We start from the raw sequence: 269173 nt of genomic DNA, 5'->3' as shown, positions 1-269173 counted from the left end.
TCTGGTATATACATTATTAAATTACAATTTTTATATACACAATCTGAAACACATGTAACAATGTGAACGCTTAAAAGCTGAAACAGCAAACAACATGCTTACAATATAACATACTTGGGTTTAGGCTGAATTTCATCCAAACTAGCTCACCTCCATTGTTTTTACCTGCTCATAACCTAGCAGTGAAGGGGCTATTACTTCAACCTGGGTTGCCATATCCCTTCTTAGCTCATTGTACCATTATATAAATGGTGCCAAACCAGATTCTTCTCAGGTTACATGATGTGCATTCATTTGTATACATGGTAGCGTGTGAAAGTAGACTGAAAGGTCAGAGAAGTCAGGAACTGTTCAAGCTAAACATATAAAGAAGTTAAAGGTGTACTAATATTACACTGGAAACAGGGATACATTTAATTATGTGCAAAACAATTGTAAGAATAAAGGAAATCTGACTCTTGCACAGAAGGTTGTATTGTTCAACTTGCTAGTTCTGATCAGAAAGCATATTCTTTAAGTGAATTGCAACACTCCTCTTAAAGGTGAAATATCATCCAGATATATATTTCTTATACATTCCAACTCACAATATAATAGACAAGATGAAAGGTAAAGGTATGAATGATGAAATGTTATCCGCTTATACTAGATTCACACTAGCGTTCAGGTTTCCATTCTTGGGGTCCGCTTGGGGACTAGAAAAATGGAAACCCAGTCCTCTTAAAAAGCGGTTACCCAGGAAAACCCACAGACCCATAGACTATAATGGGGTCCATTGGGTTTCTGCTCAAAAAATGAAGAAAGAGAAGTCCTGCTTGCGGAAGTCTTCACTTCACATTTTTCAAGCGGAATTTGGGAACACAATGCCCGAACGTAGAGCGAGTGTTAGTGTGAACCCATCCTTAGAATAAATACAGTCCTATGAAAAAGTTTGGGCACCCCTATTAATCTTAATCATTTTTAGTTCTAAATATTTTGGTGTTTGCAGCAGCCATTTCAGTTTTATATATCTAATAACTGATGGACACAGTAATATTTCAGGATTGAAATGAGGTTTATTGTACTAACAGAAAATGTGCAATATGCATTAAACCAAAATTTGACCAGTGCAAAAGTATGGGCACCTCAACAGAAAAGTGACATTAATATTTAGTAGATCCTCCTTTTGCAAAGATAACAGCCTCTAGTCGCTTCCTGTAGCTTTTAATCAGTTCCTGGATCCTGGATGAAGGGATTTTGGACCATTCCTCTTTACAAAACAATTCAAGTTCAGTTAAGTTTGATGGTCGCCGAGCATGGACAGCCTGCTTCAAATCATCCCACAGATGTTCAATGATATTCAGGTCTGGGGACTGGGATGGCCATTCCAGAACATTGTACTTGTTCCTCTGCATGAATGCCTGAGTCGATTTGGAGCGGTGTTTTGGATCATTGTCTTGCTGAAATATCCATCCCCGGCGTAACTTCAACTTCGTCACTGATTCTTGAACATTATTCTCAAGAATCTGCTGATACTGAGTGGAATCCATGCGGCCCTCAACTTTAACAAGATTCCCGGTGCCGGCATTGGCCACACAGCCCCAAAGCATGATGGAACTTCCACCAAATTTTACAGTGGGTAGCAAGTGTTTTTCTTGGAATGCTGTTTTTTTTTGGACGCCATGCATAACGCCTTTTTGTATGACCAAACAACTCAGTCTTTGTTTCAACAGTCCACAGGCTTGTCCAAATGTGCTTATGCATACCTCAGGCCACTCTGTTTGTGGCGTACGTGCAGAAACGGCTTCTTTCTCATCAATCTCCCATACAGCTTCTCCTTGTGCAAAGTGCGCTGTATTGTTGACCAATGCACAGTGACACCATCTGCAGCAAGATGATGCTGCAGCTCTTTGGAGGTGGTCTGTGGATTGTCCTTGACTGTTCTCACCATTCTTCTTCTCTGCCTTTCTGATATTTTTCTTGGCCTGCCACTTCTGGGCTTAACAAGAACTGTCCCTGTGGTCTTCCATTTCCTTACTATGTTCCTCACAGTGGAAACTGACAGGTTTAAATCTCTGAGACTTTTTGTATTCTGCCCATGAACAACTATGTTGAACAATCTTTGTTTTCAGATCATTTGAGAGCAGGCTGCCCATGCTCGGTGACCATCAAACTTAACTGAACTTGAATTGTTTTGTAAAGAGGAATGGTCCAAAATACCTTCATCCAGGATCCAGGAACTGATTAAAAGCTACAGGAAGTGACTAGAGGCTGTTATCTCTGCAAAAGGAGGATCTACTAAATATTAATGTCACTTTTCTGTTGAGGTGCCCATACTTTTGCACTGGTCAAATTTTGGTTTAATGCATATTGCACATTTTCTGTTAGTACAATAAATCTCATTTCAATCCTGAAATATTACTGTGTCCATCAGTTATTAGATATATCAAACTGAAATGGCTGCTGCAAACACCAAAATATTTAGAACTAAAAATGATTAAAATTAATAGGGGTGCCCAAACTTTTTCATAGGACTCACTACAATATGACTGTAATTTCATAGGTTACCTCACCTGAGGGAGTTGTGATAGGTCACGACACCCCACTAATGTAGAATAGAAACAGGTATCCTCCTAGGGAAGGCTGGATCAGCATCACACCAGGTGAGAACATCAGAGAATCCAGAAGGACCAAAAGAAAAAGATCTGCGCTTGCCAACAACGTCTTCAATCAAGGCTACTTTATTTATAAAATCATACACATAATGCGTTTTTGGGAAATACAGACTCCCCTTTCTCAAATGTATAAATGTGTATAAAGTCTTTGTTATTTTATCTGTTATATTGTGTATTGTTTTGAAAAATTTTCTTCAATAAACTTTGATTAAATATAAAAAGGGGTCACGTACTGTGGAGAGCCAAAAAGGGGTTCATATAAGGATCATATATTGTGTTGGGGACAAAAAAAGGGGGAAAGTGTACCGCGTGGAGACCAAATAAGGGGATTGTAGTATAAAAAAAAGTTATAGGTTTTTACAATATTGCAATACAAAGAAATATTTGCTTTTTTCAACGTTTTTTCCACAGCTTCTCAGTGCATTATATGGTTGCCAATATTTTCCTTTGGAAAATCAATGTGTACTCTAAAGGTGAAAGGGAATTTGTCACTATTAATATGATGTCCAATATCCTGGCATGAAGTTATACAGCAGAAGAAGCTGAGCAGATTGATATTAACTTTGTGTAAAAGATTCAGTAGAGATTGCAAATTTATGATCAAAATCACTGATCATTCTGGGCAGGTCCTGTCCGAAACCTCTTGACACATGTAGCTCAGGTTACATTCATACACAGTCTTTCCATTCAAGTAATTTATTCCTATGATGAAATTGATATGAAAATGTCTTACAAACACCAGATCAGGAGAAAGCGCTGTCAAACACTAAACAGGCAAAAAATGTCATGTAAAGTTCAAAAAAACAAAGCCATGAAAAAACTGCAGTAGGGGCAGATTTACTAATAATGTAGTTTTATGTCTTAAAATGCACCAGATTTATCAAAATGTTTAATGATGTTTGAACCCTTCGTTCACCTCTGTGTTTGGTAATCCGTTTGGGAGTCCGCATGGGGACCCCCCCGAACGGACTACCGAAGGCATTTGCAAGCGGTGTGCAGTGAAAGTACATGGACCCCATAGACTATAATGGCGTCCGTGTGCTTGCTGCGCTGCCCACACGAATCATGCGGACATGAAAATAGATTGAGAAGTACTTTCCTGTCTGCATGTTCCCTGCGGAGACCTTGCGGCAAGCACACGGATCCCATTATAGTCTATGGGAATCCATGTGCTTTTACTGCATACCGCTTGCAAATGCGTTCGGTAGTCTGTCCAGGGGATTCCCCATGCAGACTCCCCCAAATGGATTACCGATGCAGATGTGAACGAGGCCTTAGACTGTCAAGAGGTCCTCAACCTGCAATATGTGTATCTTCTGGGGGGTACACCCTGTTGTTGCTAAAGGTGCTGCTGCTAGCAACAACTGGTCTATATTACATGTTGCACTACTTTCAGGTTTCTCGGTCCCAGGATGAATGTTCACACATTGTCACGGGCACCATGCTTACTTTAGAAGTGCCGTGATAGCTTTCATCTGTTCCCATAGAGGCAGTCATTGCAGTTATTGGTATCCTCATAACAAGTGGTGAGTTGCACTAATCACTCACTACTCTGTTCCCCGCTTTCACTCTGTTCCAAGTGCTGCCTGCGGACTGGGCAGCATGTTCACCATGACAGGTTTTCTTTGAAGAGAGTGAGGCCTTATTCACTTGACAATGTGATTTTTGTGATGTTCCATTTTCAGATCAATGGGATCCTGTTGAGCTATGCACATAAATTCATTTTTTTAACAGATTGGGGCACATTTAACAATTTGTTTCGCGTTTGCTGCGCTTTTCTTGCACCTTCTTTGCTGGTACGTTGGATTTACACAGCTTTTGCGCCTTTTTTCTACGTGAGCACTTCCTAGCTGCCGCTTTGATTTCGGCGAGAAAAGTAAAGGTGGCCGCTTGGGCAACATGTGTTTTCTGGATTTATTATTTACGCCTTTTTTAAAGAAATGCTAAATCACTCTACTCTGGGAGTCACGCAAAAAAACAGTGTAGACTACAGACCACAATTGCACAAGCATAAGCCAAACACAAATCTATGCAAAGTTAGCAGGCTTAACATTTACATCAATTTTAGAAACCATATTCAATTACTTGTGTCAAATCCTAAAATGCATTGCCAACTCAAGTGGATACCTGAAAGGCTGTAAGCCGCATCAAGAAGGCAGAGCAAAGGCATAGATAGTGGTGGTGGTGGTGTGTGGGGGGGGGGACATGCAGTGGATCTGGCCACATTCTTCTTTTAAGATTTTCTTTTTCTTTTTTGATTTTGAGGGCAAAGTTTGCTCAGAAACATAAAAATCAGATGAGTTCTCTTCATTTGATAAGGAATGGATTTGAAGTCATCTTGGCAGACACAGAGAAGTCACTTGTTTCTGCTTCTTTAAATACCATTCTGTTCTTTGCCTGCACCATATTTATTATGTATTGTGCCTTTTTGATCAATTTGGCGCATTGCGAACCCCTGTAAATAAAGGCGCAACACACATGGCGATAACATCTGCATGGAACTTATTAAGCTTGCACCCGATTAGTAAATCACATCAGAAATTGAAAGGGCACACAAAAGGCGCAACTGCACAACATTTAGCCGAAAAGAGATACATTTGATAAATAACCTTCATTGTGTGAAAAAAAATAGGACATATCTTATTTGTGTCCATTTTTCACGGATCACTCATAGATTCAAATCCATGCGGGACCTACGAAAAATAAGTGTCCTACATACCGTTTCATCTGCCTTTCATGGCCATTTTTTACAATAGTTGTGTGAATATAGCCAAAGAAACAGGATGAAAATGTATTATTAGGTTCATTCTACACATGTTTGTATCTGTTGACATAACAATAACATCCTGTTCTGTAAGACAAGAGGAGAAATTAGAGAGACCAAAGAGGAAGTTCCTTGATGCACTCGGTTAACCAGAAATTAGTAAATGGAATTGCAGATCAATGTACATTGAGCGGATAATACACAGTACATACTATTATTAGATCATACTCTACTAGCTCCAATGCTCCATATAATCACAAAGTAACACATCTAATAAACAACACTGTTCTCTGGCACAGCCACTCGTGGTGTTGTAAGGGTGTGTAATAAAAGTAGGGATGGATCCAGTTTCAGAGTCTTTGGAAGAATAAAAGAGGGAGATTTACAATTGTTTTAGCTACAATGGAGTTACTGAAAGATTTAGCCAAAGAGGGAAATTATTGAACAGAAAGGAATGATAATTGTAGCTTTGCAGATTGATAGATAAAATTTACATCATGTGAAAATAGTTTCTAGGTTTAAAAAATTGGAAAGCAAATATTTAATACAGTGGGAATAAGTGGCATGTGTGTAGCTGAAGGGTAATGAATGAGTTAATACGTGTGTGTGTGTGTGTGTGTGTGTGTGTGTGTGTGTGTACGAACAAGTGGCAACAAAAATGGCCCGGCTCCTTTTCTCAATCAACAAGAGTCACAGACCATGCTGAGAAATAGGAAAACTATAAAGATTTGTATCTCTTTTGTGTTCTGATGCAAAATACTGACTAAACTACTGCGGTGTGAAAGTTGTGTAAGGCCAGTTTGACAGACAATGGGAGAGATTTATTAAGGAAAATGTGCCAAAATTCTAGCAATTTTGCACATAAACTGCAGTACGTGCTTAGAAAACATGGTTTCATTGTAAATGGGCGGGGCTTACACTATGTTTACGTTTGTAGCAGGTGTCCATTTTGCTAGTTGTTCAGAGGACCAGAAGAACGGACACCAACGAAGCCTGGGGAATCCCATTAACTCTAATGGAGTCAATCAGATGTCCATTCTTAATTAACTAAAATTGCTAGACAAAAAAGTAGGACTTGCAGGACTTTTTCATGTGATAATTTCCAATGGACAGTGCAATGGATTTTCCAAGCAGAAATGCTGACGTAGATATGAATTCACCTCTAGCTGCAGAGATGCAACAATATAGAATTTTAGCACAAATGATGGCACAAAGTAAGCTAACTAATAGGTATTATAAAGTTATCCTCTATTCACATGATACATGTAATGTCATGTGAATATAGGATGACAGTTATTATTCCTTGCTTTAGGTTCCTGTGACATTGTCTGAACACTGTCCTATTCCCTCACCTCTGTAATTGATTTTTCACCACACCCATCTCCTTCACCTTGGTTTCCCTCTGATCCTCTAAGGGCCCCTTCACACAGAGTATACGCTGGCTGATTCTGAACATGTAAATGTGCCGAATCAGCGGAGTTTAAAACAGATCCCATTGCTTTCTATGGGAGCCGGCATACATGCGCTCCCCATAGAAATGAATGGGAAAAAAGTAGCCCATTCATTTCTATGGAGAGCGCACATATGCCGGCTCCCATAGAAAGCAATGGGATTTGTTTTAAACGCCGCTGATTCGGAACGTTTACACATTCAGAATCAGCCAGTGTATACTCTGTGTGAAGGGGCCCTTATAGTTAATCTTAGCCTTACCTGTATGACTGGCCTATCTACCAATCAAGTCCGGGGTTAGTTCTGGACTTCCTATAAAAAGGTTATCAGCCCACACAGGTTGGCAGGCTATTGAGACTCTGTCCTTGCCAAGTGTTTCTCTTGTTACTGTATTGTATTTACTGACTTCTGCCCTTTGTCTTTCCTTGTTACTACTCTTTTGGATTTCGATTTGGTATGGCTTATTTCTCTGGTTTGACCTCGGCTTGCTGACTCTGTTTCTGTGTTTTGTCTTGCGTGTAACACTTATTCTGAGAAGGTACTGTCACCCAGTTGCCCTGCTACCACTTAGGGTAGCTGAGGCAAGTAGGCAGGGACAGGGGATGGGTCAAGTTTAGAACTCTCTTTCTCTATCTGTAAGACACTGACCTGGAGCTCCCAGAAATCCATGGCCAAGGAGAGTCTCTGACGTCCCTGCAACCTCTGACCTGGATTGGTTACGGTTGGGTGCAAATCCAGGAACGTGGGCAGAACCAGATTGGGAACTATCCCTAACAGATTCCCTGACTGAACCTGCCTAACCTCAGAGTAACATCCTTACAAGGACGCCCCTCACAGGAACCTACAATAGATTCCCTATAGTCAGGGGTGAACCTGCCCCTCTCGCCGCCCGAAGCGAACGAGAGAAAGCCGCCCCCCCCCCGCCGGGGAGGGGCGGGGCTTAGCAGAGGGGGCGGGGCTTAGCGGAGGGGCGGGGCTTAGCGCCGTTCACAGGCATGAGAGCAGGCCTGCTCTCTGCCTGAGTGTGAGGGGGCGGGGCTTAGCACCGTTCGCAGGCAGAGAGCAGGCCTGCTCTCTGCCTGAGTGTGAGGGGAGGCTGCTGGAGCAGCACTGCTTCAGCGGCCTCCCCAATCCACCGCTCCGTACTAAGCCAGTCCAGGACAGCTTGTCCTGGACTGGCTTAGGTAAGAAAAAATGCCGCCCTCCCTGAGGCCCTGGCATAGTGCCGCCTGAAGCGCTCGCTTCAGGTCGCCTCATGGGAGGTGCGGCACTGCCTATAGTTACCCTAACAGTGGGCTGAGAAGTAAAAAGAAATAAACCAAGTATACTAGTGGTGGCAGGTAACAGAGAACAATAGCTGTTAAAAGTAGTCAGGCTAGACCAGTAGTGAATATAGGTAAGAAATAGAATACAAACCTAAACAAGGAAACTATACAGGCAAGGAACAGGAAGGGGAAGCAAAAGCAAAGCTAAAGGGCTGTAGCAAGTGTACAGATAAGGTTATAGAGAACCTGGAAGTTTGCAAACAGATACTGAATGCTATAACAGGCCATGAACATGGGGGGGAGGGGACTAAAATAGGAACTGAGATACAACCCCACCCATCACAGATAGGAATGACTGGCCAGACAACCTGCCAGTCAAACTGACACCAAGGAGACAACTTAACCCCTTGATGTACTAAATACTGCCAGAAGAGTCTCTGAAGCGCCTCTGGGGCATGCGCCGCATAGCAGGAAGGCCATGGCATCCCCGAATCCTGACACTGTCATTCTCTTCCTTATTGGTTTCAGCAGCATTTGCTCAACAGTCAATTCCATAACAATACACAAAAAAAAAGTTGAAATCCTTTTCCCTATATCACATATAAAAATAAACAAAACTAAACAAACACTTTAGGTATCCTCATGCTCAAAAATGCATGAAATATTAAAATATTTATCCCATATGGTGAACGGCATAGCGGGGGAATAAAATCATAGTAGCCAAACTGCGATTTTTTTTTCAACACTTTACTTCCTAAAAAAAAATAATAAAAATCGATCAGACCTTCCCCCCCAATGGTATCAATAAAAATGTCATGTTGTCCCATATAAAAAGTCGCCATACCCAGCTCCATACTTGTAAATATGAAAAAGTTACAGGTGCTAGAACACAATTTTTTTTCTATTTTGCAAAGTTTTTTTTAAATTTTTTTTTAAAGGTATTAAAATATTACAAGTACTGTATACATTTGGTATCGCTGTAATTGTTCTCACTAACAGAATGCAGGTAACATGTCATTTTTACCAATCAGTGAATGCTGTAAAAATTAACCCAAATGAAATTGACACAAATGCATTTTTTTCCAATTGCACCTCATTCTGATTTTTTTTTTCAGCTTCCCAGTACATTGTACACAATATTAAATGGTCACCTTACAAAGTACAATTTGTCCTGCAAACAGTAAGCCATCATGTGACTCTGTGAACCCAAAAAAAAAGGTGGAAGATGGGAGTAAAAAAACAGATACTCAAAAATGAAAACTAGCTCTATCCTAAAGGGGTTAAGAGTAAGTTTACATGGAGGAATTTGCTGAGGTTTTGGTTCTGGATTTCCCTTGAATGCTAGAGATTTCAGCTCCCTCTTGCAACAGTTGTCTGATTCAGATGCGGATTCTGCTTTTCAAGACTCCCTGCTGATGAGGCCAATTCATCAAGGCCTAAACAGAACCAGCAAGCCATGACTAAATGCTAATACCATGCATCAGCATCCCGTCACTGGTAGCCCACATCAGAAAATGAAGAGGAGTTCTTCTTTATTTACCACTGTATGAACTTACCCTTAGGCTGCTTACACACAGTGATTTGCATCAGTGATTGTGAGCCAAAACTAGGAGTGTGTTAAAAACACACAGATATTTCTATTATACCTGATCTCTATGTAGTCTCCACTCCTAATTTTGGGGCACAATTACTGAACAAAATCACTGACCAAACACTGCTGTGTGAAAGCAACCTATGTGTCCATTACCATACAGGTGAAATGCATGGTAACATGTGCTACTTATTACTGCAAAGAAAACTTCTTATAGTACTTCAGCAAGAAAGTGTCATGTAAACCCTACCTAAGATGACACATCCTGGTTGCATCTGGCATGTATTAGTTACTGGGACATACCTGTACTTTCCCAATTGAAGCAATGGCAGGTAAAGATGCAGCCCGACAATTGTGTGGCTCCATATGTGTGTGTCATTGCTTCAAATGTATTAAAAGTAAAAAAGACTGCCTGGCGCCCATGTATGAGACCTCAAAGAGACTCGATGTTTACAGTTGCAGCTCTTAATCTGGCAGGGTGGTGAACAAATAACATGCAAAGTAAAGAAAAGTAAAGCGCTACTGTGGCAAATGAAACCAAATGTAAATGCAAAAATAAGCTATAAAAAGCCATGTTTATTGGGTTCTAAAGACAGTATCTTATTTTTTATCTTACTGTCACTGGTAGCCAATAAACATGGCTTTTTATAGCTTATTTTTGCATTTGCATTTGGTTTCTTTTGCCACAGTAGCACTCTACTTTTCTCCTGGTTTTTCTTTACATTGCTTCAAATGGGAACCTACAGGTACATTCTGGCAGTTAATATAAGCCGGGTGGGGGCATCAGCTGGGTTGGTTTATACCTTCAGGTTTACAGATGCAATTTTTGAAGGTAAGTTAACACGCAGTTTTTTGGTCAGGATTTTGAGGCCATAATCACCTCAAAACCCTGACCAAAAAGATGGCTCCCATTGAAATCAATGGGAGCCGCTCAAGAGCTTTTTCCGGGAGCCGTTTTTTCCAGCTCCCGGAAAAAAGAAGCGAGGTGCTCATAATTCAGGATGAGTTGCCTTGCAATTCGGCCTGAAGAAACTCCCTCCTCCGGACTAGGCCCATTCATTGGGTGTAATCTGGAGTGGAGTGCACAGCTGGATGCCGGTGCAGTGCATTGGTTTTCAGTCACGGCGACCCGGCTTTTGGATTGGAACCTGAAGCGGGTTCCGATCCAAAAAACTACGTGTGAACTTACCCGGAAACTAAAACCACGAATGGATTGAAAAAAAGAAGTATCAACTGTTCTCCATACTTTTGGTCCTTCTTTGATCCGCATCTGATTCATAAAGTGTCTGTGAAAACCTGAATATATAAACACACACCTATGTATTTACTTATATATTTACCTATATACTTATAAGCAACTAATTAATTGAAGAAATTACTGCAGCTAAAAAGCAGTTCCACATCTCTGAATGGAGTTGTTTTGGAAACAAGAATTTGTTTCTGCAAGTTTGTCCAGAATCATGAGACTGATCCAGAATCTGCTGAATGTATATTCGCCCTTTATCGGTGTGCTACTCAAATATATGACAAGCCTTGAATCTTCCTCTCGTCCTGCAACTATCCATCATTCTCCTCCACACTAGCCACTAAACAGTTAAGTCCTGCTTATTTTCTCCCTGACACTTCATTGGGAACATATTGCTCCTTGTGCCACTTTCCTCTAGGAGTTGCAGAATTAAATGGAAGGGGCAGAGCGTAACCTGCCTTGTCATTATTTCATTTGCATTCATTTTCCTTTTTGTAATGTTTTTTTTTATTCCCCTGTTGGATTATTCTGAGCATATCACTGAGCCACTATAAAACGGCATTTATAAAGTAGATTCAGAATTGCAAATACCTGTATTTCTGTGCTAACAACCTGTGTTGCAGGAGTATCTATATGTCTGATACATATGACCCAGTGAAACCAAATTCTACCTGGGCCTCACACTTGGCAGCTGTTCAACTGAGAGAGAAAATGCAACTGCGGTAGCAGACAATGGCTCTTTTCAGGCTTAAAAGTGAGGGAAAGGCATAAGGAAAAGCCTGCTGACCTGTGGCATGCCGAGGGTGAAGAAGCAAAACCACTCAAGCAAGTTTTTGCCTTTGCAGGGCACCTTAGACACACATTTGATTCACATAAATGCTTTGTGCTACCACAGTGACAGTTTTTATTTTATATTACTTAATAGTTATTGTGGCAGTATAGTTTGGACAACCATATTTTCATGAATTTTCTGCACTTGGTGTTCTGTTTGGGTATCTTCACACTATAGTTCTCACTGGCATTTTTCCCTTAAAATAAAAAGCCATGAAAAAAATGACATATACAGTGCATATTTGGCATGTATGGTGGCACAAGTTTTACTGCCACGCATCTTTATTATGTCCAGAGATTTGTAATGTTGAAACATTGTATACGAGCAAGTTATGCAATAACATGAGAAAAGGTCATTTATGTGCACTGGTGGTTTATATACATACAATATTAGAGTTTGTTTATACTTACCTACATCTGTTTTTTGTTTTTTTTTATACCGAAATACATTTAAGGCTGCGTTCACGTGGAGTAACGTGCTGCTCATCCTGACACGTAAACACGTGTCAGAGTGAGCACAGTAAAACAGAATCCCATTGACTTCAATGGGCTCGGTCTTACGCGCGCTACCCATTGAACTCAATTGGAGGCTTTTTTACTAGAGATGAGCAAGTACTGTTCGGATCAGCTGATCCGAACAGCACGCTCGCATAGAAATGAATGGACGTAGCCGGCACGCGGGGGGTTAAGCGGCCGGCCGCCGTCAAAGCGGAAGTACCAGGTGCATCCATTCATTTCTATGGAGCGTGCTGTTCAGATCGGCTGATCCGAACAGTACTCGCTCATCTCTATTTTTTACCTATTGCTTTCAATGTGATACACGCGATTAAAAGCCTCCCATTGAGTTCAATGGGTAGCGTGCATAAGACCGTACCCATATTTACGTGTCAGAATGAGTGGCGCGTTACTCCATGTGAGAACCAGGAGATCGGGTATCAACCCATTCACAGTGCATTGTAGGGCACATTAAGCTAAGCACCACCAGATAGATAGTCTAGATACACCATTTCCTTGAAAAAGCTGTTTTTAGAAATATACTCATGGGCATAACTTGAGGGGATGCAAAGGATGCGCTCGGGTCTTGGAGCCTATATTATGTGTCTTTCCTATATGAGGTGACAAATACTATAAAGGATACATAGAGAGCCTGGTACAGATTTCTCGTGGGGGCCCAGTTACTTCTTGTTGCACCTCAGAATATGAGGCTGAAGTGCAATGGGATGTGTGCCAGAACCTTCAAGGGCTTCATCTTCAAATTTGATTTGCTGTCCCCATACACTTGATTGATAGCCTCTTCCTATCCTACAGCCATGATACTGCTTTTTTACTTTGTTCATATGTACCTGGAATTCCCTAGTTGGATTTTACTTTGTTCAAATATACCTGGAATTCCCTAGTTGGAGCCCTTGGAGGTTCTGGCATACCCAGTGCACTTGAGTCTCATTTGCATATTTATAAAAACTACTATTTCAAGAAAATGGTGCATTTGTTAGACTATGCATATATATTATGGTGCTCAGCCTAATGTCCATATAATGCACTGTTGACTGGTTTGATATTTTTTTATTTTGATTTTGATATTTTTTTTTATTTTTTTTGGTGTGACAGATTTTCTTTAAATATATCTTTCTATGGGTGTAGGATGGCACTTGGCTGGCAACTTACAGATGGGTGCATGGTTGGTTGACCTTTATCTTTTTTATAATGTAGATGATGATGATAACAACCCCGCTGTCCAAGAACACCAACCATTGCAGACTCCTAGTCCGTGCATACACTAGCAAGCATGGAAGGCTGCATGTTTTGCTGCTTAAACAGCAACAAGTGTATTATTAGCATCAAGCAAAGGCATGAGTACTGGATGGCAAGCTCTTAGATTCTCACTTTAAGACAAAATGGGGGAATTCTTCCCTACTTCCAAAAGGGAAGAATATCTAGAAATATTATCAGAATAGTCCACCTCCTCTGCCAGTGCCACTAGTGTCAGGAAGAATAAAAGCAGAAGTCATGCTTAGTACAGTATGTGGAAGATGACTTAACCATAAATTTTTCAGCTCACAGCACCAACCAGAGCAACAACAAGTAACTGATAACCTCTGGCTGCACCAGCAGGTACAGTCATACCTAGAGTACACCTAGAGTCCAGCAGATAACTCTGACCCCATGGAATTGTGGGCCAATAGGTTAGAGCAGTGGAAGGAGCTGGCTCAATTTGCCATGGGAGTTTTATCTTGTCTAGCCTCAAGTGTTATGGCTGAGAGGGTGTTCGGTAATGCCAGTGGAGTTGTAACACCTAAAAGGACAAAACGGTCCACAGATAGCATGGGAAGAATAACTTTTATCAAAATGAATCAGACATGGAGAATTTTCACACAGCTCCAGCTGATGCCCCAAATAGTGGTGCCACTATCTCCCTTCTTCATCATCTTCCATTTAATTTACTGCTGCTCCCATACTGCTGCTACTACTGCTCCTATTTACTTTACTGGCTGCTGCTACTCTTAAATAGCTACCACCACTCAGAAAGATACGTCCTGTGGCCTGTTCCATCACATACTGCCCTGCCACACTGCCACACATGATGCCACAGCTGCTTAGTGCCACCACTGCCACCATCACATTCTACTATAGCACACTGTTGGTATCACTACCAAAGTGTTGGTATAAAAAAAAAATACTATTTTGTTGTCACATCTGCTCCCATCACAGGATCAACTTTGGAGGCTTTTTTTTTTTTTTTGAACCCTTACACGAAATTAATCTTGAGAAGTCTAATGAAAGAAATTTTCTGAGAGAAGTCCTCAGTAGTTGATACCTTTTTTAATGGCTAAGTTAGCCATTAAAAAAGGTATCAACTACTGAGGACTTCTCTCAGAAAATTTCTTTCATTTCATATCCACTGGCTAACACGGTACAAGGATATATATTTTTTCTCTTGAGAAGTCTGTAATTGTCACCTGATTTTTGATTCATCATATATCATTCCATTGATCTAAAGATGTAAAAAAGGTTTTCAAGAAAATGTGATATAATCCCATTTATTTCAGTGCAGATTAACAGATTTGTTTCTATCAGGCTGCAGGAAATATTTCACATACTGGGGAGGATAACAAAATACACCGTGGATGTGGAGGGGTTCTCCCATACATCACTCCCAGCTATCTAATTTGTTAAATCAATCAGAAAAAATGGTTGCTAAAATATAACTTTTTATTATTAAAATTAATATTTGAGTTATTTAAATCAAAAAAGGCCTACTATATATACACCACAGTCTGTCTGTAATAATAATAATAATAATATTTGTTTTGCCAGGGACAGTATAACACTGTACAACCAACTATAGAACAATACTAAAGCAATACAAGTTCAAGATTCCTCTCTAGGAGACTCGAAAACAACATGAAGTACTGATAAAATGTAATATTATAATGTTTATTCGTGGAAACTAGGACAGGCTGTGGCAACAGATATACGTGTCCTGCCTATCGTCTTGTCCACAATATGAAGTATTGGTAGCAGGTGATGTTATAGAGTTTATTTGTGTGGCCTGTTGTAGCAGATGTATATGTCTATTATGAAATCCTACCTATTCTCTTGTCCAAACTATAGCTACTGCAAATAGAGACGGAAAAGTGAGACGGGCTAGCTGAGTGGTGTTATGGTGGTCACTAATATAACTCTTAGTGCTTTCCGTGGCCTGTCCTCACAAGGCTCTCTGATACCCAGTTCCCAAATGAAGGTGCAGATTTACTGCCCCAGCCTAGCCCTGAAAAGGGTCAGTCAGGTATCCTTATCTCTACATGTTTCCTCCAATACTACTTCTTGAGGTGATGTTAGAATAAAAGAGAGGCCCAGCATGTGGCCTGGCAGCATGACCAAAGATGGCTGCATATCAGAGGCGTTGCTATGGTTTCAGCACAGGGGGGCAAACATGTCCAAGTCAGCCCCAGATCAGGTATACCAATACTATCACTATATTGTGACTGTATCACAGTAGATACTGGATCTACACAGGTTTATCAAGATCATTTAGGTAATACAGTGCAGGAATAATGTTGTGGCTTACAGGTGGCATCTCTGACTGTAATCATTCATATTTCCCTCTCTTCCATCCATGACTTGTCTCTGTAAAGTTTGCTGCACAAACATCTTTGGCTCCTCACTTTTCCAGGTATGTGACCCACATTGTCCTCATCAACACAAAGTCTCCAATCCGCTAATATAAATCCCACCAGAATAAATAATACCGTCAAGTGCATCTTTAAATGAATAATGTTCCCGTGTGCCCCCTTAAATAGTGCCCCTTATTAATAATGCTCCTTTTGTTTCCAAGCCATAGATAACACAGCAGCCGGATGCATTTTAACTAGATTGCTGTCCTGCTTCCTATGTCTCTGCTGCATATATAATATTACCTGTTATCAATACTTCATGTTGTTGTTAAGTCTCCCCCCAAAGTAAGCCTCTGGCCTCATTGTATTAGTGGTTGGGTATTCTGCACTAAGATAGGAACTTAAAGGGGTGGGCACATTCAGACCAACATTAAGAGACAAATGTTATTGTATTTATAATAAAAAGATATACAATTTTCCAACATGCTTTCTGTATCGATTCCTAACAGTTTTCTAGATCTCTGTTTGCTATCATTCAGTCTGTTACTTCTAGTTGACAAAATTCTGACTATGGTCATGTGATATACAGTCCATGGTCATGTGATATATAGAGTCCATGGTCATGTGATATAGAGTCCAACTGTCATGTAATGAATACACCAGTGCACAGCTTATTACCAGGTAGATGTCTGATTTCTGTGCTGTAAATGGTAAGCTGGTTGTTCCCCAAACTTGGACTCCACATCCTTTCATACCGCCACCCTGGCATGCTCTGTCGTCAACACCACCTTTCTGTGCTAGAATTGACAACTAGGCATTACAATTTTCTAAAACAGACATGTCAAGAGAGTACAGTAATACAATGCTTTCCTTACTGGAGTCTTACTCTTTTCTTTCCCTCTCCATCCATCCCAGACTGTCATGATGACACAAAACAACTGCAGTTTGCTGCTGAGACATCTTCAGACCCCAGAGTATAATATGCTGAGGTCAAAACAATGTTACTCACCTCTCCTGGGCTCCCACATCTCTCTGTTGTCTTCGGCTCTTCTTACTCAGCAGGTCATGTGGTGTTGTGACACATAGACGCAGAATGTGACCCAGTTGTAGGGACAGTATTTCAGCATTTGGAGCCCCACTTTTAACTTTGCTGGGGGGCACCACTTTGTCCAAAACCATCCCTGACTAAATGTACATGCACTCCAATCTAATATTTTTTGAATTGCAGAAACAACTGCAATATATACATAGTACTCCTCTGTAATAGGCGGAGTGTGTGATATGTGATAGGCAGTGCTGAATTTACAGGTCAGCAGCCTGTTGACACACTCTGCCTATCACATATGGCAGCCTCTGCCTATCAAATATGGCACACTCTGCCTATCACATATCACACACTCTATCACTTATGGCACACTCTGCCTATCACATATGGCACACTGTCTATCAGATATGGCACACTCTGCTATCACATACGGCATGCTCTGCCTATCACATACGGCACACTTTCTCTATCACATATGGCACACTTTCCCTATCACACATGGCACACTCTGCCTATCACATATGGCACACTCTGCTTATCACATATGACACACTCTGCCTATCACATATGGCACACTTTGCCTATCACAAATGGCACACTGCTTATCACATATGACACACTCTGCCTATAACATATGGCACAGTCTGCCTATCACATATCACACACTCGGCCTATCACATATGGCACACTCTGCTATCACATACGGCATGCTCTGCCTATCACATATGGCACACTGCCTATCACATATGGCACACTTTCCCTATCACATATGGCACACTTTCCCTATCACACATAGCACACTCTGCCTATCACATATGGCACACTCTGCTTATCACATATGGCACACTCTGCCTATCACATATGGCACACTTTGCCTATCACAAATGGTACACTGCTTATCACATATGGCACACTCTGCCTATCACATATGTCACACTTTACATTTTCGGATGGCTTTAAAATGTCTGACCTTACAAAATCTAATCACCATCTACCAGCATCTGCAACATTCCCTTTGTGTCCTCCTTCCATCCACATAACACTGTAAGTTCTTCATTCTAAGATATAAACACCCAAACCTTACATATTAAAGAATACTATTCGGTATCTTTCCCCAGTCACAGGCACAGTCAGGCCTTGTGTATAACACAAAGATGTTTGGATGATCAAATAAATCACACGGCATAATATAATAAAACATTACGTATAGTCATTACTTTTCCATATTCGATTTTATTTAATTTGATTAAATTAAGCTTACAAAATGATAGATCACTATTGTAGAGGTCAATATATCCTGGCACATATAGTAACACCGTTATTCCAACATGACATAAAACCCAGAGATTTTCCAGTCAATTGATTGAGTCCTAAAATATATATATTCCTATGTATATGCTATTATAGAGAATGGCATTCAACCAGTGTTTATAGTTGGTATTCTGGGCAACAAGTATAGTATAACACTGTACCGATCATATTCAACAACTAAACGTTGTATCACAGCACAGTCAACTACAGTTGAATGACACATGGAAGTACAAATTTCCTCTACATAAAACCTCAGATTTCCATAATGCTCAAATAACGAAGATACTTCTAATAGCTAACAGCTATCCATGCAGTTAGGTTACTTTTAGGACTACTGGTGCATATTGCAAAAATGTGTGAAAAAAATAATTCAAGAAACACTCTAAGCAAAACTAATACACCAAGGCCAGAGGAGGCATGTCCCAGGGATTCAAACACCATGGGGAGAATGCCTGTGTCATGCACCGCCCCCTCCGGCCCAACATTACGCATCAGTTTTGCCTGAAGTATTCCTTTAAAATTTGAATGCTGTAGTTGCTGTCAGGAAAGCTCTTGTATAGATATTTGGGAAACCTACCAAATACTATATTATGTAAGTATTATCAATCCCTCTACGCTACTTTTCTAGCAGGGCCCTTTCTTGCGACAAACTTGCTCTAACCCCCATTTTGGGCCTCGCTGGACACATTGTGCTATAGAAGACAGATTAGAATGAGGAATGGGGCACGGATGGGACACCTGGGCCTGACATAGTTATTATATCTCATTCAAGAGCACAAACATGCAAATGATTTATGAAGTAGCCAGAGCCGTTCCATAAATCAGTCATCCCCTGTGCTGGTTGGGGCCATTAATAAGACTGGCATACCTAATGTCTTAATAAATCTGCCCCATTATATGTTATCTAGTATTTCCAAGAACACCCGGGGCAGATTTACTACTACTATCTAAAAGTTGGACAGTGCAGACTTAGGCTAGACTTAGGTTGGACAGATTTACCAAAGTGTACAATGCTATTTGTTAAATCTGTCACATTATTAGACTCTCTGGTCTAACTTTACACCTTTTATTAGTTGGCTTGGTTTACACAAAAAATGCACCATAATTCGACATATTTTTGATGCATGGTATTGCAATTGAGGCCACACCCCTTTTGTACAAGTTGTAAAAGTATCTAAAAAGTGTCTAAAACATATGCTAAATGTGGCCAGGGCATATGAGACAGTTTTTGGTGCAAGTTACTATTTTGCTTAGTAAATTCTCATCAATGTTATTGATGCTTAGTTCTCTGCAAGAAAATTTGGTACATATTAATAAGCAATGTTCTTCTACAGTACACATACAATGAATGACAGATGGACCCTGCTTAAATGGAAAAATTGAGAATTTATAATTTCAAGCATTTTTAAAAGTACTAAGGAGCAAAGATATCTCTGTTGTAACTCAGGGCAACTCATTGTACAAAGGACTTTATGTATCTATCCTGCAGTAAGTTATTGAAATGTGAGAGAAAGGCAATTTACATTGTATCTATTGCAAAGAAAATAATCAATTGAATACAAGCAAAAACTGAGGGTACACTCAGAAAGATGGCTCAGTCAAATCATTGCATTGAAATAAGAGATTTTTCTTTACTTACTGTGATACAGATGTTACTAGTTACTATTTCTTTTTCTATCACATTGTATATATCGCACCCTCATTTCAGTAAACAATAATACATACGTGATCTTAGGCCTGCTGTGAAATTAGATGTATAATCTATATATAGTGCAGAAAGATACCAATGGTGCCCTTATTTCGTAGTACCCCAATAAGAAATACCACATGTAAAAAGAAGTGATTCAAATCAGAACTGACAAGACAAACTTGTGGAAAGACTAGCTGGCAATGATTTGTTACGACGCCAGACTGATGGGATGTTGAGTCCAAAGGACAATGAGGTTATTGTCCATCATACTAATACAATGAATTGCTTTCATGTCAGGGAGCTTTCTTTCCATCTCATCTTGTATGCTGCTTAATATAGGTTCCGAGCATAGAGCGGTTATTGACACGTATGCAGGTGTATTATTTCACTGTAAGAAATAACTAAAGCAGCATTAACCATATTTATTAATTCAGCCATATGACTAGCAATGTAGTGGTATATACTATACTACAATATGAATATATAGATGCTACTTTTTTCTAAAACATGAACAAGGCAAGTCCTTCCAGTTTCTGAGATGATCTTTTTTTCTTTTTTTTTTTATCCCAATGTTAGATGTATTTCAAGCATGTCTTCCAGCCACTATGTACCGCTTGTCACAGTTCTTTTTAGAATATTAGTTCACTAATTTTATTTGGGAAGCTGTTGAAGACTCTTTTCGGAGTAGACACTAAAGGTTTTCAATTCCATGTGTCACCAAGATGTTCTTTCGGGGGAAGCCTGAGTAAGTGAAGACGAGTCTCTGAGTTAGATAGGTTGTACACTGATCTTGGTTAGGATTACATATGCCATTCCATGATGTGCTTGATATTGAGAACACAAGAGAGTAGGGGTGAGAGAGTGATATAGTTGCATTTATGCCACAGTCTATTAACAGCAAACATTTAAAACCAAGATGGAGGCAACGCTGAGAAAGACAACAGAGGATGAGGACAAGGAATCTGCACGCCCATGGGTGACTGTATTGTTCGTGGAGGTTGTAACAGGTGATGCTCCGCTTGCATTTGAAGGAGCTGATGCATTTTGCCCTGTCAGAGTTATACCCGTAACATTGGATTTCGGAGTTGACTGACTGTGGACCTAAAATAATCATGTATAAGTTATAAAACCAAAGCCATGAAATAATGTTCTCATTATTACTATGTATCATGTAAAATCTCTCCAATGCACATAAGGTAAGCCAAAAGACAGAAAAACATGTTATTCAAAATAACACAGTGTTAGTATACATTCCATAAGTACATCCATTGCGCTAATATAAATTTCTAGACCAGCATACCCAAGTTTTGGGCATTAGGCTCCCTAGTTTGTAGCAGTTGCTCCAGTATCAGGAACAATATCATCGGCTTTCCTAGCCATATGTTAACACTATAACACTGGAGGTTGCTGATAGGGATTTTTCACATTTACATTTTTAGTTTGTTGTCTTCATTTATTATTACTAGTTAGTAGTAATTAGTATTTAGTGGTAAGTTGTTAATGAAGTTCATTTAAGGCTAATACCATATGTAGTTGACCCACCCGTGGCAATAAGTAGCTGAAATCTGCTTGTTTTCATCACAGGTTTTAGCCCTACAGTTGGGCTTTGCATTGCAATGGTTGAAAATATTGTTTAACCTGCAGCAAGAACATTGACCTGCTGTGGGTTTAAAACCTACTGGACATCACACTTTGAGTTACAGGTTTTTCAGCATTGTGACTTCACTGGAACATCTATATCTTTCATGGGCTTTTCTTTACTACTTAATATGATCTAACATTTGAATGTGACTGTTTGGTCTAATATGGAATTGTAATGATGAGTAAAATGTTTTATATATACAGATGGAGACTAAAAACAATATTATTTCCTATATATCGTTACTTCATTTTTAATATTTTCTCAGTTTTGGCAAAAAATGCACCAAACTGCATAAAGAATTGAATGTGTGATTCCAGCCTTATGGCATCAGCTTCATCAGATCACTTTTGCCATTGTATAGCTGCAGTCCCAGTTTCCTCCCAAGACTGTTCTATGTGTATTAAGGAACACGTCATTGCCTACAAAACCAAATTCTTTATGAATTTATTTTCAATTTTTATAATTGCAACTAATAGATACTTGGCAATAGAAAAGAGCATATTAATCGTAATTAGGGTGGCAAATAAGAATGGAGGCTTGAGGTGGGTGGATAGGAATTGTACACGTAAGCTAGAAATGACAGTGTGGGATAGGAGACATGACGCGTTTAATAAAAAGAAATTCCTAACCTGAAATATGTGTATTAAACGTTTTTCTTTTTAGCAATCGGAAAAAAGCAACCACACCAATATAAAAGTGTTTAGTCATAAAAAGACTACATCTAAGTTGGTAATATCAAAACATTAAATGCATGAAGTATTGGTCTATCTAGGTATATATCACTGTAAATTGGATACATAAGGCAAAAATATAGTAAGAAGAGTGTAAATGTGTATTATGTAGCAATCTTGTATACAAAGATCACACATATGATGGAGACTGGTAAAGCTGGTGATGATAGTGGATGATTTTGTAGCAATGGTACTCTAAGAAACTACAATTTATACACAGAGTGTTTTCTGATTAGATCTGTGTTATAAACTATCAGAGTTACATGTCTACATCACCATTCCCATGTCTCAGTTGTTAAGTGGGGGAATGAATCTAAAGTCTTCTCCATATGGTACTTAAGTCTAGAGTCAAATTTCAAGGAAAGTGGCTCTGTGAGAGTATTTTCAGGTGTTAACTGTTGACATATAGTACATAGGAAGATAGTTGTTTGTATTGTAATAAAACAGTTTACATGCATTTACCCATAATGATATATCACTATGTTGCTAACCACTTAGGATCGAAAATAAAACTAATAACAATTATACAAATATAAACTAATGGTCAGGATTTCCTACAATATTCTCTTTCACATAACTTTCTGTTCTTGTTACACTAAAATGCATTATGTGGATCAATATAGTTCAGAGCAGTATAAAGACGTTAAAAGTCTCACCTGGCTTGGTATGAGAAAAGCCAATAGGACCATTCCTAGACAGAGAACAATGATCTGATTCATCTTCACAGTTCTTGCTATGCCCCTGATTTCAATGTATTACAATACTACTCTTAGTCTAGCTCCTGTTGCAGATGGCAGCTGTTGTGTTCCCTTTAGATGAGAAGGGTGACTGCCTCTGGTGGGGTTTTTATGTGTTCAGCAGGAGATAGCAATACCCATGACGTGCAGGTTTCCTCCCTCCCCATCACATGGTTGCTACACCTTCTCCACCCTCCTTTCCTCTTTTCAACCAGAGACCCTCTTCTGTTTACCTATCTTTTTGTGCTTTTTGTTTGTGGTGTTTCTGGTCTTTGTTCCTAAACTTTATTGTTTTTCTTACTATAGTGGTTTAGGCAACATGAGGGTGTTTTTATAAATGTTTTATTGCAGCCATATGTAGATTATAAATTTATAAAGCTTGCAATATTGTAACAATGGTAAAGTATTGTTATTAGAAGTGGACCTTAATTGTAATATAACATGAAAGAATAAATGTTTTACATGACTCTTATGCAGACTATGGTTTTACATGTCTACTAGACTCCATCTGTTAGCCTTTGCAAGTTTTAGGAGTGATTCATTAGGTAAAGTACACAATGCTGTTAGTAATGACAACAGTGACACCTAAAGGTTGTCACTATCATCTGTAAACCAGGAAAACACAAAATGTGACACGTTTCTCCTGCTTCATGTTTTGATTTGAACATCACTATTATTAAGACCAATTTCATGTACAGGCACATTTCTATGCAAATCCTGGGCTGAAAGTGGTATCCGATCTTTCAACCTAAACCGTTAAAGGGAGTCTATCATTAGAAAAACACATTTTAACTAATGGCACGTTGGAATATCCTTTAAAAAGGCTATTCTACTCCTACCTTCCTACACTCATGTAGCGGACCACCGGAAAATGGCCGCCCAAACGTGCAGTTGGCTCTGGCCAAACCCGAAATGGCAGAGCCAATTGCGTACAGCGCTACGTCCAATGCCTGCAAATGGCAGAAGTTCCGTCGAAGAGGAGGCGGGGAGCAAACATAAGCAGATAAGGGGCGGTGAGGAGTTATGACGCCAGGGTGTGCCCCTGGTGTTCCATGATCATAATTTGCATAACAGATTAAATTGATTTTTATCAGAAACGGCGGGGAGAAGCTTAGAATGGAAGGTAGGAGTAAAATAGCCTGTGATTGTCTAATGATAGACTCTCTTTAAAGCAGTGGCATAACTAAAGTCTTGTGGGCCCCGATGCAAACTTTTGTCCGGGGCCCCCTACCCCCTTCCTAGAGCAAATTCTTGATAGTGGCGGTTATGGGTGCTGCAGAGATATCTCAGATACTTTAAATTATTTAATATTATGTGCTCCTCAGTGGACCTCACATAGTATTACGTGCTCTGCAATGGCCCCCAGACAGTATTACATGCTTCACTGTGGCCCCCACACAGTATTATATGTTCACAGCATCCCCCACACAATATTATATGCTTACAGTGGCCAACACACAGTATTATATGTTCACAGCTTCCCCCACACAATATTACATGCTTACAGTGGCCCACACACAGTATTATGTGCTCCCAAGAGCCCCCACCCTTCCAGAGCTGCTGCTATTATTATACTCTGGCGTCTCCTCAGACCCCAGAGAGACAGTTACATATTAACACATTAGCCTCTACCTAGTATGTGCAGTGTAGGGCAAATAGTCTCCACCCACCAGTTCAGAGAAGACTGCAAATTCCAGACCTATCTGTTAGGGAATTGCTAGGACAGCAATTCCCCAGTAGCTGTTGAACCCTGGGACGGGACACAAGAGAAAGTGAGCCCTAAGCTGAAGCCCCCAACTGACCCTTCCTATTGCCAGGCCCTATCCTACGTAATAGGCGGCAACCACGAAGACAGTCCCTTCCTGGATATGTAAGACACAAAACGCAGACAAGACGGACAACAACAAAGGGAGGTCAGCTAGTCAAGGGTCAGTAACAGTCGAGCGATGCAGTGTCAAATCGGAATCCAAAGAATAGTCAGTAGGGAAAGCCAGAGGTCAAGGATTAGAAAGCAAGCAAAAATATTGACAGTAAGGAGCGAGTACGCACAAGGCAATAGCAAGCACTGGTGTGACTGAGAGTCAAGACTAAATAGGGAGGAAGAACCCGCCCCTGGAGTTGACAGGAAGTCCGGCTGTCAATCACATGAATTAACACTTCACGAACAGAGGCAAACAAGGGCAGAAGAAGGGTGTGTTGCAAATACAATCAAAGAACTAGAGCTGTGTTCACACAGTGCGATCAAAAACATTAAGCCAAGAACCAAACTGCACCCGCCTCCTGCACCACCGCATGTGAGCAGAGGGTGGCGCAGAGACCCGAACAGGCAGAGATGTTACACTATCGTGCAGAGGGGAAAACTTCTAAAGCTACAGACTACAAGTCAAATAATGACCAGATATTGTGCTACTCATAATGTACACAAATATGGGAGCTCACCCTGAACATTTAAATGAAACTACAGGTATTCTTTAAAGGGGCTCTATCAGCAAAATCATGCTAATAGAGCCCCACATATGCGTGAATAGCCTTCAAAAAGGCTATTCAGGCACCGTAAATCTTATATTAACCCCCGGTCCCGTTTTAAAATAAAAGGATAAAAACATATATGCAAAACTTACCTGAATGTGCACCCTGGGCGGGGATAAACGATGCAACGTCAGCTTCGGGCACGCCTGCCTCTTCTGTCTTATTGGAGTAACGCCCTCTTCTCCGTGTCTTCTTCCGGCTTCTTCTCGTGAAATCCCGCGCCTGCGTAGTAGCGCTTTCCTCCGAATCGCTACTGCACAGGCTCAGTCCCCGTAGACGTACGCGACAGTACTGCGCATGCGCAGTACAATCGCAAGCTGCCATTAAGTGAAATGGCAAGTGAGCCTGCGCAGTAGTGAGTCGGAGGGAAGCGCTACTACGCAGGCGCGGGATTTCACGAGAAGAAGCCGGAAGAAGACACAGAGAAGAGGGCGTTAATCCAAGAAGACAAAAGAGGCGTGCCCGAAGATGACGTCGCACCGTGCACCCCCGCCCAGGGTGCACGTTCAAGTAAGTTTTGCATATATGTTTTTATCCTTTTATTTAAAAACGGGACCGGGGGTTAATATAACATTTACGGTGCCTGAATAGCCTTTTTAAAGGCTATTCACGCATATGTGGGGCTCTATTAGCATACTTTTGCTGATAGAGCCCCTTTAACAATCTATTCTTGTTTTTATCTGCTATACACTTCCTTTAAGAAAGGAGCCCAGAATGAGTTTCTAGTCGGATTACGCTAGGAGGCACAGGAGCACTTGGGAAAGATGAGTATGATTTTTGTTTTTTTTTAATTATTTTCAAAAAACAATTTATTGGTGCATTTTTGCCTGGACAACCCCTTTAAGGAAACCCAAAATTATATCTTGGTAGCAACTTTATACCGGACCTCTGAATTTAAAACATCCATGAGTACTCATTTGTAGTGCACCTGGTAAAGTGCAGAGACAATAAACTCTTATGAATATGTAGCTCTATTTGTATAGTGTTGGTAATGAGTCATATATCCAAATCCTAGTAGAAAGGGATGGAAAGATACTGTAATTTTTTAACAATAGCAGTAAAGTGAGTCATTTACTGTGTAAGAAAGACATTTACCATAAACGCAGGGAACCTGTTGATCAGATTATTAGGTTATTGCAGTCTACACAAAGAATACAATTAAAGGAAAACATATACCCCTAAAAGAGGTTGTCTGAGAAAAAAATATTTTTAAAATGGGGGAGGTAAAAAAAAAGATAAATCAAAACTGTCCAAAGTGCTCCGGTGTCCTCCCAACGCGGTCTGGTCTTTTGCTCCTCCTCCAACTGTAATGTCCGTGATCCCTTCCACTGAAGCCGTTGATTGGCCTCAGTGGTCACGTCACCATTGAGGCCAGTCAGAGGCCTCAGGAAGCGACTCTGGGACGTCACAAGTAGTGACATCATGTGATGCCAGCAGCTTCAGCAGTCACGTGTGGCGGGGACTTCTGCTGGAAGACAATGGAGTGGCAGGACTGGACCACACTAGGAAGCACAGCAGGGAAAGGGGAGTATGATTTTTTTTTTCCACTGCCCTTGGCTGGTTTCAAAAATAATTTTTTTGCCTGGACAACACCTTTTAAGAATCAGGCCTATTTTGTCATTAAAGGGGTATTCCCTATCTCCAGGGTCACATTTACACTTGTTCACACACGCACACGACCCCTGATAGGACGTCTGATAGTGTCCAGCATCAACAATCTGACTCAAAATATAAGTTTATACGTTGATCAGATGCTGCTTCCTTTCATGTTGGAACTGCCATCCTACATCAAAGACACTACATACAATCCTACTCAAGTTTGAGGGGGTTGAGTGTGAACCAGGCACACTACTGGCGAACCTCGATGTGAATGCTCTCTACAGCTCCATCCCCCATGATCATGGGTGAGGGTCTGTAGAGGGCTTTCTTATGACACGGTGAATTTAATTTGCCCGTCATAACACATTCATCATAAGATTGCTCCACTTTGTCCTCGAGCATAAGTTTTTTTCTTTTTAGTCAGCAGTTCTTCCACCAGCTTAGGGGAATGACCATGGGCAACCCTTGTAGGCCCACATATGCCAACCTCTACCTGGACTGATGGGAGAAAAACAAGGTTTTCACCAATGAGTTGGAGTCAGAGGTTGGGGCAGCAGCCATTCATCGACAAAATCTTCATACTGTGGCAAAACAGTAGAGAAATTTCTGGAGTTGGTGGGCATTCTCAACATTAACGATGTAGATCTCTTCTTTACATATGATTTCTGTTGGATACCTCTATGTTTCCATCCAAGATACATGACCTTGGTAGGATACCTATAGATGTCATACTTGTCACTTTTGATGTGGTCAGTCTCTATACGTAAACTAGCTACCAGAACTTTCCTGGAGGGATCCAACATGGACCCAAAAGTAGTGAATAACTGCCTTGATCTATTGGCCATCATTCTGGAACAAAACAATGTTTTATTCCAGGTTACATACTATGTGCAAAGACAAGACACTGCAATGGGGTCAAATATGGCCCCCTTTACATTAAAGGCTACATGGCCTACTTTAAGGACAACTACATTCACTCTGATACTAAGTTCACAACACGCACTAATATGGAAACGATACATTGATGATGTGTTCTGCATCTGGCGAGGGCTACGTTACATCACTGGAGGTGTTCATGGCACATATTAAGAGCATCTGGCCAGAACTCAAATTTACTCTACACCAAGATCTCACATCTATTAATTTTCCTTGATACTATCCCGATCCCGATACTATCAAATCCCTCTCCAAGTCCCAATTTACTAGGATCTCATGAAAAGTAGACCAAGCCGAAACAAGGGAGGTGAGGTATATGATAATTCAAGGAAAGTGGATATCCTCATGAAATTCTGAACAGATCCCTGGACCAAGTATGAAGGAACGTAACAAAAGGCAAACTAGTAGGAAGTAAGAAAATCCCTTTTGTCTATACGTTTTATCGATTTTCCTTTAAGATTAATCTAATAATACAAAGACACTGTGGGTCTACCCTGACATAGCAGAATTTAACACTGGTTTTCTTCCATGCTACAGGCGAACAAAAAACCTTCGGGGTAAATTGGTGAAGGTGAATGTGTTCTCAGAAAATAGAGTACTCCACCAACAGTTCTTGAGTAAACTCAAATCCAGGACATTTTCATGTTAATCCTGTCACCATTGTTCAAATGTACAAAAATTGTGCCATCCTCTTGCAGGCTGTGGCACAGGAGGTGTATTCAGTTTTGATTCCTTACTTTGGGTTTTTCTTGTGTTGTCTGAACACTGTCCTATTTCCTCACCTTGGTAATTGATTTACCACCACGGCCATCTCCTTCACCTTGGTTATCCTCTGCCCCTCTAATAGTTAATGTTAGCCTTGCCTGTGGGATTAACAAACTCACAGCATGATTAGACGATAGACTGACCTACATGTTGTAATAGCGGTTGCCTACATGTTTCAGAGCGTGAGCTCCTTAATCATGGCATTGGTCATTGGCATTGGTTCACTTCCTGCATTGGTATTGCTGTATTTTATGGACATTTTTTCAATTAAAGGTTAAGTTTTATATATTTGGAGACCTCTGTGCTGGATTTTTACTATTTTGGATTTAGCTTGTGTCTGCCTTGACCGGAGGGTGTTGTATTCGTGCACTATACAGTGTCTCCTATTGATTTGATCCACATGAACTTATGAGACTTGGGCTGTGAAATATTTTTGTTTTTTTGGTACCTGTGTGATTGACAGCTTATTTTCCTATCAGGTCTGGGGCGGGTTCTTCCTTCCTATTTGTTGTTTGCTCGCATTCACATTGGTGCTTTCTATTTCCTTGTGTGTGCTGGCTATTACTCTAGATGGTTTGTTACCTGTACTCATATTACTGACCTCTGGCTTTACCTTTGACTATTCTCTTGGCTATCGTTTCTGTATTGCGTTGCTCAACTGTTACCAAACCTTTGGCTAGCTGACCTCCCTTGTGTCGTCGTTTGTCTTGTCTGTGTTCTGTGTTATTACCTATATCTAGGTAGGGTTTAGCCGCCCAGTTGTCGCCTGGGCAGCAAAACCTACAGGCAAGTTGTAAGACACTGACCTGGATTGGTGACGGCTGGGTGCAAGTCCTGGAACGTGGGCGGAAACAGGTTGGGAAACTTTCCCTGTAAGAACCCCTGACTGAACCTGCCTAACGTCAGAGTAACGTCCTTACAAGGGCGCCCCTCACAGGAACCTAAATAGATTCCCTATAATTACCCTACCAGTGGGCTGAGATGTAAAACGAAACAGGGAATTACTAGTAGCGGCAGGTAACAGAGAACAATAGCTGTACAGAGTTCAAGCTAGACCAGTGGTAGATATAGGTAAGCAGTAGAATACTGAAATAAACAAGGAGACTAAACAGGCAAGGAACAGGAAGGGAAAACAAAGATTAAGTGCTATAGCAAGTGTACAAGTATACAGAACCTGGAAGTAACAAACTATATAGAACCTATAGCAGGCAAATGAAGATGGGTGAGTGGAGTTATATAGGAACAGAGATACAACCCCACCCATCACAGATGGGAATGACTGGCCAGACAGCCTGCCAGTCAAACCGACACCAAGGAGGCAACTTAACCCCTTAGTGTACTAAACATGGCCAGAGGAGTCACTGACACGCCTCCGGGGCATGCGCTACATAGCAGGAAAGCCATGGCATCCCCAAATCCTGACACAAGTAGACAGGGATGGGGGGGTTGGGTTCAACTTAGGGCTCACTGTCTTATCGTGCCCCTTTCCCTAGGGTTCACTAACAGCTACTGAAGAATTGCTCCACTAGCAATTCATTGAAACCAGCCGGTGAGGCTGTGTCAAGCACAATGATCCAGCGTGTCTCCTTACGCAATAAAGCACGTCTAATCTCCCCACCCCTGCTACCTAGATATAACCCATCAACACCCCCTGATCTGTAAGCCCCGAGGGTCACTCTGATGGTAATCTCTAAAGTGTCGAGGCACCGGTTGCAATTTCTCAAAATCTCTTGCTTAGCAGTTGCCACAATTTTGTTGGCGTGTTCTAACGCCCATACCTTAAAAGCTCGAGTGGTCATCCCTATATAAATCATTCCGCAGGGACACGTTGTGTAATATATGTCATGGCCTTTGTGCTGCATGAAATATGTTGTACAATCTTGTACTCCTTATCACACCTAGAATTAACAAAGGTGGAGCTACGTATCAAACACTTACATGCAGCACAGTTGCCACAATTGAATGAGCCCCAAGGAGGACCACGTCCACCAAAAATATATCTAGAGTTGTCAGGTACATAGTGACTAGATGTTAGTATATCTCATAGGTTTCTTGATTTACGCCAAGTGATGCGAGGATGTCACGGAAAACTCTGTGCCAGGTCACGGTCAGTGAATAAAACATTCCAGTGTTACTGTAATATATCACGTATAGCCTTCTACTGCTGATTAAATGAGGTAATAAAACAAACATCACCTGTGTTCTTAATAGTTTTATCTCTAGGTTTACTCACCAACAAATTGTCCTTAGGAGTTGATTTAGTTCGCAAATATCCTTGAGATACAAATTTCTTTTTATAACGACAGTTAAAAAAATCTGGATTTAAAAAAACAAATCATCATTGGAGCAGATATGTCTCATCCGCAAAAATTGTCCCACCAGGATGGTTTCTTTAACTTTTGGATAATGAGAGGAGGTGGCATGAAGGAAAGCATTAGTTGAGGTAGTCTTCCTGTAGAAATTGATGATAATGTTTCTATCCCCATTGCACTTAACAAGGATTTCCAAGAACTCCACTTGATCATGACTTATGATGAAAGTAAGATAAATATTTCTATCATTCCAATTTAGGGAGGACAGAAATAAATTCAACTGCGAGGTGGAGCCCTGCCAGATGAAATAAATAATATCAATATATCTTGACCACATCAGGACCCCCTCGCATCTCTGAATATGCTGGACCACCTCTCTCTCCCATAGCCCCATGAGTAAGTTGACATAAGAGGGGTCACAAGTGGCTGTACCTTGCCCTATGGCTGTACCTTGCATCTGTAGAAAGAGGTGTTAGCACTAGGAACTCCACCATCATCACCACCAGGAAGCCTGATGAAGTGCGTCTAGCACGTAATGGTCGTTGCTTCATTGTCTCTGCATTCCATTTAATCCATCTCCGATTGTGTATGCTGTCTAAGTGCCATTTTTTAATGATGACGAATTAAAGCTTGAAAATTTTACTTTTGGTTGGTGAGTGCCCTGTTTCCCTTTACAATTTTTTGCCCAAGACTTTTTTTTATATATCCTTTGAACAGTGAGCACCACCTATATACCACATCACTTTGCCTGCTATTCATACCTTGTTGCCGTATATACATTGAGGTGTTGTATTTTAACACAGAACGGTGCCACTACCTTCATATATCTTTTTAGTTTATTAAGGGAGTCATATACTTATTAACTTGCATCAGCAGTACTCAATATATTGGAAAAATGATTCGGGAACTACAAAGACGCATTTTAGAACATGTAGTGGATCAATACTTTATCAAAACAATAATGTGATCTATACACTGACCCAGTATATCAGCAGGTGGGAAAAAATTGTTATCCCAGATCGCCCTCCTTCCTTTATATGGACATGTTTCGGCACAAGGTGTAGGACCAAGGTCTGACAGGGCTATATTTACCCATATAGACATGTCGATGTGAGTTCCATAGTGCCATTCCTTATCTAAGATGGAATAGGTAACCAGAGGGTTATGCACTGTAATATAATCCAGCAGGAAATAAAATATTTCAATTCAGCTTTAAAGGGGTATTCCCATGTCCCTTGCTCACCAGTCCGCTGTAAAGACTTCTTTCTTCCTGGTTTTCGGCGTCAATTGGTGGGTGGGGTTTCATACGCAAGGCCAGCGGCGAGATGACATCGCTTTTATGCCACCGGCCTTGCGTGCGCGCTCCCGATGCAGCTAGGCATCGGACATACAGTTCTTTAATAAGATGGTGAGACAAGTCCCCCAGCATTCATATATCTCCCAAGTATAAATTTCAGCTCCGCTCATTCTGAACGTAAAACTTGTTCAGAATGAGCGCATAAAAAGCAGCTCCCATTCATTTCTATGGGTGCCGGCATTCGCGTGCTACCCATTGAAATGAATGGGAGGCTTTTTTACCTATTGCTTTCAATGTGATACGCGGGTATCACATTGAAAGCAATAGGTAAAAAGCTTCCCATTCATTTCAATGGGTAGCGCACGAATGCCGGCACCCATAGAAATGAATGGGAGCTGCTTTTTATGTGGTCATTCTAAACGAGTTTTACGTTCAGAATGAGCGGAGCTGAACTCCATGTGAAGCCTCCCTAAGACAAAGAGTTCAGAAATCCAAGCAGCTCGGAGCACTCACTTCCCCCCTCCTCTATCTGAGAGCAGGAAGCTAGGTCACATGTGTGGTGCAGACACAGGAACTGCTAACAAATACAGGCTCGCTCCCGTGCACTCAAGCCCCCCCTCCCTCCCCCCTGAGAGCAGGCAGCTATGTCACTTGGGAAATGAGCAGATAAGCCCAGTGGCCAAAGAAACGCAGTGCCAACAATGAAGTGAATTAATTAAGATAGTGGACAAATAAAGCCGTTTTGCTGAAGCAGTGTATTTAGGAAAAGTCTTAAATCCACATAAACAATCAGCATACCTCCCAACCGTCCCGATTTCCGCGGGCCAGTCACGATTTGGGTGACATGTCCCGCGGTCCCGGTTGGAGGGAGGTATGTCCCGATTTCAACTCAGATCTGCGTCCAGAGGACGCAGATCTGAGTTGAACACATATGCGGCTGAAGCAAGGAGCTGACACAGGTCAGCTCCTCGCTTCGCCGCTGCCCGCCTCTCTCCCTGACACATGCGGCTGAAGTTGCTCGCGTGCTTGCTTCGCCACTGCGTCTCTCTCTCGCTGACACATGCGGCTGAAGCGAGGAGCTGACCTGTGTCAGCTCCTCGCTTCGCTGCTGCCGCCGGCTCCTGGCTTGTAGACGCGATGTACAAGCCAGGAGCCGGCTGCAGCGGCGAAGCGAGGAGCTGACACAGGTCAGCTCCTCGCTTCAGCCGCATGTGTCAGCGAGAGATAGACGCAACGGCGAAGCGAGCACGCGAGCAGCTTCAGCCGCATGTGTCAGGGAGAGACGCGGGCAGCGGCGAAGCGAGGAGCTGACCTGTGTCAGCTTCTTCCTTCAGCCGCATGTGTCAGCGAGAGAGGCGGGCAGAGAGCGGCGAGGGAGCGGAGGAGAAGGTAAGTTTAATGTGGAGGTGGAACGTGAATCTGGGGGCAGATGAAGGAGAGGACGGCATGACACTGGGGGAAGAGATGGAGAGGACGGCATGACACTGGGGGCAGAGATGGAGAGGACATGAATCTGGGGGCAGAGATGGGGGACATGAATCTGGGGGCAGAGATGGAGGGACAGGAATCTGGGGGCAGAGATGTGGGACATGAATCTGGGGGCAGAGATGTGGGGACATGAATCTGGGGGCAGATATGGAGGGACATGAATCTGGGGGCAGAGATGGAGTGGACATGAAACTGGGGGCAGAGATGTGGGGACATGAATCTGGGGGCAGAGATGGAGGGACATGAATCTGGGGGCAGAGATGGAGTGGACATGAAACTGGAGGCAGAGATGGGGGACATGAATCTGGGGGCAGAGATGGAGAGGACATGAATTTGGGGGCAGAGATGGAGGGACATGAATCGGGGGGCAGAGATGTGGGACATGAATCTGGGGGCAGAGATGTGGGGACATGAATCTGGGGGCAGAGATGGAGAGGACATGAATCTGGGGGCAGAGATGGAGGGACATGAATCCGAGGGCAGAGATTGGGGGACATGAATCTGGGGGCAGAGATGGAGGGACAGGAATCTGGGGGCAGAGATGTGGGACATGAATCTGGGGGCAGAGATGTGGGGACATGAATCTGAGGGCAGATATGTGGGGACATGAATCTGGGGGCAGATATGGAGGGATATGAATCTGGGGGCAGAGATGGAGTGGACATGAAACTGGGGGCAGAGATGTGGGGACATGAATCTGGGGGCAGAGATGGAGGGACATGAATCTGGGGGCAGAGATGGAGTGGACATGAAACTGGGGGCAGAGATGGAGGGACATGAATCTGGGGGCAGAGATGGGGGACATGAATCTGGGGACAGAGATGTGGGGACATGAATCTGGGGGCAGAGATGGAGAGGACATGAATCTGAGGGCAGAGATGGGGGACATGAATCTGGGGGCAGAGATGGGGGACATGAATCTGGGGGCAGAGATGTGGGACATGAATCTGGGGGCAGAGATGTGGGGACATGAATCTGGGGGCAGAGATGGAGAGGACATGAATCTGGGGGAAGAGATGGAGGGACATGAATCTGGGGGCAGAGATGGAAGAGGGACATGAAACTGGGGGCAGATGAAGGGTGTATATGAAACTGGGGGAGAGATAGAGGGGGGGACATATAATTTACGGGTGACTGTAGGAGGATTATACTGTGTGCGGGCACATGAAAAATTAACGAGTGGGTGGAGTCAACACAAAAGTGGGCGGGGCTAAATTTGCCGCGGCGCGCTATGCGCGCCGCACATTTTGTCCCTCTTTCAGTTCTTCAAAAGTTGGGAGGTATGAATCAGTATAGATAGGATCCTTGTTATGATAACCCCTTTAAATGAAGATCAGAATAGGTTACCTCTTTTAACACCAATATAGGTCATCTCGGTGCCTAATGTTTATACATCACTGTTATAAGTTCCCTGAATGAACCCCCCAGTGCTACATGTGGAACTCAAGTGCCTTGCAAACAAAGAAGAACAAGCACTTTTAATACAATAAGTTCCCTGGGGAATTATACAGGACCCCTGTATATATCAAAATTACTTGTACCTGGTTGGATGAAATGCATGAAGAGGGTTTTACACCTGCAATGTTTGCTGGTATCCTAGTGGCATAGGTACATCTCACCCCCTCTCCAAAATGTGGGTAATACCTTATTTGGATATGCATATTAAAGTACTACCAGGTAGGGGTCTGTAGATATAATTAAAGTGAGGATACAGCTCACCTATCATGAATGTCAGCCCGATGCATTTATTTTGATCCATCATAAAACAGAGTTAACCCAGGGATGTACTAGATCTCTCATCTGTTTATGACTCCCCCAGATGATATAGGTAAGCCTCCCCGAATTTCTAAGTATGTGATACTCCCTCAAACTCCCTCCAACAGGACGAAATTTTGTTCTGGATAATTATATAGACTGTTTCAGACACATGGTCAAATAAACTATACTAGATACAAATAAAACACTGCCGTCTAACATCAGCGCCCAGGAAAGAAGGGCCATACAATCCCTGAGAAATAACAACGACATCATCATTAAACCAGCGGACAAGGGTGGTGCTATAGTCATGATGAACACATCAGACTACATACAGGAAGCACACAGACAGCTGAATGACACACACTACTACTCCAAGTTGGATTCAGACCCCACAGTGGAGTACTCTAAAAAACTGAAAAAAGTTATCTCAGGCCTATCCAATGGTGCCAAAGGCCTAAGCAGCCTCATACCAGCAAGTCCAAGAACGGGAACCTTTTATATGCTTCTTAAACTGCACAAACCTGGGAACCCAGGGAGACCGATCATTTCATGTGTGGGGACTCTCACTGAACAGGTCTCTGGATGGGTGGAGGGTACTCTTAAACCCTTAGTGAAGGATACAGCCAGCTACCTTCAGGATCCTACAGACCTATTAAATAAACTATCCACTATAGGTCCCCTTCCAGATGGAACCATCTTGGCCACCATGGATGTAGAATCTTTATACTCCAACATCCCACACCAGGACGGTGTAAACGCCTGCCAGTTTTTCATGGAACCACGAGGTATGAACGCTGAATCAGTGGTGAAAGTCACAAAATTCATCCTCACCCACAATTACTTTTCTTTTGGTGATTGCATCTATCTACAGCAGACTGGCACCGCAATGGGGAGCAAAATGGCGCCACAGTACGCTAATCTCTTCATGGCCAAGCTGGAGAGTGACTTCCTATCCACCTGCACCACCAGGCCTCTGGCCTACTACCGTTTCATTGACGATATCCTAATCATTTGGACTGAGTCTGAACAACAGCTGATAACCTTCCATGAACAGTTCAACCAGTTCCATCCCACCATCAACCTGACGCTCAATCACTCCTTCTTGGAAATAAACTTCCTGGACGCAGTCATCAAGATACAGGATAACAAAATTGAGACATCACTGTATCGGAAGCCGATTGACCGACCAACCTACCTAGGATGGGATAGCTTTCATCCGAAACGCATAAAGAACTCTATTGTATACAGCCAGGCCATCAGATACCATCGCATATGTTCTAACCCTACAGATAGAGACGAACACCTTGAAGGCCTCAGAAACACATTCTTGAGGCAGGGTTACCATCCAAGAACAATTGACAACCAAATCACCAGAGCCACCAGATTACCAAGATCAGAGTTATTAAGATACAATACCAAAAAGGAAAACACTCGGGTGCCCCTGGTTGTCACATATAACCCACACCTGGAGATGCTTAGAGGAATTACACGCAAAATACATCCACTACTACAAAAAGACAACCGTCTAACATCCATATTTCCAGACCCCCCTCTCCTGTGCTACAGACAGCCACCAAACCTCAGGAATATGGTTGTCAGTAGCTCACTATCACCCCCAACTAACACAGGAACATTCCCATGTGGTCAGCAACGTTGCAAAAGCTGCCCGCACATACTAACGACTGACAGGATAAAGATACCAAACTCGAACAAGCAATATAGAATCCCAGGTACGTTCACACGTGGCACACCCAATGTAGTGTATTTAATAATATGCAACAAATGTTCCACTAATAACCTGTATGTTGGAGAGACTGGACAGCAACTTAGAATGCGGATGAATTCACATCGCCATACAATTAAAGAAAAAAGAATGGACCTTCCCGTATCAAAACATTTCTGCAATGAAGATCATAATATCACTGATCACATGAAAATTTTAGTTTTGAGAGGGAATTTCAGATCAAAGAGAGAACGACGCATACATGAGTATAAATTCATGACCCTGCTTCAGACACTGGAGTGTGGATTGAATGTGTCACAGGGTTTTATGTCTCTTTACAGATACCTGTGAACTGATAAGGACCTGGAAGTGTTTACATTGTCTCTACCAATTACTAACAACCCCCCCCCCCTTCCTCCTGGAATTCTAACACCCTTTGTGCCTTCTCTGTATATATATATATATATATATATATATATATATATATACATCCTTCAGAAATGTTTTAAATTTACTTCCGAAATGTCAGTAATTTGCAGTAATTTGTCATCATTATGAGTTAGCCATTAAAAAGGTATCAACTACGGAAGACTATCAAGTTTTTTTGTTTTTTATATTCCCTCAAATATGATCATGTTGTTACCTGTCTCCATCAGTAATTTTTCTTGTAACCGCTTATGGATTTCCTAGGATACCAGCGACACTGTGTCCCACACAGATTTGGATCCTTCCTGCCCCCCCGATGGTGAGCACCATGGGATTAATGGTGCTATATAAATAAACAATAATAATAACAACAGTGATAGGTGTCAAGCAATGGAGAGGCGTGTGGTACACACCTGATACTCCTATTGGTCGGCCATTATGCCAATCGGTGGATAGGGTGGAGAATGTAGCGCTTTTCTTTTCAGATTTTTAAAGGGTTCGGGGATAGAAATCCCCAATGGAGTTTAAGCACTGTTGTGAACCCAGACTGATCTGCCGTAGGTTAAACTGTATCTTAGGTCAGTCTACGTGTCAGGGGCCTATTAATAATAGCAGCTGCTAGTTCATCAGGGGTCCCACCCCTGTTCCCTTTTGAATTGTTGTGTTGGTGACCACTACATATTTCTGCTGCTGGAGGGTTCCCCCCACAGCATTTGTCTTACTTCAGGCCCTGCGTGGACTTCTTGGTGGAACCTTGGCCACACCGCCTGTTTTTCTTTTTCTTTCTTTGTTTTGCATTTGTTATTGTGTTTTATTTTTTTTATCACTATGTTGTACTTACCTTTATTGGAAAATGTAATAAAATCTGATTACACCTAATAATAGCAGCTAGGGAAAGTTGTCTTTAGCTGCGTAGCTGACGTTGGTGAAAGGGGTCTGACATATTTGTTGCTGTGCCGACACACAATAAGCTAGACCACCTAATCAAACACTATAAGGAGGGAAGGCAAAGGGAAAATAAGTGGACGACCTGAATATATATTAATCTTTTCTAGTCGATCAGGCATACGTTGAGCCAATGTGCATGAATAGACTGTTTGAATGATATTCATGATTCTCCCACCCGCATTATTCCTATTCATCCTTTTAGTCCATACATTAGTTGCTTCATTTTTTTACTTTCAGCATGTTTATTTGCTGGCAAATATACCAGCAATTTTAAAGTATACCCATTAAATGTCAAGTTTTGGTCATTTTCTTTGTTTTTCTCTTCCATTTGCTAGATTTGTTCAGAAATGTCCTACCAATCATATGTTTGTAAATTATTCTATTCACATTTACACTTGTAGCTTAACATAAGTAAACTTTTTTATTTTTTCATAAATCAATGGAACAAGCTTTGTAATATACTTCGCTGAAGAAAATTGTCAGTGTGTTCAAGCATTTCTCCTGTCTATACTTCTAATCTGATTCATTTTGTCCCTACTCTGTACTCAGTTTCAGTTTACAATGGGCTCTGTGGAGGGGTGAGGTGGAAATAGGAGAAGGAGAAAAACAGAGATATGAGCACTCATGATGAGAAATACCACAGCACTTGGATAGTAGAAAATGTTCTTGAAGGCAGTATTTTATTGAACCATGACTGTATTAGTTACAAGCAGGCGTGACTGTATTATTATGATGTTTTGGCCAGGACATGCTTCATCAAAGTCTCAATGTACTAGGAAATTAGGACTGCTGGCAATGGTGCCTGCTGCACCAGGTTTGGAGCTGCAATGTCATAATAATAGAGTCGTTCCTATTCACAGTAACTTTTACAGTTAATTGATAATTGAATAAAATACTGCCTTTATAAGGATTTTCTGAGTGCTGTGGTATTTCTCAACATTTACACTGGCTACAGCCAGACCACGGGCACCCTACAACCTGAGTGCAGTACCACATACTTCACTACAGCATTGAATAATTTCTTTCTAAAGACAGATTCTTGACAACCCATGCTCAAAGAACTCTCTCTATATTACGGATGTCTCTCTGTTTGATGAGCTCTCCTTTTCCTCCCCCTCCCCATAGTTCTATTACATAGAATTAATCAGTGATGGAAAGAGGCAAACAAGTGAAGAAACAGGTACTCTTCTTATATAAAGTACTAGCAGTACCCGCGACTTCGTCTGCGGAACTCTGACCCCCTGCGCGACCCACCTGTAGCGCCGCGCAGGCTTCTTCCTTTGCCTTGTGTCCACAGCGGCTCCCTTTTCCTCATCTTCCCACTGGCGCCCGCCAACCCCCTTTTTTCCTACCCAGTCCCTCAAGTACTCACTTCTTTCTCCTACCCCGTGCCCCTTTTCCTCCCCCCTAGCCCCGTGTCCCCTTCCCCCCCAACCCCATGCCGCCTTCCCCCGTATTACCTACCCCATGCCCCCTTTTTCCCACCACCCCAAGCCCTCTTCCCTGTCTTACCTACCCAGTGACCCCTTCCCCCCCCCAGACCCTGTGTCAGCTTTCCCCCCACCAACCTGTGCCCATGGCCTCACCAAACCCCGGGTTCCCCGTGCAGCGATGTTACAGGGGTGCCTATGAGGCCCCCCCTGCCACGGCAAGGCATGTGCCCCCATTCCATCTGTGGGCGCTGTGGCGGCCCTGTCCCCATCCCCCTTCCAGGGGCCCCCGGTTTTATCCGCCCAGGACCCCCCATTTCCCGCGTCCCCCACTGGACCGGCAACCTCCTCACTCCCAACACCCCACCCCTCTCCCTTCTCAAAGTCCCCTAACTCGCCTGTCGTCACAACCCTTCTCCCGTGGCCGAATGACACTGTAGATAGCCCTGAGCAGACATTGGCAACATCCCCGACGGACATGCAGAGTCCAGAGGCCACAGCCGCCACGGGACAGAAGGCCGAATTGGCATTCCAGACCGCGGCACAGGCGACCCCCTGTCCGGCCGCAGCAGTGCACTGTGGTCCTGTGGTAAGCCCACACAGGCGGGGCAGCGTACGCACTTCTTGCTGCCCCAGAGTACGGGCGCTGGTTCAGGATGCTCTGGACCTCTGAGAGCTGCCATGTTCTTGTGGACGCCGGCCAATAGCTCCGCCCACATAGAGAAGCGGCACCCATCCAGGTGAGCTGCTGATGGGGCTGGGATGATGTCATCCCAGGTCCTACAGTGTCCCAGGTCCTGCAGCGAATTCAAAAGTGAAAAGCACCGGTCACGGGAGTGAATTGCAGTGGTGTACGGGAATTCCATGTAGCCTATCATTCAATCCGGGACCCAAGGTATGTATGTGCGCAATTTCAGCCAAATTCGTTTGCCCGTCTAGGTGTCATTGCATCCCCTTTCCAACCCCCCTCCCCCCCCTCGTGACCCCTTTGCACCCACCCCCCGCAACCCCGGCCTCGGCCTTCTCCCCTGCCTGGGGTTAGGAGCTAGGTCCGAGAGGGCAATAGGGAGTTTGTGGCTTGCTATGCAAAAAAGTGTGTGGGATTACAGAGCTGGTGGTATGAGTTGTGGTTTTGTGGGGGTCCTGGCAAAAACGTATGTCTGCGATTGTGAGGAAAAGTAGCCTATCGTTCAATCCTGCCTAGGAACTATGTTTGTTGAAAATTTGAGCCAAATCGGTTCAGCAGTTTTTGCGTGATTGAGGAACAAACATCCAAACACACAAACATCCAAACACACATACTTTCACATTTATAAGAAAGTTTATGTTCACGGCTCCTGGCCATCTATATTCTCTTGTTTCAATCTCTCTGCAAATTGCATTCACTTGCTGAGCACTGTTATGGGCTAGACAAGGCCCCACATAGCTTTGTTACCGTATTTTACAGACTATAAGGCACACTGGACTATAAGGCGCATTGCCCATGAGCGCCTTATAGTCCGTCTCGGTTCATATATAAGGCGCACCGGACTATAAGCCGCAGTCTGGTGCGCCTTATATGTTATTGAAAGCGGCGGCAGGCAGACTTTGCCAGCGGCCGCTTAACCCCCCACGTGCCAGCCGCTTCTATTGGAAGCGCTCGGCAGGCGAGGAGGGGCTCTATCAGCAAAATCATGCTGATAGAGCCCAACCGTAAAAGTTAGATTAAACTACCCCCCCGTTTTAAAATAAAAGCCTGAAACAGAATGTGAAACTTACCGAGCGGTGCAGGGTGGGCAGGCATTCAGGCCTCCTCTTCCTCTGATGTTCCGTCCTCCTCCTCCGGCGCTCGCTAACTGATAATGGCCTGGGCGCATGCGCAGTAGCCGTAGTAGAAGCATTATGATAATGCGCATGCGCCCAGGCCATTATCAATTCGCGAGCACCGGAGGAAGTGGTCAGGACATCGGAGGAAGAGGAGGCCTGAATGCCCGCCCTGCACCGCTCGGTAAGTTTCACGTTCTGTTTCAGGCCGGCGTGACAGCAGGGCTGCCGGACACTTCCTATTCATTTCTATGGGAGCCGGCATGCGAGCGCTCCCCATAGAAATTAATGGAAGACACTTCCCATTCATTTCTATGGGGAGCGCTCGCATGCCGGCTCCCATAGAAATGAATGGGAAGTGTCTGTCCATTCATTTCTATGGGGAGCGCTCACATGCCGGCTCCCATAGAAATGAATAGGAAGTGTCCGGCAGCCCTGCTGTAACGCCGGCGTGTACGGCTGTGATACACGCCGGCGTTCCGTAGTGTGAATGCACCCTTACGGTGCCTTTTATGTATGTATGGAAGCGGCACGCAGACTTTGCCGCCGCTTCCATCCATATATAAGGCGCACCGGACTATAAGCCGCACTTACGATTTCTGAGGAAATCGTAGGTTTTTATGTGCGCCTTATAGTCCGGAAAATACGGTATCTGTTTTCAAATCCAGATATAATTGCAATTAAGAAAGAAGCATGGAGCACACTACAGGTCTGAGCTGAAAACCTGGAAGTGGAGGGGAGTAAGGAGGGCAGCTGAAATCCTGAGATGGGAAAACCATAACCATGTTTTACATATGATAGGATTCCCTTTATGTGTTAAAAATGCTTTATTCTTTTACTTATCTAAGTGACTCTGAGATTGTTTTTCATGGCATATTGTATTTTTTGTTAGTTATAAACTAACAAAAGTCTATACAATTTATATTTTATTAAAATACAAAATTAATAGAAAATTTGGAAAAATTAGCAATTTTTTTTATTTTATTTTTCACGCTGTAGAAAGGCAGTTTTTCTGTTGTTGCAGATGTTCCTGTGTTTTTTGTTTTTTTTTAGACAAACCCAGGAGTGGCTACAAAAGGAATGGGAAATATATAGGAAGCTTCTTAGATGTCTTCCTTTTGTTCAATCCACTCCTGGCTTTGGCTCAGAAAATTGCAGCAAACTCTGCAACAAAAAAAAGATGCTTTTCAGCAATGTGGGGCCTCAGCTTTAGTCTGAAGCTCCACACTGCAGAAACACAGCGTTTTTGGCTACTGCAGAAAAAAAATTGTTTTACAGTACCAGCAAAATGAATGAAATTTAATCAAATTTACCTCATCCACACATTGCAGGGAGAAAAAGATGTGGGAGATGCTGCAAATTCATAAATGCATGCGCTTCAAAAAGCATAGCAAATTAATGTTAGCTGCGCAATTGCCAGCATTTCCACATAATATTTCATAGGTGGAGAAAGTCAAGGGAAAATGTATCAAAAGCTCAATTAAAAACATTGTGGAAAAAAATACATTGGGATTCAATGCTATTTTTTTCCACAGTGTTTTTTTAGCTGCGTCTTACTGTTGGGCCTAATCCTTATCATCTCGATATACTGTGCATCATAGGCTAAGGCCCCACATAGCGGGCTGTAGCAAAAAAGCTCTGCATATACTCACACATATACATTTATATACATTCATAAACCATATATGTCTCATATATACTTATATGAATGTATGAATATTACATATACATACACTCACACATATACATTATTATAGCATACTGTATATACTCACAAATACCTGTATACAAACATACAGTACTCACAGTATACAAGACACATACAGTAAACAAATGTACACATATATACATATTAAATATACATATTTTACCCCAAACATACATTTGTCAGAAGTGAAGCTGTTATATCGCAGCAGATTTCTCCCTATCTCCACACATTATGATTTGAGGAATGAGTCACTGCTGTGAGGAGGAGGGAGGAAGTTAAAGTAGCACAGACAGGTCTTCATAAGATAGCAGCGATAGCTGCTGCTGCAAAGTGCCCGGAAGGGTTACAAACAGCCCTTAGTAGATGCTGCAGCTGTCCACCCGATATAGACTTTCCCAATATTAATAGGCAAAGTATGCCACTGGCAGGGACCCCTGTGAGTGTTGGGGACCTGGGCAATTGCCCACTTTGCCCATTCCCCCCCACAAGGCCAGCCCTGGTTGCAGTACTATCTAAATTATTTCCAGAGATATCATTGGTTGAAAACACAGTTGGGATTTGGATTTTTATATCATATATATTATACAGCTGCATAAAAATCTCCTCTTTCATGTGACACAAAAAGCAAGTTTGTATATTTTATAATATCAAAGATATAACAGTTTGAAGTGACCTCCCCGACTGTCATTTTCTCTACATTTTACAGAGTCAGTACTCCTTTAGTGAAAGGCAGAAACAACTGGTAATACAAGGGAAAGAGTGAAAAAATGCTGGATTTCACACAAAGGATGCAAAATTTATTAATAAAATATCTTACAAAATGTATTAATGACACAAATACCTTCAGAAAATCAAAAGTTGTCAGAAAGTTTAGTTACACTTTAAAGCACAAGGGAGATGACATTTTAAAAATCTTTTTGCAGATTTTATAGATAATCCATTTCTCCTGTAACACTCCACAGGATAAACATAAAACTAAACTAGTACCCTGGTTCTGCAGCTTGTTTGAGTCAAGTGGTGCACTTGGGACACATATGGAATATTTCTAAAAAAAAAAAAAAAAAAAAATCCTCAAAATTGAAGTTGAAATTTATGGATTTTATGACCTTGATTCTACTAGAATATTTTGGCACCATGTCAGGTTTGTAAAGGTAAAATTTATCAGGTTTTTGTCAGGTTTTGTAATGTAAAATCCCTGTAATGAAGGCATGGAGCAGATAGTAGACTTGCTAACAAACCAGTATGGCTTACAGCCACCTTTAACCTCTGAACGATCAAGGACGAAATAGCTGAGCTCTCTCCACAGTGGGCCCCCCACATAGTATTATATTCTCCACAGTAGCCCCCACAAAGTATAATATGCTCCACAATGGGCCTGCCACACTGTATTACATGCTCCACAGTGGGCACCCACACAGTATTATATGATTCAGAATGGCCCTCACACAGTATTATATGCCCCACAGTGGCCCGCACACAGTATTATACACTGCACTGTGAGTACCACAAAGTAATATATGCTCCACAGTGGGCCACCACACAGTAATATATGCTGCACAGTGGGCACCCACACAGTATTATATGCTCCACAGTGGGCCCGCACACTATATTATAAGCTCCTCTTTGGGCCCCCAAACAATAAAGGCTCACCTTTTGTGGTTATGAAAATAGCTCACAACCATTATGTTATATCTGAAGAAGGAGCTCAGAGGAAGCTTCAAAACGTCATATTCTGTCATCATTATGAGTTAGCCATTAAAAAAGGTATCACCTACTGAAGACTTGCAAAGTTTTTTTGTTTTTTATATTTTATAACCACTGGCTAACACGGTACCAAAACAAACATTTTCCTTTAACCACTATGTAGACATGTAGTTGGGGACCTTTAACCTATAGTAGAGAAAAGTCCTGGAAACCCAGCAGACCCCATTATAGTTTATGGGGTTCACAGGTTTCTGTGAGTAACTGCTTTTTAACCCAACAGGATTTCTGTTTTTCAGGTCGCCTATGAACTCGAGGAATGTAAACCCAAATGCTAGGGTCAACCTCACATAAGACAGTATGAGACAATATGTCAGAGGGAAGCAGGGGCTCCTAGCTTCATAGTTCATTATTATACTAAGAGCCCTCTCCTGGCGTACTGTTCAGACCAGTATATGTAGCCAACACAGGTTGTCTGAATGTGGGGTTACTAAATTAGAGTTATACTGCCATCTGCTGACAACTAAAGGGCATAACCTTCAGACTGTTTTTGTTTTGTTTTTTTACACTAGGTTCACACTTGTGTTCGGGTTTTCGTTCTTCGGGCCCATAAAGCAGTTACCCGCGGACTCCATAGTCTACTTGCAGGATTTTTCTCTCCGCATTTTTCAAGCAAATTTGGGGACGGAAACCCCAGTGTAAATCTAGCCTTACTGTGTCAATATTTGTTAATATGATTTTTTTTTCTTTGATTTATGCGTACCGAGGACATACTCACTAAAAAATTCATCAGAAATTTCTACTAACTAGATATCATTCTTACGCATGTACACACCTCACAAATCATCAAGTTACACTTTTTGTTTGCCGAAACTCTATACAAACATGTAAGAATATTGCATTGGGACCAGTGTAACATTCTAGAAGTGCGGTAATACCAGCCTTCTTATGCTGTACTGATGAGTGACTCCAGCAGGTGGCGCAGAGGAGCATGACCGTCAAGTAGAGAATTTATAGGACAAAGTTGGAGGGTGGGACAGGAAGGAACTCGAGAACGAGGCTTGGAATGCAAAGTGCTGGGGAGGTCAACGCTCAGGCAGGTGTGTGCGTGTTTGTGGCTCTTCCCCGACCAGTGAGGTGAGTGCGAGTCCTGGTGCAGGAGAGCGCAGTGTAGTGCACAAGGCCTGTGATGTGTCCGCCAGGAGATTGCACGCTCGGCCTGGCAGCTCACACTTGTTTCCTCCTATGGCAGCCAGGACGGTGTGTATTACACACTGCTATTTTTGCCGCATCACATTAGGAACAGACTGTCTCAACCAGGCTGAAAATCTTATATACCCTGTGTCTTATACTGCCTGTAAGCTGTTACCCTATATACCCTTCTCCATAAGGTCCTCCCCGTTCAGTCCAGTATTCCATGGGCTATAGGGACAACTAATATCATAAATCACCCCAATGCTAGGAGTCCATACTGTTCAGGCTGGTAAATACAGCACATGTGAGCTTCACAGCCAAGGCTCAGTGGTGTGAATAAGGCCTTATCCACACTGACCCCTTTCATTTCTATGGCCCCATTGACACAATTGTGTATTTTCACAGTCTCGTGTATGGGGCTGGGGGAATAACTCAGGACTGGTATTATTGCTGTCCATTTTGTGGCCCATGCTCAGTGACCCTAAGGAATGGGAGGCACGGATGATGCATGGGGTCTGCATTGTTCAGTTATAGCTAGGCGACACACATGGCCATGATGCCCAAGGCGAATAGGGGGGATGGGAGCAACTGAGTCTGTCACCTGAATAGCTTCTTATTTAGGCAAATCTCACTCCAGCACAGGGGAGATCATAGCTTGGTGTAAAGTCGTCGTTTCCCCCCCATGTTTTGCCATATTGGGATGTCAAATGCATCACTTTCTTGGAGATTGTTCACAGAGAACAGCTGACAGAGGTGAACCGGATAAACTTCCAGGTTAAAATTATAACTTTTATTAAAAAAAAAAAAAACCTGTCAGCTTTCAGGGTAATGGTGTGTTCACATGGTCGTTGGATGTCCATTCTGATAGTGTCCATTAAAAAAAACAAAAAAAAAAACACCTATCATAACAAACTTTAACGGACACGAACTGATGTTAATGTGTCCGTTCTTATACTGTCTGTTTTCATTTATTTATATTTGCTTTCTGAACATGGGCAAAAAAAAATGGACAGTATAACAGATGCCCATCCGTTACCCATAGACTTTTTAATATTAAAAAATATAATGTCTGTCATGGAACAGTTATGTTTTTTTTTTCACAGACACAAATAGTCACTTATGGACACCAGATAAAATCCCATTGAAATCAATGGAATTTTTAAAGGATTTGTGATGGTTCTGCTAGTGTCCATTTTTAAAATCTTGTAATCCGTAACGTGCAAAAGGGACGGAAAATCAGATTTTACTTGAATAGTTTTCATGTGCCATGTCTCATTTGCAGAGCCCCTAGAGTACCAATATAATGGAAACTCACAAAAGTGACCCCATTTTGGAAACTACAACCCTCACGGAATTTATCAAGGGGTATAGTGAGCATTTTGACCCTACAGCTGTTTCACAGATTTTATTAACATTGGAATGTGTAAATGAAACATTACTAAAACATCACTTTATCGCTAAAGTTCTGATTTTCTCAAGAGATTAAAGGAGAAAAAGCATTCAAAACTATGGGGAGCAACACTTGGGATCTAAAAAATGCTCATTGAACCAATGGATAAATTCCTTCAGCAGGGCTGTAGTTTCCAAAATGAGGTCACATGTCAGGGGATTCCATTTTACTTGCATTTCAGGGGCTCTGCAAAAGTGTTAGGCTCTGTTCCCATGGAGTAAAACGCCGCGCATTCAGATACGTATACACGTGTCAGAGTGTGAGCGCTCAAAACAGATCCCATTCACTTCAATGTGTTCCGGCTTACGGGCGCACATTGAATTCAATGGGAGGCTTTTTAACCCATTGATTTCAATGTGTAGCGCCCGTAAGCTGGCACACATTGAAGTGAATGGGATCTGTTTTGAGCGCTCACACTCTGACACGTGTATACGTGTCTGAATTTGCGGTGCGTTACTCCGTGGGAATGGAGCCTTATGGTGTGCAAAAACCAAATAAAGCGCTCCTTCCCTTCTGTGTCTGGCTGCGCCAAAACAGCCATTTATACCCACATATGACATTAAAGGGGTTATCCGGGATAAAAACTGATCCTTACACTTTATCTAAACACCTTCCTCCCGCCTACTTTGTAAATAACATAATTAATCAAAAATTGTATATTTACCCATATCCTTGGGGCGGTTGTGACCGCCTAAGGGCTCGTTCACATCTGCACCTGTACTCCGTTCTGCAGGTTTCCGTTTCCTGTACAAAACAGGGGCAGGAGACGGAAACCTGCCGGCATGTTTAAATCCCGTTCATTTGAATGGGCTTGAAAAGTCTCCGGCCGTGTGCGTCGGTGAGTGTTTTATGCGCTCCATGGCAAAACCGTTTTTTTTAAACCAGACACAGAGTCGGACATGCAGTACTCTGTGTCCAGTTTTTAAAAAAACGGTTTCACCACGGAGCGCATAAAACGCTCACCGGTGCTCACAGCCAGACTCGGCATGACAGGCTTGCAGAAGACGGAAACCTGAAAACGGAGTTCAGGCGCTGGTGTGAACCCAGCGTCAGGGACTTTGTTGGTTATCCAGTGATGATCCATTTCCTCATTTCCACTCCATCATACTTGCCTATCTTCCTTTCAGGCTTCTTCCTGCGGGACAGCTTTTCATTGTTTTCTGACTGCTGGTGCGCCACATAGAACCAGCGCTGCTCTGCAGACGATAATCCACATGCCTGTGCTGCAGAGAACAGAGCAGCGCTGGAACAATAATGCGCGTCCACAGTATCAGGAAAGGAGGGGTTGACCCACCGGAGGAAGACTGGAAGGAAGAGTGGCAAGTATATTATATAATGGGTTCCGTGTTATACACTACCATACAGAAGTATTTGAGTGGACAACGGCTGTCAGTACAATGGTGTAAGAATCTGTAAGTTGATGCCACAGTTTGCTGTAGGCTTTTAATGCCCCATGGCGAATGAATGAATCTGTATGGGGGGGTGGGGGGCGGACCATTTGACTACCTTCTTTTGAGTTGTATCATACATGAGGCAATGGATAATTTCGAAAGCAGCCAAGTGGTAATGCAGATAAAATAGAAGGTGCAGAAATAGTTCTTGCTTGGGAGACATAACCATCTTCTGATCTGTTTTATTATATTAGACAGGTTATGAAATGACTGGAATCAGACTGTCCATCAGAGCCTTCAGAAACTTGCACTTTTATTCAGGCTTTTGTCAGAGATCAAGATCACTCCCGTACAGCTCTGCTCAGTGCTTCACATGTTGGACACATTGTGGACATCTATCAAACTGTTTACATGACAGGCAGCCAAACTCCACTTTACTTCACACAAATGCCAATGGATTTTTAACAACATCGCAAGTGAAACCATTTCTATATATTGTGAGACATAAAGGTAAGAAGAGTCAAAAACAGAACAAACGTTCATCTCAAGAGGATGATGACGACGAAGAAGAGGAGGCCAATCCAGATGACAGTGATTATGAAGATGAGCCAGTAGAAGACCCCAGCGTACCAAAGGACTATAAAGACCTAGAGAAAGCAGTGCAGTCATTTCGTTTTGATGTTGTGCTCACTGCTGGATTAGATATGTCTCGGAAGTAGGTTTTGCGTTGCCTTCCTACATGCGCTTGAAAGTCCACATTTCCTTTTATGGTAGCATTAATGGCATGGCTCCTAACTATCACAGTCCCAACAGAATGGCAACATGTCCTAACTGTATTTGTGTGACCTTAGGGTAGGTCATCAGTGTTAGGGTATGTTCACACATCAGTGTGCCATCCTTCCGTTTGAATTCAGTTTGACACTTGAAATGGACTGCTGCACATACTGATTGTATACTGACACCTTTTTATGCTGATAGCAAACGTTCTCCGTCCCCTAGAGGACAGATAAGGGGATTAAAGTAGCAATTGTAAACAGAGTAGAGATAAGGAGGACATAAGGACATTTATTATATCTCCTTATCTTTACTTTGTTTACAATTTTCTACATTTAATCCCCTTATCTGTCCTCTAGGGGACAGAGAACGTTTGCTATCAGCATAAAAAGGTGTCAGTATACAATCAGTATGTGCATCAGTCCGTTTTGTAGTGTCAAACTGAATTCAAACGGACAGATGGCATACTGATGTGTGAACACAGCATCAGATTTGCTGGGGTCCGACACCCTGGACTCCCACAAATCAAAACAGCTGCCATACTGAAGTGAGTCCCACTTCACAGGCCCTGTGATGAAACTTTCATTAGTCACATAGCCTGTTTGGTATTGCAGATCACTTGAATGGAACTGAGCAGCAATAAGGGTAAGTTCACACAGGGTTTTTTGGTCCGGAAACTGAGACGGAGGCTGCCTCAGGTTCCGGACCAAAATACGGGTAGCTGCGACTGGATGCCGGTGCAGTGCACCAGCATCCAGTCGCACACTAGATTAGGCCCAAATGAATGGGCCTAGTCGGGAGTATCTTCAGGCGGATGTTGCGAGGCGAATCCGCCTGAAAGAATGAACATCAGGCATGTCAAACATGCGTCCCGAGGGCCGCATGCGGCCCTTTACAGGCATATCTGCGGCCCTCACAAAAGTCTCAAACTTTGTCTCTAAACTTTAGAGACAAAGTTTGAGACTTTTGTGCGGGCCGCAGATGTACAAAACTCACGATCAGCACTTCCGGCTCTTCATTCATTGGCCCATATCCCTGCATATGACCTGCTTACGTGATCAGCGGCTGCTGTTCACATAAGCAGGTCATATGCAGCGCCGCACCTCTCATGAAGCGACTGCTTCAGGCGGCGCTATGCCGGGGCCCCGGGGGGGACGGCATTTTTTGACCTAAACCAGTCCAGGACAAACTGTCCTGGACTGGCTTAGTGTCACCGTCTCGACAGGGAAAGTGAGCGGTGGATTGGGGCGATCCTGCTGGACGCAGCACTGCTCCAGCGGTCGCCCCTCACCCTTCGCAGAGAGCAGGTCTCCCTGCCTGCTCCGCTCCGCCCCCTCCTCCCCACACGCCGGGTGACATGGCCACGTAATCAGGCCCGCACCCGACGTGTGCCTGCGTCCTACGCGGTCTCACAAGACCGCTGCGCAGGCTGAAGAGCAGAAGCAGGTAAGCTTCTGCAGAAGAAATTGTGATTTTTCAAGTATTTAAGGGGATAAATACTAGATTTATGATGATGAGGGGGGGGGGGGGGGGTTGGAGTGCTGGGGAAGGGTTGGGGTGCTGGGGGAGGGGGGCTTTTTGATGTCTGTCTGGCCCTTCCTTGGGCTTGAGAACTGTTTTTTTTTTTTTTCCCACCCACCTTGTAATTCTTTCACTTGCAGGTTAATTGGAGCATTACAGTCTGTAGTGCTCCTATTAACCCCCAAGTGCAAGAATTGCAAGTGGGTGGGAAAAAACAGTCCTCAGACCCAAGGAAGGGCCAGACATCCAGAAGAACCCCCCCCCCCCAGCACTCCAACCCTTCCCCAGCACTGCAACACAATAATGGTGTCTGCCAGCTTTAACTGAGGTGCCATTTTACCGGCAATCGCAGGCACCCGGAGCAAGATTCAGGGCCTGCGTGCATTTTTATGGCAGCCGGGAGCCTTCTGAGGCTCCAGCCTGTCATTCTATACTTTCTATTGTACGCTACTCTATGTAGCCTGCAATAGAAATGCCGGATTTTTGCGATGCATGGTATTGGTGATCAGTCCCCTAGGCCCTAGCCATTAGCTGCTGTGTGCGGCCCTCGCAACAACCTCTTGTTACTCATGTGGCCCTCGGGATACCCTGAGTTTGACATGCCTGATGAACATCTCACTTTTTTTTGATTTCAGTGGGAGCCGTCTTTTTGGTCAGGATTTTGAGGTGGATACGGCCTCAAAATCCTGACCAAAAACCCTGTGTGAACTTACACTAACAGCCCCTAAACAACATACTGTGCTGTGCTTGGTAAGTAGTAAATGGGCTGCTTTGCTTATCTGAATGCTACAGTCTCGAAACACCTGGTGGGTGGCGAGGCGAGTGCTGAGTTTTAAACCCCCACCAATGTGATATTGCTGACCGATTATATGGATAGGCCATCAGTTGTTTATTTTTTGTTTTTCTCCCAGAAAACCCTACTAAAAGGTATTTTTTCAAATCAAAATTTTGATTGTAACCAGCAGAGTTTAGAATATAAAAGTGCAGATACTTTCCTACATTCTTTCCTGTGTTCCTGTGCTAGGCTGCCAGTCTTTTTGTATACGGAGCAGCTGTAGCAGTGACTTCATGTCGATTGGATTGCTGCAGTCATTCACATCTCTCAGCAGTATACAGCTGAGTGGTGTTTGGCTTCTTCAGTCTCATTGCTATGACATCACTGCTGCAGTCACTGTATATACACAGAGCAGTGGTGGTGAAGGGTGACCCAGCACAGGAAGAGAGGGGAGGATGCATGTAGGTATCAGCGAATCTTTTATTTCTACACCTCCCATACTGGTTACATTCAGATTTCTGATCTTGAATATTTTTGTTGTGATTTTATTTTTTTTTTATTTTTTTTTTGTTCTTTTCAAAAGTAAGTTAAAAACCCCCATAAACCTTTTATACAATATATTTTCTCATCTTTTCTCATTATTTTTTTTTTTTTTTTTTTTTTTCTCTGCTTTTGAAGCAAAATTGAGGAAGCATTTTATGATGGCAAGCTACGCCTTAATGGAGAGAAGCTATGGAAGAAAAGCAGAGCGGTAGGTACTGGTTGTATACTACTGTGATTGTGGACTATAGGTGCCAAACTTTGTCAAAATCAGAGCAGACTCACCTACAGGATAAAAACGATCAAGCAAATGTAATTTCTAACATTTATTAGAGCTCTAATGGATTATAGGGGTCTCAAACACATGGACCCTGAGGCTCCACTTGGCGGCTTGTAGCCTTCTTCCTGGTTCTGCCGATCCAGCTGGATTGGTAGACCTGGAGAGACAAGAACTCCCAATTTTATAAGCCACAGGCCTGAAAGCTCAGGGAAACTTGAGTGTAGATACTTGCCCCTCTGATGCCTGGCATCTCACACTCTCTTCTTCTGCTCTTGGCATACTGCTGTAACGTAGGTGTGCCTGAAGCAGGGGAAGAGAACATCAACAGGAGCAGTAAGGGGCCAATGTTAAAGGGATCCTATCATTCAATTACTTTTTTTTTCTCCGTAACATGTCGGAATAGCCTTAAGAAAGGCTATTCATCTCCTACCTTTCGTTGTCTTCTCCACGCTGCCGTTCACCCAGTTTTTCTCAGTATGTAAATGAGTTCTTTCGCAGCACTGGGGGCGGGCCCCAGCACTCAGACAGAGAACTCTCCAGCGCCACCTCCATCTTCTTCTGGAACGATGTCTTCATCGTGTCATCTTCCAGTGGCGGCTTCTAACTTCTAGGGCAAGCCGACAGTGCGTGCCCGCCGGCCATGAGAAAATGGCCGCTTACAATACTATGTAAGCAGCCATTTTTCAGAGTTATCAGAATTCTGGTATATTTTGCTTGATGGATTTCTCCCATTATGTAGAATAATCAAGAAAAACACATACATGAATAAAATGACATAATTTATGACATAATAACATAATGTATTGATATCCAAACTAAAAATATATATACAAGAATGACAAACAATACTAAAGACAAAACACTGACATAATCAATAGGGGACTAAATAAAGTCAAGCTACCAAGAATACGAAGGCAGTGGAGCAGGAAAACATAATGAGGAATAATAGCAAAATGCAAAGAAAGGAACTGGCAGCATAACACATAAATGTGGTATGTATAGGAACATTAACGAAGCCCACTCTGTTGGGTGAAACGCGCGTTGGGCGGTTCCTTGGCTGCATGGGTAGGTTCCTTGATTCTTAGGCTGAGTTCACACAGTTTTGTTTGTTTTTTTTTTGTTTGTTGTTCTTGTTGTTTTTTGGACTAGATTTTGACGTGGAATCTGCCTCCAAAAAACGTCTCTTTCAATGGGAGCCTTTCACTTCTGGTTCTTTGTTTATTGTTTGTCATCAAACTTATATATATTTTTTACTTTGGATATCAATAAATTGTCATTTTATTCATGTATGTGGTTCTCTTGGTTCTTGTGTTAGAGGTTTCCCACACACTATTTTGTGCATTTCTTGCCTCTTTTTTTTGTATTCCATTATGTACAATGCTGAACTTGTAGTACAGAAAAAAAAAAAGGTTCTTCAGAGCGTGTCTACCCTAAGCATAATCATGGCTCTTCCTCAAACATTACTTTGTGGGGAAGACATAGACTATAGTAAAAATTCTGCCCAATGTGCATTTATCTGCCCTGTCCTCTTTCGGTGCAGATGATTGTACATGAGAAAAATTGACACACTTTGGCTAGCACGATGCAGCAAAATAATGGCACGGAAATGCATTGGGGGGTTTTTTCATTGCATTTTCAGAGTTTTCCTCTGACTTTCTTCCTTTATTATACATATTCAATAAAAACGCCAACATTTCTGCAGGTATAAATAACATGCTGCGATTTTCAAAAAGACTGCTTTCACTGCAGATTTTCTTTTTTTTTTTGCAATGTGTTGATTAGATTAGCCAGAATCCCAACCGCTGTATAGGTATTGTAAAACGCAGCGTTTCTGCCGCAGCTAAAACAATACGTTTTCGCAACTTGGTGCCTCACCCTTTGGTTGATGATCAACTAATGCTGGAGTAGCTCAGACAGTTGTCTTCCCCTCTGTAGGGATAATTCTATAGTCAAGGTAAAAAGCTTTTTTTGGCTGGGTCTAGCAGTTTGGGGGACACCTGCTGCAATTCATGTAATACAGACTGCTTGAACCTGAGCTATTGACTTTGTTATATAATTTGGAAAAAGAGGAGCCAGTTATATTCCTAGATGTATTACATTGGGGAAATGTGCTGATCATCTATCTTTATTATTTCCAGGTGAAAGTTGGAGACATTTTAGACTTGATTGTAGAGGAAAACCGGGATTCCGGGACGGTAACTGTGATGAGAACTATTCTGAAAGATGTACTAAAGGATAAAACTTCAACAGATAAATTTAAAGTTCTGCTGAGGCGATGGAAAAAGCTCACTGTCCCAAAAACTGGCACACACACGGCTGATCCAGACAAGTAACCCTTCTGGTGAAGAGAAAAAAATTCTATCTAATGACAATAAAAAAGAAAAAAAATGTTTTACTATTCTATATCTACGCATGGTGTTTGGGATGCATATCCTGCTTCGATGTTTTGGGTGGATCTCGAATTTTGAAGTGCCCTTCTAACTTTCATATCAAGATATTTTTGGATGTTACTGCATTGAATTACACCAGACCTTTATTTTCTACTTATCACAAGACACCAAAGTTATAGCATGCCCCAAATAATTGGTACTGGTATGACCACAAGTGCTCATGCTCAAATTGTCCAATGCTGGATTCATGCATGCATTTTTTTTTTTATTGGGGAGATGGGGTTGTAGTTAAAGCCAAAATGTATAAGACATGGTTTTATATATTGCCTGTCTTTCTGGATTCATTTCTCTTGGGTTCAGGATAAAATGGCAGCAGTGCTGTGTAATAGAAGAAAACGCGCCTTGTGCTCCAACATCTTCATTTGAATAAAAATGCTTTTTCTACACGTCCCTGGGGCTCTGAAACATAGGAAAGGTAACCTTTTTATTCTGCTAACTACACCTACAGTGCTATGGAAGCGCTTTAAAGTAGCTGGGGCCAGTGATAGATTCCCTTTAAAGAAAAGACAAATAAATTTGTCAAGACATCCCTGAACAATCAAATAAGGGCTTACACTCACCGGCCACTTTATTAGGTGCACCATGCTAGTAACGGGTTGGACCCCCTTTTGCCTTCAGAACTGCCTCAATTCTTCATGGCATAGATTCAACAAGGTGCTGGAAGCATTCCTCAGAGATTTTGGTCCATATTGACATGATGGCATCACACAGTTGCCGCAGATTTGTCGGCTGCACATCCATGATGCGAATCTCCCGTTCCACCACATCCCAAAGATGCTCTATTGGATTGAGATCTGGTGACTGTGGAGGCCATTGGAGTACAGTGAACTCATTGTCATGTTCAAGAAACCAGTCTGAGATGATTCCAGCTTTATGACATGGCGCATTATCCTGCTGAAAGTAGCCATCAGATGTTGGGTACATTGTGGTCATAAAGGGATGGACATGGTCAGCAACAATACTCAGGTAGGCTTTGGCGTTGCAACGATGCTCAATTGGTACCAAGGGGCCCAAAGAGTGCCAAGAAAATATTCCCCACACCATGACACCACCACCACCAGCCTGAACCGTTGATACAAGGCAGGATGGATCCATGCTTTCATGTTGTTGACGCCAAATTCTGACCCTATCATCTGAATGTCGCAGCAGAAATCGAGACTCATCAGACCAGGCAACGTTTTCCAATCTTCAATTGTCCAATTTCGATGAGCTTGTGCAAATTGTAGCCTCAGTTTCCTGTTCTTAGGTGAAAGGAGTGGCACCCGGTGTGGTCTTCTGCTGCTGTAGCCCATCTGCCTCAAAGTTCGACGTACTGTGCGTTCAGAGATGCTCTTCTGGCTACCTTGGTTGTAACGGGTGGCTATTTGAGTCACTGTTGCCTTTCTATCAGCTCGAACCAGTCTGGCCATTCTCCTCTGACCTCTACAACGCATTTCTGCCCACAGAACTGCCGCTCACTGGATGTTTTTTCTTTTTCGGACCATTCTCTGTAAACCCTAGAGATGGTTGTGCGTGAAAATCCCAGTAGATCAGCAGTTTCTGAAATACTAAGACCAGCCCTTCTGGCACCAACAACCATGCCACGTTCAAAGGCACTCAAATCACCTTTCTTCCCCATACTGATGCTCGGTTTGAACTGCAGGAGATTGTCTTGACCATGTCTACATGCCTAAATGCACTGAGTTGCCGCCATGTGATTGGCTGATTAGAAATTAAGTGTTAACGAGCAGTTGGACAGGTGTACCTAATAAAGTGGCCGGTGAGTGTATTATTTGGGACAAAAATTTATTGGCGTGTTATTTTAACTATCCCAGCTAAGGTCCCATACACATGTCTGTAGTTTTTATTGATTAGTGACTGGATATGGAGCAGATCCCTGATTGATTACTGATGTAATGTAGACTTTTTTTTTTTTTGTGGAATATGGTTCCTTTTTTTTGCAGACCATAGAAATACTACATTTGTGTGCATGTAGTCTAAGGGTGCATTCACATGGAGTAAAGTGGCGCTGATTCTGCCACAATAACTCACGGCAAAAGCGCTGATAAAGACTCCCATTGACTTCAATGGGTTCTGTCTTCCACGAGGAATACATTGAAATCAATGTTTTAAAAAGACTCCCATTGATTTCAGTTTGTTCCACATGGAAGACGGAACTCATTGAACTCAATGGGAGTCTTATCAGCGTTGATTCTGCTGCAAGTTAGGGTCGGTTCACACTAGCGCTGGTCTTCCGTCCGGAAGGAGTCTGCACCCCCCAGACAGAATACAATCGCAATTGGAAGCGATGTGCTGTCAAAGCACACGGACCCCGTAGACTATAATGAGCTCCGGGTGCTTGCTGCGCACAAATCATTCTTATCGGCTTTGTTTTTATGGTGTTTACTGTATAGCCAAAATAACTGTATTATGCAGGTTGGTACGATTATGACAATACCAAATTTATAAATGTTTTACAACACCTTTTTAAATAATCCAAACCTTTGAAAAAAAAAACAAACAAAACTTGAGTTGCCATATTTTGACACCTGTAATTTTTTCATTTTCAAGTCCAAGGCCCGCCAAGTCCAAGGAGGTTTCCTCTGCAGACTTTTGGCTTCCATTATACCTGTAGGGAAGACTTAGGTCTAGTTCACATGTTTCCGCTAATGGAAAAAAGAAGCGAGCTGCCCTTTCTTCAGGCGGATTCCACGGGTCGTAGAGCCACAGCGTCCGCTTCATGGCAGCAACCTCCGAAGTCAGCCCATTCAATTGAGCCTACTCTGGAGGGGGAAGCCGCAACAGTAGTGGCAGGCGGATTGCGGCCCAAGAATGACACTGTTTCCTGCGTCACTCTCTGTGCCAAAATCCGCCCTTCCGCTCTCTGTGTGAACTTACCCTTATTACTGACAGTACCTGTGACCCCAGAACTGACTGCAGTTATAACTACATCCAGGTACATAGTGTGTCACCCCCTCAGTAATGAGAAATAGCCTGACAACCCCTGAAAGGGGTTGTTCAAGAATCTGTCAACATTGTCTGCTGCTGAAGTCCACTTGGGCACACATTGTGAAGTTACCAATGTTGTCTTGTGTCACATGTGACCGCTGAGGCTGAACAGTGGCCTCAGTCTCTTCATAAATCTCTTGTTTCCTGTGCCAGTCGAGGCCTTTAAGACTGGCTGCGCTATATCTTTACCATTACATAGACATAAAGGCATCAGCAAAACAAAAACACAACACACACAACAGAACTGCACAGTGTGGACCCAGCCTTCTTGTGCTGACACGCATTTGCTGGCTGATTGATATTCTGCATCAACATAATATCACCGTCTGTAAACAGAGGTGTGCTGCGGATAATAATTGCAGTAATAATGATTACTGAGTAATATGCTAATGCAAACAAGCACTGTTTGGCAAGTTTATCATTGATTGGCGTTTGTCCTGCCGGCACTGTAATAGACCCCCCCCCCCCAACACACACCTCCGAGTTATAGAAAATGAAAAATACCTTTAGATCTTATTTTTTTTTTAGTATACAATGAGCACAAGTCTTTTGGTAAATAAAAAAAATCATGTTTACTTAACCCTAGTATAGGTGAAGAACAGTGGTGCATTACACTTAGCACTAACAGAATACACAAAACATTAAATGTTAGAAAACAAATTGATATGAAAGATGACAAACAGGTGAAACTATAAATATAAAAAAAATCTGCATAACATATCTAACCTGAGATGCAGCACAGAATTCTGTGCAAATATTAGAACTGCTACTATAGTTGCCTTACCACATTATCGAAAGCAAAATATGTTCTTATCGAGATGTATATTTATGTATATGACATCTCATAACTTTTTACACATTAGTACTTCAGTAGAAATTACACTCATTAAACAGAACAGGAATGTCAGTCCACAGCCAAGCAGAGAGCGCCAGGTCATTCAGCTAGAAAATTGTGCAACTAAAATCTAATACAGACCAAATAAGATTGTACCAGAAATACTTTCTATCATGTATTAAATGTAACACTGCATTGGTTATATGTTAGGAAAATAAAGCACTAGAATTTAGTGATTTAAAAAAAATAAATAAATCTGGGAATCTCGTTCCACAATCTGTGGGGAAACCAAGGAAATATTTTAGGCACCCTGAACACAAATTTGGGCATTTAGATGGGCTGTTCAATGAAAATTTCTTTCCATGTGACCTATTAGGGAATATGGATAGTACAGATGGCCGGTCCTCTGTATAAGACACCTCCTTTACAGCATTTCATTCTGGTAGTCTCAGCCCCTCAACGTGTTGCGTGGTTGGCAGTTCATTTGAATGACCAGCATTTTAAAGCAGATTTTCTTATGCATTCTATATAAGAATAATATACAGATAAAGTTTTATTATGCAGAGCAATAAGTATGAGAAAGTTCAAAGACACAAGTGACATTAATTCCAATTAATGTTATAATTCTGTATTAATAAATGGGTTGTCAGACATTTTTTTTTAATGTTTAACAGAGCTAGTGAAGGGCGCAAACACAAACAACTTTACTCACCTCTACCTGGTCTTCAGTTTTCAGCAGTGGAAGATACAGTCTTCCATTTATAGGTCTCATGGCTGTGGCCTCAGTTGTCACTCTTCACAAATTACATATCATAGCAGTCATTTGTGAAGAGGTCACCAATGTGGACATGTAGCACAAACTGGACATCACTGCTGATGACAGCAAGAGGACCTGTAAATTAAAGCATGGACGTGCTACTGCTGGAAATGGGAGTACTAGGAGGTAAAGTTTCTATGTTACACTGCAGCTGAACAACCCATTTAAGTGCAATATGTTTCTCTACCTTATTCAGTGTCACTTATAAATGAACTTTTCTACTTGGTAGTGTACTAAAATAATAATAAAATGAAGCAACAATGCAAGTAGCATTAAAATATACTATTATTTTGTGTACATATCTAGGGGTTTTCCCTCAAAAGACATTTATGGCATTTCCATGGGATATATGTCTGATGAAAGCCCTAATCTCTAAGATGAGCTCCCGAGCCTCCATGCCCTGCTACTTTCCTAGCTGTAGCCTTGCTGAGTAACGTTTAGCTTTGGTCAAGCCTTATAGAAACTGCAGAGCTACATGGTTTCTGTAACTGGTAACAGTTTCTGTAGGTCAGCACGTATCATAGCACACAAGCTTTAGAGCGGAGGCGGCTCATTTTAGAGATCGATGCAGGTCTCACCTCTGACTTGCACCCATGCCATATCTTGTGGCTATGCCATAAATGTCTTTTGTGGTAAAACCCCATTTAACAGACAGAAAAAAAACCTGTGTATGAGATCTAGACTGAGCAATCTACTTACACATACAGACAGCTCATGCAAAGCAGAATACATCAGTTACCAGGGTGTCAGGGTGCAGCGATTTTAGCATTTCACTGTGTGGTACAACAATGCTTACATTATAGTGTAGAATTCATGTATCAATGTATAAAATGTAACAGGATGTACCCTTTTCAGAATATGCATTTTACCTCTTAATTGTACAGGAAGTTAAGTTACGTAACTGGCACTTTTTAGGACGAGAGAAATTGGAATATTTAAATTATCTTGGCATTAATGTATAAGCAGTATCAAACGGTATGACACTAGTAAACTCAAGGTTTGCTGTGGTATCTATTGTAGAGCCATTTTACAAAATTAAGAAATTCCTAGGATAAATATTGGTATTCTTATACTCGGGCACAGTTCTTGGCCTCCACCTACAGTGACTATAACCGTCTGAGATAAGGAGTCGTGGCCATGAATTACAATGCAGAGAATGGATCTTTCATCCAATTTCATTTTCTCTGAACAGTTAGCCGAAACATAAAGAGAATCTGCTACCGTGAACCCCACACACTGGACTACTATAATGCAATGATCGCTGAAGAGACAGTCATTCCAATAATAAACTCAACTTTTACTTCCCACATTATTCAGACAAAAAGTCAAATGAAAGCTTTATAAGCTAATAAAGCATCTAAGGCCTGGTTTACATCTGCGTTTGGTATTCCATTTGGGGAGTCTGCTTGGGGACCCCCTGAACAGAATACCGAACGCATTAAAAAGCAGCTAAGAAACCACACGGACCCCATAAACTATAATGGGGTCCGTGTGTTTTACACATGAATCATGCGGAGAGAAAAGTACTGCAATCATCACTTTTCTCTCCGCATGATTCATACGACACCGTACGGAAAACAAGGACCCCATTATAGTCTATGGGGTCTGTGAGGTTTCTTAACTTTACCCCTTTTGAATGTGTTCATAATGAACTTTTCTACTTGGTAGTGTACTAAAATAATAATAAAATGAAGCGTCAATGCAAGGAGCATTAAAATATACTATTTTATGTACATAGCTAGGGGTTTTCCCACAAAAGACATTTATGGCATCTCCATGGGATATATGTCTGATAAAAGCCTTCATCTCTAAAATGAGCTCCCCGAATGGAATACCGAACGCAGATGTGAACCAAGCCTAAGTGTCTACTCAGAGAATGGACCACTAGGCAGGCCCCTGTAGTGAAAACAACTATTTGGAAGAAGAAAAGGTCTCAGTATTCATTTATAAGGTTTCATTTGAAATGTACTACAAGCATTGTCCCCATCTTCCTCTGGCGATCAAGTGATATCACTTCCAGACTTAGTGACCATAGAGTGTAATCTACTACACTTGACAAGTGTGGTCACATACAAGTCACACGAGGACCCGCAGATGAACAGGACCGGGAGACCTTCAACTGTACAGAGCCAAAAGCAGTTATGACTTCAATGGGTGCTGCTCACTTTTTTTTTTTCTCTTACGTGCAGAATTTACCATGCGATAAAAAAATAAAATAAAGCGAGCGGCACCCATTGTAGTCAATGGGACGCGCTTTTTTTCCGCGCAGAAAATTTGGTGCCATAAACAGTGCCATTTTGCCCCATGTGACAGGACCCCAAACCTGTTTTTTTTTTTTTTTTTGGTTAATTGTGAAGGCAGCACAAACGTGTCTAAACAAGCAATTAGTGTAATCCACTAGTATCCACCAAATCAAACTAGTTTTATAATCATTAGGCTTATAGACATAAAAACTCTTAGGGGGCGTTCACACTACCGTCGGTGTCCGACATGTAGTGTCCGCTCCTAGTGTCCGCTCAAAATCTGTCACAGACACTAGGAGCGGACACTAGATGTGTCCGTGACACCTGTCATTCACTTGAATGGGCATCGGGTGCGTGCAGGGTTCTTCTGTCCGCTTGAGAAGTCGGACATCTTCTCTTGCGGACAGGAAAGGATGGGCACGGAGTGCAAAAGAACGCACCCGATGCCCATTCAAGTGAATGACAGGTGTCACGGACACATCTAGTGTCCACTCCTAGTGTCCGTGACAGATTTTGAGCGGACACTAGGAGCGGACACTACATGTCGGACACCGACGGTAGTGTGAACGCTCCCTTAACTGTAAGGCTCTGAGAAGACGTTTCATTTTGTTACGTAGTAAAATATATCTTTCTTTTCCTCAGTTCACTTTTTAAGCTTAACCATATGTTTATTTTTTAAATAAAAAATATAGTATTTGTAGTAGAATTGGTCTGAAAAATAGTGAATGTGGGGTTGAACACTGTTCTCTATAAAACCAATTCTCAAAGGAACTTATGCAATAGAAGACCATAAACAAAGATCAAATGTTTTCATGTGTGTAATAAATCTTAGCTCATCAATGAAATACTAGTCAGCCAATCAAATACCCTAAAAGCTTACATAACCTCTCTACAGAAATATTACACCTTCGAAAATAAAACATTACAAAAACAAATCCCATGAACTTAATAGGGTAACAATACAAAAACATAGAAGTTAAAAAAAAAAAAAAAATCTAAAATGGAGTGCAAATATGCAGTCAGTCTCACATTCTGGAAAGGTACTAAAAACACTGTCCTACACCTGTAATATTCATAAGAAGACAAACATTTTAAAGCAGCACTAACAAAAAAAAAAAATCTACAAAAACAATTATAATATTTTACTAACGGTTTTCTTCAGCAGGTGTTGATTTGATTTTTTGTCGCTTTTTTAAGTATATCACATTTTTTTCTGTTTGGACGTCTGCATCTTTCATCAATACTAGGAATACATTCGTAATGCCATACTTCCTCCATTTTATCCACGGGGTACACTGCCTCCACATAATGTCGAATTAGCCTCAATCTTACAGGATCGAGCTGCTTTTTATTGCATGCACCTGAGTGGTTGTACTGAAGTCTTAAGTTTTCTGAAGTGAATAACTCTGGAAAAAGTCTTACTAATAGTCTGGCAGCAAAATTACCAACAGAAAGACTCTGCTGAACAATGTCCCTAATTTCTTTATCACTTAAAAGATACGCTGAAGGCACTGGAAAGTCTGGTGGCGGAACTACAATCTTATCTAATGGTATTTTGCAGAAGTCCTTTGTGCTGCGTTCGGGAGGAAGAGGTGGTCCTTCATTTAGATCTCTGTATCTTTCGGTGCTCAATTCGAAAGACCCAAAATCTTGCCGCTCAGGCACTGGAATGTAGACCTTCCTCTGCTGCTGGTAAGATCTCCTTTGTTCAGTATCCCTTCGGCGACACCTCTCATCTAGCTTTCCTACAAATTCCAGGGTCCAAACTCTGTCATTCCTTGCCCTGGGATAAAGGATTTGAACGTAATGCCGGATAAGTTTTATACGAACAGGATCAAGTTGTTTCTTTCCTAGTGATCCACTGCAATTATATTGTTTTCTCAAGTTTTCGTGGGTAAAAAGCTCAGGAAACAAATGAACCAGGAGCCGTGAAGCAAAATTACCAATTGACAAGCTAGTCTCATATATATTTTTAATCTGTTCTTTGCTAAGCAGGAATTGTGGGAAAGGAACATCAAAGTCAGGTGGGGGAATGTCAACTTTATCAAAGTCAAATGGGACAAGCCAAATTTTTTTAGATCTCCTTCCTGGCTTTTCTGTATCGGCACCATCTTCTATCTTTACAATAGATAAATCATCAGGCAAATTTGACTCAAAACAGTCATCCCTAGAGTCATCACATTCACTACCATCCATAAACATGCCCTCCAGTTCATCATGTATTCTATGTATACACTGCTGCAACCAAACATCTTCTTCTTGTACTTCAGGAAAATAGATCTCTGTATACTGACGAATCAGTTGCAACCGTTGTGGTTCTAGAGTAAAACCTTCAGAATCTCCAAAATACCTGTCTCCAAATTTTCTTTGGTTAAAAATTTCAGGAAATAATCGATGAAACAAAAACACAGCGAATTCACCTGGAGAAGAGGCCTCCTCTAAATATTCATTTAGGTCTTGTGAATTAAGGGCATACTCAGAGACAAGAGGATTGACCCTCTCCAAATTCTCATTTTCCTCCTGCTCCTTAGTTTCAAGAAAGTGAACATTTTGACTTGGTGAACTTTCAAAAAAACTGGTGGTTTGCATGCCATGGTGGGTGTTCTCCATTTCTCTTTCAGCCCAAAAACGATTAAAGAAGTCATTTATCTGAGGCAAGACATCAACCTGCCATACAGTATTGTTCTTGACAGATGGATAGCATGCTTCCACATAGTTTCTTATAAGCTGGAGATGAAGGGACTCGAGTTTATTCTTAATAAAGAATCCACAAGCGCTACAATTTCTTGGTAATGCATTACTTCCAAAAAGCTCTGGGAACAGTTGAACCAATAACCGACATGCTAGATCACCTGCTGAAGAACTTTGGTCCATTACCTGCTTCAACTCAGTGCTAGTTAGCTGATACTCAGGCGGTGGATGAAATTCTGCCACCATTTCATGGGGGCTAACTTTTTTCTTTATTCTATTTACCTCAAGAGATAGAAGGTCAACTTTACTGTGGAGCTGCGTCATATTGGAATTAAGAGTGTTGAGCGTGAAAAACATTTTTTGTATTAAAGAGTATATATTTGAGTCCTCACTCATTTGAGAACTCATACCATTACTGCTGGAATCCCGTTTACGCAAGTCAGTAAATATGCGAATATTTGAAGTGTTCAGCTGATTTCCTCTTTCATAAAGGTCATTCGATGACATGAGGTCCAAGGCAATAGGATTTCTTTTTTCTGTGATTTTATGGGAAATTCCATATAAAGGTTTCTTATGGGATGAGGCTAATTCATTAAATATTTCATCTCCTTCATCTGGAGAAACATTATTGCTCTCAGAATTATTTCGTAATTCCAGGTTTGAAGGCTCAGACTCCCTGTTTCTCATGCATGAAAGCAGACCCTAAAATGCAAAAGATGTGTAAATACCACACTCAAGAAAGCAATACAAGCACTCAAGTTTGAAGGTAAAAATACGAATGCTAACACTTAATATGTTTTATTTTACTATAAATAAAATCGATTGGGTACCTCCTGGTATATCTGAACAGGGACATTAAATAAACGAGAAATATTTTATTTAAATTAAATACCCTACATCTTGCTGGTCTCAATATTGTGTCAGAGGATGTGAACAGATGATCTGATATGTACTTTTTTTTTTTTTTTTTTAAATTCTAGTTATTACCTTGCAAAAATGTGGTTATTTTATTTATTGATTCCCAACTATAGTTTTAATATCTTATTATATTTATGGGTATGGTTCCTTGAGGAGAACATAGTTCCCTTGAGATTTTTTTTGTGGTTGCTGCTCATGTTAATTATTTTTACACAATGGGTTTCATTTTAACAGTGCACATATAGAAATCCTATAAGGATTATGTTGTATTATGTCATTTTTAATGCCCTTTCAGCCACTGATTCTATCTTCCTACTTTGTTTACTGATGGCATATGACAATTGTATCTGCACACTTATACGATTACCCTAACCTCTAGTGTGCTAGCAGTTTCGCTTTCATTTCCTTATAGTGCATGCAGCGCTCCACACAGCGGCCGGAAGTCCCCGGAAGCGGATCTTCCTGCTGAGGGGATGTAACTCATTTATAATGAGCTCCTGCACATTGTGCTCCATGCAGTGCACCGGCATCCAGTCATGGCATTCCGCTCCAGATTAGGCCCAAACAAATGGGTCTAGTTGGGAGGGAGTCTCGCGCCGCTGGTGCCATGGTGGATTCAGCCGTGGAATCTGCGTCAAGATAGGGCAGCTCACTTCTTTTTTCCGTGAGCAGGAAAAAAATGCTAGCAAAAAAAAAAAAAGGTGAACGGCTCCCATTGAAGTCAATGGGAGGCGTTTTTTGGAGCCGGATTCTGAAGCAGATTCCGCATCAAAATCCGGTCCAAAAAACTGTGTGAATTCAGCCTTAGGTTTGCAGCAATACAATGTTCTTCTATTCAAAATCTAATGCCAGCGCCAGTACACTTAACACAATGTTCTCTAGAAAACTAACAATGTGCTTTCATCACCTCTTGGACGAATCGCCTTTTCTTCAAAACTGTAAGGATTTCAACATCGTTGCTTGAAGTTTCAGATAAGTTATGGACTTGTTTCCGTTTACTACTCTGACAGTTAAGGGAAGGTTCTGGAATTAATTTCCGTACAGAAATGGAACGGGAACAAATTAGTCGCTCCTCTTCACCTGATGATTCCACTTTCACAATCTTGACTGTAAGGTTAAGAGAGATATCAAATACTAACTGTTTACCTTGGTATACAATGCATGTAATAGTAGTTTATTCAATAGATGCTGGCTAATTTTTTTCCCCATATCGATAAACAAAAAAAAAAAAAAAAAACACTAACAGTTTTTGTTTCTCTTGGACAGACTATTACAATAACAAACAGACTGACAGTATGCATGATAAATAAATTACCATGATAATGCAAACCCAGTTTGCTAGTATGTAAAGAGGACCTGTTGGTATTATATACTACTGGAGAGCTGCTGCTATGCGCCTGGGTGCCAGAGATATTGATGCCGTTGGTTTCGGCACACAATTTCCTCCACTGGTGTCATTAGTTTCATCACGTATATCCCTCCACTGTCAGAAGGGTGGTCCACCTTTCTGACAGTAGAGGGAGATTGGTGACGAAACTAACAATACAATATCTGCAGTACCTGGGCACATACCGGCAAGTCAGACAAATTCAGTGCACTGTCAGCTTTCTAGTGGTATATAATCCCGCCAATGTCAGAGGAGATGAAAGGGACTCTTTAAATCATGCTCCATAAATCATTAAATACCTCTGACGCTAGGTTCACACCTGCGTTCTTCTTTCCGTTCTGTGCTTTCTGTCTTCTGCATGCCAGAAGACGGAAAGCACAGACCGGGTCCGGCCGTGAGCGGCGGTGAGCGTTTTATGCTCTCCGCCACGAAACCGGATTTTTTTATCCGGACACAGAGTACTGCATGTCCGACTGTGTCCGGATTATAAAACCCGGTTTCGCGGCGGAGAGCGCAAAACGCTCACCGCCGCACATCTCTCTCACCCATTCAAATGAATGGGTGAGAGAGACTCCTGCAGGTTTCCGTCTCCTGCCTCTGTTTTAGGCAGGAAACGGAAACCTGCATAACGGAGTTCACAACGCTGATGTGAACGAGCCCTTATACAGTGCTATTCCTGCCCATAAGATGGTTGCTGTACACTACCTAAGATATTAATGTCACATTATACAGTGAATCAATATTTTTTCTTCCATCATGGACTTCGTCCACTTCAATCATCTGTTGCAACCTCTTTGTATCAATTGGTGAAAATTTAAGACCTTTAGCAACCAGTTAACAGCTTTTATTTTCTAAAAGAAATTTAAAAATGAAAGATTAGTTGCTATGAGCAACACGGATACATTTTCTTGGTACGGTTTTATTCCCGAAATCTGATGTGTTGGAGAGGTCTACTGATGAAAATATATGAAAGTACCAAACATCTTTCTGTAGTGCTAAACCATTGTTATTTCCTAACATGTTGTTAAGAGGTCAAATTACTGATTTGATAGGATTTTGTATTTAAAGTTTTTCCAAAATCAACACATTACCTATCCTCAAAGTAGACTTTTGATTTCTGTTAATTCCACCACTGGGACTCCTACTGATCATAAGAACACAAATCCCACATACCCCATTTAAATGCAGGGGAAGTGTGCAGCAGCATTTCAGCTTCCCTTGAAGTCTATGGCACTGTACATTCCATCACATCAGTCCCCAACAGACTTTGAATGGATCAGCAACACACATGCATGACTGCCACTCCATTCACAAGGGTGACCTGGAACTTCTGCTCATGTGATGATTGCGAGTCCTACCTGTGGATAAGTAGTAAATCTCCTTGGATATTCCCTATCAAATGCCCCCAAAACAATGTTTTAATTATCTTTCTGAAGCAAGTATACTATAAGGACAATAGAGAACATGAGTCTTAGGTGTTTCTCCTTGGTAACCAAAGTTTCACAATTTTTTCCCAAATCTGTACACTCTTACTCAAGTTATTCCCATTCCTCCTAATTCCAATCAAAGTGTACTGTCTGAGACAGCAGAGTACACCTCTTAGCTATTTCGTCAAACCCATCGACACTGGAGTAGCAGAGTACATACTTGGCTGACACTAGTAGCAATAATGGATTGGGAGGTGAACTTCTTAATGCAACTCTCTTCAATTAGCTCTATGTTAGCTATCTGATCCCTGGTTCACATTAGCGTTTGGATTCCGTCCGGGGGAGTCCGCACGAATTTGTGCAGGCAGTGCTCAGCAAGCACATGGCCCCCATTACAGTCTATGGAGTCCGTGTGCTTTTACAGCACAGCGCTTGCAATTGCGGTGGTATTCTGTTTGGGGGGGGGGTCTCCATGCAGACTCTAACCGGATGGAATACATATGCAGATGTGAACCAACCCTTAGTTGAATTATAAGCTTGCTAAAATCCTGATCTGATACAAAAAGGTGTCAAGTCAAATTCCAAACCAGTGACCATCAAACTTCTGGAAAGTTCTATACATTAAAAATGGGGTCTGGATGGAACACTAGAAAACATTGGGTTATGCTATGCCAGCCAATTCATTCATTCCAGACATCTGCTTAATTTGTGATTTGCTTGTATACCTTGGGGTGTCAGCTAGCTGACATTGGGTTCACCCTAAACTTATGAATTTAATTTCGTTTATTATTTTTTACTTGCTTGATAGTACTTGCTTGTCTATTTTCTATCCTTTTATTAAATCACTTATATTAGTGATGTATGGAATCCTTGATTCCCACTATCCTGAGAACCCACTGAAATAAAGGGGGACAGGTTGGTCTTTATTGTACACACCCCTTATACAGCCAGCACAGCTTGCCCAGCAAGATCCTTCAGATGTATTAACTTTTCATTAAAGCGGAGCCCTTTATATCCACAAAAAGGATAAGCAATGTTCTCATATGTAATGCATGTAAACGCACCCTGGGGAATATTTATAAAAAAACCATCTCAAAGAAATACTGTCTGTTGTCTATAGCAAGCAATCATAGGTCAGCTTTATTTTCTGTACTGTTCTTGCAAAAAGTAAACAAGTATTATAATGAAATACCTTCACTATCATCATCTTCGTCTCGGAATTCAACCGAATTCATTTTACTTTTTACTTTTCCTGTAAAAAATAAATAAAAACGCAAAAATAAAAACACCATTAATATCAGAGTACATTTAAACTGAACCTATCATTTTTATTTTAAAAAAAAAAAAAAAACCCCTTAAATATAATTTCCTCCCTGAACAAAATTGGTTACAATGAGGGATTTTAATTATTTAAAATAAATAGGAATATTTGTATTCAGTTGAAACATTAATTGAAACTGAAAATAATTGGACAGCTACCACTTTGTTAATAACACTGAATATGTGCATCAACCTAATTAAAAAGTGTCCAGAAAAAATTCCAGTTATCACTTTTGCAAAAAAAATAACAGCTGTATCCAAATGGAAAAATGGCAATATTTTTCCCAAAGAATAAAACATTCCATATTTGTTTGTATTTCCAACGGTTGATGTTAGATTTGTTCTTTCTTTAAAGTAGAACTCCCACAAGGTTTTTATTCTCTGGTCCATGAGAAATGCGCATGGTGTAAACTGTAGTGCAGGTTAGCTTCTTTATAGAGGCTGTAGTTGTGATTTATCTACTCCTTTCTGGGCCACAGCTGTGTTATGTGACCAACAATGACACTCTTAGGGTATGTTCACACAGCGGAATTTGCATTCCGCGAGTGAACATTACACGCGGCATTCCGCTCCGGATTAGGCCCAATTGAATGGGCCTAATCAGAAGGGAGCCTCACACCGCATACGCCGCGGCTGTTTTGGAAAGTGCAGCAACAAGGGTCATCTTGCTTCTTTTTTCCGCTACAAGATAAAGAGTTAATAAAATTGAATCCATAAGTTACACCCCACAATGTTGTCATTAAAAATTACATCTCATCCTGCAAAAAATAAGCCCTCATATAGCTACATAAAATAAATATATATACATACATACATACACACACACACATATATATTTTATACTGCTCAAAAAAAATTAAGGGAACACTCAAATAACACATCCTAGATCTGAATGAATGAAATAGTCTCATTGAATACTTTGTTCTGTACAAAGTTGAATGTGATGACATCAAAATCACACCAAAATCATCAATGGAAATCAAATTCACACTACAGGCTGATCCAACTTTGATGTAATGTCCTTAAAACTTGTCAAAATGAGGCTCAGTAGTGTGTGTGGCCTCCACGTGCCTGTATGACCTCCCTACAATGCCTGGGCATGCTCCTGATGAGGTTGTGGATGGTTTCCTGAGGGATCTCCTCCCAGACCTGGACTAAAGCATTTGTCAACTCCTGGCCAGTCTGTGGTGCAACGTGACGTTGGTGGATGGAGCGAGACATGATGTCCCAGATGTGCTCAATCAGATTCAGGTCTGGGGAATGGGGTGGGGGTCAGTCCATAGCCTTCAACTTGCAGGAACTGCTGACACACTCCAGCCACATGAGGTCTGGCATCGTCTTGCATTAGGAGGAACCCAGGACCAACTGCACCAGCATATGGTATCACAAGGAGTCTGAGGATCTCACCTCGGTACCTAATAGCACCTCTGGCTCTACCTCTGGCGAGCAATGGAGGGCTGTGCGGCCTTCGAAAGAAATGCCACCCCACACCATTACTGCCCCACTGCCAAACCGGTCATGCTGAAGGATGTTGCAGGCAGCAGATCGCTCTCCACAGCGTCTCCAGACTCTATCACATCTGTCACATTTGCTCAGTGTGAACCTGCTTTCATCTGTGAAGAGCACAGGATGCCAGTGGCGAAGTTGCCAATCCTGGTGTTCTGTGGCAAATGCCAAGCGTCCTGCACGGTGTTGGACTGTGAGCACAACTCCCATCTGTGGACATTGACCCCTCATACCATCCTCATTGAGTCAGTTTCTAACCGTTTGTGCAGACACATGCACATTTGTGGCCTGCTGGAGGTCATTTTGCAGGGCTCTGGCAGGGCTCCTCCTGTACCTCCTTGCACAAAGGCGGAGGTAGCGGTCCTGCTGCTGGGTTGTTGCCCTCCTACGGCCCCTCCACGTCTCCTGAGAGCGCCTCCAGCCTCTGGACACTACGCCGACAGACACAGCAAACCTTCTTGCCACAGCTCGCATTGATGTGCCATCCTGGATGAGCTGCACTACCTGAGCCACTTGTGTGGGTTGTAGAGTTGGTCTCATGCTACCACGAGTGTGAAAGCACAACCAACATTCAAAAGTGACCAATACATCAGCCAGAAAGCATTGGTACGGAGATGTGGTCTGTGGTCCCTACCTGCAGAACCCCTCCTTTATTGAGTGTGTCTCGATAATTGCCAATAATTTCCATCTGTTTATTCCATTTGCACAACAGCATGTGAAATTGATTGTCAATCAGTGTTGCTCGGAGTCAAATTGTGTTGCTTAAGTGTTTCCTTTATATATATATATATATATATATATATATATATATATACACACAGTACAAACCAAAAGTTTGGACACACCTTCTCATTCAAAGAGTTTTCTGTATTTTCATGACTATGAAAATTGTAGATTCACACTGAAGGCATCAAATCTATGAATTAACACATGTGGAATTATATACTTAACAAAAAAGTGTGAAACAACTGAAAATATGTCTTATATCTCGGTTCTTCAAAGTAGCCACCTTTTGCATTGATTCCTGCTTTGCACACTCTTGGCATTCTCTTGATGAGCTTCAAGAGATAGTCACCCGAAATGGTCTTCCAACAGTCTTGAAGGCGTTCCCAGAGATGTTTAGCACTTGTTGGCCCTTTTGCCTTCACTCTGCGGTCCAGCTCATCCAAAACCATCTTGATTGGATTCAGGTCTGGTGACTGTGGAGGCCAGGTCATCTGGCATAGCACCCCATCACTCTCCTTCTTGGTCAAATAGCCCTTACACAGCCTGGAGGTGTGTTTGGGTTCATTGTCCTGTTGAAAAATAAATGATGGTCCAACTAAACCCAAACTGGATGGAATAGCATGCCGCTGCAAGATGCTGTGATAGCCATTCTGGTTCAGTATGCCTTCAATTTTGAATAAATCCCCAACAGTGTCACCAGCAAAGCACCCCCACACCATCACACCTCCTCCTCCATGCTTCACGGTGGGAACCAGGCATGTAGAGTCCATCCGTTCACCTTTTCTGCGTCACACAAAGACACAGTGGTTGGAACCAAAGATCTCAAATTTGGACTCATCAGACCAAAGCACAGATTTCCACTGGTCTAATGTCCATTCCTTGTGTTCTTTCGCTCAAACAAGTCTCTTCTGCTTGTTGTCTGTCCTTAGCAGTGGTTTTCTAGCAGCTATTTTACCATGAAGGCCTGCTGCACAAAGTCTCCTCTTAACAGTTGTTGTAGAGATGTGTCTGCTGCTAGAACTCTCTGTGGCATTGACCTGGTCTCTAATCTGAGCTGCGGTTAACCTGTGATTTCTGAGGCTGGTGACTCGGATGAACTTATCCTCCGCAGCAGAGGTGACTCTTGGTCTTCTTTTCCTGGGGCGGTCCTCATATGAGCCAGTTTCTTGGTAGCATTTGATGGTTTTTGCAACTGCACTTGGGGACACTTTCAAAGTTTTCCCAATTTTTCAGACTGACTGACCTTCATTTCTTAAAGTATTGATGGCCACTTCTTTTTCTTTACTTAGCTGCTTTTTTCTTGCTATATTACAAATTCTAACAGTCTATTCAGTAGGACTATCAGCTGTGTATCCACCTGACTTCTGCACAACACAAGTGATGGTCCCAACCCCATTTATAAGGCAAGAAATCCCACTTATTAAACCTGACAGGGCACACCTGTGAAGTGAAAACCATTTCCGGTGACTACCTCTTGAAGCTCATCAAGAGAATGCCAAGAGTGTGCAAAGCAGGAATCAAAGCAAAAGGTGGCTACTTTGAAGAACCAAGAATATAAGACATATTTTCAGTTGTTTCACACTTTTTTGTTAAATATATAATTCCACATGTGTTCATTCATAGTTTTGATGCCCTCAGTGTGAGTCTACAATTTTCATAGTCATGAAAATACAGAAAACTCTTGAATGAGAAGGTGTGTCCAAACTTTTATATTTTGTAAGCCGATGGCTGGTATAATACTGAAAGAGATGTAGTAAATCTCACCCAGATTGCTCAGATGGGTGAGATGATAAAAATCCAGAGAGCTTGTTCCTCAGTAGACAATTATGTTTGCTAAGCTTGTTTAGTGCTGTGCACTGGGCTAGATTTTTAGAGAATGGCAGGTAGGTTGGTAGTGGGACTTGCCATTCCCTTCTCCTCCAGTCCACACCTTGTGGACACTCCTGGAGAAACCTAGCTGTCTCTGGTTGTCCTCGTTAACGAGGCATAAGAAGTCTGTTAGGAGAGCAGACTATGGAAGAGCCTGGCTGAAAACGGTTTTGACTGTCTGAACTTGTTTTTATTTTACGTGAGGTAACCAATTTCTGTTTAGTTAGAGGCCAGATAGGCAGGTTTTTATTTTTATGTTTTCTTTTGTGTTGCATTAACCAATGTGTTTGAAGTGAATAAAATTCAAGACTTGGACTGTTACCTTGGAGTCTGTGTCAGTGGCAACCACCCAGCACCCCCAGATCCTATATATATATATATATATATATATATATATATATATATATTTATATTTCTGAAAGAAAAGACACCAGAAATAACCACATAGAATGCCCCCAAGTCATAAGAGCTAATGGGAAACTGCAACTATTCATAAATTCCTTAAGAGTATAATGGGGTCTCTTTTTGTAGGGGGCTTCACTTTACTGGCACGTTAGGAGCTCTGCAAACACCAGACCATCCATCCACCTGACGTTTTAGAGTCCGTGTAAAGGTGGTTGGGGGCGACTGGGAGGCACAAGTTTCTACAACCTCTTAGATGTTGCTTTCAATAGTAACTGTGGCATATAATGAGTTAACCTCCACGACTGAGGGTTATTTCCAACTGAGGTTGCTACAGCAGTATATTATGGCTAAAGCCTGCTCTACATAGTACCTGCTCCATTATCATCATGTTCACGATGTAGTAGTACAGCAGCCTGTGAAAACCCCTTGGAGGTTAAGTACTCTAAAAACTTGTATAAATTTCTATTAGGGAAAAATTAAAGGAATTGTACAAGTCTTTAAACAGTTAGCCTGTATTACAAATAGTGGCAATAAGAAAGGCCATAACCAATCACAGGCCTCAGACACATGACTGACTAGCCTTACCAGTGGCCTGCCATTTGTGGTCTGTGACTGTCTGCAACTCACATCTGCCTTCAAAAGGGAAGTCACTATATGAAGCTGAAAACTGAAGACTTGGTTGAGGGGAGTAAATATAAATTATTATTTGTATATACATATGTGTGTATATATATATATATATATATATATATAGCCTCTATTTAGAGCCGCAAATCCTTTGAAGACTCCTGTAAGCCCTGTAACATAAAGCCTTCTACTGTCACACAGCACAAAGCCACCATTAGAGAAAGGAAAGCCCCTTTGTATTGATGGCAGAACTATAAAAAGTTACCAAGCAGCGAGCAATGGCAACAGCTGGACAAAGTGAGGAGGTGGCGGAGTCAGCTGATCACACCCTCGTGTTCTGTGCGGCGGGCTATGACGTCACTGTGGCAATGTGTGAGGTGAACACGTCAGGCACACAACAGGAAGAGTCAGCTCCAAACAGAGGACGCGCTCTGTAATTGGGGGCGCTGTCCTGTGATTGCTTTGTGCCTCAGTCTGTATGACTGCAGTAAAGTACACATCCATGCCGCCCGGAGAGCCGAGTCAGCCCCGTGCTCCCACTTACCTCACATGGAGACCAGATGTTACCGTGGATCTTGTATGCGTGTGTGTGGGAAGCGTGGACACGGTTGTACAGGCGCCGTCTGAGGTGGGGTTGCCTCAGATTGTTGTCGGGTCTTTCCCCCACTGCCTCCCCCGGCGTGTCTTTGTGTGCTGCGTGTCCGTGCGCTCTCGCGTGACGTGACGGGACTCCGTGTGTGTCATTTCCGCAGAAGGACACAGGGAGACTGAGGCTGCGGTGGGAACAGCCCCCTGCCCTCTCTCCACTCAGGCACAGAGGCTGCCAGGACACGGCTGGGGGTGGGGGGATCACTTGTCAAGGACGCAGTCACTCATGTGCTATCCACTGGAGGGTGAAGGCAGCTCTATAGTAACTGCAGCACTCACGTGACTTTCTAGAAACTTTTCTGGCACGCAAAGACCTTGTGTCTGCCTTCCCGCCCTGCCTCGTCCACACTGGAGAACGCCACAAGATGTCTTTTACGCTGCAATACGTGCATCATGGAGCCAGTGGCATGTTTTGGTTGAAAAACTTATTTCCCCCCCTAGAGACCAATGGGAAGATTAAAATTGATGATAGAATTTTTTTGCATTTAGGCTCTATTCACATGGGAATAGCTGTGGCTTTGTTTACTTTGGCAAGTGCTAGATTTCCATCATGTAAAGGACAAATGTCTGTCATTTGTAAAGCCTCAGATTGGACAAATACATAAAACCTTAGCCGGGTAATACAGGGCATACTGAGTTAATGTGAATCGTGCACTCACCCAATGCTTCAATTACTTTAATGAGCATGTATCTGTCCCCCTAGATGGTAAGCCCCGCCAATTCACACACCAACCGGAAACTACTATTCCTTGTAAGGCTAGGTTCACACCTGCGCCTGGATTCTGTTCGGGTTTCCGTCCTTGAATCCGTTTGAAAAATGTGGAGGGAAAAGTCCTGCAAGCCAGGCTTTTCTCCCTGCAATTTTTTTGCAGAAACCTGGCAGACCTCATTATAGTCTATGGCAGTGGTTCTCAACCTTTCTAATGCCGTGACCCCGCAATACAGTTCCTCATGTTGCGGTGACCCCATTCAGTTTGGAACACGCGTCCATGACGGCGTGCGTTCCAGCTGAATAGCGCTGCTGCAGACAGTAGCACGGCTTCTCAGTGGCTAAAGCCATCAGAAATATGTATTTTCTAATTGCTTTAGGCATACCTCGCAACTTTTGAAGATTAGAAAGAGCGAGAAAATATGTGGCACCCACTTTTATGTTGACTCCGCCCATTCTCATTCATTTTTCATGTGCTCCCATACAGTATAATCCTCCTACAGTCACCCGTACATTATATGTCCCCCGCCATCTCTCCCCCAGTTTCATATAACCCCTTCATCTGCCCCCAGTTTCATGTCTCCCCTCCATCTCTGCCCCCAGTTTCATGTCCCCATCTCTTCCCCAGTTTCATGTTCCCCCATCTCTGCCTCCAGTGTCAAGCCGTACCCCCCTTCATCTGCCCACAGTTTCATGTCCCCCCATCTCTTCCCCCAGTTTCATGTCCCCATCTGTTCCCCAGTTTCATGTTCCCCCATCTCTGCCCAGAGCTTCATGTCCCTCCATCTCTGCCCCCAGTGTCATGCCGTCCCCCCTTCATCTGCCCACAGTTTCGTGTCCCTCCATCTCTGCCCCCATTGTCACGCCATCCCCCCTTCATCTGCCCCTTCATTATGTTCCACCTTAATGTTTAAAACAAACAAAAAAAAAACTTATACTCACCTTCCAACGCTCCCCCGCTGCCCGCTCACTCATATAGTTGTAGCCGCGATGTGACGTCATACAGAAGCCACAGCACAGCGTTAAAGCAGAAGCTGGCTGTGTCAGCTCCTGCTTTAATCGCCTGTGTTTTCAACTCATCGGCGTCCTCCGGGCGCCGATCAGTTGAAACCGATACATACCTCCCACCGACCGGGACGGTTGGGAGGTATGTGGCGACCCCTGTGTTTTGGTCGTTCGACCCCCGCCGGGGTCGCGACCCACAGGTTGAGAACCGCTGGTCTACGGGGTCAATAGGTAACCGCTTTTTAAGCAGATTGTGTTTGGTTTTTATGTGCCCAAGTGTAGGTATTGTCAGGGGAATACCCCAAATACTCTACAGGTAGGTCGTGAGGTACCGAATTAAAAGAAGGTGTGGTGACATATCGAGCGCTCGGGAGATATATACAGTCATGACCAAAAGTTTTGAGAATGATACAAATATTAATTTTTACAAAGTCTACTGCTTCAGTTGTTCTAATGGCAATTTGCATATACTCCAGAATGTTATAAAGAGTGATCAGCTTAACAGCAATTACTTGCAAAGTCAATATTTGCCTAGAAAATGAACTTTATCCCCCAAAACACATTTCAATATTATTGCAGCCATGCCTTAAAAGGACCAGCTAACATTGTTTCAGTGATTGCTCCATTAACACAGGTGTGGGTGTTGATGAGGACAGGGCTGGAGATCAATCTGTCATGATTAAGTGAGGGCTCGTTCACATCTGCATTCATCTGTCCTTATTGCAGGTTTCCGTTTCCTGCATAAAACAGATGCAGGAGACGGAAGCCTGCAGGAGACTTTCTCACCCATTCATTTGAATGGGTGAGAAAGCTGTCCGGCCGTGAGCGTTTTGCGCTCTCCGCCGCGAAACCGGGTTTTATAATCCGGACACAGAGTCGGACATGCACTACTCTGTGTCCGGATTAAAAAATCTGGTTTTGCAGCGGAGAGCCTAAAACGCTCACCGCCGCGCACGGCCGGACCCGGTCTGTGGTTTCCGTCTTCTGCCATGCAGAAGACGGAAACCATAGAACGGAGACATGAACGCAGGTGTGAACCTAGCGTAAGAATGACACCACTGGACATTTTAAAAGGAGGCTGGTGCTTGGCATCATTGTTTCTCCTCTGTTAACCATGGTTATCTCTAAAGAAACATGTGCAGTCATCATTGCACTGCACAAAAATGGCCTAACAGGGAAGAGTATCGCAGCTAGAAAGATTGCACCTCAGTCAACAATCTATCGAATCATCAAGAACTTCAAGGAGAGAGGTTCCATTGTTGCCAAAAAGGCTCCAGGGCGCCCAAGAAAGACCAGCAAGCGCCAGGATCGTCTCTTAAAAGTGTTTCAGCTGCAGGATTGGGCTACCAGCAGTGCAGAGCTTGCTCAGGAATGGCAGCAGGCAGGTGTGAGTGCATCTGCACGCACTGTGAGGCGGAGACTCTTGGAACAAGGCCTGGTCTCAAGGAGGACAGCAAAGAAGCCACTTCTCTCCAGAAAAAACATCAGGGACAGACTGATATTCTGCAAAAGGTACAGGGAGTGGACTACTGAGGACTGGGATAAAGTCATTTTCTCTGATGAATCCCCTTTTTGATTGTTTGGGACATCTGGAAAACAGCTTATTCGGAGAAGACGAGGTGAGTGCTACCACCAGTCTTGTCTCATGCCAACTGTAAAGCATCCTGAAACCATTCATGTGTGGGGTTGCTTCTCAGCCAAGGGAATCGGCTCTCTCACAGTCTTGCCTAAAAACACAGCCATGAATAGAGAATGGTACCAGAATGTCCTCCAAGATCAACTTCTCCCAACCGTCCAAGAGCAGTTTGGCGATCAACAATGCCTTTTCCAGCATGATGGAGTACCTTGCCATAAAGCAAAGGTGATAACTAAATGGCTCAGGGAACAAAACATAGAGATTTTAGGTCCATGGCCTGGAAACTCCCCAGATCTTAATCCCATTGAGAACTTGTGGTCAATCATCAAGAGACGGGTGGACAAACAAAAACCTACAAATTCTGACAAAATTCAAGCATTGATTGTGCAAGAATGGACTGCTATCAGTCAGGATTTGGTCCAGAAGTTGATTGAGAGCATGCCAGGGAGAATTGCAGAGGTCCTGAAGAAGATAGGTCAACACTGCAAATATTGACTTGCTGCATTAACTCATTCTAACTGTCAATATAAGCTTTTGTTACTCATAATATGATTGCAATTATATTTCTGTATGTGATAAAAACATCTGACAAACACACATAAAAACCAGAGGCCAGCAGATCATGTGAAAATATAATATTTGTGTCATTCTCAAAACTTTTGGCTATAGTGTTATAAAAAGGTGTCACAGAATACATCACATAGAAATATATATTATAATTGGTCAGAGAATATAATGGGTGTTCACATATGATGAGTACGTGCACCCAGGAGTTAACACATGAATGCCCGTGTCCGCCATCTTGAGTACATGATAAGATTAAATCATTTTACTTATTATGGCCAGCAGTCTCTGAGAATTCTCCACACAACAATTTTAATGAGCAATACTCCCATCACCATATCCTCCCATGAATAGGGAGTATTAGAACATTCTCAGAGACTTCAAGGTTTCTCAAGATATTCTGATGGGAAACTGTACCTCTAAAAGCTAAGGAAGTTCATACAAAGGTTAAAATATAGAAGAAGATGGCTGAACCAATGTCTGTGTCATGTACAGATATTCTGTCCCTCACATTATTAACCTAGCGTAAGTCTTTGGCAGCCTGGTTGTTACATTCTCAAAGGCTAATGTAAGAAATCAGGGACTTCTAACTAGTTTGTGAATTGGCAGGTCATTCAGCTGTTCACCAGCTCGAAGGGCTGTTCAGGGGCGGAGTAAAGTACTCAGTGCGTTATTCACTTTATATTAGTATGCCCTGTATTAATTCAGCAAGACATTTTGTGGGGGGGAGGGAGCCTTGTGAAGTTTTCCTGGCTTGTCATAGTTTTGTATGTATTGAAATTTGCCTATGCCAAACCTCAATAAGTACAAAGGCATTTTGACATAGTCTACAATACAGTTGTTTTGCTGTCTATGGCACAAGCGTGTTCCCACGTTCCAAAATGCCTGAGCTCCAACCATATAAATATATTTCCCCCATACAGTAGTGAGAAAAAAAATTTAAATGGTCAAAAAAAAAAAGGCCTTACAGAGCCTGATTATACATTGGCATAGAAAAAAAAAGTTACAGGTATCAGAGTATGGTGACTCCAAGAATTTCCTTCAAAAAACTGCATCAGCAACAAAAAAAAAAAAAAAAAAGAAAAGCTTTTTGCAATGTGTGGCCTCAGCCGTGGGACTTATGCACAGGACAGTGCCGTTTTTTCACCTAATGTCTGTGAAAAATGCCTGTGTCATTCCGTTTACATCTACAGAAGGTGAATGATAGTGGATAGCAGGTATGTGACAGCCATTATAAAACCCATGAATGCCTATGGGTCTGTTCACACAGCTCTAAGGTGTTGGCCAAAAGAATTGGCACCCCTGCAATTCTATAGTTCAAACAACTTGAGACACTAAACGTAAAAAATATATATAATTTTATTAATAAATATAACACAGAACAATACAATACATAAACAAACAGGGGAGACATATGGGGAAAAAGATAAATTTCCCCATTGAATAGCAGAGGAGTACCATAACCCTCCCACCGGCAATCACACTGAGTATAACCCCCAACTATAAAAGATAATAAAGAGATACTAGGAAATAAGTAAAAAAAAATGACAAAAGAAGGAATATAATCCCCAGTATAAGCTAAATACCTAGTATTACGCACCAAACATAGGTGAGAGGACTTGATATCAAATGTCCACTAACCATAATAGTATGACCAATAAGAGTAGAAGGTGGTAAATAAGTAAAAAAGTGTACCCAAATAGAGTCACTTTAATACATACCCGTAGGTACCGACATATTTCCTGTGATCCAAAGTAACAATAAAGATAACAGCAGGGGGAACTCAGTCTGAGGCCGATGGGACTGTAAGAAACCCCTGCAATTCTGTCAGATAATATTCATTTTCTTCCAAAAAATGATTGCAATCACAAATTCTTTGGTATTATTATCTTCATTTAATTTGTCTTCAATGGAAAACCACAAAAAGAGTTGTCAAAAAGCCAAATTGGATATAATTCCACACCAAACATAAAAAAGGGGGTGGACAAAAGTATTGACACTGTTTGAAAAATCATGTGATGCTTCTCTAATTTGTGTAATTAACAGCACCTGTTACTTACCTGAGGCACCTAACAGGTGGTGGCAATAACTAAATCACACTTGCAGCCAGTTGAAATGGATTAAAGTTGACTCAACCTGTGTCCTGGTGTGTACCACATTGAGCATGGAGAAAAGAAAGAAGATCAAAGAACTGTCTGAGGACTTGAGAAGCAAAATTGCGAGGAAGCATGAGCAATCTCAAGGCTACAAGTGCATCTCCAAAGACCTGAATGTTCCTGTGTCTACCGTGTGCAGTGTCATCAAGAAGTTTAAAGTCCATGGCACTGTGGCTAACCTCCCTAGATGTGGACGGAAAATAAAAATTGACGAGATTTCAATGCAAAATTGTGTAGATGGTGGATAAAGAACCTCAACTAACATCCAAACAAGTTCAAGCTGCCCTGCAGTCCGAGGGTACAACAGTGTCAACCCGTATTATCCGTCGGCATCTGAATGAAAAGGGACTGTATGGTAGGATACCCAGGAAGACCCCACTTCTTACCCAGAGACATAAAAAAGCCAGGCTGGAGTTTGCCAAAACTTACCTGAGAAAGCCAAAAACGTTTTGGAAGAATGTTCTCTGGTCAGATGAGACAAAAGTAGAGCTTTTTGGGAAAAGGCATCAACATAGAGTTTACAGGAAAAAAAAAAGAAAAGAACACGGTCCCTACAGTCAAACATGGCAGAGGTTCCCTGATGTTTTGGGGTTGCTTTGCTTCCTTTGGCACTGGACTGCTTGACTGTGTGCATGGCATTATGAAGTCTGAAGACTACCAGCAAATTGTGGGAGAAAGCAGTGTGAGAAAGCTGTCATGGGTCTTCCAGCAGGACAATGACCCAAAACACACTTCAAAAAGCACTAGAAAATGGTTTGAGAGAAAGCACTGGAGACTTTTAGTGTCCAGCAATGAGTCCAGACCTGAATCCCATAGAACACCTGTGGAGAGATCTCAAAATGGCAGTTTGGAGAAGGCCCCCTTTAAATCTCAGGGACCTGGAGCAGTTTGCCAAAGAAGAATGGTCTAAAATTCCAGCAGAGCATTGTAAGAAACTCATTGATGGTTACCGAAAGCGGTTGTTCGCAGTTATTTTGTCTAAAGGTTGTGCTACCAAGTATTAGGCTGAGGGTGCCAATACTTTTGTCCGGACCATTTTTGGAGTTTTGTGTAAAATGATCAATGATTTGACTTTTTTTTTTTCATTCTCTTTTGTGTTTTTTCATTGCAAGAAAAATAAATGAAGATATTAATACCAAAGAGTTTGTGCTTGCAATCATTTTCTGGAAGAAACTGGGTATTATCTGACAGAATTGCAGACGTGCCAATACTTTTGGCCAACACTGTATGAGAAGCACATTGATTGGCACTCGTTTGAAATGGGATTGGGGAAGAAAGGATCTCCACTGCGATAGTTCCTCCATCATTCAGGTGTATTGATTGTCAGCACTGCCATGCTCACACAGAACTGTGTGGCCAATAATCTGCTCGATGCCCGGAAACCCCAGCCAGCTAAGATCTATCTTCGCAAGTGGAAGGCTTATGTCCGCTGGTGGGAGAGTAACGATTTTCATTCACTCTCCTTTTCTCTTTACAGGATCTTGGCTTTTTTTCCAGTCCGGTCTGGACCAACATCTTAGCTTTTCTTCCCTTAATGGACAGTTTCTGTCCTTTCCATTCTTTTTCAGAAGACCCTGGCCTTCTGGCCTCAGGTCAAGACTCTCTAGCAGGGAATGGCACATTGTCTCCAGGGGTGAACCTTCCCCTTTCGCCGCCCGAGGCGAACGACAGAAAGGCTCCCCCCCCCCCCCCGTGAGCACGGAGATGACCTGCTTTCTGCCTGAGCGTGAGGGGAGGCTGCTGGAGCAGCGCTGCTCCAGTGGCCTCCCCAATCCACCGCTCGGTGCTACAGCTTGTCCTGGACTGGCTTAGGTAAGTAAAAATGCCGCCCTCCCTGGGGCCCTGGCATAGCGCCGCCTGAAGCAGTCGCTTCAGGTCGCCTCATGAGAGGTGCGGCGCTGATTGTCTCCTACTGTGGGACCTTAATCTCGTCCTTATTGTTTTTAAGCCTCCCCCTTTAAGCATTTGTGGGATATCTCTCTTCACCTTTTTTCCTGGGAGGTCCCCTTCTTGGTGCCCGAACTTGCTCCAAATTTGCTGCTCTGTCCTGGAAGCTTCCTTTTTTTGCTCTCCACAAGGACAAGGTTGTCCTCCATCCGCCACTGTCTTTTCTGACTAAGGTGGTTTCTTCCTTCCACATCTACAAGGACATCATCTCATCATCTTTCTACCGGACCTCAAGCACACATGTAAACATTCTCTTCAATGCCTGGTGGTTGTGCAGGCGATCCGGGTCTATTTGTCTCTCACCGACCCTTTCCGTAGTTAGGACGCCTTGTTTGTTCTCTATGACGGCCCTCGCAAGGACCTGGCTGCTTCTAAGGCTTCCTTCTTCCGATGGGTCTGGTCTGCTATCAAGAAGGCCTATTGGCTTAAGGGTAGGATGCCGTCCCTCCATGTGACAGCTCTCTCCACAAGAGCTGTTGGAGCCTCCTGGGCTGTTCGACACCCAGGTCTGCAAAGTTGCCACTTGGGCCTCCATCCACACTTTCACTAAGTTTTACAAGACCCATTTAGTGACCTCTGCCAATGCCAGTTTGGGTTGTAGGGTTGTGCGCTAAGTTGTCCACATAGTTGTGTAATTCTCACCATCTGGGACTGCTTTAGGACATCCCATGGTACTGTGTCCCCCAGTGAAATAAGCAAGAAAAATGGACTTTTGTACTTGCCATAAAATCCTTTTCTCATTGTATTCACTGGGGTACACGGATCCCACCCTTGTTTTTATTGTTGTTCCTGACCAAGCTGTTTTGGTTCTTTTCTGGGTCAGGACATGCTGGTGGTGTTGGTTTCGTGTTCTTTGTATTTTGTTTTGTTTTTTTGTGCCTCTCCTACTCCTAAAGGGTATACCGTAGAGGCAGAGCTGAGATCTTTTGTTTCTCCTAGTGATCAGGTCTGTACCAATGGTAAACGGAAGCAGAATCGTAGGTCCATCCACTGTATACCAAGCATGTGCATTGACAGTCTCTTAGTGCTATACAAGTGATGGACATATCTGTTTATGGTTATGTATTGTGTATAAGACGAGCAATAGATATAGCTTTGTACAGCTGATTACTTTGGGGACTGAATCTCAGCCGTCATCCCTATCAGGTTATATCCTGAGAGTCCCACCTTCCCATTTCCTCTATGACCACTTTTCTCCTTCATCCTAACTACCTGCCTGGACTCAATGGGCCAGTGACAGGTCCATGGCTGAGAGCGGGCCTTTTTAGGTTAGCTGACATCATTGACTATAGGACTTGGACTCTTTTACCGTTTGACAAGCTCCAATCCAGGTTTGGCCTCCCTGGGTCCAGTGAGTTCACGTACATTCAGGTTTCCCATCTGGTCTCCTCTATTTTCCGGAGTCCTCTAGTGCCTATCCCTACATTTTTTGAAAGGGTCTGTAAGACTGGCATTGGGACACCAGGGCTCATCTCCTGGCATATACCGTCTCCTCTCAGATCCCACCCCAGATTTTTTACCTAAGTATCCATTTCTCAAGACAGTAGTGGCAAAAAAGAAATCATTCTTAGCCACTAATCTCTGCAGTTAGCGGTTATTCTAACACTTACGTAAAGGTGTTTATCAGTGGGGAAACAAATTAGGGACATATATTTTGATCCCAGTATAAAATGACAGGCCATTTCTCAGTATGTCAGAGAAGGGATAGGTCATGCACAGGGGAGGGCCACAGGCCTAAATGTTTCTGGTACAGGCACAGTTCGCAGCAGAGTAAGGGGGCATGGCAGCAGGGGTCACTTACAGAGGCCTGAGCTCCAAGTGTCAAATCACAGTTGTGTTTTGACCAGCAAGTCGATGGTTGTATACTGGTTTACTCAGCTATCCACTTCATCCTAAGTCACATCAGACATCCCCAACCAAGAGTCGATGGGTTCACCAGACACAAAGCTCAGTTAGCATGGTTCTCAGGTGTCCTGAACCTGCCTCTGTCCTTTTATGTTCCCTCAGCTAGAGAAATACTCTTTGCTGTGGGCTCAGATCCAGTACACTATGAGGATGAGCTACTACTGGACAGTCAGCAGCTAGTGCCCATCCAAGATCTGGAGGAGACATCCACTGCTTCCTCCAGTAGGCAGAGAAGTAGTGATGAGAAGAGTGGTGTGGGAGCTGGTGTTGCAAACAGTCAGCTGCTGGCTTAGAGGTCGTTGAGGAGGACATCAATGACTTGCAGACATTATTGGATGACAATGTAGCCGATCGCAATTGGGATGACTACTGGCTCTCCACAATGTTAGACCCTCGCTACTGGGGAAAAATGGGGTGGCCTTTTTTTTCCCCCACTCACTGAGAGGGAGGATAAACTGAACTACTGTAGAGATATGCTACGTATCAAGTTGGCCGCTCCCTATCTGTGCCATCGTCCATCCTTTCGCATGTCCTACCCGGGGAGCCCTGAGCACTCAACTTGCACTGGCATGTCAGCTGTGGGTGGGGGTGGCAGGAGCATTATGGCTTTGATTAGCAGCAGCCTGAGCCTAGAGTCGCTGATGAGCAGCTTTCTTCATCTGCATAATGAAGAAGTTAATCATCAGCAGCTAGACACATAGCAGAACTTGAACCAGCAGGTGGTGGCATAATTGGAGTGCACCCTGCCTCCCATCGTGGAAGATCTGCTGGATTTCTGAGCAGCCAAACTGGAATTATGGCTACAACTCCCATTGTTTACACAGCGTCACTATAACCACAGACCTGGGAGTTAGGACAAGTGACGTCACTTACTCAGTGCCGGCAGGACAATCTGTTCAGCTAATTGCACTTTCCTAATAAAGCTGTGTCTGTAATCTCAATATGTAAACACACAGATAACACTGAGTCCATTCTGTACAGACATCTGCATTTTATCTGAACTGTATACGTGTTGTGAGACTTCTCAGGCCCGTTGAAGGAGGGGGAGGGAGGAGAAATACAGGAAGCGAGATGAAGAGAATTACAGGCAGAGCTGAAACAGTGAGATGGGAAAACCCCTTTAACCCTTTCCTCCTAGGGTGGCACTTAAGTAGCGGAGGACGTAGCTAATACATCCTCCCTACTAATGCCTACTATCTCTGGATTGCCTGAACATATCTTGATGCTTTAAAATTCATTTTAAATATAAGAATCTGATCTTTAAAATGATAGCAAGGACTTCATGATAGAATTTATAGTTTTGGAGCAATTCTGGAGCAATTCACTGTTGAAAATGCTATTTGGCATTCAGATCCAACTGCAGATTTCAATTCCCGACAGCATTTCAACAGTGAATCACTCCAAAACTTTAAGTTCTATCATCAAGTGCTTGGTATCATTTTAAAGATGAGATTCTCCTCTTTAAAATGATTTTTAAAACATCAAGATATCTTAATGCAGCCCAGAGATATAGGGGTTTAAAGTGTGTCCCATTCCCCCCCCCCTTCTCGAAAGTTTCAGTGAACTGTAGCAGAAGGGGAGGGGGAGGAGCAGCTTGCAGCGTGTACAGTGATAATGAATGATCATTAGAGATGAGCGAACACTAAAATGTTCGAGGTTCGAAATTCGATTCGAACAGCCGCTCACTGTTCGAGTGTTCGAATGGGTTTCGAACCCCATTATAGTCTATGGGGAACATAAACTCGTTAAGGGGGAAACCCAAATTCGTGTCTGGAGGGTCACCAAGTCCACTATGACACCCCAGGAAATGATACCAACACCCTGGAATGACACTGGGACAGCAGGGGAAGCATGTCTGGGGGCATAAAAGTCACTTTATTTCATGGAAATCCCTGTCAGTTTGCGATTTTCGCAAGCTAACTTTTCCCCATAGAAATGCATTGGCCAGTGCTGATTGGCCAGAGTACGGAACTCGACCAATCAGCGCTGGCTCTGCTGGAGGAGGCGGAGTCTAAGATCGCTCCACACCAGTCTCCATTCAGGTCCGACCTTAGACTCCGCCTCCTCCGGCAGAGCCAGCGCTGATTGGCCGAAGGCTGGCCAATGCATTCCTATGCGAATGCAGACTTAGCAGTGCTGAGTCAGTTTTGCTCAACTACACATCTGATGCACACTCGGCACTGCTACATCAGATGTAGCAATCTGATGTAGCAGAGCCGAGGGTGCACTAGAACCCCTGTGCAAACTCAGTTCACGCTAATAGAATGCATTGGCCAGCGCTGATTGGCCAATGCATTCTATTAGCCCGATGAAGTAGAGCTGAATGTGTGTGCTAAGCACACACATTCAGCACTGCTTCATCACGCCAATACAATGCATTAGCCAGTGCTGATTGGCCAGAGTACGGAATTCGGCCAATCAGCGCTGGCTCTGCTGGAGGAGGCGGAGTCTAAGGTCGGACCTGAATGGAGACTGGTGTGGAGCGATCTTAGACTCCGCCTCCTCCAGCAGAGCCAGCGCTGATTGGCCGAATTTCGTACTCTGGCCAATCAGCACTGGCTAATGCATTGTATTGGCGTGATGAAGCAGTGCTGAATGTGTGTGCTTAGCACACACATTTAGCTCTACTTCATCGGGCTAATAGAATGCATTGGCCAGCGCTGATTGGCCGAATTCCGTACTCTGGCCAATCAGTGCTGGCCAATGCATTCTATTAGCTTGATGAAGCAGAGTGTGCACAAGGGTTCAAGCGCACCCTCGGCTCTGATGTAGCAGAGCCGAGGCTGCACAAGGGTTCAAGCGCACCCTCGGCTCTGATGTAGGAGAGCCGAGGGTGCACTTGAACCCTTGTGCACCCTCAGCTCTGCTACATCAGAGCCGAGGGTGCGCTTGAACCCTTGTGCACACTCTGCTTCATCAAGCTAATAGAATGCATTGGCCAGCGCTGATTGGCCAATGTATTCTATTAGCCTGATGAAGTAGAGCTGAATGTGTGTGCTAAGCACACACATTCAGCTCTACTTCATCGGGCTAATAGAATGCATTGGCCAGCGCTGATTGGCCAGAGTACGGAACTCGACCAATCAGCGCTGGCTCTGCTGGAGGAGGCGGAGTCTAAGATCGCTCCACACCAGTCTCCATTCAGGTCCGACCTTAGACTCCGCCTCCTCCAGCAGAGCCAGCGCTGATTGGCCGAATTCCGTACTCTGGCCAATCAGCACTGGCTAATGCATTGTATTGGCGTGATGAAGCAGTGCTGAATGTGTGTGCTTAGCACACACATTCAGCTCTACTTCATCGGGCTAATAGAATGCATTGGCCAATCAGCGCTGGCCAATGCATTCTATTAGCGTGAACTGAGTTTGCACAGGGGTTCTAGTGCACCCTCGGCTCTGCTACATCAGATTGCTACATCTGATGTAGCAGTGCCGAGTGTGCATCAGATGTGTAGTTGAGCAAAACTGACTCAGCACTGCTAAGTCTCTGAATTCGCATAGGAATGCATTGGCCAGCCTTCGGCCAATCAGCGCTGGCTCTGCCGGAGGAGGCGGAGTCTAAGGTCGGACCTGAATGGAGACTGGTGTGGAGCGATCTTAGACTCCGCCTCCTCCAGCAGAGCCAGCGCTGATTGGTCGAGTTCCGTACTCTGGCCAATCAGCGCTGGCCAATGCATTCTATTAGCCCGATGAAGTAGAGCTGAATGTGTGTGCTTAGCACACACATTCAGCTCTACTTCATCAGGCTAATAGAATACATTGGCCAATCAGCGCTGGCCAATGCATTCTATTAGCTTGATGAAGCAGAGTGTGCACAAGGGTTCAAGCGCACCCTCGGCTCTGATGTAGCAGAGCTGAGGGTGCACAAGGGTTCAAGTGCACCCTCGGCTCTCCTACATCAGAGCCGAGGGTGCGCTTGAACCCTTGTGCAGCCTCGGCTCTGCTACATCAGAGCCGAGGGTGCGCTTGAACCCTTGTGCACACTCTGCTTCATCAAGCTAATAGAATGCATTGGCCAGCACTGATTGGCCAGAGTACGGAATTCGGCCAATCAGCGCTGGCCAATGCATCCCTATGGGAAAAAGTTTATCTCACAAAAATCACAATTACACACCCGATAGAGCCCCAAAAAGTTATTTTTAATAACATTCCCCCCTAAATAAAGGTTATCCCTAGCTATCCCTGCCTGTACAGCTATCCCTGTCTCATAGTCACAAAGTTCACATTCTCATATGACCCGGATTTGAAATCCACTATTCGTCTAAAATGGAGGTCACCTGATTTCGGCAGCCAATGACTTTTTCCAATTTTTTTCAATGCCCCCAGTGTCGTAGTTCCTGTCCCACCTCCCCTGCGCTGTTATTGGTGCAAAAAAGGCGCCAGGGAAGGTGGGAGGGGAATCGAATTTTGGCGCACTTTACCACGTGGTGTTCGATTCGATTCGAACATGGCGAACACCCTGATATCCGATCGAACATGTGTTCGATAGAACACTGTTCGCTCATCTCTAATGATCATCATTATCTGTGCATAACCTGTATGTGACACCAGGAGGGGGATTGCAGGGATTCTTCTGTCCATATTAACCCTTCTCCTGCCAATCAGAGCGCATACTATACTTTTGCCTGATTGTCAGATACAGGTATAATATAATTCCCCCCTGAGCTTTACTAGTGGGGTATTCTTATGTAATACCCTCTAATCATAACCAGAAAATTTATTGGCGCTGTGACCCAGACATTTACCATTGTCCAGGTCGCAGCACCAAAAGAAAGTCGCACCAAACCCACAACACATACACAAAGTCGTGAATAAAGTTTACATTTCACCCAATCCCTGTCCTGTCCATACCTGAGCTTTCTAGAGTAAAATACATCTCTAGCGATATCCGTTACATGCTAAAATAATAGTAATAACTATTATCACTAGAGATGAACGTATAGATTGCTAAAAATTTTTATAGGGGGATGGAAAATAATATTTTTATGTAAAGTCCTATTTAATTTGCATGTACAAAATGGGATGGCGCATTTCTGCAATGTTGGCATTTCTTTAACACACGCCCCTGTAAATATATACATGTGTGGTATGTATGAACTCCTCACATATTGCAGTTTTTTTGGAAAGTACATTTTGTTTGCAGAAAGGGTTTGCTTGACCCGCACTTTAGTGGCAAATTTGAATTTTTGTGCAATTTTTGCTTGCAATCTCTGCATGAAGGTGGTTGTATATATGAATTATTAAATTGTGCTTTTTTACGGTATGCTGTGTAATATGAAAAAAGTTAGATTTTGGTGTCACAGTCACAGTTTGGTAAGTGCAGTATAGATTTTTATCATATTAGTGAATAACAGCTAAATCCTGCCTGTCTTCTGTATTAGTGTTTTTGGGAGTCCGAGCTCTTGTTGTAGTTCATGTTTGCGGTACATATAGTATATATACACATTGTATACACCTTAAGCTATTATTTTAAATGTATTTTGTATATGAATGTGAGATTGAACATGAGTTTTAGGTGCAAATATGTGTTTTATTGCATTTTTTTCAAAAAATTTATTGAGTTTGTCACAAAGTTGCATGAAGGTGGATGTGGCTATCGATGACCCATTAAGACATTTGTAAACTTCAGATTGTCTACTTTCAAAAAATATATAGGGTTTAGGGGTTCACTTACTTTTCATGGTGTGTAATCCCTACATTTTATAGGATGATACTTTTTTTTAACATTTCCAGCTTCAAAGCAGATTTTTGTTCCTTCTGGTTCTGGTGATTTTCTGAAGACTGCATGCGGGTGTAGGCCATAGTGAAATGAATTAACTCTGCACATGTTGAACTATTATTTTTAGGAGGTTTGGTGCATATAATTTTTTGCTTGGTTTCTGCTAACAACTAATATACATTTATTTGCATTTTTTCATAAAACATTCACTTTAAATCAAAATTGCATGAGGGTGCCTGTTCGTATACAGTACCAAGTGGCATTCTGATAATGCTGCAGGTGTCTAAAGTCATGGCCAAAATTTTTGAGAATGATACAAATATAAATTTTTACAAAGTCTACTGCTTCAGTTGTTCTAATGGCAATTTGCATATACTCCAGAATGTTATAAAGAGTGATCAGCTTAACAGCAATTACTTGCAAAGTCAATATTTGCCTAGAAAATGAACTTTATCCCCCCAAAACACATTTCAACATCATTGCAGCCCTGCCTTAAAAGGACCAGCTAACATCGTTTCAGTGATTGCTCCATTAACACAGGTGTGGGTGTTGATGAGGACAGGGCTGGAGATCAATCTGTCATGATTAAGTAAGAATGACACCACTGGACACTTTAAAAGGAGGCTGGTGCTTGGCATCATTGTTTCTATTCTGTTAACCATGGTTATCTCTAAAGAAACACGTGCAGTCATCTTTGCACTGCACAAAAATGGCCTAACAGGGAAGAGTATCACAGCTAGAAAGATTGCACCTCAGTCAACAATCTATCGCATCATCAAGAACTTCAAGGAGAGAGGTTCCATTGTTGGCAAAAAGGCTCCAGGGCGCCCAAGAAAGACCAGCAAGCGCCAGGACCATCTCTTAAAAGTGTTTCAGCTGCGGGATCGGGCTACCAGCAGTGCAGAGCTTGCTGAGGAATGGCAGCAGGCAGGTGTGAGTACATCTGCACGCACTGTGAGGCGGAGACTCTTGGAGTAAGGCCTGGTTCCAAGGAGGGCAGCAAAGAAGCCACTTCTCTCCAGAAAAAACATCAGGGACAGACTGATATTCTGCAAAAGGTACAGGGAGTGGACTGCTGAGGACTGGGGTAAAGTCATTTTCTCTGATGAATCTCCTTTTTGATTGTTTGGGACATCTGGAAAACAGCTTATTCGGAGAAGAAGAGGTGAGCGCTACCACCAGTCTTGTCTCATGCCAACTGTAAAGCATCCTGAAACCATTCATGTGTGGGGTTGCTTCTCAGCCAAGGGAATCGGCTCTCTCACAGTCTTGCCTAAAAACACAGCCATGAATAAAGAATGGTACCAGAATGTCCTCCAAGATCAACTTCTCCCAACCGTCCAAGAGCAGTTTGGCGATCAACAATGCCTTTTCCAGCATGATGGAGTACCTTGCCATAAAGCAAAGGTGATAACTAAATGGCTCAGGGAACAAAACATAGAGATTTTGGGTACATGGCCTGGAAACTCCCCAGATCTTAATCCTATTGAGAACTTGTGGTCAATCATCAAGAGACGGGTGGACAAACAAAAACCTACAAATTCTGACATACAAGCATTGATTGTGCAAGAATGGACTGCTATCAGTCAGGATTTGGTCCAGAAGTTGATTGAGAGCATGCCAGGGAGAATTGCAGAGGTCCTGAAGAAGAAGGGTCAACACTGCAAATATTGACTTGCTGCATTAACTCATTCTAACTGTCAATATAAGCTTTTGTTACTCATAATATGATTGCAATTATATTTCTGTATGTGATAAAAACATCTGACAAACACACATAAAAACCAGAGGCCAGCAGATCATGTGAAAATATATTTGTGTCATTCTCAAAACTTTTGGCCATGACTGTACTTTAAGAAAATATATAGGTATTGGGGGGTTGGATGCTTTTTTAATGTTGCAATTTAGGTTTGATTTGTCCGTCTCAAAACTGTGAAAATTGCTCTGGCTACTGGAGGTGCAAAATTTCCAGAGACCCTTGGCAGTGAAAGGGTTAAGGACACAGCCTAAAAGTACATTATGGGCCAAGCCTCATTTTTCAGAATTAACATGTGGTACTTTATATGGCTTTGAGACACTCGAACAAGTGATTGAGACTTTTTTTCATGACAAAATTGTACTTTTTAGTAGTAAATATTTTCAATATTTTATATAATAGGAAATTTGATGAAAATATGGAAAAAAAATCGCAATTTTCAAAATGTGAAATGCTCTGCACTACCCAAATACATTAATAAATATTATCTACCATAGCCCTGTTTTATATTGACATCATCTTTTAATAATCCTTTAGGAGTCCTTTTAGGAGTTGGGAAACTCATCCACTGCAGCACTAACTGCACTTGGTCTGGGCCTGGCAAAAGCACTGGAGGCATATCACAATGGGCGTAGGCGACATCTCCACACTGAGGGCCGCCAGCAAAGTGGGGCTCAAGAATGATCAATCTGACCATTTGAATACATTCACACGGAGGAAAATGGCGTGGAATCCGCGTCGGATTCAGCACTGAATCTGATGTGGATTCCACGCCAAATTCAGTGCCATTTTCCTCCGTGTGAATGCACCCTTAGAGCTTAGATTGGAGGCTGATAGATCAATTAATAGGACAAATGAAAGTGTGCTGTGGCTGGAGCTTCAGTGAAACACATCCTAACGCCGCCATCTGCAGGACACACCCAGAAATGTATAAACTTTAAAATTCCCTTTTTAATTGCTCAAATTGGTTAAACAGGGTTCTCTGGCCCCAAATATTTTTTTTCGTACTGATAACCTATCTACAGGTGCGTGTGTGTGTGTGTCTCTCTCTCTCTCGCTCTGCATAATCAGCTTTATTTATATAGTATCACCAATAATAAAGTGTCATCAGCAGCTATAATATATAATAATATATACTTATATATAAATTCTAATAAAGAAATATATACAAATAATATGTATATTAAAAATAAGAAAAAAAAAAAAGCCACATCATCCTATAGAAAAGGGTGTGGGAAGAATATACAAATCAGTCTTCAATTATGTAAATAGGAAGACAGTGCCTCAGTCATGCAGCCCACTAGGGGGCGCTCCCTTTAACATCATGCCTAGAAGCCTGTGGCTGAGAGACTGACTTGGTAAAATCCCACATCATTGCAGCAAAGGCCTCTGGGAAGGTTGGGCATGATGTTAAAGGGAGCGCCCCTAGTGGGCTGCATGACTGAGGCACTGTCTTCCTATTTACATCATGGAAGACAGATTTGCATATTCTTCCCATGATCCCTCACAGTGGAGCGCATATGGCTTAATAAGACTCCACACACCTACATGGTGGTCTCTCCCTAAGGAGTGACAATATCCCCTTAACCCCCCATAGAAAAGGGTGTACATCCAAAGATCCAAGCCAAGGACCTATTCACAGTAAAAAATGGCAGCACTCCACAGGGTGGAAAAAACAAGACTTTATTCACCTGTGTAATGTTTCAGCCTTTTTCAAGCCCACTGAGATGATGCTACCCTTGGAACAAGGCTTTCAGAATTGCATGGTTGGATGATCAGCATCTCCCAGGTGAACCCCTTATAACAATATGGATGTATAAGATGGGTACTATAAAGTCACTGGATTTTATACGTTCGATGTACTTTCACACCCATATATGTTATTTGTCCACAGTGCAAATGTTTTGGTATTTCATTATGTCACATTTCATGATAATACTGGTGTTTTCCTAGGTAGTATCATCCCTAAATTTTAATATGTATTGGAAATTGGATTATTTAATTTGCATAGTAAGTTATTTATGCAAAGATCATATTTTGTAAGTGTCTGAAGAAAGTCCGCTATGTGACAAAGTCACTACCCTGCTGTAATCCCAATTATTAATAATGTCCTCTAATTAAAGGGGGTTTTCAGCTCATTTTTATTGAGTAGCAATGGGAAACTGACAACTGGAATTCCTGCTGATTAGCTGTTTGAAGGGACCGCACTGCTTGTGTAAGTTTTGCAACCCCTTCTTTACTTATATTGTATGGTTTGAATCGTATGATGTAACTACAGCCCCGCTCTATACACTACTATGGGATGAGGCTGTAAATATATTGCACAGTCATTATAAAACAGATGGAATATGATGTAAACAGTCAAATGGTCATTGTGCTTGCAAATGTGCCATGGTCCCCTAATGCAGCTGACCCGAAGTGTCAGACCTGGATCTCTTATTGACCTTTCCTGAGGATAGATTATCAATGAAACTTACCTGGAAAAAAAACCCTTTAGTCCAGTGCATCTATTGTCTTATATTATGCTTCTGATACAAATACTGCCTCACTTATAGTAATAATTAGAAATGAGCGAAGTTTTCAAAGATTCGATTTGACCACTTTGCTGAATTGGCCAGTTAAAGGGCAAAAACTGACCAACTAATTCAAGGGTGAACTTTGCCTTACACGTCGATGTTCGTGCCAGGTATAAAGAACCGTGCAGAGGCCCAAGATCCTATTGTAGCATTTGTTAAATATTATGAAACTACAATATTCTCTAGCACACAAAGGGTTAATACTCTACTGACATCACACTTCTATATTTTGGGAACATGGGTGCGGTTAGAGTACACCATTTTAGAACTCTCCTTACATAGCAACAAGATGGAAGGTAATACCCCCTCTCATGAATATAAATGAGTAAGAAATACACATGTCTGGGTCTTTGGGAAGACCAGGGTGGGTGGTCCTGGCAGGTGGTCATTCATGGAGGACGTCGTGACCAGCCCAAGTCCATCAACCAGATGACAAGCATGAACCAAGCTGTAACTACAGGATATCCAGATGAAGAAATCTAACTTTTCTGAAGATGTAAGCTATTGAGACATTGACTGATATTTCTGTTATTTTGGACATTTTCCCTGTTCCTGTGTTTTCCCTCAAGATATTAATAAACCTCTACACTGATTTATAACAAGCTGACTCCTCCTATCATGATAAGGTCTCACAACACGTGGTCACAAGTTTCACCGTAATACAGAATATTTTACAGCGTGAAAGCGTGCACTCCTTTTACACCGTCTGCTGATTCCACACAGATGTCTACAGTACCTGTTTTATTAAATGCTTATACAAGTAGGGCCCCTTGACAGAGTGGAGAGGGCATCATAGTGACATAATGTTGAACTAGTAGAACCATGAGGAGGTCACTGAGTGGCAGGGTGACATAATGTGGAGGTAGCAGCAGCCTATGGAGGCAATAGAGTGACCCGGTGACAGTGGGGAGGTGGGAGGCACAAACAGTACTGGCTGTCAATGGTGGCTGTAAGAAGCAGGACTTGGCATCAGATGTCTGGCATCAAAATAGTAGCTGAGGCAGGTAGCCAGAAGAAACCGGTTTCTTTTGACAAGGTTTGGGTGAGGCAGCACGCATGATTTAATATGATGCATCAGACATTGGTGGGTGGAAATCCTAGATGATCCATGCCTGATTCATCTTGACAAAGATTTTGGGTGGACAGGCGAGTTCTCGTTGGGGTAACTATAGCCCCAACCGCACTAAACACCCGCTCTGATGCCACACTACTGGCCAGGCAGGACAGCTTTTTCCAGGGCAAACTCAGCCGGTTGTGGCCACAAATCCAGTTTGGCTGCCCAGTAGTCCAGTGGAACTTTGATGACAGGTGGCATGGTGCACTTCAAGTATGCCAACACCTGAATCAGTGGAATTATGTTGTTGATCCTGTAGTCCTGGTGACTGACAAAGTGGCCTCCTCAAAGGGCACAGGGCTCACACATGAGCTGCCTCTGGCTAACGAAGTTACACAGGGGAGTACCTTTGCTTGGATCATCAAGAAATTGTTTAAGGCCTCTATTCATACAGTTGGTTCAAAATATGGAGGATGGAATTCCGATGGGTAGAAACATTGCATATCAGCCTATGTTGGGGGGTGCCCATTCTGCTTCTGCAAGCCCAAGGAGGGTGTGCTTAGCGGTGTATGAGTGGCTGAAGTGCATGCAGTTTCCTGGCCATTTTTAGGATATCTTGCAGATAGGTGGAAGACTTAAGGAAATGCTTGTCAACAAGATTGAAAATGTGCGCCAGTCGCATGGCTCAGCCCTCCTTAACGCAGCGCCAACACCATGTTCTTTCTGTTGTCAGTCACTAAGGTGCCAATTTTGAGTTGTTGTGGAGAAAGCCAGAATTCGATTTCTTGATGCAGGGCACGGAGCAGGTACTGTTCTGTGTGACTCCATTTGCCAAGGCAAATGATGTGTAGAACAGTGTGACACCACTTTGCCCTGCACATGTGGTATGCTGGAGGAGCACTGTGAATTGCCCCTGCAGTGGAGACTGATGCAACAATGGAGGATGTGGCGGACATTGTTGCAGGACCAACGGTGTGAGAATGAGGAAGTGGAAGCGGCGTCACCTGACCAAGTTGCTGGTGTGTCTGGGCAGGAGCCACATTCACCCAGTGGGCCATAAAGAAGATATATTGTCCTTGATCGGAGTTACAGCTCCACACTTTGGCGCTGCCATGCAGTTTGGCATACACCAACATGCTCAAGGACTGGCCCACCTTCTGTTCTACATATTTAGGCAGGGTTGGTACTACCTTTTTTGCAAAGAAATGGTGGGCTCTCCACCTCAGCCCGGCACGAGCCATCAGTTCTCTGAAAGGTGCAGAGTTCACCTCTTTGAAAGAGAGTAACTTCAGCACCCGCAACTTGGACAGGAGCACATTCAGCTTCTGCACCATTGAATGAGTGCATGCATACAGTTGTCTCTTCGAAATCGCTTTGGTGACAGATTGCTGACGTAATCACTGACTAGGAGGAAGAGCAGTAGCATCAGGACCATGAGATTGCTGGGAAGGACACACAGCTTCCATCGGTTGAGGTGGTGGAGCCTTGACTGCCTGAAATGGGGTGCGTGCCACTGGGTGATGCAGAGGTTGCTGTGGCAGATTGGACCACCAGATTGGAGCCACAGTTCTCCCAGGCCACTTTATGGTGATGCTGCATATGTTTACACAGGCCTATGCTGCCAACATTGGCACCCTGGCCACGCTTCACCTTCTGCCACAGATTCAATATATGGCCATGTTAACCTCTCTCAGCGGCTTAATAAAAAACTGCCACACCACCAAGTAGGGGATTTTTACCCCCAACACTCCACATTGACTGACTGCTACCACTACTGCCTCCATGAACCCCCTCGTCACTGCTTTCTGGGCAGGTAAGCTGCTGTGAAGCGGGTGATCTACTCCGGGCATATTTGGCTCTCGATCTCCCACTGCTTCCACCCTGCCAACTCCCAGCCACGCTACCAACTTGTTAGCTCTGGTGCTGCCTTGTGCACAAGCTGCCACCCTCTTCTCTCTCTCGCGATGATGATGATGATGAAGAAGCTCCTTCATCACCCAGCTCCCAATTGCAATCGGCTACATCATCATCCACTACTTTCTGCAGATCACTGATGTCCTCCTCAACGGTCTCTGAGCCAGGAGCCTGACCACTCAAAACACCAGCTCCTACACCTCTCTCCATCACTACTTGCCCACCTACCAGAGGAAGCGGCGGATTCCTCCTCCAGATATTGGTGGAGCAGTAGCTCCTGACTAACCTCTAGTAGCTCGCCTCGCTATATAGTGAATCTGAGCCCACAGCATAGAGTACTTCTCTGTCTGAGGGAACAGCAAAGGACAGAGGCAGGTTGAGGACAGGTGTGGGCACAGGGCCTGCTCCTGGGCTATGCCAACAAAGGGTTGTGCCTGACGAATCCACCAATTCTTGGCTGCGTGTGTCTGATGTGACTGCAAACCACTTCAAGCCTGCAACCTACAAAGCGCCATTCCACTGCAGGAGACATAATGCTGTGATGTAATCATGCCCACCTAAGGGATGTAGACATCTGGCTTGTGGTCAAGGCCCCTTGTAAACTGTAGGCTGAAGTGGCTTGCAGCTTACATTACAAAATGGCAGAGCAGGAAGCCAATTGCTTCCTACTCTAACATGCTTGTCAACTGTATCAGCGTTCTGTGTGTTTGTGGTGGCTCCATGGTGGGCCCCACAGAGTCAGTGAGACAGCTGTTCCCCACTAGATTTGACTGATAACACTAAACTCCCAGATAACATCCCCACAGATCATAGCAACCCTCCCCCTTCATTTTTGATCAATGTAAGGTCAACCCCAACAGTCACATCTTCAAGGTACCCAGTAGTGACAACAGCCCTCCCATAGTCTAGTCACAGCAGTGGACCTCTCCTACTTATTCAGATTTTTATCTGTTACCCCCCTTACAAAGTAGCCATAACAGCCTATGTCCATTCACTTATTCTTACAATATAGATACAGTAGAGAATTCCCAAAGACCACTTACACTTCAAACCCAGTAAGAGAGCCCGACACCCGTACAGCAAAGCTATGTCCCTCTTTGAGATCCAGCAGGACCCCCCATGAGCAGGTTATCCTCGAGGATTACTCAAATAGGGTTGTCCAAACCAGACAAGCTGCTTACAAGTAATAGTGAAATGAAGTGATGTAAATATTTTTATATTGCAAATATTAGGTGTACACTTAATTTGCCAGATATGCTAAGGTAAATGGAGACTCACATTTTCATATGGGCTCTCAATCGGTTTGAGTCTGCCCCAACTTTTCATGCAACCCTCTATTGTAAAAATTTTTATAGTGCTTCATGATGGTTCTTACACTTTAATTCTAGCTCTGTTTTAGCTTTGTAGAATGTCCTAGTACTGTTTCATACAAAAGGTGTAATGTCACGTAGCACTCCATAGAGACATTCAACAAGGCTTCTGGAAAGTTATGTACGTTAAGGGGAGCTAGAAGCTATGAATATTCAGTAGATGCTATGCCAGCTAACACATTTGACTTCAGACGTCTGCTTGGTTTCCTATCATCTTTGAATAGTCTGTATACCTTGGGATATGACACTGGGTTCTCTCAAGCTTGAGCAAGTGATTGTATTCATGGTTGCCATCAGTACAACTGATGGTATGTTTTAGGGCTGTATACTGTCATGACTTAAGGTCACTCTTTATTTCTTCTACATAGGTTATCTGCATTAAAAAGAAGAAGTCGATTAAGTTCAAACCATAAGTTTCTGGACACATTTGGTAGAAATATTGAGACTTTCCATGTGTATATGCTGGATGTGCAACTTTAACTTTATGTGAACAGAAACTAAGATAGATATTGTTGATACTAGTCTACTAAAGCAAAGTTGGTCTACATGAAACAAGCCCAACCAATGGTACTATGTCATGACTGCTGTTGAATGCAGAATAAGATCTGATAGGAGTTTGACCTTAGACTGCCCCGTGTGAGTTTTTGAAAGAGTTGTGTTCAATAACCAGTATTTATTCTCCTTGTAGCAAGTGGAATATTTGAAGATGTTCATTTAAATCAAAGAAATTAATTATTAATAATTCCGATACTAATAATGCGATTAAACAGAAAAAAAATGTGTTGTGCTGTACATTATTTACACTGCGGGAGAGGAAAGGTTGAAGCGTCTAAGAAGTAGCTGAACTGTTTCTGTGCCAGCTGCTCTGGTGCCCATTGAAGTAAATGACCTATTTGCACTCACAGCAGTATTCACAGCGAGCATGCCATTTCTTTGTCTAGTCAGAATGAAGTGAATTCCAAACTCCCTGAATGAATCCCATAGCGAATGTACTATTAAATGACTATTTGGTCGACATCAATACTAAGTGCCATTCTACATGCTGACTACAAGAATGAAGTCAACCTGAAGATTCAGATACTAATTACAAAACAATACTACAAATAGGTGCATACAAATCTACTGATGTCTCATTATTAATGAAGATCTTCAAGCCATGTGTCTGTCTTCATACTACGTTGCCAAGTCAGATACAATCTTATTCTGTATCATTCATTTTCTTACCACAAGAGGTCACTTTCGTACCAAGTTCTCTTCTGTTATTTCACATCAGATCATGTTTTGTAGAAATATGCTATGGCGAAGTGAATAAAAAAATGTAACCTTATATAAACAATGGCCTAGATTTATTAATAATTAGACAGCATAAACTTTGGCATTCTGAAAATGCACCACATTTATCACAAAGGGTAATGCTGATGATAAATCTGGCATATGATTAGACGGCTGAGTCTAGCGTTATACCACCTTTTATTTGGCTTCATTTTCTGACACAATTTTGGTGCATCTTGGTACATTGAAGCTACTGTCACATATTTGGCAAATCAGAAATTTTAGCTCAATAAAATATTTGCAGGGCCGTGGAGATGAATTCAGGACCTATTTTGAACAGATTCGCAGTAAGTTAGTGACAAAATAAAACAATTATTTTAAATTTTATTACACAATTTTTAATATTGTACAACTACTTAGATGCATATTTTGTGCCATATATACTTCCAAAGGAATTCAATCACTAGGTTTTAATAAATTAGAAGATTTTTATAGCTTCCAACTGAATATGGCTACCATTTATGATGAAGTCAGTGTCAGAGCTGGTGGTCTGGCCTATTGGATCCACATCCCTACTCACTTAGGTCAGGCCCTACTGTCCCAGCTGCTGCTCCCATGTTCCATATCTCCTGTTCTGGCAATCCAGAGATGAACTGCCTCATCCCCCCATTGTCTCTGCAGCCAATCATTGGTGTCAGCCATCACATACGGGTGATTAGATATGGTGCTTTAGCAGTCACTTGTTCATGAGACCAGTGATCAGCAGTAGCAGTAACCTAAAGACAAATGGGGCTCCATCATTTCCAGAAGGTGGAGATTAAACCAGCGGAACTACAATAGTGGGATATACAAAAAATAAATGTAAGTTATAATGTAATATGTAAGTTCATTCATTGTTTAATAGAATTTCCTGTTTATTTCTTACTTACAAAATATCTAAAAAATCCCATTTAACTACTTACATCCAGATAGTGGAAATATTGTAACAATGGTCAGACCATTTTACAAAATATCGAAACAAAATGTGAGTTCACACTACCTTTGTTAATGATTGTTGCTGTCATCCATCACAGGATGAGAGCAACAGACATTAAATGACAGATGGAGAAGGAGCCCCATTTGTACAGTGTGTGTCTTGCCACCACAATGTAAAAAACATGACAGATGCTCTGTCTGTGTCCGCTACAGTTAAGGTCTGTTGTTGTCATCCTAGAACGGATGACACTAATGGACATTAACAATAATAGTGTGAACTCCCCCTATCTTTGTAAATAGTTTGCTGATCAAGTTATTTAAAGTTGTTCTCTCCATTCCTATACAATACACAGCAGCTTTCAAATTTTGTTAACAATGTACGGCTTTCTGAACAGAAGTCCAAATTCTGAATTTACTTTTTACACGAACAGCAATGTAAAATCACGTATCAGTTCAAAAATGTAAAACAAACTTATTTAAAGGGGTTTTTCCCACAAAATATATTTTTGGCACCTCCAACAAAATATACCATAAACGTCACACAGATGTGAGTCCCACCTGTAGGACAACCTTCTAACATCAAAATGACCATGCTCCGAGCACCATTATTTACCTGACCATGACCTCGCTGTAAAGACTGTCAGCTATGGTCAGGCTTTAATGAAACAGTAAGCTATGCTGTTTCCATAACTCCCATATAAGTGAATGGAGGTTATGCAATCAATGTAGGTCACTGTTCTACACTGTTTCTGTAACTCCCATTTACTTTTATAGAAGTCACAGAAACAAAGTAGCTCAGAGCTACACGGTTTCTGTAAAGCCAGACCATGGATGACAATCTTCACAGAGAGGTCATGGTCAGAGAAGTAGCAGGGCACAGAGTACGAGGGTTCATTTTAGAGATAGATGCGAGTCCCACCTAGGGAACACCTATCAGACATTTATAGTATTTATGTCTTGAAAATACACTAATGCATCAAAGGGGTAAAAACGTTCACTTCCCCTTATAGCCCACAAACCTTGGATCACTGCTCAGTTTTATATCTGTATATGTTGTTCTATATCTTGATCGATGATTCTGTTTACAAAATGCCTGCCACTGTCTTCATGATGGAGTGTGTGTGTATAGATAGATAGATAGATAGATTATAATATGAGCTGCTACTGTAGTCTCCATATGTATTACCTCTACTTGTACTCTAATAATTGATGGGTATCATTTTGTCTTTCATACATGAGTTATTAAACCAATTATATAATATTATTCCATATTCTATTTGCTCTTATAGCAACTATAAAGAACATTAGGCCAAAAGAGTTGCCATTACATTGCTTATATGTAATGAATTGAATATCATAATTATTACTCATCTGGAAGCATCGATTACGACACTAAGTGATGTGGTTCATTCCTATGTTCTACTTAGTTGCAACCAGACCACTTGTATCTTGATTACTGTGTGTGTGGTACCATTTGTTGAAAGCTATCAGTCTTCACAGAGAAGTCATGGGCAGGGAAGTAGCAGGGCTCAGAGACATGGGGTGGGGGCTTATTCTAGAGATAGGTGTGGGTCCCAGAGGTGGAGCTTGAAGCCATCAGACATTTATAGAATTCATTTCTTGAAATCAAATTAAAACATTAAGGGTTAAAAATGCTTGCTACATCCCCTGAGAAATTCCTTGAGGAGTGTAGTTCACAAAATGGGGTCACTTCTTAGGGAATTCCACTTTACTGGCACCTTTGAGTCACTGCAAAAACAACATAGTGCCCAAAAACCAGTCCCTCTTAATCTACGCTCCAAAGAAGTGCAGCACTCCTACCCTTCTGAGTGCTAAACAACAGCTTACGTCCACATATTACAACTGTTTTGTATCCAGGATAACCCACTAAAAGTTTTAGGAGTCTCCGTTGACACAAAGTGGGCGCAACATATCGGGCACTGAAACTGCACATTTATTTAATAAATACATTTTCACCTTGCATTAAGTTTTGGAAAACACTCTTGGGCTCAAAATACTTGCTGTACCCCTCAGTATATTCCCTGAGGGGTGTAGTTTCTACAATAAGGTCATATATCATAATATACCTCACAATCTCTAAAATTGCTCACCAGTGCAGTGTAACTAATAAAGTTAGCCTTAAAGGGGTATTCCTACGTTGCATACTCACCAGTCTTCACTGCTGTAAAATCTTCTTTCTTCCTGGTTTCTTGCGTCATTTGGTGGGCGGGGTTTCACATGCAACCTACCGTTTAGCTCCGCCCACCACATAGCGTAATCCTATGGTGCGGCTGAAGGGCCTGTGATGTCATCAAAGGTCCTCAAATAACACTATATGCACAATATTGGACTATGAAGTACAGGCAGGAGCAACTCCATTCTGTGTTACATACAGAGACTGCCTGTTTCTGCCATAATGAACACAATTGAATTATTTAGCCTGATAACTGGGAGAACAGAAGACGAGTTCAGAAATGAAAGCAGCTCCTCTCTCCTATCTGAGAGCAGGGAGGTAGGTTACGTGGTGTAGACACAGGAATAGCAAGAAACACAGGCTCGAGAGCAGGCAGATACATCACTTGACTTTGGAGCAGATAAGTCAAGGGCTGTGTCAACAATGAATTGAATAAAGTAAGATAGTGGACAAACAAAGCAGTTTTGCTGAAGCAGTGTATTTAGGAAAAGTCTTACATCCAGCAGTATAGATAGGATCTTTGTGATGGGACAACCCCTTTAATATGCTTTTACTTCTGAGCCATATTTCCCAACACAAGAGTAGGGCCACATATAAGGTGTTTTCAAAATCAGGATTCAGAGAATAAGAACTATAGAGATGACTTTTCACAGAGCCACAAGTTGGGCAATCTTACTGAGGCCAATCAGTGGCTTAAGTAAAGGAAGCGAGATGTCACAGGTAACGTATGAGAGTAACATCCCATGTCCTTTCCTTAGGCCACTGATTGACCTCTGTAGTCATGTGCGGTGGGGGATTCCAGCAAAACAAGACCTGGAGCAGCAGGATCGGACCATAGTAGGAGACAGCAGAGCATCGGGGACAGGTGAATATTTTCTTTTTCCACCTTCCCTAGTCTTGCAAAAAATTGGTTATCCTGAGACAACCCCTTTAAGTAGCACATATCTGGAAAGATTTTAATTTTAATTTTGCACCATCTACTACCCCACCCCCCAACCCCTGCAGCTGCTTCACTGGGCAGTGCAAGCTAATGGTCACTACTTTGCTCGTGTCACTCCCATTAGGATTGCAAGTAGAGCAGTCACTGCCCTAAATGTTTTATAGAGCACGTTAAAGGGGACCTTTCATGTCCTCATGAAATTGCAGTTAACACAAGAAAGCCAATATTGTGCTGAATTCAGTGCACTGTCAGCTTTCCCGGTATGTACCCAGGTGGTAGAGATATCAATACAGTTAGTTTTGGCACTGATATCTCCCCACTGTCAGAGGGGCATTCAACAAATCTCAGCGTCATCGCTGAGCTGTGAGCGACGCTCCCTCAGTACAAGTCCATGGACGAGTACTGTAAAGGAAGGGGGCATGCCTTACAACCCAGCGATGACACTGTGCTATGAGGAACGCCCTTTTGACATTCGGGAGATGTTGGTGGCGAAACTAACGTCACCGATATCTCTACCATCATGGCACATACTGCGAAAGTCAACAGTACACTGAATTTAGCGCAGTTGGCTTTATAGAGCTATATAAAACCACACTTTCATGAGGACATGAAAGGTCCTGTTTAATACACTCTTAAAACATTTAGGGCAGAACAGTGTGCTATATAGATAAGTATCTCTGTCTCTCTTGCTGATTTTGTAAGTTTGCCCACTGACAAAGACATGAACAGTTTATAATTTTAAGGGTAGGTTAATTTTAACAGTGAGAGATAGAATATCAAAAATAAAATCCAGAAAATCACATTGTATAGATTTTATAAATTTATTTGCATTTTGCATAGAGAAATAGGTATTTGATCCCTCTGGAAAACAACGTAATACTTGGTGGAAAAAGCCTTGCTGGCAAGAACAGCAGTCAGACTTTTTTTTGTAGTTGAATATGAAGTTTGCGCACATGTCAGGAGGAATTTTGGTCCACTCCTTTTTGCAGATCATCATTAAGATTTTGAGGTTGTCACTTGGCAACTCAGCTTCAGCTCCCTCCATAAGTTTGCTATGGGATTAATGTCTGGAGACTGGTTGTACCGCTCAACGATCTTAATGTGCGTCTTTTTGAGCCACTCCTTTGTTGCATTGGCTGTATGTTTTGGGTCATTGTTCTGCTGGAAGATCCAGCCACGACCCATTTTTACTGTCTTGGAGGAGGGAAAGAGGTTGTCACTCAGGATTTTATGGTACATGGCTCCATCCATTCTCCCATTGATGCGGTGAAGTAGTTCTGTGCCCTTAGCAGAGAAACACCCCAAAACATAATGTTTCCACCTCTATGCTTCACAGTGGGGACGGTGTTCTTTGGGTCATAGGCAGCATTTCTCTTCCTCCAAACACGGCGAGTTCAGTTAATGCCAAAAAGCTCAATTTTTGTCTCATCTGACCACAGCACCTTCTCCCCAATCACTCTCAGAATCATCCAGATTGGTCAGATGAGACAAAAATTGAGGTATTTGGCATTAACTTAACTTGTTGTGTTTGGAGGAATAGAAATGCTGCCTATGACCCAAAGTCTGTAATACAGCAAATCCCAATTGGTGTGTCGCAACACGGTCGCATGTCTTCAATTAACTATCTGCAATGGTGAAGCAGGAAACCTTTTGCTTTCTGCTCTACCATTCAGATTGCTAGCAGTGATGGTGCCAAATGCATCGAGCCATAGAGAAAAGAGAAGCAGAGAGCTTAGAGGGAATGGGGCTTGGTAAGTATTCTGGTGAGCATTCTATAGTGTGTGAGGTTGTATTAGAATGGGTTAATTGTTCCATTTGCTTTCATTTCAATTCTAGGTTTTATGTCATTAGAAGGTGTTGGTAATGTCTGGTACAGAAGTGTAAGGTCATATTCAAAACCATTTACCCCAATACAGCTTCTGGAAAGTTGTACACATTAGGGATGAGGCTAGAAGCACAGGTATATAAAAGATTGTTGCACATTATATTGGTCACCCCATTTGACTTCAGACATTTGCTTTGTTTCTTATTATCTTTGAATTGCCTGTATATCATGGGGTGTCAGCATACATGACACTGGCTTCCCCATTATTGCTTATATTCTTGTTTAGTAAAATCATTTCAATCAGTGTTGTGTGGAAGTCTTGCTCTATCTAGCCATAGAACGCATTGTAAAACATTGGGATATGGTGTTCAATGATGCTTGGCAGTCTGTATAGACATAGCAAAACTAGTAAGGAGGGAGATGATCGGGAGTCCTCACCGTGGTTGTCCTGGCTTTCATAATGAGGGAATATAGGGACAGCAGTTTCCTCTACACTTAGACAATTTTGGTCCACTTTTTTCACACAATATGTGCAGGTTCATAAAACGATTCACAGTAACAAGGAGTATAACCCTATTTGCAGATAGCTGTAAAGACTCCACTGCAATCATGTTTCAGAACTCAGTTGTATTTTCAAGAATGTTTATATAGGACAAATAGCAAAAAGCTATATTGAAAACTTGAGTCAGTGAAGTCACATTATATTTAGATTACAATGTGTAAAAAGATAAGAAAGCATGTGTTTATGGATTTGCTAGCGCAGAAGAGGGATGGAAGTTAATTTTGGAGAGATGGGATTTGGATAAATTTTTGTTATACTGTTGTCTTTGGTGTAACGGATTATATATAATGATCTCTTGCATTTCAGCTAAAGTATGAATATGTTTTGCATGTATATTGTGTACAATGGACTCCTAGGGATATATACACTGTCTACCAATAAGTATTTGGACTCCTGTGGTAGAATAGAAAAACAACATTTATTTATATTCAATAGTTGGTAGACCCCAGCAGATGCTTCCTTACGGATGGTATTGATCGACACAATACTCCCGGATGCCTGTTGAAACCCCTGGTGTATGTGAGCCATCGGTTGGGTGTGGTTTCTCTTGCCAGCACTCGTCGGTCTCTATCTTCCAGTTTTGGGGGTCTGCTGACTCGGGGCACATTCCGACAATCACCGCTCACCTTCCACTTCGTAATCACATAGGCCACTGTCAATTTTGGGTAGTTCATTTTGCTTGCTATGTCCCTTAAGAATCGACCATTTCTCGAAATCGGACAACTCTACACTTCGTGGCATCTTGAATGTGACTAATGCCAATGCAGTTTCCTATTTAATGGCGGAAGGCGTGACGTACAGCATGACCGCAGATATCTTCATTTGCATGGGTGTCCAAATACTTATTGGTAGACAGTGTATTATTGTAATATTATTGCATTGTTATATAGCTTTTCACTAAACGTCCAGTCAGGTGAAGAAGATGCCTAATCCATTTTTTATTTGTTAGAGTGAAAAATACAAACTGGCCATTCAAATCAATACATTGCAGATATCGCTTAACAAAAGAAAGTGTAGAATTTGCCTTCAGTACTGACAACTTTTCCACTTAAAAGTAATGTGCACTTTTTTTTTTTAATAGTTTTTTTCATCTTTTGTCTGGATCTCCAGTGCATATTTGTATGTGTGAATACTAAGAATGTATGATAGGCCCTTGTGTGTTCTTTGTTGTCTACTATATGTTGAGGAGAGAGGAAAGCAGTGGACATGAAAGGGAGGCATATATTACACAATAACAGCCCCTTACAGCCACACATCACCCTTATTACTTTGAGTGGTGGCACTAAGCTTTATGATGCACTATACCCAGTCTACCACCATAAAAACAAAAAAACATACAAAGTATGCAACACAGCCAACTCATGTATTCCTTTGTTTCAGCAAAAACTAATTGGAACTTCTGATGCACAGAAACACCTGTTTCGGTCTGAGGCAGAAAATAGGATAGAATTTTTTTTTTTGCTGTATATATCCAGCAAACAGACCAGTTACCAAAAATATATTAAAACTTCACTTTTAATGGGTCATATGAAATGGAAAAAGATAATATCTTGTATAACAGTCCTCATGGTATAGCTATGAAAATCACTTATGCATTTCAGAAAGACATCCTCATGCTATGACTAAGGGATGGCTCGTTGAAACACGTAAGCTGTGACTAAGAGAATGTCTCTCCAAAATGCACAAGTGATTTTCATCCCTATGCCATGAGTATTTTTTTTATACAATATATTATCTTTTTCCATTTGATATGACCTATTAAAAGTGTAATTTTAATATATTTTTGGTAATGGGTCTGTTTTCTGGATATATACATAATTTTTTTTTTTTTTCCATGCTATTTTCTTCCTCAGACCAAAACAGGTGTTTCTGTGCATCAGAAGTTCCAATTAATTTTTGCTGAAACAAAGGACTAAATGAGTTGGCTGTGTTGCATACTTTGTATTTCTTTTGCTTTTACGGTTTATGGTGGTAGACTGGGTATAGTGCATGTTTAGTGCTGTTTTTATTTATTTATATTTTTGTTTGTTTTTCTCCACCATAAACAGTATTACCTTATTTCTACTGGAATCAATTTTATCTCTCACTTTACCTTCACTGCAGGCTACATCTCTCCAACAGAGCCCAAATATAAGTATATCCAATAACGCACAGGCACTGCTCTAGCCAACCGAAGAACTCTCTGAATGTACTATCCAGCACCAGTATAGTGCGCCTCACTGACACAAGATTTTTTGTGTCACATTAAAGAAACAAACATCTAGCCCTCACTGGGAACAATGAACAATTATTCTGAGGAAATTTGGTGATCCACTGATCTATTATTTAATTTCAGGGTTCCCATCAGGAGCGCATCATTTCCGCATTTTCCTTCCTCTACCCATCCTCCATTAATGAGGTGGTTTTGCATCCTAAAGATTGCGTGCCAAGTGGCTCTCTGAGTTAAGCCCACCATCCGTATTGGAAATGGAGTGCCAATTAGTCGTACAGTGACTACATGCCACAAGCCATGGCTTGTGGGACAGCTTTCACCAGTGCAGATTATGTGGAAAGTGGGCAGTTTTCAGTAGCTCCCACCCTGACCCATGTAGGTAGTCCTGTTGTGACCTGCCATACCAGGTTGTGTAAGAGTCAGGTGTATCCGCTTCAAAGGTGGACTTCCATGTGGTTGATGTCCCACATATGGATTAGACCAGACTTCACAGTAACAATGGTGATCAAGAATGGGTGCTGGTGAACAAAGGCTGTCTTACTAGAAAGGATCCAGGGATGGACATCATCTGACAAGATTTACAGCAGTAAACAAACACCACACATGGCCGATTAGTTTGACCAACTGGCTTATAAGTGAAGAGGATCATACCTGAAAAGCATCACCCTGAAGAAGGAGGCAACAAAATGGTCTAAAGGACATCCATAAACAGCCACAAAAAGGGGCTCTATACTCTGCCCTTACAATAGACACACTTGCATTTGCCTTATTCACAGGTAAAAAAGATTGGTAAAAGAAATGTGAAACTTTGGGATGTGGCAAGAACTGATTCAGGTAATAGTAAGAGGTAGACGGCATTAAAGAAATGTTTACAATTTTTCAACAAAGTGTATGGGGACATAATTTCAGATGGAATATTTTATGACAACTTTTAAATATTTAATTGCTTTAATATATTGAACTGTTTGGTGAATTAAAGCATACCATATTTAGATATGTTTTTGGTTGGAGTGAATTGAAGTCCTAGTGTGTAGGGCCAATGGGAAACATTCTAAAGTGTATGGGGCCCACTGGGGAGCATTAGAAAGTGTATGGGCACCATGGTGATGGTAATAGCTGCTGGGTGAGGAAGGTAAAATGGGAAGTATTGAATGGTATACCCTTGAGGGAGCATTCATATAGTGCAATTGATGTGCAGTTACAACTGCATGAGAAAAAAAAGCATGCCGTTGAGATGTGGTTTTTGGTGAGGATTTCTAACATTACAAGTGAAGAAAATTTATTCAACATGTTTAAGTTATAAACTCAAAAATATCTTTGAGTATACCTTTGAATTTTTTGGTAAAAAATATTTCCTAGAGGTGTTCAAAAGAAATTTTTTGTCAAAGAGGTACCTGTATCTAAAAAGGTTGGGAAACACTGGTATTCTGTATATAAAACATCAAAACCATGAGCGTTTATCCTCCTCACTATTAAAAAAGTTTTCACATTTTCATCAACCCACTTATTTGTCTAGTTTTTCATGTAGTACATGACTTTCCAGGATAAGCTGTTGTGTGTGCATGAGGAGCAGCACTATTTCTGGCCATTAAATTTCTGTATTTTGTCATTTTTAGTTCTCCTCTCTGCATGTGGTCTCTCTAGTTCTGTTATCCATGATCTAGTGGGTGGAGACTAGCTGCTATGATCTCTCCTATAAACTGCAAATGGAGAAGACAAGAGACTCTGCTCTCTAACTCACTACGCTGCATCAGTACAATATAAGCAAGGGCGTAACTACCGGGGTAGCAGCGGTAGTCACTTCCACAGGGCCTGGGACATTAGGAAGCCCCGCAGTTCCCTGATGTGGTGTTTTTTTGTTTTTGTTTTTTTAATAGGCTGTTACCTGCTGGAGTAACCCCAGCAGGTAACAGGCCCTATTTACTTACCGATCCTCGCTTGGTGGTCCACAATGAGGCATAATACTGTGTGCAGGGACAATTTTGGGGCATAATACTGTGTACAGGGACCACTATGGGGCATTATACTGTGTGCAGGGGCCACTATGGGGCATAATACTGTGTGCAGGGGCCACTATGGGGCATAATACTGTGTGCAGGGGCCACTATGGGGCATAATACTGAGTACAGGGCCACTATGGGGACATAATACTGTGTACAGGGACCACTATGGGGCATTATACTGTGTGCAGGTGCCACTATGGGGCATAATACTGAGTACAGGGCCACTATGGGGTATAATACTGTGTGCAGAGGCCACTATGGGGCATAATACTGAGTACAGGGCCACTATGGGGTATAATACTGTGTGCAGGGGACAATATGGGTCATAATCCTGTGTACAGTGGACACTGTGGGGCATAATAGTGTGTGTGTGTGTGTGTGTGTGTGTGTGTGTGTGTGTGTGTGTGTAGGTGCCATTATGGGGCATAAGTAGTACATGCAGGAATGCGGTGTGTGTGTGTCTATGGAAGTTCAGGGGGCTGGGGAGGCCCCATGTGAAATGTTTGCCTTGGGGCTCCGCCATTTTTAGTTATGCCACTGGATATAAGACATTATATAAAAATACTCATCAGTATTTATATACCTAAAGCATTTTTGGAGAGACAGATACTTGTGAAATTGAGAGATTGAATAAAGAGTTTTGGGAGGGGAAGCCTAATACAGTGTTGGCCAAAAGTACTGGCACCCCTGCAATTCTGTCAGATAATACTCATGTTCTTCCAGATAATGATTGCAATCACAAATTCTTTGGTATTATTATCTTCATTTAATTTGTCTTCAATGGAAAACCACAAAAAAGAATAGTCAAAAAGCCAAATTGGATATAATTCCACAGCAAACATAAAAAAGGGAGTGGACAAAAGTATTGGCACTGTTTGAAAAATCATGTGATGCTTCTCTAATTTGTGTAATTAACAGCACCTGTTACTTACCTGAGGCACCTAACAGGTGGTGGCAATAACTAAATCACACTTGCAGCCAGTTGAAATGGATTAAAGTTGACTCAACCTCTGTCCTGTGTCCTTGTGTCTATCACATTGAGCATGGAGAATAGAAAGAAGACCAAAGAACTGTCTGAGGACTTGAGAAGCAAAATTGTGAGGAAGCATGAGCAATCTCAAGGCTACAAGTCCATCTCCAAAGACCTGAATGTTCCTGTGTCTACCGTGCGCAGTGTCATCAAGAAGTTTAAAGCCCCAAGTTCAAACTTCCCTGAAGTCCGAGGATACAACAGTGTCAACCCGTACTATCCATCGGCGTCTGAATAAAATGGACTGTATGGTAGGATACTCAAGAAGACCCCACTTCTTACCCAGAGACATAAAAAAAGCCAGGCTGGAGTTTGCCAAAACTTACCTGGGAAAGCCAATAACGTTTTGGAAGAATGTTCTCTGGTCAGATGAAACAAAAGTAGAGCTTTTTGGGAAAAGGCATCAACATAGAGTTTACAGGAAAAAAAAGAGGCCTTCAAAGAAAAGAACACAGTCCCTTTAGTCAAACATGGCGGAGGTTCCCTGATGTTTTGGGGTTGCTTTGCTGCCTCTGGCACTGGACTGCTTGACCGTGTGCATGGCATTATGAAGTCTGAAGACTACCAACAAATTTTTCAGCATAATGTAGGGCCCAGTGTGAGAAAGCTGGGTCTCCTTCAGAGGTCATGGGTCTTCCAGCAGGACAATGACCCAAAACACACTTCAAAAAGCACTAGAAAATGGTTTGAGATAAATCACTGGAGACTTCTAAAGTGAAGTCAGCAATGAGTCCAGATCTGAATCCCATGGAACACTTGTGGAGAGATCTCTTGATGGCAGTTTGGAGAAGGCCCCCTTCAAATCTCAATTCCAGCAGAGCATTGTAAAGAAACTCATTGATGGTTACCGGAAGCAGCTGTTCGCAGTTATTTTGTCTAAAGGTTATGCTACCAAGTATTAGGCTGAGGGTGCAAATACTTTTGTCTGGCCCATTTTTGGAGTTTTGTGTAAAATGATCAATGATTTGACTTTTTTTTCATTCTCTTTTGTGTTTTTTCATTGCAAGCAAAATAAATGAAGATATTAATACCAAAGAGTTTGTGCTTGCAATCATTTTCTGGAAGGACATGAGTATTATCTGATAGAATTGCAGGGGTGCCAATACTTTTGGCCAACACTGTATATGGAAAGAGAAACACAGAAATATATAACAATGTTTCCTATATTCACCTAGGAGACTATTGATTTATGTAAAGTTTGTTGAAAATTACTTCTGCTGTTCTAGAATAATTCTTTGATTCATTGTTTCTTCAACTTATATCAATACCAAACCCCTCCCTCCCCCAGGATTTTCTTGGTCAGAGACTGATGAGGCTGTGCATGAAAAAGTATTATTTGTGTCTTCCCTTCATTCACAGATCATTGGTAAAAGCTGCCAATAACATTAGGATTTGTGCGCCGGTTTTCCATGTACCCCAAAGTCTGAATAATAACTGAAAAAAAGAGTAAGCAAATATTCACATGGAGCAGATTTGCTACAGAAACTTTTGTAACTATCCTATTTATCTGAATGGGACATGCAAAAAGCCATTCAGATGAAAAGAACTCTTTTTCATTCATAGAAATTTCTGAAACAAAATTCTCCAGTGTAGAATGTAGCTTAATACTCCATGAATCCTGCTTGGATAACTGAGGGAAAAAAAAAACTATTGAGGCAACAGACTAATACTAGTTTATCTATAAGAAAAAAAATCAGCATATCAGAGGAAAACAGAATCCCTTTCCTTCCAGAATAAAGCAACAAGCTCTTCTGCGATAACTTTCTGCCATATTTCCAGCTAGGTGAGATGATGGATAAAGGATAACTTAACTGAAATAACTTTACTTCAAGTGTCTAAGTGAGCGATGTAATGAAATCTGTTTGCTGTGCTAGCTGTCTCCGGATTGGGCTGTAATTACACCACAGAAGGAAGAAAGGTAGCTGAGTCTCAATCTAGATCATTTGTGTAAACTCAGCCTTCTTGTCAACGTTGTTCTCACATTGCATGCATGCAAACCACAAAAATCATCTCCAATGAACAAAACAGAGACAGGCTCAGGTTCCCGGCTTGCGATTACCTTATATTCTGTCACTGAAGTTTTCAGAGTTGTTTCATCTGACAAACTAAGGTTAGGAAGAAACCCATTCAGATATAGGATGGCTGCGCAGAGCGGAGGAAATCCATTCCTTATATACAAACTCATCTCCAGCGGGTAATCCTGCACGCTTTATATTCATAGGAAGATACACATTCATTAGAAAACCGAACAGCATGACATTTTATGATCAATAACGTCAGAAGAATCTAAAATAAAAAATAAACTATAGGTTTCCCTTTGATGTCACTTACACAGGTGAAACTATGTTGTTTTAGAAAGGAACAATTTAGATTTATTTTTAGTTTATTTTTTTATTTTTTTTACAATTCTATTACTATTAAAAATAATACAAGAAATAAATTTAAAAATATTCCCATTTCTGATATTCTAGTAAACACTGTGAAGATGAACTGGACAAAAACCCGTAACTGAGGCACCAAATGGAGTTCTTGAAATATAGCATCTTGGCAATACTGAAACTAAGAGAGGAAAATACTCTGCATTTCTCTTTATACATGATAAATATTATTATATAATATATATTATTTATTTTATATACTATACATTATATAAAATGTAAACTGGAACGGGCTTGGGTTCTTCAGTAGCAGACTGAATGTGAATCGCCGGTGTTGTATAAAGTTCAGGGCACGTACATAGGATGGTGCGGGTTCGCATTTCATGCTAATGAGGAGTGTCCTTGATATGGACGCACGCTGCATGGTATCGTGGAACTCAGTTTAGAGAAGAGATTTCCTATTGACACCTGCAGAATCCCACCCCTTCTGTCCTCCCAGGAGCAGGAAAACCACAGGCCACCACGCTGGCGCCATCCCTGGCTATGTCCAATCAATAAGAACTTATTTCCTGGCCATTTGCTGAGGTCACAGCAGCAAACCTCATTAATTATTTCTACTAGTTCAGCCTCAAGTGTGCTTCTGGCATGACAAGGGAAAATAATTTGACCTTTTTTTTTTTTCCTCTTACTCTATTTTTATCAGCAGCAATCCAAACAAGATAAAAAATAGGCTGTACATCCACGGCTCAATGTGATGAATGAGAATCAGGAGGGAAAGGAGTCCACTGGTGACTACCCCAGGCTCTGCTACATGGTCACATTTCTAAATACAAAATAAAAGGAACGAAGAAAAAAAAGAAAGAAAATAAAAATAAGCAGCAGGAATCTTCTGCTGACAGCGTCATGGAAATCTGGTCACAGCATATACAATGTTCTCTAAGGCAGATCTGGCCTTTGAGGGAGGGAAGCAATGTAGGTTCTCCAGGGCTTTGTTGCCATGGTAACGACACAGGTCAATAGCTGCAGTCACACCTTTGCCAGCCGTGATTGCCTCTTGCAACTGTAAGAAAGCACGGGCACACATGAAATGCAAGTCACACTGCCACATGGCACAGAATATTTTTATCATGACATGATGAATGCCAAGCTTGCCCCTATTGTTCTCAACAAAGAGAAATGCTACCTCTGCTATAACACACGCCTGTGAAGACGACTGCATAAAGAGATCACATCATGCTGAGCGAACATGAGACAGCTTTTTTGTTTGGTTAAGTGACGGGGGACATTATGGTCTTCTCAGTCTGGTAGCTGCAAAGTTAAAATCGCTACCTTTCTGAGATGATTTTCTTTCTCAGTGACAGCGAGTTTCATATCAACAAAGAGTCGTCATACTGTGTTCAGACACCTTAACAAGGAGGATGAAAATGTGATGGGCAAGTGAATATCTTTGCCATTATTAATATTTTACATCTCTACAGGTCATCATCATCATGTAAAAATGATGCAGCTCCCAAGACACCACCCTGCACTAAAACACCCCAGTATGAAGGAGGAATCTTGGCCTATTCCAATTCTCTTTGCAATGTGTAATTCTAGCACTGAGCACAGCAGTGTTTCATTGCTTTGTCTACAACTTCTCAAATGTTATCTGCATAGAATGTTTCTATTCTCCAATAAAAATAACTAGGATTTAAATTAGATACCGAGAACTCCTGTGCCCTGAAACACAGACGGGAGGAGGATTTACAGTATCACCCAAGCAATAAACACACCAATATCTATTAACTGGAGCAGGAAAAACTGAAATACTGCTAGAAAACAAGTGAAGTCCCATAACCTAGCGACTTCAACGCCTTATAGCTTTCTATGTAAAGAACGCTGCCTTTTTTTCTTTAATGTTTTTATAGTCCATTTTCAACAGCATAACATTTAACATTTCTCTGCTACTTTTGCACAATAAACACAATTATTTAATATAATTATCTGTTTTGCGTAATTGAAAGACACTGGAGATGTGTGAGGGCTTGATTTTTGGGATGAGCTATAGCTTGTATTGATTTGGGGGAACGTATGACAGCAGTGCATTATACTATTCAGCGACATGCTGACAGCCTAATAGCCTCAAAGTCTTATAGGTTAAACTTAGATGGAGATGTGTGGCCCCCATTACAACGACAAAGCATCAGAATCCTGCATCATATTGCAGTGTGCTAGTCTGATAGAAGTGATAGTAGCACAGTACTAACAAACCCCTTACATGTTGCACTCACTGTTGACTGTGGCATCTGAGGGATTAAACAACTGTATTTGGTGTTATCACTGCTTGTGGCCTTTGCAGGAAGACACCTCTTGCTGATGGTGCCAGCTCAGCTTGTGAGCTGGTGTCAACATTATTCTGTAAATGTACAGCAGATTGTGGAAACTACTACATGTTCCTGACACAATCGTTCATTATGGGGGAAGAAAGTGATTATACAATACATTAGAAAAATAAAAAAAAATAAAAAAAAAAATCACAATTTTCCTTAATATAGTGTGATTACTTATTATTATCATCTATATTATTATAGCTTGGCAAAGAATTTACGATTCTTAACCCCAAACTGCAGACAGGCTATTTTGAGGCAATATAGAAAACATTCTATAAAAATAATAATAATTATACAGTAAATAATAATCCCAAAGTTAATTTTATTTTCCAATCTGTGTCATCAGTAGGGTTTGATGTAATCTCTCTTTTACACCTGGGCTTTTTCGCTAATTGTTAGTTTACCGGCATAATGCAAGGGCTAAATGGAATGAGAAAAGATAAGCAATTTTTAGTTTTGTGTGCTTTTGCGGTCTACTGTTTTACAGAAGATATTAGGTTGTTTTTTTATTTTTATGTAAATACAATATGTAATAAATAAATCTGTATAATCTGTATAATAAATATATATAATGTATAATAAATATGTATACACTAACCTTTGCCAAGTCTATCAAATTTCCATTCAGCTGAGCCTAGAAAAAGAAAAAAACGTTACAAAAATATATGAAGTTGTTCAAATTTGAGTTGTCCATCAGGCAATACTCTTGATATATACATATTGTAGTAGTATTGTTTAATTTAATTTCTGCAGCATGATATCCTATCTCAGAAGAAAACAAAAGTCATTAAAAACCCATTGAAAGAGTCACAATAACACTTTATGCCACAATGTTAATGTGTTAAGAGTCATATTAATCTTTTTTACATCTGATGGAACATGGTGTTAACTGGACCTAAGCATGTTAGCAAAGATCTCCCATTCATATTGTATTGTATATGTCCACATTCACAACAATTTTCTTGCATCAATGCAAGTTGAATAAACTCTTCATAAGTCTTGATTGTATACTCAGATCTCACCCTGTGCATTTCATCCTCCTGCCATACTACCATCCTCTGTCTACTACAGGAATATAGGGATGGAAACAGTACAATTGCAGCAAACTACACAAGTTTTTGTAGACTGTTACTTTGGAAATACATCGGAGGTAAGTGAACACAAAACAAATGAAAAAAAAATAATTTAGACTATTTTCTAAATTGCTTCGCTTTTCAGTTTGGATGCATTGAATAAAAAGGTGGGCCATACTTTAAGTGGTTTCCTTATGCCATTTTTATTACTCATTATACAATTACAACTCTGTTAAAAGCAACATAAATGTGTGCCCGCTATAAATAATTTATAGTGATGAATAATATAACAGACATGATAAATTCCTTCATTTATTTATGTTAGACATGAATAGCTGAATGCCTTGCTAGAGCCATCGCACTCTTTATTACCTGCTTCACCTGCTCCATCCAGGCCTCTCTTCCTATATCTTCCTGATGAAGAACAACAGGGGCGCAGTTCAGACTGAAAGATGTGTCACTGTAGTTCCTATTCATGAATGGCTGCAGGTCTGAATTCAGCTGAAATACAATGATCAAATATTGTTCCAGTCATGAGTGCAGTCTATCAAGTCTACAGCGTCATGTACAAGTACAACAACAAAATATTATGTGCAAGGTCTATCAATCACCTATGTAATGGTTTTACAACAAGCAATACTGCATTTTTCTCACTTATAGATTAGCAGGTGAACGACCCTTAATTCTAAAAGACATTTTGACTGAAAAGGCAGATTTTAAAAAGTGTGCCATTTTTTTTAAAAAAATATATTTTACAATGACTTGTGAAATGTTAGCATTACAAAAGAAGAACTTACCTCTATGGAACAATACTCTCCATCTATCAAAAAATGGTAAACGCTACAGGGGATTTGAATAGCGAGGGAAAAAAAATTATCGTTTTTTTTTAACAGAGTCTTAAAATACAGTTCACAAAGCTTGTGACTAACTGAATGGCGATGCTGAAGGAACAGAACACTGTAGAATGACTACTTAAAATCTTGCCAATGCTGACATGCTCTGAGTCTATATTTGCCATACTCTGTGTTTTTCAGCATTGATGTTGGTTGAAAATGAATGGATTCTGGATTCATAATTCCATAAAACACATCTTACTTATTTCCTGTATTATCTCACTTATACTAAAGGATCTGACCATGTACAGATTTACCATCAATAGTAAACAGGGGGCACAACAGCAAAATTACTGATGTAGCTTAATTTGACACTTAAAGGGAGTCTATAAAGTCCAAAATGTCTCCAATCAGTGTTGTGTATGGGCATTTAATTGCAGCAGAAACATGTCAGTGTGGCCCTAAACCAATGAAGCAATGCAGAAATGTTAATTATTTATGTAAATGCTAATTAGCCTCAAATGTATCAAAGGAGAGCCCAATTTGCTTATAGACAGCTTTGATCCAGGCAGAGACTGAACATGTCACTCAAGGGGTGAAACTGGACAGAAATTTTAGAGGACAATCACAGCAGGTATGGCTACTTGTAGGAAATTCAGTCCCAACCCATTACACTTGAGACTTATCTGCATATCCATAAAGGATGACTAATAGAGATGAGCGAACACTAAAATGTTCGAGGTTCGAAATTCGATTCGAACAGCCGCTCAATGTTCGTGTGTTCGAACGGGTTTCGAACCCCATTATAGTCTATGGGGAACAGATACTCGTTAAGGGGGAAACCCAAATCCGTGTCTGGAGGGTCACCAAGTCCACTATGACACCCCAGGAAATGATGCCAACACCTCTGGAATCACACTGGGACAGCAGGGGAAGCATGTCTGGGGGCATCTAACACACCAAAGACCCTCTATTACCCCAACATCACAGCCTAACAACTACACACTTTACACACTCAATACCACCTCTCTGACAGTAGGAAAACACCTTGAAACATGTGTATTTGGCACTTGCAGTGAGGAGAGCTTGTCACCAGCAGTGAATTTGGCCCTTGTAGTAAGTTGAGGTTGGCACCAACATTTGTTTTGAAAATCAGGGTGGATTGAGCCTCTAACCAGCAGAGTTTGGGCAAATTCATGGTGGAGGGAGCCTCTAAAAACCCCAGTTTGGACCAATTCATGGTGGAGGGAGACTCTAAAAACCCCAGTTTGGACCAATTCATGGTGGAGGGAGCCTCTAAAAACCCCAGTTTGGACCAATTCATGGTGGAGGGAGCCTCTAACCAGCCCAGTTTGGGCAAATTCATGGTGGAGGGAGCCTCTAACCAGCCCAGTTTGGACCAATTAATGGTGGAGGGAGCCTCTAACCAGCCCAGTTTGGACCAATTAATGGTGGAGGGAGCCTCTAACCACCCCAGTTTGGACCAATTCATGGTGGAGGGAGCCTCTAACCAGCCCAGTTTGGACCAATTCATGGTGGAGGGAGCCTCTAAAAAACCCAGTTTGGACCAATTCATGGTGGAGGGAGCCTCTAAACAGCCCAGTTTGGGCAAATTCATGGTGGAGGGAGCCTCTAACCAGCCCAGTTTGGACCAATTCATGGTGGAGGGAGCCTCTAAACAGCCCAGTTTGGGCAAATTCATGGTGGAGGGAGCCTCTAAAAAACCCAGTTTGGACCAATTCATGGTGGAGGGAGCCTCTAATTAGCCCAGTTTGGACCAATTAATTGTGGAGGGAGCCTCTAACCAGCCCAGTTTGGACCAATTAATGGTGGAGGGAGCCTCTAACCACCCCAGTTTGGGCAAATTCATGGTGGAGGGAGCCTCTAACCAGCCCAGTTTGGACCAATTAATGGTGGAGGGAGCCTCTAAACAGCCAAGTTTTGGGAAATTCATGGTGGAGGGAGCCTCTAACCAGCCCAGTTTGGACCAATTCATGGTGGAGGGAGCCTCTAAACAGCCCAGTTTGGGCAAATTCATGGTGGAGGGAGCCTCTAAAAAACCCAGTTTGGACCAATTCATGGTGGAGGGAGCCTCTAATTAGCCCAGTTTGGACCAATTAATTGTGGAGGGAGCCTCTAACCAGCCCAGTTTGGACCAATTCATGGTGGAGGGAGCCTCTAACCAGCCCAGTTTGGGCAAATTCATGGTGGAGGGAGCCTCTAAACAGCCCAGTTTGGGCAAATTCATGGTGGAGGGAGCCTCTAACCAGCCCAGTTTGGACCAATTAATGGTGGAGGGAGCCTCTAAACAGCCAAGTTTTGGGAAATTCATGGTGGAGGGAGCCTCTAACCAGCCCAGTTTGGACCAATTCATGGTGGAGGGAGCCTCTAAACAGCCCAGTTTGGGCAAATTCATGGTGGAGGGAGCCTCTAAACAGCCAAGTTTGGACCAATTCATGGTGAAGGGAGCCTCTAAAAACCCGTTTGGACCAATTCATGGTGGAGGGAGCCTCTAACCAGCCCAGTTTGGGCAAATTCATGGTGGAGGGAGCCTCTAAACAGCCCAGTTTGGGCAAATTCATGGTGGAGGGAGCCTCTAACCAGCCCAGTTTGGACCAATTCATGGTGGAGGGAGCCTCTAACCAGCCCAGTTTGGGCAAATTCATGGTGGAGGGAGCCTCTAAACAGCCCAGTTTGGGCAAATTCATGGTGGAGGGAGCCTCTAACCAGCCCAGTTTGGACCAATTAATGGTGGAGGGAGCCTCTAAACAGCCAAGTTTTGGGAAATTCATGGTGGAGGGAGCCTCTAACCAGCCCAGTTTGGACCAATTCATGGTGGAGGGAGCCTCTAACCAGCCCAGTTTGGACCAATTCATGGTGGAGGGAGCCTCTAAACAGCCCAGTTTGGGCAAATTCATGGTGGAGGGAGCCTCTAAAAAACCCAGTTTGGACCAATTCATGGTGGAGGGAGCCTCTAATTAGCCCAGTTTGGACCAATTAATTGTGGAGGGAGCCTCTAACCAGCCCAGTTTGGACCAATTAATGGTGGAGGGAGCCTCTAACCACCCCAGTTTGGGCAAATTCATGGTGGAGGGAGCCTCTAACCAGCCCAGTTTGGACCAATTAATGGTGGAGGGAGCCTCTAAACAGCCAAGTTTTGGGAAATTCATGGTGGAGGGAGCCTCTAACCAGCCCAGTTTGGACCAATTCATGGTGGAGGGAGCCTCTAACCAGCCCAGTTTGGACCAATTCATGGTGGAGGGAGCCTCTAAAAAACCCAGTTTGGACCAATTCATGGTGGAGGGAGCCTCTAAACAGCCCAGTTTGGGCAAATTCATGGTGGAAGGAGCCTCTAACCAGCAGAGTTGTGGGAAAGCAGGGTGGAGGGAGCCTCTAACCAGCAGAGTTGGTGGAAATCAGGGTGGAGGGAGCCTCTAACCAGCAGAGTTGGGGGAAATCATGTTGGAGGGAGCCTAGTATTAGCAGAATTGTGCAACGCTTATGGTGGATGAGTATGAGGATGCGGAGGAATTGGAGAGGTTGAGTACAGACATGGAGTTTCATGTTGGGGTGCTTTACACAGGTGGGCACAAAAATGAAGGCTCTATCCAGTGGTGGTTCATTTTTATCAAAGTGAGCCGGTCGGCACTCTCAGCTGACAGACGGGTGCGCTTGTCAGTGATGATGCCACCGGCTGCACTGAACACCCTCTCAGATAGGACGCTGGCGGCAGGACAGGACAGCACCTCCAAGGCATATAGGGCAAGTTCAAGCCACAGGTCCAACTTCGACACCCAATACGTGTAGGGCGCAGAGGGGTCGGAGAGGACAGGGCTGTGGTCGGAAAGGTATTCCCGCAACATGCGCCTATACTTCTCACGCCTGGTGACACTAGGACCCTCCGTGGCGGCACTTTGGCGAGGGGGTGCCATCAAGGTGTCCCAGACCTTAGACAGTGTGCCCCTCGTTTGTGTGGACCGGTGAGAACTTGGTTGCCTACTGGAGGAACTGCCCTCCCTGCCGCCAACGTCACATGCTGGAAACATCTCCATCATATTCTGCACCAATTGCCTGTGGCAAGCATTGATGCGATTGGCCCTCCCCTCTACCGGAATAAAAGACGAGATGTTGTTTTTATACCGGGGGTCAAGGATAGCAAAGATCCAGTACTGGTTGTCCTCCATGATTTTGACAATACGCTTGTCGGTTGTAAAGCACCCCAACATGAACTCAGCCATGTCTGCCACAGTGTTAGTTGGCATGACTCCTCTGGCCCCACCGGAAAGTTCAATCTCCATTTCCTCCTCATCCTCCATGTCTACCCATCCGCGCTGCAACAATGGGACGATTCGAAGTTGCCCGGAAGCCTCCTGTATCACCATCACATCATCGGACAACTCTTCTTCCTCCTCCTCCTCCTCCTCCTCCTCCATTAAACGCAGTGAAGCGGACAGATGTGTGGACCTACTCTCCAGCTGTGACGGATCGGATGCTATCCCTAACTCCTCTGTGTGATCTGAGTTATCCCTGATGTCAATCAGGGATTCTCTCAGAACACACAAGAGCGGGATTGTAAGGCTCACCATCGCATCCTCAGAGCTCACCCTCCTTGTGGACTCCTCAAAGACCCGTAGGATGTCACAAAGGTCTCTCATCCATGGCCACTCATGGATGTGAAACTGAGGCAGCTGACTTTGTGGCACCCTAGGGTTTTGTAGCTGGTATTCCATCAAAGGTCTCTGCTGCTCAACCACTCTATTCAACATCTGAAACGTTGAGTTCCAGCGTGTGGGGACGTCGCACAAAAGCCGGTGTTGTGGCACATGCAGGCGTTGCTGGAGAGATTTTAAGCTAGCAGCGGCTACTGTCGACTTGCGAAAGTGGGCGCACATGCGCCGCACTTTCACCAGTAGCTCTGGAACATTGGGGTAGCTCTTTAGGAAACGTTGCACCACTAGGTTGAAGACGTGGGCCAGGCATGGAACATGTTGGAGTCCGGCAAGCTCCAGAGCTGCTACCAGGTTCCGGCCGTTATCACAAACGACCATGCCTGGGCCCAGGTGCAGCGGCTCAAACCATATTGCCGTCTCATCGAGGAGGGCATCCCTCACCTCGGAGGCAGTGTGCTGTCTGTCCCCCAAGCTGATCAGCTTCAGCACAGCCTGCTGACGTCTACCAACGCCAGTGCTGCAACGTTTCCAACTCGTAGCTGGGGTCAATCTAACAGCGGAGGAGGAGGCGGTGGCGGAGGAGGAGGCGGTGGCGGAGGAGGAGGCGGTAGAGGAGGAGGAGGAGGGGGGTGTTCTTCTCGTGTCCCTGCCAGGAATGTTAGGCGGGGAGACGAGGTACACCGGGCCAGTTTGGGAAGCAGTCCCAGCCTCAACTACATTCACCCAGTGTGCCGTCAGTGAAATGTAGCGTCCCTGTCCGCATGCACTTGTCCACGCGTCGGTGGTCAAGTGGACCTTTGTGCAAAGCGCGGAACTAAGGGCCCGCCTGATGTTGAGTGACACGTGCTGGTGCAAGGCGGGGACGGCACACCGGGAGAAGTAGTGACGGCTAGGGACGGCATAGCGAGGTGCCGCAGTTGCCATCAGGTCCAGGAAGGCGGGAGTTTCAACAAGCCGGAACGCCAACATCTCCTGGGCCAGCAGTTTAGCGATGTTGGCGTTCAAGGCTTGCGCGTGTGGGTGGTTAGCAGTGTATTTCTGCCGCCGCTCCAATGTCTGAGAGATGGTGGGTTGTTGTAAAGAAACGCCTGATGGTGCCTTTGATGGTGCAGGAGAAGGAGATAAGACAGGACCAGGGGAGGATGAGGTAGAAGTCAACAAAGTGGCGGAGGCAGATGAAGTGGTGTCCTGGCTCGTCCTCTGGAGTGCATCGCCAGCACAGTCAGCAGTGGCAGTGGCAGAGGCAGAGGCAGTGGCAGTGGCGTGAACGGCAGGCGGCCTTTGTCCTGCCGTTGCTGCCTGCCACTGATTCCAGTGTTTGGATTCCAAATGACGGCGCATTGAAGTGGTGGACAGGTTGCTCTTCTCAGAGCCCCTAATCAATTTCGAGAGGCAAATTGTGCAGACAACACTATATCTGTCCTCGGCGCATTCCTTGAAAAAACTCCACACCTTCGAGAAACGTGCCCTCGAGGTGGGAGTTTTTCGGGGCTGGGTACGAACTGGAACATCTTGGGAGATTCCGGGTGTGGCCTGGCTTCGCCTAAGCTGCTGACCTCTGCCTCTGCCTCTAGCTACCCTTTTTGGTGCTGCACCTGCCTCAACATCCACACTACTTTCCCCGCTTGACATCCCCCCTGTCCAGGTCGGGTCAGTGTCCTCATCATCCACCACTTCCTCTTCCAACTCCTGTCTCATCTCCTCCTCCCGCACAATGCGCCGGTCAACTGGATGCCCTGACGGCAACTGCGTCACATCATCGTCGATGAGGGTGGGTTGCTGGTCATCCACCACCAAATCGAACGGAGATGGAGGAGACTCTAGTGTTTGAGCATCTGGACACAGATGCTCCTCTGTTAGGTTCGTGGAATCGTGACGTGGAGAGGCAGGTTGAGGGACAATGAAAGGAGCGGAGAACAGCTCTGGGGAGCAGGGACAGTTTGGGTTATTGTTCTGTAAAGCTTCGGAATTTTGGGAGGAAGGAAGACAAGACTGTTGGGTAATAGGAGGAGAGGAGGCAGAGTCTGACTGGCTGCTGGACAATGTGCTGTAAGCGTTCTCTGACAGCCATTGCAAGACCTGTTCCTGGTTCTCGGGCCTACTAAGGTTTGTACCCTGCAGTTTAGTTAATGTGGCAAGCAACCCTGGCACTGTGGAGTGGCGCAATGCTTGCTGCCCCACAGGAGTAGGCACGGGACGCCCTGTGGCTTCACTGCTACCTTGCTCCCCAGAACCATTCCCCCGACCTCGCCCACGGCCTCGTCCACGTCCCTTTCCGGGAGCCTTGCGCATTTTGAATTCCTAGTTAGAAATTGGCACTGTATACCAGTAGTAAAAATTGTGGGTGCACGTAACCCCAATATATTCTTTGAATTCCCAGTCAGAAACTGGCACTATATGGCAGTAGCAAGAAATGAGGGTATTTGTATTCCCAATATACTCTTTGAATTCCCAGTCAGACAATGGCACTGTATACCAGTAGTAAAAATTGTGGGTGCACGTAACCCCAATATATTCTTTGAATTCCCAGTCAGAAACTGGCACTATATGGCAGTAGCAAGAAATGAGGGTATTTGTATTCCCAATATACTCTTTGAATTCCCAGTCAGACAATGGCACTGTATACCAGTAGTAAAAATTGTGGGTGCACGTAACCCCAATATATTCTTTGAATTCCCAGTCAGAAACTGGCACTATATGGCAGTAGCAAGAAATGAGGGTATTTGTATTCCCAATATACTCTTTGAATTCCCAGTCAGACAATGGCACTGTATACCAGTAGTAAAAATTGTGGGTGCACGTAACCCCAATATATTCTTTGAATTCCCAGTCAGAAACTGGCACTATATGGCAGTAGCAAGAAATGAGGGTATTTGTATTCCCAATATACTCTTTGAATTCCCAGTCAGACAATGGCACTGTATACCAGTAGTAAAAATTGTGGGTGCACGTAACCCCAATATATTCTTTGAATTACCAGTCAGAAACTGGCACTATATGGCAGTAGCAAGAAATGAGGGTATTTATAACCCCAATATATTCTTTGAATTCCCAGTCAGACAATGGCACTGTATACCAGTAGTAAAAATTGTGGGTGCACGTAACCCCAATATATTCTTTGAATTCCCAGTCAGAAACTGGCACTATATGGCAGTAGCAAGAAATGAGGGTATTTGTATTCCCAATATACTCTTTGAATTCCCAGTCAGACAATGGCACTGTATACCAGTAGTAAAAATTGTGGGTGCACGTAACCCCAATATATTCTTTGAATTCCCAGTCAGAAACTGGCACTATATGGCAGTAGCAAGAAATGAGGGTATTTGTATTCCCAATATACTCTTTGAATTCCCAGTCAGACAATGGCACTGTATACCAGTAGTAAAAATTGTGGGTGCACGTAACCCCAATATATTCTTTGAATTCCCAGTCAGAAACTGGCACTATATGGCAGTAGCAAGAAATGAGGGTATTTGTATTCCCAATATACTCTTTGAATTCCCAGTCAGACAATGGCACTGTATACCAGTAGTAAAAATTGTGGGTGCACGTAACCCCAATATATTCTTTGAATTCCCAGTCAGAAACTGGCACTATATGGCAGTAGCAAGAAATGAGGGTATTTGTATTCCCAATATACTCTTTGAATTCCCAGTCAGACAATGGCACTGTATACCAGTAGTAAAAATTGTGGGTGCACGTAACCCCAATATATTCTTTGAATTCCCAGTCAGAAACTGGCACTATATGGCAGTAGCAAGAAATGAGGGTATTTGTATTCCCAATATACTCTTTGAATTCCCAGTCAGACAATGGCACTGTATACCAGTAGTAAAAATTGTGGGTGCACGTAACCCCAATATATTCTTTGAATTCCCAGTCAGAAACTGGCACTATATGGCAGTAGCAAGAAATGAGGGTATTTGTATTCCCAATATACTCTTTGAATTCCCAGTCAGACAATGGCACTGTATACCAGTAGTAAAAATTGTGGGTGCACGTAACCCCAATATATTCTTTGAATTACCAGTCAGAAACTGGCACTATATGGCAGTAGCAAGAAATGAGGGTATTTATAACCCCAATATATTCTTTGAATTCCCAGTCAGACAATGGCACTGTATACCAGTAGTAAAAATTGTGGGTGCACGTAACCCCAATATATTCTTTGAATTCCCAGTCAGAAACTGGCACTATATGGCAGTAGCAAGAAATGAGGGTATTTGTATTCCCAATATACTCTTTGAATTCCCAGTCAGACAATGGCACTGTATACCAGTAGTAAAAATTGTGGGTGCACGTAACCCCAATATATTCTTTGAATTCCCAGTCAGAAACTGGCACTATATGGCAGTAGCAAGAAATGAGGGTATTTGTATTCCCAATATACTCTTTGAATTCCCAGTCAGACAATGGCACTGTATACCAGTAGTAAAAATTGTGGGTGCACGTAACCCCAATATATTCTTTGAATTACCAGTCAGAAACTGGCACTATATGGCAGTAGCAAGAAATGAGGGTATTTGTATTCCCAATATACTCTTTGAATTCCCAGTCAGACAATGGCACTGTATACCAGTAGTAAAAATTGTGGGTGCACGTAACCCCAATATATTCTTTGAATTCCCAGTCAGAAACTGGCACTATATGGCAGTAGCAAGAAATGAGGGTATTTGTATTCCCAATATACTCTTTGAATTCCCAGTCAGACAATGGCACTGTATACCAGTAGTAAAAATTGTGGGTGCACGTAACCCCAATATATTCTTTGAATTCCCAGTCAGAAACTGGCACTATATGGCAGTAGCAAGAAATGAGGGTATTTGTATTCCCAATATACTCTTTGAATTCCCAGTCAGACAATGGCACTGTATACCAGTAGTAAAAATTGTGGGTGCACGTAACCCCAATATATTCTTTGAATTCCCAGTCAGAAACTGGCACTATATGGCAGTAGCAAGAAATGAGGGTATTTGTATTCCCAATATACTCTTTGAATTCCCAGTCAGACAATGGCACTGTATACCAGTAGTAAAAATTGTGGGTGCACGTAACCCCAATATATTCTTTGAATTACCAGTCAGAAACTGGCACTATATGGCAGTAGCAAGAAATGAGGGTATTTATAACCCCAATATATTCTTTGAATTCCCAGTCAGACAATGGCACTGTATACCAGTAGTAAAAATTGTGGGTGCACGTAACCCCAATATATTCTTTGAATTCCCAGTCAGAAACTGGCACTATATGGCAGTAGCAAGAAATGAGGGTATTTGTATTCCCAATATACTCTTTGAATTCCCAGTCAGACAATGGCACTGTATACCAGTAGTAAAAATTGTGGGTGCACGTAACCCCAATATATTCTTTGAATTCCCAGTCAGACACTGGCACTATATGGCAGTAGCAAGAAATGAGGGTATTTGTATTCCCAATATATTCTTTGAATTCCCAGTCAGACAATGGCACTGTATACCAGTAGTAAAAATTGTGGGTGCACGTAACCCCAATATATTCTTTGAATTACCAGTCAGAAACTGGCACTATATGGCAGTAGCAAGAAATGAGGGTATTTGTATTCCCAATATATTCTTTGAATTCCCAGTCAGACAATGGCACTGTATACCAGTAGTAAAAATTGTGGGTGTATATAGCCCCAATTCTATTGCTAGGGGACTTGCAGGGTATTTCTGGGGTGAAGGTGGGGGGGCACACCGTTGGAACGGGTATCGGGGTATATATCGGGTATACGGGAATACACTGACAGTGTATTCCATTCAGGATCCTGGGAAAGCTGGGTTGCGGCGATTGAGCCCGTCAGTGCCACGTTACACTGACAAGCTTCTCCCTGGAATTTAGCTCTTACAAGAGCTGTTGGTTGTCTTCTCCTTCCTATCCTAGCCTGTCCCTGCCTACCCAGAATCTAAGCCCTAGCTAGCTGGACGGAAACCTCCGTCCTCGGTGAATTGCAAGCTCAGAATGACGCGAAGCTGGGCGTCGCTGTTCTTTTAAATTAGAGGTCACATGTTTTCGGCAGCCAATGGGTTTTGCCTACTTTTTTCAACGTCACCGGTGTCGTAGTTCCTGTCCCACCTACCCTGCGCTGTTATTGGAGCAAAAAAGGCGCCAGGGAAGGTGGGAGGGGAATCGAGTAATGGCGCACTTTACCACGCGGTGTTCGATTCGATTCGAACATGCCGAACAGCCTAATATCCGATCGAACATGAGTTCGATAGAACACTGTTCGCTCATCTCTAATGACTAACTCTGCAATGATTCATCAATTTGTTGTCACAAAAGAGTGTTTATGCCACACACATAACTATTATTAGTTTAGGAAACATTATAGTCCTGAAAGACACCCTTTAACCTCTCCCCAAAATATCAGGTGCTTAAACAGAGTCTGGAGATGCCGTGGAGAGCAATCTGCTACCTGTAATATCCTTCAGCATGACCGATTTGGCAGTGGGTCAGTAATGGTGTGGGATGACATTTCTTTGGAGGGCCGAACAGCCCTCCATGTGCTCGCCAGAGGTAGCCTGACTGCTATTAGGTACCGAGATGAGATCCTCAGACCCCTTGTAAGATCATATGCTGGTGCAGTTGGCTCTGTGTTCCTCCTAATGCAAGACAATACCAGACCTCATGTGGCTGGAGTGTGTCAGCAGTTCCTTGAAGATGAAGGCATTGAAGCTATGGACTGGCCCGCCAGCTCCCCAGACCTGAATCCGATTCAGCACATCTGGGACATCAAGTCTCGCTCCATCCACCAACGTTGCACCACAGACTGTCCAGGAGTTGGCAGATGCTTTAGTCCAGGTCTGGGAGGAGATCCCTCAGCAGACCATCCACAACCTCATCAGGAGCATGCCCAGGCGTTGTAGGGAGGTCATACAGGCACGTGGAGGCCACACACACTACTGAGCCTCATTTTGACACGTTTTAAGGACATTACATCAAACTCCATACCCAGGCCTCCATTGGTTAATAAATTTGATTTCCATTGATGATTTTGTTGTCATCACATTCAACTTTGTACAGAATAAAGTATTCAATGAGAATATTTTGTTCATTCAGATCTAGGGTGTGTTATTTGAGTGTTCCCTTTATTTTTTTGAGCAGTGTATGTATTTGGCACTGACGTGATCATATTGACCCAAATAATACAGTGAACGTGTTATTTTATTTTTTTTGACTGCAAGGTAAATGCTATAAAAACAACACCTGTAAGAAAATGGCACATTTACGTTTTTCTCTTTCATCCCCATTCAGATACTGTTTATTTGTACAATCTTGGGAAATATCTGATGTCTTGATTGCTTTTCATTGAAAATTGTTTGGAAGGCTAAATGGCAAAAAAAAAAGGCACTTTCATTGGCTCTTTTGATTTTTTCATCATATGGGAAAAACAGTTTGAAAGTTTGTAGTTCGGGCAATTTTGAACACCAAATGTGCTACTTAGTTTACTTGTTTTTTAGTGTTTTATGGAAAGGAGGGTGATTTGAATTTTCAGTTCTTTTTACTGTTATTTTTAAACCCCATAGAACCAATAAGACTACAATGCTAATACATTACAATATGTTGTAAAATATATACACTTCTGTTACAGTCTGCACATAGCAAAATACAGTATATTGATGACAAGCCTGGGAGCTGTCAGTAGGCTTAGGCTGCCTAGGAAACAAATAGATGCGGATGTCGATCCTACCCAAAATGGTGGACACTTATCGTGGTTATAAAACAGTAGAGATCCAGCAGCTATGGTGGCCACCATATTTAAAGAAAAGTATGACAGATGTCGGAAAAGTGTTAAAAGAGGACCTTTCACCATTTTGCCCAAAGGCAGTTCTATATACTGCGGGAAAGCTGACAGTGCGCTGAGTTCAGCGCACTGTCGGCTTTCCCGATCTGGGCCCGGTGTGAAGAGCTCCTCCTGGCTCTCACAGCACAGAGCGATTGGCTGTGCTGTGAAGAAGGACGTCTCTGGCTAACTGTCAGAAACGCCCTTCTGACCATAGAAGAGCTACGGTACCGGAACCGTAAGCTCTTCACACCGGGCCCAGATCGGGAAAGCCGACAGTGTGCTGAACTCAGCGCACTGTCAGCTTTCCGGCAGTATATAGAACTGCCTATGGGCAAAATGGTGAAAGGTCCTCTTTAAAGGTAGTTAGTCAACAGGAAAATTGTACTTAAAGTAAACACAGCACTGTATAGTGCTCTTTACATATATACATACATGCCTTTCTTATTGCCCATTGTAGCTTCTTGATGGAGAAAAACACTTTTATCCATATGACAACTATCTAAAACGTCTACTGTGTTACGTGAATGCCTCAGGAAGAGGACTCCTGATGTCACAGGTAGTGACATTGCAGGCCCTTCGCTGATTGGCCTCAGTAGTCATGTAACCACTGAGGCCAATCAGCGGCTTCAACGTTACTCCAGGATAGCAGAAGAACCGCGACTAGTGGGAGTCTGTGTTTGGCGAGTCTGTCCAACGCAAAATAGCAGCCAACTGAGCATGCGCAGGGTTTAAATCCCAAAGACAGACTCGGCGAGTGCTGATGCTGCGGAGAGGCGTCAGCACAAGGAGAGGCGGTGTTGAATGTTCGGGAACAGCGTGTGCCTTGAGTACAGGGGATGCCCCCGGTACTTTCTGAGCTCAGGGGGAACAATTGAATAAAGAACAAATAAGAAAATTCTCCAGAATGGCGGTGCGGAGCTGAAAAATAACGGTAAGAGAAAACAGCCTTTCTAAAGGCTATTCCGATGTGCTGTTATTGAAAATAGGGTTTACCAATGATAAAATCCCTTTAAGCAGGCCACAGGTTTCAAGCAATATAAGAAACAAAGGATCTCTCTGCTGCTGAAAAACATCAAATAATGCAAGGTCTTGGAAAAGGTATGAAAACATTAGATATTTCACAGAAACTAAAGCGTGATCATCGTACTGTGAAGAGATTTGTGGCTGATTCAGAGCACAGAGAAGTTTGTACAGATAAAAGCATAATGAAGAAGGTTTTTGGCAGACAAATTCTTCAAACTAAGAGAGCAAGTGCTAAAACACCATATAAAGCTAAGACCCCCAAATAGCGAGCCGCAGACTCTGTGGACTTTCTACCTCAATTATACCTATACGGAAAACGCCAGCAATTCCACAGGTATAATTGATTCACAAAAACTTGAGCGTTTTTGAAATTGCAGCATTTCTGCTGCGGATATTTTTCTGCAATGTGTGGAATTAGCCAGAATCCTATCCACTTTGTAGGGAATTTAAAGTGCAGTGTTTTTAGCTGCAGCTTTTCTGCATTTTCAGAACATGGGACCCCAGACTTACAAAGAAGTAAACAGGCATTTGAAGCTGCTGGTTCCTCTAGAGCAGTGATTCCCAAAGTGGTCCGGGTGAACCCCCAGGGAACTCAGCCGCGACGCAAATTTCCATCGCTAGATCTAATCTTCACATTTTGTGATGAGTTTTTGGAATATGGTAGAAATGTAGCAGCACTACAAGTAGGTCCACTGAAACTAGTAAATTTTGAAAGTGGTCTACGAGAAAAAAAAAGTTTGGAAACCTCTGCTCTAGAGTCCTACAAACTTCAAGGTCTAGGATTTTCCACAGGCTTGTAGTTGTGCATAAACCTACTATTTGGCCACCTCCTAAACAGTGCCGTGAAACCCTAGATGATCCAGATGGATATAGTGGTGGAAGCTTGGTGGATGGACACCTTGTCCCAACAAGGCTGCAACTTCAGTAAGCAGGTGGTAGAGTCATGTTTTGTGTTGGAATCATGGGGAGAGAGCTGGTAGGCCCCTTTAGGGTCCCTTAAGGTGTGGAAATTATCTCTGCAAAGTATATACAGGGAATATTAAATACAGTAAAATATTAAAAGTTGGCTATTTTTGCAAATATAATAATTTTGCTGAGTTTAAAAAATGTTCTCTAATCGTCTTAATTGTGACAATCTGATGTCTTGGTTAGTTGCCAATGGATATGACCATGAATGCAGGACCTTTTTTTTAATCTTAAATTCCCAGTCATGATTTCCTTACTGTGGCCAGGTTATGATGCAGGGACCCTACATAGATGAAAAAATAACCCAGCCACAGTAAGAAAATCATGGTTGTGTTTCAGAGTATAAAATGTTCCTACATTCATGGTCATATCCATTGGCAACCAATCAAGATAGAAGACTGTCACCACTAAGATGATTAGAGAACAATCATTAAAACATTAATTTATATATGCAAAATTCTTTACCTTTTAATTGTACATAATGTTAAATATAGTAATGCATGATGGAATACCCCTATCAATTTGAAAACAGGACCCACTGCATGTATTTAACTTTATGGAAACTTTTACATCTATTTTCATACATTAAGTATCTAACAATCATATAATACATGATAATATACATGCTAAAACAATCATAATCACCTCACTCTTCTGTATTACATATAGTATGTCTATAACTGCCATACATTATCTGGGTTTTGGATTCTTCTACATTCAGCTTGCAGTACTTTTCCCAGAAGTGAACAGTACTTTTGCAGTATAACAAGAGAAAGTCATTGCTGTTACCCAGAGGATCCTATGATGCTCCTGGGCACAAGTTGTACTTCAGGGAATACATCACTAGAGTGCAGCGAACATGGAAAACGCTATTAAATTATGAATGCAAAATCTGTTGTTTCCCATTACCACAAAAAGTATAACACATTTTACATTCAAGTTAAAGGACAGGTTTTCATAAAAGTAGCCATTTCGTGACCAGTAATATGCACAACTAGAACTAAAATGCCAAAAACTGCTTTAGAAATATAGGCTAGTGTTCAAACTACATATGGTGAGTGTTTTGTGTATATGTCGGGAAATCTCTACTGTATCAACCAAACATATTATTAGTTACTAATATGCCATCATAGTGCCATCCTGCTGGGCAGTACAGTCATCATCTCTCACTTGGAGAGTATAGGGGGATATCGTCCCTCCATAGGGAGAGACCACCATTTAGGTGTGTGGAGTATTATTAATCCATTAGGGGAGATAAGCCGTTGGGGAGTATAGTGATATTTCAGTTCAATACATGTGCAACTATAGAGAGGGTTCTACAACAATGGCGTCATAACTGCATGTTTATACAATAAAATATGGAAAAAGTTATCCAATACCAAACTGCTTGTGTGAAATAGAAAGTCTATGGCAGCACTTCTGATTTTTAACTATTTACTGAGCACACTAAATTCATTTGTAAGGCAGCTTTAGGTAAATAGTTAACAGAAATTAGTTGCACTACAAAGAGTCAAAGTGTAGCCCGTTTAGTGTTTGCCTGCATGGAGGCAAAATGTCCAAAGCCTGCACATTTTGCAAACAAATTGTTAATCGTGTTGGACAGACCGTGTCTCACATAAATTTCTGTTAGTGGAAAGCCTAAGGGCTTAGTATCTGAGTACCAGGATCCACCATCAGGACCTGGGAAAAACAGTTTTTACTGCGAGGCATCTGGTGGGGCATTTTTTATTTTTCATGTAGGTCTCCTGATAAACCTTGAGACCAATATCCTAGAGGAAAACACGCTGTGACCTAGCAATACGCCAGTCTATCTTGCTATATAGACCTAAGACCTGGCATCATGCCGGTCTATCTTGTTACATAAACCTAATAGATCCAGGTCTAGGTTTAAGTCTCAGCCGTTTATTGGGTTTCTTACTTACCAGTCTAACTCCTGTGTGAACAATACTGCTATATATTCCCATGTATTCTATCCACATGTGAGATACCCCTGCATGTATTGGAAGGGTTTCAAACACTTATTGTATCGGGGACAGAATATTGATGTCCTGTGTCAGATTTGCCTCTGTGTATATCCAACTTTCTAACTGTGATGGATATTTAATATGGAGTTGTCTTTATCTTATCTCTTTAATGTTTGGGATCATGTATTGCACATATACTACATACAAGACTTGCACTTTCTCTGGGTCTTAGGGGGCACATGTAGACGCTACCTGCCAATCTAGTTCCTTTCTTGTGACTCCATTTTTGATAGCTGGAACAGTCCCTCTGTGATAGTAGGATTAAAAAAACCCAAAAAGACAACAATGCCCCCTTCCCCCCTCCAAAAAAATACACTGTTTCTAGTACCATTTATAATTTCAGAATTCTCTATTATCTTATGGATAAAATCTGGCCTACATGTTTTTGTTGCAAAAAACAGTATTTTTCCATAAAATACTACGTATGAAACCATCATAACATTACAGAGTGCGCCTACTAAACAGTGCTCCAATGTAACAAATGGTAGGGCTGAATAGACAGCACTTCCTAGTTCTGTGGAATGACATTGTGTATCACAATCAGTTTTAGCTGATAAATGATGTGAAAAAGATCAAAATATGAAACATCAGTGCATCGGTAGGGAGAGAGGCAGAAGTATTCTACAGTATTGCTTACTTAAAGTTAATATTACTCCTAAATTATTATTAAAGTTAATATACTTTAACTTTTGTACAATAAAACCTTTTTTTCCATAAAATAATTTTAATCTGTTTGTGTCTAGTCATGTTCCAATATTTTTCTTTTTCCATGGATGTGGCTCCATGATGGCCTCATTTTGCACAATATTTTTTAGCTTTCATTGCTACTATGTAGGTGTGCATGTGACTTTTTAATCAGCTTTTATTACTTTCCGTTTCTGAGAGGTGATAAGAACAGAAATTTTTTTATTCTGACATCTGGATTTTAAGGTTTATGGTGTTTATCATTAGAATAAGTAACATTTTAATTTAATTTTATGGGTCATTATAAACATGACAATACCAAATATGTGTATGATTTGTTTCCCGTTAACAAGGGATTGACTGCAGCATCTAAGGGCTGAAATAGGTATTCCCATCTCAAGGATCCTATCTATACTACTAGCTTATGTAAATTCAAGAGTTTTCCTAAATACATTGCTTTAGCAATGCTGCTTTGTTTGCCTGTTATATTAGATTATTCCTTCTATTGTTTACACAGCATTTCCTTGGTCCCCATCCTATCCTTTGATAACAGATTGGAGGGATGTGTCACTGCTCTCTGGGGGGGCGGCATTCATTTGCTACTGGACAATGAGTTCAGCTAATTGCAATTTGCTGATAAGGTTCTATGTCTGTTTTCTCTCCATGTAAACACAAAGTTAACACAGAGTACATTCTCTCGTGTACCATGCTTAAGTTTGTTTTTCTCTCCACGTTGTGTAATGTATTATAAATTTACTGTGCATATTATTTGATCTGTATTATATTAGATTCTAATAACAATAATAAATAATCTTTCATGGTAAAGGCAAAGCGAATATCTATTGTGATTCTTCATAGCGCCCTGTTTATCACAGTCAAAGCCACTGACCAGCTTGTGGAAGAATACAGGAAGCTAGAAGAAACAGCAGGCAAATCTGCTAAAACAGGTAAATGGAAATCCCATTTAAATGTAAAGTATGGTCGCGGATTAATAATGTGATGGGGGGGGACGACTTATATTAAAGTACATAGTTCTTGCTCCCCTGAGGTCATCTGAAGCCACAGAGACAGGAGAATGAACCATTATTCTGCTCTACCTACACAATGTTGGCTGTCCTACACACTGAAAAGAAAGATGCAATATGCAACTTCCGCTTCAACGAGTAATAATTCTGGTTCTAAAGGGTTTACAGACAGATGCTTTTTTTAAACAAAGTCTATGGATGCTTTTATCTTGTATTAACTTAAGATAATTCTTGCTTGTTATTTTGAGCATGGGATATTGGATTTCAACCTTATCTGCTTGCTAATAATTGAGCTACCAGTAGGTGTTTGGAGAAGTTTTTTGCATATGGAGTTTTCAAGCACTGTAAATAAAGAATGGGAAAGGACACCCAATGTACCCATCACTGTGATACAGTATGTGTGTGTGTATATTAACCAAATGCCATACACAAATTTACCATTGAATGTGAAATAATATACCTCTAAATGTTAAAACTAATAATGATAACAAGACAATTACTGTACCTTATAGCTTAAAGACATATGTTTCCCATATTGGAAAGCCTTAGACTGGACCTCTGGATCATGCTTTGCTAGTTCCATTGCAGCTTGACAACTTTTAGCCAGCAGTGCACCATGAGAAAGGAAAATGTGCTCCAACCAGTTGGTTATTCCAATGTCATCGGTGTAGGCATTTTTCTGAAATAATCATAGTTATAAGAATATGGTTGTCAGGATGAATCCTATGTAAAATTATTAAGCAATACCAACTTCTATTTTCATACAAACCTCAAAAATTACATTTAAAAGCATAGAGCGCACCAGATAATGTTTAAAGTATAACAAAAATTAAAATATTTTTTTTCTGGCAGTATTTGTGTCATTAATGAATGTTGTAATGTACTTTATTAACTAAATAAAAGTATTGTCTCCTTTCTGTGAAATCCTGTATTTCTGACCCTTGCTTCTCTATTGCGAGTTGCAACCTGGTTATCACTGTGTATGGTATAGGGGCTTCTACAGTGTAAATTAGGGAAAATGAGGGTGGGTAAAGTTCACTCCATACAGTGATATTTTGGGCGTTATAAAAAGTAGGGACTTGCTTCTGATGTCCTGTGACATTTCCAGAGATGTTACTGTCAGGATTGGGATATAGCTGCACAGTCTAGCAGAGGCATCAACTGATTTATGAGGAGACATGCATGCATCGCTGGAACAGCACAATATGGCAACACTTAAAGAGGACCTTTCACCATTTTGCCCACAGGCAGTTCTATATAGTGCCGGAAAGCTGACAGTGCGCTGAGTTCAGCGCACTGTCGGCTTTCCCGATCTGGGCCCGGTGTGAAGAGCTTACGGTCCGGTACCGTAGCTCTTCTATGGTCAGAAGGGCGTTTCTGACAGTTAGCCAGAGACGTCCTTCTGCCCAGCAGCGCCTATCGCGCTGTGCTGTGAGAGCCGGGAGGAACGCCCCCTCCCTCTGCTCACAGTACTCATCCATAGACGAGCATTATCAGGGAGGGAGGGGGGCGTTCCTCCCTGCTCTCACAGCACAGCGTGATAGGCGCTGCTGGGCAGAAGGACATCTCTGGCTAACTGTCAGAAACGCCCTTCTGACCATAGAAGAGCTACGGTACCGGACCGTAAGCTCTTCACACCGGGCCCAGATCGGGAAAGCCGACAGTGTGCTGAACTCAGCGCACTGTCAGCTTTCCGGCAGTATACAGAACTGCCTGTGGGCAAAATGGTGAAAGGTCCTCTTTAATTTATATAGCTTTCTTTGTGCTTTTCTCAAAAGATTAACATAAGAAAAAATATGTTAATGTGTCAGGGACCCAAAACTTTTTTTGATCTTTTCAATAAGCTATCCTTTGAATAGGTCATTAATCCCCACTGATCGGCATTCCCAAAGAGGCAACCAGTGGGAATCAGAATATGGTATTCCCCCGATCAGCCATTTGAACAGTTTTAAGCTCTAGAATATGCACTGCAAGAACACAGTGCACAACATTGGGAAAAGGCCCAGAATTGTACTGCAGCACTGCTCCCATTCATTGGAGTACCCCTTCAAAGCACTACCAAGTACTGTACACAGGGTATTGGCCTGATATAGTACTGTAGGTCTTCTACCATTTATGCAAAATAGAAGCAGTGCTCTTGCACTATTTCAGGGAACATTTTAGTGCGTAGTATTGTCCTGTTCTGGGGTGCAGAATCCCATTTAAACACCTGACCAGCAGGGTCTGTAATACAGCAGAGTGAGTGTCATAACTGTCAGGTCTCTCTGTGTTTTACAGAGTGGAGACTCAGTCTTCTCTGATCGCAGGCATTTAGTACATCTGAGGTCCCCTCCATACCACACACCTCCCCTTACATTTAGAAGCTGACATGGCTACCATGCAGCAAGATCACAGGAGCTAAAAGGTGTCTATGGCAGCGGGGAGCCTTGTGAAGGATCCCAGGCGCAGTACTAAACTACCAGAGGATCCTTTGATGAACCCAGGCACGAACACAATAATGGCCCAGCAGAAGACACTCAAATAATATAATGGTCTATTTCATTGGGGTTATTGAAGGGTGGACCCCATTTTATCTGGTGTACCCAAGGAACCTCTGCCCAAGCCTGTCATAGGAAGAGAACGATTGAGGCTAAAATTTTTCAATGTTTTGGAATTTGATAGAAGTAAAAAAACATAAATAAAAATATAAAAATTTGGTATTGCTGTCATTATGCTGATTCATAGAATATACACAGTGAACACAGTAAAACAAACCACCAAATGTGCTATTTATACATGGAAGATAGTTATAGTAATGGTTTCCATGCTTAAATTGCGACCTCTTAGTATTATTAAATCTATATATTTATTTTCATTACTACAGACTCCTCTGTGGTAAAAAAAAAGAAAAGAAAAGAAAAAAAAAAAGGTATTTATTTTCTGAAAAAATATAGTGCGACCTCTGGTCCCAAGTGTTGGCACAAAGTGTAAGACAAGGAAATTTTCAAATACTCTTCCATTCCGATTTGTAAGGCATACATGTCATTGCCACTAAAGGGAGTTGAAGATATAGGTTTTACCAACATACAGTACAGACCAAAAGTTTGGACACACCTTCTCATTCAAAGAGTTTTCTGTATTTTCATGACTATGGAAATTGTAGATTCACACTGAAGGCATCAAAACTATGAATTAACACATGTGGAATTATATACTGAACAAAAAAAGTGTGAAACAACTGAAAACATGTCTTATGTTCTAGGTTCTTCAAAGTAGCCACCTTTTGCTTTGATTACTGCTTTGCACACTCTTGCCATTCTCTTGATGAGCTTCAAGAGGTAGTCACCTGAAATGGTCTTCCAACAGTCTTGAAGGAGATCCCAGAGATGCTTAGCACTTGTTGGCCCTTTTGCCTTCACTCTGCGGTCCAGCTCACCCCAAACCATCTCAATTAGGTTCAGGTCTGGTGACTGTGGAGGCCAGGTCATAGCACCCCATCACTCTCCTTCTTGGTCAAATGGCCCTTACACAGCCTGGAGGTGTGTTTGGGGTCATTGTCCTGTTGAAAAATAAATGATGGTCCAACTAAACGCAAACCGGATGGAATAGCATGCCGCTGCAAGATGCTTTGTTATCCATGCTGGTTCAGTATGCCTTCAATTTTGAATAAATCCCCAACAGTGTCACCAGCAAAGCACCCCCACACCATCACACCTCCTCCTCCATGCTTCACGGTGGGAACCAGGCATGTAGAGTCCATCTGTTCACCTTTTCTGCGTCACACAAAGACACAGTGGTTGGAACCAAAGATCTCAAATTTGGACTCATCAGACCAAAGCACACATTTCCACTAGTCTACTGTCTACTCCTTGTGTTCATTAGCCCAAACAAGTCTCTTCTATTTGTTGCCTGTCCTTAGTGGTTTTCTTTTTTTTTTTTTTTTTTTTTTTTTTTTTTTATGTAGATTGTGAGCCCCACATAGAGCCCACAATGTACATTTTCCCCTATCAATATGTCTTTGGAATATGGGATGGAAATCCACGCAAACACGGGGAGAACATACAAACTCCTTGCAGATGTTTTTTTGCCCTTGGTGGGATTTGAACACCAGGACTCCAGCGCTGCAAGGCTGCAGTGCTAACCACTGAGCCACTGTGTGGCCCCAATCCTTAGTGGTTTTCTAGCAGCTATTTTACCATGAAGGTCTGCTGCACAAAGTCTCCTCTTAACAGTTGTTGTAGAGATGTGTCTGCTGCTAGAACTCTGTGTGGCATTGACCTGGTCTCTAATCTGAGCTGCTGTTAACCTGCGATTTCTGAGGCTGGTGACTCGGATGAACTTATCCTCCGCAGCAGAGGTGACTCTTGGTCTTCCTTTCCTGGGGAGGTCCTCATGTGAGCCAGTTTCTTTGTAGCACTTGATGGTTTTTGCAACTGCACTTGGGGACGCTTTCAAAATTTTCCCAATTTTTCGGATTGACTGACCTTCATTTCTTAAAGTAATGATGGCCACTCGTTTTTCTTTACTTAGCTGACTTTTTTCTTGCCATAATACAAATTCTAACAGTCTATTCAGTAGGACTATCAGCTGTGTATCCACCTGACTTCTGCACAACACAACGGAAGGTCCCAACCCCATTTATAAGGTAAGAAATCCCACTTATTAAACCTGACAGGGCACACCTGTGAAGGGAAAACCATTTCCGGTGACTACCTCTTGAAGCTCATCAAGAGAATGCCAAGAGTGTGCAAAGCAGTAATCGAAGCAAAAGGTGGCTACTTTGAAGAACCTAGAATATAAGATATATTTTCAGTTATTTGACACTTTTTTGTTAAGTATTTTAATTCCACGTGTTCATTCATAGTTTTGATGCCTTCAGTGTGAATTTACAATTTCCATAGACATGAAAATACAGAAAACTCTTTGAATTAATAGGTGTGTGCAAACTTTTGGTCTGTGCTGTATATTTGAAATATGAATTAAAACATATTCTTCTGTGAGTCTTTTGTTCCATGATGCTTAAGACTTGCACATCCCATCTCTCCTTAGGTCAAATTTATACAGAAATGTATTCAAGTCATTGTTTGTAGGCTGGAAAAGAGTTGCGTTTCCAGTTATATTAATGCAAATTAAAAGAACAATACACGGTTACCAAGAGCCTACAGTATATTCCACGTTTAATAATAAGCAGACTTTATGTTAAGGGTCTCATTACTTTGTGCAAAAAATTCTTGTTGAACTGTTGCCCATTGTAGAAAATGCAACACATGATATGCCTAGAAAAGAATGAAATTTAAGCCCATCTCACTCTTACAAGGTATCATCTTTCCAGAAATCAAAACCAGAGACTAAATCAAATTCCTGCAGCAGACTCTAATCTTACTAACTTGAGCACGTGCCAAGAAGTGCAATGTTACATGGAGAGGAGGGATCACAAAATTGGAGACTGATTTGAAAAGAAACAATATCTTTTGTAGCAAGAAAGCGTCATATCAAAATTCACCATGCACAGACAGACTATTAATTCAGGAAGGGTAAGAAGGTAATATAATGACAGTTCGGAACTTCATGGAGGAGAGGATGAAATAGAAGCATATTAAACCCATAGGTAGAACTTGGCTTATTGTTTGTAAGCATTCATATGTCAATATAGTGAAAATACACAAAATCCTCACTTGATATTAAATCTAGTTAACCTAAAAACATATATTGCTTATACAATATGATACTTGCCTCTGGCAAATATGAATTTTCATAGTATATTCCTTGCACCAAGTCACCAATGGCACTAGAGACTAACTCCACAACCTGCAAAAAGATTGATATAGTTAGTCCAAGAGATAACAGATAAAAACATTACTAACAATTTACATTCAAGAAACCTAATGTCTGAGGGACCTACTGTACATTGGGAAAAATGTTGTTTAGTTTAAGTTTAGATAAAACTGTTCGATATAACTATAGCCTTCACTAACATCCAAGCCATGGATCATTTCATTTTCACATTACTCTATCACACCACTAAAAATCTAATAACTTCATTCCAAAGTAACTTCTAAAAGATATAGATATTCAAGCATTTGCATGGGTGTCGGCATATGCGTGCTACCCATTGAAATCAATGGGAGGCTTTTTTCCTATTGCTTCCAATGTAATATGCACTGTTGCTTTGAGGTTGGTATACCTACAAGTGGAACTATCACTGGGTCTGCAGTCAGAGCTCTGAGCCAACCAGAGTGCTCATTTTTCCAATCCTGAGCTGAGGCAGGGTATTTAAACTCTGAGCTTATTCAGAGTCTTATTTAACAGGGACAAATGCAAAGTTCTACATCTGGGTAACAGAAATGTAAAAAACATATATAGTATGGGAGGAATAGAACTAAGTGATAGCATAGGGGAAAAGGACTTGGGCATAATAGTAGATCACAAATTCAACATGAGCCAACAGTGCGGTGCTGCTGCAAAAAAGGCTAATAAAATTCTGGGATGTATTAAGACAAGCATTGAATCTAGATCAAGAGAGGTCATTATTCCGCTGTACTCTTCCCTGGTCAGACCACACCTGGAATACTGTGTACAGTTCTGGGCGCCTCAATTCAAGAAAGACATCGATATATTGGAGCAAGTCCAGAGAAGAGCAACCAAAATGGTGGAAGGTCTGCAAACCATGTCCTATGAGGAGCGGCTAAAAGAATTGGGATTGTTTAGTTTGCAGAAGAGAAGGCTGAGGGGAGATTTAATAGCAGTCTACAAATATCTGAAAGGTAGTCATAGTGCAGAGGGATCTACCCTATTCTCATTAGCACAAGGAAGTACAAGAAGCAATGGGATGAAACTAAAGGGAAAGAGATACAGATTAGACATTAGGAAAAACTTTCTGACAGTGAGGGTAGTGAGAGAGTGGAATAGGCTGCCACGGGAGGTGGTGGGCGCTCCATCAATGGAAATCTTCAAGCGGAATCTGGATAAACATATAGCTGGGATGATTTAGGAAAACCTGCACTCGCAGGGGGTTGGACCCGATGGCCCTTGAGGTCCCTTCCAACTCTACCAAAAAGAAAAGAAAAGAAAAGAAAAAAGGTGCCTGCTATTAATTGTATTTAGGTTTGTTGTTCTCTGAAGTTATTGAAGTTATCTGATAATTTCCTGGTTGACTTGTTTTCTTTTTTTTCTTACTGACTTTGCTATATCTGTGAACTCCTGAATTCAACATTGACTTAGACAAGGTTATTATTCTGCTATTGATTTAGATACTCCTTTGCTCTCCTGGTTCTGATCTAGTGTGTATGTTTCACTCTGGTGCTGGTTTATTGGTCTGGTCTTTGTGAGTGCACCTATTTTATGCCTAATCAGCATTTCCATTATTGGGGAATTGCTTATGCTGCAATTCGATTACACTTCCTCTGCGCTCAACGGTAGCTGTATTATTTAATCTGTATGCACTGAGCTTCCCTAGTGGTGGCTGCAGGCAGTAATTTTCTCCCTCAGGGCTGCATAGAGGATATTTGCCAATGAATTTTTACCAGTTGAGGGCTGATTCTCGTAAGATGTCAAAAATATCAATTGGACAAAGAAGGGCTTCACACCCCAACAAATTTACTGAGACACACAATGTCTGAAACCTATTGCAGCCCCAAGCTAACATATATTTAGCCGCATAGATTACCTGAAATGCACCAAAATTATCAAGAGGTTTACTCCTATAATAATTTTGGTGCATTTCACTCCAACATATCTATTCGTTAAAGAAGTGTTTCCATCTCAAGGATCATATTCTGACCTGCATCGTAAGCTAACTGAAGTGTTTTACCCTATAAGGTGCTCTATCTTGTTCTATTTGCCACATACAGCTAAATCTCTCTCCTCAGTGTTTACTGCTGGTTGCCTAGGTTACAGTCCTTTCCTCAGGCTGGGATGGATCAGTCCCTACTTTTGGCCATCTATATTTGCCAAAGGAAGGCATCATATAAAACCAATAAAAAGGTGCCATTTACTTTTTTTTTAATACCTAACTTTCGGAACCACTCACAGACGGATTTGGAAACACAGAACTGGGTGATCAATCTCTCTACTTATGAACCCACCAAAGCAGAATTTGGGGTACTCTCCAGGGGACTTTCATTTTGTCCTTCTAAAACCATGGATAAAATAGAACTGTGCAGCGACATGGAGGATTTTTTCAGGAGACTACGCCTGAGGGAATATTTTCATGACACAGATGACACAGAAGAGACCCAGCCTACTCCTTCAGAGGGTCCAATCTTAGCAAAAAAAGGAGACATCTGATTGAACACCTCCAACTGGATGAAATTTTGATCTGGATAATTACATAGACGGTTTCAGACACATGGTCAAATCAACCATACTGGATACAAACAAAAGACTGCCGTCTAACATCAGTGCATCATTACTTTTCTTTTGGTGACTGCATCTATCTAGAGCAGACTGGCACCGCAATGGGGAGTAAAATGGCGCCACAGTACGCTAATCTCTTCATGGCCAAGCTTGAGAGTGACTTCCTATCCACCTGCACCACCAGGCCTCTGGCCTACTATCGCTTCATTGACGATATCCTAATCCTTTGGACTGGGTCTGAACAACAGCTGAAAACCTTCCATGAACAATTCAACCAGTTCCATCCCATCCTCAAGCTGATGCTCAATCACTCCTTCCTGGACGCAGTCATCAACATGCAGGATAACAAAATTGTGACATCACTGTATCAGAAACCAATTGACCGCCCAACCTACCTAAGATGGGATAGCTTTCATCCAAAACACATAAAGAACTCAATTGTCTACAGCCAGGCCATCAGATACCATCACATATGCTCAGACCCTGCAGATAGAGACACACCTTGGAGGCCTCATAAACACATTCTTGAGGCAGGGTTACCATCCAAGAACAATTGATAACCAAATCACCAGGGCCATCAGAATACCAAGATTGGATTTATTAAAATACAATACCAAAGAGGAAAACAATCGGGTGCCCCTGGTCGTCACATATAACCCACACCTGGAGACACAGAGGAACCACACGCAAATTACATCCACTACTGCAAAAAGACAACCGTCTAAAATCCATATTTCAAGACCCCCCTCTCCTGTGCTATAGACAGCCACCAAACCTCAGAAATATGGTGATTAGCAGCTCACTGTCACCTCCAACTAACACAGGAACATTTCCACGCGGACAGAAAAGATGCAAAACCTGCCCTCACATACTGACCACTGACAGGATAGAGATACCAAACTCTAACAGGAAATATAAAATCCCAGGTACATTCACCTGTAACACACCTAATGTAGTGTATTTAATAATATGCACCAAATGTTCCACTGAAAATCTGTATGTTGAGAGACTGGTCAGAAGCTCAGAATAAGAATGAACACACATTGCTATACAATTAGAGAACAAAGAATGGACCTTCCTGTGTCAAAACATTTCTGCAACGAAGATCAGAATATCACCAATGACATGAAAATTTAGATTTTAAGAGGGAATTTTAAATCCAAGAAGAACAGACAGATTTATGAGTACAAGTGCATGACCCTATTTAACACTCTTCCCCCTTCCCTCCTAAAATTCTATCCCTATGTGTCCTGTTGTACATAAATATGCAGCCGTCAGAAATTGTTTTCAGTTATATCTGAAGAAGAAGCCGGGAGCTTCGAAACGTTATAATCTGTCCTCATTATGAGTTAGCCATTAAAAAAACGCATCATCTACTGAAGTTTTTTTTGTTTTGTTTTTTAGTTTCTAGATTTGTTTTTGTTTTTTTAAGAACCTATGTATGGCAGTGGTCAAATAGTGTTTGCTAATAAATTGTGCCTATGCCTCTTTTAATGCACTAAAGCATCTTGCATCATTAGACCAAAATATTGGAACTGAAAGCTGTTTATTAGGGATTACTCACACCAGCTTAGTGTGTAAGCGGCCACAAGAAAATGGCTGCGGGCATGCACAGTCAGCTCTGCCCGAGGCCCCATGGAGGAGCTGACTGCGCATACCTGGAGGTTTGAAACCCAGAACTCATTTGCATACAGAAGGATGCCAGGATTTCTACCAAACAGCGGCACGGAGAAGACATCTAAAGGAAGGCGAAGAATAGCCTTCTTAAGGCTATTCCTACATGTTAGGGAGAAAAAAATGGGATTCCAATGATTGGATCCCTTTAAAATGAATCCAAGATCATTTTTGAGATATGGGGCTCTAAAGTGGAAGAGCAGAGCTTCAGAGACTATGATAAATCATCATTGTCTGTGCACAACCTGTATGTAACCCCATGGAGGGGAGAATGGACTTCTTTCCATGTTATCCCCTCTCCTATTATAGAGCATACTGTACTTTTGGGTTCTGACTGTCACATAGAGAGATAATGTAATACCCCTCTGAGCCTAATCACAAGAGTAGTCTTATGTAATACCCCTCTAAACATGATCATGAAGTTTATTGGCTCTTTGACCCTCACGTTAACTATCATTCAAATCGAAGAGCAAAAAAAGCTGCACCAAACACTTAGGGCCCATTCACACGAGCACTGAGGGGGCGGATAATGGCGCAGAATCCACGTCATAATCCGCCCCCTTACAATGGTGGTCTATGGAGACCTCTAGCGTTCTTTTTTCTGCTAGCGGAAAAAAGAAGCGAGCTGCCATTTCTTCAGGCGGAATCCGCGGCTGATTTAGCCGCGGTGTCCGCCTCGCGGAAGCACACTTCGGACTAGGCCCATTCAATTGGGCCTATGCCAAATCGGACTGCCACGACTGTCGGAAGTCACAGCAGGCGGATTTTGGCCATATTCTGATGTGGCTTCCCGCATCAGAATATGGCCAAAATCTGCCCGTACGCCCCTCCGTGTGAACTAAGCCTTACACAAAGTCATTAATAAAGTTTACATTTTACACTGTTTCTATCTTGTCCATATGTAGAATATGCCTACTGCCTCTCTAGCGATATCTGTTATAACGAATATCTCTAGTGATAACCAATATTATTTTAAACACTTCTGACAAGTAGAAAAGTTCCATCAGTCAAATAACACATTTTCACCCACTGAATGTTACCATATAAAATCACAGTTTTTGGCAGCTTTCAGATGGGTATAATAGCAGCTGTTTTTTTTGCACCCACAATACAGATGATACACCAGGACTTCCAGTAGGTATACAGATCTAGAATTATGACTCTCTGACACCAGTAATGATGAACTGCAGGACTTTAGAGGTTGCTCCATAATATATGAGCAATAAAGTGCTCATGTTATACCAATCTGAAACCGTCCCTAGTTATCACAATAGTTCGGTATAGAGATTACAATTATTCATTAGAATTACAATTTTTATAGGAGAATAGAAAATTATATTCTTATGTAAACCCCTATGTAATTTGCATGCATGAAATTGGTTATCTCTGTTGGATAGCTGGATGAATGGATAAGTGTGCATTGTTTATTATTTAAAGCCTCCTGAGGAGTAAAACAAAAATAACCCCTTTAATGCTAATGTGAACAGAGTCTATAAAACTGAAGAAATAAACTGTCAATGAGATCAAAGAATAGCAAATTCTGTTTATTCAGATTTCTTCGTGAAAGGTTTCACAAAAAACATAGTAATCCATGGGTTTAGACCATGCCAACATTTTACGATGTACTTCAGCTCCTCCAAAAATATCCCCTGAACCAGCAGAACATTGTAATAAGCACAATGGACACAGCAGCTACCAATGCAATGAAATGAATGTCTGGCCATCCATATCTTCTCACAGTGAAAGCAGCTGATAACTGGGGGGGGGGGGGGTTTAGAGAAGCTGAGTCAGTGGCAAATCATTTCAGTATTCAGGCTTACATATACATATATATTTTATATATACATATATACACACACACACACGCCTATGTACATATACACACACCCGGATTGGTCTTTTTATTAGAGAATGATGTAGTACCTTCACTTTCCCTTCAGGATCGCAGTGATTTACTACATCATACACACATCAGCGAAACAGGGATGACAATATTAAGACAATATTACACTAAGCACCATTACTGCACCGCCACCAGACTGGTGGGAAGTGTTAATCCATTCATGCCGATTGTACCAAATTCTGATCCATTAGCAGCATGCAACAGAAATCTAGATTCATCTAAGGCCCTATTCATATCTGCGTTCAAGGAGTCCACTTGGGGACCCCCAAATGGAAACCTATCCTCATTAAAAAGCAGTTACCCAAGGAAGCCCACAGACACCATGGACTATAATGGGGTCCATGATATTTCCACACGAAACACACAGAGGAAAGTGCTGCTTGCAGGACTTCTTTCTGCATGTTTCGTGGGGAAACCACATGGACCCCATTATAGTCTATGGACTCTGCGGGTTTCCTTAGGTAACTGCTTTTTTTATGAGGATAGGTTTGGTTCAGGGGGATCCTCAAGCGGACTCCCCGGATGGAAACCCGAACGTAAATGTGAATAGGGCCTGATTAGCCCTATTCTGTGTGCCCTTTTGCACACTGGGCTCTTACCTTTCTTTTTCTGCTGCTACAGCTCCTCCATGCTAAGAAACAAGTTGCATATTCTGACATGTTAGTTGGAGTACCAGTGTATTCAGCTGCAATATGCTTGATTTTATACTGCCTATTTAATGATTTTTGACACTGTCCTCTGACCACTTTTGTGTGGTTACATGTACAGCAGGCATGTCAAACATGCGGCCCGCGGGCCGCATGCGGCCCTTTACAGGCATATCTGCGGCCCGCACAAAAGTCTCAAACTTTGTCTCTAAAGTTTAAAGACAAAGTTTGAGACTTTTGTGTGGGCCGCAGAGGTGCAAAACTCACGCTGCTACTCGCTGCTGTGTAGACTTGATGTGATGTGATGATGTCACATTGCGTCTACAACTGTTAGCGCACGCACGAGAGAGAGAGTGCGGCGGGGGAGCGAGGACTCGGAGTAGTCGGAGAAGGTAAGTTTAATGTGTGTACACGTAGAGGTGGAACTTGAAACTGGGGGCAGATGAAGGAGGGGACGGCATGACACTGGGGGCAGAGATGGAGGGGACGGCATGACACTGGGGGCAGAGATGGAGAGGACGGCATGACACTGGGGGCAGAGATGGAGAGGACGGCATGACACTGGGGGCAGAGATGGAGAGGACATGAATCTGGGCGCAGAGATGGAGGGACATGAATCTGGGGGAAGAGATGGAGGGGACATGAATCTGGGGGCAGAGATGGAGGGGACATGAATCTGGGGGCAGAGATGTGGGGACATGAATCTGGGGCAGAGATGGAGGGACATGAATCTGGGGGCAGAGATGGAGGGACATGAATCTGGGGGCAGAGATGGAGGGACATGAATCTAGTGGCAGAGATGGAGAGGACATGAATCTGAGGGCAGAGATGGGGGGGCATGAATCTGGGGGCAGAGATGGGGGGGCATGAATCTGGGGGCAGAGATGGGGGGACATGAATCTGGGGGCAGAGATGGAGGAGACATGAATCTGGGGCAGAGATGGAGGGGACATGAATATGGGGGAAGAGATGGGGGGGACATGAATATGGGGGAAGAGATGGGGGGACATGAATCTGGGGGGCAGAGATGGGGGGATATGTATCGGGGGCAAAGATGGGAGGGACATGAGTCTGGGGCAGAGATGGAGGGGACATGAATCTGGGGCAGAGATGGGGGGAATGAATCTGGGGGCAGAGATGGGGGGAACATGAATTTGGGGGCAGAGATGGAGGGGACATGAATATGCGGGCAGGGATGGAGGGGACATGAATATGGGGGCAGGGATGGAGGGGACATGAATATGGGGGCAGGGATGGAGGGGACATGAATATGGGGGCAGAGATGAGGGGGACATGAATCTGGGGGGCAGAGATGGGGGGACATGAATCTGGGGGACAGAGATGGGGGGATATGAATGGGGGGGCAGAAATGGGAGGGACATGAGTCTGGGGGCAGAGATGGAGGGACATGAATCTGGGGGCAGAGATGGAGGGGACATGAATCTGGGGGAAGAGATGGGGGGCATGAATCTTTGGGCAGAGATGGGTGGGGCATGAATCTGGGGCAGAGATGTGGAGACATGAATCTGGGGGCAGAGATGTGGAGACATGAATCTGGGGGCAGAGATGTGGGGACATGAATCTGGGGGCAGAGATGTGGGGACATGAATCTGGGGGCAGAGATGGAGGGACATGAATCTGGGGGCAGAGATGGAGGGACATGAATCTGGGGCAGAGATGGAGGGACATGAATCTGGGGGCAGAGATGGAGGGGACATGAATCTAGTGGCAGAGATGGAGAGGACATGAATCTGAGGGCAGAGATGGGGGGACATGAATCTGGGGGCAGAGATGGAGGAGACATGAATCTGGGGGCAGAGATGGAGGGGACATGAATATGGGGGCAGAGATGGGGGGGACATGAATATGGGGGAAGAGATGGGGGGACATGAATCTAGGGGGCAGAGATGGGGGGATATGTATCGGGGGCAAAGATGGGAGGGACATGAGTCTGGGGGCAGAGATGGAGGGGACATGAATCTGGGGGCAGAGATGGGGGGCATGAATCTGGGGGCAGAGATGGGGGGACATGAATTTGGGGGCAGAGATGGAGGAGACATGAATCTGGGGGCAGAGATGGAGGGGACATGAATCTGGGGGCAGGGATGGAGGGGACATGAATATGGGGGCAGAGATGAGGGGGACATGAATCTGGGGGGCAGAGATGGGGGGACATGAATCTGGGGGACAGAGATGGGGGATATGAATCGGGGGTCAGAAATGGGAGGGACATGAGTCTGGGGGCAGAGATGGAGGGGACATGAATCTGGGGGCAGAGATGGGGGGCATGAATCTGGGGGCAGAGATGGGGGGACATGAATTTGGGGGCAGAGAGGGAGGAGACATGAATCTGGGGGCAGAGATGGAGGGGACATGAATCTGGGGGCAGGGATGGAGGGGACATGAATATGGGGGCAGGGATGGAGGGGGGACATGAAACTGGGGGCAGATGAAGGGTGTATATGTAAACAGATAATTTTCTTTTATGAAACTAACAAAATCTTCTCAGAGAACAAGGCTGACTGATCACCACTTATCATCTTTGATCAAAGTAGGCACTGCGTTGTCATTTCAGCCTGATATACCAACAATTGTTAGCACAAAGAGGTGTCAAGCCTCAGGACAAAACACTAAAAAAGATTGAAAAAAATGATAGCAAATAAATGTTTAGTTTTTAATTTCTGTATTTTTGTTAAATATATTAGTTGCTGTTGCGCACTGCAAATATATGGTGTTGTTACATATTACTACTTCATATCTTGTTTTCATGACTGCTGTTAAAATACTTGTGTGACATTAGCTGCTGTGTGCGGCCCTCGCAACAACCTCTTGTTACTCATGTGGCCCTCGGGGTACCCTGAGCTTGATGCCTGATGTACAGGATTCCCTGTACAGTGTTCATCTTCTGTTTAGGGATGCAGTTAGCCCCACCATTGATGATTACACCTGGGTTTGGAATTTTATTAGTGGGGCTCTTATATTATGCCCAGCTCCACTGCAGCATTCCTGTATGGGATCCATATGTTTGGTATTTGACCAGGAGCTACTCTCCTAAGAGATACCAGTTAGGGCGGGTTCACATCTGCGCCCGGTCTCCAGTTTAGCCAATCCCGCGGGTTTCCGTCTTCTTCCCCACAAAACTGGACAGGAGATGGAAACCTGTCGGTCAGTTTTCAAACCCATTCACTTGAATAAGTTGCAAAGGTGACCGTTCGTGTGCATCTTCTTCCTGTCCACGGGGAAACCATTTTTTTTTTTTTTTTAGCCGGACACAAAGTGTCAGGATCTTGTTTTGTTGAACTCTTTTTTGCCATCAGTCAAGATGGAGTTTTTTGTGTTTCCTGCCTGTGACTTACCCTGATTTCCTGATTCTTCATTATTTAGCATGTGTGTTCTGATTACCCAGTTGCCTGAGTATTGTTTTCAGAAGCCTGTCTTCTGCAAGGACCTCAAGCTCAAACTGACTGTTCCAAGTTGGTTAATTACCTGCAAGTTGGTTGCTACCTAGAACCACTACCCCCAGCAAGTCCTCCTGCTACCTAAGCCTTGCTATCCACCTGGTCCACAGGAGCCGTGGAACTACTGACCCCAGCAAGTCCTCCTGCTACTAAGACTTTGCTATCCACCTGGTCTAAAGGAGCCATGGAACTGCTGATCCCAGCAAGCCCTCCTGCTACAAGGACTTTGCTACCCACCCGGTCCAAAGGAGCCGTGGAACTACAGCCTCCAGCAAGCCCTCCTGCTGAGTATAGGACCACTGCTTCCGGCCAAGCCTCCCTGCCTTCCACAGAACGGACTGTAAGTCTATTTGTGTACTACTATTGCTAGACTCACTGTTCCCAGCCATTGGTCTCTAGAAAATAGAAAGGGTATTGTGACACAAAGTTTGGCATGCAGGACTGTGTCCGGTTAAAAAAAATTAAAAAAAAGTTTCGCCGTGGACAGGCAGATGACACACATGGGCGTTCACCTTTGCAAACCCATTCAGGTGAATGGGGTTTGAAAGCTGACCGCCAAGTTTCCTTCTCCTGTCCAGTTTCGCGGGACAGAAGACGGAAACCAGCCAGATTGGCTAAACCGGAGACCGGGCGCAGAAGTGAACCCGCCCTTAATTGTGGTTACTCATACATCTGATTTAAGAACCTACTGTTACCAAAGAATTGATTATCGTTACAAATGGGAAAGTGGCTTATGGTTCTTTGGGTTGAGTAATCTTTCCTTCCCATATTACAACTAATATATTCAATCACCCCATAATTTACCTCTTTAGTGGACTATTATAATTTTTGTCTACTTTTAGCAGTATTTATTAAAAGTTATGTTTTATTTACTCCTTCAGTGATTCTACCCCAATCTGAGTAATTACCTATCAGTGAATTTTTAGGAAAACCTTTTCGTTGAATATTCTTCTTAAATTACACTATTCTTGGTATACTCTCAACACCACTGCATGAGAAATCTCCTATAAGGTTAATAATTGGAGAATACTAAACGTGGCTAGTCTAGCACCAATGACCAAGTTTCAGATCTCATTATAATGTGCCTGATTTATACCAACTACACTATTAATTTTGCATCATGGAAATGCATTATTTGGTTTTTGCTCCTACAAATTTTCAAATGCAGAAAATCTGCAGTCCTTTATTCCTGTGTAAACATGCTCTTAAATATTACTAAATACTTACTCTTGTAGGAAATGTACCTATTTGGGGCTCACAAGTTATATGTTCGAAATATTTTCAATCATTTCTCAACAGCATCTATCTATTAAGGAATATAAAAGAACCTACTTTTCTAGTTATGTATTGCATTGAATTATAGCATACATTGAATGTATGACAACTTCCTTATTTAATTGTACCTTAAAAAATAGTGAGAAATGAATTTAAAAAAACCCAATTATTTCTGTTGTTCATGAGAGGGCAATGATAAGCTGGATGCAATAATAAAAATACCCCCAGGCACCTCCATCTGCTCTAATATGGAGACAAGGGTTAGTGTTTGCTGCAGGGTGAAGCCACCATCTGAAGATCATTTGCTGCCTTCTGCCATCTCCCTCAGTGGTATAACAGCACAACCAAAGTGTCTGTACTATAGCAATAACTAACCTAATCCACATACAAACAATGGCCATTTTAGAATTAGACATTTGTTTATTTATCTGCCTTCATTTTGAAATATTTTCCCCAAAAAACATTAACATCTTAAGAATGCAGATTTTCTTTTAAATCTCAATTTTATTTAAGATTATGAGCAATTCTCAATTTTCATGTTTTTGTTTGAAAGAAACTAAAAAAGGTTAGCTGGCATAGGGAGAAGGAATCCTACTATCCTTGGATGTTTGCATGTTTGTTCCTCAATCACTCAAAAACGGCTGATTGGATCTGAATGAAATTTGGCACATAGATTGTAACCTCGATTAAAATATAGGCTACTTTTTATTTCGGTAAATGACATGGCTTCGCGACTGTTATGAATTTTTGTTCACATAATATATTACACACCTCTTATCTCACCTTCTGAGAAAGCCAGGGTTGTTATCTCTGTGTAAACACACGTTAACCCTCAGTTTTCATGCATTTGCATATTATCTGATCTGCAATCACCTTTAATCCAAATTGGCAATTTGTCAATTTTAAACATGCCTGGAAAAAGAATCTAATTTGTTGTGAACAACGAGAGCTATGAAGGAAGCCTGAAGTCACAGACTTCTCCTCAACTGGAGCTGAGGGAGATCAGCGATGCCAACAACACGCTCATTACATGGAGTCCCAGCGAGCTGCTGAGATGCCAGAACAATTACAGGCACAGTGCAAAGAACAACTTCAGTGCCAGGCCAACTTGAGAGCTGCTGAAACGCCAGAGTAGCTGGATCATCAACAGCAACAACACGCTCATTATATGGGAATCCCAGCAAGCTGCTGAGATGCCAGAACAATCACGGGCACAGCACGAGGAACAAGTTCCGTGGCAGGCCACATTGAGAGTTGCCGAAACACCTGATATGCCCCAACAATCACAGCCATGCTGCGAGGAACAAGTTCCGCAGCAGGACAGCTTAAGAGCTGCCAAAATGCCGGAGCAGGCAAACCATTGACAGCGGCAATTTGCTGAATGTAGGCGGATCATCCACTCCAACAACACGCAGACGAAGTCGCGGGAAGAAGCTAGTCAGATATATTTGATACAGGCTTCCTAATCCTTCCACACCACTACTGGCTACAGTGAAGAAACCGGTGATCACAGTTTGTAGTAGGAGAAAACCTGCATGGATAGATCAGACTCCAAGGCTAACTTTGATTTCAGGATCCTAATGTAAACCAGAATTAGGGCCTATTCACTTCACTTTTTTTTTTTTTTGAAATCCAGTAACAGGTGCAAAAAACTCAAGGAAACAGCCATCCATTTACACAAAGATCAGTGTTTGTTTTGGTACCGTGTTAGCCAGTGGTTATAAAATATAAAAAACAAAAAAAACTTTGCAAGTCTTCAGTAGGTGATACCTTTTTTAATGGCTAACTCATAATGATGACAGAATATGACGTTTCAAAGCTTTCCTCTGAGCTTCTTCTTCAGATATAACTAAAAAACACTCTGTAGAGGCTGCATATTTATAACTGGACACAGGGCTAGAATTACAGGAGGGAGGGGGGGAAGAGGCTAGTTACTATATACTTATAACAACAAACAATCAATTGCCAGATCCCCCAGTTCTTATCTTAATGGCTGTCTTAATGATGTGTATAAAAAGACATAAACCCACGTGAGATGTTCATCCCATTGTCCAACGTCTGGAATAGGGTCATGGCCTTGTACTCATAAATCAGTCGCTGTTTCCTTGATTTAAAGTTCCCTTTTAAGATCAAGATTTTCATGTCATTGATGATGCTGTGGTGTTCCTGGCAAAAATGATTTGGCACGGGAAGATCAGTTCTCTGTTGTTTGATTGTATGGCGATGTGAATTAATTCTCATTCTGAGTTTCTGACCAGTCTCTCCAACATACAGATTTTCAGTGGAACATTTGGTGCAAATGATCAAATACACCACATTAGGTGTGTTACAATTGAACGTACCTGGGATTTTATATTCCCTGTTAGAGTTTGGTATCTCTATCTTGTCAGTGGTCAGTATGTGGGGGCAGGTTTTGCACCTCTTCTGTCCACATGGGAATGTTCCTTTGTTAGTTGGAGGTGACAGAGAGCTGCTAATAATCATATTCCTGAGGTTTGGTGGCTGTCTGTAGCATAGGAGAGGGGGGTCAGAAAATATGGATTTTAGACGGTTGTCTTTTTGCAGTAGTGGATGTAATTTGCGTGTGATTCCTCTCAGCGTCTCCAGGTGGGGGTTGTATGTGACAACCAGGGGTACCCGAGTGTTCTCCTGTTTGGTATTGTATTTTAATAACTCCGATCTTGGTATCCTGGTGGCTCTGGTGATTTGGTTATCAACTGTTCTTGGATGGTAACCCTGCCTCAAGAATGTGTTTTTGAGGCCCCCAAGGTGTTCGTCCCTATCTGCAGGGTAAAGAACTCCATTGTATACAGCCAGGCCATCAGATACCATTGCATATGTTCAAACCCTGCAGATAGGGACGAACACCTTGGGGGCCTCAAAAACACATTCTTGAGGCAGGGTTACCATCCAAGAACAGTTGATAACCAAATCACCAGAGCCACCAGGATACCAAGATCGGAGTTATTAAAATACAATACCAAACAGGAGAACACTCGGGTACCCCTGGTTGTCACATACAACCCCCACCTGGAGACGCTGAGAGGAATCACACGCAAATTACATCCACTACTGCAAAAAGACAACCGTCTAAAATCCATATTTTCTGACCCCCCTCTCCTATGCTACAGACAGCCACCAAACCTCAGGAATATGATTATTAGCAGCTGTCACCTCCAACTAACAAAGGAACATTCCCATGTGGACAGAAGAGGTGCAAAACCTGCCCCCACATACTGACCACTGACAAGATAGAGATACCAAACTCTAACAGGGAATATAAAATCCCCGGTACGTTCACCTGTAACACACCTAATGTGGTGTATTTGATCATTTGCACCAAATGTTCCACTGAAAATCTGTATGTTGGAGAGACTGGTCAGAAACTCAGAATGAGAATTAATTCACATCGCCATACAATCAAACAACAGAGAACTGATCTTCCCGTGCCAAATCATTTTTGCCAGGAACACCACAGCATCATCAATGACATGAAAATCTTGATCTTAAAAGGGAACTTTAAATCAAGGAAACAGCGACTGATTTATGAGTACAAGGCCATGACCCTATTCCAGACGTTGGACAATGGGATGAACATCTCACGTGGGTTTATGTCTTTTTATACACATCATTAAGACAGCCATTAAGATAAGAACTGGGGGATCTGGCAATTGATTGTTTGTTGTTATAAGTATATAGTAACTAGCCTCTTCCCCCCCTCCCTCCTGTAATTCTAGCCCTGTGTCCAGTTATAAATATGCAGCCTCTACAGAGTGTTTTTTAGTTATATCTGAAGAAGAAGCTCAGAGGAAAGCTTCGAAACGTCATATTCTGTCATCATTATGAGTTAGCCATTAAAAAAGGTATCACCTACTGAAGACTTGCAAAGTTTTTTTTGTTTTTTTATATTTCACAAAGATCAGTGCATACTAACTTTTTGTGTTCTTGTATTTTGCACCAGATATACGGATTTGCTAAACCGATATTAAAAACATGAAGTAAATGGAGCCTTCCAAAGCCTTTTTCATTTGATTTATGTAATGAAATCCATTGTTCTACTGCACTATTTAGGAAATATACAGCACATTTATTTTATAAATGTTATTAAAGGGGTTGTCAGAGATAAAATTCTCTCTATGCATGTGACTGCCCCAGACACATTTTCCAATTTTCCGGTTATGTTCCATTTCTCTGTTTCTGGAAAGTCACCAATACTAACCACCCCCCCACCCATAATTACTTGTCTTTATGACCAGATCTTCTGGGCATGGAACATGCACGTTGGAGTGCTAACTCAGAACAAGTGAAGTCCTGTGCCCAGAAAGTCCTGCCCCGAAGACAGGCAAGTATGATGGGGTGGAGTGGCTGGGAGTTAGATAGGAAGGGCTAGTAGTGGGCAGGCTAGCCAGGCAAACAGGAAGGGGGTGTGAGTGAGAGAGGGATGGGGTGAAAAAGGGAGGGGGAGAGAGTCAGCTCTGAGTGTAATTGTAGGAAAACAGAATGGGAAGCTACCCATGTATACAAATGCCAAAGACACCAGGAGCTCCCAGAGAAACCCAGAAATCATTCAAAACACTGCTAAAAGTATTTGGTTTACCTTATTATCCTATTAATAGCACTAACAGACCTTTTTTGAATAGTTTTTTTTGTCCGGAATTCCCCTTTAACTCTTTCTGCATAAGATGGAAAAAAAATGCAATTTTGCCTTCTCAGATTTTTATTTGATTAAAATTTTGAAAACCATGTATCATTTTCCTTCCACAGTTATCTGCTGCGTTGTGTTGGTCTGTCACTTAATTCTCAATAAAATACATTTAAGTGTGTCGTTGTAAGGTGACAAGATGTGAAAAAGTTGAAGGGGTATGAATACTTTAGCAACGCACTGTAGACCTTTAAACCCTTCCAGCTCTGCATCGCACTATTACAATGTGCTGGGAGTACAGTTAGCCCTTAGTACTGTAATAACACGGTGCTGTGCCTGTGGCGTTATTTTCAGCACAGCCGAGGGTCAGGACCGGCTGCCAGAGTTGGAAGATACTCTGACTCTGGCTGATTATCCTCCTCAATGCCGTGATCAATAGCGTTCACAGCATCCATGGGTTATGAGGGCAAGATCAGACTCCCAGCAATAAGTTCTGAGGGGTTGCCATGGCAGTCAGGAGGCCAGGCACAGATCCGATAGGAACTAATGTATGAAGTTCCGCAATACTATGTACTATGCACTGGGAATTGGAGTGTCTTGTTGGACTTGTAAAAAGTAAAAAAAAAAAAAACAAAAAAAACCCCACAACACATAGTTTAAACTACATACTAATAAATAAACAATAAAATGTGGTTGTTTTAAAAAAAAAAAACCAAACCTTTACGTTTAAGCCTTTAACAACCAAGTTTATAACAGTACATCATTGGTCGTATGTGGATGTACAGAGACAGCACAGAAGCTGATCTCTCTCCATACACGGTGGATGTCGGCTGTATAATACACCCAACAGCCGCCAATGAAAAATTAGAAATAAAAAGTGATAAAGTCATATATACCAAACAATGGTACAAGTAAAGAACCCTTACATATCTCCATCAACAAAACAGTAAAAAAGTAAAAAGTGTCAGAATACGGTGACCCAAGGAAAATCATTCATTTTCAAAAAGTGGTTTTATTTGTAAAAGTGGTAAAACAAAACAAAAGCTATAGAAAAATAGTTCAACTTGGCAAAAAAACTTGGCAAAACTGGCAACTCTCCAAAGAAATATATTAAAATGTAACTTTTAATTGCAAATCATAAAAATACAAAAGATGAAAAAGAAAACAAAAATACCCCCTATAAAAACGGCAACGTGTTTCGGAACATGACTTTCCTTTCTCAGAGCTGAGAAAGGAACGTCCTGTTCCGAAACGCGTTAGCTTTTTTTTTTAGGGGCTTTTTTTTTTTTTTTTTTTCATCTTTTTTATTTTTATGATTTGCAATTAAAAGTTACATTTTAATATATTTCTTCGGAGAGTTGCCGGTTTTTCCAAGTTGATCTACAATACATTAATCGTCCTGCATCGTGATGAAATCTTGCGGAGATTAAGAATTGGGTGAGCTCTAAACTAATTTCTTATTTGTGTTTTCTATAAATATAAAAATAGCATTGCCGTAATCATAATGACCCGCCAGACAAAGCTACCATGTCATTTTTAATGCAGAGTGAACGTCATAAAAACAAAATGCAAAAAATTGATAGAATTATGTTTTTTTTTTCCCACAAGGACCCCTAAAAATGTAATAACACCTAATGGAAACCTATACCCAAAAATGGTGCAGAATGAATGTACAACTCAACATGCAAAGAATAAGCCCTTATCTACCTACGTCGACAGAAAAATAAAAGAATTATTAATTTTGTAAGGCGGATAAGGAAAATATGAAAAAAGTCGCTGAGCATTAATGTACATTAAACTACCTTGTGTCCTTAAATAGTTACGAGGCAATATAAGCAGGCCCACAGAAACCCTTTATTGCTTTTAGTAATTGATATTAGCAGAAAAATATGCACAATAAACCTGTAGGTGGCGACAATCTGCACTGAGATTCATGAAAATATCATTCAAAACAGAACTGTGGTCGACTGTAAACTTAATGCACCAATTTCAAACAAGTATAGCTTGAGGCTCCCCCTTCAGCTGCTCTCAAACTTTTTGCTTCTTGAATGTTTAATTTCCTATGCATGCACTTCTGAGGACATCTGATCCTTCCTATAACTCTGCCTAGTTCTGATTGAATTAAGGGATTTGGTTTCAGTCTTTATCATTCTTGTAATTGAAGACATCAAGCTGAAGGATGTAGCCCTAAATAACCCTATACCTCTCAGTATCACAGTCTGTCTTTATTTGATAATAAAACTTCCTAAAGACCTATTGTGTTTCAGTTATTCTTTCCTGGCCCCTTGGTTAACACATTCCTTGCTGATGGAACCCACAAGAAGCCGCAAAGAAAATCACATTTTAGCCCAAAATAAAACATTAGCACATGATGGGGTGTGAATAGCTGGATTTATAATAACATAATCTGAAATATTTTAGGGAGGAATAAAGTTACAAATAAAGCAATACAGTAGTCTTGCCTTAATCATGATGATCTGTCATGTAGCCTACGCTATGCTCGCCTGCCCCAAAGACTTGTAATAAGATCTATTGGAAATATTGCTGTAACCAGAGCCCTGAAGAAACTAAAAGGACAATGTATCTACAGTGTTACCAGATGTGTTGAGTTATTTAACTGGGGAGCAGAGTAAAAAGAGGTGCATTTCTTCCTCATACTTTTCCCAGATGATATCCGATAAGACCTGACTCCCAAATTGTACACTGTTGGATTTTGCCTATAGGTCTGCAACAAGCTGAAATCAAATGTCACTCCTCATATTAGATTCCAGCCTATGCAAGAAGAATTCCCAGATTATTCTAATGGCAAGGACATCATACAGGTCAATTACTTAGTAAAAACTCTTAGAGTTTGTGAAGTGGTCCAAATGTTGGAGCTGGTACTGGTAATATGAAGAGGAATGTACTAAGACACAGAGTCCTGTTCTAAATGTCAAAGTGATAGAATGAACTTTTAACAATGCATCTAGATCCAGCCTTCTTCCTCCCTCTGCTGAAACATGAGACACTGGCCAGATTATCTTTCTACTTCAAATAAACTATCCACCACCACAAGGTTATATACATTCTGAGCAGTCACAAAATATCAGCATCTCCATTCTAAAGTGTTACTAAGATATATACATCGGAGATTTCTTAGAAAATGTCAAATGTGTTGCATTTATTATAAAGGTAAAGTTATAGTTGTAACCAACCTCCGCTGTATCACCTGCAATGAAAAGCAAGCCCTCCTCCCTATACAGTGGTAGTACATCTCTCCCTTTACTAGCTGCTGGGCTATAAAGTAGCTGCCTAAAGTTTCTGCTTATCAATAAGGTTCTTTGCTAAACATTAACCCCTTAGTGATTGATGTAGAAAGTCTATCCGCTAGTCACTAACAGAACTTATTCTACAGTAATTGACTTTCTATGTCAGTTGAGGCAGAATAAAGCAGGGTCTTAGGCAAACCACCAATCCTGGGCGATCAATCTGTTAGATGTCAAAACTTTATATCACTGTCCAAATATTTCTGGACCTAACTGTGTATCACACGCATACTTAAAGTATTGCACAAATCCATATACTGTATACATTGCACAAATCCATATACAGACCATACATAGATAATTTCATATACTTTCATATATACACTCACACATTTACCCTTGATGTAGGCTAGATAGGATCTGTTCATGTTGGGTAAGAAGTCCATAGAGGGGCTGAGCTCAGTACATGACAGGATGTTTCCACCATAGCCTGGCAGTGCTGGCTCCCTCTTGTCCAGACTGCAATGGTGGGTCAAATTACAGCAGTTGACACTCTGCTGTTGCTTTCGGTGGGGGAGGAATTAAATGGTTACTAAGTTTTCACACAACTTAGTTTGATTTAATGGAACATGTGATTCTGGATCAAAACGTAACGCACTTTATTAAAAATGTGACTGCATCTACTTTCTAGCTAATTTGCAGTTCACTTTACTGCTAGGAAAGTACGTCCATAGATACTTTAGTTAAGCAAGACGGAATCACAGTGAGTGAAGGGGGAGGTTCTTTTCTCTTTTCACATAGTGAATGCAGATGGGAGGGGTTCCTCTCCACATATTCTAAAATCAACTGAAAATTCTGTAGATCTTACATCTTTCAATGTAAGAAAAGTGTTCTACGTATTATTCTTTGTGTATATTTCTGGCTCCTTGTGTGATTACAGGTAGGATACTTGTGACAGACATCAATATCTCTCCTGACTGTGTTCATAGATTGTTTATTTCTTGTGTTTTAGTTGCTTGGCTGCATGTATTTGCTCAGTATTTACAATTCAATGTTCCTGGATCTCCTATATTATGGACACTTTTCTCAGCTATACACTCACTGGCCACTTTATTAGGTACACCATGCTAGTAACGGGTTGGACCCCCTTTTGCCTTCAGAACTGCCTCAATTCTTCATGGCATAGATTCAACAAGGTGCTGGAAGCATTCCTCAGAGATTTTGGTCCATATTGACATGATGGCATCACACAGTTGCCGCAGATTTGTCGGCTGCACATCCATGATGCGAATCTCCCGTTCCACCACATCCCAAAGATGCTCTATTGGATTGAGATCTGGTGACTGTGGAGGCCATTGGAGTACAGTGAACTCATTGTCATGTTCAAGAAACCAGTCTGAGATGATTCCAGCTTTATGACATGGCGCATTATCCTGCTGAAAGTAGCCATCAGATGTTGGGTACATTGTGGTCATAAAGGGATGGACATGGTCAGCAACAATACTCAGGTAGGCTTTGGCGTTGCAACGATGCTCAATTGGTACCAAGGGGCCCAAAGAGTGCCAAGAAAATATTCCCCACACCATGACACCACCACCACCAGCCTGAACCGTTGATACAAGGCAGGATGGATCCATGCTTTCATGTTGTTGACGCCAAATTCTGACCCTACCATCCGAATGTCGCAGCAGAAATCGAGACTCATCAGACCAGGCAACGTTTTTCCAATCTTCAATTGTCCAATTTCGATGAGCTTGTGCAAATTGTAGCCTCAGTTTCCTGTTCTTAGCTGAAAGGAGTGGCACCCGGTGTGGTCTTCTGCTGCTGTAGCCCATCTGCCTCAAAGTTCGACGTACTGTGCGTTCAGAGATGCTCTTCTGGCTACCTTGGTTGTAACGGGTGGCTATTTGAGTCACTGTTGCCTTTCTATCAGCTCGAACCAGTCTGGCCATTCTCCTCTGACCTCTGGCATCAACAACGCATTTCCGCCCACAGAACTGCCGCTCACTGGATCTTTTTTCTTTTTCGGACCATTCTCTGTAAACCCTAGATATGGTTGTGTGTGAAAATCCCAGTAGATCAGCAGTTTCTGAAATACTCAGACCAGCCCTTCTGGCACCAACAACCGTGCCACGTTCAAAGGCACTCAAATCACCTTTCTTCCCCATAATGATGCTCGGTTTGAACTGCAGGAGATTGTCTTTCAATGTAAGAAAAGTGTTCTACGTATTATTCTTTGTGTATATTTCTGGCTCCTTGTGTGATTACAGGTAGGATACTTGTGACAGACATCAATATCTCTCCTGACTGTGTTCATAGATTGTTTATTTCTTGTGTTAGGCATGTCTACATGCCTAAATGCACTGAGTTGCCGCCATGTGATTGGCTGATTAGAAATTAAGTGTTAACGAGAAGTTGGACAGGTGTACCTAATAAAGTAGCCGGTGAGTGTATGTTTGCTATTGTATATTTACTCTTGGCAGAATGGCATACCAGTATCATTAATAGATAGTGATGGAGAAAAAACTGCTCCTTAACCCCTTCCCGCCGATGGCATTTTTTGATTTTCGTTTTTGACTCCCCTCCTTCTAAACCCCATAACTTTTTTATTTTTCCGCTCCCAGAGCCATATGAGGTCTTAATTTTTGCGGGACAAATTTTTCTTCATGATGCTACCATTAATTATTCTATATAATGTACTGGGAAGCAGGAAAAAATTCAGAATGGGGTGGATTTGAAGAAAAAATACATTTCTGCGACTTTCTTACGGGCTTTGGTTTTACGGTGTTCACTGTGCAGCCAAAATGACATGTCCCCTATATTCTGTGTTTCGGTACGGTTCCAGGGATACCAAATTTATATGGTTTTATTTACATTTTGACCCCTAAAAAAAATTCCAAAACTGTGTTAAAATTTTTTTTTTCTAAAAGTCGCCATATTCCGATGGCCGTAACTTTTTTATACGTAAGTGTACGGGGATGCATAGGGCGTCTTTCTTTGCAGGGCCGGGTGTACTTTTTAGTTCTACCATTTTCGGGAAATGTTATTGCTTTGATCACTTTTTATTCAAACTTTTATCAGACTCAAAACAGTGAAAAAACGGCGGTTTGGCACTTTCGACTATTTTTCCCGCTACGGCGTTTACCGAACAGGAAAAATATTTTTATAGATTTGTAGAGCAGGCGATTTCGGACGCGGGGATACCTAACATGTATATGTTTCACAGTTTTTAACTACTTTTATATGTGTTCTAGGGAAAGGGGGGTGATTTTAACTTTTAATTCTTTTTATATTTTTTTATATTTTTTTTTTACTTTTTTTTTTTTTTTTGCATTTATTAGACCCCCTAGGGGTGTTGAACCCCAGGGGGTCTGATCACTAATGCAATGCATTACAATGCTAATGCATTGCAATGCATTGCAAAAAAGCATCCTTTCTTTTGCAGGCTGCCTAGACTAACCTGCAAAAGAAAGGATTTGCAGACAAGCCTGGGAGCCTGCACAAGGCTCCCGGCTGTCATGGCAACGGGACGTCAGCCCTGGAGCATGCTCCAGGAGCTGGCGAACCCGGCCAAAATGGCGGCGCCCATGCGCCGCCGGGAAAATGGTGCCTCCGGCGCCTTTGACCGCGGCGCCGGAGGGGTTAATGCCTCCGATCGGTCCGGGGACCGATCGGAGGCATTAGAGCCGGTTGTCTACTGCTTAAAGCAGTAGACACCCGGCGGCTATGGCGGCCGCCCGGCTCCCGGGCGGTCGCCATAGTTACAGACCCGACATGCGCCGTACTATTACGGCGCATGTCGGAAGGGGTTAATGTACATGCTCATAGCCTGGGAGAAAAATATAAAATGTGTTTTCAGTCATAATGGGATTATTACTGTGCAAGTGGCCATTTTTCTTGTGGCCGCCGGCATGCACAGTAGGCTCTGCCCGAGGCCTATACGTTTCAAAGCCTGCGCCGCAAGTAGACAAAGGAAGAGGCCATTCCTGAAGAAGATGGAGGTGGCGCTGGAGAGTTCTCTGGCAGAATTGGGGATGCCCCCTGTGCTGTTTGAGCGCTGGGGCCCGCCCCCAGTGCTGCGAGAGAACTCATTTGCATAACGGCGAAAAACAGTATTTCTACAGAACGGCGGCGCAGAGAAGACATTTAAAGGTAGGAGACCAATGGCCTTTCTTAAGGCTATTCCGACGTATTAGAGGCAAAAAATTAATTCCCAATGGTAGGATCCCTTTAAAAGTGGTTCACAGGCTCTATAGTGGTTGTGGTCAGCACAACCACGTAAGGTGAGAAGCTCTTATTTTAAATCCTATTTATACCTACCTTATGGTACGTCACCATATACAGCTCGGTGCTGTTCTCTGTTTTTTGTCTCCATCGGCACTATAGAGAGATTGTTTTCTTTCACAGCATAGCTGGGTTATCAGGAATTACTTTCCGTCTTTCGCCTGACAGAAAAGACTGTAGAAGGTCTAAGAGGGCATTCACACGGAGTAAAGTGGCGCTGATTCTTGCATAACAACTCGTGGCAAAATCAGCACTGAAAAAAAAAGACTCCCATTGACTTCAATGGGTTCCGTTTTCCACGTGGAACACATTGAAATCAATGGAGGCTTTTTAACCCATTGATTTCAATGTGTTCCGTGCGGAAAACGGAATCCATTGAAGTTAATGGGAGTCTTTTGTTCAGCGCTGATTCTGCCGCAAGTTATCATGCAAGAATCAGCGTCACTTTACTCCGTGTGAATGCCCCCTAATATCACTGTCTGTCTCATTCACCTCCTCGCCCTTCTCTTTCCATAGAGTTTATTCTAAACTGATCTGCTATGTGTAGTGAGTATGGGACAAAAGACTGGAAAACAACACTTTTCTTTAGTGAAGTATACTGCAAAATTTGTTCACTTCAGCTGACTATTGATTTATGGTAAAATAAGAGTTTATTTTACTTTAACCAATTAATCAACAAAGGAAAGCCGACATATCTAGATAATGTCCAGTAATAAAGTGTGTGCAATTAAAATGAATAGTTATTATACCATTTTACACATGACATGTTATAGTGCTATTCAGATCATTTAAAAACTATGTTCCTTTATGCAAATATTTTTTTTATTGTTAATTTGTTTCCTATATGCAAAATTAAACAACTAATCTCAATAGTCTTCACCTGAAATTTACTACCATTTTGCTTTTGCACAGTCTATGCAACTCCTGTACATAGCTGGTACTGCTGCTGCTTCTGACATAGATACTACAGCATATTACACTTGGCTTTGACAGCCCTCTCTGGGAGGAAGTTGTATATCAGGGGTCCTCAAACTTTTTAAACAGTGGGCCGGAGGCAGAGCAGGTCGAACAGACATCGGGAGCGGTGCCCTCCAACAGGTAAAGTGAAGTGCGCTCCATGGCCTGGCAAGAGCTCCCCATGAGCTTCATTATAAATGCACGCCTGCCGGCGTTGTTGGCGGGGCCAGACAGAAGTGCTTGGCGGGCCGCATGTGGCCCCCGGGCCGCAGTTTGAGGACCCATGCTATAGATCAGGGGTAGGCAACCTTTTCTGTTCGGTGTGCCGATTTAAATTAAAAAATCAAAGATGAGGTCCTCGGAGTGCCGGTCAATAATTGTAAAGCTGACGACACCTACACTAAAGTCATATAGCACAAACCACAACATAGGGGTGCTGTCATACTGCGCTCCCAGCCACATGCGCTTACCACTATTTGCCTGGATACACATGTTCTTTTCCTTTAGAAGCAACGTAAGTACATGCGTAACCCCCAATTAGTGGTAATGTATGTGACTGGGAGCAGAGTAAGGTCATACCTGTAAAGAGCTGACACACAATGTACCTGTATGCTCCATCCAGTCCTTGGCCGTTAGTAACTTCAGTTTTCTGTAAGGGAGCGTTCACACTACCGTCTGTGTCCAACAGCTAGTGTCCGCTGCTAATGTCCGTTCAAAATCTTGTGCGGATATTAGTATCGGACACTAGTTGTGTCTGTGACATTTTGCATTGATTTAAACGGACATCGGGTGCGTTCTTTTGCTGTCCGTGCCTGTCCTTAACTGTCCGTTCACAAAGATGTCCGACTTTTCAAGCGGACAGCAAAACCCGATATGTAGGTTTTTCTGTCCGCTTGAAAAGTCGGACATCTTTGGGAACGGACACTTAAAGACCCCCACGAACAGTAAACGAACGCACCCGATGTCCATTTAAATCAATGCAAAATGTCACAGACACAGCTAGTGTCCGATACTAATATCCGCACAAGATTTTGAACAGACATTAGCAGTGGACACTAGCTGTCGGACACCAACGGTAGTGTGAACGCTCCCTAAGTGAAACGCAGATTAATTTGTCACTTTTAGTTCCTGGTGGTGCAGTAACAGCAAACCCCAGCCAGGAATAAATGGGTGTCACACTTACAACAAAGTGAATGCACTGGTGCCCAGGAACTGGATTTGGCTATAATTGCATCTAGTTACAGTGTCACCATCCAATAGAATCACACTAAGACTGAGGCCCCACATTACAAAAATGCAGCTTTTTTTATTGCAGATTTAGCTGCGGTTTTCTTTCCGTCAAAGCCAAGAATGGCTAGAAAACGAATGGGAAATATATAGGAAGCTTCTTATATGTCTCCCTCCTGCTCAATCTACTCCTGGCTTCGGCTCAAAAAAAGCAGCAAAATCTGCAACGAAAAAAAGCTGTTTCTGCAACGTGGGGCTTTAGCCTAAGGCCCCCACGTTGTTGGAACACAGCTTTTTTTGTTACATATTTTGCTGTGTTTTTCTGAGCCTAAACCAGGAGTGGCTTGAGCAGGAGGGAGACATATAAGAAGCTTCCTATATATTTCCCATTCCTTCTGTAGCCATTTTTAGCTTTGGTTGAAATAAACCGCATCAAAATCTGCAATAAAAATGCTGCGTTTCTGCAACGTGGGGCCTCAGCCTTAGGCCTCCTGCATACAAATGGCACGGATGTGGTTTTCACTGACCTATACATTCAAGGCTAGTTCACACGTGAACTGCCCGCGCGGGTTTTGACACAGAGAGAGACGCGGCGAGCCGGGTCTCTCTCTTGTCAAAACCCGCCCGCCGCAACCATCGCTGTCGCGGCTTAACCCTCTGCTGTCGGCTCAAATGAATGAGCCGACATAGGAGCGAGCTGCCGGGGGCGGAAGCCGCGCGGCTGAGCCTGCGCGGCTTCCGCCTGAAGAAAGGACATGTCCTTTCTTTTCTCCGCTAGCAGCAGCTTGCCGCTAGCGGAGAACAGAAGCCCGGCGGTCTCCATAGACCACCATTATAAGGGGAGGTTTTGGACGCGAAATCCGCTGTCAAAAACCTCCCCTTATACTCACATGTGAACTAGCCCTAAAAATGAATTCACAGGGCCGCAAATGCAGACAGATATAGGGTATGTATAGGACACATATAGGACCTGCTCAATAGTTTTCAGCTCTTCAATTTGGCCCAGATACACAGCCACAAAAAGAATGGCTGTATATATAGGTCAATTGAAATATATAGGTCTGCACTTTATCCGTAGTTGTAGATAAAGAGTCTGGTCATGTGCATTACAGGTTACAACTCAATGTGCCTCATATTAATAGCAGTTAACCCCATCATGTCCCTCACATTAACCCCCTGTGTGCTTTACATAAGGGACACTCATATGTGAGCCATATGGAGGTAATAAGTGAACATCTTCATTATATAGGTCCTTCATTAGTACCCCCATATGTCTCACACATCAGTAACCCTTATGTGAGCCACACAGGGTTAATGTGAGGGACATGATGGGGTTAACTGTTATTAATATGAGGCACATGGAGTTACTAACACTAAATTAATAAAACCAAATGCCTGACATTAATAAGAATAGTTAGTAACACACGTACCTGGTGTTTTTACTTTCACTTTGCTTCTCCTCCTCAGGCTGCAGATGGCAGAAACTCCTCCTCACATGTAGCAGCAGGTCCAGGGAGCCCTTATCCTGTGCAGTGAGAGGCTCACCTCTGATTGGTGGGCAGTGAGAGAAGGGGGCGTGTCCTACACCGCAGCTCTACCAGAGCACTGAAAGGACGCTCTCTCTCTCAATTTAGTGTGAAGTCTCAGGCTGGCTGCCGTGCCAGCAAAATATGCCTCGCGTGCCAGTCTTGGCACGCGTGCCAGGGGTTGCCGACCCCTGCTATAGATCATAGTGTGGAGAAGGAGAATCAAGTCTCCAAAAAGGTCAGATCACACAGGGTGAGGGGGCGTACACACACACTTGTGCCCGTAGGAATGGCACAGGGTGGACACCGAGCGCAAGTGTGAACGCCCCCTGAATTGTAAACCCAGAGTGGATTTAGCAGGTACAGGGAAAATCACATACTCCTCAGCTTCAGTTTCTGTTAACACAAGGGAGAAGTGATCCTTCAGTGGCTATAGGAAGAGAAATCAGACTAGAAATGAAGCTGTGCTAATACATGCCAGTTAATTAAGACCACACCATCCTGGAACCACAGAATACATCCAGAATGGATTATTTGGAGGGAAACCTCCACACCTACATGTCAAAGGAATCCATAGCCTTTACACCTTTTTCGACATCCATTGTATTATTATGACAGATTTTGGGTTTTTAAATATGGCAGCTGCTCAGCAGTTGATCACAGGCATTAACACCCCCCCCCCCCCCAACGCCTTGGTCAAACATGACCGAGGTGCATTTTCGGAATGTATTGCCAAACCTGATTATTAGAGATGAGCAAGTAGTATTCGATCGAGTACCTCGCCGCCATAGGAATACGTGCAAGCGGCCAAACACCAAGGGGTTAAGCACATCGATGCACTTACCCCCTTGGTGGTCGGCCGCTTACACACATTCCTATGGCAGCAAGGTATTCGATCGACTACTACTCGCTCATCTCTACTGATTATCACGACAGCCTGGATCCTATTGAAGGCTTCTGGGCTTGTCATTGTAATAGTTCTATTACAGGCTGCAATGCATTATTTTTGCAGTCGATTGTATTAGTGATCAGACCCCCTGAGGTTCAAGATCTTTAGAAAGTCTAAAAATATGTTAAAATTTAAAAAAAAAAAAAAAAAAATTAAAATCACTCCCCTTACTCTATAACACATATAAAAACTAATAAATAATGTGAAACACATACACATTAGGTATCCCTGTGCCTGAAAACATCAAGTCTACTCACTTCTAAAAAAATTATTCCTGTATAATAAAGGCTGTAGTGGGGGGGGGGGGGGGGGGGAGAGAGAGAGAGCCAAACCAACGTTCTTTTACTGTTTTGTCTCCCATAAAAATTTGGATAGAAAGCAATCGGAAAAAATAGACATTCCCCAAAATGGCATAACTAAAATGTAGATCTAGCCTCTGCCCAAAAAGACTCATCATGTATATAAAAAGTTTTTTAAAAGTTTGGTATTTTGTTTTTAATGTAAAAAAAATAAAAAAAAATAAAACCCTGCTGCAGTAGGAAGGGGTTAATAAAGAAAAACTGTCATGGTTTTAGTAAATATATTAATATATCATCATAACAGTATGCGACTGTGGAATCCAGCCAGGCCATATGTCAACCTTACTAACATCACTGCTGTGGCAAGTGTCTGTCTTCCGCAGTAAAGAATTGGGATGCTGCAGAAAAACAAAGACTGTTCGTTAAAAAAGGTAAATTATGCACCATGAATATTCATTCGGGCTCTGCTGGTGTAGATCATAGCTGTCGTAAATTTTAGACATCAAATATGCCACTAAGCTGGTTCAAATGATCGTGATCTGAGGGGCTGCTGGCTCCGCCCATGCCACTTTCCCAAAAAAATTGGTGAGGGTGGCAACAATTTTTTTGTCGCAAGTGGCACTCTTGAAGTCAGAAACCTTTTTTATGCTACAAAACTTGCACAGAAACAATAATACATGTGCCTATTTTTTAATAACTTCATCTACATCCTGAAAGCTGAACACCTAAACAGCTGAAGCTTCTGGGATAACTTATTAGTCTCATAACTACTAAACAAAATCTCTTACAAAACAGAAACAGATGTGTTAAAAACTGACGCATCCTTGACGTCTCATATAACACAGACTTGTTTTTGGGGTGACACTAATGTATTGATACACATTACAGACAGGGAAAACCACTGGCAACGTAAATGGAGTCACACACCATAGGAATGTATTGTAGGTGCCAATGATTTAATATACATGAACAATCATAAGCTGCATAATACACAATCTCAGAAGGAAGGTGTCTGAATTCACAGAGCACAGAACTTAAATCAGATCTGGCTGTAAATTAAACAGACACAAATTGATCTGTGAATGAAATCAGTCAAAGCTGGACAGCGTAAATTGACATGGATGTGATCTTAGCAGCTGACTATTCCTTACAGACCATTTACTTGTATCATTGTAAAAGCCATTTAACAACTGTCAGATAGCATTGACAAACCAGAAGAGAAAAGCTCATTCTGGCAGCAAAAAGCAAATGAGATCTCTACCCAATAATGAAGCAACGCATCCGCATCCATTTAAAGAACTGCGATCAGTTATTCAATCAGTGAGCGTCATGAGCAAAGTGGCAACATTGATACTAAATAAACAAATGCAAACAGATGCTCAAAGATTGGGAAGTATGTTGGCCCAGTGGTGTGTAAATGCAGATCTGAGGATTCAAGTGTAAATCTGGCAATATCTACATGGTGTTCTTCAGGTTCTCTAGTTTCTTTCCGCACTCCAAATTAATGTCTTGGTACTTCATTGCGCTAGGTAAAATTAATAACCCTTAAATTGTTAAAGAATGTCCCCTCAAATCATAAAACTAATCATATAGATGCATATTGCATTATGTTTTACTATGTTCTTTTATTTTGTACTTTAAAAACTAAAAACAAAACAAACAAAAAACGATGACAAAGAGGGAAAAAAAATAAAGTGAAAAAAATAAAATTGCCGTGGCTGCTGCCTCACCTCACCTCATTAGAGGGTCGGCCCTGGGTTCAAAACTCAGGACCCCTGTAGATCACCTCTACTGAGGCAGTATGGCTCCCAGTATTGTTTACATTTCAGGTGCCATGAAGCTCACTCACTGTACAAACTGTTGTAGCAAGCGTAGGTACTGTAGCGCAATCACATTGAAGTATATGGGACAGGGCTGCAGTACCTACAGAGCCTTGCAAAAGAATTCATACCCCTTGAACTTTTTCACATTTTGTCACCTTATAACCAAAAAAAAAAAGTAAAATATTTTACTGAGATTTTAAGTGACAGACCAACACAAAGTAGCAGATAATTGTGAAGTGGAACGTAAATGATACATTGCTTTCAATATTTTAATGAAATAAAAATATGAAAAGTGTGACCTGCAAAAGTATTCAGCCCCCTATAACTATACTTTGTAGAGCCACATTTTACTGCAATTACAGCTACATGTCTTTTGGGGTATTTATCTACCAGACACTTCAGCAGATGAATATTCTTTGATCTAAACCATTCCCCTATAGCTCTGGCTGTATGTTTAGGGTCATTGTCTTGCTGGAAGGTGAATCTCCTTCCTAGACACAAGTCTTTTGCGGCCTCCAACAGGTTTTCTTCCAGGATTGTCCTGTATTTAGCTCCATCCATCTTCCCATCAACTCTGACCAGCTTCCCTGTCCCTGCTGAAGAAAAGCCTCCCCACATTATGATGCTGCCACCACCATGTTTCACAGTGGGGATGGTGTATTCAGGGTGATGAGCAGTGTCACTTTTCCACCACACATAGCGCTCTGCATTTAGGCCAAAAAGTTCAACTTTGCTCTCATTTGACCACAGCACCTTCTTCCACATGTTTGCTGTGTCCCCTATATGGATTTTGGCAAGCTGCAAATGGCACTTCTCATGTCTTTCTTTCAATTATGGTTTTCTTCTTGTAACGCTTCCATAAAGGCCAGATTTTTGGTGTGCACAACTGATAGTTGTCCTCTGGACAGATTCTCCCACCTGAGCTGTGGATTTCTGCAGCTCCTCTAGAGTGACCATGGGCGTATTGGCTGTGTTCCACTTCACAATTATCTGCTACTTTGTGTTGGTCTATCCACTAAAGTCTCAATAAACTACATTTGTGGTTTTAACAAAATGTGAAAAAGTTCAAGGGGTATGAATACTTTTGCAAGCCACTGTATGGGTGTTAGCTGTATGTTACAGCTGACACTTGCTCTTCATGGCCAACACTCAGCTTTTGATTAGGCAGCATGTTCAGTCCACAGTTGTATGGTTGTTTTTGCGAGTCCCTCGATAGTAGCACTGTAGTATTACAGCACATATTGCCAAGGAGTGACGAGGCATTAGTCTTTTATTAAATGAGGCCAATCCTACTCATGCGCAGGGAAGATCAAGAATGGCATCTGGATAAATCTCCCCCTTTTTTATGCTCAGTGACTTTCAGGGATTTCTGTTTTGTACCGAAATATTCTAAGCACGTTGGGAAAAGAGCCTACTAGATACTGTAAAGGGTTAAAGCAGTCTACAAATGGAGTTTGCCATTTAATGGTTGCTCTACTTAACCTACAAATGTCTTAATCTCAGACTATATTTATGAGATGGCTATTTACTCCAATCCTTGGGCTTGTTAGCCTGCAGGTCTTATCCTTACAACTCTAGCATCTTGCTCTGTAAGAAAATCTTCCAGGCATTTTGATTTGAGTAATTAGGTGGAACATGTTCGGCTGCTTCTATTTTCAGCTGCTTGTTTCTAACTAATAGAAAGTGGCAGAGACAGAAGTGACAAACAAATAAGAAAATGAAGCATGTAATGCTATCAATAATGCCTCTTAATATTAGCATGGATTGCTGCCATCAATTTAAACATCCCTTTAAGCTTGTCGAGAGACGATGACTGCAAGTCCCAAAACACAGGCGATCGCCTTAATGAGATCCTTGGAAAAATCTCTGTGTAAGGCTACTAACATACGGCCACACTTACTACTGTATTTCTGACAGTATTATATTGTGTATTTTGGTACTACTGGTGCATTCTGTCAATTATTAGCATATCTTGTCGGATCTATTTTCAAATAAAAATTTTCTGACATATTAGACAAGTGGGCCTGGCTTAGCAGAAATGCAGAGAGTGACATAAGATACAATCAATGGTGTCATCCTTCCGCAATATTTTGCCAGAAAATTCTTCCTCAAACCAAGGCACCCAGTTTTGCTCAAATTTAGCTATTAGCAGTAGTATTAAGCAGTTAGGTCCCTATGAGAGATTAGCGAGTACTATTCGAAACTCCTGTTTCAAATAGCACGCACCCATAGGAATGAATGGACGCAGCCGGCACGCAGGGGGTTAAGCGGCCAGCCACTGGCAAAGTCTACGTGTCGGCAGCTTCCATTCATTCCTATGGGTGCGTGCTATTCGAAATGACCGTTTCGAATAGTGCTTGCTCATCTATAGTCCCTGTAAAAGGTTACCTTTACAGAGGGCTGCTGACACACAACTGTCAGGGCAAGTCCACAGGGCAGAATATGGAGCTGAATTTGATTTCCTCTTGTTAAGTTAGAAAAATATTCAGCTATTATATATGGAAAGTTCAATTCTATGATCTATGTTTTCTATCTAAAATTAAAGCTGAATAAGAGAGACAGCTGGCATGTATCAAATCTAGAACTTCCCCTATTCCCCTTGCATTATTCATAGGTTATTAACATATAAAGACAAACACTTTAATTTCCTTTGCACTAATATTTAGCGTAGTAAAATGCAATTAAAAGAATTAGGAGCATGTAATGTGTGTTATTTAAGAATCAAAGTACTACCTAAGGCAATTCTGTTTTTATCTTCATAATATCTACTGTAAAATGCCGAGGGGAAAATAACTGACTTTGCTAATTTTACTACTGACAATTATAAAATAGCTTTGCTTTTCATTATGGCTTTAGATATTCACGACTAATTGCTAGTCCCAGGAGTAGATCTGAAAGAAGCGAGACAGAGAGAGATAAAAGACTGTAGTAAAACACGGTAGTTACTTAGTGTTAGACCTCAACTTTTTGCCACCTTGAAAGAAAAAAGAAAAAAAAGGAAAGAGTGGAGGAAAAACATTTCTATCAAACGGTTCTCCCTTTTTATCTACTATAATAACTGAAGATTTGTCACCCTAAAAAAGGTCATCGTCTGATATACGGGGGTTTCCTTTTGGCAGAGAGGAAGAGAAAATATCTTTATACACAGTTGACATACTTCTGCATTTAAGAGATATTTCAGAAGTGAAGAATGTCACTGGGGTGCATCTGGAGTTTGAGACCTTCTCTGATATTAAGGGGGCGTCCACACTACCGTTGGTTTCCGTCAGCAGTGTCCGTGGCTATTGTCCGTACAAGATTTTAGCAATGGACACTAGCTGGTTTGTCTGAAATTTCCATTCATTTTAATGGGAATTTATTTTGTGTCCATTAGTGTCCATTTACACCCATGTCCGTTTTTTCAAGCAGACAAGAAAAAAAAATCTAAATCATACATTCAGTTCATTTCTGTTATTTTTTTTGGTCAACAGACAGTAACTGATAACCATTAGTTACTGTCCGTTATGATAGGCGTCTGTTTTTGTTTTGTAGTAGTGTGAACCCTATCTAATTAGTCAGAGTCTGTGATTCTTCCTTTGTCCCACATGGAAAGTGCTGGAAATTTGAGAAGAGACCTCCAAGGTGGTGGATAAACTCTACTACTTAGGGATTACTTTTTCTATGAAACGTCATGACTAAATTTCATTGGATTTTGTTTCTCTTTTTGGTATAAAAGATATAAAGTAAAGGTGTGGGGTAGTCTTCCCCTTTCTAGAACTAATATGCATAGTGTGATACTTCAAGTACTTGGGAAATCTCCTGTTTGGTTTACTAATAAGTTATTTAATACCATGGAAGGACATGTGATATTCCTGCCGGAAGAGCACAACAGACTGGGAGGATTGGACCACGCTGGGAGGCACTGGAGCAAGGCAAGTATGAACCTTTTATTTGTCTCAAGGTCCCAACCAATTTTAAAATTAACTGCAGTGCCCATTCTTTCCTGGACAACCCCTTTAACAAGTGGACATGCCGAATGTATCAGTTATCTGCTGAGTAGAGTTTTACTACTAGATTTTTTTTTTTTTAGATAACTTTTTATTTATTAAGAATTTACAAAAGAAAAATGACAGAAGAAATACAAAGGTGTTTACAGCAGTGTAAATACAATCACACTCGTAGCCAGGGAGCACTAGGCACCCCAGAAGATGACACAAGATATATGGAAATTATAACAGCTTGAATAATCGGGTCTAGAAGGACCCACACAAAACCAATTTTACCAAGGATGGGGGGGGTCATAAGACCGGGAACAAAAGGGGAGTCTGTGCATTTTATCTCAACAAATAAGTTGAGATAAATATCTTCTTTCTATAGGTAGGCATATGTAAAGAGACAGCCTTCCACTTTTAAGATAAGTATCAGCTAGTACCATATACTTAGTTTATTATTTCATGAATTTACCAATGGAATTCAAAAAAATTAAAACACTTAGGTTACCTTTGTGTTCTGTAGTTGTGCAAGCCCAGTGCAAGCATTTGCCAAAAGGAAGTCTCCACTCAAAATAGCTATTTTATTACCAAACTGCATATCTTTAATAGGACCATCGCAGCTCTTCAACTCTTCAATATTTACTATCCCACGATGCACCAGGAAAGCTGTATGGATCAGCTCTGTAATTTCAGCCAAATTTCTCTGGCTGTGAAAACAGAATAAAATAATGGTAATTGCATTAGTCATATAGTGTAAATATATACGTATTTTTTGTCAGCATATAGCAGTGAGAATTAGGTAACGCCACCAAAAAAGGGACAGCATGAACTAGAGAGGACCTCCAAACTGCTTCATAGAAAGAGGAGAGCAACACAAATTTTTCATTTCAAGCCTAAACTTCTCTGTGAGGACTACAAAGGAGGCATTATATTGTGTAAGGGCCACTACCAGGGTATTTAACTGTTTGAGGGCTACTTGGAAGGCATCATACTGGATCAATGACACTAAGAGGGGAATTATACTGTATGAAGAACACTAAAGGAATATTGTACAGTGTGGGGCCACTAAAGGGGAAATTATACAGTGCGGTGGCCACTAAATTAACATTATACTGTGTAGGGGAAAAAAAAGACTGGGCAAAGTCAAAGGAGACATGGGCAAGACAACAGGCAACAAATAAATCCCATTAGACTCTAGACCCTCTTTGTGTTCACACATGATACTTTGCTCCTGATATTTTATAAAAATATTTTTCACGATTAAAAAGATTTTTAAGGAGAAAAAAACCCCAAAACAAAACAAATTTGGTGATATAAGGAAATTACGCATAATGAAGGGTCTAGTACCATGAAGTTGTTGGGCATGCCCCGGAAACAACCTCTTCTGGTGTGTCTAAAGCACTGCAGTACAACACTGCTTGTAAATGTCAAATAAAAGCTATTATTCAAAAATTGTGCATATTTTTACAAGGTGTATATTGTTCCAATACATATAACAATGTATGGTGAAATACTGCTGCTTTGATTAAAGAGAGTCTGTCAGCAGTAAATTGTTTCTAAACCTAATCACACTACCTTGTACTATGGTTTCCAAATATTCCTCTTTCAGGCTAGGGCTCCACAGTGACAGATATTTCAATGTATCATATAGTGTCGCAGAACATCCAAACCTGTTGGATTTTGCAAATTTTTGCAAATTTTTTTTTTTTTTACTATAGACTTCAATGTCACATAAGACATGTCTGCTACTCAAGTGTGTTTTTTACAGCCAAATCACAAACAATAAGTTACTCTACTGAGAAACAAGATGCATAAATGTTTTAGTTCTGCGACATCTGTGCAAATGCTTCCTGCACAACTTATTATACTGCTTTATTCTGCTTTGGAGAATTTTTTTTTTTTCATATGCAAATGAAGGGAAAATGTGGTTTTGGGGGGAACATTAACCTGCCTGGCCTTTGTTTCAGCTTTAGATTCCAGAGAAAAGCACTTCCCCTCATTTGTATATCAATAAAACACAAATGTACATGAAAAAGTGTCTCCAAAGTAGAAAAAGGTTCTATTCAGATCACTTTCTTTACATCTGTTTAAAGGATGTAAAATAGTTTGCCCGGTTTTTTTTTGTTATTTTTTTTTGAAGGACACAAAAATGTAGTTTACCATATTTTTCTGTCCATTTCCAAAAAAAAATGGACAGAAACGGATCTGTATTATTTTGTCGTCTTGTTTTCTTTTAAAACACGGATGTCTATGTAAATGAATGACCATCATTTTGCATCTCTTTGCGTCCTTTTTTTGCACCCTTTAAATGGATGTAAAAAAAATGTGATCTAATAGAACCTAAGAGAGACATATTTGGAAACTGTACAAACATTGCTACAAGATACCGTGATTAATAATAGATTTTATTTATATAGTGCCAACATATTGCACAATACTTTACAAATCAAGATTAAGTTTATAACCAACTTACTGCCACCAAACTCCCTCTAAAATATGTCTACAACCGCTATGCAAAATGAAATGTCTCCTGGGTTACAGGTTACAAATAAACCGCGGGCAGACTGATCCATCCTTCCTTTTATCTGTCACCCACCTATGTCTTGCTAACCTAGTAAATAGAAGTTATTTGATGGGTTTGATGTTATATCCCTAAAGACTTGCAGACAGGTAACAAAACATAGCATAAAACAAAATATAATAATAAAAAAGGTTCATTTAACAAAAGATTTATGAAGTAATAAACAGACTTGTCAAAAAAAGTGAATGGATCCTGTTTAGCTTTTGTGTTTGGCTTGCTTTGAAAAAAAAAAAAAAAATCCTCTGTTCAATTTGGGATTTAAGATGTCAAACCTATAAATTAGTCTTAGGAACCTTGGGTCCACAGGTCTAACATCCCAGGTCCCTCATATTGTCTCCACATATGGACAAAATTGTTGGTACCCCTCGTTTAATGAAAGAAAAACCCACAATGGTGACAGAAATAACTTGAATTTGACAAATGTAATAATGAATAAAAATTGTTGACAAGCCACAAAGCTTCTGGGAGAATGTCCTATGGACAGATGAGACAAAAATCAAACTTTTTGGCAAGGCACATCAGCTCTATGTTCACTGATGGAAAAATGAAGCATATTTTGAAAGGAACACTGTTCCTACTGTGAAACATGGAGGAGGCTCTGCTATGTTCTGGGGCTGCTTTTGCTGCATCTGGCACAGGGCGTCTTGAATCTGTGCAGGGTACAATAAAATCTCAAGACTATCAAGGGATTTTAGAGAGAAATGTGTGCGCAGTGTCAGGAAGCTTGGTCTCAGTCACAGGTCATGAGTCTTGCAACAGGATAATGACCCAAAACACATACCGTATTTTTCGGACTATAAGACGCACCTAGGTTTTAGAGGAGGAAAATAGGGAAAAAAATTTTTGAAGCAAAAACTGGTAAAATATTTAATATATGGGAGTTGTAGTTTTGCAACAGCTGCAAGGCCACATTGACAGGTGACCCTGCAGCTGAACGGGGATGCATAGAGTGTTTTTTTTTTGCGGGGCCAGAAGTACTTTTTAGTTATACCATTTTGTGGAATATCTATTTCTTAGATCACTTTTTATTAAAAAAAAAAACAAAAACGGTGGTTTATGATATATGATTTTCTACTTTTATATATATATATTCTAGGGACAGGAGGTGATTTAGAACTTTTATTTATTTCATATTTTTATTATATATTTTTAAAGCTTTTTATTTTTTTATTTTACTATTTTATTTTACTATTTTTATTACTGTATTGCCGTCTATGGGACATTCTGTATATTAGTATTACGGCTGGTCATAGAGACCAGCCGCAATACTAATATAGCAGTGACAGGCCTGGGAGCCTCATTAGGCAACTTCACAGGTACGGGGCCGGTGGGGACAGGCCCCGGGGGAGAAGGGGCCACCGATACTGACCCGGCATCCGCTGTACTAGAGAGGCGGATGCCGGCGAGGGATAGACGCTGGCACAAGTGCCGGGGCCCGAGACATCTCTACGCTCCTCTGCCCTGCATGAAGCCAGCGGCGGGGGGACGGAGGAGCGGAATAGCATCGCCCCTGCCGCTGCTGGCTTCATGCAGGGCAGAGGAGCGCAGCGATGTCGCAGGCTCCGGCACCTGTGCCGGCGTCTATCACTTGCCGGCTTCCGCCTCTCTATTACAGCGGATGCCAGGCGCCACATTCGGACTATAAGACGCACACTTCTTTTCCCCCCAAATTTGGGGGAAAAAAAGTGCGTCTTATAGTCCGAAAAATACGGTAGCTAAAAACACCCAAGAATGGCCAAGAGGAAAACATTGGACTATTCTGAAGTGGCCTTCTATGAGCCCTGACATAAATCCTATTGAGCACCTTGAAAGGAGATGAAACATGGCGTCTGGAAAAGACACCCTTCAAACCTGATAAAACTTTACATACTAGTACCTGTATTATGTCTGCTTTACCTTTTGCAATGGTTTCTATTATCGCAACAATTCAATAAATAGCTTTAAAACTAAAGTACTCTTAGAGCATACTGAAACACAGCAGAATTGTTGCAAAATGTTTGCAACTGTCAAGAGTATCAAAACGGGACTAGTAGAAATCCATGTGCTTGCTGCTGAAGTAACCCCATTCCATAAATAGGACTCATTTCCAACTGCAGAAAATTGTAGATCAAATCTGCTACAAGTGAATACATCCTTCGTGTTATTTCATAGAAGAGGCAATGTAGCAATGAAGCAACATGTAACACACTTTTTCTGCAAGGAAAACGAACATTCCAACTAATTATCTAGAAAAAAAATATAATTATATTTTGTATCTAATTACAATAAACTCAATTGTAACCACAGCTGAAAGAATTATATGATGTGTCTTAAGGCATATGAGGGCAGGGCATCCGCTGCTCCTTGATCCTAACAGGTACTGCCATGCTTTGGGCTTTCAGGGAAACAAGGAGTTTATACTGCAGCTTCACAGTAGACAATAACTTGGTTGCAGAGATAAGAGGAAATATTAGGACAAAAGGAGATAGTATATTTGATATCAACCTTGTGCCACTATTCTATATTATTGTATCCTCTATATTCTGTATGCATTAAGGGTCTCAAACACAAACACTCAAAGGTGTCATCTGTCCCATGTCAAAGTACCTGCAGTGCAGGTAAGTAGAAGAAAACCAGGTTCCAGTTGTAAGTGGCCATGGTTTAACATCAACGTTGTCCTGAAAACAAGGGGCACTTTGATTTTAAGTAATTAGTAATTTATGTCTATCATTTAATGGAGCAATTAATCAGGAAACTTCTGCAATGAAAGCAAAATGACTTCATTAATTTAATGACTAAGTACAAGCTAGTTAATGAAATACTGGCATCAGCTCCTGATCATGGAATACATAGGCTATCGAAATAAACTTTAGAGGTCATTGTCAGTAAACAACAACACGTCTTTACACAACCTATACTTCATACCAATGTAGTATTATAGCAGCAATGGCGTCACCATTATATCCCTTTTTTCTGACGTTCATGTGTAACTGCTGTATTAGCAGTCCAGCTCTGTCACTTGGGTCCCAAATGATGAAGAGCACAGCGCTAGTGTGAACCTACCGAATGTTTATTAATCCATGAAAAAAAGGACAGTAAATGGATGTCATTCGTGTGCCATCCATTTTTCAATACAAAGTACTTCAATTTTTATTTATTTATTTTTATAAAAATGGCTGATCAAAACATCCATGTGTTATCAGTGGATAATACTGATAGAATACTTACATGAAAAACTGATATGTGAATTAGGGGGCATTCACACTACCGTTGGTGTCCGCGGCTACTGTCCGTACAAGATTTTAGCAACAGATACTTGCTGGTGCATTTGCAATTTCCATTAATTTCATTGGGATTTTATCTTGTGTCCTTTAGTGTCCGTTTACAGCTATGTCCATTTATTCAAGCGGACAAAAAAAAATCCTACAAGCAGGACTTTTCTGTCCGTTTGAAAAAACGGATAGTATGTGTCCGTTTCCAGGGTTTTTTTTACATTGAGGTTAATGGGCAATGGACATAGACAGTAAGTGACAGCCATCAGTTACTGTTATGATAGATATCCATTTTTTTTTTTTATTTTTTTTTTTTTAAACAGACACCTTCTGAGGGGACACCAACAGTAGTGTGAACCCTACCTAAGGCTTGGCATGTTTCTGGATCTATGTATAAGTGATCTGACATTATGAGTTCTGTTTTCCAATTCTGCAATATAGCACTGCTAAAACAACATTAAGAAACATGCTTCATATCGGGAGGTTTTATGGGCAACGTTGTCTAGTAAAGCAAGGTTGATTTTATGATGTGCTTCTGCGAAATCTACAAGTTTTAATGAGGGTATGTGTTTTTCTTGTATCCATTCTGGCCAGTAAGCTCCCGAGGAAGCCTTTTTCATAAGATCATTAAGCAGATGGTCACCTCCAATATACAGAAAACGTTTATTTACTGGTTCATATTTATAGACAAAGCAGCCACTTTGTCATCCTGAAGTGCGGCAGGAGGATATCATTGTGAAGAAGCTATGCTTTGTTCTGTGTCAGGAATAGAGAACTGCTGGAAGGTTACAGATTCAGAGAACAATTATCCTGCCTGTCAGCAAATAAGTGAACTGTTGCATTTAATTATGGTAACAAGCGGTAAAAGAGCAAATTACAATAGATCCTGTAAACAAACACTTGTTCATCTCCCGCTATTTATTTACTAACAATACACAGTTCTAGTCGCCCTCCCATCCAATAAAACGAGCTGAAAAGTAAAAACACAATGACATACTGATAGGTGCTGTCATTGGCAAGTCAGACCTTTGAGAAGATGTCCGTAGGAGACGGGTACATCAGACAGACAGCTGATAGACAATAAAAAGTCTTGCTTTGGGCAAAGCTCAATACCTGTTCTGAATACCAAGTGACAGGGCTACATGCTCATGAGTTAGGCTCCCCCGTTGTGGAGCAGATACAAATACAAATGGGAATCCCTGGTGCTGAGATCTAAAAGCAGCAGCTAATTTAGGCGACGGCTCATTTCCTCAGTTGAAGGAAACATCAATATCCCAAGGAGATCAGCTCCACCTCCGTGACCCAGCTATTCAGGCAGAACTGTGACTATATAATTTCTTTACTTAATAAGCTTTTAATGAACGGATAGAAAATTCCATCACTAATGCTAAGTCGGCATGGAATATAGTACAATAGAGCCGTGCACTTACATCTGCAGACTATCCATTCCTCTCTTCAGCAGCGTGCAGGCTATAAAACAGACCACTAATGAGAATTGTTACAAGGTTCATTTCATAACGGGTTTGTCTCACAGTCAAAAGCATGGATGTGAGCAATCCTCTCTCTCCCTTCATTCCTTCCAGTTCTGTATCTCTCCCAAGAGCAATTTTTACAGAATAATGCCATCATTGAGATTGCCACCGACACGTATAAAATCTGTACATTTCATTCTAGTCAGACATTGACACCTGTGCTTATTCTATGCTCTTTGGACTGACCTCACTGGAAAAGGGTCCTACAATAAATTTTCAGGAAACTCATAATATCAAATTCAACTTCAAATAAATGCAACTTAAAAAACAAAGCACATTACTAAAGTATAATACGAGTGTGCAAAAGATTTAGACAGGTGTAGAAAAATGCTATAAAGTTAGAAAAAAAATAAGTGCTAATAGATTATTGTTGGCAATTGATAAAATGCAAAGGAATCAACAAAACAAAGATAATTCAAATCAATATTTGGTGTGTCCACCCTTTAAAGCAGTATAATCCTTTTAGGTACACTTGTACATTTTTAACCCTTAAGTACTATCGTGGTGTCTATCATACACATATCATTATGATAGACACCATGATAGTATTTTAGGGTTAAAAGGAACTTGACAGGGAGGATATTGCAAACAGCTTGGGAAATTGACCATGGATATTCTGTGGATATGGGCTCTGCGGAGTTGGTAGTTGGGATAGATTCAGGTGGAGTCAGAGATGGAAAAAATTTAATGACTGACTGCGGGTGCAAGATATAATTAATTATGAAGGAGTTGGAATCCAAACAGGCACCCGAATGCAAAGTCAGTGGTTTGGCCTTCAGACTCAACCGCCCTAAAGGGCCATATCATCACTCCCAGGACTCTTTCTGCAAAATACTACTACTGTAATAGATTACAATGGATTATCGCCAACGATCGATTGACTATTATTGCAACTGATTTCAAAATTAAATTCTTTGCAGCTTGGGCCACGTTGAATTTCTTATCTGGAAGGTCCCAGATGAGGAGGTTTGGTCCATAACTAGTAGCTTAGAGGCAATGCAGTACAGGACACCCTTACCCTTTCCCAGCCTGTCTTTGTTCCCCTATGTTTCTTCTCCTTTCATCTAGGTCTGATTTTGAATCTGTTGTACTGTCTGTTCATACTTATTTTTGGCTCATGTGCCGAAACCAACAAATGGAAATCATCCTTTGGGGGCATTGACGTGGAGTAATCCGGCACTGATTCTGGCACGATAACTCGCATAAGGATCAGCGCTGATAAAAAGCTTCCCATTGATTTCAATGCGTTATGCGTGTTAAACGAAACCCATTGAAGTCAATGGGAGTTTATTTTTTTTTATCAGCGCTGATTCTTATGCAAGTCATCGTGCCAGAATCAGCGCCGTGTACCTCTGTGTGAATTCAGATTGTTATATGATAAAGGGCATTTATTTACATTAGAGAGCAAATATATGACACTGTGCATATGTTTCTACATTCCCTTTTGATACACATATATCGTGATATTTAAATGGTACTTTTGTCTGTCTATCGTAGTGTGTGACGGTCACTTGTGTCAAGCATTTCAAATAAAAATAGAAGGTGGTGTGAACTTCATGAGCAATTTCCATATTTCAACAAGAAGTGTTGGTTGTTGCCCATCTCATCTGTATCAAAAAGAATAGCACTGCAGTTGGGAGCCAGTGGCATCCAGCACCAGCTCATGGTTTCCATTATAAACAGAAACTCCGAAGTAAATGCCTACATTGTCTAGGTTTTGCCTGTAGAAATTTCCTAGTAATAAACTTTACATTTTCAGATTTTCTGTTGGCACACTGCTCCGTTTGTATGGTGGCATAGGGTACACAGGTGTACAATTTTCCATTGTATGACATCATTGGCAAAGCTCCAGGAGTCATATTATTTCACAGACTAGGAGGTCACTTTTATCACTGTATAAACCCTTTAGTTAATACCTATTTTATTTTTGTAGGGAAGTGGATAAGGACAGGAGAAAGGGCATGCTGGGAAGTACATTTCTTCAGACATACTGCAGACTCACATCACTGTTATTGTCATGATTGTGTAGAAAATATTTTGTTTCATTGACACGACCACTGTTTCCGTATCACTAATTGCAGAGTCAAAACAGTGAGCTGAACAAAAGCGAGAGGCAATCACCACAACACATTCCTCTCCCTGGGTAGAAAAAAACCGCTTACAAGCTTTGCTGAATCTGTGCCCTACTGGCATCCTGTCTCCTCCTTTGTCCCTCGTGGATTGGAAGCAGGCTCAAAGCAGGTGGTTAAGCACCAGCAGAAAATAATTCATCTTTCCTAGCATGCCAAGTATTGCATATTTTTTCGCCTATTATAAAAATAACTATGATAACCGTTCTAGCAAGCTGTGAAGAAATGCAGTATGGAAAGTAGCGCATAATGTCGTGAGCTTGTTTCATTTCACTGTGCCCAGAGACTGCAGATTTGACAACGGAAATCATATTGATGGCTCAGTAACATCTCTACTAATGTGCATATATGTGTTGCCTCAGATTTATGCTTAATAACTCAAAAATATTGTCTTTAATTATAGTTTGCCTTATAACCATTAGATGGCTCCAGTCAAGCACATCACATTTATTAGAGGCAGCATGTCAAATAGGAGTTGACAATTACTGGTTATATCAATACACATTATGCCAGATGGTAATGAGCCATACACAAAGGGCCAGCCATCCAAAATAATCACGCCATTTTCCTCAGAAATGCTGAAGAGGTTATGGTTTATTACACAGTACTCATTAGATATAGAGAGGCGGCATTAGTGATTTTTTTTTTTCTTCTTCCGTGTTTCATTTAAGGTTCTGACTTCACAAGCTTTGTCAGGCTAGTGCACAAGGTTATAACCATTAAAGTGTGCTGTATTGTAACATAGTACTGTAACTCAATGACTGACTATTCTTAGCATCTTATGTTATTAAAATTATGTTTCAGCTTTGCAACCATACTACCCTGGAACCCAAAGATTGGTTTCCCAGAAGCTGCTCTGCAGGTCATCTTATGTTATTACATGAAAAAAAAAAAAAAAGTATATACTGTATATACATACACACATACACAGGGGCAGATAAACGAATACTGCATCAGAGTTCTGGTGTAAGTTGTGGAAAAAAAAAAAAATAGAATACATGCTTTATACTTCATTTTCTATGTATTTTAGACATGTTCTAAAAATTTATTCGCCTCGTACACAGGGTGGGGTTTGTTGAAAAGGGGCGGAGCTTATGCAAAACTACATACCTAAATTCTGAAAAGTGAGCCAACATTTTGTCAGGAACTAAACTAGCTAATACATGGCATAAAATTAAACTAGACAGTCTAAAAGTCTGCCAGATTTTAAAACAGCATTAAACACTTTGGAAAATGGCACTTGGGTATAGTTTAAGACTGCCTGGTCTAACTTTACACTGTGTAAAAATGACACTAATATATTACCACATATACTTGAGTATAAGCCGACCCGAATATAAGCCGAGACCCCTAATTTTATCACAAAAAAACTGGGAAAACTTATTTACTCGAGTATAAGCCTAGGGGAGGAAATCCACCATTGCAGATAAAAAGTCTGGTCATGTGCATTACAGCTTAGTAACTCCATGTGCCTCATAGTAATAGCAGTTAACCCCATCATGTACCTCACATTAACCCCCTGTGTGCCTCAAGTAAGGGTTACTGATATGTGGGACATATGGAGGTATCTTTATAATTAAGGTCCTTTATTAGTACCCCCCTGTCTCTCACATATTAGTAACCCTTATATGGGGCACACAGGGGTTAATATGAGGGACATGATGGGATTAACTGTTATTAATGTGAGGCACATGGAGTTACTGAAACTAAATTAATAACCCCAAATGCCTGACATTACTACAAATAGTAACCCCAGCAGGTACCTGTGTTTTGCTTTCACTTTACTGTAGCTTCCTCTCCTCGATACGACAGACATCTTCTATAACACATAATGAATCTTGCACATAATGGCCACTGAGTTATCTGCAGATGTTACTTTCTAGTGGCTACAGGTCCTTTGATGACTACAGTCATGTGACCTACATGACAAGCCAATTACAGAGCAGTAGCACTAAAGGACCTCCCCCTTTGTATAATTTATGCAGGCCTTGCAGGTCTCTGTGCTCCGTGGACCCTGACTCGAGTATAAGACGAGGGAGGCTTTTTCAGCATAAAAACTATGCTGAAAAAGTCGGCTTATACTCAAGTATATACGTTATCTACCCCAGTATGTACAGTCATGGCCAACAGTTTTGAGAATGACACAAATATTATATTTTCACATGATCTGCTGCCCTCTGGTTTTTATGTGTGTTTGTCAGATGTTTTTATCACATACAGAAATATAATTACAATCATGTTATAAGTAACAAAAGCTTATATTTACAGTTAGAATCAGTTAATGCAGCAAGTCAATATTTGCAGTGTTGACCCTTCTTCTTCAGGACCTCTGCAATTCTCCCTGGCATGCTCTCAATCAACTTCTGGACCAAATCCTGACTGATAGCAGTCCATTCTTGCACAATCAATGCTTGCATTTTGTCAGAATTTGTAGGTTTTTGTTTGTCCACCCGTCTCTTGATGATTGACCACAAGTTCTCAATGGGATTAAGATCTGGGGAGTTTCCAGGCCATGGACCCAAAATCTCAATGTTTTGTTCCCTGAGTCATTTAGTTATCACCTTTGCTTTATGGCAAGGTGCTCCATCATGCTGGAAAAGGCATTGTTGATCGCCAAACTACTCTTGGACGGTTGGGAGAAGTTGATCTTGGAGGACATTCTGGTACCATTCTTTATTCATGGCTGTGTTTTTAGGCAAGACTGTGAGAGAGCCGATTCCCTTGGCTGAGAAGCAACCCCACACATGAATGGTTTCAGGATGCTTTACAGTTGGCATGAGACAAGACTGGTGTAGCGCTCACCTCGTCTTCTCCTAATAAGCTGTTTTCCAGATGTCCCAAACAATCAAAAAGGGGATTCATCAGAGAAAATGACTTTACCCCAGTCCTCAGCAGTCCACTCCCTGTACCTTTTGCAGAATATCAGTCTGTCCCTGATGTTTTTTCTGGAGAGAAGTGGCTTCTTCGCTGCCCTCCTTGAGACCAGGCCTTTCTCCAAGAGTCTCCGCCTCACAGTGCGTGCAGATGCACTCACACCTGCCTGCTGCCATTCCTGAGTAAGCTCTGCACTGCTGGTAGCCAGATCCCGCAGCTGAAACACTTTATGAGACGGTCCTGGCGCTTGCTGGTCTTTCTTGGGCGCCCTGGAGCCTTTTTGCCAACAATGGAACCTCTCTCCTTGAAGTACTTGATGATGCGATAGATTGTTGACTGAGGTGCAATCTTTCTAGCTGCGATACTCTTCCCTGTTAGGCCATTTTTGTGCAGTGCAATGATGACTGCACGTGTTTCTTTAGAGATAACCATGGTTAACAGAAGAGAAACAATGATGCCAAGCACCAGCCTCCTTTTAAAGTGTCCAGTGGTGTCATTCTTACTTAATCATGACAGATTGATCTCCAGCCCTGTCCTCATCAACACCCACACCAGTGTTAATGGAGCAATCACTGAAACGATGCTAGCTGGTCCTTTTAAGGCAGGGCTGCAATGATGTTGAAATGTGTTTTGGGGAATAAAGTTCATTTCTAGGCAAATATTGACTTTGCAAGTAATTGCTGTTAAGCTGATCACTCTTAATAACATTCTGGGGTATATGCAAATTGCCATTAGGAAAACTGAAGCAGTAGATTTTGTAAAAATTAATATTTGTATCATTCTCAAAACTTTTGGCCATGACTGTATGTAGTATAAAATTAACACCGTATGTAATAATATATAAAAATAATCAAAATTGAATTAAATGGATTATAAACCACAACCAATTCAGAGAAAGTTAGAATTTATTATTTTTTAAATCATATCACATGCCACAAGTTAGATGTGATGATTATATTGGCCAATCCATGATATAAAGGTTTGTCGATCCTTCCCTAGAGTAGTAAAGCGATTTGTTCATTGCACTATGGGCTACATGTAAATCTTACACTTTACCGAATCTTGAGTAGTCCCACATCATTATATTTACTTCATTATCTGGCTGTAACTTTTCAATCACTACATCTGACACTTCTCGTTTTTTTGATCCGAAGACCTTCTCCATCTATAACACTCTTTTCCAATTACTCTGTCTGCTTTCTTAGCTTGACCATTTCAGCTAAGCGTGTATGTATAGTGAAGGGAGAAAGGAGAATAAGCGATGCAACCACTAGCGGTGGCTCATTTCTCCATCAACCGAAGGATAAGGCATGTGAATAGTCAACTTCCAGACAAAAACTGTCAAACCCCCCCCCCAAAACACTGGATGGTCAGCCAGTCCCGCGAACAATGGTTGATCTACCAATTACAGTGAAACTTTTATCTACAGCAGATTTCCTGCGCACAATTTTTAGTTGCATTATATCCTACACATACTGGACATGTTTTGGAGCATCACCCTCTATGAGAAATTTTTGGTGGCTGCCTCAGTTTTTGCTCTATTTCAATTTTTAGAAGTCTAACATTTGGAATAGTTCTGATTTTATAAGATATCAGTGGACACTTTTTGAGAAAGCTGTATTGGTTTGGCCATGTCTAAACCAAAAATTGAGAATTAGAAATAGCTGCATCTTGCAACCTAAAGAATCCCAATTCATTTGCCAGAATAACAAATAACACCTCTGCTAATGCAATTAAAACACTCTCTTTAATAACCAATAAATGTCAGACTGTGTTGTCTAGGCCCACTGTGTGAATTGTTTCTAGGGGTCCACAAACTACGGCTAGGACATTGCAGTATATCAGTTACAGCTGTATCAGATAGGACCCTTCAGTATCAGATAGGACCCTGCAGTATCAGAGGTCCCAACTGTCAAACCCCCATAGATGTAATATTGATAGGCTATGCTATTGAGAGGCCATCAACATTAGAATGATGGATAAACCTTTTAAAGATGTTTGGCCATGAATTGGCGCAAACTATATAGCGAGCGAGAGATTTAAAGTACAAAAATTTAAAAAGCATACTCGCCTGTCCCCGGCACTTCGTTGTCCACCTCCAGTATATATTCACTCTCACAGCACTGGGGGTGGTCCCCAGTTCTCAAAAAGCACTGGAGGCATCCGCAATTCTGCAAGAGAAATCGTCTGGAACGGCCTCTCTCCGTGTCTTCTTCCGGCACTCTGTTCAAACGTCTACGCATGCGGGCATAAGCAGCTACAAAAAAATGGCTACACGCATGTGCAGTCAGCTCTGCCCGAGGCCTGATGGCAGAGCCAACTGCGCATGCGTAGAAGTTTGAAGAGAGTGCCGGAAAAAGACGCGAAGAGAGGCCGTTCCAGATGAAGATGGAGGTGGCGCTGGAGATTTCTCTCACAGCATTGGAGACCCCCCCCCCCCCAGGGCTGTTTGAACATTGGGACCGCCCCCAATGCTGTGAGAGAACTCATTTGCATACCAAAGAAAACCGGGATTTCTACCGCATTGCGGCGCGGAGAAGACATCTAAAGGTAGGAGAAGAATAGCCTTTCTTAAGGCTATTCCTACTTGTTAGGGAGAAAAAAATACAATTTTAATGATAGAATCCCTTTAATATTCCTCCCTAATGCCCCACAATTTAATGTCCTCTCCACAGGATATTAGCCCCCATCACTGCTCTCCACACAATATTATAGCCCATCACTGGTCCCCATTATAGCAGTATTAGGTCAAAACTTACCTGTCTGCACCCCAGCCCACTTCCTTCTTGCTCCGTGTTCACTGTTGTGTGCCTGGAGCAGGAAGAAGTGGGAGGGTCAGGAGAGCAGACTCGTAAGTATTGGTACTTAGCTTGTAGGTCACAGGCTCAATGTGGCCTGTGGCCTAAAGGTCAAAAAGTGGTGACAGGCTTCCTGCTCTACCAGTAGCCGAACCAGGTCAGGGGCACCACTTCTGGCTGCATTCACTTACCGCTTCCTGCTCGAGGCCTCCTCTTCCCTTTTCAGCCTTCAGTGGGCCCTGTGCACTGCACATCAGGTCACGGTGATGTAATAGGTAAGTTAATAGGGGCCGCTTCTGGACTTTCACTGCTTATGGGAAAAAAAAAAAAAAAGCAGTGGGGGCCCAGGAGGGCCTCCTAAAGGCAGACGGCACACCGAGGGGCTCATCTTTATTCCGGTGGGGCAATCTAAGCCTGTAACCAATTATCACTGAGTAACTTAAAGGAGTTATACTGACAAGCAAAAATAGTGATGGAAATGGTTATGATTATATGGCTCAATAGACATAACCTCAGATGCACAGACTGCGCATGCTGCTATATAAGTTTATTACATTGGATTGTAAACTATTATTCTATATGTGTCTATCTGCACACATATATTTTATATTACTTTGCTTGACGAAGTTCATTGAGCTCTTATTACTGCATGCCACCACAAGATGGAACTCCAATATGCACATTTAGGAAAAGCACGTGTATATCTTCGACGAGTAATGATTCTGTTTTTAAAAAATAGTTTAAAACGTACGTTTGACCCAATACTTTAGAACAAAGTCTCAGATTGCCAGGTGACAATTGAGAAGTGTGCTGATGGCTTAATTTCCATTAACATTGTCAACTAACTACAGCAATCTAAAAACATAACTTTTAATAAATGTTAAAGAAAAAAAAAATACCTATCAACTGATAAATATTCTCCCCATCCAAAACTGGAATGTAAACGATGAATTATGTCAAGGAAGTTGTATAGAATGAGAAGATCAAATGTAGTTTTCTGCATCAATGGAACCATTCTCCTTTTCTGAGCATTAGTAAAGAAGTGTCTGATAAGGGTGTCCTTGTAATATTGCTGTAATAGGCCTGAGACAAACTCCTAAGTACTACCGTATATATCAATAAAATTATACACGTCCCAAAGATTTCATTGTCCTTAAGTTATTCCCACAAAGTGTACTTGGGACCATAAAGGGGTCTTACCCCAACTCTGTGGCTCCAGAAGGACTGAATCCATTGGTCAGAAGGATATGGCTACTATGACTATTAGTATTAGCGAGCCTAAGCTGTTCTTACATGCCTATCACTATAACCAATATCCACCCAAGAGTGGTGTTGGGGTGAGGAATTATACTGTTCGCATATTTTTTTGGCATTTGTGCCACGTGTGAATGTACCCTAATAGGGCATATGAAACAAGCTGTCCTGATGAAATAGCCCTTTTAAGAGTTACTATAAATTTCTTCACCTTCATTTTTACGACATTTATTAGTAAAATGTAAAACACGTAATTAAAGTTAATTACATAGTTACATACAGAATTTAAAAGGAAAATTATTAAGTCAAAATTCGTAGCAATAAAGATTGCGTTGTCTGCTGTAATTGCTTTACTGAAAGAACCAAAGTTATACGTATATGATCACTTGTATGATTTAAGGGGTTTATCTTTCGGTTATAATTATTAACCCCTTAAAAACCAGGCCAATTATTGTTTTTACAGACTCCTTTTTCCTCTCTTCATTCCAAGAGATGTGTATCAGCTCTACAGCATTTTCTCCTGCCCCCTGTCCCTCGAATTCCTTATTGCCTCTTGCATGTGTATGACCCCGGCTTGCTTTACAGACAACCCCTTCTTGATCTCCTGACCTGGCATCTACCTGCCCTCCTGTGCATGCCCTTTGGCTTTTTCCTGACCACTCCTGTCTGACTCCTGTTTTGGCTACTCCGCAAACCTCCTGTGCATGAACTGGCGCTCCCGACTATGCTTCTGCCTCTCCCTCCTGCTACCCGTGACCTCCTGTGTACCGACTTGGCTTGATTGACTAGGCTTTGGATATCCTTGGAACCTGCACTGACCTCTGGATTACCGAATTGGCCTGTACGACTTTCCTACGGTGGTGTTGCTACCGCCTGGTAAACCTCAAACTTCTGCTCTCCGTGCTGATCTTCATCCACTGAGGTTAGTGTCTCTGGTTTTTCTGGGTCTTCTTTTAATTGGAGTTCGCTGGGTGTGCAGCGCTCTCTGGGCGGCTGCGATTCTGGGTCCCAGATTTTACTAAGTCCAACTCCACGATCAGGAGCTTTAGAGAAGAACACCGGGGTCTGGTTCGTCTCTGGTTAGGAGAGCGTAGTACACTCAGGACTGTTTCTACCTCTGTGCTTGAGGATTCTAATTGCCCAAGACTTACAGTGATTATTGTTGCATCAAGTTCTTAACACACAGTGTATAGCATTCGGCCAATCAACTTCGGTTCTGCAGGAGGGATGCTGGGGATTGCTACTCAAAGGTAAAATACTATCCTGCGGGTCTATCATTCTCCCTGCACCATGTCCTGCTCTGTACAGCTCTTTCTCTGTATCTGGGCCCGGACTCCTTCCGCTTTGCTTTTACTCATCCAGCGCTTGGGTACTAGGCTAGTTTTGACAGTCTCTGGTCGATAATTGCGCGTCTTCTGTGCTCTCCTGGTAATATACAGAAACCGCATCCGGCCCTAGATAGTTCCCAGTGCTGACTACCCAAGTACTGTACTCTCCTTCCTCAACACTCTCCTCCTGCTACTCGTGGACTTGGTGACTCATTTGTCGAATTTTGGTTTTCCTGAAACAAGCATTTTATTCCCATAGACTATAATGAGATTCAATATTCGATCGAGTAGTTTAATATTGAGGACTACTCGAATCAAATATTTGAATCTCGAGTATTTCACTACTCGATCATCTCTAGTCATTTTCAGTGGTGGTACAAAATTCAGAATAGGACGGAATTATAGAAATTTATACTTTTTTAAAAATTTTCTCATAGATGTTATTTTTACAATTCATTCTCAAATTTCTCAACAAATCAAAAACTGTGATAGAATACAAAACTTTCCTTGAGTTGCCATATTCTGACCCCGGTAATTTTACATTATATATTATATATTTCAGTGTACAGTGGAGTGTAAACTTTTTTTTTTTTCAGGGCAATCGGTAGTTTGTATTTACATTATCTAAAGAGGACCTTTCCTCACTTAGGGCACATGCGGTTTTATATACCGCTAGAAAGCCTCCCCCAGTAGTAGTCTATGGACAAGTACTATCAGGAGGGGAGGGAGGCGTTCCTCCCCGCTCTCATAGTACTCTAGGCACTGCTGTGAGGAGGGGCATTCCTGACAATGTCAGGAACGCCCTTCTGATGGCGAAGAGCTATGGTACCGGCACGGATAGCTCTTCACCTGGGGCACAGATCGAGAAAGGGTTTCTAGCGGTATAGAAAACCGCATGTGCCCCAAGTGATGAAAGGTCCTCTTTAAGGATAACACCCTATGCATCAACCCATTGCAAAAAAGCACCGTGGGAAAAACTGTGGCAGCAGTGTATTGGGGATATTCCACAGCACTTCTCACAGAAAGTCTTTCTGCTTCCATTATACCTATAGGAAACCAGCGATTATAACTAAAGGAAACATGCTGCAATTTCCAAAACTGTGACAATTTTGGAAATCGCAGCATTTCTGATGTGTATATTTTTCTGAAATGTGTGCATGAGATTTGCTACAATTCCATCCACTTTGCAATGACTGAAAAGGCACGGTTTTTGTCATGGTGTTTTTGCCACGTGGGACGCTGGCCTTAGGGAATGTCTGACATTTTGATCATTTTTTTATTCCATTTTTTTAGCTTATGGTGGAAATTTTTTATAGTTTGGACATTTTCAGATGCTAGGATACCTAATGTTTACTTTTGTTTATTGATTTTAATATGTGATTGAGTGGAAAGGGGGTGATTTCAACTTTCAGATGTTTCAAAGCGTAACTAAACTTTTGATTTTGATTTTCTGGCAGTATGTGTGTCATTGATACATGTACCGCTGTTCTTTAGATGTCTCAGCAATTGACTAATCCACTGAAAGGCTTACGCTAGGTTCACACTAGCATTTGGGTTTCCGTTCTTCGAGTCTGCTTGGAGACCTGAAAAATGAAAACCCAATCCTCTTAAAAAGTAGTTACCCATGCATAGCTTATAATAGGGTGCGCCAGCTTTTGGCCTCAAAATTGTGGAGTGAAAAAGTACTTCTCGCTCCACATTTTTCAAGTGGAATGGCAGACGGAATTCCTGAACTGAGACCAAACACTAAGAGCACCAACTAAGTATCAATGTATAAATAACACAAAAAATTCTTTTGATTTTAAATCTAAATTTATTGTTACAAAAATGTTTAATTGTAAAAAATATTGGTATCAGGAAAACACAAACACATTTAAAAACACACAACAAGAGTGGAGGTCGCACTGGACTGAGCAGCTCCAGCAGGTGTATAATCTGCTAGTGGTGTAGGGGATGAAAACAGTCACAATAAATGTGTGTATAGAGAGGCCCAGTATTTTGTAAATATAAATAAAAAAAGGCTCCTATTGCCCACAATATCACAAGATTAGGGCACTAATTGAAAAATATCTGTAGCATTGCAAAGATCATACCCACATCACCACTATATAGTAAGAGCATATCAGGTAACAGAACCAATGTAAAGTTACACACACATGCCAGTATTACATAAGCCAACCTACATAGGACAAAATGTGAAGCATATACATAAATCACTGCTCACCAGCTGCGACCTCCACTCTGAGCCCCGACGGACCGTTTCTCCCCTGCTTCTTCAGTGTGAACCTAGTCTTAATGTGTAATTGTAACACTTCTTTTTTTCTTTTCTTTTTCTTTTTTAAATACGCATGGGTGGTGTGTTACTTTTTTGCTATGTAGTTTATTAGGGAACTTTGGTCAAAAACCCAGCTCCCTAAGTGAGTGTTATGGAAAATCCATACTCAGGATGCTTTTACATGGCAGTGTTTGGTCAGTGATTGTGAGCCAAAATTAGACTGGAGTGGAGACTACATAGAGATCAGCTATAATAGAAATATTTGTACCACTTCTGTTTTTTTGGGGGGTTTTTTTACCCCCAGGTTTGGCACACAATCACTGACGTGTGAAAGCAGCCTAAGTCTGTACTATGAGATAAATGCGGAGGTGGAGTTTTCAAGTCCTGCCGCTATACACACACACACACGTGTACATTTGCCCCTAAATACAGTTTCTCATTTACTTCTAAACAGACTGTCAGCTCTGGTAGTTGCCAGCCTATTTGTCTTTTGTCTCCAGGCTCACACACCAATGTTAAGAGGTCTGAACTTTCATGGATCACAGCAAACACTCTCCCTAATGTGGACGAGTGCCCCCATACCCTGGATCACAGCAGTCACAGTAAATGCCGAACAGTAAGGAGAAACATTAGCTTTAAAAATAAAAATAAAAAAAAAAACAGAAAAGGAAAATCACTATAGAGCACACTTACTATTTCTGCATTGGATTTTGCAGAAAGCGACATTGTTAATTTCCTAATAGTTGAGAGAAAAATAAATATGGCACAACAGAATCTACATTCATCAGCTGGTATATTATAAATATGATAAAGGACAGCACTGTGGCTCAGTGGTTAGCACTAGAGATGAGCGAACAGTGTTCTATCGAACACATGTTCGATCGGATATCAGGGTGTTCGCCATGTTCGAATCGAATCGAACACCGCGTGGTAAAGTGCGCCAAAATTCGATTCCCCTCCCACCTTCCCTGGCGCCTTTTTTGCACCAATAACAGCGCAGGGGAGGTGGGACAGGAACTACGACACTGGGGGCATTGAAAAAAATTGGAAAAAGTCATTGGCTGCCGAAATCAGGTGACCTCCATTTTAGACGAATAGTGGATTTCAAATCCGGGTCATATGAGAATGTGAACTTTGTGACTATGAGACAGGGATAGCTGTACAGGCAGGGATAGCTAGGGATAACCTTTATTTAGGGGGGAATGTTATTAAAAATAACTTTTTGGGGCTCTATCGGGTGTGTAATTGTGATTTTTGTGAGATAAACTTTTTCCCATAGGGATGCATTGGCCAGCGCTGATTGGCCGAATTCCGTACTCTGGCCAATCAGTGCTGGCCAATGCATTCTATTAGCTTGATGAAGCAGAGTGTGCACAAGGGTTCAAGCGCACCCTCGGCTCTGATGTAGCAGAGCTGAGGCTGCACAAGGGTTCAAGCGCACCCTCGGCTCTGATGTAGGAGAGCCGAGGGTGCACTTGAACCCTTGTGCACCCTCGGCTCTGCTACATCAGAGCCGAGGGTGCGCTTGAACCCTTGTGCACACTCTGCTTCATCAAGCTAATAGAATGCATTGGCCAGCGCTGATTGGCCAATGCATTCTATTAGCCCGATGAAGTAGAGCTGAATGTGTGTGCTAAGCACACACATTCAGCTCTACTTCATCGGGCTAATAGAATGCATTGGCCAGCGCTGATTGGCCAGAGTACGGAATTCGGCCAATCAGCGCTGGCTCTGCTGGAGGAGGCGGAGTCTAAGATCGCTCCACACCAGTCTCCATTCAGGTCCGACCTTAGACTCCGCCTCCTCCAGCAGAGCCAGCGCTGATTGGCCGAATTCCGTACTCTGGCCAATCAGCACTGGCTAATGCATTGTATTGGCGTGATGAAGCAGTGCTGAATGTGTGTGCTTAGCACACACATTCAGCTCTACTTCATCGGGCTAATAGAATGCATTGGCCAGCGCTGATTGGCCAGAGTACGGAATTCGGCCAATCAGCGCTGGCTCTGCTGGAGGAGGCGGAGTCTAAGATCGCTCCACACCAGTCTCCATTCAGGTCCGACCTTAGACTCCGCCTCCTCCAGCAGAGCCAGCGCTGATTGGCCGAATTCCGTACTCTGGCCAATCAGCACTGGCTAATGCATTGTATTGGCGTGATGAAGCAGTGCTGAATGTGTGTGCTTAACACACACATTCAGCTCTACTTCATCGGGCTAATAGAATGCATTGGCCAATCAGCGCTGGCCAATGCATTCTATTAGCGTGAACTGAGTTTGCACAAGGGTTCTAGTGCACCCTCGGCTCTGCTACATCAGATTGCTACATCTGATGTAGCAGTGCCGAGTGTGCATCAGATGTGTAGTTGAGCAAAACTGACTCAGCACTGCTAAGTCTCTGCATTCGCATAGGAATGCATTGGCCAGCCTTCGGCCAATCAGCGCTGGCTCTGCTGGAGGAGGCGGAGTCTAAGGTCGGACCTGAATGGAGACTGGTGTGGAGCGATCTTAGACTCCGCCTCCTCCAGCAGAGCCAGCGCTGATTGGTCGAGTTCCGTACTCTGGCCAATCAGCACTGGCCAATGCATTTCTATGGGGAAAAGTTAGCTTGCGAAAATCGCAAACTGACAGGGATTTCCATGAAATAAAGTGACTTTTATGCCCCCAGACATGCTTCCCCTGCTGTCCCAGTGTCATTCCAGGGTGTTGGTATCATTTCCTGGGGTGTCATAGTGGACTTGGTGACCCTCCAGACACGAATTTGGGTTTCCCCCTTAACGAGTTTATGTTCCCCATAGACTATAATGGGGTTCGAAACCCATTCGAACACTCGAACAGTGAGCGGCTGTTCGAATCGAATTTCGAACCTCGAACATTTTAGTGTTCGCTCATCTCTAGTTAGCACTGTTGCCTTGCAGCACTGGAGTCTTGGGTTTCAGATCCAGCCAAGAAAAACATCTGCATGGAGTTTGTATATTCTCCCTATTTTTGCATGGGTTTCCTCCAGGTACACCGCTTTCATTCCACATCCCAAATACATAAAAATAGGAAAGTTAGGTTATACAGTTCGTCAGGGTCGTTCGTCCTGACGTATTGCATTTAAGTGCACGCATTATCCCATCCTTCCATATGGGTCTCTGACTCTGACGAACTGTATTGTCTGATGTCATCTTCGTTTGACATGAGAATAAAGTTGCTACCACCAGAATTGGGTTTGATAACTTAAGGCTACTTGGTTGTTGTGACATTTCACAACACCATAAGGTAAGAAGCCACCTAGGCATTCTTACATCCCTCCTTTACCGTACCCAAGCTGTATTACGCTATTTTGCCACTCTGCGTCTCCCCCCTTCTTTTTATGAGGAAAGTTAAGATTGTTAGCTCTACTTGGGATAGTGAATGACAATATTTGTGAAGTGCTGTGGAATATATTGGCACTATATAAGTAAAACAAATATATACATAAAATAAGATGGTTGTTTTCTAAATGTTCCAGCTCTCACTGGTTAGTCTACTGAACAGGTCACATACTTGTGTGAAGGAAAATACAGATGCAGGTTCATGCTACAAAGCAATTAGAAGTTTCATGGCATTCAGACTGCACTGCAACTATACTAATTTCTTTAAGAAATTTGCATAATATGAGTGCATAAATGCTTCTAAGCCCGTAAAGCAGAGCTCTCAGGGGGAGTGGCCTGACACTGGTCCTAGCCAGATGCACTTTGTGTGTACTCCTGTATCCCATCGTAGAATTAACTATTTTGGGGGCCCCTCTAGATTCCCATGCCCTACATCTAGCTATTGACCAACTCTTGCTTTTCCTGATATCCATCAGAGGGTTTTTCAGCCTCTCAGCCCTGATACCTGGGCTTTCCACATGCCCCACTGCCATCTTCTGCCCTCTGAGTGACTGTGGTATAGCTTCTCTGCCACCGGCTTGACGAATAGCCTGTGAAGAAGAAGCAATCCCTGACTCCTACAGGTGACCTGATGGCCTCCATGCACTGCTGGCAATCTTGCAGTGCCTTTTACTGCTGAAGACTCTACCTACTGCACCCGGAAGGGCCTGATATCTGGTCAGCATCTGCACTCCTGAGTCCTGGCCCACCACACTGTGCGCCATCTTACTTCAGCCATGGTGCTTCAGCTTCTATTTTCTACTTTCCTCCTATAACTCCTCCTGCAACTGGTGCCCCAGTCAAGTACCTCTGCATTACTATTTGGCCTCACACCTGCATAGTTTGGAGCTTCTCTGGGCCCTAGTACTCCTCTCTTTGTCATCCTCCTGTAGCTCCTGCTGTCACTCTAGATCACAGACTTGTAGATATCTAAATTACACACCATACTTGGCGCGTATTTTGGACTTTTGGCTTTTATACTGGAGAAACCCCCCTCTTTCTCTATGGTGTCGGCCATCCTCTATTTTCTATACTCACTGGAGCCCGTGATGTACTCCTGGCTTCCATGCTACCCAGTTTTTCACATTGCACCCCTAATGGCAAACGCAAAAGCTCTTTGCCACGGCACCACCTCCAGCACCAATGATCTGACTACTACTACTATGTACCCTCAGCCTCAGAAGCCAAAATCTCACAGAGCTTGGGACAACACGTGAGCCTGGCATACTTAACCAGAACTTTTACGAACTCCCAGCCCCTCTGGTTTCGCTCAAGGTGGATCTCCACACGGTAGTATCACTTCCCTTGCAGCCTCTGACATCAAACATATGGGAGGCACTGGGGCCACTGACCTGGATCCCTCCACCCTATTTACCAGAATTCAGCAGCTGTTCTCCACTGAACTTTCTAAGACTCTCACTGGTTTTGTCAATCAAATTCAGGACCTTGGGTCCAGGATTGCTGATGTCTTGGATAAAATAGATGACGTTGCTGATGCCTTGGATAAAATAAAGTCGCCAACGCCTTAATGACCAGCCAATGAAACTTGAAGCCTTTGAACTAAAGCTTGAAGACTTAAAGAACTGATCGAGTGCTACCAGAATCTATTATCAAGGCTACATGAAACTGTTACTGCCCTGTTCTCTAAACTATTGCCTTAAGTTGACTCGCTATTGCATATGGACCATGTTGATTGTGCCTTGGGGCACCAAAAAACCCGAATATTCCTAGGAATGTGAACCTTAAAGCAGTTGTCTGGGATAAGTGGAAATCCCTACACTAATCTAAACACCCACCTACTTTCTAAATAACATAAGTATTATAATATTAGTATATTATAATTATAGGCGATTGCTATCTGTTCCCACTCTGACATTCAGGGGGTGCAGATCAGAGGCTATGAATATAAATCTAATCTTGTTGTTGATGATATGGTGTTAACCATCACCAAACACCTTAGTTTTTCTCCCAAACTTACTTAATATTCTCTCCCAGGTTACGAAACTATCAGGACTTAAACTTAATATGTCTAAATCGGAAATCCTGAGAGAAGTATACAAATAATGACCTGGCGCCCGTCGGTGGAAATAGTAGACTCCAGTCAGGAGCCTACCAGGCCAATTGCAGCTCTTATCCGGACACTGTCCTACACAGTGGGTGGTGAGGCAAATTGGGGGGACCTCCGTTTAACATATGCCTGCGCTGGGCTGAAGAGATCCAATCAAATCAAAACATCTGTTCTCGGCTGAGAGACTAAAATCCCACATCATTGCAGCAAAGGCCTCTGGGAAGATCAGGCATGATGTTAAAGGGAGCTCCCCCTAGTGGGCAGCATGACTGAGGCACTGTCTCCCTATTTACATCTCGGGAGACAGATTTGCATATTCTTCCCATGACTTTTTATTGTGATCATTACCACCTTTCCATCTATTTATTAATCCATGTATATATTCATTTATTTATCAACCAAGTTATATCATGGTTTGTTGTTTTGATTTTTTAAAATCTTTGCTTAGAGCTGCTGAGACAAGCATACCCCCTATACCTGATATTTTATGTCTACCATGTCACTTTTTATTATGATCACTACCACTGTTTTGTCTATGTATGCATTTATTTATTTATTCATTCATTCATCAATTGAGTCTTATGTTTTTGATTACTGATTTTAATTCTATTATTTATTTGTTACTGTATATTTTAGTGGCCTGAAGAAGACAACATACCGGTGTCGAAACGCGTAGCCATTTTAAGCTGTTGTTCATGTCCTTGGAGCAATAAACAGAACCAATTCATCTTAACCATCCACATCGTGATTTTTATTTTCAAGTTTATTTTGGATTTTGCTGACATTAACATTCTATCATTTCCTGGTTTTTCTATATATCCTTTCTAAATCAGAAATCCTGTATAGTAACGTCCCTTCTACTACTGCTAAGTTGAACTTCCTGAACTTTGGCTTTCAGATTAGAGATAAATACCTTCGCTTTCTACGCATTAATCTTTGCAACTCATTAGACGCACATTTTATATGGAATTACGCATATTAATATCGTAGCTCTTGAAAGACCTGGTTGTGTAGCACTGCCCCACCCTCTCTTGATTAGGACGCGTCCATTCAGCCAAATGGTTACCCGAATTCTGTACTTTTGTTGCATCATCCCAACTCCAATGTCCTCTGCTTCCCTGACTATATGGGCGCTTTTTTTTTTTTTTTTAATTTTATTTTATAAATGACTTGCTTAATGCCACAAGCCCTGACAGTAATCTTGACTTTATGACGGCCTGGGAGTGAGACCTTGATACTACCCTGACACCAGCCCAATGGCCTGACTGTTGTACATCAATTAGCAAAGGCAGTTTCCAGGTCACCCTTATGGAGTCCTCTCAAAAAGTACTTCATAGATCCCTCATCAACTCCCTAACTTTTTGCGTACAGTTTCACCCTTTTGCTTTAGTGGTTGTAATGCCTTAGGCACTGCCCTCCATGTGTGGTGGTCCTGCCCTCATGCCTGATGCTTTTGGCTGGCTATCCATAGAATAGCACAATGGCTTTTTGGCTAGTCTTTTCCATTTCCAGCACCCATATTTCTTCTCAATTTTAAGCCCTCTAATTCAAAATACGCTCAATTTAATTTACTCCAATATATTTTATTGGCCACCCAGATCCACATTGCTTCCAACTGGAGAAAATCCTTTCTCTCAGTGGCTGAGGTAATAAGACGAGTTGATACCATTATGCTACTATTATTTCTGACACCTTTCCAATCTTTGATAAGGTCTGGGCACATTGGTTCCACAGATCCCACATCCCAAGTCTTCCATATAGTCTTCGGCGTTATCCATATGCCTGGACTGAGTTCCCTCTCACACCACCCATCCACTCAGGCGACTCCTTATACATTGTTTTTTGTTGCCCATGTGCACTATAGTGCTACTTCTTCCCCTATCTCCCCTGACCCAGATTGTTTTTTATATTTTAACTCTCCCCTTGTTTTTCCCCTATATTATATGTGTGCCAATTTTGGATATACAATGCTGTCTGACATTTACTGACACACTTTTGTCAACTTATTCCTGTATTTTGTTTGGTATGTTGTTTACAATGTTTTCTGTGGTTGCTATGATTTAATAAATATCTTTGAAACTAAAGCAGAGCTCCTAACCTTTCAGGATAGGTTCACACCTGCTCTCGCTCTCTGCTGGGGTATTCTGTTCCCCATTCCACTTGAAAAATGCAGAAAGAAAAGCGCTAACCGATTTTTTTTTTTAAGCGAATTAGGTTTCCGTTCAGGGGGTCTCCAAGTGGACCCCCCAAATGGAAACCAGAACAATGGTGTGAACCTAGGGTCAAACTGGGTAATTTTCAAGCAACTGTCCAACACACAAAAAGACATGTTTTAGGCTACATGCCATGACTGAGTGTGCCATACAAGTGGGGATCTGATGCTCCATTCTGATCTTTTAATTATAGAGCAGGTCTTATCTTGCTCTCTGATATCAGATTGGAATGGGAAAGAACCCCCATAGGGATGAAGGAAATACAGAAGGCACTTGGATGCACACCGTGTGTCAAGCACAAGCCCATTTTTACTTGTGTTCCAATTTCTCTGTTCCATTCTGACAAAGCATATCCTTTAAAATATTGTAACAGACGAGAGCATTGGAATAGCCTAGGGCTGCACACTTGGTCGTGTGCATGAGACTTTACAAAATATGTTCTATAGACTAAGTCCATACAGGCAGAGACCTTCCTTATTGTTTGTTTATGTGGTTTGTCTCTTTACTTGTCCAGTCATCGTAAAGCACTGTACAACAAATCAGAGCTATATAACATCTTTGCCTTTTTTTGTTGGAAGGGGTGTGTGTGTGTGTGTGTGGGGGGGGGGGGGGGGGGGGTTGAGTAGCAACATAATGCCTTGGCTTTCTTGCAGCTCTCAATCCCCCTTCCCTACTTTTTCCCAAGATCAGCTCATCTTAGATTGCTCGAAACAATTGCTTCCTGATTTCAAGGGACAGAGAAAAATAACCATAAATGATCATATTTGCTTGTTACTATTCTGCTTACAATTTACGGATAGCTTTAGGAACCATACAGGCAAGTCCTATAAAAGAATATGCAGAAGTTTCATGTTCACCCTGCTTGCTTAACCTCAACACTAAGCATAGCCATCAAAGTGAAATAAGATTTGTAACGAATATTTTGAAACAAATTGCAAACGAGTAACACATTTCAATTACAAAGTGGTGTCAGTTTCCGTTACACACCATCAAATCTATGTATGGATGCTCAGTCAGCCAAGTGTTTCCCTGAAACATATTATCTCTAATGAGTGTGTATGTAATATTAGAGGTGAATATACTGCTGTTTTAACACTTAAGCGTTCAATAACAAGGTAAGTACAAAATAAAAATCTGACCCAGCTCCCAAGGCTCAAGTATGTAAAACTCAGCTGCCAAGACTGCAATTCGTGTAAGTGACAGAATACATATATTCAGCAGTCACTTTTCGTTTTGATGTGCAGAATATGATTATGGGAATATGCTAAATCAATCCTCCTTGAGAGATGACAGCATTAACTCCCTAATGACCAGCCTGCTTCCAATACAGTTTACGTATATACTCGAGTATAAGCCGACCCGAATATAAGCCGACCCCCCTAATTTTACTACAAAAAATGGAAAATCTTATTGATTCGAGTATAAGCCTAGGGGGGAAATGTGGCAGCTACTGGAAAATTTCAAAAATTAAAATGGTCGGAGTTTTTGGGTGCAGTAGGTGCTGGGTGCTGGGGAAGGGGAGGGAGTGTTTTGGTTGTCTGTCTGCCCCTTCCCTGAGCTTGAGGACTGGGTTTTTTTCCCCCACTTGGAATTCAGCCTGGCTGAATGTAGGGTTGAAAAGCTAATTAGCATATGAATTAAACAAACTTATTCAAATACTACTGAGACAATTTACATACAAAAAGTGTGCATGAAATAGCCTTTCTAAAGGCTATGCAAGGATGTGCTTATCTAAAAATGGCTTTTCCCAATGATAGAGCCCATTTAAGCTATGTGAATGCCCATAAAAAAAAAAAAAAAAGCAGAGTCCGACCTGCTATATCACCATCTCGTGCTTGTTCCGGGCCTCACACTGGACCTGACACTAGGAGGTTCTCTCCCTCAAGAGCAACTAGATGAGAAATTTATTATCCAACATGACCATACCCTTTAATTATGCTAGTAGATTAGGCAGTGGGCACCACTATTATTATTATGGGGTGCATCTAAGCCATGGTAAGTTAGTAATGTGAACAAGAAGTAAAAAGGCACATGGCTAAAAGGAAGACGCTCAACCTAAATATACATCAAAAATATAACAAATCTTTATTCTTGTTCACATACTCTCTAAATAAGCGGATTTGGCTGAGGTTAATTTCATGTGTATGGGCACCTTAACAAAATATATCCTGTATTAGTTTCATTTTAGGTTTGCATCACTAAAAAAGAAGCAACATTTACTTAAAGGGGTATTCCCAGCTCGCATACTCAGCAGTCTTTACTACTGTAAAATCTTCTTTCTTCCTGGTTTCTTGCATCATTTTGTGGGCGGGGTTTCACATGCAACCTGCCGTTTAGCTCCGCCCCCAAATTAGCGTGTAGCTCCGCCCACCCATATTGGACTATGAAGTACAGGCAGCAGCAACTCCATTCTGTGTTACATACAGAGACTGCCTGTCTCTGCCATAATGAACACAACTGAATTAGCTAGCCTGATAACTGGGAGAACAGAAGAAATGAAAGCAGCTCTTCTCCCCTATCTGCTAACAGGAAGCTAGGTCACGTGGGGTAGACACAGGAATAGCTAGATACACAGGCTCGCTCCCTGCACTTAGCCCCTCCTCCCTCCCCCCTGAGAGCAGGCAGATACATCACTTGACTCATGAGCAGATAAGTCAGGGCTGTGGCCACAAAGAATTGAATAAAGTAATATAGTGGACAAACAAAGCAGTTTTGCTGAAGCAGTGTATTTAGGAAAAGTCTTAAATCCACATTAACAAGCAGTATAGATTGGATCCTTGTGATGGGACAACCCCTTTAATATCAGGTGAAGTAACGGTTTACAGTAAACAAGTATATGGGTGAAACAGCACGGATGAAGAATGGCGTTAAAGCAATAGTTTACACTCTAGTGGGGTGTACCGATCTAAAAGTATGGGTATCACTAATTGTCTGTTAGCCAGAACTGGGCAATGCACATCACTATGTGACTGGCACTTCATACAAGCTTTATCTCTGTGTATTCGGAAAACTAGTATGTACTCTTTCATGGATAGTAGATGAGTTAGTGATTGCTTTGTTGATGTTTATATATACATAGTGTACTATAGTAAATCCTGCACCCATAGCACAGGTGATTGAATGACCCAGGGGTTGGGTTTTTTATTTTGAAGCACCAAATCTGTAAATGAGCTAGTGTATATGGTAGGAATATGTAAATTGTCTAGGCCTCCAAGGGTCTACTATTCTGCTTTAGAGAATGTTCTACGTGACAGTAATTAGAGAGGGAACTCCGAGCAATGATCACATTTTAAGATGACATGTATAATTTGCCCTTAATTGCTCTCTTTGTGAGATCTAAACTAAATATTAATATTACATTTTACATTTCTTTCCAACAGAGAATAGAACAGCCTTTGCAAGTTAAGCAGATTGCCCTCTCTTTTATTTTCTAACAGAGGACAGAAGAAAAAAAGGTAAGCATGCAAACAAACAAATTAAGGCTTTGTGCACACTATGTGAGCCCTATATTTGGCATGTACACTGTGAAAAGCATCCATAGGGCAGAGGCCAGGAATATCCTTTTGACCTCTATTGAGCTGGTATATTTTTTTTCCCCCAACTGTATAGGATAGTGCAGCAGACTGTGCATTTATATAACCTGAGCAACCACAGAAAAAGCATAATGAACACTATAGATTCTTTACAGCAGAAACCAATGATGTATGCCATTATATTTTCTACTTATACAAAGGCATATGATGAGGCCTTTGTCAGAGGTATCTTCCTGGCAAGTATCTCCAATGGAAGGGTTGTAGGAAATGCGTGCACTAAGACTTTAAGGGCTTGTATGCATTTCGGAGCAGGTTATAAAGTGAAAGTCCAGCTTTAAATACAATTTTTTTTTTTCATTGGATAGGTTTACAATTATGTGCCAAAAAGAACATACGCATTTCTATTTAAACAGCTTTTCCAGCCACAAATGGATTTTTCATACTGATGACCTATCTACAAGATAATCAGTATCTGATCTATAGGGGTGGACTCCAGGGGCTGCTGCAGTGGATGAGAAGGGTGGGTAGTTTGCTCCTATTCAAGTGGGGCTGCAGCTCCTAAATATACGGCTATACAATCTTTATATAATTCAAGTTTTATTTGCGTTAGTCAAAAATATCCAAATCGGTCTGTCAGGGAAAGGCTTGTCGTAGAATTGTCAATTAAATAAGATCAGCATATTACAAACAAAGGTCCATAATCCTATTAGCCAAATGGCAATCAAAAAATGTGCACTATTTGGCAACCAGGATCAATGAAAGTATATTGAAGTTACAGGTCCGCTCATAGTTACAGGAGTGCTCATGGATACCCTTTTTGTGGGCATTTTATAAATGCCACTTTCTTATGGCCGAAGCATTTTACTAAACTCATTCAATTTGATTTATTTTTTAACCATAGCGTATACTCGTATTTCTGTGACTACATCTTTCTTTAAAGTATTTGTCTTTGAACAGGGGTTAAAGGACAAGTAGAATTATAACAGCTGACTGTATGAAGGTCTAACATTTGGGAGCAAGAAGAGTTCTAACAAACCCCAAGATCCCATCTGTTAAATTCTGCTATGAAATATATTGTGTATAAATGGCAGTATGACAATTACGAGCTTGTGTTCTCTTCTATCCGGAGTCTTCATTTTTTTTTTTTTTTTTATATTATATTACTATATCCTTTTTTTTTATCTAAAGCAGGACGGAGTATACATCTTCTAACAAAGAACAGCACTGAGACACATGCCACTGATCAGAGAAGCAAATATATTGTCCTCGCTCTATATCACTAGTAGTATATTTCTACTTTTACAGTTTATGGCCTCTCTTTACTACTTTGAGTTTGATTAATGGGTATCCATTTGGTTACCATGGGACCATAATACTGCACATTGTCAAGCCAAGGACTACATAGTTCTCTCACACAAAGGCCAAATTTTACTGGATGCTTTTCTGATGGGCTGCACGAATTTTACTTGTAACCTGATGTTCTGTCCAATCCACAAAAGGAAAATTTGTCTCTGCTACTTAATCCCAAAGACTTTTCCATTTCCTTCCAAAATGCCTAAGTTTATATTACCAACTTGAGTATCAGATTCAGAGCTGGCAGTTAGTTTTTCAAGAAAAAAAAGGAATATGTAATTTCATAAAAATAAGGAAACCAAATATATATAATGTAACCTAAAATCTATTACAAAAATAAAATGTAAGAAATCTTGCATTGGTTTATTTAAGATATGATAAAAAAAAATGCTTCCCCCCCCCCTTGTTGGATATCCCATTCAAAACCTCTTGTAGGTATTATGGGAATATGAAGGTGTATAGTTTTGTAAAAACAGCATGCTTGTTATGAAGAAATGGAAATTTAGAGGCTGTATTGGCAGAAACTGACCATGAGAAATATATACTGGACTTTAAACTAGAGAGAAAAACGTGTGATAACTACTGGACCCAACGATCACACGATTGTCAGGATTCTATCAGTTCTACCTAGGACTAAAGCTACCAGCCAGGGCTCTTTGTGCCCCATAACTGGGACGTCCAAGGATGATATTTCCTGATGAGCAGAACTGACCCTATAAAGGCAGATTTTAATAACACTAAAGCCACTGTATATGATAATACTGCATATATTGGACACCACTGTATGAATTCATGTATGCCTCACATATTTTTTTTCAGCAAAGAAACAGAAAATGAATAACAAACAGAAACGGAAGAGAAGTTATGCAGATTACATTTCTAACATGTGGAAAGTATTAGAAAAAAAAAAATCTGTATTTCGCACCTTGCATAAATACCGCTATCCATGTCATGCTGGAGAGTGTCATCTGCTGACTTACTAGGCCCAGCTGCTTTAGATATGAGTAAAATCACCAAACCTCTCATCTGTAGATTGTTGCGACTGTCATGGACAAAGGTCCTGGCAAAAAAAAAAAAAAAAAGAGACAGATATTATATTAGCATTGTGCAATAGGGTACTTCAAATACAACATTATAAAAAAAAGTAGCTCATACAAAAATTAGCTCATACAAAAAGGACCTTTTAGGAAAGAACGTTAAAAAAAATGTACATGGCAAGATAGATAGATAATATCTTAGTGCTGTGTGCTTATGACCAAAGGAAAAATCACAACTCAACATTTCACCTTGATTACGATTAACAAACAATTATTTTAAGACATTCCAATTCCACTCCAAGTCAGTAAACTTCCTGAACAAACAAGGACTTCAGCCATGGGTAAAAGAAACTTCAACTTTAATAAATGAAATCCAGATAAAACATGACACCAGCCGGACTTGCTTACATGTTTCAGGTTTATAACAAACTCTTAGTCATAGCATTGCTATTGAATTTTGGTTAGTCATATATTAGCAAGTCTTATAGGCTAGTGCACAGTTTATGATTTCTTTTAGCCTATAGCAATGCGAGACAAGATGCCATGGATCTTAACTGACTTTCACTCTGGACACAACCAGACACAAAGATGGACATGCAGGACTTTGTGTCCGGTTAAAAATAAAAAGTTTTTGCCGTGGAGAGCACAAAACGCTCACGGCCGGACACGGTCTGCCAGGTTTCCGTCTTCTGTCGGCAGAAGACGGAAAACCTGGAAACGGAAATCAGATGCTAGAGTGAACACAGTGTTACTCTACATATGTCCTGCATGGTTCAAAAACTGTTTTTGAGAGAGTGAGAGTGCAGATACTCCTTTGCTGATCAAAATCCCCACAATATGGTTAAACTACAAATAAAAAAAAATAAATAAAGGAAATAATTTCTCCACAGCAATGTGAATGGCTGACAGCAGTTCTTGGTTGGGATTATTGCTTCTAACATAGTCTGCACATGCTCTATGTATATATTCCAAGTAATGGTCTATACATTCTCTATGTATATATCCCATGTAATAACTTGCACATACTCTATGAATATAATCCCATGTAATAGTCTGAACACAGACTATGTATATATCCTATGGACATGCACAGTGTCACACCATATTGTAACCCTCCACCAGTAATACATGAACCATCTTCTTATTCTGCAGGTAAATAATATAAAATATATAACCATTGCAAATCGGTATGTAATACATTAGGCACCTGTCTGTGTATGACATACGCACATAGCAAACATACAAGAGGAGAAAGCATAATTTATTATATACAGACTAACAGCAGTTATACACATGTATGTGCTTTGTGCAGGCCAGTGCTTGCTCTAATATGTGACCACCGTAACTACATATAAGTATGGTGGATACAGCGGTTTATAACATTATTTATATCATAGGGAGATATAAGTAATGTTATAAAAACTGTACCCACTACTAGCTTACGTTCACGTTGTGTACTAAAAATCTTGTCTCACATTTCTATTAGTTAAAGGGGCTCTATCAGCAAAATCATGCTGATAGAGCCCCACATATGCGTGAATAGCCTTTAAAAAGGCTATTCAGGCACCGCTAAAGTTATATTAAACTATCCCCCCCGTTTTAAAATAATACCCTAAAACAGAATGTGATCGACTTACCCATCGTGCACGGTGGGCGGGCATTCAGGGTCTGCCGTCTTCTTCATCCACGCCTCCTCTTCCTCCGATGTCCTCGGGTCCCGTCTTCCTCCGGCGCTCGCGAACTGACATTGCAAAAAAAAAAAAAAAAAAAGGCCTGGGCGCATGCGCAGTAGCATGCTGCTTCTACTATGGCTACTGCGCATGCGCCCAGGCCATTTTTTTTTAGCAATGTCAGTTCGCGAGCGCCGGAGGAAGACGGGACCCAAGGACATAGCAGGAAGAGGAGGCGTGGATGAAGAAGACGGCGGACCCTGAATGCCCGCCCACCGTGCACGATGGGTAAGTCGATCACATTCTGTTTTAGGGTATTATTTTAAAACGGGGGGGATAGTTTAATATAACTTTAGCGGTGCCTGAATAGCCTTTTTAAAGGCTATTCACGCATATGTGGGGCTCTATCAGCATGATTTTGCTGATAGAGCCCCTTTAAAGGGATGTTAGTTACACTATCCAATCAGTATAGTTAATATGTGATTCACATATCAGTGATTCTGTTTAGTTGCATATTCTATAATCAATGACCGTGTGAGGCAGGATGGAATGGATACAACAATAAACAAATAACCAACACAAGCAAATTCACACCTGCTCCTGTGTGTCTATTACAACTTAGGGGGCATTCACACTACCGTTGGTGACCGTCAGCAGTGTCCGTAGCAATTGTCTGTTACAAGGTTTTAGCAACGGACACTCAGAAATCCATTAAAATTTCCATTCATTTCATTAGGATTTTATCTGGTTTCCATTAGTGTCTGTTAGTGTCCGTTTACACCCAAGTTTGTTTTCTTCAAGTGGACAAAAAAATCCTACATTCAGGACTTTTCTATCTGTTAGAAAATATGGACGCCTTCATAACGGAATCCAACGGTAGTGTGAACCCTGTCTTAGAATTATTATTTTCTACATTATTTTTTTTTATACATTTTCTCTACGGTTATCCGGTGCATCGTTGGTTCTGCTGCCACTCCCACCTGGATTGCCTAATAGCAAGCTCATATTGGGGTTGTGACATCTCACAACCCAACCAGGTGAGAGGATAACTGGTCTGTTTATAATTTTTTTCACCTCTTTCCAAAAAGGACTTCGATCTTACTACGCTTAGAGCGCTCGGTGTCACCTTTTTTTTTTTTAAATTAGCAGTAATGGAAAGAAAAGACATTTTGTATGTTTTATCAGCACTGTATACTGAGTTTTGTGCTAAAGAAAGGGAATATGTCATCTACGGTGTGCATCTAATAGGAGTGCAAGATAAGTCATGAACAGAATATTAAGTAACAATTCTGAAGACAGAACTCTTATCCAGTATCTGTGGCTTTGCAAAGTGGCTTACAGGATTTCTAGGCCTTTGCCAGTGTTTTTTTTATAATGACGCAATACTGTAGAAATTTTTCTTCTAAGTTATCTGTTAAAATCCGAAGAGAACATTTGAAAATAAAATTCTGCAAAGAAAACTATTTCACCAAATTGTAAAAGTCCAAAATAAGTCAAAATAATAATGTTCTTCCAATTCTTCCCATAGTACCCAAGAGGAACATTTGTCTTGACAGGCCACAAAATCTTGTTTTGTTTAGGGCTGGATTCCTATAACCTTAGGCAGCTGATAATGAGCCACTTTATCAGAATTACTATACATGGAAGACCTTTACCTATCCTTCATTTCCTTTTTCCCCAGAACATCTGCCCTCCTGACATATAAGCTATTTCTGGTAAGGATGCCAAGGGGAACACAGACTTCAAGAATATGTACAGTACAGGAGACAAACACAGACAGTAAGGAGGTAAATCTAGGTTGTTCCAGCTGCTATAACGTCACTATCAGTGCTGCATTGCTGCTACTCTCTGATCCAGTTACTGAAAAACCTCTCATCCACTACGACCATCATCATTATATACTTAGCATGTGGGAACTGTGAGCAACTAGTAAGTGAAGTATTACAAGGAAAAGTGTAAATTAAGAACTTTATATGCATTATCTACAGTGCTTTCAAGTATATATGGACCTAAATTCAGCACTTCATGTGCTCTCTCTTATTTCATTCACAGCTGGTGAGTGTATTTTTTATTTTTAGGGAACCAAGAATATTTTGCAGGCTATGATGACTTCAAACTCAATCTCCAACTCTACGGCATGTTATCTGTGGATAGGAAGTCAGTATCTAGTCATTCCTATGAGAACCTCAATGCAAGTCTCAAAAAACTAAACTGAGAGACTAATTTCCTGTCCACACGAGATCCTGTCAGTCAATGTGAAGGCTGCATGACAGAGCTCAGAAACAAAAGTAAGCGAATTCACACATACAACCACAGGTAAAGATATTACCTACCTTCATTAGAGTTTACATTGTGTACTTTTCTAAGTCAGTCAATAAAAATGTATGAGAGAGCTTCTTTAAAGGGGAATACTCACATTTATCATAAAACACAAAGATGGATCAGCTGTTCTTATAAATATGCGCTGCAATATGAAATGTATTGTTCCGTAGTTACTCCTCTAGGAAAAGGGTATATATACTAACGACTGGATTGCATATCATTCCACATGTCCACAGGATGCTTCTGTACACTGATGGGACAGTGATAAACCTACACATGAGCGGACTAACTAAGCCACAAATTTACAGGGATTTCCTGGGCTGAAAATATTGATGCTCTATCATAAGGAGAGGATCATGAGATCAGTGATGGTCTGGAAGCAAACCACTTTATTCTCTGTGTAGTGGCCAGACAAGGTTACCTCTGATCAGCTGTCATTCACTTGAATGGGAGCTAAATGCAGTGAAAAGGATTCATCACTGTACAGAGAACAGAGCTGTCTGCTTCCTGCTCCATTCTCTGTGTATTGGATTTTTAGGTATTGAAATAGATCAAAAAATGTGTCACACAATACATAAGGACTAGTGTTGAGCGAGTAGTATTGGATTGAATACCTCGCCGGCATAGAAATTGTGTAATCCGCAGAACACCAAGGGGTTAAATGCTTCGAATATTCTAGAGGGCCATTACGTGACTTTATACTGTGTGCAGGTGCCGCTATGGGACATTATATTGTTTGGGGGCCTTTTATAGGACATTATACTGCGTGGAGGGCCACTATGAGACATTATAGTTGCTCCTTAAACATCACTGATCATTGGGGCTATTAAAACATTTTATTATGTGGAGGCTGTGGGGTTATTATTTTACATGTGGAGACCATTATATTACATGTGAGGACCATTATATTACGAGGGGCATTGAAATGTGAAGGCCATTAAACTATATATGGGGACACCGAGGGGGCCATTACATAATTGTTAACGATGGCTCCAAACACCTTATTCTATTAATATTTATAAGTGATACCTACTTTGCAGGTACTCAGTTGTGACATTTTCTAACTAGGGTGTACTTTGCTTGAAAATGTTGCAAACTGCTGGTCTGGATCAAGAACACAAGCTCAATTAAAAGCATTGTATTGTCATTAAAGGGCTTGTCCAGCTCATTTTTCTGATGACGTATCCTCAATAGGCAGCCGATAGGCAAGGGTCCTGAGTGTCTGGGCTGAGGAAATGAGATGGACTTAATAGCTTCAGCAACGGTATAAGAAGTATGTTGCAAGACTTAAAACCAGAAGTACCCACATCCAGAGGATACAATGGATTTCATATGATCTAGTAATTCTACCCCTAGAGTCTGAAGTACAGTTTGAAGATAAAACACCACTGCATATACCACCACAGTGCTTGGGATAGGTGGTTTAACTTTCAACAAGGCAGTGTAGTCTAAAGATGACCTAAATTCACTAAACCAATTGCTGCAATTTCACTATTGCAAAAAGTCAGAGGACTTTATTTAGAGGTAGACCGAGATAATACCACCTTGAACGAGGAATGAAAACACATCACCACATCTATATGTAAGAGAAGTCATATTCTTTGTACTGGGCCATCATTACTCAACTGACAGCCTCCCAGGAGACTGACACCTTCGGCTTCACTAGAGGAGCTCTAGCATCAACCTGAAGGCATTATCTGACATGATGTAGCTGTTCAACATAACTTATTACTCTGAACACAAGTTTGGATAGCAATGAATTCAGTATTACATCAAACATTAAACGCTAAAATTATATATAAATCTGATGCTGCAGCAGTATCAACCCAAAGCTTAGCAAGCTTTACAGAATAATTATAGTCTAACCACTAAAATCTAGGAGACCTGTCCCAAAGAAACCAAGGACATCATCAACCAGTTGACATTGCTTTAGGGGCAAGAAGAATATATGTACCTGAGTGAGCCCTCCAAGGGACACACATCAACCAACTATTTAAAAAAAAGGAGAAAAAAAAAAGCCCAGATGCAGCAATTATATTTGATGAGCATGTGGCAGCAGTCAGACGCCTGGAGAGAAGGAGAAAGAGAGCAACATAAGCAAAAAATGGAACAAAAAAAAGAGCACAACACATCAAACTGGATTATTTTCAGGAACTCTTTCTGCTACCAGATGAGAACATTTAGGCGTCTAACTGTAGCACAAATGAGAACCCTGGACAGCAGGTGACTGTGCACGGTGCCAGGGATCATTTGGCAAAATAATGACCGCAAAAAAAGAACAAAACCGGAAAATGACAGATGAGTATATAAAACAGAAATGTTGAAATCCAAAACAGCTTGACATGTTTCATCAGGTTTGCAGTTTTACGTAGTTGTTGCCCATTAACATTTGTAGCATGCTCAATGTTACCAACAATCAGATGCCTCATACAGATTTATATAGTCAGTGACACTATCAGTAGCAAATTATTCAATGTTTACCCAAAGCATACCACTATTTTAGGCTCTGGCCACACTCGCGTTAGTTGGTTTCTGTCGGTACCTACAGCTCTTTAAGAATCTGAATACAGTAGTGAGCAAATATGATAATAATGGATCTTGAAAAAAAAAACAGAAATGGTCATGCTGGTGTGACTTGTGTATACAGTAAAAGAAAAAGTCTATGGACATACAAAATGAGAAAGCACCAGTAATCTGTTTAAAAAGTATCTGTTCACATTTTATGTCATGCTATTAAATGGAGTACCTAGGTTTTTAAATTTGGCAGTATATTCAAGAGATAGGCTGTCAATATTGAATCACTGTGGGTCTGATCTGATGTTGGAAATGGCCTATTCACTGTTTTGTATTAGGTTTCTATTGCACACACTGGGGGAAATTTATTAATCCACCTACACCAGTTTTCTGGTGTTATGGGTAGATGCACATAACTACACAAAAGTATCCAGTTTTAAGTGATCTTTTGTCAAATAAAAGCATCACTCTCACTGGTACTGTATTTAGCGAATATAACATATATAATTTACTAGCAGAAGGACCCAGCTTCACACGGGTAAATTTTATTTTTGTTTGTGTAGTTGGCCACAGAATAATAGGTTAGTGGCTGTGGAAACTTGGTGTAAAGCTGTGTGTATGTGAAGAATGAAAAACCTGCGAGTTTCCATTGGTCCATAAGAGTCATGTGATCATGTGGATTTGTTTGAATATCAGTGGAAAAACCTGCAATCGGTTGTTATGGATACCTGAAGTAAAGCTGTGTGAATGTGACCTTGAAAGCTGACCTACAGCAGTGAAGAAAAATGGCTGGGTTGTTATGGAAACCTGGAGTAAAGCGGTGTGAATGTGAAGATTAAGCGCATGTGAGCTTTTATTGGCTGATAAGGGACATGTGACCGTGTGTATGGCAGTTGGAATATGAGTGAAAGACTTGCAGGCTTGTATTGGCTAATGCAGGTAATTTTTTGGGGGGAATATTGTATCTCAAGAACAGTAAGTCCTAGAGACCAGAGACCCAGTCTAAAACCTTTCCAGACACCTGATGTACCTGTGTGCCAAATTTTGTGAGGATCAGTCCAGTTGTTTGAACAGACAGAAACTAATTTTTACATATATATATATATATATATATATATATATATATATATATATATATATGATATCCCTGTCAGTAGGCGCTGACACACTGAACTTTTTGGAGTTTTGTTTATCCAAATCTGCTCACCTATTCCAAAGATATAAAGGGTTTCCAAAGATTAAAATTAATATCATTGGAACAGATTTGGATAAATAAAGCACCAAAATGCTCAGGATGACAGTGTCAGTCAGAGGATGTATGTCATTTGTCTTTTCAGACTTGGTGACAGCTCCTAGACTGAATACAAAATTCAAAGGCTTAGAAGTTATTGTTAAGAGAAGATAAGCACTGCTACCACATAAAAATAGTCTTTGTTTCTACTACTGCTTTTAATGATAACCATGTACCTTCTAGCTGTTGTTGTTTTTAGATGTGACTTTCCTAGTGACAGATCTTTCTCATCATATCGCATGAATTACAAATTCTATTCTGATTGGACACCATAAAAAAAAAAAACTATTTATGTATAAATATAATATAAAAATTCTAAAGCTGACTAAATCAACCAAGTACAAGTGTATGGACATGCAGTGCATATTCCTGTAAATCTGTAAAAAAAAAAATGAATATCTTCTTGTAAGTCACCAGGGCTGAATGTATTGCCAGGTATATTTAAAAACTGTAATAATTCTCTTGTCATGTAAAGGTTTATTATACGCGAGTGCAACAATTGTTCACCATGTTGAACAATTTCATTGAATAAAAAATAATCTCGAACCTAATACCTTGTACAGAAGTTAAAAAGACTGTATTTAAACGACTTTCGCAGAGATGTGCAGATTGGCAAACCCAATATACATTTCTATTCTTTATAGAGCTGTAATAAAAAAGGAGAGAAAGTAATATGAAAAGGTTGAAGAATTTGTGCAAACACTCGTGGTTTTGGAAATGTTAGTTCCTATGGTAACCAGTGTGACTGTCTTTATATAGCTTTATAAACAGATGGTAAAAAGTGGTCATGTTAGTCTGCCTGCCAGCATATCAATAAAACTGCAATAGTCGTGTGTTTATGAAATAACCTAAGTATACTAGCAACAAGAGCTACTTCTAGTCCAGACGACTACAATGAGCCATCCATTTTTAAAGCTAAAAGGAGAATTTGCACAGTAAATTCTCTGTAGCTCACACTGTCAACCAGGCTAACTTGGCTGGTGTCCCTACAAATGTTTTCATAGTACTTGTTATGCAGGGCACGTCACAGCAAATATGAATCTGCCTGGTAGGGTGACAAAAACATAATTAACCCATTTTCTTCACAAAAGGGTTCATAAAATGTGAAACAAAATTGGGAAATTTATATTTTACATATGCTATGAACATACAGAGAAATATAGCCACTGTTAGAAAGGGCTGAAGAGCATACAATTTACAGGGGATGAGTAATGGAATTGGCATTTACATTTATTTATGAATGAAATATTTCTACATTTGCTATACAGACATTAAAATGAACAGTATTCTGTACTGCTCCCTCATCACCACAACTAATGGTTAGGCATGGTATTACAAGTAAAATATGTTACCGTATATACTCGAGTATAAGCCGAATTTTTCAGCACAGTTTTTGTGCTGAAAAAGCCCCCCTCGGCTTACCCTCGAGTCAAGGGCGGGAGAGGGGGAATTCTATGACCAGCCGCAATAATAATGATAATAATAGATTCTCCCATAAAATTGTGAAGAAAATAAATAAATAAAGTAAATAAAAGTTCTAAATCACTCCTTTCCCTAGAATACATATAAAAGTTGAAAATTACTGTGAAACAACACATTAGGTATCCCTGTGTCTGAAAGTGCCCGGTCTGCTGAATATAGGGGATCTGCAGTGCTCCTGTTCCGTCGGGAGGGGTTAATAGGAGCACTGCAGATACCCTATATTCAGCCAAGCTGAATTCCAAGTGGGGGAAAAAAAACAAAAAAAAAAACAGTCCTCAAGGGAAGGGGCAGACAGACAACCAAAACACCCCCTCCCCCTTGCCCATCACCCAGCAACTACTACACCCAAAAACTCCGACCATTTTAATTTTTGAAATTTTCCAGTAGCTGCTGCATTTTCCCCCTCGGCGTATACTCGAGTCAATAAGTTTTTCCAGGTTTTTTTGTGGTAAAATTAGGGGCCTCGGCTTATATTTGGGTCGGCTTATACTCGAGTTTGTACGGTGATTGTTTTAAACAGGATTTCCACCCAAAATTACAATTTTGGCTTTTATTAGTAAGTCATAAGGTAGCAAAGAAGCAAAAGTCTGATATTTACGTAATTAACACACAAAGAAAAATTGGAATTTTGATGTGTTGATGAGAAGGCCATGTTGGTTGGCACCTCTGAATAAATGTCAATTTGTAAAAATATAAAGAGAACTTCAGTTTCTTCATAGCAAATACAATGTGAGTACACTGTGACAATTGGAAAGGCAACAAAATAAAATATTGAACACATACAGGATGCATCCAGTTTTCTGATTTCTTTTTTCACTCTCCACCTCCCAAAAGCCATAACATTTTTTTTTGTTTATTTTTTTATCTTTAAGTTCACAGATTTATATGATTGCTTGTTTTTTTTTTTACGGGAGAAATGATACTTCCTTTACATATTCTAAAATATTTTAATAATAATAAAGCCAATTTTGGATGTGAGGATATCTACAGTGTTTATATTTATTTTTGTCTATTTATATCTGATCTGGAGAAAGGGGGGTGATTTTAATTTTTAGAATTTTGATTTTTAAATTTTTTTTTTAAATCTTCTGAATCCCCCAGGGGTCTTCAGCTTGCTATTATTAGATGGCTGTTACTACAATATATGATACTACGATATCAGGTAAAGTCACCACCACATGTAAAGCTCAATAGCAATGCTCCTAAGGCATGCTCAGAGCATTGAAAAGCAAGTTGGTGTTCACACTACCATAATCAATGTCCATTGTTGTCATCCATTATAGGGTGACAGCAAATGACAATAACTGTGGTAGAGTAATGGACACCGATAGAGCCCCCTCTGTCTGAGTCCATTTACACTGACTCTAATGTAAACAATATGACAAATGCTATCTTCCAGCATGGGTAAGCAAGCTTCTGTCATGTTTTTACATTGCAGTGATTGCAGGTGGACACCTAGCAGAGACAGTGCCCTGTCTGCATATGTCATTTAATGCCTACTGCTCTCACATGACCGTTAAATAATAAATAAAATTAAATGAAATAATTGTAGCGTGAACCCAATATTGTATTACTTATATTACTAAGTTGTAACACACATTATGCCGAGTGTAGCAAACTTTAGATATAAAAAAGACTAAATATTAATGCCTAAATTATAAATTATTAACCACAGAAGTTTCTAATCACTTGCAATACTTCATATATATAGCAGGATGCCAGGTTTTTAAATTTTTATAATTCTACACAATTTTGATGCTCATTTTACGTTTTCTTTCTAAAGAGCAAACATACTGTACATTTCCGCACAGCTTTGTACAAATACTGGAAACAAAATTAAGAGTATAAATTGTTCAAGGTAACAAGGCAGCTTGACTTCCAAAAGCAAAGCCTGGACTCTAAAAGGACTACTATAATTGACATAACAGAAAAGCACCTTGGAAACATGGCTCTTGCTCTGAAAGTCAGAGGAAATTACATGTCACAGCACAGGGGCTTTCCTAGGTCACAAAAAAATCTATTTTGTACAAATCAGTTTTGGTCATAGCATGAACGACTTGTCTATGTTTTCCTCTGTCTTGATTTTAGTTCCTACAAAAAGCATACAAGCCTTGAATGGATAGGTCATCAGTAGCACAACTGTTCATATTCTAGTCAACCCCTTTAAACCAGTAACATTTTATCTCTCTGGATTCTAGCTTTCATAACTTTTTACATTTTGTTTCAATGTATCTTTACAAGACCTTCTATTTTGTGGGTGCATATGACCTTTCGATCAGGTTTTATTACTTGAGAAGTGAAATAAACAGAAAATATAAATTCTGTCATCAGGTTTATGACATGTATCATGTAAAATAAATACTATTCTTATTTTGGGCTTTTATTTTTTTTTTTATAGGACTTTTCACCACTACCACTAGTTTAAGTTCTAGCTATGATGCTCTGCTTTATCCAGAAACAGAACGTCACCTATACTAATCCCCCCCCATCATACAGTTGAAACCAGAAGTTTATATACACTATATAAAAAGACACATCTGCATGTTTTTTTCACTATCTGACATGAAATCACAATAAACCTTTCCTGTTTTAGGCCAATTAGGATTACCAAAATTATTTATATTTGCCAGAATAATGAGAGAATTTTTTAGGCACCTTTCTTACTTTCTGCAAAGTCCAAAGTTTACATACATTTCATTAGTATTTGGTACCATTTCACTTAAACTGTATGACTCAGGTCAAATGTTTCGGATATCCTTCCACGAGCTTCTCACAATAGTTGGTAGGAATTTTGGCCCATTCCTCCTAACAGAACTGGTGTAACTGAGCCATGTTTGAAGGCCACCTTGTAGGGCCACCTTGCTCACACCTGCTTTTTCAGCTTTGTACATAAATTTTCAATATGATTTGTGACGGCCACCCCCAAAACATTGACTTTGTTATCTTTCAGCCAGTCCAGTTTGGCAGTATACTTTGGGGCATAGTCCATTTGGAAGTCCATTTACACCCAAGCTTTAACTTGCTAGCTGATGTCTTGAGATGTTGCTTCAGTATTGCTACATAATGTTCTTTCCTCATGAAACCATCTAGTTTATGAAGTACACCAGTCCCTCCTGCAGCAAAACAGCCAGACAACATGATGCTGCCACCCCCATGTATCACAGTCACCCACATGTATCACAGTTGGGATGGTGTTCTCAGTTTTGAAAGATTCTCCCTTTTTCCTCCAAACGTAACAATGGTCATTATGGCTAAACCTGTCTCCAAAAATTAAGGTCTGTGTTCCTGTGTGGATTTGCAAAGATTGATCTGGCTTTTTTATGGAAGCCGCCAATGTAAACGAATGCAGAAGAGGCTAAAGGTATTTGGTAATAATAAATAATAATAGTACATTTTATTTATATAGCGCCAACATATTCCGCAGCACTGTACAATTTATAGGGTTCAGATACAGACATACATAACAAAGAACGTCATTTCACACAATGGGACTGAGGGCCCTGCTCAAAAGAGCTTACAATCTATGGTACACTTATTAAACTATTAATAGCACTAACAGACCATTTTTTAAACTTTTTTTTTTTTGCCAGGAAAATCCCTTTTAATTCACTTGGTAAGCTGGTAAAGCGCTGCAAGAGTTGTTACCATATGAAGTCACATGTCAGATTTGAAAAATGGGCCTCTGGCAAAACTAGCTCAGATGGAAAAGGGTAAATATATTAAATTACCTAACAGTCTGGCCAAATTCCTCTATTAGTCAACAGAGATAGGTGCTGGGCAGAAATTATGTATATGTGGCTAATTTATTGAGACTTACAAGAAATAAGCAGATTTTGCCCTTTAAGAGGTCTGAGATTACATTTACACACTCAGGTTCTCGTGGGGATTTGCCAAAACCAGAATTGGATTGAACAAAAGAGGAGGCTTATCTGTCATTTATTTTCTTTCACTCATTATGACCAAACTCCTGATTTTGACTACAAAAACCTGAACATGTAAATGTACCTTTAAAGAGGTACATTTCACCTCCTGGGGAACATGTGGTTTTGTACACCGCTAGAAAGCAGACATTGCGCTGAATTCAATCGGCTTTCACGTTCTGTGCCCCAGTAAAGCTATCGGTGCCGGTACCGTAGCTCTTCACTCTTCAAGTGTTCACTTCACTCTTCACAGTCAGTCAGGAACACCCTTCCTCACAGCAGCGTCTATAGCGCTGTATTGTAAGAGCGGTGAGGAACGCCTCCCTCCCCTCCAGATAGTGCTCGTCCATAGACGATCGCTATCCGCGGTAAGCAAAGCCCCTTCTCGCAGTACGGCGCTGTAGATGCTACTGTGAGGAAGGACGTTCCTGACTGACTGACAGAAACACCTTCTGACAGTGAAGAGCTATGGTACCATCATCGATGGCTCTTCACCCGGGACACAGAATGTTAAAGCCAATATTGCACTGAATTCAGCGCACTGTCGGCTTTCTAGCGGTGTATTACACCGCATGTGCCCAAAGAGGTGAAAGGTAATCTTTAAAGATATCTGTATGAATTCTAGAAAGCCAAAAGTAAACATCACATTAAATTTTAATTGTAAGTTTTGGGTCCATGCAGACAAATGCTATAAATTCCAATGTACTGCCTTCTTTGCTTATGCAATAACGTATTTGAGATGTCATCTCTACTTCTAAACTTTGAAATGTTGTAAAAATCCAGCTCCCAACGTTTCTTGAATAAAACTTAACTTTTATTAATAATGCGACATAAGGTTAAAATATCCCATATATCCAGGTAAGTAACTGACGCGTTTCGAAAAACAATGTTTTCTTAGACGTAGCCTACGTCTAAGAAAACATTGTTTTTCGAAACGCGTCAGTTACTTACCTGGATATATGGGATATTTTAACCTTATGTCGCATTATTAATAAAAGTTAAGTTTTATTCAAGAAACGTTGGGAGCTGGATTTTTACAACATTTCAAAGTTTTGTGTTACTATTCCCGGACCGAAGGAATTTATCCGGGACTCCCCGTCTCTTTGTCTCTCTATGGACATGTAAGTGAATTTATTGAACTCTAATTGCAAATGAACATTCGTTTTTCCTTTTCCCGTTCCCCAGCATATATATCTCTACTTCTATCAAAATCTAAGTAGGAGAAACTAGTTACTTCTCTAAACAACACCACTAAGCTCCACTTCCCACCATTGCTATAATAAATCTATTTATTTTATGTGTTTTCTGGACTTTTTCTTTAAAATAAATTCTTTGTAATCATGTAGGACTGCTTGAAGAGCCTTGTGTGACTGAAGTGAAAAAAAAAAAAAGAAAAACATTTTATACTTTCTACAAGAAATTATACAAACACACATATCACTGCCAAAAAGACATGATATAGAACTGGGAGGAAGTTCTGAGTGGTTAGGTAACACAAAAAAACCCACAAGAACATGAGAGCTAATATTATTGACAATGTTCACTATCAGGCAGTTAGCTTCAAGCCAAAAATAATGTTCCACTGTCAGTACTCTGTGTTTTTCACGGCTAGCACAGTGACCCATTCGTTTCTATGCTCACACACACTTGCTGCTGTACAGGGGTGAACCTGGGCTTTCTGCCGCCTAAAGAAAGCCGCCCCCCTCCCCCGAGGAGGGGCGGGGGTTGCAAGAAAGGGGCGGGGCAGAGCGGAAGGGGCGGGGCCGAGCGGAAAGGGGGCATGGCCGAGCAGAGCGAGCGGCGTTCGCGGGCAGGGACCTGCTCTCTGCCTGAGTGTGAGGGGCGGCCGCTGGAGCAGCGCTGCATCCAGCAGGGCCGCCCCAATACACCGCTCGCTTCTTGTGTCGGGCTGCAGACACGGTGATGCTAAGCAAGTCCAGGACAGCTTGTCCTGGACTGGCTTAGGTCAGCAAAAATGCCGCCCTCCCGAGGCCCTGGCATAGCGCCGCCTGAAGCAGTCGCTTCAGGTCGCCTCATGGGAGGTGCGGCGCTGCTGCTGTATTATCACAGGCCTTGTGTATGCAGCGGTCAGCACAAGGCAAAACTCAGGACAGGTCCTACACTAGTCAGTTTTGTGGCCCGGGTTCACTGGATGAAGTAAAAGGGTTTATGGAGCATGGGAGGCACACAGATTTGCACGTGCACTGTTCACAGTTATGGCAAATAAGGACTTAGCTGCAATGTTGAATTTTAATTTATGGCTGGTGATATACATTATAGGAGGTCCTATCACCTGTCCGTCTTTGTAAATTCTTATATTCCCCATAACCATTCTGGAGCATCTTTCCTTACAACTCGGATTTGATAACTTGGTTTTCACACATTCATACTGTCCAATCAGGGGAGCTTGTATGTTCTCCTAGTGTTTGCGTTTCCTCTGAGTACTCCAATTTCTTTCCAAAGACATGCTGATAGAGAACGTAGATTGTGAGCCCTATATGGGACAGGGACCAACAATGTCTGTAAAGCGATGTGGAATATGTTGCCGCTATACAAGGAGAACAACAACCACCAGTTGTCAAACATTTCTAGAGGGAATACCAAAGAAGTGATACAACAGAGTTATTATATAAAAAAAAAAGGGATGGGAGAATTGTTATTTCACAGGGAATTCAAGTATTATCTGAAAAAGACATGCCTAGAGAGCTGACACTTCTGTTGAAAATCCGGTAAACGCAATCTCCAAACACTAGTTCCAGTTGTATCATACATGGCTTTGCTGCAACACAAAATCAGAACAATGGGCATTAAAAGTGCCAGACTGATGGATACAACATTTTTTGTTTTCAATTTAAAATATCTGTCTAAGATCACGTTAGTGAATTCGGATGTTTTGGTAGAGCTTATGTAGGGATTAGTAGTAAAGTTAGTTATAGGGATTCTACCATTAAAATCACATTTTTTCTTGTTGATACATAGGAATAGCCTTAAGAAAGGCTATTCTTCTCCTACCTTTAGATGTCTTCTCCGCGCAGCCGTTCGCTTGAAATCCCAGTTTTCGCAGGTATGCAAATGAGTTCTCTCCAAGCACAGGGGGCAGTCCCCAGTGCTCAAACAGTACTAGGGGCGTCCCCAATGTTGTGAGAGAAATCTCCAGCACCACCTCCATCTTCTTCAGGAACGTCGTCTACAAATGTCTTTTTCCGGAGCAGGCGGTCAAATTTCTAAGCTTCGCCTGAGGCCTGGAAGTTTGACCGCTGCGCCGGAAGAAAACGAATGAAGAGGCAATTCCTGAAAAAGATGGAGGCGGCGCTGGAGCGTTCTCTTGCAGCATTGGGGACGCCCCCAGTGCTGTTTGAGTGCTGGGGCCCGCCCCTAGTGCTGCGAGTGCTCATTTGCATACCGACGAAAACTGGGATTTATACCAAATGGCGGCGCGGAAAAGACATCTAAAGGTAGGAGAAGAATAACCTTTCTTAAGGCTATTCCTACGTGTCAATAAGAAAAAAAAATTCAACTTTGGTAGAATCCCTTTAACTTTATTTGTAAACAGAAATGACCCTATCCGCATAAATGTTTCTTTATAGGTGATACATGTTGAGCAGCCCCTTTGTGCCGCTCTAATCTAAGCATTTATGGAACCCAATAAATATGAGAACAACAGTGGGATCCCCTAAGTAGTAACAAATGTGGTAGAAATGTCATTTCCTTCCCCAGACCTTCTCTTCTCTACTAAGCACACAATGTAATTGTACGTTTGTGTCTTTAACAATCAGGTACATTGTAGTTATTGTAAAATGTATGTTCGAGAATTATGAAACTATTCACCAGAGTTCTACGGGTTTTTTTTCTTTTTCACATACAGAGCCAATTTCTACAAGGTGTTTGCTTTGACTAGACTGCCAGTTTTGAGACAATGACAACTTCTGCCAGCAATGGAGAGAAGTCAGAGAAGTGCCCAAATGAAGACCATGATCTCATCAGTTCTGAGGACAAGCCAGATACTTAAGAAATGTTATTAATTTTCTAGGAAATTTTCACAGCAGCAGCTTTTGTTGTGAAGTTACAATTATAGCGATGCCCGAGGTAAACCAAAAACCAGTGAATGGCTGCAGACATACACAAAGACCATGCGGAAACATTGAAGCGACAAGGGTCTAACCGGTAAGTACTAATTACTACATGGCATTTCCCAGCACTACCAAATTTTGATTTCTGTTAATACCCTTGTGTTGTCAGCTAAAATGTAGCAGATACAGGTATTTTTTTTATGTACTGGACCAACATTCATTTTGGATTTTCTATGACCCATTTTAGCTAATCCCAGGCAACACTGCAATATACACTAAATAGACAACTAAACGTTCCATGTATATATCATATACACTCACCGGCCACTTTATTAGGTACACCATGCTAGTAACGGGTTGGACCCCCTTTTGCCTTCAGAACTGCCTCAATTCTTCGTGGCATAGATTCAACAAGGTGCTGGAAGCATTCCTCAGAGATTTTGGTCCATATTGACATGATGGCATCACACAGTTGCCGCAGATTTGTCGGCTGCACATCCATGATGCGAATCTCCCGTTCCACCACATCCCAAAGATGCTGTATTGGATTGAGATCTGGTGACTGTGGAGGCCATTGGAGTACAGTGAACTCATTGTCATGTTCAAGAAACCAGTCTGAGATGATTCCAGCTTTATGACATGGCGCATTATCCTGCTGAAAGTAGCCATCAGATGTTGGGTACATTGTGGTCATAAAGGGATGGACATGGTCAGCAACAATACTCAGGTAGGCTTTGGCGTTGCAACGATGCTCAATTGGTACCAAGGGGCCCAAAGAGTGCCAAGAAAATATTCCCCACACCATGACACCACCACCACCAGTCTGAACCGTTGATACAAGGCAGGATGGATCCATGCTTTCATGTTGTTGACGCCAAATTCTGACCCTATCATCCGAATGTCGCAGCAGAAATCGAGACTCATCAGACCAGGCAACGTTTTTCCAATCTTCAATTGTCCAATTTCGATGAGCTTGTGCAAATTGTAGCCTCAGTTTCCTGTTCTTAGCTGAAAGGAGTGGCACCCGGTGTGGTCTTTTGCTGCTGTAGCCCATCTGCCTCAAAGTTCGACGTACTGTGCGTTCAGAGATGCTCTTCTGGCTACCTTGGTTGTAACGGGTGGATATTTGAGTCACTGTTGCCTTTCTATCAGCTCAAACCAGTCTGGCCATTCTCCTCTGACCTCTGGCATCAACAACGCATTTCCGCCCACAGAACTGCCGCTCACTGGATGTTTTTTCTTTTTCGGACCATTCTCTGTAAACCCTAGAGATGGTTGTGCGTGAAAATCCCAGTAGATCAGCAGTTTCTGAAATACTCAGACCAGCCCTTCTGGCACCAACAACCATGCCACGTTCAAAGGCACTCAAATCACCTTTCTTCCCCATACTGATGCTCGGTTTGAACTGCAGGAGATTGTCTTGACCATGTCTACATGCCGAAATGCACTGAGTTGCCGCCATGTGATTGGCTGATTAGAAATTAAGTGTTAACGAGCAGTTGGACAGGTGTACCTAATAAAGTGGCCGGTGAGTGTATATCCTTTATGACATCACATTCTAAATCTACAGACATTAATCCCCCCTCTTTGCAGCTAAAACAGCTTCTAGTATACTAAGATGGCTTTCTGCAAGATTTTGGAGTGTCTGTGGGAATTTTTGCCCACTCATGAAGAACACTTGTGAGCTTAGACAGTGACCTCATCTGAAAGGTGTTTGATGGAGTTGAGGACATTACTTTTTATGGGCCATCAAGTTCTTTTACACTGAACTCATTCAATCATGCTTTTATAGACCTTGCATTGCACTGGACACAGTCATGCAGAAACATAAAGACCGTTCCCACAAAGTTGGAAGCAAACTATTGACCAAAATGTCTTGGTATGGTGAAGCATTAACCCTTTAAAAACATAGGATGCAATGGTCTTGGCACACCTAGATGTACTTTTAAACATCCGGAGTTGATGTTAACTGTAACTGACAGCTAAGACCCCGCTCCATTACCCACGGTCGGAATTGAACTTCGATTGGCATCTGAGGGGTTTCCACTCCATCGGTCGCCCCAGCGCAAATATAGGGGGTGCAGATACCCTAATTACAAAAGGCCATGGTCTGACCAGTGAACCCAGGCAGCCTTTTGCCCACATACCTGGTTAATCTTGCTGAGCTGAACAGAAGTCAGCCTATGCATCTACATAGGATTACTTCATGTATATATACTGCAACACACGTGTTACTACCGAACCAGCAATCAGAACATCACTGGTTCTAGTCCCCTAGTAGGACAATAACGCCGTTCTGCCGGAGGAATTTTTAAATTTTCGTTTTTGACTCCCCTCCTTCCAAACCCCAATTTTTATTTTTTTTTTAAATTTCTCTTCACAGAGATGTATGAGGGCTTAATGTTTGCAGGACAAATAGTTCTTCATAATGCTACCATTTATTATTCTGTACATTGTACTGGAGAAACGGGAGAAAAAAATTCAGTATGGGGTGGATTTGAATAAAAAGTGCATTTGTGAGACTCTTACTGGTTTCACTTTTACGGCGTTTACTCTGCAGACAAAATAAGATTAATTAATTAATAAGAAATTCTGGCACTCAAGTATTTGCTTCCAACAAATCCAAAATTCTATTTCATCCAAATGAACAAAACGTTTTGGTCCATACCAGAACCTTCCTCAGTTATCTCAAAATAAAACACAAAATACAGAATTCAATAATATACCAAATTAAAACAAAATCAATATATGTAATGACAAATAAAATAAAATGTATTTTATTTTAAGATAACTGATTAAGGACTGAAACGTTATAATTGGATGAAATTAACCTCTTAGCGACCCTGGACATAAAAAAAAAAAAAGCAGCACATTTCTCTCCGCATTTTTCATGCGGAAACAAAGTGGAAGCCACACCGACCCCATTATTGTCTATGGGGTCCACGGGTTTCCTTATGTAAGCGCTTTTTTATGCGGATTAGCTTTCCATTTGGGGGGTCACCAAGCAAACTCCCGAACGGAAACCCATGAACAGATGTGAACTGGGCCTCAGCATGCCACAGAATAAAGCCTAAAACAGATGTTACTTATTTTACCTTCACACCCTAAAAATATTTCCTGGGGAGATGTCACATTGCAGTAAGGAGGCTGCAGCACAGCTGACTTTGGTAAGCCACAATATACACCTTTTTATGGTCAAAAGCATTTCCTGTTTTGCACTTTTTAGGAACTCTCTTAAATTTCTTCAAATTCAGATCAATAAAAAAAAGAAAATATCTTGCCAAACAAGTAAGCAATAACTAATTCCCCCTCAAATAAAAGTTACATCCTTCCTACTAATATTATAAATGTGAAAGTTTGTGTGTGCGTTACTCAATCACACAAAAACGGATGAACAGATTTGGATGCAATTTGGCACACAGATAGTTTGTAACCTCGATTAACACATATGATACTTTTTTCCCGGTAAATGACATGGCTTCATGACTGTTATGTATCCTACTATTAAACTGCTCTTGCCAGGAGGACAATCATTCAGCTAATTGCAGTTTGGTGATAAAACCTGGTCCTGTTAGCTCTCTATGTAAACACACAGATAACATTGAGTCCATTCTGTACAAGCATCTGCATATTATCTGATCTGTATAAGTGTTCTGTGTCCCATTCAGCCAGAAGGAGAAGAGAGAAAACAGGAAGTGAGAAGCAGACACTGCAGGCAGAGTGCTGAGACACTAAGATGGGTAAACCCCTTTAATCCAAATTGGCAGTTTCCCAATTTTAAACATGCCAGGAAAACGAAAATTTGACGCAAAATTCTTTAAAAAAACAAACAAAACAGAGCTATGAAGTTAACTAGCAGTCAACACACTTCTCCTCAAGCGGAGTTGAGGAGGATTAAGCAAGCTAGGCGTCGAGCAACTCTTAGAGCAGCCGAAACACCGGAGCAGGCAGATCATCAGCGTCAACATCACGCTCATTATATGATGTCCCAGCGGGTTGCTGAGATGCCAGAACAATCACAAGAAAGGTACAAGGAACAAGGTCAGCAGCAGGCCAGCTTGAGAGCTGCTGAAACACCGTAGCAGACGGATTATCGATGCCAACACGCAGACGAAGTCGTGGGCAGAAGCTACTAAAGATATATATCTTAAAACATCAAGAACATATAGCTACATTCCCAAGACTACCATTTTGAGATGTAAAGGGAACAGTTTAATATGGAATACTTCTTTCAGTAGAATAAAGGGGCTGTTAGTTTGCTTACACATGATTATAAGCTTGGAGCATATAAAAACATGTTTCCTTTTGCTGTTTTGATGTCTTACAGATTTTAATTGTAGATATTAAAGGCCGCATGGCTGCATCCTAACACAATAGCCAAATTATCGTTCCAGTTGATGTGTTTAGGACTGCTTAATTGGGAAAAATGTAGATTCTGATTAAATCTTTTAATTCATTAAATCACAAGTCATTCAATCTATTATTGACCAAAGTGGGTTTTTTTGGGTTTTTTTTTTCCTCTGTCTCCCACTTTTTAAATTCCATAACATGTATACATTTCATTTTGCTTTTTGAAATGGCAGTTACGAAGATATTTATGATGATTAATAAAATGTATGTACACATTTGCAATGCCTATAACTCCTAGGCAGGCCTGCTGCCTCGGGGTCATGTTTGACTCAGACCTTTCCTTCACCCCCCATATCCAATCACTCGCACGCTCGTGTCATCTCCACCTCAAAAACATCTCCAGAATATACCTTTTCCTTACCAGAGATACATTAAAGACACTTATTGTGGCTCTGATTCACTCTCGCCTTGACTAATGTAACTCCTTACTAACCGGTTTTCCCCCCTCTACAATCTATTCTGAATGCAGCGGCCATACTCATCAGTCTAGACAAGGGGTAGGGAACCTTGGCTCTTCAGCTGTTGCAAAACTACAACTCCCAGCATGCATACTTGCTCTGCTGTTCTTGGAACTCCCATGGAAGTGAATGGAGCATGATGGGAGTTGTAGTCTCACAGCTCCTGGAGAGCCAAGGTTCCCTACCCATGGTCTAGACACTACAGCGATGCCTCCAGTCTTTGTCAGTCACTTTGGCTGCCTATTCATTACAGAATACAATATAAACTTATCACCCTCATCCACAATACTCTCCTCAATGCTGCACCTCCCTACCTTTCTTCCCTCAACTCAGTGTCTATCACCCAACCCGTGCTCTCCATTCACTCAATGACCTAAGACTAACATTCTCTATTATCAGAATCTCCCACTCTCATATACTGTACAAGACTTCTCTGGAATGCTCTATCCCAGACAATCAGATTAACTCCCAATTTCTACAGTTTCAAGCGCAAACTAAAGATGCATCTATTCAGACAGGCCTATCACAATTCCTCGTGTAAACCCTTCCGTACTATAATTAGAATCCCTAAACACAAACCCTCCTCTGTCTCCACTCCCACATTAGCCCACTTGCTATGATGCAATTTCAGACTAACTTTATATGTCCAAGCACCATCTGCATGTTAAAGGACACGAATGGTGACAGCTCATATAGTTTTTTATGTAATGACAGTAACCTCTATTATAAAATTGTCTGACCACTGTATAAGCAATGCCGCTCCTGCTACCTCTTGTGTCTGCCCCTCTACCTCATAGATTGTAAGCTCTTGCGAGCAGGGCCCTCAGTCCCATTGTGTGAAGTGACTGACTATCTCTTTGTAATGTATCTTTTTATCTGTACTTGACCCTACAAATTGTTCAGTGCTGCGGAATATGTTGGCGCTATATAAATAAAATGTATTACTATTATCTCCTGATATTGCAACAATTCAACTAACATGAAAAATAAACAAACTTTGGAAATATTATAGTTTTCAATATTATCTCCACAGTAACAGACTGCAAACGTGTAGTCTGATCCTGCAGTCATACTTGCTTCCATCTGTGCCCTTCTTTTTGCTTACCATATTAAATATGAGCAATGCAATTCAAGTCAAACTGATGTACAATGAGCTACGTAGTTGTAAGTCCTTAGCTTCCCACTGTTTTTTCATGATTTTTATGTTAAAGGATTTTCTATATCTTTACAATCCAAAGACCGCACAAAAGTATACATATCTCCAGATAGATTCACATATCTAGGCACTGGTATACAGCAGAAGCAATGTACATATGAGTCAATGAGAATGTACCCCAGCCTTTTAACTTTATTTTTGGAATGCTATCAACTTCACACGTCATTATATAATTAGCGGAGGCCCAATCAAAGGCCTCAGTGATCCCTGACATCATTCGTGAGGCCAGAAGAGAACAAGGACCAGCACCTGAGTACAGGGAAGGTAACACTTTTTTTTTTTTTTTTTTTTTAAATATATATTTGCTCACCTCCCATGGGCCTCCACTATGAATACTCTGGGGTCTGAAGAGACTTCAGAGTATAATAATAGCAGTTACAGTTGGGAAATGTTGGGTCTAGAGATGAGCGAGTAGTATTCGATCGAGTAGGTATTCGATCGAATACTACGGTATTCGAAATACTCGTACTCGATCGAGTACCATTCGCTATTCGAATGGAAAAGTTCGATGCAGAACCAGCATTGATTGGCCGAATGCTATACAGTCGGCCAATCAACGCTGGTTCTTCTCCTACCTTTAGAAGTCTTCTCCGTGCAGCTTGCCCGCGGCGTCTTTCGGCTCTGAATTCACTCTGCCAGGCATCGGGCCTGGGCAGAGCCGACTGCGCATGTCTGCTTGTGGTGCGGGCATGCGCAGTCGGCTCTGCCCAGGCCCAATGCCTGGCAGAGTGAATTCAGAGCTGGAAGATGCCGCGGGGATGTTGCACGGAGAAGACTTCTCGGAGGATCCAGCCCGACCCTCACTCGTGGACTTGGTAAGTATAATTTGATTGAACGTTGCCTACCCCTGAAACAAGCATTTTGCCCCATAGACTATAATAGGGTTCGATATTCGATTCGAGTAGTCGAATATTGAGGGGCTACTTGAGAAGAATATTGAATCTCGAACATTTTACTGTTCGCTCATCTCTAGTTGGGTCCAAACTAACCCTCCAGACAAACCAGTTCGCCCCAACACATGCTCATGTCCTCTAGATTCTCTTGCCCCACAACAGTAATCTAAACTCTCAACACCTCCTACCGCCTCCAACTCAAGAACAACCATTGAATCTGCTCCTTCCTCACCTCTGAAACTACATGAGGCTAATCGAGGTCCTCATGATCTCCCACTTAGGCTAATGTAACAATGTTATCCACGGCCTCTCAGCAAATGCTTTCACCCCCCACCCCCCCCCCCCTCAATCCATCTCTTCCCCCATTCTTCATCGGCTGCTTCCCTCTGCCAATCTCCTCACTGGTTACCCACCGCTAGCCAGTCTCCTGCATGCATCTCTGACCAAATCTCCCACTACCTGTCAACATATAACCTCCGATCCTCCCAAGACCTTCTACTCCACTCTTATCCACTCTGTATCAATTGTCTCCAAGATTTCTCCCGTGCATCCCCCATACTCTGGAAGTCACTACCATGACACATATGTCTGTCCCCCCAAAATTGCAAGCTTCAAGACTCACCTATTCAGGAAAGCCTACAATCTCCAATAATGCTATGATCATCACCCTACTCCCTGCGAAGCTGAATCATAATGAGGGCAAATGGGCAATTACTTGCCGTTTGGCTTCAGACTACAATCCATTTTGCCCTCTGACCCAATACGCCTTAGGGTGTGTGGCTTTTAAAAGGTGGAATGGCTTTTAAAGGCTGTGGTCTAAAATAATAGCCTTAATTATTTAGGTCATAATCACCAAGCACTTGCTGACTAGACACATACAGTCTCATTCTGTGCAGTGGCAGAGCATTTTCTTACTAGAGACAGAAAATTCTATAGAGCCTTCCTAGTTACTAGGTGCAGCAGAGCTTAGCACTTCTACTTCTATGCTAGAAGAAAGCTTGATTTATGTAATTTGTTGTATTTACCTGCAGTATTCCTTTATGAAAAGTTGTTATAATTGGAGATAAGCCTTAAGGCTCTGTTAAAGAATTTTAAAGATCCAAGATAGAAAGTTACTGGGTATCAGTCTATGCTGTTCCACCCATCGGGGATGGCAGATGCCCACAAAATGAAATCTTAACACTAGTGTAAGTATGGTCTAAATGTAGGTTTTGTCTTAATGTAGAACTAAGCTAGAATAATTGTGTAAATAAACCAGCAAAGAATAAAAACACATTCTAAATAGATCAGCTACTTACGTACCAAAGTGCAATAAAATCAGATGAGAGCAAAATCTCACTCAAACACCCACAGTTTATGCTTTGTCAGCCAGCCTGCTGGAGATTCCCGTTCTTCAGCGATCACATAAGAGTCACTTATCACAGCTGTCAATGCATTGAAGCCAGACCTGGCTACCCATCAAAGCAATGTGGCACTACATTAACTGTTTCTCTAAATTTACTGCCTCTTTTTAAAGGAAAGAAATTACACAATTCTTTCGAAAATAAAACGCTCAATGCTTGTACTACATGAATAATAAATAGAGATTCAAGGGAAGAGGAGAACAAGTCTTGCACCATTATGAGGTTTCAATAACTATTCACTTCTTGTTGAGTGATAGCGGCACCAAAATGCATGGATTCAGTTCTATGAAACAAACTACATGATTCCATAGCACTACACAGAAATAAAGATAAAATGGCTTTTTAACATGTTAGATTTTAATCAAATTGTAGCACTACTGAAGAAATTAATTGCTACAAATTTCACGAATGAACAACACAGATGAAAATTGTCAAGTTCCAAGGGAGTCTGTCACAAGAACACAGCATATCAACCCAGTCCCAATAGATAGATTAGGTCAGGTTAGGTGGCATGCACACAATCATGTTTGTGTCGCCAACCGTAAATTGAACGGCACATATCTGTGTCATCCGTGCTTCATTGGGGCCAGTTAGCACGGTCAGCAAGAAGGACAGGAATAGGAACTGTCCTGAGTTTTGCTCACAGCTCATGGCCTCATACACAAAACCAAGAAAATACATGGTCATGTGTATGGGACTCTAAAAATGAATGGGTCAGTGTGCTAGCCGTCAAAAAAACAGCTCGCACACTGACTGTATACATAGTCATGTGAATGAGTCCTTAGAGTCTCTTTTTCGGACTAATTAGTGTAGATCTAATCTCATCTATCCTTAAATTCTACCACACTCACCGCTGCTCATATTCTTATCACATTTGCAATACTTCTGTAATACTTGCTTAGTCCGAGTCACATGTATTGCGCATGCGCTGAGAATATGAACAGCAGTGTGTGTCACAAAACTCAGAGGGCCATGCAAGATCAAAAGGGGAAAAAGATTGTTTGATTCAGGTGACCCTCGCCTATCCATATGCGGAGCTGGGTTGATATGTTGGGCTCTGGTGACTTGGGCTGTGGAGTAGGTAGGCCAATACACCCACTCTGGCACCTCTATTTTTCCATAGACGACTCTTGCTCCGATTCCCACACCTTCATAAATGGCTGACATGGTCAGACAGAAGCAATAAATATTCTCTAATGTATTAAAGTGCCAGTGATTGATTTTCTATGGAAGTAAACACATGATAAGCTACGTATAGCAATAATTAAACAATAATAATTGTATAACAATTGAAAATAATCATTTTATTTTGAAGACAGTAACTGTTTTTCCAACCCCGACTCCACACAGCCCTACTGGTGACAGACTTCCTTTTAAAGCGTACCACAACATAGGCCATCAATAAGTAATTTGCAGAAAATGCTTTTAAGCTGGGGCCCCAAGGATTGGAAACACTGATTTGCCTGGAAAAATCGTGGCGTTTTACAGCAATTGCAAAGTGGATGGGATTCTTGCGAATCCCACGCCCAATTTCGGAAATCGGTTTTGGAAATCGCAGCATGTCAATTATATCTACAGAAATGCCAACGGCTTCCCCATAGATATTATAACAAAGTCTGTGGTGGAAAACTCAGAGAACTTTCTGTTTAAAATACTGCATGAAGAACCTCGATGCATTCCCACCGTGGTTTTTCCCGCAGCGCTTTAAACAGAAAGTTCTCTTAGGCTAAGGCCCCACGGGATGTCTTGCAGCAAAAAATTGTACAGAAAAACCGCAGTGGCAATGCATCACAGTTCTTCTCACAGACCTTTAGAAAGAAAGTTTGCAATGGTTTCCTCTCTTTCCACTTTCCTTTCTGTTACAACTATACCTATGGGGAAACCACCGGTGTTTCCGTAGGTATAACTGACATGCTGCAATTTCGAAAAACGCGCCGCTTCGGAAATCATGTCATGTCCGCACCGTGGTTTTTACCAAAAAGTGGGTATCAATTTCACTAGAAACCCGTCCATTTTGCCCTTACTGTAAAACACCTCAATTTTTCCTGCGGAAAAAAAAATTTCTGTCGCGGGCAAATCATGGCATTTCCGTCCCGTGGGGCCCCGGCATAAGGCTGAGAGCCCACATTGTGGAAACGCAGCTTTTTATAGTTGCAGATTTTGCTGCGGGTTTTTTGAGCAAAAAACAAGCTTCTACAGTATACAGCCTCCCCCCCTCCCTCCCTGATAATGCTCGTCTACGGACGAGTACTGCGAGCAGATGGAGGGGGCGTTCCTCCCGGCTCTCACAGCACAGTGCGATTGGCTGTGCTGTGAAGAAGGACGTCTCTGACTGAGTGTCAGAAACGCCCTTCTGACCATAGAAGAGCTACGGTACCGGGACCGTAAGCTCTTCACACTGGGCCCACATCGGGAAAGCCGACAGTGTGCTGAACTCAGCGCACTGTCAGCTTTCCGTCAGTATATAGAACTGCCTGTGGGCAAATCAGTTCTCTCTAGGCTGCGCTGATGACGTCCAAAGAGACAGAAACAGTGCCGTCCGTAGCTGAGAAACTGATTTGGTTATAACCTCGCATCATGCAGCAAAGGCTTCTGGGAAGTCGGGCATGTTGTTCAGGGTTGCTTGCTATAGAGGGCAGCATAACAGAGGCACTGTCTCCCTGTTTACATCTTGGGAGACAGATTTGCATATTCTTCCCATGTTCCTTTGCAGTGGAGCAACTATGGCTATAAGTCTCCACACACCTGAGAAGGTGGTCTCTCCCTAAGGATAGACGTTATCCCCACAGTATACATAGTCATACATAGGTCCCTCACAGTTTTGTGAAGGTATGGAACTGGATGCTGTTTTTGGGAGTGGGTGCAGAATAGTTCTAAGAGAGCCCCCACACAATTAGCTCATGTCTTCATGGAAAACTAATACAGTTGAAGACTGCTTTTAAAGCACTGAAAGATTTGTTTCAATTTTAATAACATTTCTCACCTTTTATGAAAGACTTTGGGATTGTTCGTACAGTTCTTTGAAGATGGAATCCGCCTCAAAAATGCCTCCGAACGCTTCAATTCAGGAGTCAGTATCAGATTTTTTTTTCCCTGTAGCTGATTTGTCAATCAGCTGCCTTGCAAAACCCATTGATATCAATGAGAAGCAGCTTTTTAAAATGGCTCACATTGATTTCAATGGGCTTTGTAAGGTAGAATCCATCTTAAGGCTAAGGCCCCACGTTGCGAAAACACAGCTTTTTTTTGTTGCAGATTTTGCTGTGCTTTTTTGAGCCAAAGCCAGGAATGGATTAAGCAAAAGGTAGAACTTCTTACATATTTCCCATTCCTTTCCTAGCTATTCTTGGCTTTGGCTTAAAAACTGCAGCAAAATCTGCAACAAAAAAAAGCTGTGTTTCCGCAACGTGGGGCCTCAGCCTAAGTTAGATCATGCTGCTTTTTTCCCATTATAGCTGAAAAAATAGGTAGAGGAAAAAAAATGACCCCCATTGAAATGAATAGGAGAGTTGGGAGGTGTTTTTAGGCAGATTTTTGGTGGATTCCACCTCAAAAAAAACTCCATATGTACTTGCCCTAAAGAATAAAGTGGGTTTACTTCACACAGTTTCACGAAGTACCAAAAAAACGTAGAAAATATTTATATTTATACAAGTACATCTCGGAAGTAAGCTGCGGTATTGTGAAAAATAATGCACATTCACAAAGTTATGCACAGCATCCACCTAATGCTCTTAGTGCAAAGAACAGTGTAACACACGGCTCCATGTATAAGCTCGGAGGGTATTAATTGGCTAGAAAGCCACATACTAAATAGCGGTGGTAGCAAGGGATACAAATGCACCATGGAAAATCCATTCTACGTTTCCGTAACCATGACAACATGAATGTGTCGTCTGATATCGATTCAAATCATTAACCAAACAGAAAAGCTGAGGCGAGGGGGTCACAGATTTACATCCATCTCATTCCAAGAATATGTATTTAGAAAAGCAGCAAGTCACTAGAATTAAAATAAACACCATTCAAAACAACTTCCAGGCCCTTATTCATACTACTCACAACAAAATAACAAGGATCTAGCTGGTTTTTAAACCAGGCGGGATAAACAAGTAAGAAAAACTTATATAACTTACTAAATCACCATATCAATACCATACAGTTCTTTTGAAGATAAGATCATTGTGCTGCATGTCAATACTAAATATCAGTCATATAATATGCACACCAATGCCTTATAACAGTGTGAATAGGTGTCAAAGCCGATACTTTGTAACTTTCGTATCTCTGCTTACACTGAACTCTAGGCCTTGCCTACTTTAGGGGGCATTCACACGGAGTAACGCCGGGCGTGTATCACAGCCATACACGCCAGCGTTACGGCAGACTGCCGAACACTTCCCATTCACTTCAATGGGAGCGCTCATAACAGCGGCGTTTACGAGCGCTCCCATTGAAGTGAATGGGAAGTGTTCGGCAGTCTGCCGTAACGCCGGCGTGTATGGCTGTGATACACGCCTGGCGTTACTCTGTGTGAATGCCCCCTTAAGGTGCAACTAAAACGGAAGCAGCCTTGGGTACAGATATATTAGAACAATAATCTATGAGCTAAGACAAGTACGAGACTAGTGTATCTGTGCACACGCTTTACTGCATCTTAACCATCGAGTGCACGCACAGACACACACACAGTGATCTCAGCAAACTCCTCCATCAGCAATAATAACATGCCATCACAAATATTATGATTTGAAAACAGTTTGGTTATTTTATAATATTTACATGCTGCAGAAGTAATTATTGATCTTCGTAAATGCAAAACTGAACCAAGCAATGACTTGGAAGTTCCAACATACTTTGCATACATGAATAGCATAGGCGCTTATAAGAAACTTTCTTATGAAATGTCTCTTTCGGCTCTTATCGGGGTGTTTCACTGCCCGACGTACTCAGTTAAACTGTCCTTCACTCTGAAATCCCCAGCTATAACAGTCTCAAGACAGACTGCAAGTCACACGTCTATATAGGTCTATGGAGAGAAGAAGTGGAGGAATGAGCAGGACGTGCAAGAAAAACAGACTGATGCTGGAGCTAAACAGCTTTCTATGACAACCAAAGCGCCTCAAACACATTGATACAGATCAGTACTTCTTTATATGGGTCCTGCAAGGTCCTTGGGCTGTTTCTCAGTGAGAGAGACAGTTAGGGTGCATTCACACTGAGTATACGCTGACTGATTCTGAACGTTAAAACACGTTCAGAATGAGCACGTACAAAGCAGATCCCATTCATTTCAATGGGAGCCGGCATACATTGAAATGAATGGGCTGCTTTTTTCCCTATTGGTTTCAATGTGATACGCACATATGTTGAGATGGTTATTTTATTTATTTGAAATAATACTGAGATCCATATGGGGTAAACAGCTGCAAGATATTATACATCCAGTTTGCAGATAACGTGATAATAGAATCAGATATAGAACACCCAATTCAGAAATTATTTCTGACAGGACAGTATTTCGGACAGGAATGCCCTTCCACAGGCCAGGTATATCCTGGATACTCAAAGAAGGGACCAGGGGAGGGTCAAGGTGTGGGAACACCACTAAGGGAGTGCAATTCTCAGGCGTGTGAATTTGCACCCACTACTGCAGAATAAAAGTGTGCTGCCTGTCTACTGATGGCAATATAAACATATGGCAAAGTCATCTGATACATTACTTAAACATAGATGTCATAATCGGAATCATAATTCAAGGACAATATAGAATCAGAAAGCATATCAAATACATGCAAGTGCAGGTGTGAGTGTTCAAGTGCCACAGTGGACATTGTTGGTTTATTATTAACAATCTGATAAAGAAAAAAAAACCCTAGCCCAGGGAAAATTAAAACATCAGCTGATCTAAGTCTGCCTGACTATATGCCAGTGGCAACCAATAAATGACTCTGAGCTATAACAGGTTGTATCTCAATATATCACAGAGTAGCAATATGTATATTCTATAGCCAAAGATTCACTGAAGGGCAAGGAACACTACCTACCCATAGAATATATACTATTAAAACATCACTTTTATTAAACTCATCTTAAAAAACAATCAAAAGCATAAATTGTTTAAACACCGTGCTCAAAGTGTAACCTCAGTTGTGAGGAACAAACAGGGGAGTGGGTTAACTATGTCTGTCAGTCTGTCTGTCAGACACCAGAGCCAAGAGAAAAACCTCTGAACAAGGTCTCCTGGCACAGTCCCTTAGAGACCCGGCTCTTGATACCCCCCTTCCTCTCTGTTGGTGTGGCATTAGGCCAGTAGCCTAATGTGTTAATCATTGAGCCTGTTCAGAGGTTTTTCTCTTGGCTCTGGTGTCTGGGTTTAAGTCACAGGTTGTACTAGGGAGTGAGGGTTTTGCTCCTGATATAGGTTGTATCTCAGGATCAATACAAAAAATAATAATAATAATAATTTAACCCCTTCCTGCCGCAGGCATTTTACAGTTTTTGTTTTTCATTTTTGACTCCCCCCCCCCCCTCCAAAGTCCATAACTTTTTAATTTTTCCACTCTCAGAGCTATATGAGGTCTTAATGTTTGCAGGTCAAAATTTTCTTCATGATACTACCATTAATTATTCTGTATAATGTACTGGGAAGTTAGAAAAAAAAAACAGAATGGAGTGGATTTTCTTATGGGCTTCATTTTTAGGGTGAATTCACACTACTGATACGCTGCCTGATTCTGAACATTAAAACACGTTCAGAATCAGCGCGTATAAAGCAGTTCCCATTCATTTCAGTGGGAGCCGGCTAACGAGCGCTCCCCATTGAAATGAAGGGGCTGCTTTTTTCACTACGAACACTCCCATTGAAGTGAATGGGAAGTGCCCGCGTGTACGGTTAGCTCTGCTCATTCCGAGCCGTACACGCAAGCACTTCCCATTCACTTCAATGGGAGTGCTCGTAGTGAAAAAAGCAGCCCATTAATTTCAATGGGGAGCGCTCGTTATCTGGCTCCCATTGAAATGAATGGGAACTGCTTTATACGCGCTGATTCTGAACGTGTTTTAACGTTCAGAATCAGGCAGCGTATCAGTAGTGTGAACTTACCCTTGCAGCCAAAATAACATGTTACCTATATTCTATTTTTCGGTTTGATTCTGAGGATACCCAATTTCTATGGTTTTATTTACATTTTAATACCCCTGCAAGGAGGACTTTTCTCTTCATCAGTTTCCTCACAAAATCGGCAGAAACCTGACAGACTCCATTATAGTTATGGGGTCCACGGTAACTGCTTTTTAAGTGGGTAGGGGTCGCCATCTTCACCAAGTGGAACTGAAGGACAGAAACCCAAACACTAGGGTGAACCTAGTATTACTCAAATTTATTATACTGTGCAAAACAAAATTATATATGAAAAATAATGCACCTTATATGTTATACTGAAAATACATGTAGTAGATCTGTAGACATACATGTTGAAATGTTTTCATGTTCTATATTTTGAGTAGCTGCACAAAACCTTACCTGGCTGTATTTAATAACGGATGCTTAGTTCCTACAAGTTTTCTGACTTGCATTGCTATGTTACTTAGTTCATCACTTAGAAGACAACGAAGACTCATGAAGGACGTTGGATAACCCACAATTTTTTCGGCATCAGAAACTACTTTGTTCCATTGTGTAGTTGTAGGAGAGCCAGGAAAAAGGCTGATTGACCGCCTTGCGCATAAGCCACTGGTGCTTTGTCTCAAAATACCTAAAGGCCACATCGAACACTTCATCAAAGACATTGTACCACAGCACCTAAGAAAAAATACAAACATAAATATTATAGTTTATAGCCCCTAAGTCCATCTGAATCTGAATGTAGTTTGCACAGAAGTAGGTAGCTCTTACAGCCTTATATGTCAGCTCTCTCCAGTGGCTAACAAGCACCAAAAAATTCTCACAATGGTCATGGCGACAGGTCATCTTTATAATGAATTCTTTTTCTGTTCCGCACAAAGGGAACTGAATCAACAGAAACATAGCTCCACTTATTAGAAGTAAATATAATTACTCAAGAGCTACAAGTGTTCTCTCTTGTTCTGGCTTTTTGCTATTGAGGACATAAATCCATTGTTACAAAAGTACTGCTTGTGCATCCTATGTTAACTTTTGACAAAAGCTACCAAGAGTGAACAATATGGGTCCTCAGGGTCACTTTACCACAAAGAAAGAGCTGCATTCAGTGTCAAACATTACAGAATCTGTGACAATACGCAACCTAAGGCTCCGTTCCCACAGAGCAACACCCCGCTCATTTAGACACGTAAACACGTGTCAGTGAGAGCGCTTAAAAACAGATCCCATTGACTTCAATGGGTGCTGGTCTTACGCGCACTACACATTGAAATCAATGGGAGGTTTTAGAACACATTGATTTCAATGTGTAGCACGCGTAAGCCGACACTCATTGAAGTCAATCAGATCGGTTTTGAAGCGCCTAAGGCAGCTTTCACACGGAGTTACCCTCCGCTCATTCAAACACGTAAACACGTGTCAAAGTGACCGCTGTAAAACAGAACCCCATAGACTTCAATGTGTGCCGGTCTTACATGCGCTACACATTGAAATCAATGGGAGGCTTTTAAACCCATTGATTTCAATGTGTAGCGCGCGCAAGTCCAGCACACATTGAAGTCTATGGGTTTCTGTTTTACAACGGTCACTTTGGCACGTTTACATGTCTGAATGAGCGGAGCGTAACTCCGTGTGAAAGCAGTCTCACTCTGACACGTGTGTACGTGTCTAAATAAGCGGCGCGTTACTCTGTGGGAACAGGGCCTAAACTGAAATATAAACACCAAAGCAACCAGATGCTTGCAGAGCCTCTGTTATGGATCCCATCATAAGGCCAGACGTTTTCTAATTGATTTTAACAATTTAGCTATAGCTCATGTGAACACATTGATTGTCTGTGATCTTGAGCGCCGCAGCTGCCAATAAATAGTTAAAATCAATCAGTAGAGCTGCAAAAAGTCATAGTGCAGCCCTGGCCTACATGTGGCAGAACTAGCACAAGTATGCAGCAGTATTTATTGCTAGCAGGATGTCAAAAAACATCTTCAACAGAAACATAGAAGATTGAATTCTGTTTTTTCTTTCTTTTTTCAATTGTAATTTTTATTGAAAAGTTTTAATAACACAACACACAGTGAAACAAGAGAACATGGGAGGGGCACACTGCCCAATCCCTGTGCAAGGAACAATCCAGACCATCCAGAAAAGGGAGGAACAACAAAAACAAAAGAGGGGGAGAGAAGGAGGACAAACAGACAGAAACAGAAGGGGAGGGGTTTTTTTTTCTGTTCTTATGACACAACAGAATAACACAAGTGTGAACTCTGCCTAATTCCATAGCTGACGCTTCCCATACCAGTTACGTGTATGTGAGTTCAGCTAGGGTTGCATACAGGATGTGGCCCACACGAGGAAAGAATTAATCTGTCATGTCCTACTCAACATAGGTCACTCCACGTGGGGCTTGTTGTTTAAAATGTGGTAACTGGGACATTATTTTGAGTTTCTCACAGCACGCCAAGCAGACAACACACAAATATCTTACGCCTGCAGGGGTGGGGGGCTGCCCCAGTCACTGTTCGAAGTAGAAATAAATTTTGCTGCAAACACTATATTTGCATTGGGAAGGTGTAGTGATTTATTTTACAATAGAACAAACGCCATTGACACAGTGCAAAGAAAAATTTGAAAAAGGCAAACTAGATCAATCAATGTTTTGATGTTTCGGTCGTTAGACCTTCACCGGAATAGATCTAGAAATAACGAACAAACATTAATCAGCAATGTGACATGAAAGGTCAAGGCTCAATATCATAGAGAAAATAAATAAATGTACTATATACAATATACATGAAAACCGTAATGAGACAATGGAGAGGCAAAGGAGTAGAAAACAAACATATAGAGCAGGGATAGGGAACGTAGGGCTCTCCAGCTGTTGCAAAACTACAACTCCCAGCATGCATACTTGCTCTGCTGTTCTTGGTACTCCCATGGAGCATGGTGGGAGTTGTAGTTTCACAGCAGCTGGAGAGCCGAAGGTTCCCTACCCCTGATATAGAGGAAACCAGGAGAACGATGTTATGCCAAAAGTATAAGCAAGGAGTAACATTGTGACTACAGAGAAAAGGTAAAAATCATGAGATGTGGTTGGGTGGTATATAGCAGGGTAAATATCATGGTATACAGCTGTATGAGGTGGTGTATAGAGAAATCAGATAGATACAGTGTATGGGGGTAAGACAAACACAGATAGCATGAAATATATGAGATAAGAAGATAGTAAATGAGAGTAAAGAGATAAACAGAGTGCAAAGATGTGAAAACAATGGAGATTAGAGAAAAAGACACCTGAATAGCAAGGAGTGAGAGACATAATACAGATAAAGCTTACCTAGTGCATAGCATGGCAAAGAGGTAGCTTCACAGGAAATGAAGTGCAGTGCCCACAGCCGAATGGGGAGGAAGTGGGAGGGATATGCGTTCCAAAGGGAGGAAGTAGAGGGAATATGTGTTCCAAAGGAAGGAAGTAGTTGGGATATGTGTTCCAAAGGGAGGAAGTAGGAGGAATATGCGTTCCAAAGGGAGGAAGTAGGAGGGATATGTAGATGAGACGTGTGTAAAAAGGGGAAAAGGGTGAAACAAGTAAGCAGAGAAGATAAGGGAACATGGGAGAAATAATAAGTAAAATGAGAAATGTCACTAATTTAAAGGAATATGGACATCACAGGAGATGACATCAGGGGGATGACGTCATATGCGTACCACAAATGTGTTCCAAAAAGGGGATGAACAATGTAAAAAAGTGTATGGATGTAAATGAATAAAAGTGGAATATCAGGCCAAATGTGAGTGAATCATATGTGTAAAAATGAGAAAAGAGGACAGGACAAAAAAAGGGACAAGAAAACCAACTAAATAAAGGAAAGAAGGAAGAAAAAGAGAAAACATGACATAAAATGAGATTACAAGGTGGGATAAACGAGGGGGGGGGGACTGATAATAATGGATCAGGGGGGAAAAATGGGAAAAACTATCTTGCACTACCATATATCTGTACTGTACCCATAGGTGATGAAGAGTTGTCACTTCGTCTGTGAAAGAAAATAAATAATTAGCGATGAGCGAACAGTGAAATATTCGATATTCGTTTTGAATAGCCGCTCAATATTCAACTATTCGAACGAATATCAAACCCCATTATAGTCTATGGGGGAAAATGCTTCGCTACAGGGGATCCCACCATTTGACTCAAGAGAGTCACTAAGTCCACTATCACACCCCAGGAAATGATGCCAACACCCTGGAATGCAAATGGGACAGCAGGGGAAGCATGCCTGGGGGCATCAAGTACGTTTATTATGTCGGGATCCCATCAGCTTGCGATATGCTGACTTTTTCCCATAGGAATGCATTGACCAGTGTTGATTGGCTAGTGTACTGCATTCGGCCAATCAATGCTGGTTCTGCCTGAGGAGGCGGAATCTAAAATCGGTCCACAGCAGTTTCCATTCTGGTCCGATATTAGACTCCGCCTTCTCCGGCAGAACCAGCGTTGATTGGCCAAATGCTGTACAATGGCCAATCAACGCTGGTCAATGCATTCCTATGGCGAGATGAAGCAGAGCTAGCCATGCTACACCCAACCATCCCTCCAACTACTCTTCCTGTCACACACACAGCTCTGCACTACTGCCAACCATCCCTCCAGCTATTACTCCTGTCACACACATCTCTGGTGTAACAGAGCTCAGCACACACTCAGCTCTGCTACATCTCTACACTCTGTAATCTATAATCACTGTGCCTGTGATTGTTCCAGCACCTCGCTGGAACGTCATATAATGAGGGTGTTGTTGGCGTTGATGATCCGCCTGCTCCGGCGTTTCGGCAGGTGTCAAGCTGGGCTGCCACTGAACTCATTCCTGCCCCCGTTAGCGTCTTATGGTCTCCGCTGCGAAACTATTTCTTTAACCGGACACAAAGTCCTGCAAGTCCGACTTTGTGTCCGTTAGTAGCTACAGTTGGCCTCTCACCTGATGTGAAAAGTCACAACTACTATATGCACCTATCACACCCAATGATAAAAGCTGCAGGGCCTCTCATCATCAGGAACAAATCCAGACGATGCAGATGTGGAGAGGGGAGTCAGAAACTCCAATGAAGAGAGGGGTGCGCGCTTCTTCAGGAAAATACCAGTAGGTGATACTGATCATTTCATTGTGTATTCCATCCCACCTCCTGGCATACTCAACACAGTACCTGGTCTTTGTTGTTTTTGTACGTAAAGGAATTAGTAAACACAGACATATTGTTACTGTAGGATATATGACCCCTTGTCCACTCCCATATTCATCCCAACTGGACGAGTACAGGAATCTCACAAGAATGTGAGGTGTGGTGGACATACCAGTTCTATCCAAGTGGGGGAAGAGTTGATATGGCCATCTTAATATAAGTTTTATATTCACTGTTTTACATCCCAACTGCCTACCATATCTGGAATAACGTATATGATTTAAAATTGTATAAATGTATTTGCACACTTCCCTTTACAGTGCACAAGGTCAGTTTCAAAGTGGTCATCCTTAGGCTGCGTTCATACGGAGTAACGCGCCGCTCATTCTGACACGTAAACATGTGTCACAGTGAGCGCTGTAAAACAGAATCTCATTGACCTGAATGGGTGCCGTCTTACACACGCTACACATTGAAATCAATGGGAGGTTTTATAACCCATTGATTTCAATGGGTAGCGTGCGTAAGATGGCACTCATTGAAGTCAATGGGATTCTGTTTTACAGCACTCACTCTGACATGTGTTTACGTGTCACAATGAGCAGAGTGTTACTCCATGTGAAAGCAGCCCTACGGCATTTCAGTGTTTAGTGAAAAATGCCAATGATGACTTTTGCCAGATGATACTGGGAGCCTGGCTCACATAGTCCTCTGATCCTTATGTTATTTTTCTGGCTGTGCTTCCTGATGTCGTCAATATGGAGAGTTAGGTTTTGGAAGACAATAGCCTGTGAATGAATAGCATCAGAACAGTCACAAGGTACTGAGACCACTGCCACAGAATGTCACATCTGCTCTATTACCCTGGTGTATCATTACACTAGGAAGGAGATCTGTGCCTCCAAGTCATCTTTAGTCTGAAGGGTTTGTGTCATGTCTGTTATGGTTAAATACAAGCTTACAATAGAAGCAATAGCAGAAATTGGCTGATAACTGCAAGCAGTAGAGACAGCTATCTACAAACACACCTCAAGACAGACCCCAGACACCTTCACCAGAGCTCCAGATAAATGTGCTGATAATAAATGCATTGCTGCGGAAACCATTACAAAGTCCAGTAAACTTACAAAGTGTTGTGGACACAGAAGAGAGGTTGTACCGCAGGGTCAAAACCAGGAGAGAACAAATAAGCAGAGATGGGAGACAAAAGCAACATCCGAGAAACTAGCTAAGGGTCAAAAATCCAGCTGGGAATGTCTCAATAGAATTGGAGGCAAAGAGGGAGTCCAAGGAGCAAGCTAGAGGTCACAAGTCACACAGGTGCATACACAAAACGCAGGCCAAACAAGCAGTAGCAAACTAATTAGTCGGCACATGTCTCAGGAGGGCAATATCTTATATAGGCCTCTTCAGCTGCTAACTGGACCAAGCCAGGAAGCCTCTGAAAGTGCAAAAGCATTGCAGGTTGTCATGGTAACGTCAAAAGTGCAGCTGTTAGATAGAGAATCCTGACAATGTTGCAAAGTTCTGTTAGAAAGGAAGACTCGGGCTCTGATATGGATAAGGTAAGAGAAGATGGTCTGAATTTGCTGGCTCAGTTTCATTGAACTAACAGAAAGCCCCATGGCTAGGACTGTTATGTGGAAAGTGGAGACCTTGGAGTGTGGGGCATTAGGGAGGTATATTATAAGGGTTGTCCAAGCATATTTTTTAATGGTCTATCCTCAGAATAGGCCATAAATATCTGAACAGCAGGGGGCTGACACTCAGCCCCTCAGACCAATCAGCTGCACAGAGGCACTTACTTCGCCTGTCCTGTACACAATAGGGGGTTGGAAGCAGAAAAATCTGTCCACTGTATATTAGCCAAGCACCTTCACTGCATTTTAGAACATATTGAAGAACTAGCCTGTGCCATTGGCGTCGATGAGCCGCCTATATTCAGAAAATTGCTGCCATCGATGGTTTGCCTGCTCTGGCATTTCGGCAGCTCTTAAGCTGTCCTGCTGCTGAGCTTGTTCCTCACGCCATGCCTGTGATTGTTCTGGCATCTCAGCAGCTCGCTGGGACACCATATAATGAGTGTGTTGTTGGTGTTGATGATCCATCTGCTCTGGTGTTTCGGCAGCTGTCAATATGGCCTGCTACTGAACTCGTTCCTCTCTCTGTGCCTGTGATTGTTTCAGCATCTCAGTAGCTTGCTAAGAAGCCATATAATGAGTCTGTTGTTGGCGTCAATGATCCACATCAGCTCTGGCCTGCCGCTGAACTTGTTCCTCGCACTCTGCCTGGCATCTTAGCAGCTCGCTGTGACGCCATATAATGTGCGTTGCTGGCGTCGATGATCCCTCTCAGCTCTGCTTGAGGAGAACTCTGTGACTTCTGGCTACCTTCTTAGCTCTCGTTGTTTTAAAATTTTGGGACAAATTAGATTGTCTTTTTCCAGGCATGTTTAAAATTGGCAAACTGCCAATTTCGATTAAAGGTGTTAGCCCATTTCAGTTTTTCAGCACTGCTTGGAGCAGATCAGATAATTTACAAATGCGTGTACCCAATGGACTGAGGTTTAGCGTGTGTTAACACAGAGATAACAGGCCTGGCTTTATCAGAACCTGAGATAAGTTGCTGCGAGAGCAGTTTAATATAGTATGTGAACATAAATTCATAACAGTCGTGAAACCATGTCATTTAGTCTATGTTTTAATCTAGGTTACAAACTATCTATGTGCCAAATTTCATTCAAATATGTTCAGCTGTTTTTGCGTGATTGAGGAACAAACATCCAAACTTTCACATTTATAATATTAGTAGGAAGGATTTTTGCGTGATTGAGGAACAAACATCCGAACACAAGGGGCCACACGGTGGCTCAGTGGTTAGCACTGCAGCCTTGCAGCGCTGGGTCCTGGTGTTCAAATCCCGCCAAGGACAAAAAACCATCTGCAAGGAGTTTGTATGTTCTCCCCGTGTTTGCATGGATTTCCATCCCATATTCCAAGAAGACATACTGATAGGGAAAAATGTACATTGTGAGCTCTATGTGGGGCTCACAATCTACATAATAAAAAAAAACAATAAAAAAAAAACAAACATCCAAACTTTCACATTTATAATATTAGTAGGATTCCTTCTCCCTATGCCAGCTAACCTTTTTTTAGTTTCTTTCAAACAAAAACATAAAATTTGAGAATTGCTCATAATCTTAAATAAAATTGAGCTTTAAAAGAAAATCTGCATTCTTAAGATGTTAATGTTTTGCGGGAAAATATTTCAAAACGAAGGCAGATAAATAAACGAATGTCTAATTCTAAAATGGCCATTGTTTGTATGTGGATTAGGTTAGTTAGTGCTATAGTACAGACACTTTGGTTGTGCTGTTATACCACTGAGGGAGACCGTCTGCAGGGGCAAAAATACCATGTGGGGAGGCTACTGTGGAACATTATACCATGTGGAGGAGTCGCTGTGGGACATTATATTGTGTGTAAATGGAGCATTATACTGTGTAGGGGCAAGGAAAGGGGGTGCTATGCTATGGGGTGGCCCAAGTCAAAAGTTAACTGGGGGCCCATTCTTTGCTAGTTACACTCTGAGTAAAGGGTTAGGAACTATCTTCAGTACAGTCCTAGAAGTGATGATATGGTCCCCATAAAGCCATAATCTCAACATCAACCAGTCAGTCTGGGATTACATGAAGAGAAAGAAGGATTGGAACAAGCCTAGATCCACAGAATAACTAACTACCTTACAAGTTCCTTAAATAACTTTGTGAAAATGCAACTAAAATAATTGATGGTGTTTTGAAGACAAAGGCTGGTCACACCAAATGTTGATTTAATTCATATTTCTCTTCTGCTCATTCACTTTGTGTTTTACTAACTGACAAAATTAAAGTATTAACACTTCTATTTCTTGAAAGCTTTCTTACTTTGCTGCATTTTTCCATGCCTGTCTAAAAGTTTTGCACATTACTGTATATCTTGTTGAAGATATGCAACCTCAGTATCACTACATTATGAATGACCTAACCTTGCTTTTCACTGTGAGAAGCATTGTACAGATTTCAGCACAGGATTACACAGAAATTAGCTAAATTTTATAGGGTGGATATTGCACAAACGTCTAATACTAATAACGCAACCATTTACACACCTACGAGCAGGGGTGAATCTAGCCCCTCTGCTGCCACAACCTATAGAAAGGTGCCCCCAGCCCCAGCTCTTCACCCATCCAAAAAAGTCCCCAACCTGGCAATTTTTGACTCCTTGATGGGGCCCCTTCATTAAAATTGTAAGCCACGCCCCCAATTTGCAGATCAAAATATTCCCTTTTTTGGCTTACACACAGAGTATAACTCCCCCTTTACTGTCCACCTCAATATATTACCCCCTTTATTGGCCCCACATAGTATAACATACACTTTACTGTGCTTTTTTAGGCCCACAAGCATTTTCCACACAATATACTGCCCCTATTTTGGCAGAGGTCAGGAAATGCCAAACACACAGCGTACCACAAATCAAGGTAAACCAAACATTGAGATCTCTAACCAGCAGATGTTTGGGGTTGTGATGTTGGTCCAGGGATCCAGAAAGCTGATTAAGGTGGCGGCAAAGAGTAAATCATAGTCATATGGTCGGGGTCATCAACAAGAGGGCAATGCAGTACAGTGGGAAATCCAAAGGGAACGTCAGGCAGGCCGAGTCGGTAACAGGAGTGGAACGAAGTACAAAACAGAGTTCAGGGAGCAGAGGTCTAGAGGCAAGCCAAGGTTATTAATAGGAACAGGCACTCTACAAAATCAAGAGGCAAAAGACAAGGTCAAAGGTCAAGGCAACGGGTCAAAAACACAATCAGGACAGGGGGAACGCTTACTACTCCAGAGTCACAGCCCTCTGCCACTAGGCTGAAACTGGCCCAAGACCCGGAAGCAGGGACTAGGGACCACAACAAGGACAGGGCCGGCAGCCTCCGCACAGGGCTGCAGAGGCTCCAGGCCTAACCACAACAGAAGGGTGGGGTTATTGAACCCATCCTGCTTTAGATTTCGCTATGCCCACTACTATTGGGCAGAAGAATGAAATGTAGCGTTAATGCAAGGATCAAGTTTCAAAAAAATAATGAAGGTACTTCAAAATATCAAATTCATGAAATACATTTTAATGTGGAAAAACTGCTTAGCAAACAGGGCTTGCCATTTTGTACCCAGCGAACTAATGAATCGCTCTACAATTTTAAAAATAGCTAAATTAACCATGGCAATTCTTTTGAAATAATCTTACTGTTATCCCACTATGATGTCCTATTAAGAAATCAATTTGAAAAATAAAGTAAAGTTAAAAAAGCAAGAAAAGAAGTAAAAGAAAAAAAAGGAAAAACATCAGGTGGCTGTGAAAAATCTAGAGACATTTTATCATATAGGACTGTAAATAAAGTTTGTTTGTTTTTTATGTAGATTGTGAGCCCCATTTTTAGGGATCACAATGTACATTTTTTCCTATCAGTATGTCTTTATAGAATGGGAGGAAATCCATGCAAACACGGAGAGAACATACAAACTCCTTGCAGATGTTGTTCCTGGCAGGATTGCGAACTCCAGGACTCCAGTGCTGCAAGGCTGCAGTGCTAACCACTGGGCTACCGTGTTGCCCCTGTAAATAAAGTTTTATGGCAATTATTCATCATATGAAAGAAATCATAGGTTCTGGAATTGGTGAGAAGAAATGCGGCAACCAAGTTGGCTCCTCAAAAGATGCAGGAATAAGTAAAAGATGAGGAAATTCAAGTTTTTCCCATTATAGATGCATAATGTCATTGACATTTCTAATTTTAAAGTATTTGGACTTGACTACTACAATATTATCAGGAATATGCAGCAAATATGGGGATAAGTAATGTATGCAGGCTTGGAAGCTAGTAGTGCCTAATTTCAGCTACATCTTATACTACTGCCATATCCTCAATCTGTGCATCTCTGGTTGTTGTTATGTGCTTGAAGCATAAATTTCCTTTGGTTTTCTAAATAACCTGGCCTTGTTTTTGGAGAACATGTGGGTAAAACAAGTTTAAAAAATCAAGTGTCAATAAAAACTTTAAACACTGTCGAAAATTGATGGTGGGCAAACAAAAAGACCTCTATTTGGTTATTTAGAAATAAGCTAACTCTCTGTGTGGATTCCATTGAGGTTTTAGTTTTAATCTTACAAATGTGTAATTGCAATTTAAAGACAACTTCTGAGAACTACCGTATTTTTCGGACTATAAGACGCACTTTTTTCCCCAAAAATTTGGGGGGAAAAGAAGGGTGCGTCTTATAGTCCGAATGTGGCGCCTGGCATCCGCTGTACTAGAGAGACGGATGCCAGCAAGGGATAGATGCAGGTGCCGGGGCCTGAGACATCGCTGCGCTCCTCTGCCCTGCATGAAGCCAGCAGCGGCGATGCTATTCCGCTCCTCCGTCCCCCCGCCGCTGGCTTCATGCAGGGCAGAGGAGCGCAGCGATGTCTCAGGCCCCGGCACCTGTGATGGCATCTATCCCTCGCCGGCATCCGCCTCTCTAGTACAGTGGATGCCGGGTCTGTAGTCTGTATTGGCGGCCCTATCTCCCCCGGGGCCGGTCCCCACCGGCCCCGTACCTGTGAAGTTGCAGGCCGGCTGCTGAGCGACGATATCGCAAGAGCCGACCTGTTCGGGTGACAGCCGGGAGCCTAATGAGGCTCCCAGGCCTGTCACTGCTATATTAGTATTGCGGCTGGGTCTATGACCAGCCGTAATACTAATAGACAGAATGTCCCATAGACGGCAATACAGTTGTATTACCGTCTATGGGACTTGCAATCAAGTGACTGCAGGCTCAAGCCCCCGGGGGGAATAAAATAGTAAAAAAAAAAAAAAGCTTTAAAAAATATATAATAAAAATATGAAATAAAAGTTCTAAATCACCTCCTTTCCCTAGAATATATATAGTAGAAAATCATATATCATAAACGGCCGGGTTTTTTTTTCAATACAAGGTGATCTAAGCAGTAGATATTCCCCAAAATGGTAAACTAAAAAGTACATCTGGCCCCGCAAAAAAAAAAAAAAACACTCTATGCGTCCCCGTACAGCTGCAGGGTCACCTGTCAATGTGGCCTTGCAGCTGTTGCAAAACTACAACTCCCATATATTAAATATTTTACCATTTTTTGCTTCAAAATTTTTTTTCCCTATTTTCCTCCTCTAAAACCTAGGTGTGTCCAGTGCGTCTTATAGTCCGAAAAATACGGTAATCTATAAAAATCTGTGCAAGTTGAAGATCATTTTAAAGCCGTACATGTACGTACATGTCATCATCCACAGTTTGTGCTTTTCACGGATTGCACCCTACCATGCTCATTTGCAGATGGTGTATTATCCTTGATTGATCTGCTTTTTTATTTTTTCACAGGCCCATAGACTTTTATTGGTGTGATGCACTGATGGGAAGAAAAAGGACGTACTTATGCAAAAAAGCGCCAACATCTGAATAAACACATTGAAATGAAGTATGGCGCCCACAAAAAATGTGGACGTGTGAATAAAGCCTAACAGTGGATATATTTATTACTGTAATTGATGCCTAGTATTAGCATATATATTATCTAGCGGCCTTGACTTGATGGTAGTATGACCAGTGATTGAGTAGGCCATTGATCAGCTTAAGAGAATTCAATATAAACAAGTAAAGAAATGCTACATGTTTTGCACTGAAAATGTATGCCTTAATAGTCAGTTGCAAAATTTCCTTCCTGAAGATTGAAAGTCAGATACCAGTTAGAAGGGCTTACAGAAAGAGAATAGCAGTTGGGAGCTGTTAAAGAGGACCTTCACTTCCTTATAGATATGCGGTATTATATAACGTTAGAAAGCCAACAGTGCATGGAATTCAACTTTCCTAGTATGCACCCTTGTACCGTTAATTTTGGGACCGTTATCTCCCCACTGACAGAAGGGCGGGCCTTACAGCCTAGTCATCGCTGTGCTGTGAAGAATGACCCCATGACAGTACAAATCTATGGAATAGTGCAGTCAGGGTGGGGGAGGGCATTCCTCACAGCTCATTAATGACACTAAACTGTAAAACCTGTCCTTCTGACAGTGGGGAGATACCACATACCGGGAAACCCAGTTATGTGCTGAATTCAGTGCACCGTTGGCTTTCTAGCGGTATATAATACTGCACATCTATTACGACATTAAGAGTCCTTTTTGAAGAATGTCACACTAATTAAACACAACATTTTCCTATGGAAGTAAAATGACCAATTTTTTAATTATGACTTTTTATCAAGTCTCAGAGAGTGATTTTTTCCCAACGATCTTAAAGGCCCTTTAAAAGGAATTTAAAGAGGACCTTTCAGGTTCTCAGCCACATGTGGTTTTATACACAGTGTGCTTAACAGTGTGCTGAATTAAGCGCACTGTCAGCTTTCCTGATATGTGCTCCAGGGCTTGAGATATTGGCGTCTTTACCAGTATCTACCCACTTTCAGAAGGACATTCCTGACAGTCTAGCTGGGCTGTGAAGAACGCCCCCCTAACAGTACTCGTCCATAGCTCTGTACTGTCAGGGGGCATTCCTTACCACCTAGTGATGACGCTAAACTGTTAGGAATGCCCCCCAGTACTAGTCTATGGACGACTACAGTCGGAGGACGTTCCTCACAGCTTAGCATCATTGCTGAGTGGTAAGGAATGCCCCCTCTGACAGTACAGGACTATGAAAAATTAAACCCAAAACAACACCAAAATTATTGGAGCGGTCCCGAAACCACAACAACCATGAATATCATAACAACTCAAGACTCGCAGAATATAAAAAATAATCAATTTATTAACAATTATAATTAATAAACATCAATAAACAACATATAAAATAGGGAAAACACACAAGGGGACAGAACCCCCCACACAATCCATGGCATTATGACACCTAACCCTCCCACTAATGATGACTGAGAGAAATCCTATAATATGAATATAGGATTCCTGACGAAGCCGGGTGTCGGCGAAACGCGCGTCGGGCGTTTCAACAAGTCCCATCTTGTGTGATGTTTGTTCCTCAATCAGGCAAAACCCGCTCCACCGATTTGACTCAAAGTTTCCACAAACATAGTTACTACATTGGATTGCGCAATAGGCTACTTTTTGTCACAATAGCGCACATATGTTTTTCCTAGGACCCCCACAAAACCCAAACTCACATCTCCATCTGTGTAATTTCACACACTTTCAAGCATAGCAAACCACAAAACTTCCTATTGCTCTCTACAGCCTAGCCCCTAACCCCACACAATCACATTTACAGATACTTTAAGACTTTGCCCCTCACCTTAACGATACTGCAGGAGGCTACTTCTTCCATGCTCCGGAGCAGCCATGTTTGCCGGCCCTCCACCCCTTGCACGCTCCGCGACACCACCCACCCAGCCACTCCACTGTGTTGCCAGGAGCATGCGCATGTTACCCACCTACAGAACGTGTTCCTGCACGCCACCATTTTGCGCCTCCAACGTAGGCTGCAGCACCCGACATACTGTCTCCAGCCAGCTACACTCCCCGACGGCACTGTGACCACCCTGCTGTTTCGTCTTCACCATCCATCCATGTTCCCAAGCTCTATACGCCACACTGGTAAGTTCGGCTCCACAGCCGCAATCACTCCTCCTCTACACTCCGCTGTACCCTTTGAACACACCATACACACATTACGGCCCATAACATCTGAACAATCTGCCTGTCTGCCGTCTCCATCAATTCCCCCCCTTCCAAAACACCAGACATTCACTTAAACCTGACTTCAGCCCTTGCCGAAATACGCCGTACTACTACGGCCCATGCCGGCTGGCTTCTTATACCATGCGCCGCCATACACACCTCTGTTGCTACTGGCGTTCAGTTAACTCTTTGCCGGCATACGCCGTTGTACTACGGCGCATGCCGGCGGGTTCGCTATGGCAGCCGCCCGACCGCCATAGCCCTTCCTGCTCTTGGCAAGCCACCGTCATGTCCACGGTTGCTGGCCACAGCAATCATGGACATGACCCTTTTGGCACCGTAATGTCCCCGATTGCTGGACATTACCCTGTCCTACCACATACCTCTACGGCGCCTCCAGTCTGTCCCCTGCTGCGCATACCTCTCCTCCTCTTCATGTACGACACCTATACTCTGCTACCCTGCCGGCGTCTGGTTGCTATAGTAGCAGGTCTCACACGCCTCCCTGTCAGCTCACTCCTGTCAGCCTTCTGCACGCTATGCCACCTAGCCTGCAATACCACTGCTGCTATTATGCAATGCATTGCAATGCATCACTATTGCAATGCATTGCATTACTCATCACACTCCCTGCTACCCCTCGGGAGTCTATCAACAAATAAAACTGAAAAAAAAAATTCCAAATTCAACTCACCCCCCTTTCTCTAGAAGACATTAAAAAGTACTTACCATCTTTTTTCGGACTATAACATGCCCTTTTTTTCCCCCACATATGGGGGGAAAATAAGGGTGCGTGTTATAGTCCGAATGTGGCCGCCAATACAGACCCCGCATCCACTGTAATAGAAAGGCGGATGCCGGGGAGGGTTAGATGCTGGCACAAGGGTCGGGGCCTGCGACATGGCTACGCTCCTACCCTGCAGGAAGCCAGCAGCGGCAGGAGTGATGCTGTTATTCTGCTCCTCCGTCCCGTCCCCCCCCTGGAATAGCAGCATCGCTCATGTCGCTGCTGGCTTCCTGCCACAGCGGATGCCGGGTCTGTATTGGCGGCTCCTTCCCCCCAAAGTGTAAGCTACCCCTCCCCCCCTCCGGGGCCAGGCCCCACCGGCCCCATACCTGTAAAGTTGCAGGCCGGCTCCTGCGTGGCGATATCGCAGGAGCCAACCTATTCTGGTGACAGCCGGCAGCCTCCTGTAGGCTCCCAGGCCTGTCACTGCTATATTAACATTGCGGCTGTTCCATGACCATCCGTAATAGTAATATACAGAATGTCCCATACACGGCAATACAGTTGTATTGCCGTCTATGGGACTTGCAATCAAATGACTGCCCCACTTCTACAATGACCGCAGACGAAGTCGCGGGTACCAGCTAGTCTTTATTTAAACATTACTCATAAAATATATAGATAAAAAGAAGTAAATGATGAAAGTTCATGACAAAACGTGCTGAGGCTGTAGTGTGGTGTATTAAAGCAATTGCATACTACAGCCACCCATAATAGAATATGAACTACACAAAAGCTGTGCCGCACATCTTCTGGGGGCTCAGAAGAAGCATTAGAGTAAAACGTGTGTGGGCAGGCAGGTCTATATGTATCAGTATATAATATACATTTATTCCAGCCTTGCACTTACACTGTATGCATGTGTTTAGCACAGATTTTATGTAGTTAATATTGTTTGATATTACGGTTTGGTGTGGTTTGCTGTTACTTTGTTATTTTACATCCTCACACGGCTCTTCACTACACTATCATGACAAGGGACATTAACCCCATCAGCACATAGACCACTGGCGTAATTAACCACTTGATTGCCCTTAACATCCAGAGAAATAAACCCATTTACTAGTTTAATTTACAGTAGATGAACGCTTTAACTCTTAAAGCAATAAAGACCAACAGGAACGTTAAAGCATACATAACGTTTTAACTAAATTAATAGTATAGTTCAGGGGATATGTACCTGACACAGGGCTCCCTTTGCTATTATAGGCCCCGCGTAGTGTAAACGCTGCAATATGGCTGCGGCGGAAGTGCTGCTTCTGGTGCCAAACACACTAAGGTGGGCATTCATTCATTTATTTCAACAAGGCTGGACAGATTTGTATGAAAGTATTAAACAAAAAAACTGGGCTGTGAGAGGTTCATCCTCTACCCCAATATAGCAAGCTCTACTGCAGATCACACCTGCGTTCTGATTTTAGCTGACAGAAGCACCATCTTTGTAAAAAAAAAAAAAAGTCAAGTACAAGGATCACATTGAAGTCAAACCTAAGCCATGTCTTAAACCTTTACATGAGTTACATGTAGAGGACTATATTTATTGCATGGCACACTGATTAATTCATTTTGATTTAAAAATTAAAAATTGGCATGCCATTCAAAAAAGGTTGCCGACTCCTCTCCTGGTATAATGTGCAAACATTTGGAGTAAAAGTGATGTGGCTTCCAGCCTACACGTTACACAAAGGAGGAGGCGGTTGCTTCAGCTCCATGCATCAGGGTATACGTGTAGGTGAGTAGAATTTTTATTATTCTTTGTATTATTTGCACACTTTGGGGACATTATTTATATTGAAGCCATTTTTAGACTCTCTGACAGAGCCCCATTTTTCAAATCTGATGTGTTGTCTAATGTGATAATTATAGATGAGCGAATTTTTCAAAAATTTGATTTTGCAGCTTCACCAGATTTTCCAATATTAGTCCATTTGATCCGAATTAATTTGCAGCAAATCACGTTAACCTCTTCCACCCGCCTATGTGGAAGCATGGTGTGCACACAGAAACTGTGCGCACCCTGCTTTGCGGGCGTCAACCGTATGTAACAGCTGACACTGTCCTCTAACGCCCCCAGTCGGAGCTGTCCTCTAACATGCTCTGGTCTGCCCCATTGTTTTCCCTCCACATACCTGGTTGATCCTGCTTTGAAAGGAGACTGTCAGGCTATGCACCTGCACGGCTGACAGCCTCCCATACACTGTAATACATATTTAATGCAGTGTATACTTATTGAAGCAGCGATCAGAATATCGCTGCCTCAATCTCTATGGGGACAAAAAAAATGTACAAAAAAAGTAGTGGCCCCTACACGGTATTATATTCCCAAGACCCCTTTACCCCTGGAGCTGGTGCTATTATTATACTCTGGAGGTCTCCTCAGACATCAGAGTATAATAATCAGAGGCCCAGGGGATTAACCACTTCCGGACCGCACATATTGTAGATTAAATACGTCCGGGAGGTGGTTGCCTTGTTCTGCAAAGACGTACCGGTAACTTCAGCCGGAGCTCCCAGAGAGAAGGCAGGGTAGATTTATTACCTTCCCTGCCTTCTCGATCGCTGTGTATACAGCACGCAATGAGCGCTGTATACACATCTATGGGCGTCGCCATGATGCAGCCTCACTCTGACCCAGCGGGCTCAGCGTCTTACAAGAGCTGCTCACGGAAAAAAGAAATCACCGGCTCCCATTTAATACAATGGGAGGTGTTTTTTGACCTGGATTTTGACGCGGATTCCACGTTAAAATCCGGACCAAATAACTACATGTGAACTAACCCTAAAGCTTTGAGACTGACACAAATTTTATTTTTCACAAAGTTTGCTGCTATAGATCTTTTAGTCTATGGTATACTGAAGTACAATGCATTTCATAGGTTTTTAAACTTTGTTCACAGAAGTAATAATTATGTACCACAGTAAGTGCAAACTCATATCTATAAGGGGCAGTGCACACTGAGTTAACTGGCACGCAATCTGGCATGTATACACGTGTCAGAGTTTGCGCGCTCAAAAAAGATCCCATTGATTTCAATGGGGATTACGATCGTATAACGCACGTTATTTTGTGCCCGTAATTTTGTGCCCGCAAAATTATGGGCGCAAAATAACGCGCGTTATACGATCGTAATCCCCATTGAAATCAATGGGATCTTTTTTGAGCGCGCAAACTCTGACACGTGTATACTTGCCAGATTGTGCGCCAGTTTACTCCGTGTGAACTGCCCCTAAAGCTTAAAGGAATATTCCCATCTCAAGGATCCTATCTATACTGCTAGGTTATATAAATTTAAGAGTTTTCTCATGTACATTGCTTAAGCAATGCTGCTTTGTTTGCCTGCTATGTTAGATTATTCCCCCTATTGTTTACACAGTTCCTTGTTTCCATCATGTCCTGTGATAACAGGTTGAAGGAATGATTCAATGTTCTCTGGAGGGGGCCAAATTCTCTTGTTGTTATGTACAGTTCTGAGGTCAGGACAATCAGTTCAGCTAATTGCAGTTTGCTCATAAAGCCTTAGACAGTGTGTTATCTCTAGGTAAACAAAACAGATATCATTGCGTTTACTGCAAGTCCATTCTCTCTTCTGCAGCATGTAAGTTTTTTTTTTCCTCTCCTGCCATGTGTATTGCAAATATACATTTACTGTTCATATTATTTGATCTGCATTTATATTAGATTTCTAGTATTGATAATAAATAATCTATTGTGTTAAAGGCAATCTGTATATCTAGTAGGGTACTTCATAGTGTCCTGTTCATCAAACAGTCAAAGCCCACCCACCAGCTTGTTTAAGAATACAGGAAGTGAGAACAAGAGACAGCGGGCAAACTGCTGAGACGGGGAGATGGTAAAACCCAGTTAAACTTTAATAGAAACATACCATAGAAACATATGAGCTTCATGACCAAAATAAACCTATATTAAATTGTCACTGAGGAGGAGCAATTGCCTTATGGACAGTATGGTATCAATACTACCTTAGGCCCCCAGAACAGAGTCAGCAGGAGCGAACCTAGCCTGTCTGCTGCCTGAGCTGAACTAGAGAAAGGTGCTCCAACCTAAAAAGATACCCAACCTGGCTATATTTGGTTGTATGATGAGGCCCCCCATTTGCAGATCAAACCATTCCCTTATTAAGCCTCCACGCAGTGTAATTTTTTTCTGGCCCACCACACAGTATATTCTCCCTTTTTTTCTAGCCCCATACAATATATGACTTCCTTTTTCTGGCCCCAACACAATATATGAACCCCTTTTCTGGTCCTCACATGGTATGTGACCCTTTTTTTCTGTCCCCACACAAAGTCTATGATTCCCTTTTTCGATCCCACCACACAATATATGGCCCTCTGTTTCTGGCCCCCCTACACGATATATGACCTCTTATTTACCCCCAAATGTAAAGCACCATGGAATTAATGGTGCTATATAAATAAATAAATAAATAATAATAAATTATTTCTATCCCACCAAACAGTATATGACCCCCTTTTTCAGACCCCCTACACAGTATATGACCCCCTTTTTCTGCCTCCCCGACAATATATGTCCCTTGTGATGACAGAAGTTGTGACCTCTTATTTCTAGCCCCTCACACAGTATATGAACCCCTTTTTCAGGCCCCCTACATAATATATAACCCATTTTTCTGCCCCCCCCCCCCCCCAATATACAGTATGTCCCTTGTGATGACAGAAGTTGTGTCCTATTACCTAATCATATTAGTCATATATATACAGTCCTATGAAAAAGTTTGGGCACCCCTATTAATCTTAATCATTTTTAGTTCTAAATATTTTGGTATTTGCAACAGCCATTTCAGTTTGATATATCTAATAACTGATGGACACAGTAATATTTCAGGATTGAAATGAGGTTTATTGTACTAACAGAAAATGCGCAATATGCATTAAACCAAAATTTGACCGGTGCAAAAGTATGGGCACCTCAACAGAAAAGTGACATTAATATTTAGTACATCCTCCTTTTGCAAAGATAACAGCCTCTAGTCGCTTCCTGTAGCTTTTAATCAGTTCCTGGATCCTGGATAAAGGTATTTTGGACAAACAATTCAAGTTCAGTTAAGTTAGATGGTCGCCGAGCATGGACAGCCCGCTTCAAATCATCCCACAGATGTTCAATGATATTCAGGTCTGGGGACTGGGATGGCCATTCCAGAACATTGTAATTGTTCCTCTGCATGAATGCCTGAGGATTTGGAGCGGTGTTTTGGATCATTGTCTTGCTGAAATATCCATCCCCGGCGTAACTTCAACTTCGTCACTGATTCTTGAACATTATTCTCAAGAATCTGCTGATACTGAGTGGAATCCATGCGACCCTCAACTTTAACAAGATTCCCGATGCCGGCATTGGCCACACAGCCCCAAAGCATGATGGAACCTCCACCAAATTTTACAGTGGGTAGCATGTGTTTTTCTTGGAATGCTGTTTCTTTTTGGACGCCATGCATAACGCCTTTTTTTATAACCAAACAACTCAATTTTTGTTTCCAAAATGAAGCTGCCTTGTCCAAATGTGCTTTTTCATACCTCAGGCAACTCTATTTGTGGCGTACGTGCAGAAACGGCTTCTTTCTCATCACTCTCCCATACAGCTTCTATTTGTGCAAAGTGCGCTGTATAGTTGACCGATGCACAGTGACACCATCTGCAGCAAGATGATGCTGCAGCTCTTTGGAGGTGGTCTGTGGATTGTCCTTGACTGTTCTCACCATTCTTCTTCTCTGCCTTTCTGATATTTTTCTTGGCCTGCCACTTAACTGTCCCTGTGGTCTTCCATTTCCTTACTATGTTCCTCACAGTGGAAACTGACAGGTTAAATCTCTGAGACAGCTTTTTGTATCCTTCCGCTGAACAACTATGTTGAACAATCTTTGTTTTCAGATCATTTGAGAGTTGTTTTGAGTAGCCCATGATGCCACTCTTCAGAGGAGATTCAAATAGTAGAACAACTTGCAATTGGCCACCTTAAATACCTTTTCTCATGATTGGATACACCTGGCTATGAAGTTCAAAGCTCACTGAGGTTACAAAACCAATTTTGTGCTTCAGTAAGTCAGTAAAAAGTAGTTAGGAGTATTCAAATCAATAAAATGATAAGGGTGCCCATACTTTTGCACCGGTCAAATTTTGGTTTAATGCATATTGCGCATTTTCTGTTAGTACAATAAACCTCATTTCAATCCTGAAATATTACTGTGTCCATCAGTTATTAGATATATCAAACTGAAATGGCTGTTGCAAACACCAAAATATTTAGAACTAAAAATGATTAAGATTAATAGGGGTGCCCAAACTTTTTCATAGGACTGTATATCCTTAATGAATGTTGTGTTTATGTTTGTGTTATTATCCCATCTCAGTGGATTCTGTATATACAAGGATACTTCCTGCTTGCCAGATTTTATTAGTTTATAGCTTTCCTAACACTGACTTTAGCTCTGTGAAACAATTTATACTGCAGCTTTTCGAGATGAAGATAAGTTGTTCATCCCCATCTCAGGGAATTAGAGGAGGGGGGCACCCTGGCAGTGTATTACTTGCACCTCTCTAGAGTTTAGGATAATAAGGCATATATATAGTGCATGTTCTATACTTCTCTTTACCTGTGTCAGGATGAGCTGGCTTCTTTGGTTATTTTCTGGTTGCACTGTGTATATTTTCCAGGACGCTGAAAAACCTCTTACAATAATCAAAAGTGATTTCCAGCTTTCAACTGGTCTTTCTGAGATTTAAGTGTAAAGATTTGCTATATCTTTACTATATACAGTATATGTGGTAATTTTTCTTTAATTCCCATTTTTCATATATTTTATTTTTTGTAAATAATGTTTTATTGGATTTTTCAGATAACACCAATGAACATATATTGTTGAAAACAATAAGGCAATACAGTCACAAATAAAACTTTCAATCGTGCTGGTATATAACCACGAAATGAGCAACGAACGACACAACAGGAGTTGGAACGAGGGGGGAGAGACAATGAATGCTGGGAATAACAGTCCAAGGGTCTCACAGAATTAATGTCATAATTAACCAGGGGGTTCCCACAGTTGTGCTCAGGTAGGATCATTAGAGAAAGGATACCATGGTACCCACATAGAGCTGAACTTCTGGTGAGAGTGAAGTTTCAAGTGGGAGAGTTCCTCCATATGGGCTACTTGAGAGACTTTCCACAGAAAGTGAGATACTGTAAGATGATATTTGGATGCCCAGTATAAGGGGATCAAACACTTGAGGGGCCCGGTGACAGCCGCTACCGCTGCATTTTTTAGGTTTTTTTTAATAGGCCATTACGGGCCCTATTTACTTGCCGATCCTGTTTTTATTCCCCCGGGTCTCCGATTATTATACTCTGGGGTCTGAAAAGACCCCAGAGTATAATAATTGTTTATGGGTGTCCACAGTGGGACATAATACTGTGTGCAGGGGCCACTATGGGGGACAATACTGTGTGTAGGGGCCACTATGGGGTATAATACTGTGTGCAAGGGCCACTATGGGGCATAATACTGTGTGCAGGGGTCACTATGGGGGATAATACTGTGTGCAGGGGCCACTATGGGGTATAATACTGTGTGCAGGGGCCACTATGGGGCATAATACTGTGTGCAGGGCCACTAAGGGACATAATACTGTATGCAGGGGCCACTAAGGGACATAATACTTTGTGCAGGGGCCACTATGGGGGATAATACTATGTTCAGGGGCCACTATGGGACATAATACTTTGTGCAGGGGCCACTATGGGGGATAATACTGTGTGCAGGGGCCACTATGGGACATAATACTGTGTTCAGGGGCCACTATGGGGTATAATAGTGTGTACAGGGGCCACTAATGGACATAATACTGTGTGCAGGGGCCACTAATGGACATAATACTGTGTGCAGGGCATAATAGAGTGCGGAGGAAGGGGTCGGTCGAGGTCTTCGGCGTCGGTGTCGGTTGGGGGGGGGCCATGTCAAAAGTTCGCCACGGGGGCCCTGCCATTCTTAGTTACGTCACTGATGCAGTGTCAGGGTCGGGGGTCGCTAGGTGGGGTGTCATAGACACACAAGTCCAGTTTATTTTAGTCCAAAACAAAGGTAGAGTTTATATTCACTCAAAAATGTAGCGCAGCAACGAAAAGAAACAATACAAAAATAAATCCCTGCCCAGCTAGGCTCTAACTAAACATAGAATAGATTACCTCACCTAGAATAACAAAAATCCAAAAACCAGTTGAATCACTCAGGACACAGCTCCACAAATATGACCTCTCAGTTGGCTCTGCAGCCAAGCTCTGCCAAAGTGTTGCTGGTGGAGCTGGCTTCTTAAGCCTCCTTGACGAGGAGACTCTCTGCAGCTGAGTCGCTGCCGGAACATCCCCAAAGTGTGGGCTAGAGGGGGG

The 269173-nt window shown here is 41.8% G+C and overlaps 3 protein-coding genes and 1 long non-coding RNA gene across 6 annotated transcripts; 1 reads left to right on the top strand and 3 right to left on the bottom strand.

Moving 5' to 3' along the window:
- Positions 1-18177: 18177 nt before the first annotated feature.
- LOC142197648 (uncharacterized) lies at positions 18178-23158 on the bottom strand. The gene is made up of 2 exons (XR_012715327.1): positions 22991-23158; positions 18178-21062 (listed from the first exon to the last, which is right to left on the bottom strand). It is a non-coding gene; the product is annotated as an uncharacterized LOC142197648 (long non-coding RNA).
- A 23372-nt stretch (positions 23159-46530) lies between these two features.
- MTRES1 (mitochondrial transcription rescue factor 1) lies at positions 46531-56809 on the top strand. 3 transcript variants are annotated; one of them, XM_075268117.1, is made up of 4 exons: positions 46531-46631; positions 49788-50244; positions 53278-53350; positions 55558-56809. In XM_075268117.1, the coding sequence occupies exons 2-4, from the start codon at positions 49796-49798 to the stop codon at positions 55750-55752; spliced, it is 717 nt and encodes a 238-aa protein (XP_075124218.1). In that variant the 5' UTR covers positions 46531-46631; positions 49788-49795; the 3' UTR covers positions 55753-56809. The 3 variants fall into 3 exon arrangements, with proteins under 3 accessions (XP_075124218.1, XP_075124220.1, XP_075124219.1); XM_075268119.1 differs by having other exon boundaries at positions 46533-46631; positions 49784-50244; positions 55558-56808; XM_075268118.1 differs by having other exon boundaries at positions 46540-46594; positions 49784-50244.
- Positions 56810-63414: 6605 nt separating this feature from the next.
- Positions 63415-76448, bottom strand: BEND3 (BEN domain containing 3). Its single transcript, XM_075268136.1, has 4 exons — positions 76173-76448; positions 70368-70427; positions 67269-67468; positions 63415-66145 (listed from the first exon to the last, which is right to left on the bottom strand). The coding sequence occupies exons 2-4, from the start codon at positions 70408-70410 to the stop codon at positions 63911-63913; spliced, it is 2478 nt and encodes an 825-aa protein (XP_075124237.1). The 5' UTR covers positions 70411-70427; positions 76173-76448; the 3' UTR covers positions 63415-63910.
- Positions 76449-116053: 39605 nt separating this feature from the next.
- On the bottom strand, positions 116054-248409 carry PDSS2 (decaprenyl diphosphate synthase subunit 2). Its single transcript, XM_075268161.1, has 9 exons — positions 248383-248409; positions 245451-245729; positions 212165-212299; positions 179168-179366; positions 144158-144232; positions 138951-139124; positions 119789-119917; positions 118942-118977; positions 116054-117034 (listed from the first exon to the last, which is right to left on the bottom strand). The coding sequence occupies exons 1-9, from the start codon at positions 248394-248396 to the stop codon at positions 116876-116878; spliced, it is 1200 nt and encodes a 399-aa protein (XP_075124262.1). The 5' UTR covers positions 248397-248409; the 3' UTR covers positions 116054-116875.
- Between the last annotated feature and the right edge of the window lie 20764 nt (positions 248410-269173).

The sequence above is a fragment of the Leptodactylus fuscus genome, chromosome 3 (assembly GCF_031893055.1).
Source record: "Leptodactylus fuscus isolate aLepFus1 chromosome 3, aLepFus1.hap2, whole genome shotgun sequence".
NCBI lineage: Eukaryota > Metazoa > Chordata > Amphibia > Anura > Leptodactylidae > Leptodactylus > Leptodactylus fuscus.
The sequence above is the reverse complement of the archived record's forward strand: the minus strand, read 5'-3'. Positions and strand labels throughout refer to the sequence as shown.

Excerpts from the sequence above, each read along its gene's own strand:
- MTRES1 (XM_075268117.1), top strand. The coding sequence starts at position 49,796 with ATGACTGGAATCAGACTGTCCATCAGAGCCTTCAGAAACTTGCACTTT. Across the intron at positions 50,245-53,277 it reads GGATTAGATATGTCTCGGAA|CAAAATTGAGGAAGCATTTT; the intron begins GTAGGTTTTGCG and ends CTGCTTTTGAAG. Across the intron at positions 53,351-55,557 it reads TATGGAAGAAAAGCAGAGCG|GTGAAAGTTGGAGACATTTT; the intron begins GTAGGTACTGGT and ends TATTATTTCCAG.
- BEND3 (XM_075268136.1), bottom strand. The coding sequence starts at position 70,410 with ATGAATTCGGTTGAATTCCGAGACGAAGATGATGATAGTGAAG. Across the intron at positions 67,469-70,367 it reads CGAAGATGATGATAGTGAAG|TCAAGATTGTGAAAGTGGAA; the intron begins GTATTTCATTAT and ends TTAACCTTACAG. Across the intron at positions 66,146-67,268 it reads AAAGGCGATTCGTCCAAGAG|GGTCTGCTTTCATGCATGAG; the intron begins GTGATGAAAGCA and ends TTTGCATTTTAG.
- PDSS2 (XM_075268161.1), bottom strand. Across the intron at positions 139,125-144,157 it reads AAAATTCATATTTGCCAGAG|AAAAATGCCTACACCGATGA; the intron begins GCAAGTATCATA and ends TGATTATTTCAG. Across the intron at positions 117,035-118,941 it reads ATTTGATAGACTTGGCAAAG|TTGCAAGAGGCAATCACGGC; the intron begins GTTAGTGTATAC and ends GCTTTCTTACAG.